Source organism: Peromyscus eremicus, chromosome 1 (assembly GCF_949786415.1).
Source record: "Peromyscus eremicus chromosome 1, PerEre_H2_v1, whole genome shotgun sequence".
NCBI lineage: Eukaryota > Metazoa > Chordata > Mammalia > Rodentia > Cricetidae > Peromyscus > Peromyscus eremicus.
In genome coordinates this window covers 163,691,867-163,964,157 of record NC_081416.1, presented here as the reverse complement: position 1 = coordinate 163,964,157, position 272,291 = coordinate 163,691,867, and the positions used below count along the sequence as shown (strand labels likewise).

The window sequence follows — 272,291 nt, the reverse complement described above, 5'->3', positions numbered from 1 at the left end:
ACGAACGTCACAACGGCATACAAACCCAGACTCAGCAGCGACAGGAAGAAGAGGACAGTCCGGAAGGCAGACTCAAGAAAGAGCGGGATGACTTCAGTAAAGGTCAGGCACACAAAGCAGGGCTCCTCGGTCTGCACGGGCAGAAAAGTCAGGTTCTCTCTCTGCCTTCTCTAAAAGCTCCCTGAAGCCCTGAGTCGGAGAAGAGAGCAGGACCTCCTGGCACACCTAACAGGACCCCGCCCCTGCAGTCGGTGGAAGGTTCTTCCAGCTGCATTTCCCACATTACCAGAGCTATGTATCACGGTTCTTTCCGGGACTAATGAAAGCTAAACGCCCTGTGGCGCAGAGCGGACTTTCCGGCGTCTCCTTTGCCCTCACCATCTCCACTGACCTTCAGAAACTGCTTCTGGATGTTGCATCCGGGCCCCTTGCTGAGGACAGCGCTCCTCGAGGGTGGTAGGAGGCTGCTGATCCAGGAACTGTAGGTGGAGATCGGGTTGTCCTGCAGGTCAGGGGGCTGCACCTCGGGAGGTAGGACCCCCTGGGCTACCAGCATCGTAAGCGTCTCTGTGTTCCTGGGGATGGGGGTGATTAGCACCGTCAGGCCCTTTGGCACAGCCCTTTCCCCCCCCCCACCCCCCACCCCCGCTCGTCTTACAGAGGAGAGCCATCTCAAGCCCACGTTACTGACTGGGCAAAGGAAAGGATGCGGTGAATTCTAGAGGGTGCCCATCCGAGGGCCATGAAGAACACATGCCGCTGGAGAACCTGGGCAGGGATTTTCTGCAGACTTCCCAGGGACTCTGTGGTCTTGATCTTCATGATCTTTTGTGAGACTAGTAGGGAAAAATCCGTCTAAGCTCCACATTTCAGAGAGTGGGGGCAGCTTCCTCAGACTGAAGCGGGTGGCCGCCCCAAGCTGTGCTCTGTGAAAGTACTGTCACCTTGACTCTGACCAGAGCCCTTGCCAAGAGGAAAATGCAAGCTTTGTGAAAGTGAGTATAGATTGATAGTGTCCTAGAAATTAAAATAGGGTGCTATTCCGGGAACAAGACAGTTACATACTTAGACTAATATTCTCATTGTGAATAATTTAAGCTGAAAGAGATTTTTAATTTTCTTATGAGAATAAAACTGTTAGCTGGACAGTGGTGGCGCATGTCTTTAATCCCAGCACTTGGAAGGTGGAGGCAGGTGGATTTCTGTGAGTTCGAGGCCAGCCTGGTCTACAGAGTGAGTTCCAGGACAGGCACCAAAACTACACAGAGAAACCCTGTCTTGAAAAACAAAAAAAAAGTAAAACTGTTAACAGGGGCTGGAAACGGCTCAGCAACTGGTAAGAACACTTGCTGTTCTTCCAGAGCCCACAAGTTTGATTTCCAGCACCCATGTCAGGAGACTCCTAAATTCCTGGGGCTCAGCTCCTGGGCATCTGATGGCCTCTTCTGCCTTCTCCATCTACATACACACTGAATAAATGAATGTGAAAACATCAGTTAATTAAATAAAATATATGAACAGTGGTGTAGAAGCCAAAACCCGTCCCTGCACCATGGTGCCTTTTTTTGTTTGTTTTTGTTTTTTGAGACAGGGCCTCTCTTCCTGGCTGGCCTAGAGCTCACTATGTACACATTGTTAATATTCTGACCCACCCCTTGGGGCTACCCTGCGTCCTGATGTAGAAGCCTCCCCTTAAGGAAAAACTCCGCCCCTTTCTGTCTGTCTGTATGCTTGTCTGTCTGTCTCTCTCTCTCTCCCTCCACTCCCACGAGGTGTGCATCCCTCCACACCCCCCTCTTCCCTTCCCTCTTTCTCTCTTTTTTCCTACTTCTCTTCGTCCCTCTATTATAATAAACCATTTCCACTCGGATGTAACATCTGGGTTGTGAATGCCCACCTGCTTCCATGCCTACATGGAGTGGGTCGCCCACCAGCCCGCCGCCGCTGCATCTGCCCAGCATGCCAGCGTGGTTCCCTGCATGAGTGGGATACCCTGGCCTGGCCAGCTGGGGTCGTCCCACGCATGCATAACTCATAACACATGACGTGAGAAGGCTGTACCTTCAATATCAGAGTGAGCCAGACTCTTGTTGCCAGTCCCCCACGGAGCAGGGAATGAGCAGGAGTTTAACAAATGAACAAGACAAGGGGAAACGCGAAGATTCCGATAGGCTAGCTCCATAAGGCAGCCTTAGCTTTAACTCAATTTTTGACTCTGATTATCCACAAGCCCAAGACTTGAGTTCCAAGAAGTCTCTTTCCAAAGCTCCTGTCCAGAGGAACTCACCTCAACCCTAGGATGTTAAAATCTCCATGACTAAGCCAGGCCTAGTACTGAGGCCTACCAGGTCTTGCAGAATCTGAGTCAGGAGGATCACAACTTCAAGGCCAGCCTGGTCTACACAGTAAATTCCAGGACAGCAGGGCTACATGGAGAGACCCTGTCTCAGAAAAACCAATAAATAAATAAGTAAATATTTAAAAGGGGGACTAGAGACATGGCTCAGCGGTTAAGAGCACTGGCTGCTCTTGCAGAGGACCCACTGTAGCTAGAGTTTTCCTGCCTTGCCCACAGTCAGGACAAATCTTTGTCACCCGCCAGTCCCACAGCCATTCAGACCCAACCAAGTAAACACAGAGACTTATATTGGTTACAAACTGTATGGCCGTGGCAGGCTTCTTGCTAACTGTTCTTACAGCTTAAATTAATCCATTTCCATTAATCTATACCTTGCCACATGGCTCGTGGCTTACCGGCATCTTCACATGCGGCTTGTCATGGTGGCGGCTGGCAGTGTCTCCCTCTCAGCCTTCCACTTCCCAGAATTCTTCTCTTTGTCCCGCCTATACTTCCTGCCTAGCCAATGGCCAATCAGTAATTTATTTACTGACCAATCAGCAACACACTTGACATACAGACCATCCCACAGCACTTCCCCTTTTCTTTTCTTAAAAAGGAAGGTTTTAACCTTTACACATCTCCAAAGTCAGCTTGGTATATTTGGGAATTTGGGCATAGTTTCTCTTACTACTTCCTGCTGGAGGGGGGCGCTGTATCTTATGGAGACACAAAGAATATTTTAGGATTATGGAGTAGTCCATGAGGGTGTATCATCTGAGCCAGTTGCCTTGAAATGGTTCTGGATGTTGGATCATCTGGGCCATGGTGTCATCGGAGACCTTTCAGGGGGTCTTGGCTGGTCAAACCTGATGTATCTTAATCTGGAACAAATCCATAGCCTCTGGCTTTCTGTGGAAACAAAAGCAGAGCTTCTTTTCCAAAGCAACATATCCTTACATCCAAATTTTGAAGTCAAGGTACCTTTAAAATATACATTTTGGCATAACTCAACAGCTTTTGTAATCAAATGTTTTTCTTCAGTTACGAATATCAAAGAGAACATAATCCAGATTCTCTGTGTGGTAGCCATCTTTACGTGGCTTATTTTTTTATATTAGCTTGAGCCTATTGCTTTAAACTGCAGCCTTCTAAGCCTGAAAGGGCGCTGGCGCTACTGGCTCTGCCCACTTCAGCTTCCCAACATGGTGGTGGTACATTTTCCGCCAGCTCTGGGAACCATCAACTCTCAGAAACAGTGGGTCTATGCTTCTATCAAAGCAGCGTGTAGCCCAGAAACCTCTTTTTTTTGTTGTTGTTGTTTTTTTTTTTTTTTGTTTTTTTGTTTTGTACTAGCAAAAGCTAAATCCACCATACAACTTAATGTGCCACTTGCAGAGACCTCATTCCCACCATACTGCAGGTCGAGCATGCACGCACGCTAGGAACCCGCCAGTAGCTCAAACCGGCAGGCTGCCGCTCATTTGAGAGAAACAATTAGGAACTGTTTTTAGCTCCGTTTTAGAATCTTTTTTCTCAGTTTTAAGGTGGAAACTCTTGCCACCACGTTGGACGTCATTTGTAGCTAGAGTTTTCCTACCTTGCCCACAGTCAGGACAAATCTTTGTCACCCGCCAGTCCCACAGCCATTCAGACCCAACCAAGTAAACACAGAGACTTATATTGGTTACAAACTGTATGGCCGTGGCAGGCTTCTTGCTAACTGTTCTTACAGCTTAAATTAATCCATTTCCATTAATCTATACCTTGCCACATGGCTCGTGGCTTACATGCGGCTTGTCATGGTGGCGGCTGGCAGTGTCTTCCTCTCAGCCTTCCACTTCCCAGAATTCTTCTCTTTGTCCCGCCTATACTTCCTGCCTAGCCAATGGCCAATCAATGATTTATTTACTGACCAATCAGCAACACACTTGACATACAGACCATCCCACAGCAACCCACATTCTGTTCCCAGGACCCACATCATGGCTCTCAACTACCTGTACTCCAGTTCCAGAGACTCTGCCACCCTCTTCTGGCCTCCATGGGCACCAGGCATACATGTAGGCAAAACACTCATGCATATAAAATAAAAATAAAAGCATCTTAAAAACTAAAAATAAATATAGACATAAAGTAAAAAGGGTGAGGTGCCTCTCAGTGTAGAGTACTGCCTACCACCAACAAGGCCCGGACTCCAGCCGCTGTAGACTGGCTGTCCAGAACAGAGGCAGGAGATTCTCAGTAAGCTCAAGGCAAGGTCTACATAGCAAGTCCCAGGCCAGTCAGGACCACAGAGAGGGATCTTGTCTCAAAAAGGAGAAAAAGATTTATTTTTATTATTTTTAAAATTGTGTGTTAGGTATGGCTATGTGTATGTGAGTGCAGGTGCCCACAGAATCCAGAGGGTACGGGCAGCTGTGAGCTGCCAGACATGGGTGCTGGGAACTGAACTTGGATCTTCTGCACAAGTTCTGTTCTTAACTGCTGAGTCATCCTTTTGGCCCCCATGAGAGAGAAAATTAAAAATAAGAGCGATAGAAGTAAACAACTGACAAAATTAGTAAACACAGGAGAAAAACAACCAAAAGCTGATTTTAAAGTAAACCATAGGTAGCTGGGTGGTGGCACATGTGTGCCTTTAACCCCAGCACTCAGGAGGCAGAGGCAGGTGGATCTCTGTGAGTTCGAGGCCAGCCTCGTCTACATTGTGAGTTCCAGGACAGCCAGGGCTACACAGAGAAACCCTGTCTCAAAAATTAAAAAATAAATAAAAAAAAAAATATAAAAAGCCGGGCGGTGGTGGCGCATGCCTTTAATCCCAGCACTCGGGAGGCAGAGCCAGGTGGATCTCTGTGAGTTCGAGGCCAGCCTGGGCTACCAAGTGAGTTCCAGGAAAAGGCGCAAAGCTGCACAGAGAAACCCTGTCTCGAAAAACCAAAAAAAAAAAAAAAAAAAAAAAAATTAAAAAAAAAAAACAAAAACAAAAACAAAAAACACCTAAATAAACAAATAAACTATAGGGGCTGGAGAGACGGTTCCAGGGGCTCTGGTGCCCTCTTCTGGCCTCCGAAGGCATCAGCCACACAAGTGGCACCCAGACATCCGTGCAGGCAAAGCCCCCATACAAATTAAAAATAAACTGTGCCCTGGGACCGGGTCCTGCACTCATTGCATGAGTTGGCTGTTTGAAACCTGGGGCCTATGCAGGGTCGCTTGGCTCGGCCTGGGAGGAGGGGACTGGCCCTACCTGGACTGAGTCTACCAGGTTGATCTCAGTCTGTGGGGAAGGCTTTGCCCTGGAGGAGATGGGAATGGGGAGCGGGATGGGGGGAAGGTGAGGGAGGCGGGAGGGGGGAGAACAAGGGAATCCGTGGCTGATATGTAGAACTGAATTGTATTGCAAAATAAAATTAAAAAAAAATAAACTGTGGCTAAAGTAGACGAACAAATGAGGGAAGAAAGCCGAGTGCAGTGTTCCCTCGGGGAGGCGAGAAACGTTACAATTAGACGTACAGAGAGGAGCTGGAAGAGGGTTCTATGAGTGCGAGCACTTACTCTCCAGGCACAAGGACCCCGCCGGTAACCTCAGCACTGGGAGACAGACAGCTGGATCCCTAGACCTTGCTGGACAGCCAGCCTAGCCAAAATGGAGAGCTTCTAGTTCAGTGAGAGGGCCTGCCTCAGGCGATGCCTTAGAGTGACAGAGAAAGACAGCAGACCCCCTCTGGCCTCCATCTGCGTGCACAAGTGCATGTATTGCACGTTCACATGCACCACAGAAGGAAAGAAGTGCAGACTGGTGGAACATTTTCTGAGTGGGCAGTTCTTAGAGTGCTTTCCACTGAGAATCTGCTTTGATGTGTCTTCTTATGTGTGTAATAGCTCACAATAAAGGGTCTGTTTAAAAACACACACACAAGGCCTGGGCACTGGTGGCACACACCTTTAATCCCAGCACTTGGGAGGTAGAGGCAGGAGGATCTCTAAGTTCAAGGTCAACTTGGTATACTGAGCAAGTCCCAGAACATCCAAGGCTATACAGAGAACCCTGTCTTGAAAAAAAAAAAAAAAAAAACAAGAAAACCCAACAGAACACAATAAAACACAAGGTCATCAAGCTGTCTCAAGGGTAAAGGATTGCCCTACAAGCCTGGCAGCAGTCTCTGGAAACCCATGTAAAGGTAAAGGGGAAAACCGACATCACAAAGATGTCTTCTGCCCTCCACACGTGGGCCATGACATTCCATCTCCCACAGTGAGTACATTCTACAATAACAACTAAGCAGCTAAACAAATCACACACACACACACACACACACACACACACACACACTGGTTTTTCGAGACAGGGTTTCTCTGTGTAACAGCCTTGGCTATTTTGGAACTCACTCTGTAATCCAGGCTGGCCTTGAAATCACAGAGATCTGCCTGCCTCTGCCTCCCGAGTGCTGGGATTAAAGGTGTGTGCCACCACTGCCCGGCACACAAATATATTATTGTTTGCCTAACAGATTTGCAAAATTAAGAGGTCCAGCCAAGTTTAGTAAAGTGCTGTGCTAACAAAGAGATGGACTCCCTGGTGGGAGGCAATTCTGATTAAACCACCGTAGCAATCAGACACGGAGCAGACCCTGCCCAACAACAACTTCTTAGTCTGCCCTGCCCTGCACTGCCCTGCATCCTCCCACTCCATATTTTACGATATCACAGATGTGTCTATGTGATTAGATCCCCAATGGTTGCATTCTGTACTAAACAAGTACAAACCATTCCGACAGAGCTGGGTATGATGGTACACACTGTAAGCCTTGCAGACAGCAGGGTCAAACAGGAAGACAGCTTGTGAGCTCCAAGGCAGCCCGGGCTACAAGCGATGCTGCCCCGAAGCAACAACCAAAATTCTGTTCCCCAAACAGCACAGGTGGAGTCTACTCACAGCAGCGACATGTTGGGGCGCTACTGTCCCGGCGTGATCTCTGTCCCCAGGAAGACAAGGTGGGACTGTTGATGATCAGGAGTACATCACACACAGGGACCGGTCCAGCTGCAGGTTATCTCTATGGTTTTTGAGGAGCAACTGCATCTACCATGCAGTGTTCTGGACGTGTGTGCCAGGTGTCACGTGGCTAATTTCTATGAAGGACCACAGGACTCAGGAAGCTAACCAAACTTGGAAGGTGCTGGAAGCCCAGAAAGGTACAGACACAGGAGGCCCCTCCCCAAGATTACACACACAGTCACAATTGCTGGGGAGAGGGGACTCTTCCTAGAACTGCCAACAGGAGGTTCAGGGAGCTCCAGGGATGCCAAGTGTCACCCATGCGTGGCTTTCCAGTCATAGCGCTGCCTTCAAGTCACCTGTTTTCCTGTAGGTAATCTGTCACCCATGCTCCCGTGAGTAACCTTGCTGCTTCACCAGCTAGACCTGGGTGAAACCCTCTCTGGCCTGTTGTTAGTTCCCTGTCTAGGGGTGAACAGACATCTGTGTATGTAGTCAGGAAAAGTCACACAACACCAGCTTCCAGAGGAAAATAACAGTCATCTGTGGAGATTGGGGCTACTATGGAGAAATCCAACTCAGGTTTGCCTTCTGGGGAAGGCTGGCTCTCTCGGGCTCAAGGAAAGGCCCTATCTTCTCTCAGCTCATGTTATCAGTGATCAGAAATTTATGACCAGCTGGCTTAGTATCCAATTCTTCATTCCTTCTTCCCTCCAGACTGAAAAATGCAATAAGAGCAGGAAAGGCACTGAAGGAAGTCTAAGCTCCTGCAGGGGGCAAAGGGCAGTTCAGAGTGGCAGGAAGCTGTAATGATGGCGAAGAGCAAGGGACAAGGGCACTCCTGCACAGTAGGTGGGTTTTGTTGTTGTTGTTGTTGGTGGTGGTTTTTAAAGATTTATTTATTGCCAGGCGGTGGTGGCACACGCCTTTAACCCCAGCACTCGGGAGGCAGAGGCAGGTGGATCTTTGTGTGTTCGAGGCCAGCCTGGTCTACAAAGCGAGATCCAGGAAAAGGCGCAAAGCTACATAGAGAAACCCTGTCTCGAAAAACCAAAAAAAAAAAAAAAAAAAAGATTTATTTATTTATTATATATACAGTGTTCTGCCTGCATGTGTCCCTGCGCTCCAGAAGAGGGCGCCAGATCTTACTATAGATGGTTGTGAACCACCATGTAGGTGCTGGGAATTGAACTCAGGACCTCTGGAGTAATGGGAAGTGCTCTTCACCTCTAAGCCATCTCTCCAGCCCCACAGTAGGTGTTTATAGCTAGTCACAGTGGATTACATATTTAAAACCCACAAGGGGGCGGTGTTAATGTTCTGACCCGCCCCTTGAAACCCCGCCCTTTGGCACCACCCTGTGTCCTGACCTAAAAGCTTCATTTTAAGGAAAAATCCCTCCCCTTCCTCTCTCTCTTCTGCTCTCTTTCTTTCCCGCCATGAGGTGCACACACCTTCGCTTTTCCTCTCTTCTCCTCCCTTCCTCACTCTCCTCCCTGTCTTTCTGTCTCTTTATCTCTATATTATAATAAGCTCTTTCCACGCGGATGCAGCGCCTGGGTTTGTGAATGAATGGCCGACGCTGCCATGCCTGCGTTGTGTGTCTCGCTCCCTGCCCGCTCTGCATCTGCCGAGCATGCCAGCAGGTTTCCCTGCACAGGCGGGATACCCTGGCCAGCAGGGGTCCCTCGCGTGAATATATCACAACAGGCGGGAGACAGGCATCATTAAGAGCACTTGTTTTTCCAGAGGACCCAGATTCAGCTCTCAGCATCCACATGGTGGCTCACAAGCATTGGCAGCTCATTTCAGGAGATCTGGCACCCTCTCCTGGTCTCCACAGGATGCAGGCACACGCATGGTGTACATGCATCAATGCAGGCAAAAACACTCATACACACGTAAATAAACAAATACGTAAACCTTTAAAAGAATAAAAATAACTAAAGAGCTGGGAACGGTGACACGCAGCTGTAAACCAAGCTTTGAGAAGTTGGAGGAAGGAGCATCAGGAGTTCAAGGCCAGCCTGGGCTAGATAGGAGTTCCAAGGCTATATAGTGAGACCCTGTCTCAAAAAGCAAAACATCCTGAGGGAACTTTGTTTTCACCACAAAGAAATGAGAATGTCTGAGGTGAAAGTGTGATCAATACTCTGATTTTATCAATATGCAATATACACATATATCACAATATACTCCATGAACTCATGGGATTAGAATGTGTCAATAAGACCAAAATGAGATGAAGAGCTGGTGGACAGTCCTAGCCAGGAAAGAGAGAATCCTCAGGTCTCTAACCCTTTGGAGTTTAGGTTAGCCAGATAGGCAGAGAACACAGGAATCCACAGTTAAGGGTCTATGCAGGAAGCAGACTTGCATGCTTGGTTCTGTGAGGTGTGGTCTCAGATGCTGTTCTCTGTGTGGGTGACCTTTGCATGCCTGCCATTTCCAGCACCTGTTAGCACATCAGCTCCGAGGTGGGGGTTGCCAGCCTCGAGAACTCTCTAATGTTAAAAGTGTAGGACTCACCAGGCAGTGGTGGCGCACGCCTTTAATCCCAGCACTTGGGAGGCAGAGCCAGGCGGATCTCTGTGAGTTCGAGGCCAGCTTGGGCTACCAATGAGTTCCAGGAAAGGCGCAAAGCTACACAGAGAAACCCTGTCTCAAAAAAAAAGAAAAGAAAAGAAAACAAAAAAAACAAAAACAAAAACAAAAAAACCAAAAAAACAAAACAAAACAAAACAAAAAAACCAGAGGACTCTGGCCTCTGTTCTCAACTAAGAAGAAGCAGAGCTTTTTAGCCTCCCTGAAGTTGAGGTGTGTGAATGGGTTGTGAAGCTGCCCAGGCTAGACCTCACCAGGAAACTGGCCTTACTTCTTACAGCAGTGATGTGTGGTTATGGTGGCCCAGAAGCCCAGGATGGAGAGGATGCCAGGCATGGTGGACAACAAGGTGAGCATCTTGATCGGAGCCATAGGAAGGCGTCCCCCAAACAGTTGCTGAAGTCAGGCACATGTGAGGATAAGTAGACAATGGGGCCAAAGTCTAGACCCATAGCAAATACAACTTGGATCCCTGCTTGGGACCATACAGGGAGGCTGTAGATGCTTGCCACCTAAAAAGGAGAAGACAGGTACCACAGGGACATCATGATTTGGAAAAGGACAACCATAGCAGAGACATCTTCTCCTCGAAGGGAGGAGGTACAGGAGACAATGGCAGGCAGCTGTGTTGTTCCGAGAGCTGAGAAAGCTGAGGAAGGACCCCACCTTGAAAATTAGCAGGTGTTTAAGCCCATACTCTGTACCCTCCATTGGCAGAGTCCGGAAGAGGAAGAAGAAGATGATGAAATTCCCACCAACAGTAGAGGAGTGTTCCCTTTGCATTCCCACCAACAGTAGAGGAGTGTTCCCTTGCTCCGCATCCTCTCCAACATTGACTGTCATTAGTGGGGGTTTTTTTGTTTTGTTTTTTTGTTTTTTATGCCGAATGCCGTTTATTGAAGGAGGGAGGAGGTCTTAAATACAGGCTTACAGCACAATGGGAGAACCCCAGAGGGCAGAAGTTCACTTCCAATGTTTTATAATCTTGCATCTAAGCTGTTAACACCCATTATGCAGGATACACAGACAAGGAACTTACCTTAAGCATTCAGGAGGGTGGAACCCGGCAGGGAATTAGCATAGGGAGGATATCAAGGTCAAGGTCAGCAAGCAAGGCAACAGTTACCCAAAACGGGGACCAGGACCCCACAGGTCCCCCTTTTACTAAAAAATGAGCTTCTGACTTAGGTTGCGTGGGACATCAGCAAGTCACCTTACCTGTCATGGAGACGCCTGCCCAGGCCACACAGGCACTCTGTCTTAGGTTCATGAGTGCCCTCCAGGAATTACCCGTCTCTGAATACTCATTATCATACAGGCTCAATCGTGTGTGAGCTCCAGAGTTAACTGCTGCCAAAGATCTCAAAGTGGCACTGGGCTTGCAATCTGTGTGTTTGACACAGAAAAGACCAACAGAGGTCCTATCCCACCCATAGCCAGTAGGCTAAAGACAACTGAGCCATTCCCTTCCTTAACGAGCCTTACTGCAAATTGGAGTCCTTGTAAGATGGTATCCCAAAAGCAAATGGAACTTGAGTTTACAAATTTATAATTTTCAAAGCCAATCGAAATGTATATAACTATTGAATTAAATTTATCATGCCCAATAGAATGAAAGATTAACTGTGGTAGCTACTTTTGCTACCAGGGTCTCCACTGTGCTAGCTGTAGTAACCAATTATGAAATGATAATCCCAGAAACAGTAGCAGCGGTGTCCGCCACTGCTATAATAGCAACAACAGCAGCAGCAATGTCAAATTCTCTTCTGGAGCGTGTGGACATCCACTGGCATGGATACAACTCCAGTAACATGAACTGCCAAGGCCCATTTTTCTTGATCCCAGCACAACTTAGGCTGGTAGCTCTTCTGGAGAATCCAAAAGCATGGCTACAGTTCCTAGGCTTACATTAATGCTTGCCAAAGCTGGCCATATTGGGCTCTCAATCACCATTGGCATCAGAAGGGTAGAGGTTTTCATGAAGGCCCAATAGTTCTCTGCCATGTTGGGCTTCAGCAGCAGCCACAGGGCTCACACAGCACCCAGGAATCCAAAGAGGAACCTCATTGTCCTGAGGAAAAGACATAAACAGAACCCAGGCCCACACCAACACCAGATCAGGTCTCCTCCAAGTGCTAGTAGAAAGATCCTTCCATTGCTCCAGAGGGTGATTTGCAACAGGAGCCCTCCAGTGCTTATCTGCAGCGGATACTCCAGCAGAATCCACCAATAAAAAATTTAAAATATATAAAACAAGGGAAAGAATAGAATGTGGAGAGGAATGATGGGTCCCCAGTTCCCCCTTTTTTTACTCCAGCAAAATATGTTTGTTTGGCTCCTTTTTAAACAGTTCAAATTTTTCTTTTATTTTTTTATTTTTTTCATTTTTCACTTTTTCAAATTAATCAATTTATCCACCTTTCTATTACCAGCTTGATACAGTATGTATTCCCATCTTAATTGTGAAATGTTTCATTGAGGCTTGCTTAGTAATTGAGTAAAACCAAAACTTATTATAAGCCACAGTCGTCCTAGGGTCCCTCATGCTATATATATAGTCTCCATGGTTCTGTGGGTTGTAGTCTGATTGTTCTTTATTTTATATCTAGAATCCACCTATGAGTGAGTACATACCATGTTTGTCCTTCTGGGTTTGGGTTACCTCACTCAGGATGATATTTTCTAGTTCCATCCATTTCCCTGCAAATTTCATGCTTTCATTGTTTTTCTCGGCTGAGTAGTACTCCATTGTGTATATGTACCACATTTTCTTAATCCATTCTTCAGTTGATGGGCATCTAGGTTGTTTCCAGGTTCTGGCTATTACAAATAGTGCTGCTATGAACATAGTTGAGCATGTATCTTTGTGGTATGAATCAGCATTCCTTGGGTATATGCCCAAGAGTGGTATGGCTGGGTCTTGAGGTAGTTCGATTCCTAATTTTCTGAGAAACCACCATACTGATTTCCACAGTGGCTGTACAAGTTTGCACTCCCACCAACAGTGGAGGAGTGTTCCCTTTGCTCCACATCCTCTCCAACATAGACTGTCATTAGTGTTTTTGATCATAGCCATTCTGACAGGTGTAAGGTGGTATCTCAGAGTCGTTTTGATTTGCATTTCTCTGATGATTAAGGATGTTGAGCATTTCTTTAAATGTCTTTCAGCCATTTGAGATTCATCTTTTGAGAATTCTCTGTTTAGCTCTTCAGCCCATTTTTTAATTGGATTGTTCAGTATTTTGATGTCTAGTTTCTTGAGTTCTTTTTATACTGTAGAGATCAATCCTCTGTGAGATGGGGGGTTGGTGAAGGTCTTTTCCCATTCTGTAGGCTGTCTTTTTGTCTTATTGACCGTGTTTTTTTTTTTTGTTTTTTTTTAAATTTATTTATTTATTATGTATACAGTGTTCTGCTTACATATATCCCTTCAGGCCAGAAGAGGGAGCCAGATCTCGTTACAGATGGTGTGAGCCACCATGTGGTTGCTGGGAATTGAACTCAAGACCTCTGGAAGAACAGCCAGTGCTCTTAACCTCTGAGCCATCTCTCCAGCCCCTTGACCGTGTTTTTTGCCCTGCAAAAGCTTCTCAGTTTCAAGAGGTCCGTCCCATTTATTAATTGTTGTGCTCAGTGTCTGTGCTGTTGGTGTTATATTTAGGAAGTGATCTCCTGTGCCAATGCGTTCAAGACTACTTCCTACTTTCTCTTCTAGGAAATGATTCTTAATTAAGGATTCACTGAGTTCAAACTATCTCAGGCAAGACTTTCATTTCTACACCCTCAAAACACATACCCCACAAATACCATACACCTGCCGTACATACACGTACCACACTTATACCACACATACATGTACCACACATCTCACAGAAGGGCATCATGTACCATACCTACACGTACCACATCCACATATACTGCACACAGGCTCCACATGTACCACTCATGTACATCACATACACTAAACACAGGCATCACATGTTGCTGTTTGTCGAGGCATGAGTGTGTGGGTTTCATGCGGATCCGTGGAAAGAAGACTCAGAGGCATATTAAGAATGAATATAGCCTTTCATGGCTGCAGGGGCGTTCAGCCTCGAAGGACTGAAGACCTTTCCCTTCGCCTAGGGCAGTTTTATTTCTTCCTATTACAGTTTAGCCAGTTAATTTTCTTTCTTTCTTTTTTTTTTTAAGATTTATTTATTAATTATGTATACACTGCTCTGTCTGCATGTATCCCTGCAGCCAGAAGAGGGCACCAGATCTCATTACAGATGGTTGTGAGCCGCCATGTGGGTGCTGGGAATTGAACTCAGGAACTCTGGAAGAGCAGCCAGTGCCCTTAACCTCTGAGCCACCTCTCCAGCCCCAGTTAATTTCCACATGCTCAAAACAACCTGAGAGCAGCTCCAACAATACAATGCCAAGTGCAAATTCCTGATTTCCCAGGAACCGCGGTCTTCCAGGTTTCCTGAACCAGGTTTTGCATAGGCCTTTGGTCCTTGGGAGACTCTCGGACAAGATTCACACTGGGCGATAAGAGAAACAAAAGATGGGTTATGGCTAGGTGCTACTCTCTGGAGCCAGGCTGGGTGCAGCTCAGCAGGAATGCAGCCGCAGTCACATGTACCACGCACACATACATCATACACACTAAACATAGGCATCTCATGTGTCACGACCCTCACATGTAACACAAACACATGTACTACACCCCACACCCATACCATACCAATATGTCCCATACACACAAGCACCACACACAGCAAGCACTTACACCACACAAGAATGACTTAGCACACCCACACCTACACATGCACCACATGGACACATATGCACTGTACCCACCCACCACACACTAGCCACATACTCACTTTTTTTTTTTTTTTTTTTTTTGAGACAGGGTTTCTCTGTGTAGTCCTGGCTGTCCTGGCACTCACTGTACAGACCAGGCTGGCCTTAAACTCACAGAGATCCACCTGTCTCTGCCTCCTGAGTGCTGGGATTAAAGCTGTGCGCCACCACCGCCCAGCTACATACTCACTTCTTACATGATTTTTTTCACTTCAAAATGTTTTAACACAAGGGACAGGGGTCTGGGCAGCTAAAGTTAATAGGCAGGAAGGTGGGAACCACACCAAGGATTTCTGGAAATAGAGATATACACCCTTCAAAGCTCGCCTGTCTTCCATTAGCAACGTCAGTCTCCAAGAGGCTAAGGCAGGAGGATTGCCATGACTTGAGGCCAACCTTGGACTGCAGGGAGGAAGGGAAGGAGGGATGAGGAAGGAGGAGGGAGGGAGGGACGGAGAAGGAAGGAGGGAGGAGGAAGGAGGGAGGGAGGGGGAGGGAAGAAAGGAGGGGGAGAAGGAGAGAGGGGGTAGGGGGAGGGAAGGAGGAAGGGGGAGGGAGGAGGGGAGAGAGGGGGCAGGGAGGGAGGAGAGAGGGATGTTTTAACATGTGTTCAGTGTCATTAGCAACCAGTGGGAAGTCATTGCAGTCCCAGTGAAATGCCATTGCTCAGCTACCTGACCAAAACAGTAAGAGTTCTGCGTATTCACAGAATGTAGAGAAACCAGAAAGACTCCTTCTTGGCTAGGAAACTTTACATACACGGGAGTATAAACTGCAATGAACACTTTGAAGAACCTAACCATTTCCACTGCTGGGAACCATATTCCCTAAGCCTTCGTTAGTACAGCCTGCTGCAGTATAACGGTGAGTAACTGACATACGGTGCTCCTTTGATGGGAAACACGTTCTAAAGGCTTTATACCTGGTGAGGTAGGTAGTATTATCATTTTACAGAGGTGGAAGTTAAAATGCAAAACAATGATGCAGCTTTCCCAGAGCCTCTTTTCATGAACACAGCTGTTAACCTAACACAATATTCAACTTCTCACAAGAATGTTCTCATTGTGTACAATTGCCACAAGGTTGAAAATCTCAAATGGTAAGCCTGTTGTGGTGGTGCACACCTTTAGTCTCAGTCCTTGGGAGGCAGAGGGAGACAGATCTGAGTTCAATGCCAACCTAGGCTATCCAACCAGTTCCAAGCCAGCTACAGCTACACAGAAAGACCTATCTCAAGTTAAACTAAAAAGAAAATAAAGACAAACACAAATGTCAATCCATAGTGAACAAATTATAAGAATACTTTATACTTGTAATTAATTATAAGATTAAAACAGAGGAAGTAAACTGGGCAGTGGTGGTGCACACCTTGAATCCCAGCACTTGGAGGCAGAGGTAGGCAGATTTCTGTGAGTTTGAGGCCAGTCTTGTCTACAGAGTGAGTTCCAGGACAGTCAGGGCTATACAGAGAAACCCTGTCTTGGAAAAATATAGAGGAACTATAGCTGTTGCCAACATAAATCAGTCTCATGATTCAGAGCAACAACAACAAGAACTGAGAATAAAGTACAAGCTTGAGAACCTGAGTCCAGACCCCAGAACCCACGTAAAACAAAACATCAAACAGACAAAACTAGACAGAATGGTACAAAGCTATATTCTAGTAGTAGAAGGGGAGACAGGGGGATCCTGGGCAAGGGGAGCAGTGAGATGTCTGTTGGGCAGATGTCTGTCTAGATGAATCCATGAACTCCAAGTTCAGCCAGCAATCTGCCTCAAAAAATAAGATAGAGTGTGACAGAAGGCATCTCATATCAAACTCTGCTCTGCACATATGGAAACATGAACACACACACACATATACACACACACTCACACACACATATATACACACTCATTCACTCACACTCTCAAAATCGCAGGTACACACACACACACACACACACACACACACACACTCACACTATCGCCACTACCAATAACAACAGAGTAACAAGAATTAACAATCAGTGGTCATTGATATCTTTCAGTATCAATGGACTCATTTCCCAATAAAAAGACACAGACTGACAAAATGGATTCAAACAGGATTCATCCCTTTGCTGCATAAAAGAAACACACCTCAACATCAAAGACAGACATTTTCCAAGCAAATGAACCTAAGAAACAAGCTGTTGTACCCATTCTAATATCTAACAAGATAGACTTCAAAATTAATCAAGAGACAGGGAAGGACATTTCATATTAGCCAAAGGAAAAATCTACCAAGATGATTTTTTAATTCTTAACATCTATGCTCCAAACGCAAAGGCACCTACATTTGTAAAAGAAACATTACTAAAGCTTAAATCACATATTGACCTGAACATATTGATAGTAGGAGAGTGAAATACCCTACTCTCACCACAGACAGATCATTCAGCCAAAATCTAAACAGAGAAATACTAGAACTAACAGATGTTATAAACCAAATGTAGCTAACAGAAGAATACATCTTCTTCTCAGCACCTTACAGAACTTTCTCCAAAATTGATCATATACTTGGTCACAAAACAAGTCTCAACAGATACAAGAAAACTGGAACAACCCCTTGCATCCTATCAGACCATCACAGTTAAAGCTGGATTTCATCAGCAACATAAACAACAGAAAGCCTTACAAACTCATGGAAACTGAACAACTCTACTGAATAATTACTGGGTCAAGACAGAATAAGAAAGAAATTAAAGACTTTCTAGATTTCAATGACAATGAATATACAACATATCCTAATTGCATATATATATATATATATATATATATATATATATATATATATATATATATATATATGCCAGGCAGTGGTGGCACACACCTTTAATCCCAGCACTCAGGAGGCAGAAGCAGGCAGATCTCTGTGAGTTTGAGGCCAGCCTGGGCTACAGAGTGAGTTCCAGGAAAGGCGCCAAAGCTACATAGAGAAACCCTGTCTTGAAAACAACAACAACAACAACAACAAAAAACAACAAAAAACAAACAAACAAAAAACTCTAGAACAAAAAGAAATAAGTTCACCCGAGAGATGGCAGGAAATAATCAAATTGAAATAAAATAGAAACAAAGAGAACAATACAAAGAATCAATCAATGAAACCATGAGTTGGTTCTTTGAAAAAAATCAATGACTATCCAAACTAACTAAAAGGCAGAGAGAGAGCATCCAAATTAACAAAATCAGAAATGAAAAGGGAGACATAACAACAGACACTGAGGAAATCCAAAGAATCATACTTTAAAAATCTGTGTATCACAAAATTGGAAAATCTAAAAGAAATGGATAATTTTCTCAATAGATACCACTTATGAATGTGATAAGATAAAAAGGTCAATTATTGAATCTACTTTTAAAAAGGAACTACTTGTTTTAAATAGGATAAGTAATGAAATTTTTTTGTCTAAGTTTATCAAATGTTAATAGACTGGACATTGTTATATATTAATGGAGTTTTTTATCTGAATCTGTCAAATGTTAATGGACTAGACATTGTTAATGTAATTCTTGACTGTATATATTGTATATACTTATTGGATATAGTTTTTCTTGTATTAGTTATAAACTTTTCTAAATTTTAGACAAAAAAGGGGAAATGTAGTAATATTGTGTTTCCCCAAAATATTGTGTACCCTAATAAACTTATCTGGGGTCAGAGAACAGAACAGCCACTAGACAGACATAGAGTCCATAAAATGGTGGCACTCACACCTTTAATCCTAGCTTTCTGGAGGCAGAGATCCATCCGGATTTCTGTGAGTTTAAAGTCACACTGGAAACAGTCAGGCATGGTGACTCACGCCTTTAATCCCAGGAAGTGAGCCTTTAATCCCAGGAAGTGATGGCAGAAGGCAGAAAGGTATATAAGGCGTGAGGACCAGGAACTAGAGCCTGGTTAAGCTTTTAGGCTTTTGAGCAGCAGTTCAGCTGAGATCGATTTGGATGAGGAATCAGAAGCTTCCAGTCTGAGGAAACAAGATCAGCTGAGGAATTTGTGAGGTGAGGAAGCTGTGGCTTGTTCTGCTTCTCTGATCTTCCAGCGTTCACCCCAATACCTGGCTTCAGGTTTGATTTTATTAATAAGACCTGTTAAGATTCCTGCTATAACCACTTATCAATGTTAAATCAAGATCAAATAAACAATTTAAATAGATTTATAACCTCTAAGGAATTAGAAGGAGTCATTAAGTCTCCCAAGCAAAAAAAGCCCAGGACCAGATGGTTTTAACACAGAATTCTGCCAGACTTTCAAGGAGCTAACACCAACACTCAAGTTATTTCACAAAATAGAAACAGGAGGAATATTGCCAAATTTATCTTATGAGACCCCAATCACCCTGATACCTAAACCACACAAAGACTCAACAGAGAAAGAATCACAGATCAGTTTCCTTTTTTTTTTTTTTTTTTTAAAGATTTATTATGTATACAGTATTCTGCCTGTATGTGTCCCTGCAGGCCAGAAGAGGGCACCAGACCTCATTACAGATGATTGTGAGCCACCATGTGGTTGCTGGGAATTGAACTCAGGACCTCTGGAAGATCAGTCAGTGCTCTTAACCTCTGAGCCATCTCTCCAGCCCCAGATCAGTTTCCTGTATGAACATAGATACAAAAATACTCAATAAAATACTTGAAAACCAAATCCAAGAACACATCAAAAAGATCATCCATGATACCAAGTAGGCTTCATCCCAGAGACGCAAGGGTAGTTCAACATATGAAAATCAGTCAATGTAATCCACCATATAAACAAACTAAATGAAAAAAAAAATATCTCATGATCATCTCACTAGATGCCAAAAGGCTTTTGACAAAATCCAACACCCCTTCATGATAAAGGTTGTAGAGAGATCAGGGATGCAAGGAACATACCTAAACATAATAAAATCAATTTACAGAAAGCCAATAGCCACCATCAAATTAAACGGAGAGAAACTCAAAGCGATTCCACTAAAATCAGGAACAAGACAAGGCTGTCCACTCTTCCCATATCTATTCAATATAATGCTTGAAGTTCTAGCTAGAGCAATAAGACAACAAAAGGAGATCAAGGGGATACAAATTGGAAAGAAAGAAGTCAAAGTATTGCTATTTGCAGATGATATGATAGTATACATAAGTGACCCTAAAAATTCTACCACAGAACCCTACAGCTGAAACACCTTCAGTGAAGTGGCTTTATAGACGATTAACTTGTATATCTGGTGTGGGTATAGATAGGTTCACACAGTCCATGGAAGCAGGAACAGCTGCACCTCGAGGATAAATCTGTAGCCTTTCCCAGATGCAGGGGTTTTCGTCTCTACTGACTGGTCCACTCTTGCTGAGCAAAGGGCCCTTTTATTGTTATACAATTTACACCTTTAGCAAGTCAATTCCATATTCCAAAACCTCTTATCTAAGCCCCCCAGAGGGACAGTGCCAAATGCAAATTCTCAGTAAAGGAATACCACAGTGTTCTGGGTTGTCCTTAAACCAAACATAGGCTTTGATCCCCTAGGAAAACTCTCAGCTAAGACTTCAAACAGAAGGGACAGAGCAAACAGGAGGCAGCAATCACAAAAGGCAGATCAAAGCTAGGTGCTAACAGTCCAGAGTCAAACCAGCTGTAGCTCTGTGGGAATTCTCCCATCATTAACTCAAAAAAAAAAAAAAAAAAAAAAAAAAAAAAAAAAAAAAAAAAAAAAAAAAGTAGCCCTCCTATATACAAATGACAAATGGACTGACAAAGAAATCAGGGAAACAACACCCTTCACAACAGGACCCAAATATCATAAAATATCTTGGGCTAACTCTAACCAAGCAAGTAAAAGACTTGTATGACAAAAAACTTCAAGGATTTGAAAGAAGAAATTGGAGAAGATATCAGAAGATGGAAAATCTCCCGTGCTCATGGATCAGTAGGATTAACACAGTGAAAATGGCCATCTTACCAAAGGCAATCTTCAGATTCAGTGCAAGTCCCATCAAAATTTCAAACAATTCATTGTTTGTTTGTTTGTTGGAGACAGGGTTCCTCTGTGTAGCTTTGGAGCCTCCTGCCTCTGCCTCCCGAGTGTTGAGATTAAAGGCATGCACCACCGCCGCCCAGCTTTAACACAATTCTTTACAGACCTTGAAAGGACAATACTCAACTTCATATGGAAAACCAAAAAACAAACAAACAAACAAAACCCCAAAATCCGATGTTGGGATAATCTTTTTGTATACTGTGTAAAGATGTGTCTCTGCATCTGCCTGCCTGAGGCACCTTCTGATAGGTTTAATAAAGAGCTGATTGGTCAGTAGCTAGGAAGGAGAGGCTAGGTAGGACTTCCGGGTAGAAATAGATACTCTAGGAAAGAAGCTGAGGTGGGAGATTCATCAGTCAGATGATGGAGGAAGTAGGATGTACAGTACTTAGGAGCACTAACAAGCAGAACATAGATTAAGCGTGGACTCCCAGTAATGGAGGATATGGACTTACATCCATTATCTTCTGTAACCTGGCAAGGCTTTCAGTGGTGGAACTGGGACACCAACCCAGCCACAAAACCTTCAACTTACAATTAGAGCCTGCAAGATGTCCTGGTGCAGAACTTGTGGGAGTGACTAAGCAATGACTTGTCTAATTTGAAGCCCACCCCAGGTGAGGGAACCATGCTGATGACCAGGGACTGGAGGCTGGACAGCCCAGAGACCTAGGGTAGAACCAAACATGACTAGCCAAAAAAAAAACAAAAAACAATTAATGAAACGACTCCTAACGATGTTCCGCTATACTCATAGATCAGCGCCTAGGCCAGTTGTCATAAGAGAGGTGCTGAGGATGATCCTTCTGCACGCTGTGACTATGTATTACTCTCATTGGTTAATAAAAAAGCTGATTGGCCTATAGCAAGGCAGAATAAGGCTAAGCAGGAAAGCCAAACTGAAAATGCTCGGGGCGGGGGTGGGAGGGGTGGGAGGTGGGAGAGAGGCCAAGAAGCAAGATGCTAGAGGACAGGTAAAGCCAGGAGCCACATGGCAATACATAGACAAACAGAAATGGGTTAATTTAAATGTAAGAGCTAGTTAGTAATAAGGCTGAGCTAGAGCCCAGAATTCTGTAATTAATATAGGCTTTTGTATGTTTATTTGGGACTTGGCAGTTGAGACAGGAAAACTCTGCCTCCATCTACACAGAGGCTTCCTTCAGCAGCTCTTAGTAGCAGATGCAGAGATCCACAGGCAACCATTAGGGAGAGAGGGAGCCCAAGTTGGACATCTCCATCAGGTCCCTCCCCTTGGAGCTCAGGGAACCCAACAGGGGAGGGGATGAGGAATTGTGGGAACCAGAGAGGTTGAGGACACGAGGAGCACCCGGCCTGCAGAATCAACTAAGCAGGGCTCATGGGGCTCACAGAGGCTGAGGAGGCGATTGCTGAGCCTGCATGGGTGTGCAGCAGGTCCTCTGCATATATGTTGTGGTTGTTGGCGTGGTGTTTTGTGAAACTCCTGGCAGTAGAGTGGGGGTGTCTCTGACTCTTTGCCTACTCCTGGGACCCTTTTCCTTCACTGGTTCCCTCACCCAGCTTTGATGAGAGGGTTGTGTCTGGTCTTATTGTCTTCTTGTACCATGTTGAGCTGATGTCCCTGGGAGACCTGCTCTTTTCTGGGGGGAGATGAGGGGAAGTGGGGGAATCTGGGAGAAGTGGATGGAGGGAAGGCTTCGGTTAGGATGTATTTTATTTTATTTTAAAGATTTATTTATTATGAATACAGTGTTCTGCAGATGTGTATGCCTACGTGTCAGAAGAAGGCATCAGATCTCTTTATAGATGGTTGTGAGCCACCATGTGGTTGCTGGGAATCCAACTCAGGATCTCTGGAAGAGCAGCCAGTATTCTTCACCTCTGAACCATCTCTCCAACCCCTGAATGTATTTTATGAGAGAAGAATAAATTTTAAAAATTATTTATCACCGGGTGGCGGTGGCACATGCCTTTAATTCCAGCACTCGGGAGACAGAGACAGGTAGGTCTCTGTGAGTTCGAGGCCAGCCTGGTCTACACCGTGAGTTCCAGGACAGACTTCAAAGCTACAAAGGAACCCTGCCTTGAAAAAAACAAAACAAAACAAAATCTATCATTATTTCTTCTTTTTGGGGGGATGGTGAGTCTTTTTCAAGACAGGGTTTCTCTGGGTAGCCCTGGCTGTCCTGGAATGCTCTCTGTAGACCAAGCTGGCCTCTGCCTCCCGAATGCTGGGGTTAAAGGTGTGCCACACCAACAGCTTCCATTTCTTCTCTAATTTGTTTTTACTTTTTCTTTGGGGACAGGAGTGGGATGTGAACAGAGAAAGGGAGCTTTTTAATGCGTACAGACGTTAACCGAGTTGAGGGCTAGGAAATGTAGCTCAGTAAGTAGATTGCTTACTCTAGAAGAAGTAAGGATAGATAATTTTTGTTTGTTTGTTTTTGTTTTTGTTTTTTGAGACAGGGTTCCTCTGTAGCTTTGAAGCCTGTCCTGGAACTCACACTGTAGACCAAGCTGGCCTCGAACTCACAGAGACCGACCTGCCTCTGCCTCCTGAGCATGCACAAAGCCCTGGGTTCCATCCCCAGTATTGCGTGAGAGCAGGCGTGATGGCCTGTGCCTGTAATCACAGCACTTGGGAGGTGGAGATGGAATAAAGACCTTTGTTATCCTTGACCACACAGCAAGTTCTAGGTCAGCCTGGGCTACTTGAGACCCTGTCTCAAAAGCTAATCAAGATGAGGCCAACAAAATGGCTCAGTGAGTAAAGGTACTTGCTGCCAAGCCTGATGATCTAAGTTCAATCCCTGTATCCCACATGAAGAAAGGAGGAAACTAAGCTCCACAAATCCTCTGAGCCTCACACATGTGCCAGCACACATGTTCCACAGACTCACATCCACACAATCAGTCAATCAATACATGCAGTCATTTTTAAAATTAGGTATGTTGAAGAAACAGGAGGTTTACCTATGGCACACAAATCTTCACTACTACTAGATATTTTGGCCATATCAAAATGAGACACATCCCCAAATAAAAAAGGTCGGAATCTCAAAATTCATGATGTTAGCATTGACCTTGACTCTGTAATCCGACAGATAATAGTAATAATTTAATAGTAGGCAAGTTGGGTGAATAAGAGGTAGATTTGCCTTTCCTGAAGACATTCAAAACCAGCTCTTACAGAATAGAATATTTGTTTAACTATGTAAGGATGTGTTGCTGTGTCACCTTGCCTGCCTAAGGCACCTGATTGGTCTAATAAAAAGCTGAACAGCCAATAGCTAGGCAGAGGAGGGATAGGCAGGGCTGGGGGAGAGGAGGCCAGGGGCCGCCAGCCACAGAAGAAGCAGGAAAGCAGGATGGACAGTATGTAGATGAGGTAAATGAGCCGCAAGACAGTACATAGATTAATAGAAATGGGTTAATTTAAGTTAAAAAAAAAAAAAAGAAGAAAGAAAAAGAAAGAAAAGGAAAAAGCTAGCCAGAAGCAAACCTAAGTTAAGGCCGAGCATTCGTAATTAATATTAAGTCTCCGTGTCATCCTTTGGGGGCTGGTGGTCCAAGAAAGCCTGCTACAGCCAGCAGAACTGAAAACAAGCTTTCTGGAAAATCCGGTCCCCTGGAACTTCCAGTGACAGAACTGAGCGTTGGATTTGATTCTTCATTTATTTTATTTAATCTTATTAAATATGATTTTATTTCATCATATCTCTGTTCAGCACTTGGACTTGGGCCTTGTGCATGCTAGGCCAGTGCTCTCCCACTGAACTACAGCCCCGGCTCCAGGGCTGTCACAGGCCCCTCGGAAAAGACACCAAGCTGGTGTCCTGGCTCCTCCAAAGCCGGAAATGGCTGTCCCCACGGGGCTGAAAATGCGGCTGGGCCTGGTGTGTGTGTTTGCCTCACTCAAAAGACCAGCCCAGAGGGCTGTTCGCGAATCCTGAGGTTGACTAGCTGGCCTCACCTCAGGGAGGCGAAGCGGAGGAGCAGGCAGGGAGTTCCGAGTTCTAAGGGAGAAGGGGCACCGTGACCCTTGACCCCAGGACTCCCCCTGCGGCCTGGGGTGAGCCCGGGGCTCCATACCGGCCGCTCCTCACACCGGCCCCCCCACCCAGCCTTAGATCCCTGCTAAGCTCTCCAGGGGCTGATTAGACAATAAGGATTCCGAGGCTCGGCTTGGAAGCCTAGCCACGTCCGCAGTCCTTCCTCACGGCCGCTTGCCAGCCATTTCGTGCACATGAGCCATTGCCTGCCCGCCCGCCCGCCCGCGCCTCACACCTGCGCCTTGTCTGCGGAGATTTTACTGTGACGCTTGCCACATGCACTTGCTCACAGCCTTTGCGCGCAGCAGCTCCTTTTCCTCAGTCTTCAGCGTCATACCCCGTGTGACACGCGTGCTGTGTTTCCCTGCTGCCAAGGGAGGTGGGAATGGTGGGTGGAAGACTGGATCTTCACTTTTATTCCACGTGGATTTCAAACCCCCTTTCAAAATCAAAGATCGCTCCACAAAGGCTGACTAGGGACTTTAAGGATAGCTGATAAGAATTGAAAACAGGGCTGGAGAGATGACTCAGACGTTAAGAGCACTGACTGCTGGTCCAGAGGTCCTGAGTTCAATTCCCTGCACCCACATGGTGGCTCACAACCATCTGTAATGAGATCTGGCGCCCTCTTCTGTATACATAATAAATAAATAATTCTTTGCGGGGGGGGGGGGGGATTGAAAACAGCAGCGGAGACACCCGTGTGAAGGGAACTTGCCACCAAGCCTGATCATTTATTTGTGTTCCTTCCCAAAGGGGCCGCAGTGGATAAATCTTTTTCTGTTTTCCACTGTTCTTTTTTTCTTGTTTTTTTTTTTGGATTCTCTGTGTAGTTTTGGTGCCTGCCCTGTGATGGTTATTAGGGGCACCCTTACCCTGCGAGGAAAAGTCATGAAACACGACAGAATACACTAACAAGAGTTTTATTCAGAACGGAGAAAGGATAGATGTGATCAGGCCTGCTGAAAGCTCACGTGTGGGAGAAGGGGCTGGGGGTGGGGACCGGACATGGGGCCTACCTTTATAAGGGCCTACCTGCACATGTGCACACAGGCCCACGTGGCTACTCCACGCACACGCATTGATCACGTGGTCACAATTACGTGACCACATAGCACATGGGTTTCGTAGGACGTATAACCCAGAAATGACTAAGTGTCCTGCCAGGGCATGCACGACCATGGGGGTGTGGCTGGAATTCCTGTCATCCTGAATCTTGATTTGTAGACCAGGCTGGCCTCGAACTCACAGAGATCCCCCTGCCTCTGCCTCCCTAGTGCTGGGATCAAAGGTGTGCACCACCACCACCCGGCTGTTTTCCACTATTAATTAGATTCTTTTAACTAGCTTATTGGGGACGAGTAGCTGAACCTTGCTTGGGGTACAACCTGTGACAGGGAAGACCCAACCCCCAAAAGTTATTCTCTCTCTCTCTCTCTCTCTCTCTCTCTCACACACACACACACACACACACACACACTCACACACACACACCACACACTCACACACATAGACACCACATACATACCACACACACACACTCACCACACACACCACATACACACTCACCACACACACTCACCACACACACACTCACCACACACACACCACATACACACAAACCACACACACACTCACCACATACCCACCACACACACACACACCACACACACACATACACCTCATTAAAAATAAAGGAAAGGAGCCGGGTGGTGGTGGCGGCGCACGCCTTTAGTCCCAGCACTCAGAAGACAGAGACAGGCAGATCTCTGTGAATTTGAGGTCAGCCTGGTCTACAGAGTGAGTTCCAGGACAGCCAGGGTCACACAGAGAAACCCCGTCTCAAAAAAACAAAAACAAAACGAACAAAAAAATCCCACAAGTGGACAGGTTCCGAGGAATGACATCTGATGCAGTCCTCTGGCCTCGAAATGCACATGTGTACTCACATGAACATACAACACATACATACACATAAAAAGAAGAAAAAAAGAAACAGACGAGTCTTGTCTCAGGAGACAGAGCTGCCAACTCAGAGAAGAACCTAGGGTTTGGATAGGAAGCTGGGTGATGGGAACCCCTCACAAATGGAAATCTGTGAGGAACTGGGGGCTGGACAAATGTGAGGAACTCCTGGGCACATCATAGGAAACCGTGGAGATGCTGAGTGTGCTCAAGTGACCCCCACACACACACTGCGGATGCCTGGCTCTTCTGGTCACACACACACACACACACACACACACACACACACCAGTTTCTCCGAAGAGGCAGGAAGTGCCACCTGAGGTTCACTTCCTCTGCCGGATGTTCAGGCACTGCCTAGCTGCTCCCCTCACCCCTGGGACTGTCACACCTCCTCTGCAACACTTTCACTTCCCCAGGTGTCCAACCCCGGCCCCAAGCACAAGGGAGCACCTGGTCTGGGGAGGCGGGGGTGGGGTGGGGTGAAGAGACCCAAAGACACACACACACACACACACACACACACACACACACACACACACACACACACGACAGAGGCAGGGAGGGACCCAGAGAAAGAAAGAGACGCAGAGGAAGAAGGACAGAGAGAGAGAGAGTTAGTTCAAGGGCGGTGGGTCCTAAGCGGAGAAGGACCACAGATGGAGGGGCGGAGCCAGTGGACAGTGAGGTCAGAGTGTCTGTGAGGTTGGCCCCTGCAGGGACAACCCTGAGGCCCCGGGACAGAAGTGGGGAGAAGTCAATCAGGAGCCCCTGTGCACCCTCCCCGAGCCATGAACACCTGCGAGGGACCACCCATTGTGTCCTTGGTACCCACACATTCCAAAGACCCTCAGGTACGTGCCCTGTGGAACCCATGAAGAAGATGGGGCCCAGCCGACAGTCGCTATGGAAAGGGCTGGGTGGAGCTCCACCCCTGGAACTTCCTCTTTCTCTGCCCCCTTCCTTTGCGCCTCCTCTCAGTCTCTCTTCCTTCTCCGACCATTATCCCTCTTGTTCCCTGTGGCCAACACCTCTTCTCTCTGGGCTCCTCGAGTGGGTCGCTCCCCATCTAGGCGAAGATGTCAGCCCAGGAGAGTTGCCTCAGCCTCATCAAGTACTTCCTCTTCGTTTTCAACCTCTTCTTCTTTGTGAGTTTCCTCAGGGCTGCCCAGCGGGGTCCCAGGGACACCGTGGCCCTGGTTTGCCCGCCGGTCTCATTCCCTTCTCTCCCCTAGGTACTAGGCGGCCTGATTTTCTGCTTCGGCACCTGGATCCTCATTGACAAGACCAGCTTCGTGTCCTTTGTGGGTGAGGGGGCTGGGCAGTAAGGGAGGGTCTTCCTGGGGTGGACCTGACCCAGAACCCCACCCCAAGGCATCTCCTGGTATCTCCTTTGCCCCAGAGGCCCTCAGAGGTTACCAACTTCCCAGACAGGACTCAAATTCCAGAGCCCCACTGGCCACTGCCACCTTGCCTCTGTGGCCCGTGTCTTCCCTGGCAAACAGGACATGTAAACTGGACATGGTGGTGCATGCTATCATCCCAGTGCTCAAGAGGTGGAGCTGGAGGATCAGGAGCTCAAGGATATCCTTGGCTACACAGCTGGAGGCCAGGCTGGCTCTGTGAGATCTGACTCAAAACAGCCATAACAAAATGAGGCCATGATTACAAACAATAATAACAGAAATACTTCCTGTGCCACATCTTGGACTGGGGCTCACAGACCCTCCCTTCTTGAGGTTCACGGAAGGGAAGTCTCTTGCTGGGTGTCACACAGCAGGGAAGGGGAAGAGCAGAAATAACAGTAATAGCAAGGCCCGGCGGTGGTGCGCACCTTTAATCCAGCACTCGGGAGGCAGAGCCAGGTGGGCGGATCTCTGTGAGTTTGAGGCCAGCCTGGTCTACAGAGTGGGTACCACAGAAAAACATAGCAACTCATATTTATCACGGTGAACAATGGTTCTCATGCGCACCTCAGAACAATTCTAGGGTGTATGTGATGGCTCACACCTGTTATCACAGCACATGGGAGGTGCAGGCAGGAAGATCAAAAGGTCCAGGTCACCCCTGGCTACAGAGTGAGTTCAAGGCCAGCCTGAGGTACATGAGACTCAGGGTGGGGCAGAGCCAGAGGCCCAGGCAGATTCTGAGTAAGCCCCAAGAGATGGGGCTCTGCCTGGGCGGCCTAGGGGAGCTGCTATTTCCCAGCCCACCCTCACTGACTTTCACCGCCTTAGGCCTATCCTTCGTACCACTGCAGACCTGGTCCAAGGTCCTGGCTGTCTCGGGTGTCCTCACCATGGCCATGGCCCTCCTGGGTTGTGTGGGAGCTCTGAAGGAGCTGCGCTGTCTTCTGGGCCTGGTGAGTAGCGTCCCCATCACGGTTCCTGTTCCGCCCCTCCAAGGCCTTCTCCCACCTCACCTCCCTCTCCACTCTGTCCTCAGTACTTCGGGATGCTGCTGCTCCTGTTTGCCACACAGATCACCCTGGGGATCCTCATCTCCACTCAGCGGATCCGGGTAAGTTTACCAACACTTATTACCCCAGCCGTGGAGGTTGAGGGGCAGGAGTAGAGGGGGGAAAAGGCATGTGGGCACTGCCACCAACCAGGAAGCTGAGCCACACAGAAAGGGACAGCTGCCGTGGCATTGCGTGTGTCCCAGCTACTCACAGGCTCATATTAGCCCAAGAGACCAAGGCTAGCCTGGACAACATACTAAGGCCGTATCTATCAAAAAAGAATAGGCCGTGTGTGATGGCACACATCTTTAACCCCAGTGCTCTGGAGGAAGAGGCAAGCAGATCTCTGTGAGGACAGCTTGGTCTGTACAATCAATTCTAGGGCCGCCAGTTACACAGAGAGACTCTGGAGAGAGAGGGGAGGGTGGAGGCAGAGGCAGACACAGACCGACTTCTACTTGGTAGCATTTATTCAGCTGATTGAGTGCTTGCCTACCATTCATGAGGTGGTGGTCGGTTTGGTCCCCAACCCTGGATACCAGCACCCAGAAGCTAGTTAGGATCAGTTCCAGACCAATGTGGGCTACAGGAATATAATTTTATTGAACAATTTTATTCAAAAATAATTTTATTCCAAAATTAAATTTAAACTTAAAAAAAAAAAGGAAGCAATGGAGACCTAAAGACCCTTAGAAACACCTCTGAGATTCTGAGGAAGAGAGCCACTGCCAAGGGTGGTAAAGGTGTGCTCCTGGGGGAACCCCGTGGGCCGGGCTGGGGCGGTGGGCCAGTGCACTCCATCCCCCCTACACCCCCGCAGCTGGAGCGGAGAGTACAAGAGCTGGTGTTGCAGACCATCCACAGCTACCGCACGAACCCGGAAGACACAGCGGCTGAAGAGAGCTGGGACTACGCGCAGTTCCAGGTGAGCGAGCTCACTACATCCCTTGTCTCGGACAGGACAGTTAACACCCGGGCTCTAACGTGGCTCTAAAATCTTAGCTTCAGCCTGGGCTTTAAGGAGACTCTGCGGGCCGCAGGTCACCTGTTCCCTCATCCTCGCGCCCGTCACACACTGCTTGAGCACCCCCAGATGACAGCATCACTGTCTGCATGTAACTAAGTCCCCAATCCCTAGACCCTGATGTTGCTCCACCCCAGTCCCAAAATTTCTGTGCGAGGGACTCCCCGCATCCACCCATCCCGAGACAGAATCCAACCACCCACAATCTCAGGTTCACCGGATGCTCCTCTCCTGAACCCAGGTCACTTTGGCCCCATCGTATCTCCAGCCCATTGCCACTTACATACCACATCATCCCTACCCGGCTCCCAGGCCCGGCTGCACACCTACACCCGTGACGCCGGGCCCCTGACTCTGTCCCCCCACCCCATCAGCTGCGCTGCTGCGGCTGGCACTCTCCGCGGGATTGGATGAGCGCCCGCATGCTGAGAGGGAACGATTCTGATGAGCTCTTCGTGCCCTGCTCCTGCTACAACTCCACGGCGACCAATGACTCCTCGGGCTTTGATAAGCTCTTCTTCTCCCAGATTAGCCGGCTGGGGCCGCGGGCGAAACTGAGGCAGACCGCTGACCTATGCGCACTCCCGGCAAAAGCCCACATCTACCGCGAGGTGGGACAGACGGTAGCCCGCAGCCTTAAACCAGGCCAGGCCTTGTTGGGGCGGGACACTGGAGAAGTGGGGCGTCGAGTGGGCGGGACTTTTAGGGTGCGGAGTCTTAAGAGAGAGGGCTGGGCTTGGAGGGTGCGGCTAATATCGAAGGCGAGACCTCGGAAGGTGAGGAGGAGGCTAGGAAAAAAAGGGAGAAGGGGCGGGACCCCGAGGTGAGTGTGGCCGGTGCAGGCAGGCTTCAGGAGTCCAAAGCAAAAAGGCAGGTGGGGCCAGGGAGGGTTGGGACCCTCTGATGAGATCCAGGCCTACATGGGGCGTGGCATGAGGGGGCGAGCTTTGGGAGGGGAGGCTACAGAAGACAGACCAAGGGCAGTCCTTTGTAAGTGGTCGGGACCTACTCAGGAGCATGGTATCTGGAGGCCGGTGGTGCGTGAGCTGGACGGGGCGGGGCTACTAGAAAAGTTAGTGACAAAAGGGGCGGAGCCCTCCGAGAGCGAGAGGCGTAACCTAAGCAAGGGCGGAGCACTGGGTAAAGCTTGGACAAGACGTGCTTGGATACCTAGGCACTGGGTACTGCAAGAGGATCTGAGGGGCCCCTGGGCTTGAGGGTGAGTTTCAGAAGCAAACACCGCCCTTACATGTTTCCTGCACCCCCAGGGCTGCGCGCAGAGCCTCCGGAAGTGGCTGCACAACAATCTCATCTCCATAGTGGGAATCTGTCTAGGAGTCGGTCTTCTTGAGGTGACTTGACCCCGCCCCCATCAGTGATTGGCCTAGCTATGTTTTCCCGTTGCCGAGGAAACGCTTGCTTAGCCGTACCGCCTTTATCAATCGCCACACTAGCACGAGATGGGGCGGAGACCCGGCTTCTGCAAACTCTTGGCCGTACGCGTGCGCTGCCCCCTCCCCTCTCCCGCAGGTGAGCGGGATGGCGCTGTGCCTGCAGCTACGTCGTAGAGCTTTCAGCCGAGAGCCGGTGCTGCCGCTGCCGGGCGCCGAGGGTTCGAGCCCTATTCCCGGGCAAAGCGCTGACGGCAGCGGCGGGCGCTGGGGCGGGCTTAGCAGCAGCAGCGGCCGCAGCAGCGCCCCATGGGGCACCAGGGCCATGGCGGGTGCCTGCCCCACGTGGGGGGACAAGGCTCCACAAGGCAAGCTACCCATGGCTCTGGGGCCCTGGCCGTTGTGGGACGCAGACGAGGAGCCGCCCGAGACGGAGAGCTCGGGCGCTGAGGTGGAGGTCGGGGCACAGGCGGAGATGGCCGAGTCTCCGGAATAAAGTCCCGTGGGCCTGCCTCTGAGCTTCCTCCTTTTCACACTGCCGCAGGGCTCCCGCTCAGCGCCGCCAACCACTCCCTGCTCCTATGAACGCCCACTTGTCGCCTCCCCCTTAGGGTACCACCCCTTCTCCAACCCTGAAGCATCTCCTTTCTCCCGCAGCTCGGCTTCATGACGCTCTCAATATTCCTGTGTAGAAATCTGGACCACGTGTACGACAGGCTGGCCCGGTACCGCTAGGCCCCAGCCCGCCCATCGGCACCCATGCACCTCCATGCAGCCAGGAAATGTCTCCTTCCCTGGCTGGCCTTAGGCTTGGAGCCCGGTGCTCGGGACTCATTCCCTGGGGAGCCAGGTGTCTGCCCTCACCGACAGCCATCACGCACCGCACCGCAGCGGGGCCAGGGCCTTCCGTCCCCAGCTTCCTTCCCCATTCCCTCCTCCCCACACCATCTGTCTGCCACCTCCCACATGACACCTCAAATAAATCCCCTTCGTTTTTGGTAAAAATAGCTTTATTCTCCTTCAGAACATAAACCATCCTTCTTGGGGAAAGGAAGGTGGCAGGCTGGTCTGAGGCTCATTTAAAATGGGGACAAGATTAAGAAGTCCCACCCCACTGCTCGCCTAGCTGAGATAACATTACATCCTTAACACCGTGTATAAATATCTCCTTATATTAAAAAAAAAAAAAAAAATCGGGTCCCACTTCACTCTGCTCTCAGCTGGGAAACAGTTATCTTCAATGTGTGACATTCCAGATCAGAGCAAGTGTGGGGCAGAGGCAGACATGGGGGTGGTGTGGAAACAGGAAGGGTACAAGGCAACGAGTAATATCCCCCCCACAGCCCAGCTCCCTTTTCCAGAAGAGCAAAGAGGGGCGCTTGTAGAACAGAGGCCAGTGCCGTCCCTGTGGGTGTGCACTCCTGTCCCAATCCCTGATGCTGAGGAGTGACGTGGCCTGTCAAATGCTCCCTGTGAGGTCCCATATTGGAGCTCTAACCTCAAACAGCTCATTCAGCTCAACAACCAAGTTTTGGGGCTCCCCTCTAATAGGAGCCAGCCCCCATTGCTCAAGCTTCTGAGATCAGGCCTTTTTTTTTTAAATCATGGCCCCCTTTCCAAGCGAGGGGTACAGGGAGAGCCAAAGGGTCCTTCCTGGGAAGGTGGTGTTCTGAGGAAGACCAACAGCGGGGCCCCATCAGTCCCTGACCAGGCGGTAGATGTGGTGTTGGGCTCCGCGTTCACTGGTAGAGACCTCGAAGACATAGGCCGTGCACAGCAGCAGTTCCTGAGTGTCCCTGTTTGTCACCACCTGCCAAGAGGACAGGCTTATGCTGTGGTGGGGGCGGTGTGCGCGTGTGCGCACGCACATGCGCGTGCACGTGTGTGTGTGTGTGTGCGTGTGTGTGGTGGGACTCCCCTGCCCACCCCTAGTTATCAAGGCCTTTGACCTCTTCCCACCTCCCAAGAAAAGGACGCCTGCCATGCTATGCACCCCAAGTAGAAGGGATGCCCTGCAGGTCAGGTTCCTTGGGCAAAGGGGTCACCCCTAAGCTGAGAGTTGGCAGGGAGGGGCCCCCCCATCACATCACATTCCTGAGAAAAGGGGTCTCCACTATGCCACAGGTAAAAGGATTAGAGATCATATTAGTACAACCCCCAAATCAAAGGAGCGCCCACTAGCTCTGGCCCCCTCCAGTAAGCCAGATGCTTGGAAGCTGAGGTAGCTTCAGCTGCCCTAGTGAGGATGGGCTTTCCACATGGGACAGGTGAGTCCCATGTTGTAGTAGAGTGCCCACCCCACCGTGTCCTAGAGGCAGAGTGGGGGCTCAAGACTGCTGTGGAGCCCCTAGAGGCTGAGGGTCTGCTTAAAGTCCGGCCTGCCTGCCCCAGTACATCACCTGGAGGATGGTGAAGTTCTCCAAGACACTGTTCATCATGTAGCGTTCAGGCAGTTGCCGCAGCTTGTGTAGGAAATTAACCAGGTACTCACACATGGGGGAACGCAGCAGGCGGTACACGAAGCGCCCATCCTCCAGCTGGGCCCGCTCTGTCTGGGAGTGGGAAACAGTGGCCCACCCTAGGAACCAGCCAGGGTACTCCAAGCACCCCACCTTTAATGCCCAGGGCCCCTGGGTGTCCAACTCGGGGCCTCTGAACCTGCAAACCGGGAACCTTCCACCTCCTCAGAGTCATGATCGGAAACCTCATGACTTTCAAACACCCTTGATAGTATCTCCAAGCAGAGCTTGGGTCCTCAAGTCCCCACAGTCCCTCAAGTATAACGCCTCGTCTCCTTATTCCACAGACTCCTCCAATACTCTTAAGAACCTTTTTCATCTTGTAGATTCAGTCTCTACACCTTTCAACCCTTGAAATGAGCCCTAGCTGTTACTTTTAGTGGCTTATTCCTGTTTTGTTTGAGACAGGGTCTCATGTAGCCCAGGCTAGCCTGGAACTCCTTATGTAGCTGAGGATAGACTTGAAACTCCTGATGATTAGTCTACATGGTGCAGGGCAAACATTCTAACTAAACTACATCCTCAACCTGCCAGAGAGGTTGGGATGGCCCTACCGCACACACACCCACACCCACACACCTGTGACCGCTTACTCTTGATGCATGCTGTGCCCCAGCCCTGGGCCTCACCTCCACCTTCTCCACCACTTGCTTGCCAAAGGAGCAGACCTTGGAGGAGCAGGTAAGTGTCATGAGCTCCCGGCTCTCATACTGGCTGCTCACTCCATAGAAGCCACCGCTGCCTCCACTGGCCCCTGCCTCTTCGCCACTTGGGCCCCAGTTCAGGTCCGCCTGAGAGATGAGAGGGAGAAGCACAGGTGAGCTGGGGAAACCCGACAAATTCTGACCCGGAGCCTGGCTCCCTCAGCTACACCCACTTGCTCATCCCCTCGACCCCAGCTCAGCTTCCAAAGTCCCCAAATCAGCATATGTGCTCGGTAGAAGACCCACCCCATGTTCCAGGGTCCCAAGAAGAGTCCTGACCCTCATTCTCTAGGAACCTGGGATCCAGAGACCCCAACCTTTTTGCCTGAAGCCCCTAGCTCAAGAGTTCAGCCTGGGCATAACAGTGCAAGCTTATAATGCTAGCACTTGGAAGGCGGATGCAGGATTGTGAGTTTGAGACCAGCATGGTCAACACATAGAGAAACACAGCGTCTCAAAATGGAAACACCACAGAATGTGGTTGAGGTCTGAAGACTAAGGAAATGGAGGGAGGATTAAAAAAAAAAAAGGGACTTTAGCTTCTGACAAGGGCCTCGTTACTAGCAGGCAAGTTACCCTAGCAACTGGTTCCATATCCTCTCCCACCTCCCTACCCCCCAGGGGTTGTGAAAGCAAGTGGTTGACTACCCACTACCAGCAGGGCCAGGCTCCTCCTGAGGAGACACTAACCTCTCCTCTCCGCCCAGCCTCAGGAATGCACCTGTGCCTATCACCCAAATGTCAGACAGGCAGGACAGGCCCCAAAGCCTGTGGCATCCTTGAGAAGCAGATACTGCCTGTTCTCTGTCCTGACTTTCAGAGGTCTGACTCCACCACCACCACCACCACCACCACCACCCCCCCCAGCAACAGGGCATTCTGATGCAGGACAAATTCCTATGTCTGTGGCCATGGCAGCCCACAGCTGGAACCCTAGCATTTGGGAGGCTGAGGTAAGAGGATTATTGGTTGGAGGTCAGTCTAGGCTATAATGTGTAGGAGAGTCTGTCTCAAAAAGGATGGCACACGCCTTTAATCCCAGCACTCAGAGGCAGAGGCAGGTGGATGTCTGGAGTTCAAGACCATCCTGGTCTACAGCAGGAGTTCCAGAACAGCCAGGGACAAAGGCCTCAGCAGCTGCCTTCCCACCTCATCAGGAGCCAGGTTTCTGACAGGGAGCTAGAGGAGCCTCTGAACCCTAATAATGGCCAGCCTGCAGCAGCCCCTCAGAGCCATCGCAGGCCTCCACCCAGAAAGCTTGGTGGTTTCGTTGTTTTTGTCTTTTTTCAGGATTTCTTTAGTTTTATGTGCATGAGTGTTCTGCTGCATGTATGTCTGAGCACCACATATGTGCAGCACCCTCAAGGCCAGAAGAGTTCCTCTGGAACTAGAGTTTCAGACACATGTGGGTGCTGAGAATTGAGCTTATGTCCTCTGGAAGAGCAGCCAGTGCTCTTAACTCCAGCCCTCTTTGTTTGTTTGTTTGTTTGTTTGGTTGGTTGGTTGGTTGGTTGGTTTAGTTTGGTTTGAGCTAAGGTCTCCCTAAGTCATCTAGGCTGTCCTTGAACTCTGGATTCTCCTGCCTTAGACTCTTGATCCTTGGAACGACAGGCATGTACCATGATACAAGGCTCAAAAAGCATTATAACCAGACACCCAGGGGAACCGAACTGACTGAAATCCACTGTGGATTTCCTTTCAGGACCAGACACCCTGAGCTCGTCAGTGTCAATCATGTGACTGGACAGAAAATCAGATGGGCCTCAGAAAGAGGTGCCCTTAGCCACAGCCCTCCATGTCCCCAAGATCTGCAGACACTCGGCTCCATAATAGAGCAGGCCTTAGGAAGCACTACAGTCTCCCATATACTGTTTTGTTACAGAATATTATTTTAAGGTGTGTTACATTTGTTTATGCTGTGGAGCATTTGTTTTAATGATGAAAGACGCATTGCATTCTTTTATGTTGCATTTGTTTATCTCTGGGAAGCTGTGTTACTTTGCCTGTCTAAAACACCTGATGGTCTTAATAAAGAGCTGAATGGTCAATAGCAAGGCAGAAGAAAGGATAGGCGGGGCTGGCAGGCAGAGAGGATAAATAGGAAGAGAAATCTGGGAGGAGGGATCAAGGAACGATAAAAGGAAGAGGAGGACATCAGGGGCCGGCCACCCATCCACACAGCCAGCCATGGAGTAAGAGTGAAAGTAAGATATACAGAAGTAAGAAAAGGAAAAAGCACAGAGACAAAAGGTAGATGAGATAATTTAAGTTAAGGAAAGCTGGGCATTCCTAAGTAAGAATAAGTCTCCGTGTGTGATTTATTTGGGAGCTGGGTGGCAAGCCCCTCAAAGAGCAAAGAATAGAGAGAAAAAACAAACAAACAAACAAACAAACAACAACAAGACTACAGTGTTTGTTTTGTTTTGCTTTGCTTTTGTTTTTGAAGTGTGGCCCAGGCAGACCCAAGACCCTCCTTGTGCCTGGTTGACAATACCATGACTTGGGAGCATTCATACTCACCCAGAACTTGACCAGGAAGAAGGCATGGGGTGGCCCTCGGTCATACAGCTCCCGGAGGCCACCCTTTTTCTCAGGGAACTTGTCATAGATCTGCCGTACGTCCACACTCTCCAGGGGCGGTGCTCCGGGACTGGGACACTGCTGACTGATGTGGACAAACAGGTGCCTCTGGAACTAGAGATGACAGGTAAGTTAGGGGACAAGGGCTAGACCCAGATCCTCACCCAACAGACCTACCGGCCAGCACATGGCCACATCTTGGGCCACATCCAGCCCTGTGGCCCCAGCAATCTGCCTATTTCTTCTCTGCCCCCACTGTCCCAATGAGCTCATAACCTCTTCTATTCTCTGGCCTAGCCTCTCCGACATTTTTCATCCCTCACACAGCTCTAGAGCTGACTCAGTCCCCAGAATCCAGTGCCTGCCCTCCTCTCTGCAACATCGCCAGCTCCCACCATATTATTTCACCAGCTCCCACCAAATTTTGTCATTAATATCCTTGAAAATTCCATCTCTGTTCGAATAATTTACAATGTTGCACCCAGCAAACTCATACATAACCCTCAAAGCCCAACTTACACATGTCCTTTCAGGGAAAACTTCACCAGCTCCCCAGGGAGATCACCTCTCTCTCTATATATATATATATATATAAGAACTAGACATGTAGAGTATTAAAGATGTGTTACATTTGTTTATGCTGTGAAATATTTGTTTAATGATGCAAAGATGTGTGGCATTCTTTTATGTTGCATTTGTTTAACTCTGTGAAGCTGTGTTACTGTCCATGTCTAAAACACCTGATTGGTCTAATACAGAGCTGAACCGCCAGTAGTGAGGAAGGAGAAAGGACAGGCAGGGCTGGCATAAATAGGATAGAATAAATAGGAGGAGAGGATCAAGGAATGGGAAAAGGAAGAGAGGACTCCAGGGGCCAGCCACCCAGCCACAGAGCCAGCCATGGAAGGAGATGTAAAGAAAGGTACACAGAAATAGAGAAAGGTAGAAGCCCAGAGGCAAAAGCTAGACAGGACAAGTTAAGAAAAGTTGGCTAGAAACAAGCCAAGCTAAGGCCAGGCATTTATAAAAAAGAATAAGTCTCTGTGTATTTTATTTGGGAGCTGGGTGGAGGGTCCCCAAAGAGTAAAAGAGCAAAGAGTAAAAAAAGAAGCCAACACCACCAGACAGGCTGGTTGTATGCTAGTACTAGTCTTGGTGCTGGGGCTGAAAGACTGAGTCTGTTGGAAGAGGGAATGGGGGGGTGGGTTGGAGGAACAGGCTGTGGGGGCAGGAGGAGGGAAGAGAGGGAGGTCTGTGGTTGGTATGTAAAATGAATATAAAATTTCTTTAAAAAAAAAAAAAAAAGACCACTAAGTCCCTGAACTTTCAGAGTTCAGTCTACCACAGAGAAGAGAAGCTTAAATCAACTTACTTATAGATAACAGAAATGTCAGGAATAATTTATGCTATGAAAAATATCCTGGCCAGTATAGAAAAAGGCTCAAAAGTGATGGTCAGTGAACCAGGTATGATGGTATAAGCCCGCAAGAGAGGTGGCTCACAACCACCTGTAACTCCAGCTCCAGGGGACTGGATGCTCTCTTCCGGCCTCCTTGGGCACCTTGCATCACACACACACACACACACTTAAAAAATCTAATAAGGGCCGGGTGGTGGTGGCGCACTCCTTTAATCCCAGCACTCGGGAGGCAGAGGCAGGCAGATCTCTGTGAGTTCGAGGCCAGCCTGGGCTACCAAGTGAGTCCCAGGAAAGGCTCAAAACTACACAGAGAAACCCTGTCTTGAAAAGCCAAAAAAAAAAAAAAAAAAAAAAAAAAATCTAATAAAAAGATGTCACATGATATTTTTAGCAGAAGGCTTGGGAAAGTCCCATGAGAAAATTAAGCCAGAGTCACTCACAGCCAGACCCAGAGAAGGCCCTTACCAGACTGTGGGGAAGGCAGGCAGAAAGGCGCCAAAGCAGGAGGGGGCCATGGTAAGCAGACAAAGACACAGCAGGACAGGGTTCAGATAGCACAGGGGTTTGTGAGCAGCTGGAGGGATCCTGCTCCAGTTGGGATGCGAAGAGGTGCCTTCAGTTTTGCTGTGGGTGTTTCTCTTTTTGGTTTTTAGTTTTGTTTTGTGTGTATATGCTGGGATTTTTGTTTTGTTTTGTTTTGTTTAGGGAAGTTTTTTGTTTGGGGTTTTGTTTTTATTTTTGCTGCTTATTTGTTATTTTGCACTAGGGTCTCACTCTGTAGCTCTGCTGGCCTAGAACTCAGTTTCACCAGCCTCTACCTCCCAAGTGCTGGGATTGATTAAAGGTGTGCACCACCACCCACCACACCCAGTTCCTTTTCCTGAATTTTTGGGACAAGGTAACTTTCTGTAGCCAATGCTAGCTTTGAATTCACTATTATAGAGTAAATTGTTTTTTGTTTTTTGTGGGGTTTTTTTTGAGACAGCGTCTCTCTATGTACCCATGGCTGTCTTGGAACTTTCTCTATATAGACCGGGCTGGCCTTAAACTCTCAGAAATCCTCCTGCCTCTGACTCTCAAGTGCTGGGATTAAAGGAGTGCGCCACTATGCCTGCTTGTTTTGTTGAGACAGTGTCTTGTGTGTTCCTGCTTGGCCTCAAAACTCCCAGTGTAAAAGAGGATAACTATGAGTTTCTGACCGCCCCCCCCCCTCCAGGGTATTGAGACTGCACGCATACACTACCACACCCAGTATATGCAACCCTGGGGATGTAACCCAAAGCTTCACACATGTTTATACTCTACTAACTGAGCTAAATCCCCAGCCTCAGACTAACTTCTGAACTAAAAGCAATACTCCTTCAGGCTCCAGGGTTCTGGGATCACAGACTTCCAGTGTAAGTCTCACCAGCATCACCCTTTTTAGTAACCTTGACAACCTGATAGATGGCATTAGTGTGATTTCAGAGACACTGCATGCAGTGAACTACATACACTTCCCAGGCCTCTGCAGTTAGGTGTGAGCACATGACTAAGACCTGGCTAACAGAATGTGAACAGACCTGTGAGTAGCTTCATTCAAGCCCAGCCCATAAAACCTGGACACACGTTGGGTAGTGGTGGCACACGCCTTTAATCCCAGCACTCGGGAGGCAGAGGCAGGTGGATCTCTGTGAGTTTGAGGCCAGCCTGGACTACAGAGTGAGTTCCAGGAAAAGCACAAAACTACACAGAGAAACCCTGTCTCAAAAAAAACCAAAAAAACAAAAAACAAACAAACAAACAAAAAAAACCACACACAGATTGCAAGCCCAGTGCCACTTTGAGATCTTTGGCAGCAGTAACTGCAGCTCACACATGATTGAGCCTGTATGATAATGAGTATTCAGAGACGGGTAATTTCTGGAGGGCACTCACCAACCTAAGACAGAGTGCCTGTGTCTCCATGACAGGTAGGGTGACTTGCTGATGTCCCACGCAACCTAAGTCAGAAGCTCATTTTTTAGTAAAAGGGGGACCTGTGGGGTCCTGGCCCCCGTTTTGGGTAACTGTTGCCTTGCTTGCTGATCTTGACCTTGATATCCTCCCTATGCTAATTCCCTGCCGGGTTCCACCCTCCTGAATGCTTAAGGGAAGTTCCTTGTCTGTGTATCCTGCATATTGGGCGTTAACTCTTAGATGCAAGATTGTAAAACATCTGTAGCGAACTTCTGCCCTCCGGGGTTCTCCCATTGTGCTGTAAGCCTGTATTTAAGACCTCCTCCCTCCTTCAATAAACGGCATTTGGAAAAAAAAAAAAAAAAGCCAAGTTACAATGCAGTAACCAGACTTCATGGGAGAATCCATGACAGACAGCCAGACCTCCTCCAAGAATAGAGAAAGCATTCAATGAACATTATGTAAAACCCTGTAACAATGCAGGATTTTTTTCTTTTCTCTGTTGTTCTTTCTCTGTTGTAGAATATTATTTTAAGGTGTGTTACTTTTGTTTATATTGCATTTGTTTAACTCTGTGAAGCTGTGACACTGTGTCTGTCCAAAACACCTGATGGGCTAATAAAGAGCTGAATGGCTAAAAAAAAAAACAAAAAAACCCTGGGCACAGGAAATCCTATACTCTCCCTTCCTCCATCTGCTGGCTGGATGCAGAGAACCCAGAAGATTCTATAACTCTAGAAAACGGCAGAGCCACAAAATGGCAAGGGACCGGTCCCAATCCACTGGGGCAACACGTCTGTTCAGCCTACCTGCTGAGAATACATATGAAGCGCTGGGCACCCCAGTGCATGCATGTCATCCCAGCCCTCAGGAAGCTGAGGTAGAACGATCACGAAGTTCAAGGCTAGCCTGAGCTACAGAGTGAGACCCACCTTAACAGTAAACAATCAGAAAAAAGTAGAGCTATGGCTCTTTCCAGGTCCTTAGTGTGTTACTGCAAAGCCTGTCAAACGGCAGGGAATTGCTATTAGATGATGACGAATACTCTGTGTTCCAGTCCCAGAACACCACAGGAACAGGCTTGGCAACGTGTGCCTATAACTTCAGTGCTGTTGAGGAGCAGACAGGTGTAGCCCAGGCTCACTGCTCAGCCAGCCTGGGCTACTGGGTAAGCGCAAGCGCAATGAGAGACCATCTCAAAACACAAGGTAGACACACCTCAAGTTGACGTCTGGTTTCCACATTTATAAATCAGAAAGAAATCCTGCACAGGGAACAGAGCAGGCCGTCTGAATGCACCCTGCGGGTGACGCTGCTGACGGTGGGGACAGCTGCTGTCTTCTCTGCCTCCCTCCCTCGCCCTACAGCAGCACCCAGCAACTGCCCCGGCTTCACTCACCGAGTCAACTGCATCCGGTGGTTCCACAAAGGCTGAGAACTCCACCAGCTGCAGGCGCGCGGTGCCCAGGGCCCGAGCCTGCCAGGCTGGGGGAGACGGAGCAGCTGGGGGCAGGGGCGAGAGGGCTGGGGGCGGCTCATACCCTAGAAAGAGAAGAAAGAAGAATTGCTCACGAGGATGGACTCTTTCCTCTTGGCCACTTCCACTTAGAGCTCTTAGGGCTAGGGATGGAGAGGCAGCTCCTCTGGCGGAGCGCCTGCCTGGCGTGCAGGAAGCCCTGGGCTCTTCCCCTAGCTCGACCTTGGAATAGGAGCACACACCATCCGAGCACTTGGGAGGTGTCTTGTGACAGTGTGAGCATGAGTTCAGTCACACTCAGCTACAAAGCAAGTGCCCACCCTGGGATACACGAGACTGTCTCAGAAAAGAAAACTAGGGGGAGAAGGCACTGGAGAGACAGCTCCGCTGGTAAGAGCACTGGATGCTCCTCTTTTTTTTTTTTAAGATTTATTTATTATGTATACAGCATGTATGACCAGAAGAGGGCACCAGATCTCACTACAGATGGCTGTGAGCCACCATATGGTTGCTGGGACTTGAACTCAGGACCTCTGGAAGAGCAGTCAGTGCTCTTAACCTGAGCCATCTCTCCAGCCCTGGATGCTCTTTCCAAGACCTGGCTTCACAACCGTCTGTAACTCCAGTTCCAGGGCATCTAGAACTCGCTTCTGGCCTCTAGGGGCACCAGACACACACACAGAGCACACCTAAATACATGCAGCAAATCACTCATACTCATAAATTTAAAAAAAAAAAAAAATAGCTAAATATTTCCTCCAGGTTCCCACACAGCTAAAGGTGGCCATACAGTCCTTGCCAATGTGTCAGAGGGAATCTACCAGAAAAGAATTCAAGAGGCAAAATTTGAGAAGAAAGCTCTTGGCCTGGACCAAGTCCAGCTTTCCAGGGGCATGGTAGAGTTGCAGCAGCCATGTTGGCACAATGAGGCAGAGGCCAAGTGAACTCCAGAGACCTCTGGCTGAGGTGACTGAGCTGGCAAGCCCTCGTCTAGACCTTGCATCACCTGGGATCACTGAAGCCTTCACTTGTCCTTGTATTAATCCGGATAGTCTGCTATGTTGTGGAATAATTGTTTAACTAGGCAAAGATGTGTTACATTTGTATATGCTGCATTTGTGTTAAATAAAATTAACCTGGGCTCAGAGCGGCGGGGTTAGCAGCTAGTTGACAGGAAGTAGCAGGGAGGAGCGGAGCATGGTTTTTTCAGTTGGGTTGGTGTGGCTTCCCAGGATGCCAGCTAAGAGAGAAAGTCAGCTGCTACTCTAGCTCTCGAGCTCACAGGTCTTCACCCCAGCCTTTGAATCTCGACTTCTATCAGAACGATAGTTAAAACTACCCTTAGCAGCAGCAACATTCCCCTCAAGTTACAGCCTTAGTACTGGGCTGCTGGTAGATTAAAGTGCAGCCACCGTAAGGACGGTAAAGCAGTACTGTTACTGTCAGTACTGTTACTTGTAGTCAGATGCATTAATTGGTGAGCATGGCGGCTTGCAAGAGCGGTAACTCAGAGTGCTGTGTGGGTGGGTTTAGGAGGAAGTTTGCCACTGGGAGTGTGCTCTGAGGTTTCAAAGCCCTACACCATTCCCAGCTTGTGCTCTCAACTTTAAGCTTATGGTTCAAGATGTGGGCCCACAGGCCGGGCGTAGTGGCATGTGCCTTTAATCGCAGCACTTGGGAGGCAGGGGCAGGCCTCTTGAGAGTTCCAGGCCAGCCTGGTCAACAGGTCGAGTTCTAGGACAGCCAGGGATACACAGAGAAACCCTGTCTTGAAAATAAATAAATAAGAGATGCAAACCTTCGGCTTCCTGCTCCTGCCACCATGCCTCCCACTCTACCATCATGGATGGATCTAAGCCTCTGGAACCATAAGCCCCACATAAAATCTACAACTGCCTTGGCCATGGTGTTCGCATATCACAGCATCAGAAAAGTAACAAATAAAACCGAGGGACCCGGGAACTCTTTCATTCATCAATGTGGCTATTCCGTGGTCACACTGGAACTCTGGGCTATGGGCATAGACTTCATGGAAATGAAGCTGCCACAGAGAAACAGATGGAAGTAATCCCTAAGGTTGCCACTGAGCGGCTGGATCCAGCCATGCCTGAAGCCCCCATTCTGTCCTTCGTTTCTTTCCTCCTCCTCCCCCTCCTCCTCCTGTTTCGGCTAATTTACGTTTCGACACTTGGCTGTGCCCAGTGGACAGAGTGAAGGAATCACTGCTGGGGTCAGGAACAGAGAAAGACAGAGGAGCAGGGGAGCAGACTCACCTGGTAGGTCAGTGGATGGGGGAGTCAGTGACACAGAGAACGGTGTCTGTGGGAATGGCTTCACGCTGCAGGACAAAAGGACTCCTGTGAGCAGTGGAACGATGCTGTCTGAACCAGCCACTATCAATCATGAACAGCCAGGCTCCCCCACCAGAACATCCCATGCAGTAGGTGAAATGACCTCTCCTCACATTTTTCACATGAGACTGAGGTCAGTGTCAACTGATCTGCCCAAAGCCACACAGCTAGGGTGCCATAAAACATGGACTCCAACCTCAGTCAGTCCCGACCATGAGGACCAAGATTTCTGTTGTTTTGGCAATACTAGAATTGAACCTAGTGCTTCAAGTATGCTAGGCATGGGTTCCACCAAGAAACATGCCACTCAAACTGGGGTTCTAGGCAGAGGCTCTATCACTGTACCACATCCCCAGCCCCTCACTGGGGGATTCTAGGCAGGGGCTCTACCACTGAGCCACACCCCCCACCCCTCACTGGGGGGTTCTAGGCAGGGGCTCTACCACTGAGCCACACCCACAAACCCTCACTGGGGGATTCTAGGCAGGGGCTCTACCACTGAGCCACACCCCCACCCCTCACTGGGGGGTTCTAGGCAGGGGCTCTACCACTGAGCCACACCCACAACCCCTCACTGGGGGATTCTAGGCAGGGGCTCTACCACTGAGCTACACCCCAGCCCCTCACTGGGGGCCTCTAGACAATGGCTCTACCATTGAGCCACAACCTGAGGTCTGGGTTTTGCTACAGGGTCTTGCTGTGTAGCCCAGGCTGGCCTGGAACTCAAGATCCTCCTACCTCAACTTGTAGAGTGCTGGGAAGACAGGAATATACCACTACACCTGTTCTATGTGATGGAAATGTTCCACCTCTGTAACCATCCCAAGGTAGTGGCCACTGGCCACATTGCCACTTAGCACTAGTCATGCCTGAGGAATGGAATTTTCACGTAAATTTAATTATTTTGTTTTTGAAACGGGGCCTCATTATGTAGCCCTGGCTGTCCTAGAACACACAAAGACCCACCTCCCTCTGTCTCCCAAGAGCTGGGACCAAATGCGTGTGCAACCATGCCCAGTTATACATTTAGTCGATTCTAATTCAACTGGCTGCTCACAAATAATCATTGTAGACTCACACTCCAGAGGCCTAAAGGTAGCTCAGGAGATGATAGTCAGGAGACTGAGAGGCCAGAGGTCAGAAGAGGTTGAGGGTCAACAGACCAAGATGAGAAAGACAAACTCAGGGACCTTCCAATTGGAGTCCCAACCTCTTCTCAGCTCTCAACTTTGTATTTCAATGAATTTCCCACAATGCCCTGATCTCATGTCATCTGGTCACCACTCAAATATCAGCTCCTCAGGAAGGCCCACCTGACTTTCTAAAGCAGGTCTTAGTGGGTATGGTGGTATACAGGCAACATCACAGACATTAGGGGGCTGAGGCGGGAGGATCTAGTCAGGGCTACAGAACTGAGAGCCTGTCTCAAATAAAAACAAAAGCAGACCCTTGAGGCTAGAGATGGGCCCGATGGTAGAACACTTGACTAGCATGCACAGGCCCTAGAATGAACTCAATTACACACACACACACACACACACACACACACACACACACACTTTTTTTTTCTTTATACATACACAGGTCCAGGAATGTACCTTTCCTACTTTGTTCCTTAATAAGAACACACCCAAGCTGGGCAGTGGGGGCACACGCCTTTAATCCCAGCAGGAGGAGAGCCAGGAGCATCTCTGAGTTCGAGGCCAGCCTGGTCTACAGAGCGAGCTCCAGGACAGGCACCAAAACAACAGACAAACCCTGTCTCCCAAAAAAAAAGAAAAAAAAAAAAGAAAGAAAGAAAAAGAAAAACAAAGAGCACACCCAGACACTTAGTAGGTGTTCAGTAAATATCTGGTGTCCCAGCTGCTTGATACAGGCCCCCTCATTGCAGAGGCTCACCTCAGTTTCCTGCCTGTGAATCTTACACATGTTGTTTATCTGCCTAGAATATTCCCACCCCCACCCTTCATCTGGCTAAACCCTACTAACCTCAGAGAAAACCCCAGAACTTTCTCCCTCACCATTATTAAACCCATGGTGGTTCCTCACAACACTGCACACACTTCCATTTTGAATTTCAGAAAGCAATGGTTTAATCAGTGCTGGTCTCCCCCATTTGACTATGGGCTCTCCAGCACCCAGGCATCCCTCCTCTGCAGCACACCTGCAGTCCCCTCGGCCCCTGGGGACTCTTTCTCATCTCTCGTTGATAACACACACTCCCATGTTGCCCTCATGCAGCCAGGCTGAGCTGGTGCTAGGGCTCCTTTTCCTACAACACATCTGCTTACCCTCAGTGCCCAGGGGTCTCCAGGCTGAGGTCACTCTAGGTACCCCGATACTCATGTTCTCCCTCCCAAGTATGAAAGGATAAAGTAACCCCTTCCCCACCCCCAAGCCCCAGAGCCACCTCAGGGATCTGGAAACCAGCCTTCACAGGCAATTCTAAGGGCACTCACAGCCCCTCCCAAGAGTCTCTTGGCCTATAACTGCCCCCCACCCATGATCCTCTGAGACCTACTCATCCTTCCCAGAAGCCTCTAGGTTTATTACTATCTTCCCACAAGCCTCTTGGGAACCCTTCATCTGTCCTTGAGCCTTGGGCCATAAATATCCCTTCTTATAATACTTAGGAGCCCCCATCTCTCCAAGAAGCCTTAAGACTTCCTCCCCATAAGCTTCTGGGCCCTTCTTGTCCCTTCCAAGACCATCTGTATCCATACCTGCCTTCCAACAAGACTTTATGGCTTCCTTTGTTTCTTACAGGAGCCTCTGGGTCTACAACTGCCTTCCCATTATCCTCAGGCTCTCCTAGATCCCTCAAAGGTGATCTTTTGGGACCCATCCATCCCTCCCAGGAGAACCTCACCAAACAACTGCCTTCCCATGATGCATTGGAATCCACATGTTCCTCCAGTAGCCTCTGGGCCTTACATCTGCCTTCCCATGAGCCTCTGGGGCTGATGTTCTCACTTCAGAGCCATTTTTTCCATGGGCATGTACCCCTTATCAGAAACGAGGTAACGAGGCCCTAAGCACAGAAGTGGTCACCCCCACAAGACCCCAGCCAGCAAAGTGCAGGGCCAGACTTCAACGCCATATGGTATGGCTTCAGAATCTATGTCCAAAATGGATGTGGGTGAGAGGGAAGGGGGAAGTACTCACTCTGGAACATTCCATGGTGGCCCAGAGCTCCCTGACCAGAACTGGAAAAGCTCAGTGGCCTAGAGAGAAGACACAGATGTGGGTCAGGCAACCCTGTCGGCCATCCCAGCACCATCCTTCCATCCCAGATCTCCAGTCCCCAACCCAGACCACCTGAGGGCCAGAAGGACCCAGCTTGGCCTGCAGGGAAGGTGCAGGGACGAGCTGTGCCGACGACATGGTCACCATGGTCTGGAATGCCTTGTCCTTGGAGACCTGGTCCTGGGGAAAGGTGGAGGTCCAGGTGAGTGGGGAGTTCCAGTCAAGACAGCCAGTGTGGGATGATGTCGGGGCTGGGGTCGGAGACCGAGGCATGGGGAGCTGTGACACAGGCTCAGAGCTGGCTCCCCACCTGCACCTCTGGCCCCTCCTGGCCCCCCCGTGTGTGAGGTATAGCGGTAGGAAGATGGGCAAGGGGACTTACTACATTCAGAGTCTGACCCAGGGTGCGGGGAGGAGCCAAGAAAACAAAGAAAACCCAACTTAGGAACTGCAGGCTGTACTTCATCTCCCTTAGGACCGGAACAGCACCCCAGTCAGCATGGAGCAGAGAAGGGGGGCAGCACGCACCTTACCTCAGAGGGAGAAAGGGTCACAAGCCCAGGATAAGATACTAACGGGCTTTCTAAGTCAGATGCCCAGGCTACAGGAAATGAGACTTTCAAGACCCCCTGGGAACAGGAAGGAGTGTTTCGTATTCCAGACAGAACACAGAGGGGCCCGGGAAAGTACGGAAAGACCAGAACCTGAGGGCTTCAGACCTACAGAAAAGGCGGGGACCATCTCCAGGTAAAAGAACAGGAAGAAAGCTGGCAGTGGTGGCGCACGCCTTAAATCCCAGCACTCGGAGGCGGGGGCAGGCGGATCCCTGAGTTTGAGGCCAGCCTGGGCTACAGAGAGAGATCCAGGAAAAGCAAGACTACACAGAGAAACCCTGTCTCGAAAAACCAAAACAAAACAGGAAACAGTCGAGGCTAATAGAAATCACACACAGAGGTACAGTGACGGGGATTCAGGCTGGGGGACACGGGGAATTCTCAGTGTAGAGTAGAAAACAGCTCAGTCTCTCCCAGGAAAGAAAGCGCAGCTGCAGCCCAGGGAGGCAAGGATGGAGCGGAGAAACGACAGGGACAGAGGGAGAGCCAACCCATAAGCTACATGAGCCACGCAAACCCCTGCTGGATGAGCAGACCTGCGCCTCAGGGTCTCTGGTCCCCAAGGATCTCTCTCATTCTCTGTCTTCCCATTTCCTCCCGGGGTGAGTGTGCATGTGCCTGTCTGTCTGTTTCTCTGTCTCTGGGTCTCTGTCTACTTCCACCCCGATATAACTGTGTCTTTGTAGCTGTGAGGTCGCTACACAAGTGTGTGGCTTCACGAGGATCCGTGGAATGAAGACACAGAGGCATCTTAAGAATGAATCTAGCCTATCATGGCTGCAGAGGGGTCCAGCCTCGAAGGACTGAAGTACTAACCCTTTGCCTAAGGCATATTTATTTACTCCATTTTACAGTTTAAATAGTTAATCTCCGTACCTTCAAAACAAACCAAAAGGAGCTCCCAGAGACCAAATGCCAGGTACAAATTACTTAATTTCTCAGGTACCACGGTTTTCCGGGTTTCCTGGACCAAGTTTTACATAGGCCTTTGATCCTTGGGGGACTCTCTGATCCTTGACTCTCAAATAAGATTCACATAGGGTGATAAAATAAACAAAAGGTAAGAAAAACAAAAGGTGTGGTTAAACAAAGGAAGGATTAGGGCTAGATGCTGCTCTCTGGAGCCAAGCCAGGAGCTCAACAAAAATGCTACAACATGTCTTTCTGAGTCTGTGTGTGTGTGTCCATCTCTCTGGGTCTGTCTCTCTCTCTCTGGGTCTCCATCCTCTTCTCTATCCCAGTCTCTGTGTCTCTCTTACTATCTCTGAATCTGTACCTTCCTTCCTCCTTCTCTCTCTCATCCCCCACTCCCCCCCACCCCCGCCTTTATCATTACCTTTAGCTTGGACTGGATTTCTCTCGATTTCCTTCGAGCCAAAACCTGGATGTGACTGGAGACCTGGAGGGATAGAAGTGGATCTGAGCGGTCCCTTCCTCCTTAGCTGATGCGTTGTTCCTCCACAGGTGACAAAGCCTGGGACCGAAGGCTGTCTGCAGGAGTGGAAGGGCCCCTCCTGTCCTTCCTTCTTGGGTTTTCAGCCTCTCTCTGAGCCCCTCTTTGTAATAACGTCCTACAGAAATACCAGCTCTGACGAGATGGTTCAGCAGGTAAAGGCACTTGGCACCAACCCTAATGTTCAAACTTCCATCCCTGAGACCTACACAGTGGAACAAGAGAACCAACTCCTGAATGTTGTCTTCTGATTTCTACATGCATACCATGGCACATGGCCACACACACACACACACACTCACACACACATTCAGGCGCATCATGGCGCAACTGCAGAGGTCAGAGGGCAAGTTGGGGGAGTTGGTTCTCCTACCATGTGGCTCCCAGGGACTGACTCAGGTCAGGCTTAGCAGTAAGCCCCTACAGCCACTGGGCCATTCCACAGGCACATAACACAATCATTTTACAGAAGTATCTGGCATGCCTACAACACAGGGAAAATACATGAAACAGAGGCCAGGTTCAGTCCATAAAGCTTGCCCTTCCTTCATGCATGAGGATGTCAGTTCAATCCATATAAATTTATAATGGCAGCATTAGGGAGCGCAGACAGGTGCAGGCCCACACTAGCTGCCTACTCAGTCTCGTCAAATCAGCAAGCTCCAGGCCATGAGAGACCCAGTCTCAAAGCAGTGGGCAGTACTGGGATGAAACCTGAAGTCATCCACTGACCTCCACATGTTCATGCACACACATGCATGGATACCCCCACACACATACAAGCTTCATGCACACACATGCATGGATACCCCCACACACATACAAGCTTCATGCACACACATGCATGGATACCCCCACACACATACAAGCTTCATGCACACACATGCATGGATACTCCCACACACATACAAGCTTCATGCACACACATGCATGGATACCCCCCCACACACACATACAAGCTTTATGCACACACATGGATGGGTACCCCACATATATACAGGCTTTATGCACATACATGCATGGATGCCACCCCCCCTTATAGACTTTATGCACACACATGCATGGATACCCCCCACACACATATATAGGCTTTATGTCCACACATGGATGGATACCCCCCACACACATACAAGCTTCATGCATACACATGCATGGATACCCCCCCACACACATATACAGGCTTTATGTCCACACATGGATGGATACCCCCCACACATATACAAGCTTCAGGCATACACATCATGGATACCCCACACACACACACATATACAAGCTTTATGTCCACACATGGATGGATACCCACACACACATACAGGCTTTATGTCCACACATGGATGGATACCCCCCCACACACACACACATATACAAGCTTTATGTCCACACATGGATGGATACCCCCCACACACACATATACAGGCTTTATGTCCACACATGGATGGATACCCCACATACACATATACAGGCTTTATGTCCACACATGGATGGATACCCCACACACACATACAAGCTTTCCGTTTCTTTTTTAATCACATGAACCACATCTGCCTTGAACCTGAACCAGCACGTGAAGATGGCCCTCAGGAAGTGCCCGACCCCAAACCAAAGCCCCAAAGTATCAGCCTTGAGACCTGCTTGCGGGTTCTTGTCTTCCCTGTCCTCAGCTTGATGTAACGGGCAATGAGTTCATTCCGGCCTAGAGTCAAAATAGAAAAGAGCAAGACTGTCAGCAGAACTTCCTGCCAGAAGACAGGGATGAGGGATGAAGTCAGTAAGCTAACAATCCTCACTCAACTACAGCCAAGACAGGCTGAGGGACTCCTCAGCCACAGGGTCACCAGCTCAGTCACATAGTAGCTATGTGGCCACTGACAAATCACTCAATTTTCCTGTGCCTCAGTTTCCCTCATCTGTGCAGGAAAAAAAATGCTAGAGTCTTTCTAAGTCATGGGAAGGATGCCAGCCTTTTTTGCTTTTTCATTCATTTTTTTTTTCTTTCCTTTCTCTCTTTGAGACAGACCTCTCCTCATTGCCCTGGCTGTCCTGTAACTCACTCTGTAGACCAGGCTGGCCTCAAATTCAGAGATCATCCACCTGCCTCTCCCTCCCGAGTGCTGGGATTAAAGGCGTGTGCTACCACACCCAGCCTCATAGTTTATTTTGAGACAGGGTCTTATCTAGATGAGTCTAGCTTAGAAGTCAGTATGTAGCTGAAGATGACCTCAACTCTTTAGGTGTGTGCCACCAGAGCTGGCTAGCCTCTAAACACGTTAGTGTGACTTTTCTCATTGGGGTCAGGGTGGCCACCACAGAGAACTCACCATACATCTTGCCCTCATCCGATAGGATGATCTTTCGGCGGCCACAGGGAGGGTAGATGGCCAGGGCCTCCTGAAAACTCTGCTCGATGTCAGGACTCCACACGCCCTCTGCATCAGGGCCCCCGTCGCCTCCAACACCCTCACTGCCTCCAGTCCCCTCCTCGCTGCCTTCCTCACTGCCCGTCCAGCCCCCGCCATCGTCCAGGGGGGCCCCAGTCCGGGGTTCCCCCATTTGGGCCTGCAGAGACAAAGATGAGCAGCTATAGATGATGTTGCAAGAACAAGGCAGGAGCCCTGACTGAGGGAGGAAGCTAGGCCTGGACCTCCAGGTCTGAGGGAGGAGAGTAACCTAAGCCTGGGATCTGGGAGGCCGTTCTTCCCAAGCTTGCTTTGGGAGGAACTTGCTTTGGGTTGAAGTCACCTGACCACCTCAGGGTGGTGCCTGAGGCCATGTGGACTAAAGCTGTGTTTGGATCACCGATTTCAGGGAAGAGCAGAGTCTGGTACGTTGCCAGGAGTGAGAACCTCCAGTCCCACTAAGAAGGAACAGGTGTTAAGAAAGGAGCAGCAGCTGCAGGAAAAAGGAGAGGGAAGATCCAGGGAAAGAGGGAAGAGAGATCCACAGAGAGTGGGGCAGAGACCCAGACAGGCACGGAGAAAGGGGGCATCATCATGGCTTTCTGGCTGAGACCTTTAAAAAGCCACCACAGAACCAGGCGGGGCTGGGGCTAAAGCGCCCATCAAGCCTCAGGCATTGGGACTCAGTCGTCCAGCCATCTGGAGGCCAGAACAAAGAGCCCTGGCATCCCCTCCCCCCGCTCCCCACAACCCCTGCTGTGGGCGGGGCCTGCGCGCAAGCAGCCTCCACGGCCCCGCCCCCGCCCCCTGGGCTCGGCTCCAACTCAAGTTCCCGTCGACTTTCCGGAGGCCAGAAACAGGGAAAACTTTTCCCATACTGTCCGATACCGCCTCCCTGGAGGTTCCATGTCTTCCAGAACTTTCCCAGGCTCCCAAAGTTCTGAGTCCCATCCCCTCCTCTGGACTCTGGACCTAGCGGAGGTTGAGCAAACAAAGACCCCAGGCCCAGCCCAGTGTGGCGGCGACGTTCAGGACCCCCGTAGGCTGGAATCCCAACCCTGCCCACTTCCATGTGGCCAGACAAAGAGACAGACGAGCGGGGCAAGACAGACATCCTTAATGCTCTGCCCTGGTCCCCAAGCCTCAGAAGAGCCATGGACGAAGGTCCACGGGGCCTCGCGGCTCTCCCCGGGCCACCCCCGCGCCTTCTCGGCTCCGTGAGGGGGCCACACGCCCACAGGGCGGACACTTGCAGAAGGGACGGCCCGGGGGGCGCGCGCCTCGCACCGCGGGAGAGCTGAGCCCCGCGCACCCACGTCCTGGGTCCGCAGCCCCTGGCCACCCCGCGCGCTCCCCCTGCCGCAGACCGTCCCCAGGCCCCTAACTCTCAGAAAGTTCCAGCTCCACGCTACGGCTGCATCCCAGCGCAAACTCGGGCCCCAAGGCAGAAGGAGGGCGGCGGGCAATTCCCACGCGGTCCCAGGAACACGCACCTCACCTCATCGCGCGGAACTTCCCACCCCAACTCACACACCCCAAGCAGGACCCCGATTCCCGCCGGCGCCTTCCTACCTCCCGGCCTGGGCAGGGGAGCCGCGGGCGGGCGGGGCAAGACCGGGAGAAAGTTGCCGGGAGCTTTGTTTGGGAAAAGTGGGAGGGACCGCGGAGGGGGGGGCGGGCCCGGCAGCAGGCTCGGGATCCCACCGTGACACTCGGGGCAAGGTGTTTGCTTTGGGAGAGATGAGTCCATCCAAGGACTGGGTGCGGATGCTGGGGTCCCTAGAAGAGGTAGTTATGGGGGCCTGGATTCCTGGCTGTGAGGGAGGAAGCTGGGGCCTGGAGCCCTAGGTCTGGGAGAGGAATGTTGGGATCCGGACCCTGGGTCTGAGAGAGGAGGCTGGGGCCTGGACCCCGGGTCTGAGAGAGGAATGTTGGGATCTGGACCCTTGGTTCTGACGGAGGAGGGCTGGGGCCTGGACTCCTGGGTCTGAGGGAGGAAGGCTGGGGCCTGGACTCCTGGGTCTGAGGGAGGAGGGCTGGGGCCTGGACTCCTGGGTCTGAGGGAGGAGGTACTGGGAGTTGAGGGAAGGGAATGGACTCCTAGTTCTGATGGAGGAGGGGATGTGACCTGGGTCACCCTGTAATGCGTGTGTTTACTGAGGATGTAGAGTTGACAGGGAAACAAAGTAATCTTTACCAGTTGTATATGTGTTTTTATTCTTACTCTATGTTTTTAGATGTTTTAATTTTATTTTATCTGTATGAGTTTTTCTGCACGTATGCCAGAAGCCAGAAGAGGGCACTGGATCCCCTGGAACTGGAGCTACAGATGGCCCACTGTGTGGGTGTTGTGAATCAAATCTGGGTCCTCAAAAGAGCAGTGCTCTAAACCACTGATCTGTCTCTCTAGTCAGCCTCTGTCTGTCTGTCTGTCTCTGTGGTGTGGAACTGGAGATGATGCTCAGAACCCTGAGTCTCTCCTGTACTAGGCAGATGTTCCACCTCAGAGCTGTCTCTAGTCCAACCTCTTTCTGTTTGATAGTAAGATAATGGGGTGGGTTTGTTTTCTCCTGAGGAGGACATAGCTTCCTTGTGAGCTGGCCAGAGTGAAGCCTGTTGGGCTGGACACCCCCCCCCCCCGAGTTCCTGAAGATCCATGGAAGTGCAGACTCCACGTTCCACGGGCACTAGTGGCTGCAAGTGGCACCTGTCCAGCATGGGACAGAGCCTGGGTGTCTGAGGGGCCCTGGGTCTCGCTCTCTTCAATATGAAGGTCTGAGTAAAAACGATGCCACTCCTCTGTAGCCCAGCTCTTGGGAGGCTGGGCTAGCCCGGATGCTCTAGTTTGTTTCTATTGCTGTGGAAAGTGCCAAGACCAAAAGTAACTTGGGGAGGGATGGTTTTATCTAAGATTACAGTTACAGTTCATCATGAAAAGAAGTCAGAGCAGGAAGTCAAACCAAGAACCTGGAGGCAGGGAACTGAAGCAAAGACCATGGAGAAGCGCTGCTCACTGGCTTGCTCCCCGTGACGTGCTAGGCCTTACAGCACCTAGGAACACAGGCCCGGGGTGGAACCACTCACAATGGGCTGGGCCCTCCAATGTAAATCATTAATCAAGACAATGCCCTGCAGACTTGCCTACAGGCCAATTTGATAGAGACATTTTGTAAATTAAGTTCCCTCTTCCCAGATGACTCATGCCTGTATCAAATTAACAAAGAACTAACTAACCAGCATGATGAACTACAGACATTCTCTGAGAAAACAGACAGAAACCCCAAAACAGACACAACACGGCCATGAGCTGGACAGAGGGCCCAAGGGAAGGGACTTCTGCCACCCTGTCAACCTGAGTTCAGTGTCCAGTGCCCACGTGGTGGGCAGAACAGTCCTGAAGATTGCCATCTTCATCCCTGCTTGTGATGTACACAAAGGTCCAAGGACATCTTCCACTCCATAGTTCAAGGCCGGTCTAGGGTGCATAAGACCCTATTTCTAAATTTAAAAAGCAAGAAACGAGGAAAAGAAGGGTGGCCTATCTTCAAGCTCACAGTCAGAAGTGGCTGGCACATGGGCTCTGTGCGTCTGAGAAGGAAGCTGAGATTTGGGGTTTCTTGGAAAATACAACACAGGACTGTGATTAGGTTTTTGGGGATTAGTTGGGCTCTTTACATGCAGTCAGCTGTAAAATGAGGAGACATCTACGATAGTCTATTGTGGGAGCCCGTTCTCGGGTTCCTCGTGGCTTTACCCAGCAGGTCCGCATAGAGGATGATTAGACCACGGGCCTGAGTGCAGGTGTCTGGGATGGTCTGCACTTGGCTGTGCTGGGGGGAGGAGGTCTTTTGCTCCACCCCTTGGCGTCTCTATGAAAACCCTGGAGCAGAGACAGTCAGGGCCCATTGGAATAGGTTCCAGGCCCTCTCGAGGCTATCCTTTATTTTCTATCTGTTTATCTCAATCTAAATCCTTCTAATATTTCCTGCTGCTCACACTCAAGAAAACTCTGAGGAGCTGTGGGGTTGGTGGGTAAACGCCCCACAGTCAATGAATGAGGGTAAACCAGATGCCTTAGCAGTGAAGGCATTTACAGTCGAGCCTGAGCTCGATCCTGGGAACCTACATGGTAGGTAGCTCTTCAAGACTTGCCCTCTGACCTTTACATCTGTACCATGGCATTCCTATGTGCTAACACTGTGGATAAATAAAATTAAATGAATGATCTTAGACCCGGATATGGGATGAACAGAGGTCCAGGGAGTTCTGGGATACAGAAGCATTGTTCTAACTTAAAGGGTGAGACCACCCATAATTGTTGGTCGACTCCCATTGGAGAGTCGGGGGTGGGCATAGAACAGTGGGCAGGACTGAGGGTTCCAGGGCGAGGTCCGTGATTAGGGCGTGGCCCTGCGACGGGGGCATGGCCAATACGAGATGGGGCAGCAGAGGCCAGGCCAGGTAATAGAGGCTAGAGGGTAAGATCATCAGATGGGAGTGGGGTTATAGTATAGGGGCAAGATCAGGAGAGGATCTAGTGATCTGGCTTAAGGGAAGTAGTTAGTGATGGAGGTGTGACTCTGTATGCAAGGGCTGGACCACGGAAGGAAGGCCTGTCCATCCATGAGGTCATCAGCTGGGGGCAGGGAGACAAGTGGCTGTGCCTTAAGGGACGTGACAGGCGTGTCTTTTAGACGTCAGAGAGTTTAGGAAGGTCAGCGGGTGGAGGCGTGGTCAGGAAAAGAGGGCACGTTCCTCGGATGAGGCATGGCCGGAGAGGAAAATCTGGCTTAAAGGACATTGTTGGCGGAAAAACGCAGGGTGGCTCTGTCTCCGAGGCATGACGTAGAATAAAATGCCTGGCTCATGGGCAAGGTCACCAGGTGGGGACGTGACCATCCACTTCTGGCGTAGGAGATGTGGTTAATGAACAACAGAGGTGTGGATTTGACTGCGGAGTAGCGGTGATTCTGCGGTGACCGCGGAGGTGGGCGTGGTCCGACAATTGGGGCGTGGCCAGGCTCGCGGAGCAGAGACACCCAACCAACGCTCCAGTAATCTGCTCAGGCTCGAGGCCAGAACTGGATATTAACGGTCCCGGTCCGGCGGCGTCCGGAGCCGGGTGGCCGAGCTGCGGTCCAGGAGAAGGAGCGGATGTAGGCAAAGGTGAGGAACGGGATCTGAGTGACGCCGAATCCGGATGAACGGCGCCTGAAGTGGAGAGTGAGGACAAGAGCCAAGGGGATGCAGGGCAGGTGGGCGGGGCCTGGGCAGGGGCCACCGAGGGGCGATGGTGGAATCTGAAACTGCCCTTGTCACAGCCTCCCACCCACCCGCAATGTGTCGACTGGGGGTCCTGCTGCTGCTGCTCACCTCAGCCTTCGTGTCCTCCTCTGCTGCCCCGATCCATGATGCCGACCCTCAGGAGGGCTCCTCCGGGTTTCTGGGCCTTCAGAGTCTTCTTCAAAGCTTCAGCCGACTGTTCCTAAAAGTGAGTGATGGCAGGGCTTGAGGGGGCAGAGAGAAGAGAGTCAACAGAACAGAGAGGTCTGGAGTCGTGTCTCAGAGGGTAGAGTGATTGTCTAGCATGCACACGGCCTGGGCTTGGTTGCCCAGCACGGTTATACCAACACTCAGGAGATGGAGGCAGAGTCCAAACCTACCTTCTCCTACATAGGAAGTCTGAGGCCAGCCTAGGATACACGAGACTTTATCTCAAAGAAAAGCAGGATTGTAAGGTAGTGGGTTGAACAGACAGATGATGCAGGACAACACAAAATAGGAAGAGAAGCTGGGCCTGGGGCTGAAAGCTCGTCATCTCAAGTAGCAGGTCACATGAAATCCCAACATGTGAGGGGGAAAAAAAAAGTTCAAGGTCAGCCCAGGCAGTTTTAGTCAAACCCTGTTTCAAAAAATAAAAAGCGCTAGGCCTGGTTACCCGTGCACTTGGGAGGTAAAGTCAGGACACTGAATTTGAGGCCAGCTTTGTCTGCATATTGAGTTCCAGGTCAGTCAGAGATACATAGTGAGACCCAGTCAAAATACATACATAAAAGAGGGCTGGAGTGTAGTGGCTGAGGGTACGGCTCAGAGGTAGAGCCCCCAGTAAGGGGCCCCCAGCCTGCCTGCCTAGTATGCATGGGGTTATGGGTAGAGAAAAGAAGAGGGGTGGTAGCCAGGACATGCAAGGGGCAAGAACAGCAAGGCACTAGGACAGAAAGACAGGCAGGTATGGTGGCAAGAGGCCCTGGGGATGAGAGGACCAAGGGAGAAAGGGATGGACTGACTTGGAGCAAGGCCTCGGGACACCCTGGAAGTGCAGCAGGTGTACACACTGTTTCCCTCTGGCCTAGGATGACCTGCTACGAGACCTGGACAACTTCTTCTCCTCCCCCATGGACTTCCGGGACCTTCCCAAGAACTTCCATCAGGAAGAGAACCAGGAGCACAGAATGGGGAACCATACCCTGTCCAGCCACCTGCAGATAGACAAGGTGCCTCGCCAGGACAGTCCTTCCTGACTTCTCACTTCCACCCATCATGCTGCCTTTCCTGACAGGAGGGAGGAAGGTGAGGGAGGAAAGCAGGCTTGTTCTGACGCCTTGTGTAATCCTCACAGGTGACTGACAACAAGACAGGGGAGGTGCTCATCTCTGAGAAGGTGGTGGCCTCCATTGAACCAGAGGGGAGCACAGAAGGGGACTGGAAGGTAAGGCCTTACCGCGCCCCCAGGTACCCAGGAATCAGCATTTTTTTCTATAGTCGAGCAGGTCCACTGTGCCATACTGTTCCGGTTTCCTTTCTGTTACTGTCGTAAACACTCCAGCCAAAAGCAGCGCAGGGAAGGAAGGGGCCATTCTGGTTACAGTCCTTCAGTAGGGGAACTTCCTGCATCATTCATCCCTACTGTCAGGAGAGAAAAAACACATCTTTGCTTGCTTTGTCCTGTCTTAGGTGGTTCAGGACCCACTAGGGAATGTGCTGCCCACAAGGGGCATGGTCTTCCCACATCAATTAACAACCTTGATCTAGTTAATTACTCTTCCCAGGTAATTCTAGGCTGTGGCAAGTTGGCATTTAAAATTAGCCAGTGAACACTCTGTATATGGAATATCCTCAATTTTGGGGGTTCAGTGTGACATGTGTCAAAAGGGACAGGTCAATAGGTGTGGTTGTAAACACAGGTGATCCCAGTACTTCGAAGGCTGAGGCAGGAGAATTGCCACAATTTTAGGCCAGAGGCAAGAGGATCTCTGAGTTAGAGGCCAGCCTGATCTATAAAGCAGGTGCCACGGGCTGGAGAGATGGCTCAGAGGTTAAGAGCACCGATTGCTCTTCCGGAGGTCCTGAGTTCAATTCCCAGCACCCACATGGTGGCTCACAACCATCTGTAATGAGATCTGGTGCCCTCTTCTGTGTACATAACAAATAAATAAATCTTAGAAGAAGAAAAGCAGGTGCCAGGCCAGCCAGGGTTACATATTAGGACCCTGTCTCAAAACAAATACAAAAACCTCAGGAAGTGTTTTGGTCTTCTCAGAGAGTTTTAGGGTCTCCAACAGCTTTGTGAACTTCAGTCTTAGAGAATTCCACTAATTCCAGAAGTACAGGGCACATCTCGGAGGTGTTTTGTTTATTTTGATTTGGTTTGGTTTGTGTGTGGGTCTATGTACACACATGGGGATGCCCAAGTAGGTGTTAAGTTCTGTTTTTTTGTTTTGGTTTGGTTTGTTTTTTGTTTTTTTGAGACAGGGTTTCTCTGTGTAGTTTTGGTGCCTGTTCTGGATCTCGCTCTGTAGACCAGGCTGGCCTGGAACTCACAAAGATCTGCTTGGCTCTGTCTCCAGTGCTGGGATTAAAGGTAAGTATCTTACTCAATCACTTTCCACAGGGTCTCATTGTGTAGCCCTGGCTAGCCTTGAACTCAGAGAGACTGCCCCGCCTCCACCATGATTAACCTCTTGAATGCTGGGATTCAAGGTGTGGGACACCACGACAGGCCTCCAGCTTATTTTGGGGGGAGAGGGTTTCTCACTAAACCTGAAGATCATTAAGTTAAGCTGGCCGGTCAGCAAGCCCCGGGATCCTCCAGTCTCTGCCCTACCCGCCACCATGTGTGGCCGATCCGAGCATGTGCTGCAGCTCCTGACTATTACATGAATGCTGGGGATTGAGCACACACACTCTGCTGACAGAGCCTTTTCTTGAGATGGGGTCCCACTCTATAGCCTAGGCTGACCCTGAGCTGTCAATGCCCCTGCTTCAACCTGCAGGTACCTGGGAAATCAGGCCTGCACCATCAAGCCCAACCGAGGTTAGGGGAATTTCAGAACAAGAGTGTGACATAGACAGCCTGGAATGGTGACACAGCATGTTTGGTTTTGTGTTTTACTTTATTTTGGTTTGGTTTTGGTTTTTTGAGATAGGATCTCCCTATGTAGCCCTGACATCAAGGAACTTGCTTGTATTTGCAGACTGACCTCCAACTCTGAGATCCACCTGCCTCTGTCTCCTAGATGCTGATTTTAAAGGCATGTGCCACCACAATGACATAATTTAAGGCTTTTGATTTAGAGTCTACCTCCTAAATGCTGGGATTCCAAATGTGAACCACCACACCAAACTTAATGCTTTCTTTTTTTGTTTGTTTTGATTTTTGGAGACACATTTTTTTCCATGTAACCCTGATTGGCCTGGAACTCACTCTGTAGACCAGGCTGGCCTTGAACTCACAGAGATTACTCTGCTGCTTCTGCCTCCTGAGTGCTAGAATCCAAAGGTATGCGCCACCACGACCCAGCTAATGCTTTTGGTTAAGAGTACTGGCTGTTTTTCCAGAGGACCCAGGTTCAATTCCTAGCATCCACATGGCAGCTCATAACTGTAAATCCAGTTCCAGGGGACCTAACACCCTCACACCAATGAGGGTACATAAAAAGTAAAATAAAATGAGTTTATATATATAAATTAGCCATACAGTGGCCAGAAGAGGGCAACAGATGAGTTAGATGAGCCTGTGAGATAGTTGACATGGGTGTTGGGAACTCAGCTCCTATCCTCTGCAAGGGCACTACTGATACATGAAAGTGATGCACACACTTAACATTCAGGCACACCCTTGTAAACATAAGATAAAATAAATCTCTAAGGCAATGGTGGAAGTTTAAAAAACAAATTTGTGTGCTGGAATGACGGTTCAGTGGTTAAGAGCACTGGCTGCTCTTCCAGAGGATCCAGGTTCAATTCCCAGCACCCAATGGCAGCTCACAACTATAACTCCAGTTCTAGGGAATCTGGTATCCTCACATAGACATACATAAAGGCAAAACACTAATGCACATAAAAATAAATAAGTCTTTGTGGAGGCGGGTTAAAAATGTCTTTAAAAACTAAATAATAAAAACAAACAAACGTATTTATTACATAAAGAATGCAGCAGGCCAGACAGAAAACAGAAATGTCTGCCCCAAAAGCACTAAGTGAGCTGAGATATAGGTTGAGGTGGCCCAGCTTCTTGGATGTGATGTATGGCATTTGACCGGGATCTCCCTGTGCCTCACATTACCAGGTGCCCAAAGTGGAGGAGAAAGAGACCCTGGTGCCTGTGCCAAAAGCCATAGACAGTTTGCACCCAGAGCCCCGGCGGGTGGCTTTCTGGATCATGAAGCTGCCAAGGCGGAGGACCCAGCCTGATGTCGAGGATGGGAGCCGCTGGCTCATAGAAAAGCGACATCGCCTGCAGGCCATCCGGGATGGGCTCCGTGGGGGTACCCATGAGGACAACCTGGAGGAAGGGGTCCATGTCCCCCAACATGCCAAGCTGCCTATACGAAAGACACACTTTCTCTACATCCTCAGGCCATCCCAGCAGCTATAGGGTGGGGACTGGATGTCCCTGCATGTCTTCACCCTACCCCAGCACCATATGGAAATAAAGTTTTTCTTACGTCTAACATTATCTCCTGTGTTGATATTTTATTTGTGCTCTAACAAATAAAGCTTGCCTGGAGATCAGAGTGCGGAGCTAGCCACTAGTTAGCCGTAGAAGCCAGGCAGTGGTGGCACACACCTTTAATCCCAGCACTTGGGATCTTATGCCTTTGATCCCAGTGCTTCGGAGGCACATGCCTTTAGTCTCAGCACCAGGGAAGTGGAGACAGGAAGCAAGATGGTTGGGCGGAGAGGAATATAAGGTGGGAGGACACAGGAGTTCACCTTTTTCAGGCTGAGGAGATGTCGAGGTTAGAGGTGGCCGTGGCTTGCTCCTTTGTCTCTCTGATCTTTCAGCATTTACGCCGATATCTGGCTCTGGGTTTTTATTAAGATCAATTAGGATTTGTGCTATATCTGGCATCTAACTTTTTGGGCATCAATTTATAAAAAAGCTGCTTGCCTGTGGCGCCAGAGCTAAAGGCAACCGGGGCCACTACCCCTCCAGCTAAAGTTTTCCTTTCTTTTCCTCAAGCCTCTGAGAGAGTTGGGGTTTTCCTTTTGCAGCCTCTCTGTGGCAAACTCCACAGGCCTTGGGGCTCCAAAAACCATGGGAGTTAGAAGCTTTCGCACATTCCGCGGTGCAGACGGCTGGCTCTTTTTCTTCTCTCCCGGTGGGTTGTGGGCTCTCCCTGAACCCCTCCGCTGGCTGCTGCCAAACCAGGTAGCTGTCTTGAAAATCGCTCAGGCTTCTGTTCTACACAGAGCAATCAACCCCACACTTCACCATTATCTGAATCGTATCATTGACAGATTTGGTGAGACAACTGGGAATTCTTAAATGGAGGAATTAGTTAAGAGTTTTTTCTTCACATTAAAAAAATGGGAAACACTATTACAATGGAGGGAGTTAGGTCTCTGTATGATAATACATTGGACAGTTTGAAAATGGAGCAATTAAATGAGAGTATAATTAATTTAGATGGGATTTCCATAATGTCAATTTAAAAAGTCATTTAAAAGGTTGGTTAATATGAGTTCCAAGATACAAGTTTTAGAAAAACTTATTAAAACAGATCATAGAGATATTCAGACCCAGACAGAGGAATTTAAAGGAGAACCAATTTCAGCATTGCATTATAAGGTTAGAGAGGAACAGCCTAAGGTTTTCAAACAACCAACCTTAATTTATCCAGTAACCTTACAGGAACTGACAAATGATAGCTATCCCCAAAAATTGAAATATATACACCACACCATCCATACTTATTCAGGATTTCAATGGGCAACTGCTTTGAGTTCTGAAAAAGCTGATTCTATAATCACTCATTTGCTAGAAGTTATGGCCATCATGGGTATACCTGCACAAATCAAAACTGACAATGCTCCGTCATATGTCTCTGTTAAAATGAAACAGTTTTTTGCTTATTACAATATAAAGCATATTACAGGTATACCACATAATCCTACAGGTCAAGCAGTTATAGAAAGATCAAACAGAACTCTAAAGGATATGCTAAATAAACAGAAAGGGGTAACAAAAACCCCCAGAAATAGACTACATAATGCTCTATTAACTTTGAATTTTCTCAGTGCCAATGAGAAAGGAACAACAGCTGCAGAGAGACATTGGATAACAGAAAAAAACTACAGAATTAAATCAGCCTATATACTTTAAGGATGTGCTGACCTCAGAATGGAAACCAGGATATGTGTTACATTGGGGACGAGGTTTTGCTTTTGTTTCTACAGAAGAAGATAAGCTGTGGGTACCATCAAAATTGATAAAGGTTCAATTTGAACAAGAGAGACCTCTTAATTAGAGGAGGTGATAGTTCATCAACTAGCATGAACATCCAATTTAAACTAACTTATACCAGTAACACATGCCTTTTAATTTAATCAGATAATAACTTGCCAAAAAGGAACATCCCCAAAATTAGTCTTGGGGAAAGGTTTTTGTTTTTGTCTTTTAGGAGAATGAAGGTTAAGGAATCTGAAGAACACTGGACAAATGAGACAACTGAAGAAAAGGGACAAATCATCTATCCCAGGAAACAGAGTGAAATGGCATATGGGTATATACTATCTAAAAAATTTTATGTCTCCCTAAATGTTTGTTTCTGCTTTTCTCTAAAGATTTAACACTGTTGGTCTTCTAATAGTCCCAGTTCAATTAAAATTTAAAGCTGACTTTGGAGTTGGAGAATGGCTCTCTACCTCTTTAAACTCAAGCATGCTGTTAAAAGGAAAATGCAAACTCCCTGTATCATGCCAGAAGAAAAGAGCCATCTTCTGCTATGGGACAGGAGAAAACCAAATTAATTAAGGGACTATTCTATTACTAATCTCAACTCTTTGATTCTATTCTAATTCTTTAAACTTTTCTTAAAGTATGAATTTTATATCAAAATTTACAAGATTAATATATATAGATATATATACATTTTAAACTTTGTTAAGATATGAATGGTCATATAGAGTACTAACTAATTCTAGAAAGGAAAAAGGCTTCAATTAGCTGCCTATACATGTCTTTGTGTTCGAGTCTCTTATCAGTTTTCTACAGGAAATCACGGCCAGGCCTAACATCAACTGAAGTCTCCAGGAAGAAGATGGGGCCCGACAACAACAACAATTCCACATGGACAATAATAACATCACTAAGCTGACAAACATATCTACAGATCAGCTTTGAACTACAAACTGCTCAGAGCAATTTTGAGATGACTAGCTGAGATGATCCAGTCTCAAAGACTACTTGAATAAGGATTTGAGATAAACCCTGAACTTTGGCATTATACACAGACTGGATAACGAAGGATATAGTTACCTTTCCTAGAATTTGACAATTAACCTAAAATTTTTCTTTTCAGGATAAAGATACCTTTGCCCATACCCAGCAGGAAGCAATTTTAAGAATACGATGCCCACATTCCCAAAGAGGTGGTGTGGGGCAGGTGGTTTTTTTGGTCTTTTAATGGGTTTTGGGTCTGGGATAATTTTCATTGATTGGGGGGTTGGTTACAAGTTGTTGTCAAGGGTTAGGAAAAGGGCTAAGCAAAAGAGATTAGATTTAAGGTTCTTGTTTAAAAAAAAAAGAAAGACAAGAAAAAGACAATTACTAGTTTTAAATACTTTACATTGGATTGGATTGTTTTATATTGTATACAAAATATATATATATATTGAAATTGATATTGTTAGAAAATGCTATATGTATATTTCTAACTGTATTTATACTGTTCATTTAGCAATGTAATACAATTTTCTGATCCTTGAATGTTATTATTACCAACTATTAGGATATAAAGAAATGAAAGTTAGTAGTTAGACATTATAATAGAACTTGTAGTCATATTAGGTATGTTTTCAAGATTGATCAGATATATTTTAGATAGACAGGTCATCTTCAAACCCTTCAGAGATCTACAGAATATAGCATTTAAAATGTTTTAATAACTTAGAAATTTTTCTTTTTTGTTATGACTATGAGACATGTCGGCTCCTGGCAGTACCAATCTACTTCAAAGAAAATATGGGCATTGAAAAAACTGCAATTGGAGTTAACTTTCATAGTGGCAAAAGTTAGCCACTGGACAACAAAGTATCCTCGAATCAACTGCTGACAAACAGGACAGACAGGACACAAGAAACAAAGGACTACTGATTCTTGCCAAAACAAATGTGGTTATGGCTTTATCAAAAGGCATCTTCTGAGCCGGGCAGTGGTGGCGCACGCCTTTAATCCCAGCACTCGGGAGGCAGAGCCAGGCGGATCTCTGTGAGTTCGAGGCCAGCCTGGACTACCAAGTGAGTTCCAGGAAAGGCGCAAAGCTACACAGAGAAACCCTGTCTCAAAAGAAAAAAAAAAAAAAAGGCATCTTCTGAGGCCAGGACAATATGGCACCATCCCTGAAGTGGCCTTCGCAATCCAGCTGAACAGGCAGTGGACTGATGGCTTCTGATGTGCAATGGAACAGCAGCTGAAACAGTTATTCTTGAAGAGTAATTAAGCTCATGCCTCTCAATAGTAGACTGGCATTTAATAGAGGGATGTGGAGAAGAACGGGATGTTGAGATGAAGCCACATACACACATAGCCAAGAAGAATGGACAGCTGAATTCAAAAAACATCAACAATTTCCAGAATTTAAAATCCTGAATCATGACATGACACTAGTGGAATTCAGGTGTTTCTGGTATATAGACTGCTCTCACCCAATGTGAGGTTGAACTGTTGACCTTGTGTACATCCTACTTCACAAATGAGTCTGTCAGATACGCTAAGCCTATAGGCTGAAGATTATGCCCCAACACTGCGGAGAAACCTCAGATGACTGTCCAGGCAGCTGGCTGTTCCTGTCAACTCACAATTTTTTGGAAGTTGCTTGCATGTACTTCCTGTTTTTATTTTTGTTAGCTAATATTATTTCCTTCTTGGGTCTCTGAGGGAGTTGAAGATTAGTTAGTTATAGTTGAAGATTAATTAGGATAGAAAGTTAATTAGATACAATAGGATAGATAATGGAATTATTTTCTCTGAATTTGTCAAATACAAATGGACTAGACATTGTTTAGGTATTTATTACTTGTATATATTGTATATAGTTATTGTACTTTTGTATATAGTTTTTCTTATGTTAGTTATAAGCTTTTTCCTTTATTCTTTTTATTAAAAATAGAAAAAGGGAAATATGGTGTTATTTTACTTGTACTAAAATGTTATTTGTATGTTAATAAATAAAGTTGCCCAGGGGTCAGAGCTATTAGCAAGCCATAGGAAAGCTGGGCGGTGGTGGCATACGCTTGTAATCCCAGCACTTGGTAGGCAGAGCTAGGTATTCTGTGTATTCAGGGATACAGCCAGCATTGGATACACACACCTTTAATCTCAATACCAACCATAGAAGACCTGGAGGTCTGTACAGACAGGCAGTGACGAGCCGGTCATGTGGTTGGGTTTACAACCAATGAGAAGGCAGAACAGAAAGTCTATATAAAGACTTTAACACAGGAAGTAGCTCTCTTTCGGAGAGATAGGACCACCACAGGAGGAAGGGTAAGGTTTTCGCTCTTAGCTCTGACCTCTTGGCTTTCTTCTTTGCATTGGTTCTGTGTTTCTTATTTAATAAGACAGTTGGTTACATCTACATCCCCAAGATTGTGTAAGAGCTGAGTGGACTCCTGTACAAATGTTAGCTTTGAGGAGATTCAAGGAAGTGATATTCTCATATTGCATGCATTCACATTTTGTGAAGCAGATGTTAAACTCATGGTAAACTTGTAATAAAATTATCCTCAAGTCTGGAGAGATTTGGTTACAGCAGTCTTGGAGCCTGGTCCTCAATTACAATGGAGGACCTGGTGGAAAGATGAGGCTAAGTCAACAACAAAGTAGGGCTAGGGTGTGGAAACTTTCCAAGACCAACTTCTTGGAGATGCAGAGTATGCTAATATGGAAAGGCAATCTCTATATGATGTCCACACCCTGGCTTTATGCCATACAGCAGCCTTGAATGCTTGGGACAGATTGAAGAAGTAGGAAACAAAACTGAGTCATTTACTAAAGTTATAGAGGGCCCAAAAGAAACCTTTGCTGATTTCTTACAAAGATTCCTTCAGCAGTAAATAGAATGATACCAAATTCAGAAGCTAGACAAATAATAATTGAATCTCTGGCTTTTGAAAATGCTAATGCTCAATGCAAAATGATAATTAGGCCACTAAAGGCAAGATCAGCAGGCTTAGAGGAATGAATCCGAGACAGTGTCAATATTGAATCTCACAACCATGGTGATGCTTGGATAGGAGAGGTGATTTCCAGAGGTTTGAAGAAAAATCAAAATGCCAAGTATTTCAATAGCAATAAACAAGGTCACCTAAAAAGGGATTGTAAACAGAGCTTCCTAGAAACAATGATTTTTTCTAAGAATAATCCCAACAGGACATTCCTTCCTTCTGGATTATGCAGAAGGTGTGGCAAAGACAAGCATTGGACTAATGAATGTAGATCAACAAGGGAGAGTCAAAGTAACTTTCCCATTGGGAAACAATTTGGGGGGCTTCTTGCAGGCCCCATGTCAAATTCAGTTCAGCCATTTCCTGACATTGTAGAAGAAACTCCTTCCCAGAGCAATCAAGGAAGGAACCTAATGCCTATTGTAAGAAACCACACTGCTCTGGATGATAGAACAGCTATAGAAGAGAAAACAAAAAAATTCAGGAGAAACCATAAAGTGAATATTTTGACAAACTTCTATAAATGAACAAAGACCAAAATTAAAAACACAAAAAACAACAACAACAACAAAAAAAAAAAAACCCCACCATGTCAATAGCAAGGGTTTGAAAAAGGATTTTTCCATCTCTTGGCAACAAGTCAAGGAATTTATAAGAAAATGTCCTACTTGTACTTTTTACAATCAAACTCCACTACCAGCAGGATGTAACCCAAAGAGTACTCAGAGGAATGAAATCTGGCAGATGGATATATTTCATTTTGTAGAATTTGAAAAATTAAAATATGTACACCACACCACTGATACCTATTCAGGATTTCAATGGGTAACTGCTTTGAGTTCTTAAAAGGATGATCCTGTAATCACACATTTGCTAGAAGTTATGGTCATCATGGGTATACCTGTAGAAATTAAGACTGACAATGTTCCAGCATATGTTTCTTGTCCTGATATTTTGTGTATGCTCTAACAAATAAAGCTTGCCTGAAGATCAGAGGGCAAAGCCAGCCACTAGTTAGCCATAGAGGCAGATGGATCTCTATGAATTCAAGGCCACCCTGAGCTACACAAGATTGATCTAGTTTAAAAGAGAAACAGAGCCAGGCAGTAGTGGCACATGCCCTTAATCCCAGCACCAGGGAGGTTGAGGCATGCAGTGATATGGCTGGGCAGAGAAAGGAATATAAGGCAGGAGGAGACAGGAGCTCGAGTCTCTTTCAGGATAAGGAGTCCTAGATGTGAGAACTATCTAGTGGCTGGCTGCTCTGCTTCTCTGGTCTTTCAGCATTTACCCCAATATCTGGCTCTGGGTTTTTATTAAGACCAATTAGGATTTGTGCAACAGTTTCAAGTAAAATGAAACAGTTTTTTGCTTATTACAATATAAAGGATCTTATAGGTATATACACAGTCCTACAGGGCAAGCAGTTATGGAAAGATCAAATCAAATGCTAAAGGTTATGCTAAATAAACAGAAAGGGGTAACAAAACCCCCAGAAATAGATTGCATAATGCTTTATTAACTTTGAATTTTCTAAATGCTAATGAGAAAGGAACAACAGCTGGGAAGAGACATTGGATAATAGAAAAAAGCTACAGAATTAAATCAGCGTGTATGGTTTAAAGAATGGAAACCAGGATATGTGTTACGTTAGGGAAGGGGTTTTGCTTTTGTTTCTTCAGGAGAAGAAAAGCTATGGATACCATCAAAATTAATGAAGATTCAATTTGAACAAGAGAGACCTATTAATTAGAAGAGGTGATAGTTCATCAACCAGCATGACCATCCAATTTTAATTAACTTATACGACTAACAAATGCTTTTCATTTGATCAGATATAACTTGCCAAAATGGAACCTCCCTAAAGTCAGGGTTTGGGAAGGGTTTTGATTTTTGTCTTTCAGGAAAATAAAGGCATCCACCTAAGGAATCTGAAGACCACTGGATAAATGAGACATCTGAAGAAAAAGGATGATTCACACACACACACACACAAAAATGTCCCAAGAAAAAGAGTAATTGGCCTATTGATATATCACATTTTCAACAGGATAAAATTTCACAAATCTTCCCAAATGTTTGTTTCTGTTGTTCTCTACAGACACATAATGCAAACGATCTTTTTGTAGTCTCAGTTCAATTACAAATTAAAGCTGGCTTTGGAGTTGAGTAGGAGTGTGGCTCTCTCCTCTAAACCCAAGCATGCTTGTTAAAAGTAAAATCCGCCGGGCGGTGGTGGCACACGCCTTTAATCCCAGCACTTGGGAGGCAGAACCAGGCAGATCTCTGTGAGTTCGAGGCCAAGGCCAGCCTGGGCTACCAAGCGAGTTCCAGGAGAGGCGCAAAGCTACACAGAGAAACCCTGTCTCGAAAAGAAAAAAAAAAAAAAAAAAAAGTAAAATCCAAAATCTCTGACTCATGTCAGAAACCCAGAGCCAGATATCAGGGTGAAAACTGAAAGATCAGAGAAGCAGAACAGCCAGCCACTAGTTCTCACCTCTACGAAATCCTCAGCCTATAAGTGAGTGAGTTCCTGTTTCCTCATGCCTTATATACCTTTCTCTGCCCTGCCATATTACTTCCTGGGATTAAAGGCTTGTGTGCTTCCCAAGCAAAGGCATGAGATCTCAAGTGCTGAGATTAAAGGTGTGTGCCACCACTGTTTGGCTCTGTTTCTCTCCTAAACTAAGTCAATCTCATGTAGTCCAGGGTGGCCTTGAACTCACAGAGATCCAGGCAGATCTCTGCCTCCCAAGTGATAGGATATTTTGTTTCATTTTGTTTCGTTTTGTTTTTCAAGACAAGTCCTGGATCTCACTCTGTACACCAGGCTGGCCTCGAACTCACAGATATCTGCCTGGCTCTGCCTCCCAAGTGCTGGGATTAAAGGTTTATGCCACCACCGCCTGACTTCTAAATCTAATCTAGTGGCTGGCTCTGTCCTCTGATCCTCAGGCAAGTTTATTAGGGTACACAATATATCACCACGCTCAGATAATATTATATCCTTCTTGGGTCTATGATGGAGTTGAAGACTTTATAGTTATAGTTTTCCTTGTTACCAGATTTAGAAAAGAAATTCACTAAAGAGGTGTAAAGTATATAAGGTTGAGAGTCATTAGAAGGTAATTTTGATAACACAAGTTAGAATAGAAAGTAAAATAGATACAACCTTTTGGACTCACCAAGATAGGGTAGATAAAGAGTATTTTCCCTGAATTTGTCAACTGTAAATGGACTAGACGATGTTGATGTATTTATTGCCTGCATACATTGTGTACAGTTATTGTACTTATTGTATATAGTTTTTGTTATATTAGTTAAAAACCTTTTTTATTTTAGACAAAAAGGGGAAAATGTGGTGATATTTTGTTTGTGCTCTAATAAATAAAGCTTTCCAAGCCAGGTGGCACACGCCTTTAATCCCAGCACTTGCCAGGCTGATCTTTGTGAGTTCAAGATCAGGCTGGTCTTCAGAATGAAATCCAGGACAGTCAGGGATACACAAAGAAATCCTGTCTCAAAAAACAAACCAACAAAAATTGTAACAAATTTTTAAACAAAATTAATATTTTTAACAAAAATTTTTATATTAACAAATATTAATCTTTCAATATTTGTTTTTCCTTTTGTAAGATCTAAAAATTTTGTAAAATTTTGTAATTTTGTAAAATCTAAAAAACATGTTTTGGTGGCTAGTGTGGCTCAGCAGGTTGGGTGTTTTAAAACTTGGGGCGCTGGGCAGTGGTGGTGCATGCCAGCACTCGGGAAGCAGAGCCAGGTGGATATCTGTGAGTTTGAGGCCAGCCTGGTCTACAGAGTGAGTTCCAGGACAGGCACCAAAACTACACAGAGAAACCCTGTCTGGAAAAACAAAAACAAAAACAAAAAAGCAAAACAAAACAAAAAACCTTGGAGGCTTGGGAGGGTAAACAGGCTGGATCAAAGGCTTCATTCAGTACCAGGTACACATCGTGGCGCCATAGGAGACCAAGTTGCCCAACTAAGAGATGGTGTACTGCCTGGCTTTGTGTGTCAACTTGACACAAGCTAGAGTCATCAGAGGAAGGAGCCTCAGTTGAGGAAATGCCTCCTTGAGATCCAGCTGTAAGGTATTTTCTCAATTAGTGATCAATGGGGAAGGCCCAATCCATGATGGGTGGTGCTATCCCTGGGCTGTTTGTTGGTCTGGGATTCTATAAGAAAGCAAGTTGAGCAAGCCATGGGAAGCAAGCCAGTAAGCAGCTCCCCTCCATGGCCTCTGCATCAGCTTCTGCCTCCAGGATCCTGCCCTGTTTAGTTCCTGTCCTGACTTCCTTGGTGATGAACAGCAACGCTGAAGTGTAAGCCAAATCCTTTCCTCCCCAACTTGCTTTTTGGTCATGGTGTTTCATCGCAACAATAGAAACCCCACCAAAGACAGACAGTGTTCTAAATGAGATGCAGGCAAGATCTGGAATAGCCATACTCAGAGCTAAGTGTGTGTACTGAATGTATGTGTTAGAGGGAATAGCTATGTGGCTTGATTGGGAACAGATACCAAAAGGAGATTGTAGCATGAATCCTAATTGGTCTTAATAATAAAAACCCAGGGCCAGATATCAGGGTAGATCAGAGAGACAAAGGAGCAAGCCACAGCCACCTCTAACCTCGACAACTCCTCAGTATGAAAGGGGTGAGCTCCTGTCTCCTCCTGCCTTATATTCCTCTCTGCCCAGCCATCTTGCTTCCTGTCTCCACCTCCCTACCCAAGTGCTGGGATTAAATGTGAGTGCCACCACTGCCTGGCCTCTATGGCCAACTTGTGGCTAGCTCTGCACTCTGATCTCCAGGAAAGCTTTTTTTCTTTTTTTCTTTTCTTTTTCTTCTTTTTTTGGTTTTTCAAGACAGGGTTTCTCTGAGTAGTTTTGGTGCCTGTCCTAGATCTCGCTCTGTAGACCAGTTGGGATGTAGAGAGTTTATTTCATCACACAACTCTTAGATCACATTCCTTTCCTGAGGGAAGTCAGTGCACGAGCTCAAAGCAGGAGCTGAAGCAGAAGCCATGCTTTCCTCAGCTTGCTCTTTTCTTTTTTTTTTATTTCTTCTTTTTTCCTTTAATTTTTTGAAACAGTTTCTCTGTATAACAGCCCTGACTGTCCTGGAACTCACTCTGTAAACCAGGCTGGCCTTGAACTCACAGAGATCCACCTGCCTCTGCCTCCCGAGTGCTGGGATTAAAGGCATGCGCCACCATCGCCTGGCCTAGCTTGCTTTTTTCATACAACTCAGAACCACCTTCCCAGGGGTGGTTCTGCCCACAGTGGGCTGGGTCCTCCCATATCACTCCTGAATCAAGAAAACATCCCCACAGGCTTGCCTACAGGGCAATCTAATGAGATATTTTCTCAGTTGAGGTTCCTCTTCCCAGATGACTAGATTGTATCAAGGTAACCAAAACCTAACCAACATACAAGGTCTCATGTACTGAACTGAGAAAGACTTTGAATTTTTGTCTCTACTTCCTGAGTGCTGGTGCACCACCATGCCCAGTTCACTGTACCAGCTGAGCTACAAGTCCCGCCCCCTATCATAAACAAGGGGTAGGAGGGTACACACACAACATAGTTTGCATGTGGCTTCAGGGAACCTCTTTCCACCATGTGGGTCCTGGGGATTCATCCCAGGTCACCAGGATGAAGTGTCTTTACTCACTGATTCATCTCACCTCATTACATAATATGGCCAGCCTAGGACTATGTAGACCAGGCTGGCCTCACTTTCCTCCATCCTCCTGCCTCTGCCTCCTGTGTGCTGACCATACTCGACTAAATAAAAAAATTTTAAGCACCTGGTCATGCTCTTAGTGCCCATTTTGGGGAGAGCATACAGGAGGAAGCCTGGGAGTGGCACCCACAAACCGACTCTACCACCTGATGGACCCTAAACAGATTAAGCAGACCCCGAGGAAAGCGCAACAGTGGGTCACGTTTTCCGAAGTAACAAACTGAAGAGAGGTTGGAGTCTTCTGTTCCAAATATCCCTGGGAATGAGTCCGGTCACCCGCTCCTTCTTTACTGCCGTGAAACCAACCAACCCAGCGTGATGGGCTGAGGCAGGGCGAGTGCTCCATGTCCGATACCAGCCTGGACTACACAGCTAGGCAATGTCTCAATAAATAAGGAAGTAAGTAAGTAATAAATTGGGGGAATGCAGGTCGGGTACGTATTAATGCCACAGGAGGGCACAGAGCAGACGTGAGGCTGGACCAGGCTGGGCATCATTGTGACGGTAGCGGGCGCCAGACCCAAGAGAAGACAGAAAGGATTGGGCTCAGTGACTGACAAGAAGTGAGGGGTAAACAGGGAGTCCTTCAGTGGAACCCTACCCTGCTATTTCGCCAAGCAGAAGGCAAAGAGCCTGTACCACAAAGCAAGGTCCCGGTGGTTTACCAAGGCTCGCTCCACCAGTGCGCATGCGCTCGCTCTGGCCGAGGTGATGCACCCAAGGAGTTCTACGCATGCGCGAGCAGGGGGTTCATGGTAAGGGGCCCTGCGGGCGCCTTCGACCCGGTGTGCGCCTGCGTGGAGACAGGAGCCCGGGAGGGGCGGGTCTTGAAGGGGGCGGTCCTTTGCATTTCTGGCGGGAAAGGCGCGTGTGAGCACGCCTCCTCCGCGCCATTCGCAACCGCCGTTCGACGTTGGCGGCCCTCAGCCGTGTCCCGAGAGGCCTGACCCCAGGTACGCCCTGCCTGTGGCCATTTCCCCAGAGGAGCCACGCAGTCACTCCCGAGAGGACTGCAGGACGCCCCAGTAACATCACCTGCCAGCGCCTTTAACAACGCCCAAGTTCTGACCAAATCCTCTCCGAAATGTGTGGAATCCTCTCTGGGAATTTTTTTTTATTTTTAACTTTTTGTTTGTTTTTTGAGACAGGGTTTCTCTGTGTAGCTTTGCGCCTTTCCTGGAACTCACTCTGTAGACCAGGCTGGCCTCGAACTCACCAGCTCTGTCTCCCGAGTGCTGGGATAAAGACGTCTGCCACCACCTGGCCGAAATTTTTTGTTTGTGGTTTTTTTTGTTGTTTATTTTTTTGTCGTGTCCCCCGTCCCCTCAAGACAGGATTTCTCTGTGTGGCCCTGGCAGTCCTGCAACTTACTCTGTAGACCAGGCTGGCCTCGAACTCGGAGACCTGCTTGGCCTCGAACTCGGAGACCTGCCTTTCTCTGCCTCCCAAGTGCTGGGATTAAAGGCGTGCGCCACCACGGCCCAGCTCCGATGCTTTTTGTTGTTTGTTTTGTGTTTTTTGTTTGAGATAAACTAAGTGTTGCCCAGGATGGTTATGAACTTGTGACCCTCTTGCCTCAGTTTTAAGATTACAGCTCTCTCAAACATGCCCCAAGCTACAATCTTCCAGAAACTTTGAAACTTAACAGTTACTTATATTGTGTTTCATTTTGTTTTGGCAGGGGTAGGTGTGTGTTTTTTGTTTTGAGACATAGTTTCTCTGAGTAGCTGTCCTGGAACTCACTCTGTAGCCCAGGTTGGCCTCCAACTCACAGAGATCTCCCTGCCTCTGCCTCCCGAGTGCTGGGATTAAAGGTGTGTGCCATCATTACCAGGCTTTATTTTTGTTTTGTTTTGTTGTTTAGAAGGTGTATTTATTTTTATTTTATGTATATGAGTGTTTTATCTGCATGTATGTACGGGCACCAGGTGCATGCCTGCGGAGACCAGAAAAGGTTGTTGGATTCCCTGGAGCTGAAATTACAGATGGTTGTGAGATGTCTTGTGGGTGGTGGGAGTGGAACCCAGGTCTTAGTCACTAAGCTGCCTCTCCAGGGGCTCTGTGTTGGTTTTTGAGACAGAGCCTTATTAAGTTGTCCAGGCTGTGCTCAAAGTTGGATCCTGATGCCTCAACCTCCTGAGTGCTGGTATCGCAAGTGTAGGCCACCACGACATCAATTAGAATCTTCTAGATATCCCTTCAGATTTCTTCCTCAAAACGTGTCAGAGGCTTTTCCTATGGAATCCTGGTGGAAATTCTGTATTCAAGTCCTGCCTCACGCTCTAGAAATCTGTACTAGAGCCTCTGCAAGTTCTGCTGGGGACCTTGAAATCTAGTGACACCCTAGAAATGTGGCCCTTGAGTTCTAGTTCAGGGACCCTTCGAGACCTCCTCTTAGGATACGAGGACCCACCCACCCATGTCCAAGGCCCCTCAGGTACCCACCAGAAACTTGATCTAGTTCACAAGTTTGCCCCCAAACTCTGGCAGAGTTCAAGAGAGCCTTTCCCCTTGCCCCTTTCCTTCCTGCTGTGTTCCTGGAAGTCTCTAGAAACATGTCCCTTCCCCAGTGCCTTCTGAAAGCCTCTGGGCTGGACAGCAGGAGGATCTCTACAAGCTGAAGACCAGCCTGGTCTCCACAGATTCAGAAGGCCCTCTGAAGCTACGTAATAAGACCCTGTCTCCAAAAGCCAAATAATAATGTCTCCAGAAACGTGCAGCTAGTGGAATACAGGCGAAGCAGCGTTGGCTGCATTTCATGAGAAAAAGGGAGGCAAGCAGGTGGGAACCCCAACCCTCTCTGACCCTTGTCCCAGGTGCCCTCTCGGCCTCAGAGACACTGTTGCCTAGCACCTGGGGCAGGTACTCATGATGCCTCCTTTTCTCTTGAAAGTGACCCTTATTTTTGTTTTCTTTTGTTTGTTTGTTTTCAAGACAGGGTCTCTCTGTGCAGCCCTGGCTGTCCTGGACTTGCTCTGTAGACCAGGCTGGCCACGAACTTATAGAGATCCACCTGTCTCTGCGTCCCAAGTGCTGGGATTAAAGGCATGCGCCACCGCTGCCACCGCCGCCGCCACCACCACCTGGCAAAAGTGGCCCTTATTTTGACTGACCTGGCTGTAAAAGAGGTAGCACCGTCAGGGTGCAGAGGAGGGAGGCCCAGGTCCACAAGGGCCTGTGAGAACCCAGGGAGCAGCAGGCCGGGAGGTGATATGCTGAGTTCCACGGCCATGGAGGGTAAGGGACGTGGAGATTACTGATGGAGAGGAAAAATGGTTCAGTGGTTAAGAGCACTTGCTCTGTGTCACCTTGATGGCTCATGCCTCTAATCCCAGCACTCTGGAACAGGTGGATCTGAGTTCAAAGCTGGGCTCGTCTTCATGGCAAATTCCAGGCCAATGAGGGCTATAATGAGTGCCCTTGCTTTGTTTTAAACAAAACAAACAAACAAACAAAACATCAAAAACCCTGAAACACTACTCTTGCAAATGACCCAGTTTCATTCCCAGAACCCACATGACAGCTCACAACCATTTGTAACTCCAGTTCCAAGAGATCTGATGCCTCCAAAGGTATCAGACACACATGTGGTAAACACACGTGCAGACAAAACACTCACACATAAAATAAAAATAAACCTAAAGGGGAAAAAAAGACAAGGAAGCAGTCCCGGTGATGCACATTCCTGTGGAGGCAAACAGATCATGGACCCAGAGAGAACCTAAGGCAGGCTGTGGGGAAGGCAGAAGAGCGCAAGGTGGAGTCACCGGCTGTGGGGGAAGAGAGGTGGCCGCAAGCCCTGGAGCGGCAGGTGACCCCACCCTCTTGCCTCCCCCTTTGATCTTCTGCCTGCTCTTCAGTCCTCAGGTTGCCATCCCATACCTCAAATCCATAAAACCAGGTTGGAGTTGGGATGGGGCTGGCAAACAGGTTCTGAGAACCCCGAGGGCCTGGGGCAGAGATGGAGCAGTTAGAATGTGGCTAGTCTGAGGAAGCCATCACTGTTTGTCCTTCTAGGAGCTATCTGGACAGACTGTCCCTTTCCCAGCCTCCCTAGCAGTGGAGGGAAGGTGAGAGCTTCACCAGCAGCAACAGAGAAGCAGCAGTGGTCCATGGAGCTGCCAGAGGACCCAGCTAGTGGCTGTGCTGCACAAAGTAGGTGTCTGCCCGGAAGAGGAGGAGGAGGGAGCTGTGGGTCAGGCTGGGAGCAGGAGAGGTGGCCAGGCAGGGTGGGCAGAAGCAAATGGTGGTGGGATGAGTGTCGACTGTGGGCTTGCCACGTGTCTGTTCCCACGTCCTCCTCTCTGGCGGGCTGTTGGAGACTCTGCACACGGTAACATCCACACCTCCACACCTCTTCCCACTAACTGCCTGTGTTCAGCTCCTGGGCCAGTGATAGCTCTTACTCTGGGTAAAACAGGTGCCCTGGCCCTCTCTCCCTTCCTGATACACTTCTCCTCCCAACACTGGCGTCTGTCTGTCTGTCTGTCTGTCACCTGCTTAGTGTAAGACTCAGCATGGCTCCACAGACCTTATTCCACTCTTGCTGCTGCTCCCCAGTGTGTGTGTGTGTGTGTGTGTGTGTGTGTGTGTGTGTGTGTGCGTGCGCGCGCGCGTGTGTGTCTTACAGTGCAGGAGACGGAATCCAGGGCTTTGTGTGTGCTAGGCAACCAATCACACTGAGCCGTGTCCCCATCTCTGGGTTTTGTTTTTGTTTTTTGACAAGGTCTGGCTTTGAACTTTCATCCCTCCTACCTCTGCTTCTCAAGTGTTGAAATTACATGTGTGCTCCACCTCCCCAGCTCACACATGTAACTTTTAATTTTTTTAAAAGAGAAAAGCTGGCAAGGGGTTCATACCTGTAGTCCTGGAACTGAGGAGCTAAGGCAAGAAGATAGAAAGTTCAAGGCCAGATCAAGCAGGTGATACGAACGGTATTGACTGATTTAACTCTGTACGCATACAAACTGTTGTCTACGTTAAGCAGCATAAAGACATGCTGACTTATTCCTGTGTTTTCAGACATCTTTGAGAACTAGTGTGTGGTGCTTCAGACTAACAAAACATCTTGGCCTGTTCAAGTGCAGTCAGCCTCTGCCTCAGCAACGCCTGCTTCACTGTGGCAGCTCGGTGCCTTGTGGGCGGGCAGATGTAGACACGTAGGTGTGGGAGCCAGCACACATCAGCTCAGGCAGGAAGACACTGGCTAGCCAACTGTCTTCTGTGGGCCAGCCTCCTCCGTCTCTGTGTCTGACCGCTGCTTTCTTCTCTGCCTGTCTCAGCCACTCTGTTCCCTAGGCATCCCTCTCTCTCCCTCCTCTACGCTGCCCTGACCTCACCTCTGACCTCTCCCTCCATCTCCTGAGGATGTGCTGGCAGGGAGAGCCGGTCTAGTCAAGAAGCTCTTGCCTCTAACAGGCAGTGCGGTCATTTGTAGGCGTGTCCTGCCTTCCAGGCTCCTGGGTGTTCACAGCTTGGCCCAAGCCTGAGATCGGCACTTCAGCCTCGGCAGTAACCTCTACAGACACAGCATGCCAGGACTAGAAGGCTGCCTGGCTTGGGGGGAAAGACTGCCATCTAAACCTTGCCTGCACCAGCAGAGGGCGTGCGGCCACCAGGAACTATGACCATCTCCGAGTCAACTCCTGAGACTGCCCTAGGAAAGAGAACTCACCCACAGGAAAAGCAGGGGTTGAAAGACAGGGGTAGCAAAGGAGAGAGAAGGAACAAGATGGAGGATGGGAGTATCTATCGAGGGACACAGGACAGAGGCTAGACATATGAGAGATGTTGGGGAAGACGTGGAAGAAGGATTCCGAAAGAAAAGTAGAGCTGGGCCGGGCGGTGGTGGCGCACGCCTTTAATCCCAGCACTCAGGAGGCAGAGCCAGGCAGATCTCTGTGAGTTCGAGGCCAGCCTGGGCTACTAAGTGAGTTCCAGGAGAGGCGCAAAGCTACGCAGAGAAACCCTGTCTCGAAAAACCAAAAAAAAAAAAAAAAAAAGAAAAGAAAAGTAGAGCTGGGCAGTAGTGGTGGCGCATACTTTTAATACTAGCAGAGGCAGGTGGGTCTCTGTGAGTTCCAGGCCAGCCTGATCTACACAGTGAATTTCAGGACAGCTAGAGCTACACAGAGAAACCCTGTCTCAAAATAACAAAAAAGAAAAGAAAAACCAAAGGCAGAGCTGGGAAGTGAAGGAGGAAGTAGAGGGCAGAAACAACGTCTCTCTTGGGAAAGGACTATGTAGCAGTGGCCTTACTGGGCCACAGTGTCCTCCTTTGTAACACGGGAGGATAAAGAGCAGTAGACCAGCCGAAGTCCACCTCTCCTAACTCACCTGGGCCCCTAGGGCCCTCACATGGGAGCAAGAACGGTCCAGGTCACTGGTGAACTAAGTCAGGGAAGTGTTAGAGTGAGAAGGGGACTCCTGTGCTAGAAGGCAACTGTGGCCGCTTCTGCCGCAGACTCACCTTTCGGCATAGCAGCTGCCCTGGTCTGATGCTCCATGAGTGCCTGTACTTATGTGCCAAGCAGAGGGCCCACCCACATTTTATCCCATTCTTTTCTAGGAGGGAGGGAGCTTTCCTTAGGACACTGCTGAGGCTCAGAGGTTGAGTCCTGGCTTGCTGGTGGTGTGGGGCAGGTTGCCCACTTCATCCCCAGCTCAGACTCTAACCCTGCAGCCATGTGCACTGGGCATTCGTCTCAGCAAGCCAGGCCAATGAGGTGTGAAAGCCATCTCTAGCTTGGAGAGGCTCTATGGCATGGAGATTATTGAGTGCCTGCTATATTCAGGCAGTGTGAATATAGCTGAAGACCAAAAGATCCCAGAAGACAGGCACATACGCACAATACACAGTGGATCTGAGCCAGGTGAGAGCTGCCCTACCAACACACACACACACACACACACACACACACACATGCACACACACACGCACACACACACACATGCACACACACACGCACACATGCACACACACGCACACACGCACACACACATGCACACACGCACACACACATGCACACACACGCACACACACACACGCACACACACACACACGCACACACGCACACACGCACACACACATGCACACACACGCACACACATGCACACGCGCGCGCACACACACACACATAAACACACACCACATATACATATATGCATAGACACACACATACACATATCGCGCCACACTACGTATTGCACTACACAGTACACACACACACTGAACATATCACACATGCACACACACACTCCCACTCCCATACGCATGCATGCACACCCATCTTCACACATGAGGGCAGAGCAGCCCTCCCAGTCCTCTTGAGAGGGATTTTACTGGCATGGAAACAGACCTCCCAAAGAAGGTCTGCTGTGGTGCTGCGGTGCTGCAGACTCAGGGGGTCTGACAGGAGGCTCAGCCCCTAACCAGTCCCCTGCTGCCCCCTGCTTAGACAGTCCCTCCCTCCTCTTCCTCCTGATGCTGGCCTGTGCTGCTCCAGCTCTGATGACGCCATGCTGGGGATGGAGAGATGAGACCTGGTCCCTGGGGTAACTGGAGGAAGGCTGCAGCGGGCGGGATCGATGTAGGCTGCCCACGCCTTATCGGATTGTTCTTGCTCCTGGGCCACCTTCATCCTGGCTTTTTCCAGAATCCTCTTCTTTGCTTTTCTCAAGCCTGGTGCCCTCTGATCTGTAGTCTGGGAGGTTGGAGAAAGGAGGAGGTGAGGGTCATCTCAGAGCTCATTAAGGACTCGTGAGCCCACTGGATACAAAACGTCAGACAGACAGCAGGGGGCAGGCACTCCCTGACCTGAGAGATGGGCCCCACTTGGGAGCAGTGACTCGAAAACCCTCATATTGCCACCTGACTGGAAGCCTCCTGCTGTGCTTCACTAGTCCCAACAACAGAGAGCTCTAAATAAATTAGCCCCCAACTCAGCAGAGACTGGATATGAGACAGCAAGGTCCTGCTGCCCCTCACACAGGGCGGGCCGCCTTTTCTCTACAGTGTACCTGTGGGAGCAGCCTGAGGAACTGAATCCAGGACCACTGCTCAGCCTAGAGGAACAAATTCTTAACTCTACATTTGAAGCATGTGACCCTCATAAGACAGGTGGGGGCTGGGCTAGGGCCCTCCTCAGGGGTCCCACAGGGACAGGAAAATGACATGGGGATGGGGATGGAGTAGGAAGGGTGTAAGGGCCTGGAGGGAGTTAGCCTCTGGCCTGGTACATCAGTGGGTACTGCCCTAGCTCATCCTCTTTGGTTCACTCTGAGATGGACTGAAAATTTGACTCCAGGGAGGAACTTGCCCAGGTCCCTCTGCATGCTGTGGGGCAGGCATGTCACCAGCCCATGGATGACAGGCACTGTTCCCAAGCCAGTGTCCAGTCCAGTCTTCCCCACCATGCTCTGTCCCAGGCACTGTGGCTGTAGCCCACCTCCTGGCCTACCTGGAGGCTGTGACAGGACAGGGCCCGCAGGATGTGCGCCTCCAAACACTGGCCCGAAGCTTGGACCCTTACGGGGAGGGTGCTGAAGCCACTGTGGAGTTGGGCACCTTTCTGGTGGTCATGCGGGACTGGATTGCTGCCTGTCAATTGCATGGGTGAGTCCCTACACCAGCAGCCTCCCACCTGGGAAGTCTTTCAAGTTTGCTCTGTAGCCAGTACCAGTTAGGCCCAGGAACTCCATGTGGTTGGCTTGAGGCTAAGGAAAGATGCGTGAAAAGATAGGGAGGGGTAAAGGTCTGAGGACCAAATGCCTCGGATGATGGTGCAGGGACCCGAGAGGCAGAACTAGAGGGGCTGACCATGGGAAGGGCTGCTCTTCACAGCCCAGGCCCTACCAGCCGGCCTTACCCTGCGCCCTCCCTCCACCACCCAGACCCTGCAGGCACAGGCCCTGGCTGCAGGGGACCTGAGCCTCTTGCCTTTGATACAGGGGATTAGAGCAGGCAGAGGAGACCGCCGCCTTCGGGGGAGCCCTGGCTTCTCCACACCTGCCATCTGGTGAGCCTATTTATAGAAGCAGACGGGGTGGCAGGGGTCAGCGGGGGTGAGCAGGGACCTCTCATCTACCCGCTCCGCACAGCGAGGGCTAAAGAGACAGCTGGGGCCTTTGCTCAGCCTGCAGCTGTGGTGTCTTTCTGGGACAGTCCCCTCATCCTGGACTTTGGGGTCAGGGTTTCCATCCCTCCTCCCAGCTCCAGCCCTAGTGTAGAGGCTGAGGAGAGAGACTGCCGCCTCCTGGCTCTCCTACACTGTTGAAATCTTCCCATGGCACAGGGCAGTCTTGGCCTGCCAGGCTCCTCTTGGCCCTGCCCCCATACACACCTCTTACACCTGCTTGCCGTGCCTTGAGAACAGGCATCTGCCTGGCTCTATCCCAGCCCTATGCTAGGGTGCTGGGTGCCCAGGACCTCACACCTCAGAGATGTACCACTAAAAAGTGACCGTACAGAACCCACACTGAAGCTCTCTTGGCATTCTCTTTTTTTATGTTTGTTTTGGTTTCAGGTTGGGTTTGTTGTTGCTATTTGCTTTCTTTTCTTTTCTTTTTTTCTTTCTTTCTTTCTTTCTTTTTTTTTTTTTTTTTTTTTTTTTTTTTTTTTTTTTTTGAGACAGGGTTTCTCTGTGTAGTCCTGGCTGTCCTGGCACTCACTGTACAGACCAGGCTGGCCTTAAACTCACAGAGATCACCCTGCCTCTGCTTCCCAGCTGCTGGGATTAAAGGTGTGCACCACCTCACCCAGCTCTTGGCATTCCCTTGAACCTTGAGGCCTCTTCAATCTTGGGGGCCAGGGAGGACTGTGAGCAGCAGAGGGTGGCCAGGTCACATAGGGGAAGACAGAGAAAGGAGGCAGAGGCTGGGGAGTGCCCAGGGAGAGAGGAAGGTAGTGTGATGGTGGATGCGGTGGAAACAGTCTAACTGGCTGAACTCCAGCAGTGACAGACTGGTGGTGACGAGGGCCTTAAGACTCGGGGAAAGCTGGGAACAGGAGGGGGGCTTGGGGAAGTGGGGGAACCCCTGGTGACTTGTTCTGAAGACCTGGCTGAGCTCCAGATAAGCATGAGCAAGCAGCCTATGTATGTAATAAGAGTAATTCAGCCCAGGGAACCCCAAAGCTACACATGGAAAAACTGGGAGGCCAGAGTCCTGGAACAGTCCCAGGATCCTTGGACACCCCAACTTTTAAAGTCACCAAAGAGTCCAACCTTCTTTTGTCTGTCCCTTTCCAGCATGCCCAGAAGCCGAGGAGCCAGCCAACTTAGAGAGCTTTGGAGGAGAAGACCCCAGGCCTGAGGGGTGCCTGTCTTCCCCACCCCATCCCACTCCATTTTCTCCAGCCTATCTGGGGCCTGGGAGTGGGGAGATGGATGTTCTTTGGCTCAGGAGAGCCTTGGAGTTTGATTCTGATTTGTCTTAGAGGGACCCTTTCCCCAGCTGCCGGCACCTAGGAAGCTGGGGGAGGTGGGAGCAGGGCCAGGGTGGGTGACCAGGCCCTTGCTGCCCTCAGGCCTGCCACAGCTGAGCTGCTGAGCAGCCTAGAGGACCTGGAGCTCAGCAACCGGCGCCTTGCTGGCGAGAACGCCAAGCTGCAGCACAGCGTGGAGACTGCGGAGGAGGGTTCTGCACGCCTGGGGGCCGAGATTGCAGCCCTGCGCAAGCAGTTGCGAAGGTGAGTGCCTGCGTCTTCCCTTCTGCCAGAGAGCCTGGGCCGCAGGTACAGGCGGGCACCCCACTGCCCAGGCCGCAGGTACAGGCGGGCACTCCACTGCCCAGGCCGCAGGTACAGGCGGGCACTCCACTGCCCAGGCCGCAGGTACAGGCGGGCACTCCACTGCCCAGGCCGCAGGTACAGGCGGGCACCCCACTGCCCAGGCCGCAGGTACAGGCGGGCACCCCACTGCCCAGGCCGCAGGTACAGGCGGGCACCCCACTGCCCAGGCCTCAGGTACAGGCGGGCACTCCACTGCCCAGGCCTCAGGTACAGGCGGGCACCCCGCTGCCCAGGCCTCAGGTACAGGCGGGCACTCCACTGCCCAGGCCTCAGGTACAGGCGGGCACCCCACTGCCCAGGCCGCAGGTACAGGCGGGCACTCCACTGCCCAGGCCTCAGGTACAGGCGGGCACCCCACTGCCCAGGCCTGCCTTCCACTTCCTTCTATCTGGGTCCTGTCTTCTGGCCTTCGGGCTCAGCCTGACTGACTCCTTCCAGTTTTTGCTCTCATTCTCTCCTTCTACCCTCTTTCTGTCTTTGCTGTGTGGCCCCGTGCTTCCTTCCTCAGATGATAAGTGAACGCTGTCTCCCTCCCACACTGCATGCCCCTGTCCCTTTCTCTCTGATCCTTGTGCCCCTTGGCCTAGCTTATGTATGGTCATAGTCTCCCCTCATAGTCTAGGGTGTTTTGCTCTTCTTCTCGGCCTGCCTTCTCTCACATCTGTGCCACCCATCAGCACCCAGCAGGCCCTGCAGGCGGCCAAGGCTTTGGATGAGGAGCTAGAGGACCTGAAGACTCTGGCCAAGAGCCTGGAAGAGCAGAATCGCAGCCTAATGGCCCAGGCACGGCACACAGTGAGTGCTGGCAGGGCATATGTGGCTGCAGCAAAAGGGCAGAGGTGAAAGGGCAAAGGTTACCTGACTTCCAGGTCCTGTTCACCCTACACTCCCTCATCCCTCATAAGCCCTCCTCAGCCCAGCTCTCCAGTGATAGAGGCCCTGACTGCATTCCTGGGTCAGGGAGGGTGATGGGGCAGGGACTGGAACTATCTGATTGATTCTATCCTCTCTCTGCTGGGCCAGGAGAAGGAGCAGCAGCACCTGGTGGCTGAGGTGGAGACGTTACAGGAGGAGGTAAGCTGAGGCCCACCCACCTTTAAGAGTTCCTGCCGTCTTGCCCTCCAAGGGGGCCCAGCATCCCACAGGCTGTAGCCCCTGGGTTCATGTTGAGGCCCTGGCCAGTTCTTCCCTTGTGTGCATTGTGGTACCCCACCATCGGGGGGCCAGCCAGTGGCTGCACTTCACAGAGTAGTGTGAGGTTTAAACCAGATGTTTAGAAAGTTCCTAACTCAAGGGAGGATAGATAGGGTGTGCACAGTAAAATCCAGCATCTGGCATAGTGCTCCGTGCCTGTCATCCCAGTACTCGGGAGTCTGAACGAAATGTCACTTATCATTCTTGATATCAGTGTGTTGTGTGTGGCTTTGATCCCTGGCAATGCAAATGAAACTGCAAAAGCTTATAAAAGTCACCTCCAGGAGTCACAGACTTCAGGCCTGTAACTCTTCCCTTCCCTCCTAAGCTTTGGTTTCTGTTTTTCATTTTGGTGGTGCTGGAGATGGAGCTCTGGGCCTTGGGCATGCTGGGCAAGCGGCCATCAGGCCTGGGTGTTCTTCAGGAGCCAGCAGGAGTCTGCACAGTTGGGTTGTGATAACAGTGAAGGGACAGTGTTTACCTGAGGCTAGCCCCACACTCCAGATCTATTTAAGTCCCTGTTCACTCCGAGTTGTTGTCCACATTGAAATCCATCATGTGTTAATGATATCCACACCACCCCTCCTCCCCTAAGGTGGCAGATCAGTTACAGATCCATAGGGTTCACATCCCAGGCAGCATTGGTCCTCTGCTGTCCTTACAGATAGACAACCTTTGTTCCCTCTACTTGCCTTCAAATCTGAGCTTGCTCTACCTGCTGGTGCCTGGATGCCTGTCTCCTCTCCTGGGCTATGGCTTTAGCTCAGCCTCCCGGAGTCACCCAGGGGATCTGGCTGCTTTCCTGTGAAGGCACACGGCTGCACCTGTGTGCTCTACCTCTGCTGCCCTGCAGCAGTCCTGAGTGAGCTGGGAGGGAAGCGCATTCAGAGTCAGGTGTCCCATGGTTCCTTGCCAGCCAGGGCACAGAGCTCTGAACCGTTCTCTGGCTTTCCAGCCCCAGCTTGAAGTTCTCTCCCTGTGGGTCCCCAGCTCCTGTCCTGACTCTCTGTGTCTGCACTGGGCCTTTTGCTGAGATCCTAAGTTTCTCTTCTTCAGTGTTCTCTGGCTCCTTTGTGAACCGTTTCCCTTTCCAGGGTAATGGGAGTCCCACTGAAGTCTGCATTCAGTCAGGGAAATACCTTGTAGAATATTTTTAAAGAATGTATTGTATGTCTGAGTGTTTTGCCTTTATGTATGCCTGTGCACCATGTGAGTGCTTAGTTCCAGTGGAGACCAGAAGAGGGCATGGGAAATTCTGGAACTGGAGTTACGATGGTTGTGAGCCACCATGTGATTACTGGGAATTGAACCTGGGTCCTCTGGAAGAACAGCTAGTGCTCTTAACTACTGAGCCATCTCTCCAGCCCCCAGACATTTTCTTTCTTTCTTTCTTTCTTTCTTTCTTTCTTTCTTTCTTTCTTTCTTTCTTTCTTCTTTTTTTTTTTTTTTTCAAGAATAAAGGAGATCAGCCAGGCAGTGGTGGTGCACACCTTTAATCCCAGCAGAGCCAGGCAGATCTCTGTGAGTTCGAGGCCAGCCTGGTCTACAGAGCAAGATCCAGGACAGGCTCCAAAACTACACAGAGAAACCCTGTTTAGAAAAACCAAAATAAATAAATAAATAAAATTTAAAAAAAAAGAATGAAGGAGATCTAATTCCAGCACTTGGGAGGCAGATGCAGAGATGGGCAGATCTCTGTGAGTTCGAGGCTAGCCTGGTCTAAATAGTGAGTTCCAGGACAACCAGAGTTATGTAGAGAGACCCTGTCATCAAAGGGGGACAGAAAATGAAGGAGACCTCTCCCCGGGGCCTTTGTCACAGCTCCCAGGCACCCAGCTAGGATGGTTCTCCTGCTCCCTGATTCTGCAGTACCAGTGGACTGCAACATGCCTGCTCCAGGGGAACATGGGCCGTTTCTGCCCAGAGCAGTTTCTGGTCTCTGGATTATCTGGTGGCTCTTTTCTTTTAATTCTATTGATTGATTGATTTATATGTATGAGTACTCTGTCTGCATGTATGCCTGCATGCCAGAAGAGAGCATTAGATCCCATTATAGATGGCTGTGAGCCACCATGTGGGTGCTGGGAATTGAACTTAAGACTTCTGGAAGAGCAGCCAGTGCTCTTAACTGCTGAGCCATCTCTCCAGCCCTGTTTTTTTTTTTTTTCTTCTTAAGTGAGAGTATGCTGAGAATGGAACCCAGAGTCTTTTTTTTTTTAAATTTATTTATTTATTATGTATAGTATTCTGCCTGCATGCCAGAAGAGGGCACCGGATCTCACTACAGATGGTTGCGAGCCACCATGTGATTGCTGGGAATTGAACTCAAGACCCCTGGAAGAGCAGCCAGTGCTCTTAACCTCTGAGCCATCTCTCCAGCCCTGGAACCCAGAGTCTTGCATGTGTTAGGCAAGCAACACTGAGCCACATCCCCAGCCCTGGGTTTTGTTTGTTTGTTTGTTTTTTGTTGTTGTTTTTTCAATACAGACTTTCTCTGTGTAGCCCTGGTTGTCCTGAAACTCACTCTGTAGACAGACTGGCCTCGAACTCAGAGAGATCCGCCTACTCCTGCCTCCCAAGTGCTGGGATTAAAGGCGTGTGTCACCGGCTGCCCTGGGGTTTTTTGTAACAGGGTCTTACTGAGTAGTATATAGGCTGGCTTTGAACTCTTAGTTCTTGTGCCTTAGCCAGGTGAGGTCGGGACTGCAGGCAAGCTCCTCCATACCCAGTCACTTGGCAGCTTCCTCTCCTGCTTGTGGCCTCAGGGTCACAGATGGCTCAAGGCAGGTGGGGAGGCACTACCCCGCCCCCATACACATACTCCCGCCTCTCTCTGCGTCGTCATTTCAACAGCCATCTCCACCACATCATTGACTGGGGAGGATCCCTTCACCACTGCGAGGGAGCCTGGGAGGATGTCTCACCTTCAGCCTGGAGCACAGCCAGCCAGGAGGGGTTGGGATAGCTGCTCCTCCAGCAGTCAGGTTTCCTTGTCACTGCCCCCAGGGGGGATGCAGCCGGCAGGAGTCAGCCCCAGGAACAGACCACCGCACCCCTGCCTCCTGCCCCAGGCCCTATGCCCTGCAGAGGAACTTAGGCTCCATAGCTGGAGCTATTTTCAGCTGCTTGCTGGCCTGCAGCTACCCACTGAGATCTAGAAATTGAGATCTCAGGTTACAGCAGGGCCTGATAGAGTAACAGGACACTCAGCCTCCAAAGGTCTGGCTGCTGGCTGAATCCCAAAACCCCACAGCTGGTGCTTCTGCAAGAGGCTGCAGGGTGCTTTTGGGTCCCACCAGGTGGACAGGTGTTGACACAGCACTCCCAGCTGCCCTTCCTCTGCCCTTCACCCAGCAGCAGCCCAGGCTGCCGAGGTGAGAGAGGCACTGATGCCCTGAGCAGGAACGAGCTAGCCTCTATCTCCTGGGGCACTGGAGAAGGGTGAGGTTTGCTAGACTCCAGGTGCCTGGAACATTGGACTTCGAATTTATTCTTTTTTTTTTTTTTTTTTAATTTTTGAGACAAAGTTTCTCCATATAACAGTCCTGGTTGTCCTGGAACTCACTCTGTAGATCATTCTGCCCCCAAACGCACAGAGATCCGCCTGTGCTGGGATTAAAGGCATGTGCCACTGCTGCCCAGCTGAATTGTCATATTCTTTTGTTTCTAATTTTTGAGACACTTGTTATGTAGCCCAGGCTGGCCTGGTACTTAAAGCAATCCTCCTATCTCAGCTTCCCTGGTGCTGAGGTGATAGATGTCTTTCCTCACACCCAGCTTTGGGCCATTTTATTCTTAGGTCACACTGGGCAGCTGTTGTGGATGACTTTTCCCGACCTCACTGCCTCCCCTTGGAAGGTTCAGCCCAGGCACCACCTCTGCATCAAGCCCTGCAGCTGCCCCGCCATCCAGCTTGGGCCTCCTCAGTGAGCCTTGGGCTAAGCGTTTTCTGCTTCTCCCTTGTCTCTACTACTGGCCCCTGTGCACCTTGTGGCTAGAGTGCCACCACTTCTCACATGTCTTTTGTCACCCAGGGCTTCATCTGGCCCCCCAGAAGAGGTTGAGTATTAGAGGTGGGACTGGGCATCACACAGATTATGGTTTTGCTAAAGGAAATAAGTTGTCGTGAGTAGGTAAACACTAGGGTTGTTCCAGGGAAAATGAGAGATCTGATTTAAAGTGACTGAATTAGACAGGAAGCAAAAAATATGGAGAAAAGAAGAAACCAAAATATAATTATTGCAGCTGGGCATGATTAGGTGAAGCAGGAGGATCACAAGTTCAAAGCCAGCCCAAGCTATATATTGATATTGTGCGTGCCTCTGTGTGTGTGTATGTGTTCTGGGCTCATTATACTTTGTTTTAGTTTTGTATGTTAGGAAACATGAGTTTCTTTTCTTTTTTTTTTTTTTTTGGTTTTTTTTTTTTTTTTTTGGTTTTTCGAGACAGGGTTTCTCTATGTAGCTTTGCACCTTTCCTGGAACTTGCTTTGGAGACCAGGCTGGCCTCGAACTCACAGAGATCTGCCTGGCTCTGCCTCCCGAGTGCTGGGATTAAAGGCATGCGCCACCACCGCCCGGCGAAACATGAGTTTCTATAACCGTTCATCTCTAACATTTCTATCTGGTGCATGCCAGGCCCTGCTGACTGCTCTAAGTGTCTGTATTCATGAACATTCCCTGGCCTGTGTTAACATCAGAGCCGTGTGATCTGGAACAAATTACTCAATCCCTCTTTGCCTGAGTTGCCTTTGTCTTTAAAAAAATGGGAAAAGAAATGCAGTCTCACATGCAAAGTGCTTGGAAGTTATTATTCACTTATTTAACTCACAGGGACCCCATGAAATCCTGTTATCACCTTAGCAGTGGGAAAACCACTTAGGAGAAATTCCAGCTGAGGTCTCAACAGGGTGGTGGGAGAATAAGGGCTGACTGAGGTGAACGCATGGCAGTGAATGGCAGCTGTTAGCATCAGTACTGTTGGCTGGTGAACAAGGCTGTTCCTCCCTCCAGAATGGGAAGCTGCTAGCAGAGCGAGATGGAGTGAAGAGGCGGAGTGAGGAGCTGGCCACCGAGAAAGAGGCTTTGAAGGTGCAGCATTTGTCCAGGCTTGAGGACTGCTCACCTCCCGCATCCAAGTCAGCACTGCAGCTGCTGAGAACAGGCTCTTGCGTCAGAATCCACATGCTTCGGGGCTGCTGGGCAGCTCAGCTGGAGTCCCCTTCAGAGCAGCTGACACCCATGGGTGTCACTGGAGGCTGAGGGGAGACTGGCCGGGGCCTGGTGGGGGCAGTAGGAGGCTGAGGGGAGATGTGGGGGGTTGCTGGGAGGCTGGGTGAAGAGATGTATAGGCTCCTTCCTTGGCAGAGGCAGCTCTGTGAGTGCGAACAACTCATTTGCCAGCGTGAAGCAGTCCTCTCAGAGGTGAGGGCCGCGAGGGGACAGACCTGCCCTTGGCATGCCTTCCTAGCCCCTGCCTTGTGTGGCAGGAGCCCACCCAGCTCTGAGCCCTGGGCAGGCAACCCAGACAGGCAGCCTCAGGTCACAGTGTGGCCTGCAGGGTCTGAGTCTTAGGGTGCTGACTGATCCCTGGCTCTGTGTTCCCCAGCGTACCCGCCATGCAGAGAGCCTGGCCCAGACTCTGGAAGAGTACAGAACCACCACCCAGGTAACAAGTGCCCATCTTTATGGGTCTCAGCGTCTTTCCTCCCTGATAGACCTTTTCACTCTCTGGCCCCTCCTTCCTCACTCTGCATCCCACAACACTCATCTCTCTGGGAGCTCCTGTCCCCTCCCTGGGCAAGTCTGTCCGGTGGCTCCATCCTCTGTTTTCTGTGAGTCTGCCCACCTTAGAAGAGTCTCCTCTGCCTTTGTGATGTTCCTGCTTGTGCCTTATGCTCTGGGCTCCTGTGCTCTCTTAGTCTTTGTGATTTTCTGCCACTGCTTCTTCATCCTGGGCCCTTGGCAGTGTGTGCCAGGGAAGAAAAGCCCAAGGATGTGGCTCTCTACCAGGGCCCATGCTCTGCCTTCCTTGCAGGAACTAAGGCAAGAAATCTCGAACCTGGAGGAGCAGTTGAGTCTGAGCCAGGAGGGTCCAGAGCAGTGAGTGGATAGTCAGAAGGGGACAGGATGTGTCCCAGGGGAGGGAGGATTAAGTGGATGGTCAGGCATGAAAGGGGCAGGAGGAGGCTGGGCCACAGGGTGAAGTCTGCAGACTGTGGTCCAAAAGATAGGCCTCCCCTCTGTGTGGCCAGGTTACTGGAAGGGGCCGAGACAGGAAGAGCAGGCTGGATCATGGCACTGCCCCCATCACTGGACTTGGAGATTCAGGCTATCCGGCAGGTATGCTCTGCTTCCATGGAATGTTCTGAGGACACCAAGGCAGAAACTCCATGTGTCCCTGTGCAGACTCTCACTTCTTTGGCCCACAGTCCCAGAGATCTGGGTACTTGGTACTTGGTAACTCCAGCTCACACTGCTGCCAGAGCAGCACCTCCCAGTCACATGCCCTTCTCCAGCTTGCTCTGCCTCAGCACCAGCCCTGAAAACTCCCCTGTGGCCATGTTCCTTAACATCTACCAATCTATGGTCCCATTACCTATTTCCTCCGCACTTGTCCCACACCTCCCACCTACCAGCTTGTCCCAGCCCCACACCTCCCACCTACCAGCTTGTCCCAGCCCCACACCTCCCACCTACCAGCTTGTCCCAGCCCCACCCCTGAGCCTCCCTCCACCTCAGTCCCGCCTGGGGCCCCACCCTGCTCTGGCTCTCCCAGGTTCAGATGCAGCGTCTGTTTCCAGGAGCAGGATGAGTCAGGTGCTGGCCTCTCCAGTCCTCTGTGTGGAGTGTGGCAGTGGGAGGGGACCGAGTTTCCCGCTGAGGACCCCGATAGTAGACAGGTGAGCAGAGGGGGCTCCGAGCCACAGAAGTCCAGAGGCCCCCAAGAGGATTTGGGATCCCACTGACCCTCAGCCCTCTTGCTGTGCCATCTACTCCTTGAGCTTAACAGAGAGCCTGCTGAATGCTAAGGGTGCAGCCCCAACTAACAGGACACACCCTTGCTTTCAAGGGACGGGCAAACTCAAGCTGCCCTGGAGAAATCCTGTCATGATTCCCTTATTTACAATTGTGCATATTATAGAAGACATGAAGTGTCTTTAAGAAAAGCTGCTGGGCAGTGGTGGTGCATGCCCTTTAATCCTAGCCCTTAGGAGACAGAGGCAGGAGGATCTCTGGGTTGGAGGCCAGCCTGGTCTACATAGCAAGTTCCAGGACAGCCAGGGCAACATAGATACTTTCTCCAAAAAAAAAAAAAAATAGCCCAGCAGTGATAGGGTGCATGCTTTTAATCCCAGCACTCAGGAGGCAGAGGCAGGAAGATCTCAGAGTTCAAGGCCAGCCTGGTCTACAGAGCAAGTTCCAGGTCAGCCAGGGCTACACACAGAGAAACTCTATCTCAAAAAACCAAAAAAAGGAAGAAAAAGAAACACTTACTTAAATAAGTCTGAGCTGCACAGAGACCCTGTCTCAAAAAAGAGGGTGGGGGCGGGGAGAAGGGCAAGCTTGGCAGCTTAGCAAGCTCGCCATGGTGAGCTTCTCCCGTTCTGAGGATGGGACGTGAGTCTGTACTATGTAGGCAAGTGTACCCCTGTGCTCACTCTGTACACAGCTGAGTCACCCAAGACACAAGTGAACCCCAATGGGCCAGCCAGTTCAGGTGGCAGCTGGCCTGGGGCAGAGAGGTCTGTCTCAGTGGGAGACAGCAAAGGGAAAGACACCTTGCCTTAGAACCTGAGAAGCTGGGGACATAGAACCACACATGGCCTTAGAACAGAGAGGTGACTTGGTGAGGAGGGGACCAGGCAAAGGGGATTGTGCCTGTCTCAGGCTGTGAGCAAGGGTGGGCAGGGTAGGGACAGGGCAGGAGGGCAGTGCTGAGGAAGGAGGTGGGTGAGGTGACATCTTAGAGGACATCTAGGGACTATGAGAGACAGCTAGGTGCACAAGCCTGGAGCTCACCAATGATTAGAAAACTGTTGGATGGATGTGGTGACTCACACTGCAATTCTAGCACTTGGAAGTCTGAAGCAGGAGACTTACCATGAATTTGAGGCCAGCCTGAGCCACAAAGTTAGACCCTATCTCAAAAAAAGAAAAATGTGGGGCAAGGTGGTCACACAGCTATATTTCAGCTCCTAGGAAGTAGAAGCAGGAAGAGTTCAAGGCCATCTTCTGCTACGTAGTGAGCTCATACCAGCTTGGGCAACACGAGACGCTGTCTCAACAAAACAGCAGTAACAAAAAGTTAGCGGAGTTGGTAACTGAGGTCGTAGGCACAAAGGAGACATCTCTAGAGAATAGGCCTGGCTCTGGCTGAGACCCCCAGAGGGAAGTGGGGAGAAAGTACTGAGCCCCTTCTTGGCACAGGCTGGTGGATGGGAGCATCCTGGGAACACTGATCTCTAATCCTCAGAAGGAGCTAGGTAGATCTACGTCACCAGTGTCCATGGCACACGTGGCTTTTCCTGGGTGCTGGGACGGCACCCCACAGGAAGTTTAGAAGCTTGTGTCCGTTCCTGGGGCCATCCATTTGAGTCTGGCCCTCAGTTAGAGGGTGCCTGGCTGGAGCTGGGTCAGAAGCTCAGAGAGAAGTCCCTGGTGCGAAGAGTTAAGGAGACCAAACCTTAATGTTCTACAGAGAAACTTCCAGAAGGAGTCAGTGCAGGCTCTAGAAGGGAACCAAACACCGTCCTTAAGGTAAGGAGCAGGTGACAGAGCCCTCCCCCATCACAATAGTGTGGGTTCTGGCTGTTAGAGGATAAGGACCAACGGCGTCCTGCCAGAGTCAACACACCTCTCCTCCATTCCCCAATCTTTGGCTGCCTCAGAGCCCTGGGCCTGTGAGCAAAGGGAGGTGTTGGCCTGGCCCTGCCCTCAGCACATCCTGACCCTGACAATTTTAAGAGGAGGTGGGCACCTGGACCCCAGGGCGGCTTTCAGGGGCTGTGGGGGGCACCCCAAGAACCAGGCTGGGTGGTACAGGTTTGGAGGTGTTACCTTACAAGGAGCCAGAGATGCAGGAACAAGGCTGATGGGGCCTTGAGGGCTCTCGGCCAGGGAAGACCCTGCAGGCTCCAGAACTAATCTTGGGCACCCATTCCTTGAGGGCTGGTATGAGCCTCCATGGGTCCTGGAGTCTAGCTCTGTGACTGATGGGAGTGTGTTTTGAGGCCTTACTCAGGCTTTGAGTAAGGATGGAAAGCGCTGGATGTGTGGTCACAAGCGCCCTCAGCTTCCTGTGGTGCCCCCCTCCTACAGACTCCTGCTGTCACAGCTAATGAGGCCCCTACACAACCTCTAATTGGACTTGCCTGGGCAGAGCTGAGATTGGGCTGCCTGGGTGCTCTGAGCAGTGTGACCTCCTACGTCATCAGGATGGAGGGAGGAAGGATGGGACTGCTACCAGCACATTTCCAGGGTGGCACTCAGCCCACTGTCCTCTAGGAAGCAGAGGACTGGGGGGACAAACACTGGCGCCCAAGATGGGATGGGGCTGGGCCTGACCTCAAGGGGCCAGGGACTCAACAACCCACATGAGCATTTCAGGGGGTCACACAGCAGTGTGCAGCTGTGTCCCTGCAGCTGCTGGCTCAATGGCAGCTGCAGGGCTAGATCCCTGATCCTCAGGCATACATAGGCTGGGGGCAGGGACACCTGGGTCCCTGTGGAGCCATCAGCCTCTGGAGCTTGATACCAGGGCCTCCAACGCTGTGTCCCTGAAACAGGCTTGGGGAAGCAGGGGCTAGCACACCTAGAGAAGTTGTTTGGACGTGAGAGAGCCCAATAGTGAGGTTTCAGGGCTGAGAGAGGGGAGGTGTATTCCCAGTCCCTAACAAGACCTGAAAGACCAAGGCTAAGAGAATGTCATAGTACCCCCAACAGGGGTGCCCCGAGTTCACATACCCTGGGGTCTCTGGTATGGGGGTAAAGCAGGGAGCCTTGTTTCCGCCTGGGAATCAGCTGGAAAGGGACAACTAGGAAGGCCTAGGTCAAGGGCTTCTGAGATTTTGGGGGGGGGGGTCACAAACTCTAAGATTGGAATTTTTTAAGTCTCTGAAAAGCATACACAGGAGCCACCATCAGACCCTGAGGTCCACTGTATCTGCAGCTTCTGGTGGGGATAGAGAAGTAGGGAGGTGGGGTGTCCAGTGACTTTGTTTGCTCTAGGTTGTCCAGAAGACAGGAAGAAGAGGAAGAAGAGGAGAGCTTGGTCCTGGTAGGCAATACCTAGCACCCTTCCAGTCCCTAAAGCTGAGGAACTAATGCCAGCCCCTTCCCTCCAGCTTGAACTCCTCAAGAACAGACAGAAAAATCATTTGGTCAGGAGATAACAAGGCCCTCCGTGCAGCTAATGAGAGGCGGGGGTGGACGTGGAAAGGGGGAGGCTGGAGACTATTGGCAGCCAGGATGTTCCCCAGAGAGCCCAGCCACATATATACAGGCTGCAGTCCTCACATTCTGAGCCTGGAGCCTCACAGATACGGCTACACCTCCAACTGTATCACAGACTCCCACACACTCCCGCTCACCAAACATCTAGTGGCCTCAATGATCTGGCCAAACTGTTGGGCCTGGACTCCTCGAACCGAGTGGAGGTCTCAGCCCAGCTCTTGTCAAGGGAAGGTAAAGGAACTTGAGAGAAGGGTCCAGGGTCTGCTGAGGAGTGAGGCCAGGCGCTGGAGCCCTTGCCCGCCTTGTCAGACTCCAGCCCTTCACTGAGGAACTCCAGCTCCTTTCCTCTGCTCTCAGATCAGGGCCAGGCAATGTGGGTGCAGGACCGAGCAGTTGGGAGTGACGTGCTAGTCGGTTTATCACTGTCATGCTCATTGTATTTGGAGCAGATGTGGGCATGTGAAACCCTGACTGGCACAGAGGTCCCAGAGAGACAGAAGGAGCGGCAACAGGCTGCCAGAGCCTTCAGGGATTGGCTGGTATATGTGCCCAGCACCTGTAAACCACTGCCCTTGGGGCTATAAACTGAGAGACTCGGGAGGTGGGAAGAAACAGTGCTAAAACTCTCGCCCTGACTGACTACTGTGTGGGCACTGGTCTGGCTCTGCCTTCTTTCCCAGTCAGCCCTGTGGAGGGACATGTGGCCTCCAGTGTGTAGTCTGCATCCAGGGTGCTGCCGAGAAACTGCAGACTGAGTGAGTGGGTGTGTTGTGTCCTTTCTCCTCCCAGGTTGACCCTTCCATCCCTCTGGGAACCCCTCACCATGAGCTTGCCCCAGAAAGCTCTCCTGAGAGGTAAAGGGACAGATGGGAACTGGAAAGAGATGTAGGACAGACCAGGCCTAGCAATAATGCCCTTCCCATCTGCCTTCCAGTTGTCAAGATGTGCCAGAGGTTCAACGAGCCCTCATGCCTGTGGTGGGAGAGCTGGTGCCAGTCGAGAGGGTCTGGGCCCAGCACTGCCTGCACCCCCAGCACTCCCCAGGGCTCAGGTGTGCCCTTCTGGGGTCTCCAGAAGTGGGTGGGGTGCCACATGTTGGTGAGACCAATCTCCCTGGGGCCACCTTCAGTCTCTCCTGCCTCCCCTCCAGAGTCAGCCAGCACCCACTGGTCCCCACACCCATCTTGGGCCTGCTGCTGCTGCTGCTGCTGTCTGTCCTGCTGCTCAGCCAGTCCCCGACGCCCTCGTTACCACAGCTGCAGCTCTACTACCTACAGCCCCCGCCAGTGTGAGCACCCTTCCCACAGACACCGTCCTCCATGCCACCGCTGTGCCTCACCTGCCACTGACTCAGAACACTGGGCCCACATCCTTCCGTTGTTTTTATGTGACCATGACCTCTCCTGGCTTTCTCCTGTTTTCTTAACAATACAAATCATGCAGTAATGACTTCGGCACAGGATGACTTCCTCACCAAACAAGTTCCAGGGGGGAGGGCAACTGGACCTCAGCTGAGTCACAGTGGGACCAGAGGTCCCTAGGCTTTCTCCATCCTCTGCTGTTTCGGAGGCTGCTAGTGCAGCATCCTCAGCACAGTGCAGGGCTGGGGGGAGCGGGCTGTCCCTGAACTGTCTCTGTGGGGTAGACTCTTTGCTGCGGGGAGGCAGTAGACTAGGGTGGGCCCCTCTGCACTGCCAGTGCACCGCCTGGTCAGTCAGTGCTTCTGAGCAGGCAAGCCAGAGGCTTCTCTGACAGATCCTCATTGGCAACTCCACAAAACATGGGGCCACACAAGAGCGCGGGCTTGCGGACCTCTGATCCCTCGAGCTGCCTGAGTGCTGTGAAGGGGCCTCTCTACCGTAGGCACTCCACACCAGGATCGTGCTTCCCTCAGGATCGTGCTTCCCTCAGTTTTCCCTCATCGGCACTGGCTCCATGATTTGCAAAGACAGGGCCAAGTGGGGTGCAGTCTGAGAACACCCCCCCACCCCACGCGTTCGGTTTTGAGAGGCGGCGCAGGTGGCATACGGACGGCAGGGGAGGGTTTTAAGGTCAGCTGGACAGCCCAGCCGTGGGAAGGAGACCCAAGTCTGGTGATTCAGGGAAAGCAGGCCGGCAGCCAGAGCAGGCTCTGCGAGTGAAAAGCTCGGTGGGGCTCGGGCCCCAGCCCAAAAGCTGTTCCCAGTGCCCAGGAGAGGGCTGAGAAGGGCAGGCCCAGCCACTCGGGAACAAGACCCGCCGCCTGTGGAGCCGCGGGTGGAGCCGGGAGGTCTGAGCGAATCCACGCGGGAGAACAGACCTGAACTGGCCGGAAGGTGGAGGGAGCCGCGGGAGGAGGGTTGTATGGGGGTCAGGGAAGGGCGGAGGAGGGAGTTTGGAGAAACGTGAGCTCTTTTGGCCGCACCCTGAGTCCTAAGGCAAAGCAGCCAGGTGTGGTCTGCTGGAGAGAGCCGTCCGATTTCCGGGCATGAGGATCGCCTCCCGGAAGCCTGGAATTGCTGCGGGCGCCGCCTACTAACTGTTTCTGACCGTAGCCTGGGCTTCCCAGCCGCAAGCAGCAGCTCCGCCTTCACAGCGTAAAGGCCAATGAGGACTCGGTCCGCCTCCAGGAAATGCAAATTTAGGAAGGCGGCCTCTTCGACCCTCTGTAGGCCAATCAGGTCGCGGTCCGCTCGCCCCGCGGGCTCGCAGAATCGACAAGTGTCGCTGGGGGGCGGGGCCTCCGGGGGCTGCGGGCTTTGGTTACCGGCTCCTGCACCCAGGACCGCGCGAACTCCCCCGAACTCTTGGAGACCTCCAGGGGCGGGTAAACAAAAGGCCCAGAGAGGTTAAGACACTCCGACCCCCCGCCTGGCGTGGTGGTGCACGCCTTAGAGAAGCAGACAGGTCTCCTGAGTTCGAGCCTAGCCTGGTCTACAAAATGAGTTCCTGAACAACCAGTACTTATACAGAGAAACCACGTCTTGAAAAGCCGGGGGTGGAGGTGGGGAGCGGAACCTGACCCAGCCGAGTGGTGGTGGCAGTCGCCTTTAATCCCGGCACTCGGGAGGCAGAGGCAGGTGGATCTCTGAATTCGAGGGCAGCCTGGTCTACGGAGTGAGTTCTAGGACAGCCAGAGATACACAAACCCTGTCTTGAGGGGAAAAAACCGAAAAACCCGACCCATCACACAGCCGGATCAGGGGCCTGCGACTGTGACAAAAGGAGAGTGGAGTGGCGAGGGAATTCGGAGAGAACAGACTCGGTCAGACCCTGGAGGCTGCGGGGCCAGCGAGGACGAGGAGGGCCACGTTGCAGTGAGACGGCGCGCCCACCCTGGGGCCCCTCCCCACACACCCATGCGAGGGCGGCTCAGCGAGAGGGCGCGGTCCTTGTGGAATAGGCTCTTTATTGGGCTCAGGGCGCGTCCAGCAGCAACAGCTTCTGCATATACGAGTCTAGCCAGCGGCGGCGCTCCAGGGCGGCTAGCAGGCGCGCGCGCTCCCGGAAGGCTGCGTCGTCCGCTAGCGCCAGGCTGCGTCGAGACAGGGGAGTACCCAAGTCAGCCCAGGCCCGGCCGGGGGCGCGGAGGCTGCGAGAAGAGAGATGCAGTGGCTGAGCGCCAGGCCCCACATGCCGCCGGTCCCCACTGTGTTCTAACGTCAAGCCCTCCCCTCCCCCACTCACCCCCGCGTGTTATCTCGCCTTCCCTTGGGGTGTCTCCTCCCATTCCTGGGTGTCAGGGACCTCACACCTACCTGAACACACCAGCGAGGGGCAGGGCAACACCTGAAGCAGGGCCGGTGCCCCAGGGCACAAGCAATAGCAGCAGCAAAAGCAGCAGCAGCCGCTCTCGGGGGCTCCTGGACACCTGGCAGGTCTCCATCACCTGTGAACACGGGGGACAGGATCTCGATGTCACCATCCCGCCCAGAATCTGGGAGCCCACCGTCCAACCCCCGCCACCAGCCTCCCGCCGGGCCCCCTACCGTGCAGTGGACTCAGGAAGTGATGCTCACACCCCCTCTTATATACCCGCACAACCCTCGCCTTGGCAGTGACGCAGGCCGGACTGGGGGCACGGGGTCACTCCACCCCACGCTCATTAGGAGCCGCCAGCGGTAATGAGAAGCCTGGTGGGGGCCTCCGCTGCTGTGACCGCCACCAACTAATTGGGACCCAGAGCTGGTACTGAAGAAGGGGAGTGGAGGGGACAGACAGAGAGGTGGACATAAGGGGTGTGTCAGAGGGATAAAAATAGAGACTGCAGAGGGGACCATTAGAGCACAAGTCGGGGACACAGAGAGAGGCAGAGAAGAGAGAGAGCAGAGGAATCCAAGAGGAGAGAAGGAAGGAATAACCTGCTGGCAGGACAGAGACTGGGTGCCCTAGGAAGGACATAACAGGAAGAGAGGAAGGCCTGAGGGCTGTGGAGATGGAGGGGAAGGGAGATGAGGGCTGAGACGGTGTGGGAAGGACAGGCAGGCTTAGCAGACAGCCAGGGAGAGAGAGGAGGTGGCAGTGTGCAAACAGGTGAAGTCATGATGTGGGGACACAGAGGCCCTGGGCTTCCACAGGGATGCGTCTTCCCGGGTCCCCCAGGGGCACTGGGACATGGTGGAGATAAGGCCCAATCCTCCATACCTGGCATGTTTAAAGGGGGTTCCCAAGGCCACCCCCATAGTGCAGTTTGCCTGTCTTGCCAGACTCAGGAGGCAGAAGCAGGAGGATCACTGCAAATCTGAGATGTGTGTATGCTACATAAGACTCTTATCAAAGTAGGGGGCAAATAAAGAGGGACGCCCTCCTCCCATGTTATGGGCAAAGGAGGTGGACAGGAGCCTGGACTCCTATCTCTGCAGAAAGGAGGGGCCCAAGCTTGGAATCCCAAACCTAAAGGTAGTCAAGACAGAGCCCCAGACTCCTGGGTTCTGGCAAGGGTCCACCTGGAAGCCTGGGTTCCCTAGTCTGAAGGGAACAGAGTGGCCTAGTGGGATTAAGGTAAAAAGGGGCCAGAGACTTAGATCCTTGGGTTTGGTTGGGGGAATGGGAGAGGGCCTAGGGCTTGTTTGTTTTTGAGGCAGGGTTTCTTTGTGTAGCCCTGGCTGTCCTGGAACTCACTCTGTAGACCAGGCTGTCCTGGAACTCACAGAGATCTGCCGGCTTCTGTCTCTCAACTGCTGGATTAAAGGTGTTGGCTACCACCAGACAGCTGGGCCCAGGGCTTTTATATATGGAGAGTTTGTTTTGTGTCTGTTGGGTTGGTAGTTTTTGGAGGGTTGTTTTTGCGTATGTTTGGTTGGTTTTTATTTTTGTTTTAGAGTCAAGGCTTCACACTGTAGCCCAGGCTGGCCTGGAACTGATTCTGTAGCCCAGGATGGCCTCAAATTTGTGGCAGTTTTCCTACTTCAGCCTCCCAGATGCTGGGATCGAAGGCAAGGACCACCATTCCTGGCTCTTGAGACACAGTCCTGCTAGGCAGCCCAGACTGGCCTGGGTCTTACTGTCACCCACGATGGCCTCAGCCTTCCAAGAACAGGAATCACAGGCCTGTACCATCATACCTGGCCAAACCTTGGCTTCAAAGGGAAAATAGCCTGGTTAAATCCTAACTTCCTCCTTTGCCCTAGCTATGAGGTCCTATGTCTTTGTTTCTTTAAGAACCTCAGCTTGTTGCTAGGCTCCCAGGATTCCTCAGGGAGGGGGTCAGGTGCATCACCTGTGTGCCTCCGGGACCCTAGCACCTGCCCCTTCCAGCGCCATTCAGCAGCACTCCCTGCCTGTCTCTTTGTCCAGCGCTGGTCATCTGCTGTTTTGGACACCACTGAACAGGTAAGAGACCCCATGACCCAAGTGACCCTGTCCTACCCAAGCTCACTCCTCCATCTCCAACCCACTACAGAAGTTACTGGATCTATCGTCGATAGACAGGGGATAGAGCTCACTGTCAGAGAGGAGTCTACACCTCACATCCCTACTCTCGGAGACCTGGAACTCAGATCCAGACATCACTTAACCCATGGTCTGAGGATCCCATGTCCTTTCCCCTGTAACCCTTAAGCCCCACTTCTAGGTCCCAATATTCAAAGTTTCTAAGCCCCTAATTTCTGGCAAGAACCAAAGACATGGACCCTCAGCCCTTCACTCTGTGGGCCTCAAAGCCCAATAGCTACCTTCTTAGGACCATGGAGTCTTCCCCCTCCCTCTGACTCAGCTTGGGCCCCAGCTCTTCATTCTCAACCTCTAGTGTTAATGTCTGTGCAGTCCTGGTTTCTTAAGAACCCTGGGAGGAGAAGGAGGTTGTCCTGTGTCCCCTTGGCCACCTGATACCCTCTGAAGGTGGAATCTAACATTTGTCGGACCTTGGAAAGGTGTCATTATGTCCCAGTTTTCAAGGACCCCACTGGTAAATGTACTCCCACTCCCGAGAATCCCTGAACTCCTGTAACCTTAGCGACCACAGTTACCACCTCACAGCCGCCAGAGACTTGCAGTTGGGTTTTGCCAGAGTCCCTGGGCAGACCTGGTCCTTTGGGGAGCCAGTGGGTGTGGCCTCTGGGAGTGTGTTTGGCTCCAGGATGCTTTGGTGTTAACCTTTTCCTCCCTACTCCTTCCACAGCCACAGGCATCTCTGAGCCATGCAGCTCTTCAGCTCCATCTTCTTCCTCTCCCTCCTCTCCCTCCTCGGTGGTCTGGGTTCCAAGGCAGCTCCCTCAACCTCTCTGCCTGTGGGCTCCGACCCCCAGGGGATAATCCAGCCCTCTAGGATGCCTGTTGCTCTAGAAAATTCTACTAGAGACAGGCCTACCCCAGGATACCCCGCAGCGGCTCCTCCTGAGCCCTCCAAGACACCACCCCCCAGACCCAGCCTCTCAGGTTCTCCAGAGACCCCCGTGCCTGCCCAGCTCACAAGCTCAGTCACGGAATCCCAGGATGCTTTACAAACGAGCCCCTCCAAAGCAACACTGCCAGGATCTTCTGAGATCCCCAAACCTGATCTGACTGCAATTTCCCAGACTGGATCTCCTGACACCCAAAAACCTAACCCCTTCAAAACTTCATCCTCAGAATCACCCAGAGCTGAACACACTGACCCTACACCAACTACACACCAAGACTCCCCTGAAATCCCCAAAGGAGGCACCCCCCAAATCTCTCCTGGTGAAGGGCCTAAGATACCAAGTCCTGGCCCCACCCAACTCCTCAGCTTCACATCCCGAGAGACCTATGACCCTGGTGCTAACAGAACCCTGAATTCTGCATCACTACCAACCACCCATGCTGACCCCACAGACACTCCACAGTCAGCATTCATCACCCACTCCAATCCCACTGACACCCCCCAGACACAGTTCCCCACAACCACCAACCAAAGTGCAACAGAGATGGCTGTGAACTCTGACTTAGAAATCACCACTGGTCTTCCCACCCACCCGACAGCAGCCTTCAGAGAGGAAGCCACCACATCCAGTGAGCCAGGCTCCAGTCCCAGCCCAGAATCCCCTGCAGTGACCCGAAATGCCACTCCTGGCCTGCCCACGTCAGATCCACTAGAGACCAAAGAGCTGAATATACCCCAGAACTCAGGCCCTAAAGGACCAGATATCCCTCCTCCCTCAGCACGGATTGCAGGCCCCCCTGCTCCTCCAGAACACCCCAATCAGGTAGCCCCTGGGATGCCCCAGGCCCCTCAGAAACACAGCCGAGGAGAGACAGTCAATACAATCATCGTGGTGGAGCGAGTGAAGGAGACCGGTGAGGGGCCTGGCCATGGAGCTCCAAGCAGAGGGCCGGGCCTGGACCCTGGGTCTGAGGGAGGAGGCCGGGCCTGGACCCTGGGTCTGAGGGAGGAGGCTGGGCCTGGACCCTGGGTCTGAGGGAGGAGGCTGGGCCTGGACCCTGGGTCTGAGGGAGGAGGGCTGGGCCTGGACCCTGGGTCTGAGGGAGGAGGGCTGGGCCTGGACCCCTGAGTCTGAGGGAGGAGGAATGGACCTGGACCCCTGAGTCTGAGGGAGGAGGGTGGGACCTGGACTCCTGAGTCTGAGTGGGGAGGGCTGGGTCTGAGGGAGGAAGCCCTCTGTTTAAATGGCTGTGTCATCTCTCAGGGGTGACTCTGGTCAGCCGCCCGCGAGGCTCCATCAGTGGATCCCTGTGCCTGTTCTTCGCCGGGACAGGGATGCTAATTGGCATATTCCTCCTGCTGTGGTGTCTCTACCGCCGAGCCTCCAGACACAGGTCCTTTGCACACCACCGGCTCCAGGACAGCGGAGATGAACCGGGTAAGTGTTTGCTCACCCTGCAGTGCCCAAACGGTTCCTTATCCAGGCCTTGTCCAGACTTAGGACACCCTTCTAAAGAACACAGACAACCCCCCCCCGGGGGGGGGGGCTGGAGAGATGGCTCAGCGGTTAAGAGCACTGGCTGTTCTTCCAGAGGACATGGGTTCAAGTCCCAGCACCCACATGGCAGCTCATAACTGCCTGTAAGTCCAGTTTCAGGTGATCTGACACCTTCACACAGATACACATGCAGACAAAACACAAGTGCACACGAAATACAAACAGATAATTCCAAACAAAAACACAGACCCCTGTCCCAGGTAAGTGTAAAGCCTGACCCTACCACGGTCTGGTCCCAGCCCCTTATATCTGAAATCATTCCTCTCCCCCATCCCACTTCTTCCTCCTCTGAGTCAGGATCTCACTGTGTAGCCCAGATCCCCCCCCCCCGACACACACACACACACACACACACACACACACACACACACACACACCAGCAATGTCCTCAGCTCCTCCGCGCCCACACGCGCCTCGCCCCACCCTCGCCCTGCAGTCTTGCACCTGGATGCCCCGAAGGACCCCCTGGACCTCTACTTCTATGCCCCCGACGCGTGGGTGCCCTCGCACATCCCCACGCATCAGCCACCGCCCACGCCCCCGCCGCCGCCCAAGCTGCCCCCTCCGCCCCGCGGCCCGCAGCGCCTGGAAGCCCTGTCTCCTGCCGCGCTGTCCCCCAACTTCCTCTGATGACTGCAGCAGCCCGGGTCCAGCCCAGCTTCAACGCCTAGAGGAACCCCAGAGCCGAGCAGAGCTTCCCAATAAAGCCCCTCACCCCCAGAGTCTGCGCCTGGGTGCTTGGCGGGGGGTGGGGGAGGGTCCGGGGTCCGCTCAGCCCAAGAGGGGAGGTGGCCACAACCGACAGGAGGTGAGGAAACGGAGGTCCACACTGGGCGGTAGAGAGGGCTGGGGTCTGCACCCCTGGACCCCCAGTCTGAGGAAGGTGGCTAGGGCCTGGGACTGAGGAAGAGGGTGGAGTCTGGCCTCTCGACTCTTGTGACCCACAGGTGACATCCTAGTCTGTACACCAAAGCGTTTATTGGGCGTGGGATGGGGCAGGGCAGGATTTACAGTCACAGAGACAGAGACACCAAGACACAACCCTGCCCAGGAACAGCCCTCTTCTCCCAAGCCTGCTCCCTGTCCTGGGATTCCTAAGTTGAAAGAGGGGTGTCTGTGAGGGGAAGCACCCCAGATTCGGAGTCATTTAGCCCCTGAGGGACACAACAAATGGTCACTGAGAAACTGAGGGCAGTCTGAGCCACCCAGAATAGTAAAGTGCAAGGATTTGGGGGGAGGGAGATCCTGAAACCACCACAGGGCAGAAGTGACAGCTTCGAGCCCCTGAATTAATAGACTTGAGCAAAGACCTGAAAACTGAGTCAGAAAAAGAGCACGGGGTGAGCAGAGCCACGTCGGCCATTTCCCTGGACATTGTACTAAGCTAAGGGTGAGGACGAGGCCCGGCAAAGTGTGCTGGTGAGGGAGGGAGCTAAGGAGTGGGGAGACTTGAAACCGCCATTTCCCTCCGAAACGCTGGTGAGAATCAGTCCTTGGAATGGCGGGGTCGGTGGTTGGTTGAACCATCTTGGGAAATGCCGGACGGTCGGGGAGCCTTGGGACTAATAGGGGATGACCATGAGTTTTTCTGAGTTGGAGACCAGCTGAATAACCTTGGGGTAGCCTGAGAATCCCTGGGGTCCTAGGAAAAGGGGTGGAACCTCAAAACCACAAGTGAAAGGTTGAACTGTGTCCACCAAGTGGAGTCCTGAGGGGAGAGATTTGGAACCGGACAGAACAAGCGAACGACTTCCGGGGTGTTTGGGTATCCTAGAAACTGCTAGTGTGCAGCTTCCCCCCCTTGAGAGGCGGCTGAGAAGGGACGAGGTTGGTTGACAGCACTGGGAACAAGGGAAGACTCGCATCTGAGGCCCGAGGCCGGCCAGGGAGGAGGTGGGTCCTCCCCACGGCCGCCCAGGCTGGAGGTGGATGGAGGTCCTGGAAACTGCCAATCAGTGGGAGGCACACGGTCAGTAGTCCCGGACAGGGGGCGGGGGCCTCGGAGGTTGGACTGTGCTGTGTGTGGCCCCATAGGAAGGAGGAGGTGCAGGGGGAGCCCCCGGGGGCTCGGCCTCATCTTCCATCTCACTCTCCTCGCTGCCGGCCAGCTGGTCGTGGCCCACAAAGCCGCACTTCTCCTCACTCATCTCCTCTGGCTCCGCCCACGGCTGCTTCTCTCCCGAAGCGAAGACCCCGTAGAAGATGACACCCCCATAGTGCACCAGGGAGGCAATGAGGAACACGTACTGCCACTCCTCCCGGGTCTGGGGGGCAGACAACACAGCAGAAGGTCAGAAGAGGGAGGGGTGCATCCCAGGGACTCTGCAGGCTGGCACAGGAGGATGGCCGTCTTTACAAATACATAGGGTGGGGGCTGAAAAGATGGCTCAGCAGTTCAGAGGTCTTATTGCGTTCACAGAAGACCCAAGTTCAGTTCTCAGCACCCACATTAGGCAGCTCACAATGACCTGTAATTCCAAGGAGTCGGACGCCCTCTGGCCTCTGTGCGCACAGCACTCACATGCACAGCACACAATTAAAAATAACAGGAGCCGGGCGGTGGTGGCGCACGCCTTTAGTCCCAGCACCCGGGAGGCAGAGCCAGGCGGATCTCTGTGAGTTCGAGGCCAGCCTGGGCTACCAAGTGAGTTCCAGGAGAGGCGCAAAGCTACACAGAGAAACCCTGTCTCGAAAAAACAAAACAAAAAAACAAAAAACAAAAAACAAAAAAAAAGAAAGAAATTAAAAATAACAGGAGGCCAGATGTGGTGGAGCACAGAGGCAGATGGATCTCTGTGAGTTCGAGGCCAGCCTGGTCTACATAGAGTTCCAGAACAGCCAGGACTATATAATGAAACTCCGACTTAAAAAAAAATAGTGCTGGTGAGATGACTCAGTGGGTAGACAGGCTGCCAACCCTGAAGACCTGAGTTCTACCCCGGGACCCACACGGTGGGAGAGGGGACCAATATATATTCCATACCACAAAACAGCTCACACATGCTAAGTTAATACAAAATTAAACTAATAAAAATAGATGTTTTAAGAGATAAAATCTCTGAGTTTGAGGCCAGCCTGATCTACAGAGTGAGTTCCAGGACAGCCGGAGCTACACAGAGAAACCCTGTCTCTGTCTCTGTCTCTGTCTCTCTGTCTCTCTGTCCCTCTGTCTCTCTGTCTCTCTTTCTTTGATTTTTCGACTTTTCGAGACAGGGCTTCTCTGTGTAGTCCTGGCTGTCCTAGAACTCACTCTGTAGACCAGGCTGGCCTCGAACTCACAGAGATCCACCTGCCTCTCCCTCCCAAGTGCTGGGATTAATGGTGTGTGACACCACCACCTGGCGTGAAACCCTGTCTTAAAAAAGAAAGAAAGAAAGAGACAAATTAATTAATTAATTAATTAATTAATTAAAGAAAGGGGGGGTTGGGTGTCAGAAGGTTCCAGGCATGCACTGGGAGGGCTGTGCTAACCTTGTGCTTGGTCATTGCACCCACGATGATGGGGCACACCATCCCAGACAGTGTGCCCACGCCGTTGGAGATGCCCATCAAGATGCTGGCATAACGAGGGGCGATGTCCAAGTGGTTCACGTTAAACCCTGGTGGGGTATCAAGTCAGCAGCTGTCACACCAAGTCCCTGCTGCAGTGTCACACCCACCCATCTCCTCTGCTCTTCTGAGGCACTCATTTTTAAAAATTTATACTTATTACTGTGTATGTCTGTGTGAGGGTATACACATGTGAGTGCAGTGCCCATAGATGCCAGAAGAGGGCGCATGATCCACTACTGGCAGTTGGGTAGATGCTGGGAACCAAATTCAGGTCTTCTGAAAGAGTAGCAAGTCTTAACTGCTGAGACATCTCTCTAGCTCCTGAGAAGCCCATTTCAGGGCCTGAGCTGACTCCAATACCCCCAGCTACCCATCTGGGGTTCTCACCAGAGATGGCAAAGCCGCTGAAGCCCACAGCCAGGACAAGGAAGGAGATGGCCACACCCTTGGAGTGTGAATATCCGACCACCAGCAGCAGCGTGGCTTCCATCCCGAAGCCTGCAGAGGGCCATGTCTCCCATGTGCCCATTGTGACCCTACTGGCCACCCTGCCCACATCCCCAGCCTTGATCCCACCCCAGCCCCCTTCTATTGACCCCATCTGGCCACTCTGACCTGTAGAACACCTGACTAGTTCCACCAAACCAGAAAGGGTCCTGCTTCCCCAAGATCCACCCCAAGCCATATCTTTTGATGGCTCTGCCTTAAAAGGGCCCACTGTGGTCCCACCTTCTGACTAAGCCACACTCCGCAAGACCCAACACCCCATCTCTGAACCCTCAGAACTCACTTCTATGTCCCTATCACATAAGGAAGCCTGGGACCCCACTCAGGTCCCCATCTCCCCTGATCCCCATTCTCAACTATCTTGCTAGGTTCCCCACTCACAGTCTGGTGTTCCCAAGTCTCCACCCATGACCTATCTCCCTAAAACCCCAGTTATGGCCATTTTAGAGTTATAGGACTTTTGGTTTCAGGGTTATATAGGACTCAGCTCCCCCAGTCCCAGCACCCCCACCCCCACCCCCCACCCCCGCCAGACTAGTTTTAGCCTGGTTTCACCTCGGGAAGGTCCCACTCTTCCATCTCGGTGTCATCTCTACACCGCTCATCTGCCTACCCTTTCCACAAGGTGGTCTCCAAACCTGGCTTCCCGAAAGTGTTGCACACTGCCCTTACTCCCTCAGATGGGGTGGGGTCAGCCACGCCCTGTGACCCCCACCTCTACCCTGCCCATCAGACCCTCCCCTTTGCGCCCTGCTCCACGCGCGGGCTCCACGCGCGGGCTCCACCCACTCACCGCCGCAGTTCATCAGCTTTCGCACATTGGTGGTGGACATTATGCGGCGACTGCGCAGGAAGTCGGCGATCTGGCCTCCGATGGGCACGATGATGGTCATGACGAGGTGAGGCAATGCCGACACCAGGCCCACCTGTGAGAACAGGTGGATAGGCAGCCACTCCCTTTGGCTGACTACAACATCCTCCTCCGCCCTTGCCTAGGGACGCAGGCACCCTCTCCCTCACCCCCACCGCGTCCCCCACTCCTGCACCCTAACCTTGCTGATCTCAAAGCCGAACACTTCTTCAAAGTAGGCGGGCTGGGAGATGAGGAGCAGGTAGAAGGTCCAGCTGCGGCAAAAGTTGGCCACGATGATGGCATAGACTGGCATGGACGTGAAGAAGCGCCTCCAGGGTGTGTTAAATTTCTGGGGGGAAGGGGAGAGCAGACCATGCTAAGGCAGACACTTGGGAACTTCATGTCCCTTCAGGGACCCCACCCTAGCTCACTGAAGCCTCTAGCATGGGCCACATCTTTACTCCTGGGGACTTAGGGATTCTAAAACTCCAGCTTTAAGGTTGCATCACAAGGATGAAAGATGGGTCCTGACTCCCCAGAGGTTCCTTGAGTTCCAGATATTAAACCCCATGATAACCCATAAGTGTGAGCCCAGTAAAATGTCTATTCAATCACGCTACAAAGTTTAGCCATACGCACAGCAATATCTAGCAAAATCTCAAGTTCTAATCCCCCTCTGCTGCTTTTAACCAGGCGTCATCCGTGGCTGTAACTCAGCCACCTTGTACCTAACTCTATGTCCAGTACCTGCCATTCTGGAACACCATCCAGCCTAATATGGAATCTAACCCACCTAGTTTCTTTTCTTTTTCTTTTTTTTTTTTTCCAGTAATGGGAATAGAACCCATGACCTCATGCATGCTAGGCAAGCACTCTATCATTGAGCCATGCCCCAGTCTAGGCAAATGATCTACCATTGAGCTATACCTCTAACCCACTTTTGAAATAAAGCTTCACTAAACTTCTCAGCCTGGCCTTGAACTCACTTTATAGCCTGACCTCGAACTTGCAATCCTCCTGCCTCAGCCCCTGAAGTAGCTGCGATGACAGGCCTGTATCGCCACACCCCATCTAGCCCCATTTGCCTGGCAGTCCTATTATCCTCTCTGAGTCACTGCACAGCTTTGAGCCAGCACACTCCTCTCCGCCCTACACAGTCCCACAGCCGCACCGTAACGGGGTTCATGAGCTTGGCACTCTCTCCGATGGCATCCTCGATGTATTTCCGCTCCTCTTCTGAGATGCTGGGATGCATTGCCGGTGACTCGTAGGAGACTAGCAACCAGAACAGGTACCAAAAGATCCCGAAGCTGCCTGTGGGGGGCGGAGAGGGAGGAGAGTAGGGTGACATCTGGCCTCACTCAGCCCCAGGGCCGCCCAGAACCATACATTTGAGTCCCTCACCATAGACATAGAAGACAGAGCTCCATCCTGAATACTGCACCAGGACCCCAGCCAGGGGCATGGCAACCACTGCCCCAGCATAGGAACCTGAGGAGACAAGGAGGGTAGAGAGCAGACCCCCCTCAGCCCTGGAATCTGCCACATCACAGCTCAACCCCCTCACACAGGAGCCGGTCCCCAGTCCCTTCTCACCACAAAAGGCTGTTGTCGCCAGCCGACTCCGTTCTAAGGGAGGGGCCCATTTGCTCCAGATGCCGTGGCAGGCAGGGTATGTGACCCCCTAGGGAGGGAGCACCGAGGTCAAAGAGAAGAGGTGGGGTCAGAGAGGGGGGCAGGGCTTATGGGACAGGCTTTACCTCTACCAGTCCCTGCAGGATCCTCACAAAGATGACACAGCCGTAGTGGACGCGGGCCGCTGAGGGGATCAGCATGTTTAGGGTGGAGGTAGCCACGATGGCAAAGCCAAAGACCCTGGTGAAAAGGGGGGAAAGAAAAGTCTAACCAAGGCAGACGTAGTGAGGTGTTCATGTGGTCCTGGCCATCTAGCCTTCCCACCATCCCTAGGATTTGCCCTTCCTGCCCACAACAGGCCACGAGTTTCACAGAACTCAAGGACACCGCTAAGATATGCCCTCAAACAAGGACCCTCCCAGTATCCCAGAGCCAAACCCAAGACCACACCTCTAGCTCCACCACACACACACAGCTGCAATTTCTGCCGCCTTGAGATGCCACCACTGTACCTGTTGGCTGCGAATTTTTGGCATATAAATCCTCCTGGAATCTGAGTGACAATGTAGCCCCAGAAAAAGGAACCATGTATGAGGCCGACAGTCTCTGGATCCCAGTTGAACTGAGCTTTCTGCGGGTCAAAATGCACATCAAACTAGCCGCCCTCCAGACGCTACCCTCCATCAATCAGCACCCATAGAATTAGTGTCTCAGACAATCAGCAACCAGATCCCCTCCCCCTGCCCAAACCTGCCAATCAGAGCTCACTGGAACTCCGCTCTTCTATGTAGCTAGAGCTAGTCCTATAATAGTGCTATGTAGTCCTATAAGCGCTGTTGTCTAGAAGCCTAGTTCTACTTGCTTGCTTACCTCAGTATCCCCTCCCTGAATATCCCCAAGTGTGGGAATGACTGCCTCCTGTTTGTGGACAGACCTGTATGGGGTCTAGGCAGGGCCAAGAAGTAGCTAAATTAGGGGTGTTCCTTATTATATTGGAGCAAAGGATGGGCTTTCAGGTAAGCTACAGACTAAACCAAGATTTTTTTTTTTCCTTTTTCCAGTCATGGGCATGGCTTCCATAATACCCAAGTTAAAATAGCATAAATCTGAGTTTGGACAAGGCTTTAGGTGTGGGCCAGAACTAATCAGGTGGGCAAAGGCGGAGGTAAATTTGGAAAGGAGCTTGAGAGAGGAGTGAAATTATAGAAACGTGACCCGAGAACATAAACGCGGGACACAGCTGTAAGAGAACTGGCTAGAAGGTCCAAGATGGGCCGAGGTAATAAGTATCATACCTAATACTGGTGGGACATTTCCTAATCTGGTGTGGAAAGGGGTGGAGCTTTCTTTATATCAGGGCGGGGCTTAGGAAGGCAGGGACCCAGAGTAAGGTCAGATCTGTCGGGAGGCACGATGGGCAGATTGTAGCTGGGAAGGAGTGTGAACTGGCCGCGTGTGACATCCCGGGCCGTGAGCAGGGCTCGCTAGAGCAGCTACCTGCACCACCACGTGGCCCCCACGGTGGGTCGTGCTGTTGTTGACCATGGACACGATGGCCACGCCCAGGTTGCAGCGGATGCCGAAGCTGATGCAGAAGCCCAGACCACTCATGATGGCGATGATATAGCGCCGAGGGAGGCCAAAGCAGGTGCAGTCCACCACAGGCGGGTCCCGCGTGTGCGTGGTCACTGGGCGCCCGTCGGCGCTCAGCTCCAGTGTCTCCGCGCCTTCCTGACGCTTCTCCAGGAACCTGCAGGGCAGCCAGAAGCCAAGCCTCAGCAGTCCGGGCCCCTCCTCCCGGTGGCACAGGGGCTCCGGGCTTAACCTTGCTTTGCTGCCCTCGCTAGGATGCAGGTATCTCTGGATCTGTCTTTCCCTCCCTCCATCCAAGAACTCAGGGTGCTCTCTCCTCCCTGTGACAGAGGAGTGCATGGCAAAACCCACGTCTTTTGTCAGACCCAGAATTCTGAGTCGGAATCCCTTCCAGTGCCAGGAGTCCAGGCCACCAGCTCTCTCTCTCTCCTGCCTGGATTCGACTCTGGGGTCAAGATCTTCAGTCCCTTTCTGCCTCTCTCCACTAGGGAGTTATAGACTCCACACCACCCTTTGGGATCAAAGAGCAGGTGCCTGCAAGCCCCCACCGCAAACTCCAAGACTGTCCCCAGCCCCCTCCGGCAGATGCAGATCCAAGTCTATTTGAGTCAGCAAAGGTACAAAGAGGCCTGTGCAAAGGTGTCAGAGCAGATGCTTCGAGCCACCTCAGCTATATATACAGACACCCCTCCCCTCCCCCCCTCCCCCTTCCCGTGATCGCCCTGCCCTGCTTCTAGGCCCCAGCTATGTGGGTTTGGGGAGTCCCCGGTGGTGCTGAGTCCAGCAGTTTGTCCAGTTTGGGGCTCCTGGGGAATCTGGGGTTCAGACTGTCAGCCTAGGGAGCAGGGAGGGGGAGTGATGGCTGGTGTCCTGGCAGGGGACAGATGGCCCTGGTAGGGAGATTGGCGCATTCATTCCCCAGCGTGACTCTCGCCTCCGCCCGATCTGCATCCAGGATTGAGTCTGCGGTGATGGATAGAGCTCATGGAGGGGCTGTCTCCCAGGCAGAGATGCTGCCGGAGACAGGAGGGCCTGACCTGGAGACAGGTGGGCAGAGTGCTGAGTGCTGACATGGAGAGACAAAGAGTGGACAGAAACATGGGGAGTCGACAGAGAACTAGCCAAAGGACGGGGGGGGGGGGGGGGGCTAATGAAAGGGTGGAGACTCAGAGAGAGAGCACAAAAGATAAGAAACCCAGAGGGGAGATGACAGAGACCTAGAGAAAGGAGAGAAGGTCAGAGATTCAGGGAAGAGAGAGTGGGAACTGACTAAGTAAGAGACATAGATGTGGGGTGGGAAGGGCAGAGAGCCTCTGATATTAGGAAACGGAAAGATGAGGAGACATCGGGGACAGATGATCAGAGGCCAATGAGGTGCCTGAAGTATGGGGACATTGAGAGTTCGGCGTGGCCCCTCTGAGGCGGGTAGGCAGCCAGGGGATCCGGCTGGATCCCAGGAAGGGGCGAGAACAGATGGAGGCGAGGGAGACTGGGACGGGGGAGGAAAGAACAGCCAGACGGCCTGGGGGGAGGGGCGGAGGACCGAAGAACACAGCCCACAGCCCCATCCTGAGTCTTAAGGAGGTGGGGAGGGGCAGGCAAGAAAGGGGTGGAGGTAGAAACCAGGCGTGGTGGTTCACGCCTGTAATCCCAGCACTTGTGAGGCTGAGGCAGGAGGATTGCTGCAATTTCCAGACCAGCCTGGGCTACAGTGTGAGACAAGTGAGGGAGAATGGAGATGTAGCCCAGTTGGCAGAGTGCTTGCCCAACATGTGGGAAGGTCTCAGTTCTCCCCCAGCACTGGTAAGCCAGGTACACTGGCTCATCTGTAATCACTTAGAAGCGGAGGCAGGAGGATCAGGAATTCAAGGTCATCCAGCCTGAGTCACACCAGACTTAGTCTCAACAAAACAAGCCATATGGTGGCGCTCGCCTTTAATCACAGTGCTTTAAGGCAGAGGCAGGATCTCTCTGAGTTCCAGGTCAGCCTGGTCTACATAGCATGTTCCAGGCCAGCCAGAGATGCACAAGAGCCTGTCCAAAAAAAAAAAAAAAAGTGAGGGGTCTGGAGATAGAAAGAGAGAGGGTATAGACAGAGTCCGAGAGCTGGGAATCAAAGCCCCCAGGATGAACAACATAGGGTAGAAGGACGGACCCCTGCATGTTCCCCTCCATAGAACATTCCCTGTGAGAGTGGAATTCGACCCAGGTTGATTTCTGATATTTGGCTGACTCTGAAACTGCAGGTGTGGGTCTAGCCCCAGAATTTTGAGATTTGTTGTGTGTATGAGATGTCAGATCTCTCTAAGCCAGGCTTTTCAAACAGGGATCCTGAGTATCATACAAGACAGGACACAGGGCAGTGCAGGTGAGGCCAGGCAGTGATCAGGGGTTTGAGGGCCAGCCTGGGCTACCGAAGACCTTGTCTCAAAACAGCAAGAGTCACAGAGAAGCCCCACCTCCTCTCTGAATGACCCCAACTAGGCCAGGGACTTGGTGAGGGAATGTGTCCCTTAGGGTGGAGTTTCCCCAAAGGAAGCCGAGTCTCAACTGCTCTCTGAAGATACCTCCACACTCCCGGCATCTTTCCCCCTATGCCTTGGTAGTTTTCTGGTTTCTTCCTATCACAGAATTAGGAAACTGAGACTTCAAAAACAGATGTCACAGGTCCAAGGTCACACATGAGGAAAGCAACTTGGGCCTGATCCATTCCTGGCCCCCAGCACTGCCCTGCCCAGAACCTGGCCGAAAGAAGCAAGACCCCTGGCTCCTGGCTCCTCTTCTTTGTCCTAAGTCACCCTGGGTTATTTTGGTCCAAAAGACACCCCCAGCCCCCAGCTAGCACCAGTCTTCTCCATCTCCAGGAACATCTGTAGCTCTTATCTCGTTCCAGGCTTGGGAAGAATGATCTGTGTTCAAATGATAAGTTTGGTCCTCAGCCATTGATGCTCACCCCTCTCTGTCAAAGTGGATTCTGTAAGCAAATAAATGCTTGCCCCCTCCCCAGCTTCATGATGCTTCTCCTGGGGTCTTTGAGTTTGGAGAGGAAAGGCAAGGCTGGGGACCCAGAAAGGAAACGGAGATGGAGAGAGAGGGCCTAAAGAACACCCCCTTCTGCTCTCACCCCTGCAGCCCCTCCACCAACATGTCTTTCTCTCGCTCCCCTGACTTCACACTGGTGTATTTTGAGAAACTCGTGAAAGGAGGCGAGAAAAAAGGGTGGGGAGGGGCTGGGGATTGGAAAACTAGGAGAGGTGAAGTTGTCTCAGCTCCCCCACCCCCCACTGCACCTCCTGCCTCCCTCTGTCCACCTCATCCCTCTCTCGTGTTACCAGAGGGTGGGGTAACTTAGGAGCAAGGATGTGAGCCACAGGAAGCTGGACTATCAGACTAACATTAGACTCAGGTGGCCCAGTGAGATGGACTGAGGACCACGTAAGGATGGACCAGGGCCCTGGATGGAGGAAGCAGGGCCTGAGGGCGCCATGCCCACGAGGCCATCTCCTCCCCGCACCGTGAATAGATATTTTTAGGTTTCTGGAGAGCTGAGTAATTTCTCTGACTTGGAGCCAGGGCTGGGGTTGGGGGTGAGGCTGGGAGTGTCCAGGCTGCCTCATGGGACACTGGGGTCACTGGAATCATGGTTCTGGGTGGGAGCAAGTCTCACACAGTTGTAGCCTATATCCCTTGGGAAGTCCATATCACCTCCCAAGATTAGTTTGGTTTTGTGGCCTGAAACTCCCTCACCACCACCCCCTCCTGAACCTGGGATACCCCAGCTTTTTCCTCCCGGCTTAACCCCCATCAAGGACAAGAACCAACAGCCCCAATCCGCTTTAGCTCCAGATTAAATGCCTCTAGGGACAGAATCTGAGAAAGAGGAGAGATGGGGAGAGCAGGCCAGGGGAACAGTCAGAGATTCCGAGAGAAACACAGATCTGAGTGGGGGCCAGTGGTCCAGAGAGGAAGAGCAGGAGAGGCGCAGAGTCAGGACCGGTGGACAGCTAGTGAGCGCAATGGCTCCTAATCAGAGGGAAGGGACAGAAGAGGCACCCAGAGAGAGGAGACAGGTGGACAGACACCCGGAGAATAGGGAGAGATACACAATCTCAAAGAAAAGTCAAGCCCAAGGTGGGGTGAGGTGCAGCGGGGAGAAAGGTGAGGATGGACCAGGCAGGATGGGAGGCCAGCATCGACAGGGCGGAATCCTGGACAGATGGGTGGGCCTCCCCACACAGTGCCAGGGTGTCATCTCTCTTCTCCCTCTGTCCGTCTGCTCCCGGGTGGAAAGGAGGCGTCCTCACCCTTCCCCTCCCAGGAACCCCACCAGGCTTACCGGTGCAGCCTCCCCAGGGCGCGCCCCGCCAGCTTCCGAAACTCCTCCTGCCGGAACTCCATGGTGGCTGTGCCCACGCGGGTCCCCTGCCAATCCCCCCGCCCGCGGGCCCGGGCGGCCGCGTCCGGGATCCCGGGGTCCGCCCCGGCCCGGCCCGGCCCCGCAGCTCCGCTTGGGGGGAATCAGGCTGAGAGTGCCAGTTGCCCCGGGCTGTGGCGGGACTCAACGTCGGGGGGCGGGGCGGGGCGGGGCATCACGCCCACCCAACGAGGCCCCACCCCTTGCAGGCAGGGCCCGCCCTCTCCTTCCCCAGTTACCTGGGGGCTGTAGGCCAGTAGGCTAGGCCTCTTACCTTGCAAGCTGACCCTCTCTCCTTCAACTCTCCCATCCTAGAGCCTCTACCTGGCCATCTCAAGGCCACGCCCTTGGAATTGAACTCTGAGTTGCCTCGAAACCCGCTACAATCCAGTTCCCTAGTAACTCTGCACCATCCGTGCTCTCCGGGTCCCTCCTTCCCAGATCTCTGCGCTCCTGAGCTCACTTCCCCATCTGATGTTTGGCTTTCTCATTTTCTTTTCTAGTGATGCAAGCCTTTAATTAATCCCGGGACTTGGGGAGGCAGAAACCCTGTCTCAAAAAACAAACAAACAAAAAACAGCTGGGTGATGGTGGTGCACACCTTTAATTCCAGCACTTGGGAGGCAGAGGCAGACGAATCTGTGAGTTCGAGGCCAGCCTGGTCTACAGAGCGAGTTCCAGGACAGCCAGAGTTACACAGAGAAAAACCAAAATAAACAAAACAAAACCAAAAGTTAGGGTTTTTTTTGTTGTTTTGTTTTGTTTTGTTTAGGGCTGGGCGTGGTGGCGCATGCTGTTCATCCCAGCGCTTGGTAGGCAGAGGCAAGTGGATCTCTGAGTTCGAGACCAGCCTGATCTATAGAGCAAGTTCCAGGACAGCCAAAGCTACACAGAGAAACCCTATCTCAAAAAAAAAAAAAAAAAAAGTTTTTTAAATTTAATTTTTTTTTTTTTTTTTTTTTTTTTGGTTTTTCGAGACAGGATTTCTCTGTGTAGCTTTGCGCCTTTTCCTGGAACTCACTTGGTAGCCCAGGCTGGCCTCGAACTCACAGAGATCCGCCTGGCTCTGCCTCCCGAGTGCTGGGATTAAAGGCGTGCGCCACCACCGCCCGGCTTAAATTTAATTCTATGTGTGAGCGTTCTGCCAGCATGTCCGTCTGTGCTCTACTTGTAAGCCTAGCACCGCGCACACCTAAAAATAGCATTGAATCCCCTGGAACTGGAGTTGTGAGCGTCCACGTGGGTGCTGGGAACTGAACCCAGGGCCTCTGGAATCGCCACTGAGCTCTCTCCAGCCCCTCCTTTCATTTTTTGGGCCATACTAGGGATAGGACCCAGAGCTCCACACATGCTAGGCACGTCCCCATACCTCACTCTGTAGCTCAGGCTGGCCTTGAACTTATGATCCTCTTGTGTAGCTGGTGTTACAGGCTGTGCCGCTGGACTGGCTTCCCCCATACTTTTCGGATTCCACTATTCCCCTTGAGTTCTACTTTTCCTCGGGTTTTGTCCGCACCCCATCCTTCTCTGTCCTCCCGCTTCATCCCTTTGAATTCCGCTCCCTACAACGAGGCCCACCAACACTGCCCTTGGTGCCCAGTGATTCCGTCTGCACTAGAATATCTCCAGGCTCTATGACACTCTTTTGAGTCTGGGTCCCATCAGTTGGGTCCTATCTCCTCCCTCTGAGTTCTACCCTCGCCCCCCCCCACGTGTCCCCCTACTCCTGCGGACGCTATGTTCTGTCTCTGCCTTCTGGGGTCTGGCTCCTCCCCTTAAGTCTGTCCTAGCTGTGGCTTCCACTCGGGCCCCAGGATCTGTCCCCACCCACTGAGTCCTCTCCCCACCAGTAGATCCCAGTTCCATCCCTTGGGGAAACACCAACTCTCCGGTGGCCCTCAAACCCTGACGCCCACCAGACCAACGCTTTTCCCGGTGCGCCCCCAACTCCAGGCCTCAGCAGGGTCCTGGTTTCCCCACCGTCTCTCTTCCCGTGTCGGGCCACAAATGCATTTGGGATTAAATTTTCATGATGCGGCCCAGGAAGGGACGAGAGAAGCCGATCGAGCGGCGGGCGGGCTCGGAAGATCTCCGGCTTGTCTCCGACGAGTCCCCGGGGAGGAGGGAGGCGGGCCGAGCCGCGCACACGCGCCACCTGGCGGCCGGAGCGTCCCGGACGGCGTGCGGAGGAGGCGTCCGCGGCTCCCGGCCAGGTGTGAGGGAGGAGCAGATGGTGAGGAGGAGGGAGTGGGAAGGGGGCCCCTCCGCTGCCAAATCCCGGGCAGTCGCCCGCACCGTCACCATGGCGACGGAGGAAGGAGGAACGCACCCAGCCTCAAGCTTTTTCAGGACCTGGAAACTAGTCCTTCAGTGGCCAAGGGATGGCCATGTCTGTCCCCACCACCCCACGTTTCTGCTTGCTTCTAGGAGATGTGGTTGTCCTAGCTAAGAAGCCTTGGAGCTTGAGGCTTCCTTGCGCCCTCACGTGGGCAGCTCGCTAGTTTGCTTGACAGCATCCTGGGGCAGGATAGATGTCGCTGCTGTACAGACTAGCATGGAACTTGTCATCCTCCTGCCTCAGCCTCCTGAGAATGTCATGCAGGCATACCCAACAAGCTTGGCTACAGGATACCTTCTGACTTTACCAGCTTTTCTCAGCAGCAGTATGGCCATGTTATTGTTGTTGTAGTTTTCTTCGACACAGGGTTTTTCTGTGTAGCCCTGACTGTCCTGGAACTCACTCTGTATAGTGACTGGAACTCAGAAATCCCCCTGCCTCTGCCTCCTGAGGGATGGGATTAAAGGCACGTGCTACCACTGCCCGACTTGTTTTTAATTTAAAAAAAAAAAAAAGTGTGTGTGTGTGCGCGCGCGCGTGCGTGCCAGGCAGTGGTGCATGCTTTTAATCCCAGCACTCGGGAGGCAGAGTCAGGTGGATCTCTGAGTTCGAGGCCAACCTGATCTACAGAGCAAGTTCCAGGACAGCCAGGACCACACAGAGAAATCCTGTTTTGAAAAACCAAACAAGCCGGGCGGTGGCACATGCCTTTAATCCCAGCACTCGGGAGGCAGAGGCAGGCAGATCTCTGTGAGTTTGAGGCCAGCCTGGGCTACAGAGTGAGTTCCAGGACAGCCAGAGCTACAGAGAAACCCTGTCTCGAGAAACCAAAAAAAAAAAAAAAAAAAAAAAAAATTAAACAAAAAAACAAAAAAACTAAAAACTACATATATATTTGGGGCTGGAGAGAAGGCTCAGTAGTTAAGAGCATTTGTTGCTCTTGCAGAGGACCTGGGTTCAGTTCCCAGCACCCTTACTGGCGCCCTCTTTTGAATTCTGCAGGTCCAACAGTGTACATGCAAATAAACCACTCATAAACACAAATAAATCTAAAATCTGTGTGTGTGTGTGTGTGTGTGTGTGTGAGAGAGAGAGAGAGAGAGAGAGAGAGAGAGAGAGAGGGAGAGAGAGCACCTACGGAGGTTAAAGGACAACTTTTGGGAGTCAGTTCTCTCTACTATGTGGGTTCCTGGAATGAATCTCCAGTCACCAGGCTCAGCAGCAAGTAGCTTTACTCAGGGAGTCCTCTGGACTGCCCAGGTGTAAGGTTTTTAATAGTTTAGCTGTTTGGATTCTCTCTTCTCCCTTTGCAGGGCTGGGGAGTCTCAGAGCACATTGGAAATAACTGTGCATGGGTCTGGGACAAGGTTGTGGCCAGACTTTTCTCACGAGTCAGCTTTTGACGCTGGAGAGGTGGCTCTATGTAAATACTCGTGGCTCACAACCACCTGTAATTCCAGTTCCAGGGGGTTCTGACCGCCACAGGAACCAACCACACAGACAGTGCACATACAACATACACAGACAAAACTCTCAAAAATGTAAAATAAAAAAAAAATAAATAAAAAATAAAAATGTAAAATAAAGGGCTGGAGAGATGGCTCAGAGGTTAAGAGCACTGGCTGCCCTTCCAGAGGTCCTGAGTTCAATTCCCAGCAAGCACATGGTGGCTCACAACCATCTGTAGTGAGATCTGGCGCCCTCTTCTGGCCTGCAGGCATACATGCAGACAGAACACTACATACATAATAAATCTTTTTTAAAAATATAAAATAAATAAATCTAAAAAAAAAAAAAAGGGTCAGGTTTCAACAAGTAAAAACAGCATCTGATAATTTACCAATGTAATTTATATTACAGCATGGGGGTCCTGAAAAAGCACCTCAGTTGGAGGAGTGCTTGCCCAGCCACGCGTGAAGCATGGGTTTGGTCCCCTGCTACATAAACCAGAGCAGTGGTGTAAACTCGAAACCCCATCGCTTTAGGGGAGGCAGGAGGATCATAAACTCAAGGTCATCCTCAGCTTCATGACAAGTTTCAAAGCAGCCTGGGATACATGAGGCTTTTTCTCTAATTAAAAAGAAAAAAAGCCGGGCGGTGGTGGCGCACTTGGGATCCCAGCACTCGGGAGCAGAGGCAGGCGGATCTCTGTGAGTTTGAGGCCATCATAGTCTAAAAAGCGAGTTCCAGGACAGCCAGGGCCACACAGAGCAACCCTGTCTTGAGAGATCAAAAAAAAAAAAAAAAAAAAAAAAAGGAAGAAAAATTAAAAAAGGGGGTGAGAAGTCCCCTGAGGTGTAACTCAATAGTAAAAGAAATACATGCCTCGTATTGTTCGTTTTTCCAGGGTTTCTCTCTGGAACCCTGGCTGTTCCGGAATTTGCTCTGTAGACCAGGCTGGCCTCAAACTCTGAGATCCCCCTGCCTCTGCCTCCTGAGTGCTGGGGTTAAAGGTGTGCGCCACCATTGACTGCCCAGTATATGCTTGGCATCAGAGGCCCTGAGTTACATCCTCGGCACCAAAAATGGGGAAAGGATATTGGGGAGTAGAGTGGGAGTGCCCCAAAAGAGGGAACAGCACAGGCTGAGTCAGGAGGAAGTGAAGCTTGGGGGTTCAGGACCTAGACTTGGGCATGCCCGTGACAGGAAGCTGGACCCAGGAACGGATGTGGTTTATGGAGCGCAGGAGACCCTAGGCGCTGCTGGAGTTTGGTTGCTAAGAGGTCAGGCAGTGCAAGCCCCCGCTCCATGAGAGCACCCGCTGCGCGAGGGATGGCCATTTAGTAATTCCCCACACGCCATTCTGGAGAAGAGGGCACCAGAGCTAGGAGAGCAGGAGTCAGTGGCGTGGCGGGACACTGCTCTGTGAGATGGCTGGGCATCAGTGAGGGAAGAGTTATGTCTAAGAAGGAAGGGGTCAGAGCTGAGTCTAGATGCCCGGATGCTCCGGGACCATGAAGAAGTGGACTAGGAAAGGAGGAGGGGTCAGCCCTGGGGCCCAGGAAGGCCAGTGAAGACAGGAGGCCAGGGCCTCCAGAAAGGGACAGAGACTTCTAGCAGACACGGGTCAGAACGGATGGTCGTCTCCCCTCCCACCCGCCATGTCTTGATTTCTGAAGCTGGAAAGAACAGGAAAAACTGTTTATTTCACATTGAGAGAAGACACCAACATCTTCTCCACATCTGGAAATACAGGGGGATTCTGGTTAAGACACTGACAGGAGGGGCATGGACACCATCAGTTGCTGGGAAAAGAAAGAGAATGAGGATTCAGAACCAGGGCTCTAAACCCCAGCTCTCTTCCAGCCCGGGACTTGAGGTCTCAGCCTCTTCCCACAGCTCCCTGTATCAGGTACCTTTCTTCTGTGGTGGAAAGCAGCCCTGCTGGCCTCAGGGTTGATCCGCAGGGGGATGGAGGCGTTGAGGTGGTACAGTTGCTGGAGGCTTCCCATCACCAGGTGATTCTCCCCTATCTCCAGGGTCAGCCCTCGAGCTCCATCCTGGGGATGAGGTCAGTCAGCCCACATCCCCTAGCACTGGGAAGCTATGTCCACAAGGTCATAGCATGCATGGCTGTGCTTTCAACCTCAGAACCAAATCAATGCAGACAAAATCAAAGGACAGTGACTATGAGTCCCGAGGAACTCAAACTCAGGACAGCAATGGCTGCACCTCTTGGTTTTCTGGGCCAGGAGAGGCAACTTACGCAAGTCTGGGGGCAGCCCCCGCATCACTGCTTCCAGAGATATAACCCAGGCCGAGGGATCCAGGCTCCAGCCTCCCCCTTCAGATCCGGGGTTTGGCTCCTAAACCTCCTGCCTTAGCCCCGGGGTGTCCAGACTCTAGCTCTTTTCCCTGCACTCACCAGCTTGGGGAGGTCAATTTCAGCCAAGAGGAGGTCGGGGGCTTCCAACCAAAGGTTCATGTGAGGCCGCTCTGGGCTGTATGGGAACAAGGGCCGACTGAAGGTGACCACCTGGCCTCTGACAGCCCGGCACCCTCTACTTGGCTTGCTGTTCCTTTCTCCCTCCACCCAGTTCTGTGTCTCAGCTCCATCTGAGTCCCTAGAGTCCCAGGATAGTCATCAGCCCAGATATGTATGAAGGCTCACCCCTGCAGGGTCCCCAGCTCCTGGATCCGAGGACGCTGCCGGGAACGGATGTTCTGCTGCGAGATGGACCCCAGGAAAGGCCGGTACTTCAACATGCGCCATTCTGAGGGTTGAAGTCAAAGATCGCTGAGGTGGGGTCCCCTCAAGTGGTGCTTCCCAGTCCACAGAGGCTGGGCCGCCTTCCTAGACACCTTCTGCTCTGACCACTGCAATCTTGACTCTTAGAGGCCCTGCCCACCTTAGCCCCCACCCTTCCTGGGGAATGCACCAAGACACCTCCACTACCATCACCACCACCACCACCACCACCACCACCACCACCACCACCACCACCGCCACCACCACCACCACACCCAACCCCACACCCCACCCCACCCCCGCCAGGCTCCTGGCCCCGCCCCCTCACGACCCCACCCTCACTCTGAGAAGCTCCACCCCCTCCTGGCCCACTGGACTCACCTCTTCCAAGTGTGCCATCCCAGCCATTCCCCTCCTGACCCTCACCTGGATTTAGCTGTAAACCATACTTGTCCTCAAGGCCCTCCCTGGCGATGGTGACCACCAGCTCCCTCAAGAAATCGCTGTTCTAAGGTGAGAAGAGACGCGATGGTGGGGTCGGGGCTGGAGGAAGCACCCTCCCCGGGCCTTATCCATAACACACATCCCACCTGCATCCTCAGGTAGAAGTTGCTATTGACGGCGACATCATAAGCAGTGCAGCCCTGGCCTTCTGTGGAAAGAGGGAATGAGGCCATTGCAACCCTCCATGTAACACCCATAAGGAAAACTTACCCAAGGACCAGAGACCCAAGACACAGGAAGTGAGAGCCAGCATACATTTTACTTTCCAGCCGACTCAGACCAGGTCCTTCCTGGCTTCCAGGCTCAACTCCAGGTTGATGCTCACATCCCCAAGACAGACCCTGATACTCCCCAGTGACCCCAAGAATCACCTCACTCTATCCCACCCACCTCTAGGAAAATGCTCATTTCTACTCTAGAGAACACCAGCTGTCCACACTTCCAGTCTCTCCTGATTGTTTGTCCATCAATCAAATCACTGTACCCCCCAGACTCTGGCCCTGGTCCGTGTAGCTCAGGCTGGCCTCTAGCTTTCAGCAATTCTCCTGCCTCAGCACCTTAAGAGCTATTTAGAAGAGTGAGCCACCATGCCCAGCTCACTTGTCATCTCTGCCTACAACCCTCTTCTCTGACTTTGCCTGACTAATGCTTTAAATCTTTTCTGAGTCAGCCTTTCTCTGTGTAGCCCTGGCTATCCTGGAACTCTGTAGCCCAGGCTGGCCTCGAACTCACAGAGATCCGCCTGGCTCTGCCTCCTGAGTGATGGGATTAAAGGCGTGTGCACCCCCCCATGCACTCCCCCCCTCTCTTCAAATCTTCTATCAGAGCATTACTCTTCTAGGTAGGCTTCTCTGAAGTCTCCTTAACCTCAGTGAAGAGCCCCAGGGCATGTTCAGACTTGGATCAACCCCCTCTGGCTCCCAAAGCTGACTGGAAGCTCCTGAGAAAAGCAGGGTCTTGAGGGAGCAGACTTGGTGTCCTCGGAGGGTACTGACTCGCATCCAGCTCAGCATGTGGCTCTCCCAGGCTCATGGGGATTCGGAAGCCAGCTTGGTCCTCCTCCAGCATCTGAAGCAGCTCATCCTCAGTCACGTCCACCGGGGGAGGGATGGAGGGCGAGTGGCAGATGTTGATGAAGACCTTTCCTTCCGATGAATTGGTCTTTATGCAGAACCCTGCACAAGTGCGTTATCTCGGCCATCTGTCCCCAGACAGTCCCGTTCTTACCCACCCTCTGCACCCACCCTCTCCCTTTCAGACAGGGTCTCTCACCCTATACCCAGGCTGGCCCCAGACTTGGGATACTCCTGCCTCCTGAGATTATAGGCATTCACCACCACACCCAACTTCTTTCCCTCTTTTAATTTTTATTACATGCACTTAGTGTGTGCGCACGCATCATGGTCAGAGGACAGCCTTCAGGACTCAGTTCTCTCAGGCCACCAGGCTCACTGGCAGCAGCCTCACCTGCTCAGCCATCTTGCTGGCCCGTCTTTCACTCTTGGGCTCTGTCCTGCTGAGCCTCTGCTTTTCCTTTGTTCCCTCTGCTTCCCTCAGGCCCTGAAGTTTTCTTACTTTGAATCTCCACCCCACTTCCGCTCTGCTTTCTGTGGTCCAGTATTTGTAGGTGATCCTCCTGCCTGTCCATTCACATAACTACTTCTAGGACTTTGTACCCAGTTATGATCTCTCTCCTTCATCCTCTGTGTCCCCTGCCCCTAGTTTCCACGGACCTCTCTCAGGGTCTCCAGTCCTCTCTCTGAGATACTCTACGCCTATCTATCTATCTATCTGTCTATCTATCTATCTATCTATCTATCTATCATCTATCTATCTTCTATCTATCTATCTTCTATCTATCTATCTATCTTTCTTCTATCTATCTATCCATCCATCCACCCATCTATTCCTCTGTGTCTCTATCTATTTCTCACCAGGCTGCGGCTGGATCTGTGTAGATTCTGGCCTGTCTGTCTGGGCTTGCTGGAGCTCTTTGGAAGCCTGTGGGGGAAAAAAAACAACCCTCCATGATAATTCTGCCCTGTCAAACCCCCTAACCTGCTTCCCAAACGTTTATTACGACAGCTCATATGTGACAGCTGGGGATCACATGGGTTTTTTTTTACTAATGTTATATTATTGTTATTGTTATTATTATTATTACTATTGAAACAGGGTTTCTCTGTGTAGCCCTGGCTTTCCTAGAACTCACTCTGTAGACCAGGCTGGCCTCGAACTCATATGGATCTGCCTGTCTGTGCATCCCCAGTGCTGGGATTAAAGGCGTGTGCCACCATCACCTGGCTCACTTGTTATATTATAAAGTTATGTTATATTATAAGTTATATTATATGTTATGTTATAAAGTCTAGGCCCCCTTTTCTTTTTATGAGGACTCCCAAGATCACCCCAATTCCATTTCTTTTAAAAACCTAGTAAACTTTCAGCCAAACAACTACAATTCCCATAGGCCTCCTTGCTGCCGTAGGGCATTCTGGGAGCTGAAGTCGCGTCTCTGAGCGCCAATGTCTAAATCCTTAAACACCCAGGTTCCCCCAAGTCCTGTCAACCCGCACCTGCAGTAGCAGCTCCTGAAACCGCACCGTCTCATCACCCATCGACTCTGCGTCGCTCAGCTCTGGTGCCAGAAGCTTCGAGTCCGCCATGGCCCTGGGGAAAAGTCCTAGACATCCAAAACGTGTAGCACTTTTCCCGGATAAACGAAGCCAGCCTATAGCAGGGCCTCGGTCGATCCTTAACACACAGCACTCTACCCAGAACTCTAAGATGTGTGCCGGGAATGGCCTACGGTTTCATTACGATGAAGGCACCGTCCTCAAGTCTGTTGGGTTTCTTGATTGATCCTGTTTGGCCGATGCGCAAATGAAAGCCACACTTCCGGTCTCTGTGTGACCAAGGAACTGAAATATCCACACTTCCGACGACTCCAACGCCCTATCATCCAAGGAGGCACCCAAGCCGACCATTTGTGTTAGAAAGCTGAAGTCACGCCCCCCTAACCAGCCAATCAAAAATAGGGGCTGAGGAGGACCGTGAAATGACACACTTCCTGAATCAATAAAAAGTACACTTCCGCCCTTCCCTAACAACTGCAGGCGTTACAGTGCAGAAAGGATTGTCACTTTGAGAATTCAATATCTCTGTATGTAGCTCTTGTCTATTATGTGTAGGCTCTGGGTTCGATCCCACCCAACACACACACACACACACACACACACACACACACACACACATACAATTTCAATGCTATTAACTGTCCTTTTTTAACAAAATGAAGGTTTTTGTTTATACGGAAAATCATGGGGGCGGCATGGGGTTGGGGCACGGACCTGGAGAGATGGTTCAGCGTTTGAGTGTTGATTGGTCTTCCAGAATTTTTTGTTTGTTTGTTTTGTTGTTGTTTTTCGAGACAGGGTTTCTCTGTGTGGCTTTGGAGCCTGTCCTGGAACTCACTCTGTAGACCAGGCTGGCCTCGCTCAGAGATCCTCCTGCGTCCCGAGTGCTGGAATTAAAGGCCAGGGCCACCACCGCCCGGTTTAGTCTTCCAGAATTTGATTCCCAACACCCACATGGAGACTCATAATCCCTTGTAACTGCAGTTCTAGGGGATCCAACGCCCTCTTCTGGCCTCCTGGGATACTGCACGTACATGATGCACAAGACAAGCAGTCAGGCAAAATACCCATGCACATGACATAAAAGCAAATCTTTGCTTGTTTTAAAGAAAAGGAAATAGTGGTGGAGAGATGGCTCAGCGGTTAGGAACATCTGTTGCTTTGGAAGGACTGGGTTCAGTTCCTAACACCCACATGGTTGCTAACAACCGCCTGTAACTCCAGCTCCAGCGGCTCCAGCGCCATCTTCTGGCCTCCATAGGCACTGTATGCACGTGGTGCGCAGACACGCGGAAAAACCCGAACAAGTGCAAGGAAGATAAATATTTTTAGCTGGGTGGTAGCGGCACACGCCTTTAAACCCAGCACTTGGGAGGTGGATTCCTTTCTTTCTTTCTTTTTTTCTTTTTGGATTTTCGAAACAGGGTTTCTCTGTGTAGTTTTGGAGCCTGTCCTGGAACTCACTCTGGAGACCAGGCTGACGTCGAACTCACAGAGATCCACCTGGCTCTGCCTCCTGGCGGGAGGTGGGTTTCTAAGTTCGAGGCCAGCCTAGTCTAGAGACCAAATTCTAGGAGTGAAGAGGCTGTAGCAGGCCTTGCCCTTCCTCCTTCCCTCTCCCTTGCCAGACGATAGATTATATCCCTAAAGTTAGTCACCAAGGTCTATTCCCTCGTTTGGCCACTTCCTCCTCCTGGGCTAAGCTGTCCAGCAATGCCCTAATTAACATGGCCAATCAAAGCAAACCAATCATCCTAACACAGGGCTTCCTTTTTTTCCCTTTGTAACTGCCATTTGCCTATGGACTTTATCCAAACGCAGGCCTTTGTCCCTCCAGAACAAATATCCTTTCCCCTCCCTCTCCCTTGCCCCTTTCCTCCCATCTCCCTTGTCTCTGATCCCCTGTCTCTGTCTCTCCCCCCCCCACACACACGCCCCACGCCCCGCTCCCCGCTCCCCCGGGGGAAAATAAATCTCCTTTGTGATGAGAACTTGGTCTTGTGCTCTGGCCCAGTCCTTTCTGTTTTGGTTTTTCGAGACAGCCTTGGCTGTCCTGGAACTCGCTCTGTAGACCAGGCTGGCCTTGAACTCAGGGATCTGCCAGTCTCTGTCTCCCATGTTCTGGGATTGAAGGCGTGTGCCACCACCGCCCGGTCCTTTCAAGGACACCCAGGCTACATAGGGAAACCTGTCTCTAAGAACACAACAATTAATTTGTTTTTGAACGATCTAGTGCCAGTCTGTTCCCTAACGGATTTTTGGACTAAAAGCTGCACTACCTCCACCCCCAATATTTTAGGTAGGAAAACATCAACAACATTTTTTTTTCTGCCGGGTGTGGATTAAATCCCAGCACTCCGGAGACAGAGTTAGGCAGATCTTTTTGAGTTTAAGCCAGCCGGGTCTATGAGTTCCAGGACAGCCAGAGCTACATAGTGAGACCCTGTCTCAACAAAACAATTTTTTTTCTAAAGAGTCAAAATGACAATATGCTGTCCTACCAAAGTCAGAGCCCTTTCGCTAGTGCGAACACTGCCCCCTAGTTCTGTTATCCACGAAACTACATTTCCCAGCGTCCCCCCATAGGAGGCAAGGCGTGGCTCTAAAGTGGGCGGGACACGCCCTGTAGCGCGCCGCCTCGCCCTATTCCTGTTGGCCCCGCCCCTTTGGAGTGGGCGGTGCCGCCCTTCGGACCTCCACGTTCCCCAGGGCAGGTCGTCCGGCAGTCCTTCAGGGAAAGCGTTCGGCGAGCGATGGCGGCAACGCGTGTACGGCCCTGCGCCCGCGAGATTTTCACGACACTGGAGTACGGCCCGGTGCCGGAGAGCCACGCATGCGCACTGGTAAGAGCTTGCCTGGCGGCGGCCCGCGGCTCCCTTGCTCAGACCTACCGGCGCACTTGGCGCGCGGGCTCCCGTCATCCACTGCGGCGTTCTCGGAAACTCCGCCCCCTCCGCTCGCGTGGTTCCCGCGGTTTGAACCCAGGTTAGGGAGCGGCCCTGGAGTTTCTCCGGGGATGCTGGTGGCTCTCGTGTGCGGTCCTGCGTGCCGCTGTGGTGTTCCCGCACCGGGACGGGAGGCCCTCGGCAGGCATCTCACCTTGCTCGACCGTGGCTCCTTGGGGCCCCTGGCACTGTGGAGGCGCACGGGAACGCTCAGAACCCCCAGTTCACTCAGAACTTCTTGTGACTGCCTGCCCCATCTGAATACATGTTGCTCCCGTGATCCCCGGCCCTTTGAATGTCCACCGAGTTCCCATGATCCTCAGGGCCCATTTCATCCCCCCAAATTTAATGGGTTTCATTGGGAGAGTTTCATATTTCATAATTATTCCTTAAGAGCCTCATGGTCCTGGGCTTCTTAGGGCTCTTGTAAGCCCTCGGGGTCTCCCAGAACCTCTTAGCGTCCTGGTGGAATTTAGTAGGTGCCCGGGGTTTTTGCCTGTGGTCCCACAAGTTCTTCGAGTATCCAGGCAGGTATTAAAGAGGTTGGAGAGATGACCAAGTTGAAGGCTTTAAACTTTAAAGGGAGTCCCTTCACCTGCAAAAGGGCTCCAGCTTTGGAAGGATAGCATTATAACACTCAAGTTTAGAGTGTTACTCCCAAAGATTGGAGGAGAAAGACCACCGACCCAAATCATCATGGCAGAATTAATTAGAGCAAGCTTTTTTATTCCTCCCCTAAAGCGAGGTTTATAGCTCAAGGTTTCCAGTGGGGAATTTGGCAGTCAAAATAGTCTTTGGGGTTACAGGAGCCGAACATAAGCATGACAAGTTAGTCATGACGACCTTCCTGAACAAAGACAAGACTGCAGGGTGATTGTAACAAGGTAGGGTTGTAAGATGGTTACAGTTACTTTTGGAAACAAAGGCATGCTTGCCATTTCCTGGAACAGGCAGTACAGAACCATGTGTAGTTAAGGTTCCACGTGGGGCCCAGCCCAATCCTTGAGAAAGGTTTAGTCCTAAACAAGATTGAGTCTACTTTGTCTTTACTGTAAAATGGCTTTCAAGCCTAAGAGTGAGACAAGCTAGCTCCTCAAGAGGTGCAGGGAGGGGTTACACCAAGGTGCTGTTAAGAGGGTAGGATCCCACCCTGCCTGGAGGGCTGTTTAGCTGTTCCTGCATCGAGAGTCCAGCATAGGATAGACACTGAGCTCTGGTGACATGGAGACTGAATCTGTCATAGTGAGATGGAGTCTGGTGTTGCTAGCCTTTGTGCTTCTGGACAAACAATTGCAGTGGAGATAACCAACCAGAGAGATGCCAGTGTAAAAAGATGCTGGACTGTAGGCGTACCTAGAAATATAGACGCAGGTGAGAGGATTTGCAACAGTTCAGAGGATCGCCACAGAGAGAGGCTGCTTAGAGGTGGAAATAACAGGAATAGGTTGAAGGTTGAGATGGATGGATGGACTGTGTCAGCCTCTGTGCTAAGCATGATTTTTCTTAATCCCCAGAACAGCAGAGAGGGAACTGTTCTTCTTTTAGTGACAGAACACAAGGATGATGAGGTGAATGGTTTTGCCCATAGTCCACACAGCTTAAAGGAGTTTGGATATGGTGACAAACACCAGTAACCCAGCCTTTGGAAAGCCAAGGCAGGGTGTTTATGAGTTCCAAAACAGTCTCAAGAAATGAAAGAGCTGGGCCTGTCACCACGCCTTAGATTCTGGACCCATCAGTCCCGTGTCCTGGTCTGTCGTCCCCCACCCCCACCTCCTTACTCCAACAGGGGCCTCCAGTTTACAGTCCAGGCAACTCAATCAGCAAACGTGTTTTCCTTGGCGTGAGCTTTGTTTTTGGAATCGTCAATTATTGTACAATTAATTCCATCTAAACATCCTGAATGCTAATTTCTCTCAAAAATAAAATTCCAAAGTTTGGCAACCTTTTGGCTCCAGTTCCCTGACAGAACCCATCTGGAACCAATTGCCTTGGCTGCTTTGGAGACATTTTCAGCAGTCAGTGTCCAACAGGCCCTCTTCTCCACTGCTGTGGCCTGCCAGAACCCTGTGGACATTCCTTGGGGAGTTTATTTTTCCTTTTGGAGGGGAGTTTTCCATCCTTCACACAGCAGCTGCTCTTGGGAACTGCCACGCACTCATCCATCACTCACCCTCAGCAGTTATCGTTCAGTCCAGTGTCCCTTGAGCTTTGTCTCTGCTCTCAAGAGTACTTCAGACAAAGGCCAGCTGCCAGGCTTCTTTCCCATAAACACTGGAGTACTTAGTTCTAGCAGATAAGGGTTTTGTTACACAACCAGCACCCCATTATTCAGTCTCATAGCTGTCAGTTATTAGTATTTAATGCCCAGCTTGTATTCCCATGGCCTCGCTTCCAAAATGGCTCTGTCCCTGTGGACACTTCAGTTTGGGACTTTTGGGTGACAGTTTTTCTTTTTAAAATATTTTTATTGCCAGGCGGAGGTGGCACACGCCTTTAGCCCCAGCACTCGGGAGGCAGAGGCAGGTGGATCTCTGTGAGTTCAAGGCCAGCCTGGTCTACAGAGAGTTCCAGGACAGGCTCCAAAGCTATAGAGAGAAATCCTGTCTGGGGTTGGGGGGGATTTTTATCTCTTTATTCTGGGTTTTTCTTATTTTTACTTTTTTGGACAGGGTTTCTCTGTAGTCCTTCCTGGCTGTCCTGGATCTCGCTCTGTAGACCAGGCTGACCTTAAACTCACAAGTGATCCACCTGCCTCTGCTTCCCAAGTGCTGGGATTAAAGGTGTGCGCCACCACACCTGGACAAGATTTATTTGTACTGTTTATGGGTGTATGTCTGTGTGTAGGCATGTGCATGTGCTTGTGGGTGGTCAAGGAAGCCAGAAGAGGGTTTAGACCCCTGGAGCTGGAGTTGCAGGTGGTTGTGAGCTGCCTGATGTGGGTTCTGAAGACCAAACGTGGGTCCTCTCCAAGAGCAGTGTGTGCGCTTAACTTCAGAGCCAGCTCTTCTGCTCCGACCTTCTTTGTCTTGGTTCAGTGTCTCACCGTCTAGAACTCCCATATAGGCCAGGCTGGTTCTCCTTGAGCCCCAAGAGTCTTCTTCCTCCACCTTCCCAACACAGGGATTACAAATGTGTGCACCACAGTCCACTTTTTTCTCATGGGTCCTGGGGATTGAACTCAGGTCCTCATAATTGCAAGACAAGCATTTTACTGACAGAGATGTTTCCTCACCCTGTCACTTTTTTTTTTTTTTTTTTTTTTTTTTTCATTTTTGAGACATGGTCTCCCTGTGTAGCCTAAGCTGGCCTTTAAATCATGGTGACCCTTCTGCTTCACCACCCTGAGTGTTGGAATTGCAGACATGTGCCACCACACCAAGCTCATTGTGCTTAAAAAAAAGGAAATAAAAAATGACAGTGCCAGTTGTCAAGATGAGGGAAAAGCAGCAGGAAGTGGGAAGTAGATGTTGGATTTAACAACCGCAAAAATGTAAGCAGGAAGAGAAAGCATGAAACATGCATGAAGAGGAGGGTGCGGTAAAGGTCACAGGAAGAACTACTCATGTGGGGGTTCAACATATGTTGATTCATCCCCTTGTCAGCAGACTTGGGGATGGTCTAGCAGAGGCAGAGTGTTAGAAAACCCTGGCTAAGCCTGGCGGTGGTGGTGCATGCCTTTGATCCCAGTGCTCGGGAGGCAGAAGCAGGCAGATCTCTGGTCCACAGAGCGAGTTCTAGGACAGCCAGGGCTACACAGAGAAACCCTGTCTTGAAAAGTAATAATAGTAATAAATAAGCCCCTGGCTACGGTTACATGTTAGAGGACTGGGAGATGGCTCAGTAAAGTGCTTACCACACAAGAATGGGGACCTGAGCGCAGCTACCTGCACCAGGTCAACCCGGGACAGCCAGGCACGGTGGCCCACAGCTTTAACCCAGCGCTTGGGAGGCAGAGGCAGAGGGATCGCTGTGAGTTCTGGGCCAGCCTGGTCACAGAGTGAGTTCCAGGCCTGCCAGGGTGTGAGACCTTGTCTCAAACAAAACAAAACAACAACAAAAGAAGCAGTCTAGCAACACACATGTACTCCCATTGTGAAAGAGGCTGAGTCTTTCTCCTAAGGGGTTGTACTGCTCATTTCCCTTCTCTGCTGACTAATGGGTCCATCTTCTCATGTTTATCGACCATTAGAGATTTTCATTTTATGAAATTTCTCTCCAAAAAAATAAAAAGAAAAAAGAAAGAGGCTGAGGCAGGAAGATCCTTGGGCCTGCTGGCAAGCCAGTCTAACTGAAACTGAGCTTCAGGGTCAGTGAGAGACCCTCTTTGACAAAAAGACAGAGGGACTGGGCAAATGGCTCAGCAGTTAAGAGAGCTTGCTGCTCCTGTAGAGGACCTAGGTACTGGCAGTTTATAACCATCTGTAACTCCAGTTCCAGGACATTGCCTCTGTCTTCTGGCCTCAGTGGGCACTTCATGTGGGCAATGCACTCACATACGTGCATGAAAAACACTCATACGACAGAAAGGTTAGACGTTATCTCAAGACGGAGAAGAAAGGAATGTAAAGCAATGATTTCCCAAGTACAGAATCTCTGTTTGTGTGATGGAAAAACCCCACAAATGGACAATAGTATTAGGACATACTATCACGAATGTAATAAATCAATACAATTAATGTAATTAATGAATATCATAAATATAGTTATTGAATGAATACTATGAATGTAATCAATGAATACCACAAATGTAATTAATATCATAAGTGTAATTAATGAATATCATGAGTGTAGTTTAAAAAATGAATTAATTAAAAAAACCCACTCATACATGTAAAAGTGAATCAATAATGAGTCTTTTAAAAAAATAAGATAGCATCGGGCGAACACCTTTAATCCCAGCACTCAGGAGGCAGAGCCAGGCAGATCTTTGTGAGTTCAAGGCCAGCCTGGTCTACTGAGCAAGATCCAGGACAGGCACCAAAACTACACAGAGAAACCCTGTCTCAAAAAAAACAAAAAACAACAACAAAACAAACAAAATAAGATAGCAATTGAAGAAGACACCCAACATCAAACTTTGGCGTTCACATGCAATGTGCACACACAAAAACAAGAACAATTACATGGTAGCTGAGTCCCAGAGCTAGGACTCCGGGCTAGGCTAGGCCCGGCCTGTGCAAGTGCACACCGAGCCTCAGGCAGACTCTTCACAGCCTGGTAGCCTGCACGGGGCTGGATAGCATTGAGCCTCTTGAGGCCTCACTGTTCTCCCAGTGATGGTGGCTGAGATGGATAGATTACAGGGGTGGGTGCACTTGGCTGGCTTAGCAGCCCCACGTGGCAAAGAGAAGCACAGGTGATATTGCTTGGAGGATGCTGGCTGGGGACACGGTGTCCTAGACACCAGGTGTCCTGCTCAGTGTGAAGTCAATGGAGCTCAGTCCTGGAATTAAGCTGAGCAGGAGAGTCCTTGCCTAATATGCTCAAGTCCCTGGGTTCCATCCCCAGCACCAAAACCAAAAAAAAAAAAACACTACTGCATGTTTCCAGGGAAACAGAACTAACTTAAAGCCATTTCTCTGTGGAAGGAAATGATTTATTATTTTTTTCTTTAAACGTTTCATGTTTAAGCCAGGCACAGGAGATGGGGATAGGAGGATCAGGAGTTCGTTCACGGCACCAGTGAGTTTAGACCAGCCTGGACCGTTACATGGCACCCTGTCTCAAAAAGAGCGAGAAAGAGAGAAAAAAGAAACAGTGTCCAAGATTTTGCTGGGTAGCCCAGGCTGGCCTGAGTACTGGGGCTGTATAGGCTACAGCAGCAGGACGGGCTAACATAGTGAGTTTCAGATTGTTTCAACCATAGTAAAAAAAAAAAACTGCCAGGGGCTGGAAGTATAATTTGATAAAGCGTAGGTTCTCGAGTTCAATCACCAGCACAAAACAAAAACAAAAAAACAGACACAGGAGGGAAAAATTAGCTGAGGGCAAAAGAGTGCAAATGTCTCCTCAAGGAGAGCTCTGGCTAAGGACGGAGCTGTCCCAGCTGCCTCAGCCCCTTCTCCAAACTCTTCTTCCTCCAGGCCTGGCTGGACACCCACGACCGCCTCTTAGGCCACTATGTCAATGGGATGTGGCTGAAGCCAGAACACAGGAATCCGGTGCCTTGCCAGGACCCCATCACAGGTCTTTGATGAGCCCCGTCACTCGGGAGGGACAGAGACCTCCCGGAGTGGCAGCCGTGTCCACACCTAACTGCTGCTGCTCCCGCACTCAGCGGCTTGAGCCCCCGTCATGGTGGTGGTGGAGATGAAAGTTCTCATCTCCCCTGAGGACAGCCTCACTAATTATAGTTCCGAGTGCACCCCAAACAGGCTTTTGGAAACCCCTCTCTACTAAATTCCCTTCTTCAAACTGCATGTGGTGGCTCAGACCACAAATCCCAGCAACCCAGAGGCTGAAGTAGCAAGACCGTGAGTTTGAAGCCAGCCTGAACTGTAGAGTGAGCTCCAGGCCAGCCTTGGCTTCAGAGTGAGGCACTGAAAAAAAAAGGTGGGGGGTGGTTGCTGAAGAAGACAGCTCTGTGGTTAAAAGTGTTTACTGATCTTTCAGAAGACTCAGGTTCAGTTCCTAGCACCCACGTCAGGCTGCCTACAACCACCTGTAACTCCAGCTCCAGGGGATCCCTTGCCCTCTGCTGGTCACCGGGGTCCATGCACTGAAGTGCTCATACCCACACGTAGACACACATACACATAATTAAAAATAAATTTAAAAGGCTGAGTGGTGGTGGCACACGCCTTTAATCCCAGTACTCCAGGCGCAGAGGTAGGCAGATCTCTGAGTTCAAGACCAGCCTGGTCTACAGAGTGAGTTCTTTTTTTTTTTTTTTTTTTTGGTTTTTCGAGACAGGGTTTCTCTGTGTAGCTTTGCGCCTTTCCTGGGACTCACTTGGTAGTCCAGGCTGGCCTCGAACTCACAGAGATCCGCCTGGCTCTGCCTCCCGAGTGCTGTTCTAAGACAGCCAGTGCTACACAGAGAAACCCTGTCTCAGAAAACCAGAACAAATCATACATTTAAAAGACATGGTAAGAGCGACTCCAGAGACAGCTCATTGGATAAGAACAAAGGACCTAGGTTCAGTTCTCAGCGTCTCCATGGTGACTCACAACTATCTGTAACCCTAGTTCCAGAGGATCTGACACCTGATCCCTGTGGGCACTGTGTGTATGTGGTGTACATAGAAACATGCAGACAAAACACTCATGCACATAACTAAATCCAAATAAATAAATAAAAATTGTACAAATACGAGAAAGGAAAGAAGGAAAAGAAAGTCGCTTCTTGCCTTTGGGACTCAGAGCAATGACCAGTGACTAAAGAAGGAAGGCCCTGCCTTCACGGGGGAGCTAGGGCTGTTTTTACTGCCCTCACTGCTCTACATGGGCTCCCCCATCCGGGCTCCCACTTGCCTCTGCAGGAGAAAGGCTGGCCAGCTGCTTACAAGCACAGGCTGAGGACATCGCTGCAGCTGCGGAGGCAGCAAGGACAGCATTCAAGACCTGGAGCCAACTTCCTGGAGCTGCTCGAGCTCACCACCTAACCCGGTGAGGAAGCCCAGGCTAGGCCTGCGGAGGAAGAGATAGGCTCGTCCCTGAGGAGTCACAGGAGACTGGAAACAGTGATTCCATTTCCCAAAATCCTTTCGAATTAATGTCTCATGTTTCCTGCATGCATGTGGGGCTTTAGTGGCCAAAACAGCTGTTGTTCCCCACAGTTCACAGTATCATACTATCATGAGGGTTTGGTGTCTCAGCACTCCATTAGAATCTAAGCTCCCTGCTTCTCATCACACTGTGGGGACAGCTATAAAGATCCCATTTCCCATAATGCAACTGGATGAGAGGCTCAGATTCAAGTTCCCAGAATCTTTGGGAGTAGTTGGTAATTGGTGACCAGGACCATCCTAGACTACATTTCCTATACAGCTTTGGTACCTGCTGTCCCTGATAAATTATGGCTCTGCCCGAGAGGCTTGTGGGGATTGTAGTCCAGGTTGCTATTCCGAGGCCCAACTCCTTATCTTCTCCAAAGGTTGGCCAAGATTATCCAGAAGCACCAGCAACTGCTGTGGACCCTGGAGTCCCTGGTCACTGGGCGGGCTGTTCGAGAAGTTCGAGATGGAGATGTCCCACTGGCCCAGCAACTGCTCCAGTACCATGCAGTCCAGGCAGTTGCCCAGGAGAAGGCACTGGCCGGCTGGGAGCCTATGGGTGAGAACCTATAGGCCCCCAGAGCCCTCCTGACTCAGGAAAGCGCCCGTCCATCTCTCATTATGGATTTTTTTACAGGAGTTGTTGGCCTCATCCTGACATCTTCTTTCTCTTTCCTGGACATGATGTGGAGGGTCTGCCCTGCCCTGGCTATGGGTAGGTGAGGGCTGTGTCCCCCCAACCCCTTTTCTCGGGATGTTTGGGGTCTGAAGGAGGAGGGCTGACACCTGGGCGCCCAGCTGTGCGAGAGGAGGGTAGGGGCTGAACTCCGACTCTGAAGAAAGAGCCAGAAACTGGACTTCAGGATTCCTTAGTTGTCCCCTTTCCCCAGGCTGCACTGTGGTGGCTCTTGTGCCCCCAGCCTTCCCAACACCTCTCCTCCTGGCTCAGCTGGCGGGGGAGCTCGGCGCTTTCCCAGGGATCCTCAATGTGGTGTGTGGCCCTGCCTCACTGGGGCCTGTTCTGGCCTCCCAACCTGGAGTCCAGAAGGTGGCCTTCTGCGGAGCTGTGGAGGTATCCTCAGGGCTGGGAGTGGGATGGACATGGCTAAGAGCCAAGAGGCTCTCCTGCCACACAACTGAAACCCGTGGGGTTCCCTCAGGAAGGACGTGCTCTGCGACGGACCCTGGCAGGCAAGGGGGCCAAGCTGGGCCTGGCCCTGGGCACAGAGTCCCTGCTGCTGCTGCTGGACTCAGCAGATGTGGACTCGGCTGTGGAGGGTGTTGTAGATGCCATCTGGTCAGACCGCAGCCTGGTAAGACCTGTGTGCCCGTGTCCCCAAAGTCCAGGGGGCTGCCATAGCTCTCCAAATACCTGGGGTGTTCATTCCCAACTTGGTTTTACTTTCTGTTCTTTGGAGCTTTGTATTATTTGAGGCAGGGACTTATGTAGCCCAAGCTGGTTTCCAACTCACTATGTAGCCCAGGATTGAACTCCTGATCCTCCTGGGATTACCCGTGTGTGCCACCATGCTGGGCAAGGCACCAACTTTCCACACCTATTGCCTGTTGCTGCTCCTCCACCCCTGAGACCCCGTCCTCTGGGGTGCTCCCTCCACTGCCCCAGACTTTGCCTGTTTTGACGCCCTTTTTCCAACAGGGCGGGCTCAGGCTCCTCATCCAGGAGTCTGTGTGGGATGAGGCTGTAAGGCGACTGCAGGCCAGGATGGCAAAGCTGCGGAGTGGACGAGGGCTGGATGGCGCTGTGGACATGGGGGCTCGAGGAACTGCTGCCCGAGACCTGGCCCAGAGCTTTGTGGATGAGGCCCAGAGCCAGGGTGGACAGGTGAGCCCAGTCACAAAATGCAGTCTTAGAGCTTGGCTACCCAACTACCGTTTCAGAGTCGGGAGGGACAAGCCCAAGACAAGCCCTGGGTCAAGAGAGGGCTAAGGCTAGGGTCTAGATGCCCAGGTTGAGTAAGGAGGCTGGAGCCTGGACACTGAGTTTAGAGAGGAGAGCGGAAGCGTGGAGGTTTGGGGGCGGGGGCTGAGGTACAGCCAGGTCTAGGGAGGACAGTCATCTATAGCTCCCTCCTCCTCCTCCCCAGGTGTTCCAGGCTGGTGACGTGCCCTCCAGCAGTCCATTCTTCTCTCCGACCTTGGTTTCTGGCCTGCCTCCAGCTGCCCCATGTGCCCAGGCCGAGGTGAGCCCCCTGAGATTGTAGACGTCCCTCCCTGCCCTCGGTCCTAAGTCGCTCATGGGCAACAGCACTATACCGTAGGATGATTCTGGTGCCCCTGTGACCTGGAGCTGTGCAGACTAGTGACTGCTTCCCTGTGGGTGAAACAGTGACAGGAGGGGCTTGTTCTCCAGCTAAGTCCCTGACACCCCTCTAGGTACCGTGGCCTGTGGTTGTGGCTTCTCCTTTCCGCACAGCCGAGGAGGCCCTGGCCCTGGCCAATGGGACACCGCGGGGAGGCAGTGCCAGTGTGTGGAGTGAGAGGCTGGGGCAGGCCCTGGAGCTGGGCTATGGGTAAGTTGGAACTTGCTCCTCCTGCCCTATCTCCTCCTCAGGTGTCTTCGTCTCCTGTGGCCCAGCTTCCTGTCCCCTGCTGCCATCACACACACACACACACACACACACACCCGACAAACACACCCCCTCATCTTTACCCGCTTCACAGGCTCAAGGTGGGCACTGTGTGGATCAACGCCCATGGCCTCCGAGACCCTTCGGTACCCACAGGTGGCTGCAAAGAGAGTGGGTCTTCCTGGCATGGGGGCCTGGATGTGAGTGCCCGTCTCACCCCTGTATCTCCTGACACCTAGTACCCTTTGAGTCACTTTGAGTTCATCTGGCATCCTTGTGACCATTGCGTCTCTCACAGGGTCTGTATGAGTATCTGTGGCCCTTGGGGACACCTTCCTGGGAGCCTTTCCTTTGCGAGAGTCTCAACTATGACACCTTTGGCCTTGCTGTGCCCTCCAGCCTGCCGTCAGGGCCAGAAACAGGGCCCAGGTGAGCTGTTGCAGGCCTGGCAGTCTAAGGGAGACAATGAGGAGGCTGGAGGGGGGCACTCAGAGCCAACCTTGGGATCTCTAGTTCTGAGTGTAGCTTTCTGGGTCTTAGGGCCTCGTGGTCCTAACCCTAGGCCTGGAGAATCTCAGTTCTACTTAATGTTTGCGTTTTCCAGAAGCAAGGATCCAGGGGGTTCCTAGATGCACATAGGAACAGGATTTGAGTGTCCTGGAGGCCCATTATGTAAGAGTTTCAGATGACCACAGAAACTCATGGGCTAGGAATTCAGGAGCTTCCAGAGGCTCCTGGGAGTAGGTGTCTGAATTCTCCAAGAAGTTCGTGAGAAGAAAAACTTGAGTCCCAAAGGTTCCTGGGAACTAAGATGGTCGAACCAGTGTAGTGGAGCACAGGGCCTAAGTGGACCCCGCACCTCCTCACACCTCACTCTGTGCAGCCCAGCACCTCCCTATGGGCTCTTTGTTGGGGGCCGTTTCCAGGCTCCTGGGGCCCGGAGCTCCAGGCCCATCCAGGATTCTTCAGGCAAACTGTACAGCTATGTGGCTGAGGGTGGACCCGAGGATATCCGAAGTGCTGTAGAGGCTGCTCACCAGGCCGCCCCTGGGTAAGAGGGTCAAATGGTCAGGGTGGCTGGGACAGGGGTAAACTTGGGACTGGAGCCCCCGGGTCGGGGCTACGGATAGAGGTGGCTATCTGGGAATAGCTAGGGCCGGGCTATCCCCCTCCACTGACTTGGCATCGTTTGCCCACAGCTGGGGGGCCCAGTCTCCAGGGGCCCGAGCGGGCCTGCTGTGGGCCCTGGCAGCTGCATTGGAGCGTAGGAAGCCAGCCCTGGCCTCAAAACTAGAGAGTCACGGAGCGGCGTCTGTGCTTGCCAAGACTGAAGTAGAGCTGAGTGTGAGGCGACTCCAGATCTGGAGCACCCAGGTTCAAGACCGAGGCCAGACACTACAGGTGGGACAGCTGTAAGAAGGTGGACAAGGCAGGCAGCCCCGGCTCCAGTGAGCCAGGCTCAGTCCGAGAGATTCTAGAAAATACAGCTAACCTCTAATGAGAGGAGAGACAGATGAGTGCCTGGCTGAGAACCCAGAGGGTCAGGCAGGGCAGGAGGGGGGTTACAGGGCCAACCATTTCCAGGATGTTCATGAGTATACACAATGTCAGAGCTTCTCAGGTTATGCCATTTAAAATCTGTGTAATGTAGGCTCGATTGTATTCAAGAAGGCTTTTGTAAGCACTTATGGTAGTGCAGGCCTAAAATCTCAGCATTTGGAGAACAGAGGCAGAAAGATCACAAGTTCAAGGTCAGCCGTGGCCACATAGTGAAACTGTCAAAAAAACAAAGCCCTGGGGCCACAGTTAAGAACACTTCCTGTTCTTGCAGAGGCTAGGTTTGATTTCAGCACCCAAATCGGGGTGCTCACAACCTTCTGTGACTTACCCAGCTCCAGGGCATCTTATGCCTCCTTCTAGCACGCACACACACACACACACACACACGTAACTATCCCTCCACACACACAGATACGTAATTAAATAAAACACGCCAGGTGTTGTGGAGCATGCTGTAAGTCCCAGCACTCAGGAGGCAGAGGCAGACAGAGGCCATTCAAGGCCGGCCTGGTCTACAAGGCAAGTTCCAAGACAGCCAGGGCTACACAGAGAAACTGTGTCTCAAAACACCAAAAATAAATAGTTAAATAAACAAGCAATACATAAATCAAGTTGGGTGGTTGTGGTATACTCTTTTTGTTTTTTGTTTTTTGGTTTTTCAAGACGGGGTTTCGCTGCCTGTCCTGGACTCACCCTGTAGGCCAGGCTGGCCTTGAACTCAGACATCCACCTTGCGTCTGCATTCTCTACTGCCTCCAGGCAGTGCACACCTTTAATCCCAGCACTCAGGAGATAGAGGCAGGTAGATCTCTGAGTGCAAGGCCAGCCTGGTCTACATAGGGAGACCCTGTCTCAAAGCAAAACCGAAAACAAGCCAGACACAAACAAGGACTGGAGTGTGGTTCAGTGGTAGAACATTTGCCTAGCCCTAGCATGCCTGGAGCCCTCTACAATACCACAAAACACACTGATGGCGCAGGCCCCAGACCCCAGCTACTCCATGCACTGAGGCCGGAGCATGGCAGATTCAAGGCGAGACACAGAGGCCCAGAGAGGGTTAACTCATACAGGTTCGCAGAGCCAACAAGTGGCCACTGGGCTCCAGGGTTTCGTTCCCAGCATCCGCTAGTCACCCTTGATTGGAGTTGCTCGGGAGGCACGTCAGTGGGGAGGATGGGGCAGGCAATGGAGAGGACCTGGGGACCTGGCCTTGAGTGTGTGTCCTCTGTCCCTGTAGGTGGCGGGGATGAGAGGCCCTGTGCTCCGACTTCGAGAGCCACTCGGAGTGCTGGCCGTGGTGTGCCCAGATGAGTGGCCTCTGTTGGCCTTTGTGTCTCTGCTGGCCCCTGCCCTGGCCCACGGCAACGCCGTGATCTTAGTACCTAGTGGGGCCTATCCTCTGCCAGCCCTGGAGGTCTGTCAGGTAAAATCCCCTGCCTCCCTGCCCACCTGCTGTGCTCCTAGGTCTTCAGGAGCTCAGCTGGCCTCCTCCCTCCTGGTAGCCATGGTAACGTGAGTCCCAGCGTCCCATCCAAGTCTATCACCCAGGTCCTGCTCTGTCTAGGGGCCCCTCCAGCCACTCCAGATGCCCACTCCTCACCCTGCCCCCATTGCTCTTCAACCCTCTCACATCCTAGGATATAGCCTCCCTGTTCCCTGCTGGCCTGGTGAGCGTGGTGACTGGAGATCGGGACCACCTGACCCGCTGCCTGGCCTTACACCAGGACGTCCAGGCTCTGTGGTACTTCGGCTCTGCCCAGGTATTCAGAGTCTTAACCTTCACCAACAGGTTGATGGCTTCACCCCTGAGAATCCCTCTTGCTAAAAGGAAGAAATGCCTTAGCAGCAACTTCTGAGGTCCTGCCCTGGTCAAAGTCCAGGCACCAAGGAAGAGGGTCTTTTGTTTTGTTTTGTTTTGTTTTTTCAAGACAAGGTTTTGCCGGGTGGCGGTGGCGCATGCCTTTAATCCCAGCACTCGGAAAGCAGAGCCAGGTGGATCTCTGTGAGTTCGAGGCCAGCCTGGGCTACAGAGTGAGTTCCAGAACAGCTCCAAAGCTACACAGAGAAACCCTGTCTCAAAAAACCAAAAAAAAAAAAAAAAAGGCAAGGTTGCTCTGAAACCCTGGCTGTCCTAGAACTCACTCTGTAGACCAGGCTGACCTTTGAACTCATAGATCCTCCTGCTTCTGCCTCCTGAGTGCTGGGATTAAAGGTGTGCTCCATTACTGCCTGATGGAAGAGGGTCTTCTTCATAATAAGGGCCTAACTGCCTCCCCTGCCCAAAGACATCACCTTTTTGGAAAACCTGTTGCTAAGGATGGCACCCTAGCAACTTCCCAAGCTCCAGCTCTAGCCTCCTAAAGCACCTGTTGGTGGATGGGAAGTCCCCATTGGTGAGAGCCTTGAACATGAGCACTGGGGAAGACGGGATCCCCTGGGTCTACTTCCTCTGCATCTGGAAGGAATGCTGGCCAGAGTCCCAATGTTCAGCCTTGTCAGCCCTTAGGTCTCTACAAGTCCTCGTTGCTAAGGAAGCAGCTGTTTAGTAACTAAACTGCTGGCAGTGCTAATCACATGCTTCCCCGTCCCAGGGCTCCCAGTTTGTGGAATGGGCATCTGCAGGAAACCTCAAGTCTGTGTGGGTGAACAGGGGCTTCCCAAGGGCCTGGGATGAGGAGGTCGAAGGGGCAGAAGTGGAGCTGAGTCTGCATGCAGCACGGACCAAGGCCCTGTGGTTGCCAATGGGGGACTGATGCCAGAAGATAAATGCCTCCATCTTGTGTGCCCAGAGATACCAGATGCTTGGAATTTTTCTCCCAGACTTCCATGGCTTCCAATAAACTGAGTGACTTTGACTGCTTTTGAGAGCACGGGAACAGTGACTTCTTAGTGTGTGGCCCAGTAGGCAGTCCTGGAACAACACTGTGTTTATGGGATGGATAAAGGGAATTCAGCCCCATCCAGCACTCTAGGGTCATGAGGAGCTAGAGGGAAGTCCCTGGAACGCTCTGTCACCTTCATGCTTGATTCCAGAGTTGGGTGGGCTACAGGGCCACCTCCTTCCCATAAGTCCTCTTTCTGAACTGGAAGATCTGTAACCTAGCATGTCCCCAAGGGGAATGAGCTATGCCTGTGCCAGCCAGAGCCAGGGGCCACCACTACTGGGCCAGGTACTGTGGGCACAGCTGCCAGGCAGGCAGGCCCTGGCTTCCTGGAGCCTAAACTGACCATGGGTCTGCTCTCACAGCAGAGCCCCGCGGATTTAGCTCTAGTTTGGTTTTTAGGTTTGTGATTTGGTTTGTGGGGTTGTTTGTTTGGTCAAGGTCTCAAGGTGTAGCTCATCCAATCCTGTGCCTCAGCCTGAGTGTTATAGACGTGTGCCTCCAAGCCTGCCTTCTGGCTTTAGAATGGAAACACCCTCTCCTTGCTCTTTCTCTCCTCTCCTTTCTCTGCTCATCAGTGTTGCCAGGGGAACTGGGCTGATGGAGGTTGTCTTAATCCATTTTCTTGTATGTTGCAGCTTCTTGGTGGTGTTCTCTTTGATTGGTTGGTTTGGTTTTGAGGCAGGGTATGTATATATCCCAGGTTGGACCAGAACTTCCCTATGGCACCAAAGATGACCTTGAACTCCTGATCCTCTGCCAGTGGGATGACAGGCGTGATCCATCAGGCTCAACTTTTTCTTAGTCCATTTTCTGTGGCTGTAACTGATTATCATAGACTGTCACTTGCCAAGAATAAAGGTTTCAGCACAAGGCTTTGAAGCTGGGAGGGGCCCATCTGGTCGGCATCTGCAAGGCCTTCCTGGCATGATAACCAGATCGAGGGTACCTTGTAGCATGACAGCTTTTTAGAGAGCACTTGACAAAGCCTCTCCCCTAGTGACCCTGATCATATGTTACTGTATGTGTCTTAATTAGGGCTCTGTTGTGATGTAACACATGCCAGAAAGCAACATGGGGGGAAAGGGTTTATTTAGTTTACACATTCCAGATCACAGTTCACTGAGGGAAGCCAGGACAGGAACTCAAACCTGGCAGGACCCTGGAGGCAGGGCCATGAAGGAGTGCTGCTTACTGGCGTGCTTTTCATGGTTTGCTCAGCCTGTTTTCTTATAGCACCCAGGACCACCAGGCCAGGGTTGGCACCACTCACCGTGGGCTGTGCTTTCCCATGTCACTGATTAAGAAAATGCCCTCCAGGGTTGCCTGCAGCCAGATCTTATGAAAAAAAGCAAGCTAGGCCAGGCAGTAGTGGCAAACACTTGGGAAGCAGAGGCAGGCAGATCTCTGTGAGTTCGAGGCCAGCCTGGCTACAGAGTGAGTTCCAGGACAGGCTCCAAAGCCACACAGAGAAACCCTGTGGGAAAACAAAAACAAAACAAAACAAAAGGTAGTGGAGAGGAGAAAGACAGAAACACAGGATAGCTTCGGGAGGACCTGGATCAAAATCTATCGGCCCCTTCTGTCTCTTCAAAAGGGCTTTTGATAACAATGTGAAGGGGCAGTGGGGAGGGGGGAGTAAAAGACCTTGCCCTTGCTAGATCAAAGCATACTGCACAGCCAAATGCAGACCCTTCCAAACACCTGGTAGCCATGCCCACGGTCCAGTCATTCCCCTATGCAGCCCTGCTGGATAAAGCAAGCTCAGACCTTACTAGGAAACCTCTGTGGGTCTCTACAGAGGCAGGGGATCTCTGAGTTTGAGAACAGCCTGGTCTACAGAGTGAGTTCCAGGACAGCGAAGGGTACACAGAGAAGTCCTGTCTCGAAACAACAACAAAAACTGGCCAGCACAGTATGTTCTTTGTTTTTATTCTGTAAGTGGTATGGGCACAGAGAGACCCAGCTCTCTAGTGTTGGGTGCTAGGAACTAAACACAGGTCCTATGCAGTAGTCTGTGCTTTTAGCCTTGAGTCATCATGTTTTAAGGTTTTTTGAGACAGTCTTGCTGGGGTGGTAGCACACACCTTTAACCCCAGAGGCAGGGCGGGGGGCCTCCTTGAGTTTGAGGGTTACCTTGTCTGTGTTGTTACAGCTAGGGCTGTATAGTATACTAATAAGGCTCTCAAGAAGAGAGTCTGACTAACCCTGCTTGAACTGGAACTCACTGTGTAGCCCAAGCTGTTCCAGAGCTTACTGTGATCTGCCTGCCCCAGCCTTCAAGTGCTGAAATACCAGGCCCTAGGTATTACTCCATTAAAGCTCCAGCTGGAGATACCAACAATGGGAATGTGGGAGTTAAGTTTCCAACACATGAAGAAATTAGGGAGACAGGGTCACAGCACAGGTCCCCCACATCCATTCCCAAGCCTGTTGGGTTCACCCAGGAGGAACCTTCGCTCTCCTCTCTCAAGTCATTGGCCAAAGCAAGACATGCAAGCGTGCCAGAGTTCCCAGAGGGAAAGGCTGGGGACAGACTAGGGATTTGTAGACCATCTACTTCGGGTAGGTGGACCAAGAAGAGAGAGAACGACACAGGGCTGGGGGTGTGGCTCAGTGGTAGAGCCCCTGCCTAGAATCCCCCAGTGAGGGGCTGGGGTGTGGCTCAGTGGTAGAGCCCCTGCCTAGAATCCCCCAGTGAGGGGCTGGAGGTGTGGCTCAGCGGTAGAGCCCCTGCCTAGAATCCCCCAGTGAGGAGCTGGGGATGTGGCTCAGTGGTAGAGCCCCTGCCTAGAATCCCCCAGTGAGGGGCTGGGACACAGTTCAACAGCAGAGTGCCTGCCAGGAGTGTGGGAAGTCCTGGACTCAATCCCTAGAACTACACACAGAAGACACCTAGTGGTTTTGTCCAGTTTAGGGTAGAAGGAAACCCTCAGCTTATAGAGGACTAGGGGCTAGCCAAGCTCTCACAGCGACAAAGCTAGCACTAGCCTGACACTTGTCAGACTGGTTGTGACAAATCCCCTCAAGTGCTACACAAGGCGGCTCTGGTGCTCTAAGAACGACACTGCTCAACAAGCTAGCCGTGACCTGCCCACCCGACACTGTGCAGCAGCAGTAGGTCTGCAGAGCACAGAGGAGCATACATGGGCAGACTGCAGCTGGAGGCTGGGGATTGACTGCTTTGGTAGGCCCAGGCTGGCTTCAGTCTCATAGTGAAATGATTTTGCTGGGAGTAGAGGTGTGCACTGCCTAGCCTGCTTCTGCCATGCTGGAGAAGGAATCCAGGGTTTCATGCACGCTAACCTAGCAATGGACTATCTGCAGCCCCAGGATCTAGAGATGAGATCACCGTACATTATCTAAATTGATCCTAAGTCCAAGAACAAGCAACCTGTGACTCAGAGAAGACGCTGCAGAGGCATGTGCAGAGGGGTGAGGAGAGGCGAGGTCAGAGGGAGCTGCAATACTGTAGCCCTTCTCCCCTGGGTCCTGCAGAGGGAGCCAGCTGGACTTCCAGCCTTTAGACCTAATGGAGATAAACTCCCCCTACACACACGCACGTGCACGCACACGCACACATACGCACAGGGTTTCTCTGTATAGCCCTAGCCATCCTGGAACTCGCTCTGTAGTCCAGGCTGGCTTCAAGCTCAGAGATTCATCTGGCTCTGCCGCCCGAGTGCTGGGGTTAAAGGCGTGCTCCACCACTGCCTGGTAGGGGATAAACTGTGGTTTCCAGCCACTCAACTTGTAATCTCTTGTTACATCAGCAGGAAGCTAACACAAGAGTTGTCCCTACAAAGAATGGCAAGAAAGGGGCTGCAGAGGCCCCACATCATCTCTGGGACCGTGGTCTAGGTTGGGGGCTTTTGCTGGAAAGACTGGGGGTCCTGGAGGTTGAGACCACATCATTTCAACATTTTTCATCTGAGACAGGGTTTCTCTGTGTAGCTCTGGCTGTCCTGGAACTTGCTCTGTAGCCCAGGCTGGCCTCGAACTCACAGAGATCTGCTGCCTCTGCGTCCCAAGTGCTGGGATCAAAGGCGTGGGCTACCTACACCCAGTCCATCATCTGACTTTTTGAGACAGGGTCTCATGTAGCCCAAGCTAGGCTGAAACACAAGAGAAGACTTTTTTACTGTTCGGAACTCATACTGTGGCTCTGGTAGGTAGGCTGACAGAGTCCCTGAACCTTCCAGTAGGTGGGTGACTTATCTCTCAAGCTGCCACCACAACACCCTTAGGCTTTTTCCTTTCAGACTTTATTTATGTTGTATGTGTGCATGTGCTGTGGTTTGCACATGAAGGTCAAAGCAATTTTGAAAGTGAGCTCTCCCCTCTTGTGGGTCCCAGAGATTTAATTATCTGGCTTCAGAGTTAGCACCTTTACCTGTTGAGCCGGCTTGCCAGCCAGCCTTGGTTTTGGTTGGTTGGTTGATTGGCTGGTTGCGTTTTCTTTTGTTTTGTCTTAGGTTCTTGAGACAGGGTCTCACTGTGTAGTCCAGGCTGGTCTGCAGCTTGCTATATTGGCTAGACTGTCCTTGAACTCACAGAGATCCGTCTGCCTCTGCCTCTCCTGGGTGTTGGGATTAAAGGTGGTATCACCATGCCCTGCCTACTTTGAGACAGGGTCTTTTTTTTGGGGGGGTGGGGTTTCGAGACAGGATTTTTCTGTGTAGCTTTGGAGCCTGTCCTGGAACTCGCTCTGTAGCCCAGGCTGGCCTGGAACTCACAGAGATTCGCCTGCCTCTGCAGCCCAAGTGCTGGGATTAAAGGCGTGTGCCACCACCACCCAGTTGAGACAGGGTCTTACGTAGCCAAGGCTAACCTTGAACACCTAGCTCTACTACCTCCAACATACCATATTCTTCACTCTCAGTCTTTCAGGCACGACCTGCCCCTTTCTGAATCGCCTCCGTGGGAACTCAGGTGCCATCCAGGTACCAGCCCTGACAAACAATGGCACTCCCTCCCCATACTTGGAAAATCCCAGGCTTATCTCCCAGGCGCCAAACCCAAACGCAGACACATGTGCCGCACAGCAGTGGTGGACTAGGAAGAGTCAGGGCCTGTCGGCCACCATGGGATGAACACCTGTGTGGTTGGTGCTGCGCCCAGACAGGTACAGTGCTCAGTGCAAGGGCTTTGCAGGGCGGAAACAGCCACCCAAGAGGCCAAGACAACGGGGAGATACGTCAGCCACAGGATGTGTTCAGTGGTGATAAGAACAGAGCAGGGTGAGCCCGCTGCTGCAAGGGCCGTCGTGAAGCCTCAGCCTTGTGTGTTTAAGACTTCGATGAGATGGGGAGGACATAGGTATCTGGAGGGAAGGGTATTCCACACACTGAGGAAACAGCCAGGGCCAGGGCCTTGGGCTGAGTATACCCACCTCAGCCGGGCGGTGGTGGCGCATGCCTTTGATCCCAGCACTCGGGAGGCAGAGGCAAGTGGATCTCTGTGAGTTCGAGGCCAGCCTGGGCTACAGAGCGAGTTCCAGGACAGCCACCAAAAGTACACAGAGAAACCCTGTCTCGAAAAACCAAAAAAGGAAAAAAAAAGTATACCCACCTCAGACACGCCAAGGATGGCTAGTGTTGGAAAGGAACATAGCATGGGGTGAGCAGGGAGAGGGTCAGCTAGCACAGGGTCAAATACTGCAGACCTTTGTGGCCACCTTTCTGGAGGGGTGAGGCAGGGACTATGGATTGAGTCAAGGGCCTGGAGCATGCCAGGTAAGTACTCTGCCACTCACTGGTCGCTTCTAGGCAGCTGCTCTCCAACTGAGCTGTGAATCTGTTCCTCTTTTTACTTTCTGAGACAGGGTCTTAGTAAATTGCCCTGGCCAGCTTCCAATCTTCAGTCCTCCTGCCTCAGGCTCCTTGGTAGCTGATGTTACCGGTCTGCACTATCACCGCCCCCGCTGAAGACTGGACTTTTTTTTTTTTTTTATCTCGAAAGAATCAGGAACCCAGAGACTGGAGGGACTCAGCTGACAGGTTCACAAATTCTGTCCCCTGGGAGCAGTTGGGGGTTAGGAAGCAGGGAACTCAGAAAGGAGGCCACGGTGACATTCTTCGTGGGAGATGGTGGAGGCAAGGCCAGTGCGGTGGCAGCTGATGTGATGGGCACTGGTCAGATTCTATATCCATTTCGAAGCTGGAAGACCTGGTTGTGACCTTAGCTAGTTCACAGTGTCGCTGTCCGTGCGCTGTCCTAGCTGAGGCCTGCGGCCGCATCACTTGTCACCACTAGGTGGCGCGTCCCGCCCGGGCACGAACACACTCCTTGCACAGTCTACCCCAAAGTTTCCTTTCACTTTCGGTCTTTGGCTGTCACCCAGCCTGGTCCTTCCACACCCAGCTGGGGCAAGCCTGGTGCGTGGGGTGAATGGCTTTCCAGGTCCCGGAGGGGCGGTCCCAGGGTCCCCACTCCCGGGCCGAGGGAGCAGGGTGGGGGCCTGGGGAGGATTCTGGGGACCGGTTTCTTAGAAGGGAAGATGACTTTTCACCGTAACTGGGGCTCGTGCAGGAAGCCCGGGGGAGCAGGAGGCGGAAACGTGCCCACATCAAAGGCGGCAGGACGGGGCGGAGGGGTACAGGGGCGAGCGCAGAAGGGGCTGCAGGGTGCGAGGCCTGCTCTTCTGTCCCTTCCAAGACCCTGCCACAGGCATGAGGGGTCTCCGGCCGAGATGACAGTGCTGGTGCCAGCCTGGAGCCCAAATGTGCGTATACCTGAGGGATGATGGAGCAGGGCGGAGAAGGGAGATGGGTAAGGGATGGAGAGACCCGGGATGGTCAGAAAGAGGACGATGGGATGGAGAAGCGTGGACTCAGGCAGGACAGGCAGACAGGAAGGTGACAGACACGCAGGTAGGGAAGGAAGGGGATACAGGGAGTCAGCCCTGCGGAGGGGACGCTGACATCGTCCCCTTGTAGCCTTCGCTGCTGCTGCTGCTGCTGCTGCTGAGCCCTTGCCTGCGGGGCACACCTGACTGCTATTTCAGCCACAACCCCATCTCCTCCAACTTCAAAGTGAGCATCGGAAGGCTGGTGAGCGGCTCCCACCAGGCCACCGAGCTGGGCCCCCCCATCTCTGCCCTATCTCTCAGTGTCTCTGTCTCTGTGGGGTCTCGTTCCTGGGTCTGTCACTGTCTCTCTCTCTGGGTCCCTACTGTCTCTCTTTGGATCTCTCTCTCTCTCTCTCTCTGTCTCTGTCACTGTCTCTCTCTCTGGGTCTCTGTCACTGTCTCTGTCTGGGTCTGTCTGTCTGTCTCTCTCTCTTTCTGTCTCTGAGTCCCTGTTCTGTGTCTGTCTGTCTCTCTCTCTCTCTGGGTCTCTGTCACTGTCTCTCTCTGGGTCTGTCTGTCTGTCTCTCTCTGGGTCTCTGTCACTGTCTCTCTCTGGGTCTGTCTGTCTGTCTGTCTCTGTCTCTCTGTCTCTGAGTCCCTGTTCTGTGTCTGTCTGTCTCTCTCTCTCTCTCTTTCTGTCTCTGAGTCCCTGTTCTGTGTCTGTCTGTCTCTCTCTCTGGGTCTCTGTCACTGTCTCTCTCTGGGTCTGTCTGTCTGTCTCTCTCTCTCTCTTTCTGTCTCTGAGTCCCTGTTCTGTGTCTCTCTCTCTCTCTCTCTGGGTCTCTGTCACTGTCTCTCTCTGGGTCTGTCTGTCTGTCTCTGTCTCTCTGTCTCTGAGTCCCTGTTCTGTGTCTGTCTCTCTCTCTCCAGGTCTCTCTCAGTGTCTAGGTCCGTGTTCCTCTCTGCCCCCCTCTCTCTGGCTCTCCCTCTCTGTGGGTCTCTTCCCTGCTGTCTCTTGTCTCTTCTTCTCTATATGGGCCCTGTCTTCCTTTCTCGGTGTCCATGTCCCCTGTCTCAGGGTCAGTCCCCAACTCCTCCGACTCTATAACTCGTCCCCTGCTTTCAGTCAGGCCTCACCTTGTTTTCTCCCACAGACTGACTACCTGCTTAAAGATTACCCAGTCACCGTGGCCATCAACCTTCAGGACGTGAGTCACAGTCGGGAGGGCCCTGGGATGGAGGTGGGAACCAGACTCAGATGTGCCGCCCTTCAGGGACAAGGCTAGTGGGCGGCCTCCTCTTCCCTCTGTCCTGGGGACTGGGACCCTGGCCCGGCCGCTCCCCAGACCCAGGCGGTCGAGCTCAGTCCTTCAGAAGTCTGGCCGGCCACTCTCCCGCTCAGGCCCTCCAGACTGGCCCACTGATCGCTGCTCCCTCAGGTGTAGCAGGCCCTCCCTCCCGTCAGGGGTCTCGGACCTGTACCCCTGCCACTTCTCCCCTGGGTGTCTGGCCCTGTCCCACGTCACATGATTGGCAGGCCCACCGTTCTCACCCCTCCGTCTCTAGCAAAGCCCCACCTCTCAGGACCCCGGCCCCGCCCAACCTACCTTAGACATCTGACCACGCCCATCCTCTTCAGCCACCTAGCCCCGCCCTCGCTCCGCCATTTGGCCCCACCCATCCCTTCCGTCCATCACCCGCCCACCCTCCCTCAACCTCCTGGCCGGCTCATCCCCTGTTAGTCATTGGTAGCACCCCCCCGACAGGCACCCCTACACCCCCGCCCTGTGACTTGAACTGGGCTCTTGCTGTGCAGGAGAAACACTGCAAGGCTTTGTGGAGCCTCTTCCTGGCCCAGCGCTGGATGGAGCAACTGAAGACTGTGGCAGGGACCGAAATGCAAGAGCTGCTGGAGGCTGTCAACACGGAGATACATTTCGTCAGGTCGTGCGCCTTCCAGGTTAGCGCTGGAACTTGGTAACAAAATGAAGGAGCCAAGTCCCTCCCCAGGCCTTGAAGTAGATACGGCTCTGCTAGGTCTTGTGGGGGTGGCGTGGGGTTCTTTTGCCGACAGCATACCACCGAGGTAGAGCTGGAACCTCCAAGCACTAAGGTCACCTGGGGACCCTGTTACTGGGTCTGTGCCTGAGTAGGTGAAGAAGGCCATTACTAAGGGGTTCTCTCCCCTAACGACTGTAGGTCCCTGAACTCTTTGAGACCCGGGCCCACTGGCTCTGACCTCAGGTCAGGGCCCTGGGTTGGTGGAGACGCTGGTATGACATGGTGATGACCTATCCCTCCCTCCTCCCAGCCTCTCCCAGAATGTCTTCGCTTCGTCCAGACCAACATCTCCCACCTCCTGCAGGACACCTGCACGCAGCTGTTGGCTCTGAAACCCTGTATGGGGAAGGCTTGCCAGAATTTCTCTCGGTGCCTGGAGGTGCAATGTCAGCCAGGTAACAGCAGCACCGGAGCCCAGCCCCCCCCCCCCCCCCGTGCCACCCGGCTCACCAGAGCCCAGCCCCCCGGTGCCACGTGGCTCACCGGAGCCCAGCACCCCCAGTACTACCCGGCTCCCTGGAGCCAAGCACCCCGGTGCCACCTGGCTCACCGGAGCCAAGCACCTCCAGTACCACCCGGCTCACCGGTGCCCAGCACCCCCAGTGCCACCCGGCTCACCGGAGCCAAGCACCCCGGCCCGCCGGAGCCCAGCACCCCCAGTACTACCCGGCTCCCCGGAGCCCAGCACCCCGGTGCCACCCGGCTCACCGGAGCCCAGCACCCCCAGTACTACCCGGCTCCCCGGAGCCCAGCACCCCGGTGCCACCCTGGCTCACAGCCCACAGTCCTGCTTACTGTGTATCCTAGAGGCTTCTGCTTCTGCTAGCTGAGACTTGAGACAAATTCTTTCTCCTTTCTTTTTTCTTTCTTTTTTTGAGACAGGGTTTCTCTGTGTAGTTTTGGTGCCTGTCCTGGATCTCGCTCTGTAGCCCAGGCTGGCCTCGAACTCACAAAGATCTGCTTGGCTCTGCCTCCCGAGTACTGGGATCAAAGGCGTGCGCCACCACCGCCCGGCTTCTTCTTTTTTATTTTTATGTGTATGAGTGTTTTTACTTACATGCTGTAAGTGCACTGACTGTGTCTGGTGCTGAAGGAAGCCAGAAGAGGGTGTCAGGTCCCCTGGGACTGGAGTTACAGATGGTTGTGAACCGCTATGTGGGTGCTGGGAACTGAAACCAGGTCCAAGGCAAGGACAGCCAGTGCTCCTTACTGCTGAGCCCTCTCTCCGGCCCGTTTTCTCTTCTTTTGAGATAAGGTCTCATTATTTAGGCCAGGCTAGCCTTGAACTCAGAGCAGTCCTCCTGCCTGTCCTGAGTGCTGGGATTACAAGTGTGAAGCCCCCACATCTGGCTTCAGAACTTTTTCTTTTTCATGTTATCACATATTAATTTTATGTAATAATTGTAGCAGGCTTTCTCTTTAGGCCACCAATCAGCTCCCAAATAAAGACACACGGAGACTTATTATTAATTATGAATTCCCAGCCTTAGCTTGTTTCTGGCTAGCTTTTTTTTTTTAACTTAAATTAACCCATTTCCATTAATCTATGTGTTGCTCTGAGGCTTGTTTACCTCCTCTACGTACTGTCCATTCTGCTTCCCTGCTTCCTCCGTGTCTGGCTGGCTGGACCCTGGCTAGCTGTCTGACTTGTCTGCCAGCCCCACCTATCCCTCCTCTGCCTAGCTATTGGTCATTCAGCTTTCTTTTCTTTCTTTCTTTTCTTTTTTTTGTTTTTTGTTTTTGGTTTATCGAGACAGGGTTTCATGTGCAGCCTGGACTGTCCTGGAACTCACTCTGTAGCCCAGGCTGGCCTCGAATTCTCAGAGATCCGCCTGCCTCTGCCTCCCAAGTGCTGGGACTAAAGGTGTGTGCCACCGCCGCCTGGCTGGTCATTCAGCTTTTTATTAGACCAATCAGGTACCTTAGGCAGGCAAGGTGAAACAGCAACACATCTTTACGTAGTTTAACAATTATTCTGCAACACAAACAAATACAACACATCTTTACTTAGTTAAACAAATAATGTGGCTCATGACATTTTCATACTATGTAGTCTAGGCTGGCCTTGAACTCAGAGCAATCCTCCTGCCTGTCCTGAGTGCTGAGATTACAAGTGTGAAGCCCCCACATCTGGCTTCATAAGGTTTTTTTTTCATATTTTTTACACATATTAATTATATATAATGATGTGTCTCATGACATTTTCATACGTGTCTCCCTGTCTCACGGATCCCCTTCCTCTTTCTAACTAGTCCCTCTTCTATTTTTTAAGCCAATGAGGTCAGTTTACTACAGGAACCATTCCTGAGAAGTTGTTTACAGGGCACCTTACCAGTGGCTGTTACACTACTGAAGAAAATGTCTCTTCCTACCTAGCAACCATTAACTGCAATAGATGCTCAGGCAGGGTCAGACATGCCTTTTTATGACCTCTGTTTACCTGTCTGAACTTCCAGTCTGTTTGTCTAGGGCTGTCCTGTCCACTAAGAAGGGAAACTGATTGAGCCACAGGTTTCTGGGTAACAATAATTTTTTCTTTCTTAGTTTTTTGTTGTTTTTTTTTTAAAGATTTATTTATTTATTATGTATACAGTGTTATGTCTGCAGGCCAGAAGAGGGCACAAGATCTCATTACAGATGGTTGTGAGCCACCATGTGGTTGCTGGGAATTGAACTCAGGACCTCTGGAAGAGCAGTCAGTGCTCTTAACCTCTGAGCCATCTCTCCAGCCCCTTCTTTCTTAGCTTTTGTTTATTTTGTTTAATTTTGAGACAGGGTCTCTCTATATAGTCCTGGCTACCTGTAACTTTTTATGTAGATAAGGCTGAGATCCTCATGCCTCTGTCTCCTGAGTGGTGGGATTAAAGGTGAGGCCAGCCTGGTCTACAGAATGAGTTCCAGGACAGCCAGGGCTACATAGAGAAACCCTGTCTCAAAAAAAAAAAAAAAAAAAAAAAAGTATGGGCCATCATACCCAGCCAGGCTCATACTTTTTTTTAATTAATTAATTAATTAATTTAGATTTTGTGTGTGTGTGTGTGTGTGTGTGTGTGTGTGTGTGTGCAGAAGAGAGTATTGGATTGGTAGCTCCTGGAGTCAGAGCTACACTTGGGAGCTGCCATGTAGGTGCCAGGAATTGAACCCAGGTTCTCTGGAAGAGCAGCCAGTGCTCTTAACCACTGAGCCATCTCTCCAGCCCCAGGCTCATACTTTTTATATCCAATTTGGTTTGTTTATTTTTGAAAGTGTTTCACTAAACATCCATGTCTGCCCTGGAGCTCACTATGTAGACCAGGCTAGCCTCAAATTCACAGAGATACATCTGCTTTTGCTCCAGAATGCTAGTTAAAGGCGTGTGCTGCCTGGCCTATCCACCCGCCCACCCCCAAGTTTTCAGTTGTTTGTAGGCCCCTCATGCACTGTTACCCATGGTCCTCCAGGACTTCCAGTGTCTGCTCTGGCGAGTCCCTCGGTGACCTGGTTCTGCTCTCTCCCCAGACTCGTCTACCCTGCTGCCCCCAAGGAGTCCTGTCGCCCTAGAAGGCACCGAGCTTCCAGAGCCTCCGTCCAGCCATCTCCTGCTGCTGCTGCTGCTGCTGCTGCTGCTGCCTCTCACGCTTGTGCTCCTGGCCGCTGCCTGGGGCCTTCGCTGGCAAAGGGCACGAAGGAGGACGGCGCTCCGCCCTGGGGTGAGCCCAGAGTCCAGGGTAGTTGGAGGGAGTGGGTGGCAAGGGATGAGGGTGGCAGGTGGCTGACCTTGTGGGGGCCTCAGGTGCCCCTCACCTCCCATCCCTAGGATATGACACTTTTGCGGCATTGACTCAGCCAGGGGCTTATCTCGGTGAGTCTTCCACTTATACCGGAACATGGAATGGCCAGGCTTGGGGGTAGAGTCAGTCCAAGATTGGAGGGGGGGTGTCTCACTATGTCTCATTGGAGGGGCAGGGGTTCAGGGGAGTGGTGTGGTGTCCGGGGGAAGAGCAGCCTTTGATAAGCTTCCAGTGTGGCAAAGCTCAGGGGCTTCTGAAGCTGCCACCATCAGAAGGCTGCAGAGAGCCATGGAAGGCTGTGGGGAGGAGCCTGGTGTGGGAAGAAGGCAAGAAGGCAGGTCCCCCACAAGTACCCATATTTTAGAGTTCACTGTGTGCTTTACACTCATGCCTCTCCTGGAGGTTATACCTGTAGTCCCAGCACTTGAGAGGCCAGAGCAGGGCGTCTGCTGCAAGGTCTGGCCACCCTGGGCTACATGGTGAGTTCAAGGCCATTGTGAGATACACAATGAACCCTTGTCTCCTGTCTCAAATAAACAAACAAAAAAATGCAATTCAGTGACACTTTTTTTTTGCAGATGAGGTCTCACTATGTTGCTCAAACTGACTTTGAACACCTCGATGAATCTTCCTGTCCCAGCCTTCCCAATAGTTGGGCCTGTAGGCATGTTATATACAACAAGGCTTTTCTTTTTCTTTTTTCTTTGTTTTCTCGGTGCTAGAGTTGGGAACCAAAACAAGGAACAAGCTAGGCAAATACTGTGCTACTGAGCTACATCCCCTGCCCAGAGGACACAGTGTCCAGGCATGGTGATGGACATCGGTAACCCAGTACTTCTGAACTGGAAATGCTGAAGCTGGAGGACACTGACTTTAAGAAAAACAAAAAGGAAGAAAAAGAAAGAGAGAGGAACACTGTAGCCCTGTGTGGTGGCTTCTGTCATCCCAGCTCCTTAAAATAAAGAGCGACTGCTGGGTATGGTGCTGCGTGCCTGTAACCTTAGTAAGAGGCCGAGGCAGAGGGATCGAAGCTTCCAGGCCAGCCTGGGCAACTGAATGAGATCTGCCTCAAAATAACAATGAAAAATGGGAATGCTGGGGTGGACCTGGAGCTCAGTGGCAGGCCCTGCACAAGGAAGGCTCTGGGTTCCCTCTGCTGCTGTCACCGCCACTAGAACACGGGACAGTCTCTAAATGTTGTGGTTTCCCACTTCTGGGCGTGTTTTTGAAACACACCATTTATCAGACATAGTGGCACATGTCTGTAATCCCAACTCTATTTATTTATTGTTTTCTGAGATGGTCTCTATGTAGCCCAGATGGCCTGGAACTCGTGGGTAATCCATCCCTCTACCTTGGGAGTGCTGGGATCACAGGTGTGTACTATCATACTAGATGGCAAAAGAATTAATTCGACCCTCCCCCAAATAAATAAAACTTGAAAAATAGTTACACATGGGGGGTCTAATTGTGGCATGGTGGCTGTGTACCAGTCAGCGGACACTTGCAGGAGCTGGTTCTCTCCTACCCGGTGGGTCCCAGGGATGGACTCCGGTTTTCAGGCTGGGGGCAGAGGCCTTTTATCCATTAAGCCAGATTGAGGGCCGTGATTTGTTTTGTTTGTTTGTTTGTTTTGAAACAGGGTCTCATGTAGCCCCATCTGACTTGGAACTTGCTGTGTAGACCAGGCTGGCTTGAAACTCAAGAGATCCACCTGCCTCTCCCTCCTCAATGATAGGATTAAAGGTGTGTGTCACCATGCCTGGCTGTAAGACTCCCTTTGGAAAAACCAAAACCAAACCAAAACAAAACAAAAAAACAAAATCTGGGAGCAGATTTTGTGGTGCAAGGTCTCTGCACCCTGGAGAAGAGGCAGAGGGTCAGGATTCTGGGTTATCTCCTGGTACATAGAAATTCCAGGCTAACCTAAAGGGGTGGAGTGGGGGAGGGACGGGTGAGGAGGGGAGGGTGTCGCTCAGTGGTAAGCGGCTTTGCTGAAAAGGGATGGGGGCGTGGCTCAACGGTAGAGTGCTGTCGTCGGACAGACCATTGATGATCCAGTTTTACAGAGGAGGAGACTGAGGCCAAGCAGGAGTCACGTGACAGACGTTGCACAGCCTGGACACAGGGAAAGTTGGGTGGAGGCTGGCCCCCTCTTGGACCTCGCTGCCCCTCCAGCTCTCTCCCTAGGATGAAGTCAACATCAGAAACCAGCAAAAGCCCTACTCACCCCACTCTGTACAAAGTCTTTGACCCCATGAACTTGGATATAAATGGTTTTTACCAGCTCGTCCGGACCTATCTGTGGACGGGACAGGGAGTGGGTGGGCTGTTTTAGGTTTCAGGATCTTGGTTTTGCAGTGCTTGGTGATGTAATCCCAGCTCTCCAGAAGCTGAGGGAGGATCTCAAGTTTTTTTGTTTTTTGTTTTTTGTTTTTTAAATATACTCCTTTTATTTTAAAGATTTATTTATTTATGTATACAGTGTTTTATCTGCATGCATGCCTGCACGCCAGAAGAGGGCACCAGATCACATTATAGATGGTTGTGAGCCACCATATGGTTGCTGGGAATTGAACTCAGGACCTCTGGAAGAACAGGCAGTGCTCTTAACCTCTGAGCCATCTCTCCAGCCCCGGATCTCAAGTTTTTAAAGCCAGCCTGGATTGCAGAACTCCTATGTCAAAAGCAAAAACCAACGACAAAAGGTTCTGTTTGTTTTCTGAGGCCTCCAATGGCCCAGAATCATCACTGAGTAATGCTCCCTGGAACCCTGATGGGAGGCAGGAGCAGCCCAAATTCCCCAAGGCCATGGCCGCAAAGTGTTGGAGCTTCCAGGAGGAATCGACTCAGGCTGGGATGTTTGGGAAGGTTCTCTAGAGAAAACGAGTTACGGAGACTGCCCAATTTACTTGTTTGGCTCGTTTTCTGGGGGAGGGTGTCTCACATAACGTGCACAGCTGATGCAAAGGCCTTTGCACACAGAAGCAGCTGGGTGTGGCTCAGGAACCTGGAAGTCCTTCCTTCCCCCAACTCTTCCGTCTTGGGTAACCAACTACACCTGTAATATTCACAAACTCCTAGGCTCAGAAAAGGCCAGCAGTTGTCTTGCACACCGCGAGGTTGAAGGGAGGGAACGCAAACACGGACGAGCTGGCCAGGGCTATGCTCGCCCCCTCATGGCCGCCACGTGTTCTGCATCCGTCAGTACTTGGGAGTCATGGCGCTCCACACAGCGGACATATCAATGGAGAGGTGCACTCCCTCCAAAATATGGCCGCCGGGGCTGGACGGCCTTGTCCTACTGAAGCCGCCCCGGGACCCACGTGACCTCCCGCCCCGCACAGTCATGGCCTCCCAGGTCCCGCTCAAACGATACCTTGATTGGACAATGTAAAGATGGCCCACCTTCCGGTGTGCGCGCGCAGACGGCTTCGACCAATGAGAAGACAGAATTCCTTCTGCTCGGCCCAGCCTACGTCACTTCCTCCGCCCCTGCGGCAAGGGATAAGAAACCCTGCGCCAAGACCTCCTCCTTTCCCAGGCGGCTGCCGAAGATGGCGGAGGGGCAGGTTGGGCTCTGCGCGCGCCGGGCGGTGTGGGGGGTCGGGCGGGTTCCAGGCGGGAGCGGAGTGGGGGCGTCCGCTCCACTCTGCGTGTGCGAAGGGACTTAAGGACGGCAGTTAAGGAAAATAGGAACGCTTTGACGAAGGGAGTGTGAAACGTGGGCATAGCATGCCGCGGACGTCTTTAGGTATGGGGCGAGGAGAAGGCGACGTTTTTCCTGGGGACGGGACTGCACGGGAGTGGGAACGGGGTTCCCAACACCTGGAAAGAACTGCTACAGATTTCATCCCAGGCAGTTGGCATGCGGGAAGCTTGGGGTCGCTCGTTGCTGGGTCTGTACGGTCATGTGGTTCTAGGAATGGGAATTGCTGAAATGGAGGCTCCTGTTTTCGTGACTTAAGGGTGCTGCTTTCCTATCGCTTCTGGTACTACAAGAAGTAATCCTGTTAAGTGTGTTTTCAAAGTTCTCCAGTGTGAAGGGGTGAATTCGTGAGACAGACATGTGAAATCAACCATTCTGTAGAGTGCGGGAGAAGCATCGTGATTTTGAGGCTAGTCAGGAATCGAATTGCACCTTTCCTATTACTTCCAGATGCTTTAAAGGAAAGTTGCTGCTGGAGAAATCTGTAGTAAATGATGCTGTCTGTGGGACATTTTTGCCCTTGAAAATACCTGGAGGATCTCTAGGAACATAACAAACATCTCTATGAATAGTAGAAAAGGGAGGATAGTTGTGGAGTGGGTTTCTGTGTGACTATCCTGTAGTTTGGGCTGGTTTATAGGCACATGTATATATTAAGTTTTGGCTTAGTATAGAATTTGTTGTGCAGGGTATTCACACATGAGCAAGTACATCAGCTATCCAGGAATTTGAGGCATGGTAGGTGACATGGTGAAGGTCTGTTAAAAAGATTTCAAGGCGAGCCGGGTGGTGGTGGCACACACCTTTAATCCCAGCACTCAGGAAGCAGAGGTAGGCGGGTCTCTGAGTTCGAGGCCAGCCTAGACTACAGAGCGAGATCCAGGAAAGGCACAAAGCTACACAGAGAAACCCTGTCTCGAAAAACTTAAAATGTCAAGGCATCCAAGTGGGGTGCCGAAATACCGCAGGCACCCGAAGTCTTCTCGCTTACCTCTGCTGGACCAGCCTTAGGCTCTCTTGGTTTGTTGTGTCCCTTTGGGGCACTTTTTTAATCTGGTTGATAGGCATGCTGTGGGAAAAAGCACTCGAGTGTTTGGTGACTTGGGGTAGGGAGAGCCAGATTGCTTCCTAAACCTTTTTGTCTCCCACAGGTTCTAGTGCTGGATGGCCGGGGCCATCTTCTGGGCCGCCTGGCGGCCATTGTGGCCAAGCAGGTACTGCTGGGTGAGTTTCATTCAGGATTCCCCTGTGGTTTGTCTGGGAGTCAGTGATGAGCAATAATCACCATCTTTCGTTTGAGTCTCACGACCGTGAGATCAACCCATGCACCGCTCTGAGACTTGCCAGCCCCTCCTTGCTCGGGACTCCTAGGGCAGAAGTGATTCTGGAGCAGTCTTGTTTTCCATCCTAACTCCACAACCCGTGTTCTCTCTAGGCCGGAAGGTGGTGGTTGTGCGCTGTGAGGGCATCAACATTTCTGGAAATTTCTACAGAAACAAGCGTGAGTTAGGGGTTAGGGCCTGGGGATGGTCTCCAGGTGGGGCACTGACTGGAGTCCGGGACAAACAGGTCCTTGGGCGCTGTTTCTGGGACTGAGGAGGCCTCGTCCACTTTTCTCTTGACAGTAAAGTACCTGGCGTTTCTCCGAAAGCGGATGAACACCAACCCCTCTCGAGGCCCCTACCACTTCCGAGCCCCGAGCCGCATTTTTTGGCGCACTGTGCGAGGTGAGCTGGGCCTGTGGGTGACATGGGGAAGGTGGGAATCTGGCAGCCTATGATGAGGATATCTCCCACTCGTGTTCGAGTTTCCCAACTATGAGATGACTCTACATGCACTACCATCTGAGGCTGACTGGTCTCCCTGCTCTGGGCTAAGAGGGGAATTTTTAGCCCCCCTGAAAAGGAGACCTGCTATTCTTCCTACAGGCATGCTGCCCCACAAGACCAAGCGAGGCCAGGCTGCCCTGGAACGCCTCAAGGTGTTGGATGGGATCCCTCCACCCTATGACAAGGTGAGCTGTGCGCGCCTCCTCCCAGCCTCTGTGCATCCAGCGTCTGTGATGTTCCGCTATTACCTACATTGTTTGAGCCTCGTGAAAACTCCACTGGCTGAGACGCCTGCCCCACCAGCCTCCTTCCCAGGTGTCGTTCCCAGCAGGTCTCTGAGCCCTTCTCCTTCCCTAACAGAAAAAACGGATGGTGGTCCCCGCCGCCCTCAAGGTTGTGCGGCTGAAGCCTACCAGAAAGGTAAGCTCCAGGTTGCAGAGTGGACTGGGTGGGACCTCAAGCCTGGCAGATGATGGTTTTCTTTCTCACGATGGTCTGCGGATGCCACTGGTGGGCAGTGCCGATAACGCCACAGGCTCAGCTGATGCCAGGAGGGGTGCGGTGTGGGGGTGTGTCCTTTCATAGGATCTATCTAGGGTCCTCTAGCTCACCCGTGTGCTGCTGGGGCACCTTCCATGTCCTTACAGCCTTGTGCCCCTGCAGTTCGCTTACCTGGGACGGCTGGCTCATGAGGTCGGGTGGAAGTACCAGGCAGTAACAGCCACTCTGGAGGAGAAACGGAAAGAAAAGGCCAAGATCCACTATCGGAAGAAGAAGCAGCTCTTGGTGAGGACAGGACCTGTGCACCCCAGGGTATGAGAGGGTAGTCCTAGGAGAGAAGCAACCACTTGACCCCCACTTGTCTTTTTACCCCACAGAGGCTACGGAAACAGGCAGAAAAGAACGTGGAGAAGAAAATCAGCAAGTTCACAGAGGTCCTCAAGACCAATGGACTCCTGGTGTGAGCCCAATAAAGACTATTTGCTTCATGCCTGCCTGGTCTGCTCTTCCTCCCGCCGACCAGGGAAGTGGGGACAGGTGCTTTGGTCAGGCTCCTGTGGGAGAGGGTACTTTTTAAACAACCCCAAGAGCTTTAGTGCCTGCTTGGTGGGTTTGATTAAAGGAGTAACCATGCAATTGAATTGCTTGGGCCCATCAGACCCAGTGCCATATTCTGCAGCTGTGAGACCGGGCACACACCTGGGCTGGGATTACACGTGCACACTGAAGGCAGTGCCTTTGCTCCTCAAGACTGGTCAGAAAGCAGCTTTGTTTTCCTGCTGCAGGGTTCTATGTGCTAATAAATTATTTGACTGTTGAGGAAACTGGTGTCTTTGCCCTGTGTCTGCTGTGTAGGCAGGGGCAGCAGGGCACCATCAAAGGAATAAAAGCTCAGATGACATGGAGCCGGGCTTCATTCATGGTCTGCCCTTTTCATTGAAGGCACGGTGGGTCAGGTGATTTGTTGCTCAAAAGGTGCAGGCACTAATCATCTTAGATCCTGCCTGAGGTAGTTTTTCATTTCTAATTCAACTGCAAAGTATGGGACTGTCACTGGAACTTAGGCTCCAGGAATTCAGAATACCCAAAATGAGTTAAGCCTAGGATGAAGGGTACAGAAAATGGTGAGTTTGGTCAGCCAGTGTGAACCTGGAAAGGAGGTCAACTGGGGTGACTATATAATCCCTCTATCGAAAGGGATTAAGAGTCGGAGGGATGGCCGGGCGGTGGTGGCGCACGCCTTTAATCCCAGCACTCGGGAGGCAGAGCCAGGCGGATCTCTGAGTTCGAGGCCAGCCTGGACTACCAAGTGAGTTCCAGGAAAGGCGCAAAGCTACACAGAGAAACTCTGTCTCGAAAAACCAAAAAAAAAAAAAAAAAAGAGTCGGAGGGATAATGATCAATTTTAGTGGTTCCAGAGGATCCAACACTCATGCATGGGGCCCTCACTAGAATCCCATACATGTTATACATACATACACTCAAACCAGATACCAAAACGAAGCTGGGCAGTGGTGGCGCATGCCTTCAATCCCAGCACTTGGAGGCAGAACCAGGTGGATCTGGTCTACAGAGATCTAGGACAGGCACCAAAACTACAGAGAAACCCTGTCTCAGAAAAAAAAAAAGAAAAAAGTGAAATGGTGTTTTGTTTTTCATGGTTGTAAGTGTCCCATTCATCCTTAAGCTCTGCTATGACCAGGATCTTTCCTCATGAGAATTTAAAAAAACATGGTTTTTGGAGGCAGTTTCTCTGTAGCCTGGCTACCCTGGAACCCACTCTGTAGACCAGGCTGCCATCAAACCTGGAGGTCCTACTGCCTCGGCCTCCCAAGTGCTGGGATCAAAGGCGAGGACTACCACTTAACTGAGGGACTTTAGTGTAGAATTGGGGTAGTGGGTCCATACACATGGATGGTTCCCTGAGCCACACCTTCAGCTATAGAAAGCTGTCATTGCCACAAAAAGGAAACCCAGGTGCCTGGCTTAATTTATTGTGGTCCCTCCATTTGAGGAGTGGTCATCTAAGGTCACACATTTGGCCAGAGGTGTCAGGACATAAACCCAGGATTTACCCCAGCTGGCCCTCCTGGTCAGGACGACATGTGACCACAGACCCTGTCCAAACACAAGCAAATGAACTTGGTAACTGCCTGGTTGAAACACCTGTAGTTCCAGCTATTGGTAGCTTGAGGTAGGGACACACTTTCAAGAACAGACTTGACGGGGACCTTGCCATAAAAACTGGATTACAGAGGCGGGCCAGTCAACACTAGCCATACGCCACGTGTGTGTGCATGTACACTAAGTCTAACAAAGGGAAACGGAGCCAACGACTTGAACAGGAGGGCAGCAGTCCCTCGTACCCATGCCGACTTCGCTGAGAACGGCGGGTGTCCCGGCGCCCCGGAGCTGTCCTCCCCGGAAACGTTAAATGCCCTACTCCATGTCAACATTGTGTACACCGACCACGCAATGGTTAGCCCACAAAACGGGCCACCACCGCTTCTGCTCGGAAAACCCAACACCGCCACGCGGTTCCCAAACTCCCTGCGGGTGCAACTCCTGCAGAAACTGGACCCGCCCCTCACGACTCTCGCGATACCACAGGGTGCGCCTTGGAAAGCCGCCTAAGATCTCGCGAGATGACAAGCTCCGCTTCCTGCCGCGACGGACCTCCATCATGGCGGCGTACGGACCGTCCCAGAATCGCGTGCTCTGTTCCGGAAGTACCTCCCACATTCGTAAGGGTTGACTACGTCACTTCCACTCCAGACCTCGCGGAGTCAGTAAGGAAACCCCGGAGCGAGCCCACCTCTCTTTCTCAGGCTGCCGGGAAGATGGCGGACATCCAGGTTCGAGCTGCGGGTTAGCGCCGAGGCTGGGCTTCTTCCTTCGCGTTCGCGTCCTCTTACGAGTTAGCTGAAGCGAGGGCGCGTGTCTCCGTCTGATGAGCGATCCCGAAGCCCTGGCTTTTACGCAGTAACGGGGCCCGGGCGCCGTGGGAGTTAGTCCTTTAAACTCAGGGCCTAGCAGAGGATGGTCGGGGCGGCGGCCGTCCGGTGGGTCGGAGGCCTGAGGGCAGAAATCGGGGGCGCGTTTAACCATGTTTTCCTACATGGAGATTGAGCCCCGGGCCTCGTGGTCGCTAGTAAAGCGCTGTAAGGCAAAGCGCCCCGGCGCTTGGTGTAATTTTGCATTTTGATGCAGAGTCTGGCCTTTAGATCACCTAGTAACTCAGGCAGGTCTTGGACTTGTCATCCTCCTGCCTCAGCCTTGTGAGTACCTGGATGACAGGCCACCAGGCTCAGCTACGTATACATATGGCGTGAGCCCTGAGTGGAAAACCAACATGCTGAACGGCCATGGTTTTGGTCTAAGGCCGTGATTCTGCAGGCCATGAAACGCGTTAGAACCTAGTGTGTGAGCTTAAAAGTTTTGGGTGATTGTGTTTATAGGGTCGTTGTGGGGCAACGGCCCTCCGGGGCTGGCGTAAAGGGCTGAAAGCTGTAAAAGTGGGGGGAAGAGCTATATCCGTGGTCTCCTCGAAGTTTAACCTGTAACTTCGCCAAACTATCAATCCCTGCAGACGGAACGTGCTTACCAAAAGCAGCCCACAATCTTTCAAAACAAGAAGCGTGTTCTGCTTGGAGAAACCGGCAAGGAAAAACTCCCTCGGTACTACAAAAACATCGGTCTAGGCTTCAAGACGCCCAAGGAGGTACAGGACCCTCCAACAGATGAGACTTGTGTATTTCTGCATGTGTGGGAGCACGCCTTTTCTCAGTGGCTGACCCTCGGGCTCCTGGGAGTTGTAGTCTGGATGTGAGGCTACATTATTTTTGGTTTTTTCGAGACAGGGTTTCTCTGTGTAGCTTTGGAGCCTGTCCTAGATCGCTCTCTGTGGACCAGGCTGGCCTTGAACTCACAGAGATCTGCCTGCCTCTGCCTCCCAAGTGCTGGAATTAAAGGGGTGCGCACCATCACTGCCCAGCCGAGGCTAAATTCTTGGTTCTATTTAGGAACCAGTAGTCTAAGCCACGCTTTCTGATCCTTCAGGCCATCGAGGGCACCTACATAGACAAGAAATGCCCCTTCACTGGTAATGTCTCCATCCGAGGTCGGATCCTGTCTGGTGAGTGGGAAGTTAAGTGTGGTCCTGGGTTCCTGAGTCCAGGCCTGCTGGCACATGATGTCTGTTTTCACGATGGTCTTCAGACAGCCCCAAGGGCCCTGCTGAGACAGCCAATTGGCACAGCTGATGCCAGAGATGGAACTTCCTGGAGCCCCACTCAACCGCGTTTCCAGCAGTCTGAGTTACTCCTGGCTGCTGACACCTTCCTGTCCACTTCCCTCAGGTGTCGTGACCAAGATGAAGATGCAGAGGACCATTGTCATCCGCAGGGACTACCTCCATTACATCCGGAAGTACAATCGCTTTGAGAAGCGCCACAAGAACATGTCTGTGCACCTGTCTCCCTGTTTCAGGTGAACAGTTTTTTGATAGCCTAGGTCAACCTGACACAAGACAGGGTGTCACTGGCTGGGCTGGAGAAAGCACCTGTGTCAGGAAGGGCCGCTGGTGGGAGAGCCCTTATTTTGGAAAGGATGATTTTGGGAGAAAGTGGGGTGTCCTGGTTCAGTTTCTGGGTGTCTGTAGACTGCTGGGGAAGAGCAGCCAAGGGAAGCTAAATGTCTGGGAGAATGAAATGACAGTTTGTGTTACTCCTAGCAACCCCTAGAGTGGCCACTGTGGTGGATGGAGCCAGGGAAGCACCCTCAGCCTGTCAGTGGGGTAAAGGGATTGCTGGGGAGGCCTCCTGAACACCCCTTCCCCTCTAATCCCACAGGGATGTACAGATCGGCGACATCGTCACTGTGGGAGAGTGCAGGCCCCTGAGCAAGACAGTCCGCTTCAATGTGCTCAAGGTCACCAAGGCTGCTGGCACCAAGAAGCAGTTCCAGAAGTTCTAAGGGGACTCTGGACAACTCCCCAGAACAAATAAAGTGGTTTTCTAGCTCACACAACAGGCTTGGAGTCTGTGTCTGGGCCAGAGTGGGGATTGCCAGAGCTTTCACACCAGGGTTCTCTGAGCTGGGGTGTCCTGCTGCCTTCCCTCTTAAAATCTTGGCATCCAGGTGGACATGGTCCATTACCTGGTGCAGCGGACGTCCATTCCCCCCCTCCCCCGTCCCTTGGGAGGAAGTAGTGAGGGTGGAGCCCCTGGCCTCAGTTTAGGTCTGAGCCTTAGAGCGCCCCCAGGTAGCAGCCTGGGCTTTCCCTCTGGGCCTCTGGTCTCCCTGTACCAAAGGGAAACCGCTCCCACACTGGCCTTGCAGGTGAGACACCTGGAGGGGGGGGGACAAGTTCCCCACCTTGAGAACCAGCCACTTGTGAAAAGCATGTTCCACTGCCTGCTGCATTGAGAGGCCTTGTGCCCAGGACAGGAGGACAGGGTGGAGTTGAGAGGTGGGAAGAGGGCCCCAGGATGGTAGTTATGGGTGTGGGAGTGGTGGGGACACCCACTCAGGAAAAACACCCAAGGTATCCCGGGCATGTGGGAAGGGGACAGACCTGGAAGAAGCTGGAGCTGCCGCTGCTGGGGTCCCCAGGTCCCTGCCCCCCAGGCCTGTACCAGGGTCTGAAGTACAGCACTGGTACAAGGGTTGGGAGACAGGGCCTTGGGAAGAGTCCTCTGCCTGCGAGAGATGCCGCACCACTGCCTCACCTCAGCCTTCTGCCTTTTACCAGGGCGCCGAGGGAGGGGGTTCCTGTCAGAGGAAGTGGGCCCGCATCAAAGCAAGCAGGAAGGGGCAGGGACAGGTCAGAGGGGCCACCGCCCAAGCTGGGAGCCTGCCAGCCACCCAGGAGAGACACCAAGCAGGGACTGCAGGGGACAGGGACCCTGAGGAATCTGAAGCCAATTGTTGAGAGGTGTGGCCCCTCCAACCACAGGTGCTTCCGTTGGGGTGGGGCCTTGTGTTTACAACAGCCCAGCTCCCCCATTTCCTCCTAGCGGTGGTTGGGACTTGTTGGTGACCATGACAGGTCATGAGATGAGGAGAGACCCCCTGGCGACCCTTAAACAGTTTGTCACCTGAAGAATGGAGCTTATGCTTGGCCTCTCCTTGCACAGCTCCAGACCACAGTCCCCTGACCGCTCAGCAGCTCCCTCCGCTCTCCTTCCCCACTGGGCTCCGGCTTGCTCAAATCGCAGTGCCAGCCAGGCCTGGCACCTCAACCCAGGTAGACATGTGCTCCCTGGCTTCGTGGTTTTAATGATTTTAACAGGGTTTTGCTGTGTGTTCCTAGCTGGCCTGAAGCTGACTGGCGACAGTCTCCCTTCTTGTCTCCTGGGAGCTGAGGTTCCAGCCCATTTTGGTGTTTTTTTTCTTGTTTGTTTTTTTTTTTTTTCAAGACAGGGTTTCTCTGTGGAGCCTGGGCTGTCCTGAACTCACTCTGTAGGCCAGACTGGCCTCAAAGATCCACCTGCCCCTGCCTCCTGAGTGCTGGGATTAAAGGCGTGCACCACCATCATCCAGTCCAGTCTATTTTGGTCTTTAATCTTGGGCACCTCTTTCCATCTGGGAAATGTTCAGCTCCAATCACTTGTAGACATTGGTGGTAATTCAGTTGCCAAGGAGGCTGAGCTGAGGTGGGAGGATTGTCAGAAGTCAGAGACCAACCTGGGTCATTCAGCCCTGTCTCAGAATAAAACTAAAGAGCTGGGGCTATGGCCAGCCTAGAATCCAGCAGTGAGGGGCTGGGATTGTAGCTCCATGGTAGAGTGCTTGTCTAGAATGGAAAGGCCCTGGGATCCATGCCAGCACCTCACAGACCAGCAGCGAGCACCTGTAATTTACAGCATTTGGGAAACAGACTTGAGGAGAATCAAAGTTGAAGGCCACAGGAGACCCTGTCTCAAAAATAAGAAACAGAGCATGGCATGGTGGTGCACATCTTTAATCCCAGCAATCGAGACAGCCAGCCTGTCTACATAGTGAGAACCCTTTCTAAAAATGAATATTATTTATATGAGTGAGTGTATGCCTGCCACAGACCCCTAGGTGGAGGTCAAAGTAGCCAGTTCTCTTCACCATGTGGGTCCCCTGAGTCAAACCCAGGCCTTCGTGCATGGCAGCAAGTACCTCTACCCACTGAACCAACTCACTGGCCCACACTTCCTCCTTGAGTCTCCTTTACAGAGAGTTGAACCTACTTCCTGCCTGTCAGTTGTAGAGACTGTAAGACTACTATCTGCACCCCTCATCCCTGGAAGTGAAACATGAGAAGGGGACCCCCAGATCCAGATGTCCTGAGACTGAACCGCAGCACTCAGCAGCTGGGTGGCCTTGGATAAGTGACTCACTCAACTGCAGACGCTGAGTCTCCAGCTGTAGGTGTCCATACCAGCAGCTGTGCGGGTGGGACTCTGTAAGGTAGCTGCAGAGGTCTTCTACAGTATGGGACACTGGGTCTTTGAGAGCAAGCTCTGTGGAGTCCTTGTTGTATGCTTCTGGAAGATTCTGACACGGCATGCCTGGTGGAGGAGACCGTGGGGGAAGTGGGCTCCAGGCAGGGCTTCTCAGCAGGGTTCTGGTTATTGTTTGGTTTTTCGAGACAGGGTTTCTCTGTGTAGCCCTGGCTGTTCTGGAACTCAATCTGTTGACCAAGCTGGTCTCCCAACTCAGAGATCCACCTGCCTCCGCCTCCCGAGTGCTGGAATTAAAGGCGTGCGCCACTACCATATGGCTCAGGGTCCTGATTTGGTGGTGGCAGGCTTCAAGCCCACCAGCTGTAGACAAGGCAGTCCTGCCTTGGCTAATACTGTGGCCTGGTCTGGCCCTAGTATGGAAGATCACTGGAACATTCTAAGGGAGGCAGAATGGCCAGCAGGTGTTGCTGCTACTCCTTTTTGGGTTCTTTTTTTTTTCTCTCCGAGACAGGGTTTCTCTGTGTAGTTTTGGTGCCTGTCCTGGATCTCGCTCTGTAGCCCAGGCTGGCCTCAAACTCAGAGATCCACCTGGCTCTGCCTCCCAAGTGCTGGGATTAAAGGCATGCGCCACCACCGCCCGGCTTGTTTTGCTTTGAGATAGTCTCACTCTGTTGCTCTGGCTGTTTAGCCCAGACTAGCTTCAGATTCATAGCCATCCTCCCACCACAGCCTCCAAATTGCTGGGATTGCAGATGGCTCCCTGTGGGCTGTGATAATGGGAGAGCCTATTGATAGTAATACAGGTCCAGAACCCAGGCTGTATACATACTGACTTTTGTTTCTTTGTTAGTTTTGAGACAGGGTCTCTACATAACCTTGGCTGACCTGGAACTCACTATGCAGACTAGAATGGCCTCAACCCACAGAGATCTGCCTGCTTCTGTCTCTCGAATGCTAGGATTAAAATCCTGTTGCCGGGCGGTGGTGGCGCACGCCTTTAATCCCAGCACTCGGGAGGCAGAGCCAGGCGGATCTCTGTGAGTTCGAGGCCAGCCTGGACTACCAAGTGAGTTCCAGGAAAGGCGCAAAGCTACACAGAGAAACCCTGTCTCGAAAAAACAAAAAACAAAAACAAAAACAAAAATCCTGTGCACCCGGCTCTGTTTTTTGTTTTTTGTCTGTTTTTAGTTTTTCAAGACAGGGTTTCTCTGTGTGCCTCTGGCTGTCCTAGAACTCACTCTGTAGACCAGGCTGGCCTCGAGTTTAGAGATCCTCCTGCCTCTGCTGGGATTAAAGGCGTTTTGTTTGTTTGTTTGTTTGTTTGTTTGTTTTTGTTCTGTTTTGTTTTGAGACAGGGCATCATTATGTACCTTAGGCTATCCTCAAACTTGTTGCAATACTTCTGCCTCTTATTATTATTATTGTTGTTATTATTATTATTGGAGTCTCACTGAGCCTGTAAGTGAGGATGGCCTTGAACTTGTGGTTCTGTTGCCTCCACCCCTTGAGTCTTGAGATGACAGGAGTTCTCCACCATGCCCCACTTGTGTAGAACATGGAGGCAAACTCAGGGCTGTGCATTTGCTTGGCAAGAATTCTGCCAACCAAGCTACATTTTATCCCCAAGCTCAAAACCAGAGCGATTAAAAACATTTTTTCTTAACCTGGCAGTGGTGGCCCACGCCTTTAATCCCAGCACTCGGAGGCAGAGGCAGGCGGATTTCTGTGAGTTCAAGGCCAGCCTGGTCTGCAGAGCAAATTCTAGGGCAGCCAGGGCTGCACAAAGAGACTCTGTCTTGAAAAACAAAGCAAAAACAAACAAATTAAAAATGGCCTTTAAATTACAATTGTTTAGTTAGTATATGTCTTTGCCACAGTGCATGTGGAGGTCTGTCCTGTCCAGCATGGCCCCGGAGGCAGACATGACTGGGGCATCCAAGGAGTGAAGAAAAGCACGTGGACACAGACAACCTGGGCTCGGGATGCCTGGGCTCTGTTGGAGAAGCTGCGGCTCTGGGGAGAGCACTTTGTTTTATAGAGGTGAGCAGAAAGCTGGGTCGTAGCACACAGCTCATCTCCGCTGGCTCCCTAAGGGCCATAAACATGTGGGAGAAAGTCACAGTAAACTTTTTATGGACACACCATCGACAGCCACACATGGTCCAGAGAAAGGCTTTGCCATGCTCACAGCGCCCCCACCAGCCTCACCCCAGCGGCAGGGTTGGGGGGTCTTTGCCATTTCCCATGGGTCGGAGACTAAAGTTCTTGATAGGGCACTGCTCTCATGAGCTCAGGGCTTCCTCTGCTCCTCACAGAGTTGGGAGGATGACTTTCAGGAGTCAGTCAACTCTCTCTTCCCTCTACTCAGATTCTGGGACTCAAGCTTGGGTAGCCAGGCTTGACAGTGGGCACCTTTACCCCCTGCCCCATCTCACTAGACCTTTACCCACTTACTTCTGCTGGACTAAAGAATCCATTCATTCAAAACTGAAAGTGTGCCAGGCAGTGGTGGCGCACGCCTTTATTCCCAGCACGTGGGAGGCAGAGATGGCAGATCTCTGTGAGTTAGAGGCCAGCCTGGGCTACAAAGTGAGTTCCAAGACAGCCAGGACTGTTACAGATATAAACCTTGTCTCAAAAAAACAAAAACAAAACAAACAAACAAAAATGAAAAAAAAAACCCTGAAAGTTTGGTATATATCAACACAAATGAAAATTTTAAAAAGAGATTTAAAAATATGTATGTTCCTGAGTATATGTGCATGCATCACGTGATTTAAGCATGGGCACTGATAGGAAAGAACGGAACACATCCAAGTGCAGCGCTGAGCTTCTCAAGAGAGAAGACCCTGTGGGGTCTTGACAAGAGCTATGTAAATGATATTGAAGCTTCTGAAGTCCCTGTGTCCAAACCCTTCAGACATTTTTATTAGATTTATTCAGTGTGTCTGGGGTCAGTTCCCTCCTACCACGTGGTGTCCAGGGACTGACCCGGGTTCTGGGGCCTGCACAGCAAGTACCTTTACCCAGTGATCTAACTCTGCAGCCCTGTGCAAACACCTTCTAAGGGTTCCCCCACTTCTTTTGGTAAATGAACTCCTAGGGTGTTTCCTGAGAGGCTCAGAGTAGGGTCAGAGCTGATAAAGACAGGTCTCAGGACCACACAAGGGGCTTAAGATGTTTCTGGACAGAACACAAAGTTCATAGTCTAGTTTGTGAAACTCCCAGAAACCGCAGGGTCACAGCTGGGAAAGGAGGGGGCCAGGTGTGCTCGGCCCTGAACATAGCTTATTGCAGTCTTATGGTCTTTGAAACATCCATACATAGAAGGCATGTTGTCCTTTTGTAAGCAGCCATCAACATAAATTTGGTGAATTATCATGGCTTGCTTTCTTATTTCTTTTTCTTTTTTTCTCTTTTTCTTCTTTCTTTATTTCTTCTTTTTGTTTTTTGTTATTTTTTTTTTCAAGAGACGGTTTCTCTGTGTAGACCAGGGTGGCCTTGAACTCACAGAGACCCAACCTCCTCTACCTCCAGCAGGAGTGCTGGGATAAAAAGCATGCACCACCACTGCCTGGATTTTTTCTTTTCTTTTTTTTTCTGTTTGTTTTGTTTTGTTTTGTTTTGTTTTGTTTTGTTTTGTTTTTGAGACAGGGTCCCTCTGAGTAGCTTTGGAGCCTGTCCTGGAACTCACTCTGTAGACCAGGCTGGCCTCAAACTCACAGAGATCCGCCTGCCTCTGCCTCCTGAGTGCTGGGATTAAAGGCGTGCGCCACCCCTGCCTGCCCGGATCTTTTCTTTTTAAAAAATAATTTTTTCGTGTGTGTTTGTATGTGTGTATTTTGCCTGCATGGATGTTTGTGCACTACCACTGTGCCCAGAGGTCAGAAAGAGGCATCAGATCCTCTGGAACTGAAATTACACAAGATTGTGACCCACCATGTAGGTGCTGGGAACTGAACCCCAGTCCTTTGCAAGAACAAGTGCTCTTAACTTCTGAGCCACTTCTCTAGCCCCCCAAATCCTTATCATATTTATTTATGTGTGTATGTGTCATAGCACACATGTGGAAGTCAAAGGACAACTTTAGGAGTCTGTTCCACCACACAGGTTCCTGGGGATCGAACTTGGGACGTCAGCAGGATTGGCTGGCAGCAAGCACCTCTACCCACTAAGCATCTTGCCTTCTCTTTGTGGTACCTTTTTGTCCTTTCGTTCTGTAAAGCTTAGGAAACATTTCTCCTGCCCCTAGGATGGTGCTGACAGGCAGGCGCTGACTGAATTCACCGAGACAGAAGGCAGCCATGGGAGAGTTGACTACAGCACTGAGATGCTGGAGGCTGCTTCTCGAGCAGTGTTTCTGTGTCACTTAACGTCTTGTCAGGGAGGACACCTGTGGGGCTCATGTCCTGCCCACGTGGACACCTCACTGCTGAGGAATAAGTTGGACAGTGTCTCTTCTTGGGACTGGCTATCTGCAAGCATGGGTCACGGGGTCAAATTTCCGATGACGTGAGTGTACTTATTAAAGAGTAGCATTAGGGCCGCTGAGCTGGCTCAGCAGCTAAAAGTGCCTACCGTGCTAGCCTTTCAACCTTCCTCTGATCCCCAAGAACCCCTCGGCGGCGGCGGCGGCGGCGGCGGAAAGAGAGAAACAATTCCAGAGAGCTAGCCTCATTCGGCCACATGCACACCGTACACTCCCCATGTAGTGCGCTCTCTCTCTCTCTCTTACACACACACACACACACACACACACACACACACACACACACACACACCACACCATACCACACCATACCACACACAGTAAACTTTTGGAAAAAGAGTGGAAATGGACTGGAGAGATGGCTCAGTAGTTAAGGACCTGGGTTCAATTTCCAGCATCCACATGGAGGTTCACAATCATCTTTAACCACAGTTCCAGAGGATCCCACACCCTCTTCTGGCCTCCATCAGCACCAGGCATGCGCAAAGCACACAGACACACAAGCAGACAAACCACTCATGCACACAAAATAAAAATAAAGACAAAACATTAAGGAAAAAAGAGTCACTGTTAGGGCTGCAGCTGTCACTCAGAGGCATGGCATACCTAAAATTTCCGAGGCCTGAGGCTCAGTGCCCAGTACTTGCAGGTTAACTAGCACATCACCTAGCTGAGCGCATACACATTCCCACACATGCGTTCACCCAGATGGACTGCTCTATGGTGGCATCAGGAAGCGCTGAGACGGACTGAAGCCTGGCTTGCTGAGCTCTGGGATCACTCCGGCCAGCCACAGCTTTTCTTGGAGCCAACCTATGTTGAAGGCAAAGCCAACTTATTCTGAGACTAAAATGAGGAATCTCCTCACCTGTCAGGTGTTCTGTGTTTTGTGGTATGACTGAGCATTTCTTGGGTATATGCCCAAGAGTGGTATGGCTGGGTCTTGAGGTAGATCGATTCCCAATTTTCTGAGAAACCGCCATACTGATTTCCAAAGTGGCTGTACAAGTTTGCACTCCCACCAACAGTGGAGGAGTGTTTCCTTTGCTCCGCATCCTCTCCAACATTGACTGTCATTAGTGTTTTGATCATAGCCATTCTGACAGGTGTAAGGTGGTATCTCAGAGTCGTTTTGATTTGCATTTCTCTGATGATTAAGGATGTTGAGCATTTCCTTAGATGTCTTTCAGCCACTTGTGATTCTTGTTTTGAGAATTCTCTGTTTAGCTCTTTAGCCCATTTTTTAATTGGATTGTTCGGTATTTTGATGTCTAGTTTCTTGAGTTCTTTATATACTTTGGAGAGCAATCTTCTGTCAGATCTGGTGCCCTCTTCTGGCCTGCAGGCACACATACAGGCAGAACACTGTGTACATAATAAATAAATCTTTAAAAAACAAAGATTTACATATTTCAAATGGAAGGTACCATAGACAAAAGGCAAATTAAAGCTAGGGGCTAACACCCAGCAGCAGAAATCTGCAGGACCCCCTTCCCCCCACAACATAGGAGAATTTCAAGGACTTGCAGTTTTCTCAATTTGTTTAGCATCTCTAAACACCTCAAGCACGGGCCATTTTTCTTTAGTGAAGGGCCACTGCTCACCCACACAGGCTTATTAGTCAGCCATTTTAAAGGCAGAGCAGTTGGGCTCTGGCAGCGGCCCTTACTTCAAATCTGGATAGCCAATTCCTGTCTTGTCTTGTTTTTTGTTTTTTTTGACAACCTACATAGCCTGTAACTTTCCTTGATAATTTTTCTAATACCTTTTCCAGGAATATATCCTGTTTTTAACACCACTTTATGAGCTGTTTTTGAAATCATAAGAATACTAATTTGAGCCGGGCAGTGGTGGCGCACGCCTTTAATCCCAGCACTCGGGAGGCAGAGGCCGGCAGATCTCTGTGAGTTCGAGGCCAGCCTGGGCTACAAAGCAAGTTCTAGGAAAAGTGCAAAGCTACACAGAGAAACCCTGTCTCGAAAAACCAAAAAAAAAAAAAAAAAAAAAAAAGAATACTAATTTGAGCTAGCTTCCCATTGTTGAACCAAATCTCTCCCCCATAGATTCATGGCTACATCAGCCGCAGTAGACTTTAACACCTCTTCCTGTTCTTCAGGTCCTATACATTTAATATGTTCCATACTTTGTTTTACATAAGATAATGTTTCAATTTCTAAAAATCGAATAGAAACTTCCTGTAAGGCCAGTTGGGATTCCATGATTGTTGAGAAATTATAGATATATCAGCTCCAGAATCTGATAATCCTTTAATCTCAGTCCCATTTAGTTTTGTTTTTAATTTTGGCCTTTCATCATTGATGACTGTTTGCCAAAATACTTTTATTGATTTTTTTTTTTTAAATGTAGTGTTCTGCCTGCATGTTTGCCTTCATGCCAGAAGAGGGCACCAGATCTCAATCTAGAGGGTTGTAAGCCACCGTGTGGTTGCTGGGAATTGAACTCAGGACCTCTGGAAAAACAGCCAGTGCTCAACCTCTGAGTCATCTCTCCAGCCCCCTTTTTCTTTTCTTGTCTTTGAATCAGGGGCCATTTTACTTGTCACTCCTGAGATGAGGAATTTCAATCCCCATGTTCCTGTCCTATCCTGGAGTCTCATCCACTACTGTACTTTTTGGGGTGTACTTTACTTCCAGTCTTAGAGTGTCCGGACCTATCTTTCCTCAAGTTCTATGTCATTAGGCATCAAATGTCGGGGTGCTCTGTGTTGTGTGGGTTGGTTGAAGAAAGAGGTCACTCCAGGATGAAATTTTTAGGCCTGTCTGGCAGCAGAAAGGTCCAGCTGCTGATGAACTGAACTCTGAACAGCTGTACAAAGACATATTTATTGATTGTTACACAAAGTTGTTTTCTTTTTTCTTTTTTCCCCCGAGACAGGGTTTCTCTGTGTAGTTTTGGTGCCTGTCCTGGATCTCACTCTGTAGCCCAGGCTGACGTCGAACTCACAGAGATCCGCCTGTCTCTGCCTCCCGAGTGCTGGGACTAAAGGCATGAGCTGCCTGGCTGTTTGTGGGTTTCTTTTGTTTTTGTTTTTCCAGACAGGGTTTCCTCTGTGTAACAGTCCTAACTGTCCTGGAGCTCGCTCTGTAGACCAGGCTGACGTCGAACTCACAGAGATCCGCCTGTCTCTGCCTCCTGAGTGCTGGGACTAAAGGCATGAGCTACTGCTGCCTGGCTGTTTGTGGGTTTCTTTTGTTTTTGTTTTTGTTTTTCCAGACAGTCCTAACTGTCCTGGATCTCACTCTGTAGACCAGGCTGGCGTCGAACTCACAGAGATCCACCTGCCTCTGACTCTCGAGTGCGGAGATTAATGGCGTGTGCCACCATGCCTGGCTCACAAAGTTGTTTTTTGGATGAAGTATTTCCTCATGCCAAGGAGCCTAATCTAATCTATGTGTTTCTCTGAAGGAAAGCATCGCCTCTGCCCCTTTAGTCCTTACTGTGTGCCGTTGGCAGTGCCCAATAATGCGAGAGCCTCAGGTATTCCAGAGGCATCTTGTGACTAAAGTCATGTGAAGGCTGCAATGCCCCCTCAGAAAAACAGTTACAAATCATGGAAAACAATCACTGTTTTCCACAACGATTCTTCAAGGTCAAAGGACTTCTAGAAAACAACTGTTCACTCTGTTTACCCCAGATGCAAAGACTGCTAAATTCCTACAATACTTACCTCCCACCCATACCGCAGATCAGCAAGGTCCCATCTTTGGGTCTGAGGTCATCTTCTGAAGCTGCTTCACACCGAGGAGATATCACGGAGGCCTGGACAGTGTCCCCACTCTGTCACAGGACTACAGGACCTCAGGGCATAAAAGTTCGCAGAGGAACCTTGGAAAGTGGAGGGAGGGTCTGTCTCAGGAGATAGTGGTGGATGGAGAGCCCAGTGCAGGGAGGCAGCATTAATGCTGCAGGGAATGGCCAATATGCCCGAGACAGCGCCATCTTAAGCTTAAGGCCTGTAATTGGGAATGGACCCATCAGCCTGGTGGTTGAGTGAGTAGGGGCCAAAGACACAAAGCACAGTTAGACAAGAAAGTAGCTGGGGACGTAGCTCGGTTGGTAGGGGTTGCTGTAGAAACAGGAGGACCTGGGTTCAGATTCCCAGTGCCTGTGTAAAAGCCTGGAAAGTACCCCACCTTGTGATCCCAGTGAAGGTTTCGGAGGGTTCAGAGGGACACTAAGGTGGATTACTGGGGAGTAAAGAGTCTATTAGTAGAGCTATTAATGCCACAGACAGACAGACAGACAGGCAACAGCATAGATGTTCTCTGAGGAAATAGCCCAAGTGGCCCCGAAGTGAGATCTTTTTTGCACCTTTCTGAGAGTGAGAAAGGTCACAGACATACCCTGCAGCCAGACTCTAGTTCCCAGGCAGGAGGCAGGGAAGGGCGAGGAGAGCAGCCCGTGTGGCCACTTTGATGTAAACTTACTTCTCAGGTGAGAGGTCCTGCCCACTCCTCCACCCCCATGCCTAGACGTCTGTGAGCCAAGTCCCTTCAGTGGAGTGTCTGCAGGTGTCTTTGAAAGGGACTGCTGTGGCCTGATGCTGTGGCCCGATGCTGTGGCCTGAGCAGATTTTTACACTCAGTACTGGGGGGCTGGCGATACAGGTGGAGCCTGGAACTTATTGGCCAGCCAGGCCAGCCAGGCTTTGAGTTCCAGGTTCAGTGAGAGACCCTGACTCAAAACAAAACAAAAATGAACAAAACAACTCAAGGTGAGAGAAAGACCAGGGCTACTCATTAGGAGTCTGGAGGTGTCTGTGGGTGAGTTCCCCCAGGTGTCATCCACCAGGTCCTCAGGAGGAAGCTGTTGTCTGATTCGGGAGTGGACAGGTTAACTGGGGCAAATGGACCCACGGTGGCAGGACTGGCTTGTACCTTGACTGTACTGGCAGGACTGGATAAGGTCAGGTCTAGACAGTGTCCAGCGGCTTCTTATCCTAGAGAAGGGTTTCCGATAAACCCAGTCTCCCCAGTTAACGTGAGGGGCACTCCAGAGGGGCTGAGCTCAGGACTGGGGCTGTCATTATCTGGGGCCTCAGGGAATTTCCAAGATATGACACGTGGAGATAGATAAGGTGTCTGGGGTTCAGTGAGAGAACTGTTTGGGGGAAACGTGTGCTGGAAAGGACTGAAGAGGCTAAATGGGGCTGCACAGTTCACAGCAATACAGAATGTATCTATGTATTATTATTATTTTTTTTTATTTTTCCAGACAGGGTTTCTCTTGTAGCCCTGGCTGTCCTGGAACTCACTCTGTAGATCAGGCTGGCCTCAAACTTAGAGACCCACCTGCCTCTGCCTCCCAAGTGCTGGGACTAAAGGCGTGCGCCAGACAGAATATTTTTTTAAATATTATTTATTTATTTTTATTTTATGTGATTTGCTTGCCCGTGTGTCTGTCCACCATGTGCCTGCCTGGTGCCCACTAAGGCTCCCCAGGAACTAGAGTTACAGGTGGTCATGAGGTGCCATGTGGATGCTAGGAATTGGACCAAGGTTCCCAGGAAGAACAGCCAGGGCTTTTAACCACTAAGCCATTTCTCCAGTTCCCTAATATAGGATCTTAAAAGTACTATTGGGAGGCCAGGGGTGGTGGCACTCGCAAGCTTTAATCCTAGCGCTTGGGAGGCAGAAGCAGGTGCGGATCTGAGTTACAGGCCAGCCTGGTCTACATAGTGAGTTCCAAGGACAACCAAGACCCATTCACAGGGTCACATATCAGATACCCTGCATATCAGATATTTGCACTATGATTCATAACAGTAGCAAAATTACAGTTGTGAAGTAGCAATGAGAATAATTTTATGGTTGGGTTATCACAACACGAGGAACTTTACTAAAGGGAATACAGCATTAGGAAGGTTGAGAACCATTGCTCTAGATCTTTCCAGAAAATGGAGGGTGACACGCTGCATAAGGGGCTTCCCTCTCTCCCTGAGTGGTATGGGGAAAGAAAGCTGTAGGGATGGAGTGTAGCCCAAAGCCAGGGCTAATCTGTCCTGAGGGTACGGTGGAGACCTCAGAGGCCCTATCTGTTTCAATGGGGATGTCTCTGTCCACTGCTGACCGAATCCACTAGAACCAGTAGAAGTTCTGGTCCTGGTATGGTGGCAAACGATGTGTTGTCAGTCGCACCCTGGAGTGGTCCCCTATGCTCAGCAGGCTGTAGAGGTCCATGTGTTGTAGATGGGGCAGAGGAGGGCAGAGGAGAGCCTGAGGGAGTAGCAGAGACCCAGCTGGGATGCAGACTTCTGAGAACGTTTTTCCCTATGTATTTTATTACATTTCTTATTTATTTTGTGTGTGGTGATGGTGGTGGTGGGTGCCAGTGCCACAGCACAGGCATGGTGGCCAGAGGACACCACTCTGCAGTCAGTTCTTTCCTTTACAATGTGGGTCCCAGGAATCCAACGCAGGCCATTAGGCAAGCGCCTCTGCCCACTAAGCCATCCTTCTGGACATATTTATTGATCGGGTTTGTTGTTATTTTATTTTTGAAACAGGGTCTCACTATGTAGCCCTGGCTGTCCTGGAACTCGCTCCGTAGACCAGGCTGGCCTCAAACTCACAGAGATCCGCCTGCCTCTGCCTCCCGAGTGCTGGGATTTAAGGTGTGCGCCACCAGCGTCCGGCTGACACAGGATCTCTTGCTGCCCAGGTTGACTTGGAACTGCTTCCCCCTCCGGAGTGCTGGGATTGTAGGTGTGCACCACACACCCCTTTACACCTGGGTGCTGGGTATCAAAGTCTGGCCTTCAGGCTGGTACTGTAAGCACTTTGCTGTGTGACCATCCTCCCAGCCAACACTGTGTTAACCCTGCGATCAACGGGGACCGCTTAGGGGCTATTCTATGGGAGACAGGAGGAAACTCCGTCTTCTTTACGTGACACCTGCTGCTGGGGTGGCTCAGGGTCTTGTTGACTACGTGGCTTCCTTTGGAATCACAAGGGACACGTAACACGGGCAATGGTGACAGTCTCGAGGACAGGCGACTTATCAGAGCTGTAGAGCCTTTTCATGGGGACCCACTGCCCCTGGATCCCGGATGACTTCAGAGGCCAAGGGTCAAAATCCTGGCTGGCCTCTTGGTCTTGCTGTACTGACTTGCTGAGGTCAGTCTTTTAAACACCGGTGGACAGGTTCCCCAGTCTTGAACTGGAAATAATAAATTTTAGTGTTGGCTGGCCTTGAACCATAGAGATCTGTAACAGGCTTTATTTTGGGCCACGAACCGGCTCCCAAATCATGACACAGAGACTTATGAATGCTTAGCCTTAGATGAGGCTCTTTTCTTGATAGCTCTTATAACTTAAATTAACCTGTTTCTCTTCATCTGTATTTTGCCTCGGGGCTTTTTACCTTTCTTTCCTATGTCCTACTCCATGTCTGTCTGATTGGCCCTGTGTGGCTCCCTCTCTCTCTTTCTCATTCTCTTCTCCCCTGGGAGCCTAGATGTCTCCTCCTACTCATTCTCTCTGTCCGTCAGCCCCGAGTATCCCTCTCCTGCCTAGCTATTGGCTGTTCAGCTTTTTTTATTAGACTTTAGGTGCTTTAGGCAGGCAAAGCAACACATCATTACAGCATTAAACAAATGTAACACATCTTTGCCTAGTTAAAGTAATATTCCACAACAGATCCGCCTGCCTTGCCTCCCGAGTACCAGCCTGATCTACATAGCAAGTTCAGGTCTGTGAGCACCGCACAGGGAGACCCTGTCTCAAAAAATAAAAAAGTAAGCCAGGTGGTGATGGCAAACATCTTTAATCCCAGCACTCGGGAGGCAGAGGCAGGCAGATCTTATAAGTTCAAGGCCAGCCTGGGCTACAGAGTGAGATCCAGGAAAGGCGCAAAGCTACACAGAGAAACCCTGTCTCGGAAAACCAAAAAAAAAAAAAGAAAAAAAAAAAGAAAAAAAAAAGAAAAAACAAAAAAAAAAATTCAAAAGAAGGTTGACTCCAGTCACATCCACAATGTGCTCAGCCTGCTGTCCTGTCCACAAACTCCCTGACTTCAGGGGTCATGTCCTCTGTACCCTGCACGTCGTGGGAAGAATTTATTGCTCCTTGGGTGCTTTTTTTAAACAAAGGTTCCTATGCACACTTTTGGACCTCACAAGAATCTGAGAGTTACAGAGCGATGCATTCCAGAAAGATCTGCCAAGAAAATGGCTGGTGTGGTTAGGGAGCCTAGCTCAGCAAGAAGAGAGAATCCACAGAGAGCCAGGGAGGTTTCCATGTTAACCCTAAAAGTGCGGTTTTGTTATTTTGTCTTTTTTTTTTTCCCCCAGAGCTGAGGACCAAACCCAGAGCTTGCGTTTGCTAGGCAAGCGCTCTACCACTGAGCTAAATCCCCAACCCCATAAAATTGCAGTTTTGGATGCAAAAAAGTGTGTTCCCCTGGGTGACAAAGGAAAGAGAGGGAGGCTGGGCCAGTGGCCCAGTCTGTGGAATGCCTGCCTACCATGCACGCAGGTCTGGGTTCAGTCCCAAGCACCACACCATCCAGATGGTGAGCCCATCTGGAATCCCAGTACTTGGGAGGCAGAGGCAGGAAGGTCAGTAGTTCAAGGCCATTCTGGACTACTTATAGAATTTGAGAGTAGCCTGGGCTACACAAGCTGTTCTTTCTTTTCTTCTCTCTCTCTCTCTCTCTCTCTCTCTCTCTCTCTCTCTCTCTCTCTCTCTTTCTCTCTTTCTTCTTCTTCTTCTTTTTTTTTTTTTTTTTTTGAGACAGGGTTTCTCTGTAGCTTTGAGCCTGTCCTGGATCTCGCTCTGTAGCCCAAGCTGGCCTCGAACTCACAGAGATCCGCCTGGCTCTGCCTCCCGAGTGCTGGGATTAAAGGCGTGCGCCACCACCGCCCGGCCCTTCTTCTTCTTTTTTAAATAATGTATTTATTTACTTTGGTTTTTTTTCCAGACAGGGTTTCTCTGCCTGTCCTGGAACTCTGCTCTGTAGACCAGGCTGACCTTGAACTCAGAGATCGCCTGCCTCTGCCTCTGCCTCCTGAGTGCTAAGCACCAAATGAACTCAGTTCCTCAGGCTGCAGTGATCTCAAAGCGAGATTGATAAACTAGAACTGGCCGCAAGCAGGTCAGGTGGAGGGGCTGTGGAACCTATTTGGGAAGAGCAGGCACAAGGCCCACCAGTTGCCCCCTCATGCTCTGGAGGCTGAGAGGAAATGCTGGGCCAGGAAGAGAAAGGAGGTCTAGGTGGTAGAGTGCTCACCTAGCAAGCACCACATAAACTGGCCTTGGCGGTTGTGATGCTAGTTCTGGTCAACTTGACACAAACTAGGGTCAACTGAGACAATGTCTCCATCAGATCTGCCTGTGAGCAGGTCTGGGGCCATTTTCTTGATTTTCGTTGATGTAACAGGCCCAGCCCACTATGGGTGGTGCCACCCCTGGGTAAGCGGTGCTAAATTGCACAAGAAAGCAGGCTGGAGAGCAAGCCAGTCAGCCGGTCCTTACGGTGACCGCCTCAGCCCCGTCCTCTACGGCGTCCGCATCAGCCCCGGCCTCTCCGGTGTCCGCATCAGCCCTGGCCTCTACGGTGTCCGCATCAGCCCGGCCTCGAAGCTCTTGCTTGAGTCCCTGCCCTGGCTTCCCGTCATGAAGGGATATGAAAGATGAAATCAACCCTTTCCTCCTCAAGTTGCTTTCGGTGTGGCATTTATCATGCAATAGAAAGCAAGCTGCCACTCCCTATAATCCCCGCACTCAGGAGGTGAAGGTTCAGGGGAAGGCTGGGCTGCGTGGGAGCCTTTCTCAAAACAAGTAACAAAAGTGAGAGGAGAGAAAGACAGTTTCTCTAGTCTGTCAATCACACCACACTGCGGGGGGGGGGGGGGGGGGGGGGGGGGGGAGTCCTGTCAATCACACTACACTGAGGGGGGGGGGAGTCCTGTCAATCACACCACACTGCGGGGAGTTCTGTCAATCACACCACACTGCAGGGAGTCCTGTCAATCACACCACACTGAGGGGAGTCCTGTCAATCACACCACACTGCGGGGGGGGGGGGGGGGGGGGGGGGGAGTTCTGTCAATCACACCACACTGCAGGGAGTCCTGTCAATCACACCACACTGCGGGGGAGTCAGAAGAAAAGTGTCCCCTTACTCTTGCAGGCTACAATGAGCCATCACAAAGTGTCCCTCAGCCAGGGTCTATCGGTTGCAATTACGACATAAGGCTTTTCACAAGGGACTGAAATGAACTCCTCAGCCTGCTTGTACCCCCTGGGGCGACAGCAGCAGGTCCAGGGTAACAGCCTGGCCACCCTTGGGTCACTAGGTTCTTTTTTTTTTTTTTCTTTTTTTATTTTTAATGACAATGAGACATGTCTGCTCCTGGCAGCAGCAATCTACTTCAGAGAAGATGATGGGCATTGAAGAAACTTCATATGGGGTTTACTTTCATAGTGGTGAAAGTTAGCCACAGGGCAAGACAATGCCCTTGCCTCTATTGCTGTCAGTATGCTGTCCAAAATGGACAAGCAGGACACAAAAGAAAGGACTGCCAAACTTTACCAAGACAACATAGGACAGCCCTTCAGAGTATCCTGCTTCACAGATAAGTCTGTCAGATATGCTAGACCTGTAGGCCAAAGATGGATGCCCCAACGTTACAGAGGAACCTTGAGTGACTGTCCAGGCAGCCAGATGTTTCTGTCATTTCTCACATTTTTTGGAAGCTGCTTGCTTGCACTTCCTGTTTACTCAGGTAATATTATTTCCCTCTCAGGTCTCTGAGGGAGTTGAAGGCTAGATAGTTATAGTTATGGTTTTCCTTGTTACCAGATTCAGAAAAGAAATTCACTAATGAGGTGTAAAGTGTGTAGGGTTGTGAGACATTAAAAGGTAGTTTTGATAACACAAGTTAGAATAGAAAGTGAATTAGGTACAACCTTTTGGACTCACCAAAATACGGTAGATAATGGAGTATTTTCTCTGAATTTGTCAAATGTTTATGGACTAGACATTGTTGATATATTTATTGCCTGTATATATTGTATATAGTTACTATACTTATTGTATATAGTTTTTCTTGATACTAATTATAACCTTTTTTTATTTTAGACAAAAAGGGGGAAATGTGGTAATATTTTGTTTGTTCTCTAACAAATAAAGCTCGCCTGAAGACAGAAAGTGATATGGCTGGGCAGAGACAGGAATATAAGGCAGGAGGAGACAGGAGCTCACCCCCTTTTGGTCTGAGGATTCAGTAGAGGTAAGAAATCTCTCTAGTGGCTGGCTCCTTCTCTGATCCTGATATCTGACTCCGGGGTTTTATTATTAAGACCAATTAGAGTTTGCGCTACATCTCTGAACTGCTCACTCAATGACCTCAGGCACCCTAGGAAGAAGTGGCCATACAAGTCACCACCTTGCCATTCCAGCACAGCATTGACAGGATGTGAATTCACCCAGATGGCCGAGGCAGTGGTAAAGTCTATTACGTACACTGAGGTGAAGCCACAGTGGAAAAGCAGGGACCCTAACTGCAGAAGTGATCTAAACTTAAAAAAAAAAAAATGCCGGGCGGTGGTGGCGCACGCCTTTAATCCCAGAACTCAGAAGGCAGAGGCAGGCAGATCTCTGTGAGTTCGAGGCCAGCCTGAGCTACAGAGCGAGATCCAGGACAGCCACCAAAACTACATAGAGAAACCCTGTCTCAAAACAAACAAACAAACAAAAAAGTTTAAAACTTTCTAAAATTATTCTTTGTTTGTTTTTTTAAAGATTTAGTTATTTATTTTGTATACAGCATGTATGACCAGAAGAGGGCACCAGATCTCTTTACAGATGGTTGTGAGCCACCATGTGGTTGCTGGGAATTGAACTCAGGTCCTCTGGAACAGCAGCCAGTGCTCTTAACCTCTGAGCCATCTCTCCAGCCCTGTTTGTTCGTTTTTTGAAAACAGTTTCTCTGTGTAGCCCTGGCTGTCCTGGAACTTGTTCTGTAGACCAGGCTGGCCTTGAACTCAGAGATCTGCCTGCCTCTACTTCCTGAGTGCTGGGATAAAGGCCTTCATCACAACTCCCGGCCCCCAGTTAGCTTTCTATTGCTGTGATAAACACCATGACTGAAAGTAACTGGGGGGAAAAAGGGTTTATTTGACTTATACTTCCATATAACTGTCCATCACTGAGGGAAGGCGGGGCAGGAACTCAAGCAAGAACTTGAAGCAGAAAACACGGAGGAGAGCTGCTTACTGACTTGTTTCCCATGGCCCCATCGGCCTGCTTTCTTGTGCAGCCCAAGACCACCTGCCCAGGGGTGGCACCATCCAGTGTGCTGGGCGCTCCCACACTGGTTGTCAATCAAGAAAATGCCCCACAGACATGCCAATATTGAAGTCCCTCCTCCCAGATACTTTAGTCTGTGTCTAGTTTATAGAAACTAACCAGCAAAGTTGATAAAATGCTTGCCTTGCTGAGGACCTGAGTTTAACTCCCAGAACCCAAGTGTGGGGGGCTGGAGCTAGACGTGGAGGTACACGTGGAGACAGGAGGATATCAGGGACTCACTGGCTAAGCAGACTAACTGTAACAGGCTTTCTTTTGGGCCGCCAACCAGCTCCCAAATCACAACACGGAGACCTATTATAAATGCTTGGCCTTAGATGAGGCTCTTTTCTTGATAGCTCCTATAACCTAGTTTAACTGGTTTTTCCTCATCTACATTTTGCCTCAGGGCTTTTTACCTTTTTTTTTTTTTCATTCTGTATGTCCTACTCCACATCTGGCTGGCTGGCCCCAGGTGTTCCCCTCTCCTTCTCTCTCCTCTTCTCTCTGGGGCCTGGGTTCCTCCTCCTGCTTATTCTCTCTGCCCTCAGCCCTGCCCATCCCTCTCCTGCCTAGATTTTGGCCGTTCAGCTTTTCATCAGACCAATCAGATGCCTTAGGCAGGCAAAGCAACACAACTTTACATAGTTAAAGTGATATTTCAGGACACTTAACCAACTGGTTGCGGTCCTTGTCTCAGAGGAGGTAGACAGCACTTCTGAGAAGACCCTCTGCCCTCCACGTTCTCACACACACACACACACACACACACACACACACACACACACACACACTTGCATGCTCACGAGCACAGAGTGGAACCCTGAGACAGACTGTAGCAGTCTGGTTAAGGCTGGTTATGGCTCAGAATGATAAGGTGGACAGCAAGTGGAAGACACTAGACCTACTCTGAGCTCCACGAGAGGGTGTGTAGGTGTGCATAGTACACATGTATTAAACACCTCAAAAAAGTAAGAGATTAAAAAAGAAAATGTTTAAAAAAAGAAAGAAAGAAAAGAAAATGTTGCTGGATGGAGGTGGTGGCACACACCTTTAATCCCAGCCCTTGGGAGGCAGAGGAGGCCTGTCTGGAAAACCAAAAAAATAAAAAAGCTGTTTCTTTTTCTTTTCTTTTCTTTTTTTTTTTGGAGGGGGTTGTAGTTTCAAGATAGGATTTCTTTGTGTAACAGCTCTGGCTGTCCTGGAACTCACTCTGTAGCCCAGGCTGGTCTCGAACTCAGAGAGATCCTCCTGCCTCTGCCTCCCGAGTGCTGGGACTAAAGGTGTGCGCCACCACCTCCCGGCATGACTTTTTTTTTTTAAACTAAAAAAAAAAAAAAAAATTGACACAGGTCTCAGCACCGAAGTCTGTCTGTCCTGAAATCCATTATGTAGATCATACTGGTCTGGAACTCACAGAGATCTGCCTACCTCTATCTCCTGAGTACTGGGATTAAAGGCATGTGCCACCATGCCTTTTGTTTTTTTTTTTGTTTGTTTGTTTTTTGATTTTTTGAGACAGGGTTTCTCTGTGTAGCTTTGTGCCTTTCCTGGAAATCACTTGGTATGTATGTCCTCGAACTCACAGAGATCCGCCTGGCTCTGCCTCCCGAGTGCTGGGATTAAAGGCATGCACCACCACCGCCCGGCCCTGTTTCGTTTTTTGGTTACATGTATTTGAATGACTCTGTGTGTCTGCATATGTGAGTACAGTGCCCTCAGAGGCCAGAAGAGGGTTGTGAGCATTCATGTAGATGCTGGGAACTCTTTTTTTGGAGCAAGGATTGAGACAGGGTTTCTCTGTGCAGCCCTGGCTGTCCTGGAACTCACTTGGTAGCCCAGGCTGGCCTTGAATTCACAGAGATCCGCCTGCCTCTGCCTCCTAAATACTGGAATAAAAAGTGTGTGCCACCACCACGTAGAGCAGCCAGTGCCCTTAATCACTGAGCCATCTCTCCCACAGAACCAGCTTTTTACATGGCAGGTCCGGGGCGGAAGATCAGAACTCAGATCCTCATACTTACAAGGCAAGTACGTACTGCCTGAGCCGTCCGTCCCCCTAGCCCACAGGAGGCCTGTAATCCCAGCATTTAAACTGGAGGCAGGAGGATCAGAAGTTCATGGTCAGCCTGGGCTGCACGAGTCTCTGTCTTGACCCCGACACACACACACAAAGAATGTAGACCAGTTGGAGAGGCAGGGTCAAGACCGCACCAGCGGCTGACTTTCCATGTTCCCTTAAAGAATTTTTTTTTTAAAGATTTATTTATTTTCTTTATGTCTGCATGTCTGCATGTGCACCACGTTCCTGCCTGGTGTTCAGGGAGATCAGAAGTTGTCAGGTCCCCCAGAACTGGAGTTATGGGTAGTTGTGATCCACTATGTGGGTGCTGGTAATCGAACTCAGGTCCTCTGCAAACTTTCTGTTCTTTTGCATCTGTCTTCAAGCGCTTGGGCTCCAGTCCCCTGCCACCACAGCTGCTTTTCTCTCTCTTCAGCCTGTTGGTCTGTCTGTTGACTCACAGCTCTCTCAACCTCCCTCTCTCATCTGTCTGTAGTCCTTCATGCAGCCCAGGTTGGCCTTGAATTCCTGGCCTCCCTGCCGCCACCACCTCCCGAGTGCCAGAATCATAAGCAGGGGCTGCCGCCCCGATCCCCCTTCTACTTTACTGCCTATCTACCTGTCAACCTACCCATCCGCTAGTGTCCGTATTTGTGTGTGTCTGTGTCTGTGTCCTGGCTCGATCATGGGTGGGCAGCAGGGTGGGAGACAGGCCTGAGAGAAGCTTCTATCCACAGAGAGTGTGCAAGCAGGGTGGGGCGCCTCACTCAAGTGTTGGGTTCACGGAAGAAACCAGAGCAGGCTTGCAGCTGGAAGAGGGCAACCACTCCAGGCCTGAGCCACACCCCCAGCCTCCAAGTCCTGGGGTGTCTTAAAGCAACATGCAGTGTCCAGGCCTTTGCAGGGCTGTGAGTCTACTATGAAAACCCTCAGGGTGAGTAAACATGGAAGCTTCTCTGGGAGGCAGGCCGAACTGACTATGCCCCAGGAGACTTCCAACCAAATACCACAGGAGCTTCCAGAGAGGCTGGGCAGAGGCCCAGGGGCGTGCCTAGCAGCTGGGGGTGGAGTTGGACGCCCTCAGAGTCCCACAGTTCTGTGCACAGGATGTAAGTGAAGAACTGGGGGCTCCGGGCACAGGATCCGCAACTTCAGGCAAAGAGGGAAGCAGGGTTCTGTGAGCAACACAGGCCGAGGCCGGGGAGGAGGCCGGGGAGGAGGCCGAGGCCTGGGTTCCCAGGTTCGAGGGGCCAGCACCAGGGCCTGAGGGAGGAGGGCTGGGCTTGGACCCCTGGGTGTGACGGAGGAAGAGTGTGCCCGACTCCTGAGGGGGAGAGAACAGGCTGGGGTCTGAGGGAGGAGAGCAGGAATTTGGGCATTTGAGTCCGAGGGAGGAAGGCTGGGCCTAGATTTTTGGGTCCGAGGGAGGAATTCACGCCATTGGACTCCTGGGTCTGTGGGAGGGGGGTGAGGTCTGAGCCTCTGGGAATGAGGCCTGGAGTCTTGGGTCTGAGGGAGGAGAAAAGGAAATAGCAGAAGTCTGAGACAAATTTTGGTGTGTCTAGTTCTGTAATTAATTAACTAAAGTGGATCAAATGAAGAGGTGAAAGTTCACACAGGAGTCGGGCACTCCTGTCATCTCGGACTGGGTCCCCATCCCACCACCAGTGTCTGGGTCTATGCGGAGTCCACAGGGGCCTTGTGAAGAATCAGCGAGGCGGGGTCCAGAGGAGTCACGTGTCCCTCCCACTTCAGGTCGCCCAGTCAGGATGGGGATGCCCCAGGCCTGGGTCCTCAGCCTCTTGCTGGTCCTCCTGCCTCGGACCTGGGGTGCAGGTAAGAGGCCACCTCATGATGTCCTGACACTCCTGGAAATCTCACTGTGGATAGCTTTCCTCGGCTTTCCAGTCAAATACACGTGACAGTCTCAGGGTATCCGTCCCTCCCTTTTGGGTCTCAGTCTGTTTCTGTCCATCTTTCTCTCTCCCTTTCTGGGTCTCTCTCTGTCCCCCTCCCTCTGTACGATCACTGCCCCTCAGATTGAGTCCAGTTTTTCACTGTCCATGCCTCACTGATGCCCCTCTTTCCTCTGCACAGAGACCCGTCCCCCACTGCTGTACCACCTTACAGCTGTGTCCAACCCATCCAAGGGGGTTCCCTCCTTCTGGGCCACGGGCTGGCTGGGGCCTCAGCAGTATCTGAGCTACAGCAGCCTGCGGCGGGAGGCTGTGCCCTGCGGGGCCTGGATGTGGGAAAATCAAATGTCCTGGTATTGGGAGAAGGAGACTGTGGACCTGAAAAGCAAAGAACAGCTCTTCTTGGAGGCCATCAGAACCCTGGAAGACCACCATATCGATGTACTTAAAGGTGGGGTACAGCAGCCTGGGCCTGAGGAAGGAAAGTGGGGTCTGGACTCCTGGGTCGAGGAAGGAGGCTGGAGCCATAGGTCTGAAGAAGAGGGTGAGGTCTGAACCCCTAGGAATAAGGGTGAGGGCTGGGTCTGGACCTCTAGGTCTGAGGGAGGAAGCTGGGGACTGAGCACTGGATCTGAGGGAGACAGGAAGCCTGGCCTTGTCTCGGTCTGCTCACCTGCGTGTTGGCATCTAGGTAACTACACACTGCAGGGCCTGCTGGGCTGCGAACTGGCCCCCGACAATTCCTCATTGCCCACGGCTGTGTTCGCCCTCAATGGCGAGGAGTTCATGGAGTTCAATCCAAGAATTGGCAATTGGACTGGGGAGTGGCCTGAGACAGAGATGGTTGGAAATCTGTGGATGAAGCAGCCTGAGGTGGCCAGGAAGGAGAGTGAGTTCCTGCTGACTTCCTGTCCTGAGCGGCTGCTAGGCCACCTGGAGAGGGGCCTTCAGTACCTGGAGTGGAAGGGTGAGCCCATCTCCTGCTGTCCTCTAAATCTCTGTAGCCATGCTCGAGGCTCTCCCAACATCCTGCTCAGTGCGTTCCCACACATTCCAGGGGACCTGTTAAGACAAGGTCTCGTGTAACCCAGCCTAGCCACGAACTCACACTCACGATGTAGTGGAGGATGATCTTGAAATCCTGGCCCTCCTGCCTCCTTCCAATTGCTGGGCTGACAGAAGTGTATTGCCACACTCAGCTAATTAATTGTAGTTCAGGCTGACCTTGAACTCACAGTGATCTGGCAGCCTCTGTCTCCTGAGTGCTGGGACTAAAGGAGTGTGCCACCATGGCCAGCTACTTTTTCTTTTTCTTTTTTGTTGTCGTTATTATTTAGAGTTTCATAGTGTAGACCAGGGAACCTCAAACTTGTCCTTTTGGTCTCAGCCTCCCAAGTGCTAAGTTTTTCCATGTCTTTTTCTTCTTGTTAACCTCTGAGAGCTCTTTGTATATTGTGGACCCAACCCGTCACCAGATAAGTGTGTCAAAAACACTTCCTCCACCGTATTTCTTTTGTTCTTTTAAAGGAAGGTTTATTTATTTATGTGTATGAGTGCTCTGTCTGCATGTATGCCTGCAGGCCAGAAGAGGGTGTCAGTAAGATACCATTTGGTTGCTGGGACTTGAACTTGGGTCCTCTGGAAGAGGAGCCAGTGCTCTTAACCTCTGAGCCATCTCTCTAGGCCCCTGAGAAGTGGAACTTTTTCATTTATCACTTTTCTCTCTTGAGGACTGTGCTTTTGTTAGGATATCTTGGAGGTCATCCCCAACCCAAGGTGACCTAGGTCTTTCTGTGTATTTGGAGGGTTTTACAGCTTTGCAGTCTATGTAAAGCCTCCCCCCCCCCCTCTTTCCTTTCTAACAAACCAAAGTTTCATCCTGTCTGGATTTGAGTGTGCTGTGCTCATGCGTGTGCTCATGTGCATGAAGGCCAGAACGCAGCCTCAGGGGTTGTTCTTAGGACCTTTTTCTGAAAAAACAAATTTTAGGGCTGGACGCGGCTCGGTAATTAAGAGCACATAGTGATCTTGCGGAGGACTGAGTTCAGTTTCCAGAACCCACATCTGGCAGCTCACAGCCACCCATAAGTCCAGCGCCAGGGGATCAGATGTCACTGGCCTCCATGGGCACCTGCACTGGTGTGCACACATACATGTTTTTATTTTTATATGTGGACTTGTGTGTCTGTGTGCACGTGAGTGTAGCAGCTCACCAAGGCCAGAAGAGGCTTTATACCCACTGTAGCTGGAGTTACACGCAGTGATGACCTGCCCAGTGTGGGTGCTGGGAACTGAGCTCAGGACCTCTGCAGGAGCAGCGCACACTCTTAACCACTGAGCCACCTCTCCAGTCCCGACTCCTTTTGCTTTTAATTCCACCTCTCACTTTGTTGACTCTTTTTGGTATTGAACTCAGACCCTTCTCTTGCTAGGCAAGAACTTTGCCACTGAGCCATGCCTGTCTTCTATCTTTTAGGTTTTTGTTTGTTTGTTTGTTTGTTTTTCTCAAGACAGGGCTTCTCTGTGTAGTCTCGCCTGTCTTGGAACTTGCTCTGTAGACCAGGCTGGCCTTGAACTCATAGAGATCTGCCTGCCTCTGCCTCCCCAGTGCTAGAATTAAAGGCGTGCGCCAGCCCCCCAGCCATCTTTTAGGTTTATAAAATATTTTTAAGCTTACATTTACTTATTTATTTATTATTTTGTGTACATATGTGACTGTGTATGTGTGTGGTGCATGCACACGTGCATGTGTGGTGTGCACCTGTCCACATACACAGGTCAGAAAAGGACAACATGTTCCTCCTCTATCACACTCCATCTTATTTCTTTGACACGGATTCTTTCACTGACCTGGAGCTACACTGGCAACCAGCAGATCCCCAGTGGTCCTCTCCTCTCTGATTGCACCCTCAGTGCCCAGGTTACAGTTTTTACAGAAGTGCTAAGGATTCGAACTTGGGTCCTCAGGCTTGTGCAGTAAACACGCTTATCTGCTGAGCTATCACCACAGTTTGAGGAATTGTGGCTGGTAGTAGTCCATTGTGGAACCTGGTCATACTGTCCTCTTTCATCTGCTGTGGGTGTTCAGGGTGTTTCTGTACTTTGGCTGTTTTGACGGATGCTGCAATGCAGAGTAGGGGCCAGTATTTCCATGGGATCTAGATTTCAACTTCTGGATAAGTGCCCACAAGTAGGACGGCTGGGTTCATTTTAGAAAAAAAGAATAATTATTTTTTATTTTATGTGTATGGGTGTTTAGCCTCCATGTATGCCCATGTACCACATGCATGCAGTGCTCACAGAGGCCAGAAGAGGGCATCAGATCCCCTGGAATTAGAGATAAAGGTGGTTTTGAGTTACCTACCATGGGGTGGGTGCTGGGAATCGAACCTGAGTCCTCTGGAAGAGCAGCCACTACTTTTGCCGGCTGAGCTCATTTATTCAGGAACCTCCCTGGTGGCTTAGTGTGGTGGTCCATGTACTCCAGAGGCAGGGCAGGTAGATCTCTGAGCCAGCCAGGACTAAGTGAAAAAGAAATACCATGTAGCCGCACTGTTTACCCACCCCTTGGTAAGGGTTCCAGTTTCTGCAGGTACTGGCTACACTTGGTACTTTCTGTCTGTATGGGATTTTGTTTTTCATAATGGCCTTCTGTTATCAGGTATAAGGCTGTGTTTCTGTTCCCTTCCTTCCAAACATGCAAGGCAGGGGCTCTACCACCAAGCCATCCTCACTGGGGGATTCTAGGCTCTACCACTGAGCATGTCTCTAGTCCTCATTTTACTTAAAAATATTTTTAAAGTTTTATTTGTGTGTGTGCGCACACACACACACACACACACACACACACACACACACACCCCAAAGTATAAGTGTGAAGGTTAGAGAACTTTGTAAGCTGGATCTCTCCCTTCTGCCATGTAGGTTCTGGGGCTAGAACTCAGGTCTTCAGGCTTATCAGCAAGTTCCCTTACCCACTGGGCCACTTCACCAGCCCTGCATTTTATTACTAATTTATCGGATCTGCAGCTGGAGTTACAGGTCATCCAATGCCAGTGCTAGGAATCGAACTCAGTTCTGTAGGTAGAGCAGCAAATGCTCTTAGCTGCTAAGCCATCCCTCAACCCCTCATTGGCCCTCTTTTGACTTTTTATTTTGAGGTGGGGTCTACTAAGTTTCCCAGGCTAGCTTTGAACTCACTCTATGGCTTAAACCTTGAGCTTGGGATCCCTCTGCCCTAGCCACCTGGGTGCCGGGCTCACAGGCCTTGGGCACGCAGCTTAATGTCTCTGGTGGTTAAGGTGCTTCCTTTTTTCTGTTAAGCAGAAGCCAAGGCTAGGCTGAAGCTCAGGGCTGAACCCTCAGGGTCAGCACTGGAAAACAGGAGAAACATGGGCCCCTCAGCACCACCCACAGGAAGTCATCCTCACTAGAAAACAATAGTGACCACTGGGCAGGACACAGAACTGCTGACCGAGGTCCGGTCTTCTGTGCCTGAGCCAATGGTGCGTCAGGTCTCCCAGCTGCCAGTGAGGCCCCTCTTTCGGGGAAGCTGCCTGGCTTCCTCTTCCTAAGAAATTGTCAGCTTATTTTCTGCTGAGTACCTGCAGCTGAGAACCAGAACAGACCCACCCCGGATGGAGGGAACGCCTCTGCCCAGCACAGCCCTGCTGGGTTCTTAGATCCCTATAGACTTTCATTTTGTTTAGGGGTTTATTGCTGTTGATTCAGGGTCTTGTGGAGTCCAGGCTGGCCCCAAACTTCTTATGTAGTCAAAGATAACCTTGAACTCCTGATCCTCCGACCCCACCTCTGGAGTGCTGTGATTACAGGTGTGCACCACCACACAGTCAGTCAGTCTCAGTGTGCTGGCGGCTGAACCCAGGACTCCACACACATCAGACACGCACTCTGCAAACTGAGCCACACCCCAGCAGCAGTTTACTTTTTTATTTATTCCTCATGCATTTCTTTTTTCCTTTTTTTTTAGACAGTGTTTCACTATGTCACTTTGGCTAGCCTGGTACTTGCTATGTAGACTGGGCTGGCCTGGTACCCACAGAGATCCACCTGCCTCTGCCCCCTTAATGCTGGGATTAAAAGTGTGCGCCACACACCCAGCTCTCATATTTTGAGACAGTGTCCAGCTCATTTGGAACTCGTGATTTCCCTGCCTTAGTTCCTCAAGCACTAGCATTCCTGGCGTGAGTGTTCACTGTTAGACCCTGCTAGGCCAGTCTTGTCTCCACTCTGTACATACACCGATGTGCTTGCCTAACATGTATGAAGCCCTGGGCTCCATCCCCAGCACCACATAAACCAGGTGGCACATGCCTGCCATTTCTCAGGACTGAGGAAGAGGAGGAAGGAAGAGCAGGAATTCAGAGTCATCCTTGTCCACATAGCTAGTTCGAGGCCTGTCTGGGCTAGAGTGAAATATAGTTTCTTTTTTTTTTTTTTTTTTTTTTTGGTTTTTTGAGACAGGGTTTCTCTGTGTAGCTTTGTGCCTTTTCCTGGGACTCACTTGGTAGCCCAGGCTGGCCTCGAACTCACAGAGATCCGCCTGGCTCTGCCTCCCGATTAAAGGCGTGCGCCACCACCGCCCGGCTGAAATTCAGTTTCAAAACAGACAAACAAATGTGCCTGGGGGGATGCTTGGTGTGCATGAAGACCTGGGCTCTGAGCTCCTGCGGCTGCGTGTCTGTACCAGCAGGGAGGGGTCTGGCAGAGATGGGATCACAGAGCCTCACTGGCAGCTAGTGTAGCCAAAAGGGGGAACCCTAGGTTTACTGAGAGAGAGAGAGAGAGAGAGAGAGAGAGAGAGAGAGAGAGAGAGAGAGAGAGAGGGCCTCTGTCTCAAAAAATAAGTGCAGGGTGGGAAAGACGCTATTCTTGCAGAGGACCTGAATTTGGTTCCCAGCACCCACGTGGTGGCTCACAACCATCTGTAACTCCAGTTCCAGGGGATCTGATGTCTTCTGGCCTCCATGGGCACTGCATGTGTGTGGTGCACAGACACATGCCCAAAACCACCCTTACACATACAGTGAAAAGTAAAGGGAAAAGTGAAGAGCAGTAGAGGAAGACACGTGCCATGGACCTCTGGCCTTGACACACGCCTATTTACACACACACACACACACACACACACACCCCAAAATAAGGGGTGGGGCAGATAAAGGAGGTGTCATGGTGGGGTCAGCAGCGTTGGTGTCTGTCACTCTGGGAAGCCCTCTGGGTCAGCACAGGGCTCATACAGGGAAGGGGGTGTCTGTCCGTGACCAGCTTCACACTGGCCCGTCTCCTGTGTCCCACAGAGCCACCCTCCATGCGCCTGAAGGCCAGTCCTAGCGACTCCGGCTCCTCCATACTGACGTGTGCTGCCTTCTCCTTCTACCCCCCGGAGCTGAAGCTACGATTCCTGCGGAACGGGCTGGCCGCAGGCGCTGGGAACAGCAGCATTGGTCCCAACGGTGATGGCTCTTTCCACGCCTGGTCACTGCTGGAGGTCAAAAGAGGAGATGAACACCATTACCAATGTCACGTGGAACATGAGGGTCTGCTACAGCCTCTCACTGTGGACCTAGGTGAGGCTGTCCCTCCAGCCTCGGTGTCTTCTTGCTGTTCCTGGCTTCCGACTCTCCCCTAACCCCTGTGGCCAGTCCTCCTGAGTCCAACCATCTTCTGTCATGCTGTTGCTGGTCTTCATGGCTTCCGACCAGTTCACTTTTGCCACTGAGCATCCTTGCCGCGGCTGACGGGCACCTGCTTCTCCTTCCTGAGTTGGGTTCTCAGCCAGCCCACTCACAGTGTGGCTGTGTTCTCTCAGTATCACTAATGTTCTTTAAAAAAAAAAAAAAAAAAGATTTATAGCTGGGCAGCGGTGGTGGTGGCGGCGTCGGTGGCGTCGACGTTCCCCGTTAATCCCAGCATATGCATATATATTTAATTTCCCTACACTCTTTATGTGGGAGGGGAAGGCAGAGGTGTGCCTGTGCCATGGCACACTTGTGGAGCTCAAAGGACAACCTGTGAGAGTTGGTTCCCTCCCTACCACCACCATGTGGGTCATGGGGATCAAACTCAGGTCAGGCTTTATGGCAAAGGCCTTTACTCACTGAGCCATCTTGCCAGCCTAGGTTTCTATTCTAGAGGGTCAGAGTCAGGTCTCCTGGCATTGGATATGAGTGCTGGGAACCAAACTCTGATCCTCTGGAAGAGTGCTTTTTTAAAATAATTAATTAATTAATTAATTTTAGACTTATTTATTTATTATGTATACAGCATGTCTGCCTGCAGGCCAGAAGAGGGCACCAGATCTCATTACAGATGGTTGTGAGCCACCATGTGGTTGCTGGGAATTGAACTCAGGACCTCTAGAAGAACAGGCAGTGCTCTTAACAGCTGAGCCATCTCTCCAGCACCAGTGTGACTGGTTTTTGTTTTTTGTTTTTGTTTTTTCGAGACAGGGTTTCTCTGTGTAACATCTGTGTAATAGCTCTGGCTGTTCTGGAACTCGCTTTGTAGACCAGGCTGGTCTGGAACTCACAGAGATCTGCCTGCCTCTGCCTCCCAAGTGCTGGGATTTAAGGTGTGCGCTACCACTGCAGTGTGTGACTGGTTCCTTTATTTATTTATTTATTTTTTTTTTGGTTTTTCGAGACAGAGTTTCTCTGTGTAGTTTTGGTGCCTGTCCTGGATCTTCCTGTAGACCAGGTTGGCCTCGAACTCACAGAGATCCGCCTGGCTCTGCCTCCGGATGTGCTGGGATTAAAGGCGTGCTCCACCAGTGTGGCTGGTTCTTACACGCAGAGTGGAAACATGAGGCCCAGGGCCTTCCTCTGCACACTCCCACCCCCAGTCGTATGCTGGTAAGGGTCTCTGTGGGGACTCCTCAGCTGCTTTCTTCCCTGTGTTCATAACACTTTCTGGTTGCAGATTCACCAGCCAGATCTTCCGTGCCGGTGGTTGGAATTATTCTTGGTTTCTTGGTGATCATAGTGGCTGCTGCAGGGGGTGTGCTGCTGTGGAACAGGATGCGCAGTGGGCTGCCAGGTATGTGCAGGGGTGGGAGGGGCGGTGGGGGGAAGCAGAGACCCAGAGAGAAAGAGAAGGCAGAGAGACAGAGAGACAGAGAGACAGGACAAGGTTCCAGGGAGAGGGAGAGACCGAGAGAGAGTGGAGGGAACAAGATGGAGAGACAGAAGAAAGGGACAGAGACACAAAGAGAGAAACATGGACAGAGACCCAGAGAGAAAGAGGGGAGGGAGAGAGAGAGACACACAGACAGAGACAGGTCCTGAACACCCAGGGGAAAGAGATGGGGACAGAGGCCAGAGAGTGGCACCCTCATGGTGTGTGGGGATGGTGAGACCTTGGTTACAGACGCTGATCTCTTTTCCTCTCTCTTAGCCCCATGGCTTTCCCTCAGCGGCGATGACTCAGGTGACCTGCTGCCCGGTGGGAACTTGCCCCCTGAGGCTGACCCTCAGGGTGCAAATGCCTTTCCAGCCACTTCCTGATGCCAACTCAGGCCGCCAATACCCATTGCGGCATTTGGTGCTGTGTGACTTCCTGAACTCCTGGCATCTCTGAGCCTCCTGAGGGAGCCCTGGGCCGGATGTCCTCCCTTGGACCTCTCCTTTTGTGGCCTGCCTCAGTTTCCCCTTCTAATGAATATGGCTCTTTTCCATCTCCACATAAAATTTGGACCCAAATCTGTGTGTGCACCGTTATTCTTGAGTTTCAGGCAGCGGGAGTTTGGGAAAGATCATACAGACCCCTGGTTGCGGCGGTAGGGCCTGCCCATTTTGTACACTTGTGTACTTTTAGTCATAAATGTATATGATACCTACACTGTGCCAGGGATTTCAAGGAATTCAGCTCTTCTGTCTTCTCTTTCTTTTCTTTTTCTTTCTTTCTTTTTTTTTTTTTTTTGAGATAGGAACTCTATGTAGTCTTGACTGTCCTGGAACTTGCTATGTATACCAGGCTAGCCCCGAACTCATGGAGATCCGCCTGCTTCTGCCTGCCAAGTACTGGAATTAAAGGCAGGAGCCACCAAGCTCGACCTCTTTTCTTAAACCAATTTGAGAATAAGGAAGCGGTTAAAAAAAAACCAAAACAACATTTCGTAATCCTTAAGGGCCTGAGCCTCTGGAGGTGGCTGTGCAGGCTGCCCACAAGCCTGCTGGGAGTTGTAGTTCGATCTGCCTTATCGCCCACCACGCCTTCCAGGCCAGCGCTCTGCTTTGTGGACGTGGCGAGGGGGCTCTCCCGGGACAATCTTGGCGCTCACTGGCTCCGCCCCTGAGGCTCTCCTGCGCCGCCATTGGTCAGAGGGCGGGGGCTTCTGGGCTGCTGGGGGCGGAGCTTGACTGGCACTAGGCCAGGTTGGGCATCTTTGCGTGAAAGCAGAGCTCAGCGTGGGACTTGAACCCAGACCGGGTAACGGGTAACGGGGGGGGAGGGGGGCGAGGGTAGGGAGTTAGCCAGGGAGGGGGTTTCGGAGTGAGGGTCGCGGTGAAGTCTGGGGGCCACGCAGAAGACCCTGCATGATGCTTTCAGCTACCCCCAGCCCCTGAACTTTGGTGGGACGTTTGCCACGTCTCTAATTGAAATACCCCCTTTCTCTGGGACTCCTTCGAGGCTCGAGTTCTACCCGTATAGGTGGTTTTACCTTCAAACTCCCTGTTCTTTTTGCCGACTTTTCTTGAGCCCCAAACTTTTTGCAGCCTTGCCTTAGGCAACTCCTCTAACTTGGAAGTTCTCCCCACATTCTGTCTGGCTCGGATTTTTTTCCCACGTGACCCTCTGATCCCTGGTCCTCACCTCTTCCCAGGACCGATGATGTGGCGATGGTCGCTTCTGTTGCTTCTGTTGCTGCTGAGGTGGTGGGCCCTGGGAAAGCCATCCCCTGACGCCGGACCTCATGGCCAGGGTAGGGTGCATCAGGGAGCCCCCCTGAGTGAGGCGCCCCACGATGACGCCCACGGGAATTTCCAGTACGACCACGAGGCGTTCCTGGGACGAGACGTGGCCAAGGAATTTGACCAACTCAGTCCAGAGGAAAGCCAGGCCCGACTTGGGTAGGATGCGGGGAGCTGGGCAGAGGTGGGAGGTGGGGAATTGAGGTCACTGAAAAGATTAGAGGCAGGAGACTGGACAGGACTGTGATACTCACCTCCTGGGAAAAGGCAGAGTTAAACCTGAGGCTGTTTTCCTGAATTCCTGAATTCCTCCTGGGCGACCTGCCTCACTCTCTGCTTCGCGTCCTCTGTGCCTCTGTCTGGACATCCCTGTTCTGACTCTCCTAGCTTCGAAAGGGGTCTCTCACTCTTGGTAGAGACTGAAGAAATAAACTTTGAGAAGGATCCCAAGCTCAGAATTCAGGTTGAACTGGCAGGGATAGAGTCACGACTCCATCTGGAGGAGATTGCCATTTCCCTGTGGAGGACACAGTCAGCATGACCCTGGGGACAAGAAGGCCACTCCGTGCATATATGTTTTATTATTATCATTATCATTACTTTTATTATTTTGAGATAGAGTCTCACTGTGTAGCACTGGCTGGCCTGGAACTCACTATGTGGAGCAGACTTGTCTGGAATGCACAAAGATTCGAATGTCTGCCTCTGTGTCCCGAGTGCTGGGATCAAAGGTGTGTGCCACCACACCTGGCTAAGAAGTTGTAATTGTAAACTGGACAAGTAGTGGCATTGAAGGGCTGCAGGGCCGAGCTGGAAGGAGCCCAAAACTGATCTGCCCTTCCAGGGAAACGGGTAGAACTTGAGTCCACAGGCCATTGACGATGCTCCTCCTGATCCTGTGTTGACCCTGATCCTCCCGCACTCGGGAGCCAAAGGCAGGCAGATCTCCGTGAGTTCAGGACCAGCCTGGTCTATGCAGTGAGATCCAAGCTAACTAGGCCTTCATAGTGAGACTCTCTAAAAAACAAAACAAAAAACAAAGACAGACAGTGCCTCTTCTGGGTTCACTTGTGATATCATGCAGAATTTTCAGTCCTAAATGGTGGCTTGGCTGTGAGCAAGGGGTGGGAAAAGTGTAGGCAGTGGGCAGTGCTCTGGGGTGGAAATGTCTGAAGATTGACAAGAGCCTCACCTGTTTGCCTGCAGACCCGGGGTGGCATTTTTCCTCCTTATTTTATTTTTTAAAGATTATTTTATGTGTATTTTGCCTGCATGCATATATATGTGCACCATGTGCATGCCTGATGCCATGGATCCCCTGAAACTGGAGTTACAGTTATGAGCTGCCATGTGGATGGTAGGAATTGAACCCAGGTCCTCTAGAGGAGCGCCCAGTGCTCCTAACCACTGAGCCATTTCTCCTGCCCCCTTATTTTTCTTTAAAAAAATTTTTTTTGGCCGGGTGGTGGTGGTGGCGCACACCTTTAATCCCAGCACTTGGGAGGCAGAGTCAGGCAGATCTCTGTGAGTTCGAGGCCAGCCTGGTCTACAGAGTGAGATCCAGGACAGGCTCCAAAGATACACAGAGAAACTCTGTCTCGAAAAACAAAACTTTTTTTTTTTTTTTTTTTTTTGCTGGGCAGAGGTGGAGCACGCCTTTAATCCTAGCACTTGGGAGGCAGAGGCAGGTGAATCTCTGAGTTTGAGGCCAGCCTGGTCTACAGAGTGAGTTCCAGGATAGCCAGGGCTATGCAGAGAAACCCTCTCTCTCTCTCTCTCTCTCTCTCTCTCTCTCTCTCTCTCTCTCTCTCTCACACACACACACACACACACACACACACACACGCAAAATCTGTTTTGTTTTTTTGAGGCAGAGTCTCTCTACATAGCCCTGACTGTCCTGGAGACTAGGCTGGCCTTGAACTCACAGAGATTTGCCTGGCTCTGTCTCCCAAGTGCTGAGATTTAAAGGCATGTGCTACCATACCCTGATCTTTTTTTTAAATTTAAAGAAGATTCATTTATATTAGTGTATGAGTGTGTGTGCTTTTCCTGAGTGTATGAGCACCATGAACATGCTCATGGTGCTCAGAGAGGCCAGAAGAGGGCGAGGGTCCCCTGGAACTGGAGTTACAGACGCTTGTGAGCTGCCCTGTGAGGTTCATGGGATCAAACCCGGGTGCTCTTAACCAACTGAGCCGTCACTAAGTCCCTGTTTTCCGGTCTTATGTAGGTGCAAGGGCTGCTCAGCAGGAAAGGAAGGGGCCTAGGTGGGCAGGGTCAAAACTGAGATTGACAGTATCTCTGCTCTAGGCTTGGGGCCTCATTGGCAAGGGCCAGGGACTCACACCCGTCCTCCCCGCAGGCGGATCGTGGACCGCATGGATCTTGCTGGGGACAGCGACGGCTGGGTGTCCTTAGCCGAGCTGCGTGCGTGGATCGCGCACACGCAGCAGCGGCACATCCGGGACTCCGTGAGCGCAGCCTGGCACACCTACGACACAGACCGCGACGGGCGCGTGGGTTGGGAGGAGTTGCGCAATGCCACGTATGGCCACTATGAGCCCGGTATGCCCCCTCACCTTTGCTCTTTGACCTCTCTTTTAGGACCTTAGCATTGATGCCTCTCCTCCATTTCTGATCTTGTTTGCTCTTCCTTCTGAGAGCCAACCTATGACAAGTTGACTGGACACTTCACATCCTGACCAGGAACACTTATTTTCTGTGTGCTCTTGTCCTGACCTGATCTCTGTTCTTTTGGGACGGTCTCTCCATGCAGCCCTGGTGTCTTAGATTACTATTGCTGGGATGAAGCATCATGACCAAAAGCAAGTTGGAGAGGAAAGGGTTTAGTTGGCTTACACTTCCACATCCATAGTCCATCACTGGAGGAAGTCAGGGCAGGAACTCACACAGGCGGGAACCCGGAGGCAGGAGCTGATGCAGAGGCCATGGAGGAGTGCTGCTTACTGGCTTGCTCCTCATGGCTGTTCAGTCCACTTTCTCTTTTGTTTTGTTTTGTTTTGGTTGGTTGGTTGGTTGGTTGGTTGGTTGGTTTTTCCAGACAAGGTTTCTCTGTGTAGCCCTGGCTATCCTGGAACTCTCTGTAGACCAGGCTGGCTTCAAACTCAGAGAGTCGCCTGCCTCTGCCTCCCGAGTGCTGGGATTAAAGGTGTGCACCACCACCAGCAGTAGCAGCCTGCTTTCTTATAGAACCCAGAACCGCCAGCCCAGTGGCGGCCCCACCTACAGTGGACTGGGCCCTCCCACATCAATCACTAATTAAGAAAATGCTTTACAGCAGTAATTTTCAAGCTGTGAGTCCTGACCCTGTTGGGGGTCGCTGTCAGATATCCTGCATATCAGATATTATAATTCATAAGAGTAGCAAAATCAGTTATGAAGCAGCAACGAAATAATTCCATGGTTGGGGTCACCACAACATGAGGAGCTGTATTAAAGGGTCGATGCATTAGGAAGGCTGAGAACCTCTGCTGTACAGGCTTGCCTACAGTCCATTCTTACAGAGGCGTTTTCGTAACTAGGGTTCCCTCCTCTCAGATGACTCCAGCCCGGGTCAAGTTGACGTAGAATTAGCCAGCACTCCTGGGTAGCAGTCCTCAGCCTGGAGGTGGAGGGAGAAACGTTGCCCAGAGCGCCGGGCTAGGCACACCACAGCTGCCTCTGGGTCCTTCCGCTGTTTCCGAAGCCTCCAGGCCTCACCTCTGACCGCATCTCACTCACATCTGTCCTTCCCCAGGGGAGGAGTTTCATGATGTGGAGGATGCTGAGACCTACAAGAAGATGCTGGCTCGCGATGAGCGGCGATTCCGGGTGGCCGACCAGGACGGGGACTCCATGGCCAGCCGGGAGGAGCTGACAGCCTTTCTGCATCCCGAGGAGTTCCCTCACATGCGGGACATCGTGGTTGCAGTGAGTGGGGCTGCAGAGAACCTGCTTCCCAAACCTGTCCTAGGTCCTGTGTCTTCCACGTGGATCCCAGGCCACCAACATAGATGTGGGGCCGCAGCCTGTCCGTGTCTGCTGCACATCCAGTGCCTGGTATCTCCTTGTCAGACTTCCCTGTGCTCTCACTGGGCGTCCAGTCCCTGGCCTGTGCCCAGACAACCAGAAAGCATAGTTTATTTGACGTGCACATACAACACCCTGTAATTTAAGTATGTCTCAGATACCAGGTGTAGAACATACTTATAGGAAAGAACATATATGTACCGGTGCTGTGGAGGCCAGAAGGCATGGAACCACCTGGATCTGGAGTTATAGATGGCTGTGAGCCGCCCGCTGTGGGTGCTGGGAACTGAACCCAGGTCCTCTGTAAGATAGCCAGTGCTCATTTGTTCTTGTTTTGTCTTTCGAGACAGGGAGGGTTTCTCTATGGAACAGTCCTGGCTGTCCTGGAACTCGCTCTGTAGACCAGGCTGGCCTCGAACTCACAGAGATCCGCCTGCCTTTCCTTCCCAAGTGCTGATTAAAGGCGTGCGCCACCACCGCCCAACGACAGCAAGTGCTCTTAACACCTGAGCCATCTCTCCAAAGAATCCTCCACATTGTCTTTTGAAACTGGATCTTGACTAGGGTTTGGGGCTCTCTGACCAGCCATCCTCCTGTCTCTGCCTCTCCTCTCCAGCCCTTTGTTTTTGGTTGGTTTTGTTTTTCGATACAGGGTTTCTCTGTATCCTGTTCCGTCCTGGATCTCACTCTGTAGCCCAGGCTGGCCTCAGACTCACAGAGATCCGCCTGCCTCTGCCTCCTGAGTGCTGGGATCAAAGGTGTGCACCACCACCGCCCGGCAGAAATGATTTTTAATTAGGACAGATAACATGAAGAGTCGACATGATGAGGTATGTGTCAGAAAATGGTCCATGGAGAAGACGGCTCCATGGTTAAGAGCACTCGCTGTTCTTACAGAAGACTGGGGTCGTCTCTCAGCACCATTGACTGCAACCCCAGCTCTTCAGGGTCTGGAGTCCTTGTGGCCCTGGGCACTGCATGAGCTTGGCACAGGCATGCAGGCAAAACATCCATACACAGAATTTTTTTTTTTCTTTTTGGTTTTTCGAGACAGGGTTTCTCTATATAGCTTTGGTGCCTGTCCTGGATCTCACTCTGTAGACCAGGCTGGCCCTGAACTCACAGAGATCTGCCTGGCTCTGTCTCCCAAGTGCTGGGACTAAAGGCGTGTGCCACCACTGCCTGACCTACACATAAAAATTTTTAAAAATCTTTAAAAATATATATAATTCATGAGTCAGGCACTCAGGAGGCAGAAGCAGGCAGGTCCCTGAGTTCAAAGCCAGCCTAGTCTACAGAGTGAGTCTGGCCAGCCAGAGCCCCAGTGAGAGCCTGTCTCATAAACAAAGCTGGACAAGGTCGGACACAAAAAGGTTTCCTGGCTGCCTTCCACTAGACACATGTGCATCCCTGTCACATTCAGTCCTTGCCTCTCTCCCTTTGGAGATGTCTCAAATTCAGATGCACTGACTCTTCATCCTAACCCCTCTCCCCAGGAAACCCTGGAGGACCTTGACAAGAACAAAGATGGCTACGTCCAGGTGGAGGAGTATATCGGTGAGCGAGCCCCGTTCCCACCTGAGGCGTCGTCTCCTGGCCCCCAGAGAGAGTGCTTTATCAAGCACCCACTGTGTGCAGAATCTGCTGCAGGACTTGCCCAGGAAGCCATCCCTGGGCGCCTACTGTGGAAGGCATTGGAGACAAAGGCCCTTTTGGGGACAGCCTGGGTTTCCACAAAGCTGTGGCCCAGGCCTTCGATGTGTACCAGGCTCAGGATTTGTCCTGTTCTGTAACAGACGTTGTGTCTCTGGTTGTCTGGTTTGGGGCTATTTGAACTGCACACTTATGTTCCCACTGCGGTCCTGTCCTGGGCCTCAAACTCTTTCATTGCAGGAAGTGTTATTGAGGATAAAATTGGGGGTTTGCTGGGTTGTTTTGTTTTGTTTTGTTTTTTGAGATAGGGTCTTCTGTAACTCAGGCTGGCCTTGAACTTACTGTGAAGACGACTCCTGTGCCCTTGCCACTGCCTCCACAGGGCTGGGATCACAGCACGCACAGCCAGGTCCTGTCTATGCAGTGCTAAACAGGCACTCCACCAACTGGGCCATGTCTTCAGCCCCCATGCATGGAGTTGTTTGAGTTTGAAAGGTTTACATATGAAATGTTTTTTGCAACAAATATGCATAGAAGGCTTTTTTTTTTTTTTTTTTTTTTAAATTGGTTTCTCTGTGTAGTTTTGGTGCCTGTCCTGGATCTTGCTCTGTAGACCAGGCTGACCTCGAACTCACAGAGATCCACCTGGCTCTGCCTCCCCAGTGCTGGGCTGGGATTAAAGGCATGCGCCACCACCGCCTGGCACAGAAGACATTTTATTTATCTATCTATTTATTTATTTATTTATTTATTTATTTATTTATTTATTTATTTATTTTTGGTTTTTCGAGACAGGGTTTCTCTGTGTAGCTTTGTGCCTTTCCTGGAACTCGCTTTGGAGACCAGGCTGGCCTCCAACTCACAGAGATCCGCCTGGCTCTGCCTCCCGAGTGCTGGGATTAAAGGCGTGCGCCACCACCGCCCGGCACAGAAGACATTTTAAACATCATGTGCTTATAACGTTTGTAAGGAATGGATGCTTTATCTTTTCTGTTTTTCTTCTAAATCTTTTTTTTTTTTTTTTTTTTTTTTTTTTTTTGGTTTTTCGAGACAGGGTTTCTCATGTAGCTTTGGAGCCTGTCCTGGAACTCACTCTGTAGCCCAGGCTGGCCTCGAACTCACAGAGATCCGCTTGCCTCTGCCTCCCGAGTGCTGGGATTAAAGGCGTGCGCCACCACCGCCTGGCTTTCTAAATCTTTTTATATAATATATTTTATCTCCCAAACAAAATAGAAGCTGTATGATGGTCTGGCATCCTGTGGTGTGGGTGTGCGGGTGAGATGGAGTGAGAGGAACGGGGAGGTCAGGAATAGAGGGTAGGTAACAAGGATGATAGCTCTTGGGGTGCAGGATGAAGGTCTCCAGCCTCCAGGGCCGCCCTCACCTTATGTGGCCCACCCTCTTCCCATCCCCTCAGCCGACCTGTACTCTGAGGTGCCTGGGGAGGAGGAACCCGCCTGGGTGCAGACGGAGCGGCAGCAGTTCCGGGACTTCCGGGATCTGAACAAGGATGGGCGGCTGGACGGCAGTGAAGTCGGTTACTGGGTCCTGCCTCCATCCCAGGACCAGCCCCTGGTGGAGGCCAACCACCTGCTGCATGAGAGCGACACAGACAAGGTGAGCCTCTGCAGGAACTCGGGAGGGTCCTGAGACGGAGAGGAGGGGAGACCAGAGCGGGCAACAGAGACCCAGAGAGAGAGAGAGACAGAGATACAGAGACCCAGAGAGAGAAACAAGTGGGGGACAGAGGCCTAGAGGAGAGCAGCAAGGCAGAGGAGGGGTCGTAGGGACATTTTGAGTGGGCAGGGTCCCATGTGGACCCTGCCTCCCGCTGACCCCTTTACCCCTAGGATGGCCGACTGAGCAAAGCCGAGATCCTGAGCAACTGGAACATGTTCGTGGGCAGCCAGGCCACCAACTACGGTGAGGACCTGACAAGGCACCATGATGAACTCTGATTCCTAGGTCTGCTCAGACCTGTGACCCCATGACTCCAGGGGGGCAACCGAGGGGCCACCTGCAGCCAGCCCCTCCCTCAGGGCAGACTCAGCTCTGGTGTCCCTGGTTCTCAGGACCCACTCAGTCACCTTCCCTCCCTGAGACCCCCGCCCTCCACCCCGGGACCCCCAACCTGCCCAAGACACTCAGGCACTCAAGTGACAGCCACTGGTACCATCTCCCAGCACAGACCCTGAGCCTACACCCTGGCCTAACCCCAGTCTGAACCTCAGTCACACAGGCTGACCTATACTGCTCACTGCCTGGGAGCAATAAAATCATTGCTGGGCTACTCTGGTGTATCTGTCTCTCGGGGTAAGGATGCTGTGCCCAAGGAGGAGCATCCTGGGAACTGAGTTCTGAGGCCTGCAGGAAGGTATAGGGCAGTGTTTCTCAACCTATGGGTCTTGACTCCTTTGGGATTGAATATCAGATATCCTGAATATCAGATATTTACATTATGATTCATAACACTAGCAAAAATGGAGTTCTGTAGTACAAACAAAAATAATTGTATGGTTGGGGGTCACCGCAACATTAGGAAGGTTGAGAAGCGCTGGTCTAGGGCATTTGGACATGGGAGATGAGTGTTAGTGGAAATATGAGGGCGTTCCCAGAGACTGAGAATAAAGCCAGCAGCCTGGAGGCCACAGAGGAAAGCCAGGCAGGAAGTCCTGCCTGTAAGTGCTACAGGGTGGTGGGGAAGCTCAAAACCACAGTAAGAGAAACACCACAGCTCTCAGCTACCCTGTGAAGGTGCCTCGAGTTAGCTGTGTTCTGGTAGTGGAATAGCCAGGAACAGGCTAAGGGCAGAGAGGGCCTGGTGTCAGTCACAGTGAGCTAAACAGAGAGAGTGATACATGCCTGTAACAGTACTCCAGAGTCTGGGGCAGGAGGATTGCTGGAGTTCATGGCCAGCCTGGGCTACAGAGTAAGACCCCTGTTGTTTAAAAAAAAAAAAAAGTAGGAGTGGGGAAGGGGAAGTGATATATTTGGCTCAGTGGTTAAAAGATCCCAGTGTTGGGGTCCCAGCACCTGCGGCAGGAGGTTCACAAATGCTTGTAACTCCATCTCTGAGGAATCTGATGGTTTCTCTGGCCTCTGAGGCACCCACACGGGTATACACTCACACAATTAAAAAATAAATAAAGGGCTGGAGAGATGGCTCAGAGGTTAAGAGCGCTGACTGCTCTTCCAGAGGTCCTGAGTTCAATTCCCAGCAACCACATGGGGGCTCACAACCATCTGTAATGAGATCTGGTGCCCTCTTCTGGCCTGCAGTCATACATGCTGTATACCTAATGAATAAATAAATCTTTCATTTAAAAAAATCTTTAAAAAAATAAATAAATAAATAAATAAATAAATAAAAATCAGGAAAAATGGGCGGGTGGGGCGGGGGCTGGCTAGATGGCTCAGCGGGTGTCTTTGGGTTTCTACTGCAGTGATAAGATACCGTGAGCAAAAGAAACTCAGGGAAGAAAGGGTTTATTTCAGATCACAGCCCATCATGAAGGGAAGTCAGGGGAGGAACCTACAGTCAAGAACTGAGACAGAGGTCATGGAGGATCCTTGCTTACTGGTTTCTTCCTCCTGGCTTGCTCTGCCTGCTTTGTCATAGCACCCAGGACCACCTGCTCAGGGGTGGCCCCACCCACAGTGGGCTGGGTACTTCCCATCAATCAAGAAAAGGCTCCACAGACTTGCCCACAGGCCAATGCTATGTAGGCATTTTCTCAGTTGACATTCTTCCTGGGGCTGGAGAGATGGCTGGGGGTTAAGAGCATTGGTTGCTCTTCTCAAAGGACCAGGGTTCAATTCCTAGCAGCTTAGGACTGTTTATATAACTCCAGTTCCAGGGGATCTGATGCACACACACACACACACTCACACACACTCACTCACTCACACACACCAATGCATATAAGAAATAAAAGATTATTTTTTCCCAAATGACCCTGCCTGTGTCAAGCCGACATAGAACTAGCCAGCGCATGGATAAATGTGCTTGCTACTAAGCCTGATTACCTGAGATTGGACTCAGAATTTTTTTAGCTTTTTTTTTTTTTTTTTTTTTTGAGACAGGGTTTCACTGTGTAGCTTTGCGCCTTTCCTGGAACTCACTTGGTAGCCCAGGCTGGCCTCGGGCTCAGAGATCCGCCTGTCTCTGCCTCCCGAGTGCTGGGATTAAGGGCCTGCGTCACCACAGCCCGGCGTCCTATAACTCTTTAGACCAGTCTGGCCTCGAACTCAGAAACAACTGCCTCTGCCTCCTGAGTACTGGGATTAAACGGCTTGTACCACCACCGCCCAGCTGATCCCAGAATTTTTTAATGAAGTCCATGCCAGTGCCTTCCTTAAAGACTCCAAACTGTAAAACATCTACGGCACTCACCTGCAGAAAAAGTGGTGGCACTGAAGGGCTTCCATATACATCCCCAAGTGCGCCCTGCTAAACTCATTGGTTTTGCCTCAGGCTATGTATTCCAGAGCAGGAACAATTACTTAGCAAGGAACTGAATGGCTTGAGCGCCCCCTGCTGGCCAGTTCTGGGAATGTGCCAGAAGCACCCATGGGTTGGTAAGTCCTATGCTCTTTCTTGATCTGGGGGCTGCTTCCCAGTGGCGTTCAGACTGTGAAAATCATCCAGCTGCTCACCTAGGCCATCTGTTCACATATGCAAGGTATATCTCAAAACAGTTTAATCCTATTTGAAAATTTTGTGTGTGCGCAGGTCAGCCTTCTTGTACTCTCTCTTCCCACCATTAAAGTTAGCAAACAAAGTAATATTTTTATTATAGCATTGGGTTGGCAGTTCCAGGGTTAGCACCCAGGTTCTGAGCTCTATCCTCTAATGACACTCCAGTTCCTTACTGGGGATTCCAGGCAGGTACCCCAAGTCACACTCCATCTTAGATAGACAGTGGTATCTCTGGAGTCTGTTTTATTCTCCAGAAGAAAACTATTTTTCTTTAAATTAAAAAACAAACAAACAAAAAACCATGTGTACAAGTGTTTGGCCTGCACACGTGTGTGAAAGAGCCAGAAGAGGGTGTCAGATCCCCTGGGACTAGAGTTACAGATGGTTGTGAACCCCCATGTGGGTGCTGGGAACAGAAGCTGGGTCCTCTAGACCAGCCAGTTCTTTTAACTGCAGAGCTTTCTCCAGCGGCCACATTCCTTTCTGCTGAGCCGCTGACTGACTTGATGGAACTCCAACTGTAACCATCAGTTCTTCTACTAGACCTTAGCCGAGGCTTTAAGGCCCTGTTGGGCGTTTTGGAGGGAACCCCGCGCAGTACCTGTGGCTCAGCTAAGAGTTTAATGAACACAGTTGGGGTACCTCCCTGGCTTTCTTCTCTCATCCCACTCTTTCCTCTCTCCCTCCCTTCCGTCCAGCTCGCCTTGAAGTAATCCTCTTGCTTCAGACTCTGGAACTCTGGGATGACAGGTGTGCACCCCCAGGTCTGGCTCCGTTCTCCACTGGCATTTGGCAGTCATTCCTGGCAAGGCTTGACCCTGTCCCAGGCTAAAAGTGGCACATTGGAAACTCCCCAGTTGCTCTGCATTTTCCAAACTTCCTGGTTACTTTAGGTATGTCTCTATTGTGTGTCCCCACGTGGAGTCCATAGGCCAGTGCTGGGTGTCTACTGTCTACACTGCTTCTTAGAGGTCTGTGGCTGAACCCAGGACAGGACGGTGTGGATAGGCAGCAAGCCCCAGAGATCCGAACTCAGGTCCTCCAGCCTCTGCACTCTAACTACTGAGCCCTCTCCCCAGCCCCTGCCGCTCTATTTTTATCCAGTCGATCATGTTTTGTTTCTAGAAGTGCTGGAATTCAAACCCAGTTCTTAGCCTTTCAATGGTGACGGCATTCTGCTTTCTAGTGGTTACAAGCCAAAAGGCCCTCCAAATCTTTGGGAGGTTGTGGTTGACAGTATCTTATTAAAATAATACACAAAGCAGCAAATTATGCACACAGGAATGTTCTGGGTGTCCTGATGCACCCTGGTAATGTGAGACGTTGGCAGTGAAGGCAGGAGGATCAAGATTACAGGCACATACCACCATGCCTGGTATCTGCTTTATTTTTAAATACTGGCAATAGACTTACAGGATGTAAAATTATAAATATACAAGATGCCACATACTAAAGACATCTTTCTACCACATTCATTTCATCATTGTGCAGCCAGTGTTTTTTCCGTCAAGAATTTACCCAGATTTAAGGACTCAGATATGTATGTTCTTACTTTGAGCCAGTCTTTTCTTGGAGACAAGGTTTCTCTGTGTAGCCTTGGTTGTCCTTGAGCTAGCTCTGTAGACCAGGCCTGCTTCTGCCTCTCGAGTGCTGGGATTAAAGGCATGAGCTAGTCTTACGTAGCACAGGCTAGGCCAAAACTTGCAGCAATCCTCCTGCTTCAGCCTCCCAAGGGTTGGGATAAAAGCATGGGCTACCACACCTTCCTTAAGATGAGATACTTGGGTCTGCACAGATGGCTCAGTGGTTAAGAGCACTCACTGTTCTTTACAGAGGACCAGAGTTTGGTTCCCAGCATCTAGACTAGGCTGTTCAAATGGTCTCTAACTCCAGCTCCAGGGGGTCTGACCGGTTATGACGGCCTGTACAGGCATTGTGCACAAACCCCTCCCCACAGACACACATACCAAAGTGTTTTTAATTAAAAGATAAGAACTCTTGAACACTTGCTTAGTGTATGCCCTTCCCAGTCCAGAAAGAAAAGAAAAAAGGAAGCTGAGTTTTACGTGGAGTTGGGGTGTGGGTGGTCTGTGTCACTTGAACAATTCAGGGGGTTGGGGTGGAGGGTACTGAGGAAAGCTGGACATACTCAGAGAAGCTGAGATTATTCTTCTTTTTTTGAGACAGGGTTTCTCTGTGTAGCCCTGGCTGTCCTAGAACTCACTCTGTAGATCAGGCTGGCCTCGAACTCAGAGAGATCCACCTGCCTCTGCCTCCCGAGTGCTGGGATTAAAGGTGTGCACCACCACCGCCCGGCTGGAAGTTGGGATTCTTCAGAGACGTTCTCCAGGGGAGGAGATGAGGGCAGGACTGTATATGAGGCAGTGTGGGCACGTGCCGGGTCTGCAGGGGAGTCCTGCAATTAAGGGCATATGGCGGGCAGGTCCGTGTCTGGGGGTCTCTTTGAGTAGCTCGCTTGGGAGTGTGTTATGCGCTGAGCCCCACACTTCCTGGGTAGAGCGCCCTCTCCCAGATCCTGACTGAGGCTGGAGGATCTAGATTGACAGGTTCCTGTTACCAGGGTTCCTGCATGGTCAAAAGTGACTGAGGCGGCTTCCAGGAGTTTAGGGTTCAGCTGGGACTGGAGTGACCCACACTGCAAGTCCACTCTTTCCCACTCCTTCTGCACCTCCTGCCTACAGTGAGGCACCAGAGATCCAGTTCATTCACAGGCAGGTTTATTAGGTCCCAGCTCAGGCTTGCATCACTGGCCGAGACATCTCAGCCTGCAGCTTCACTCCTGAGCCAGCGAAGCCGGTACCGCCCTGGAGGAGGGAGAAGAGCAAGCTGGAGGAGCCTGGAGGACTGTGCTCCAGGAGAGTCGTGGAGGGGACCTGGGACACAGGAGAGACTGGACAGGGACAGGGGAGGTTTCTTTGACAAAGGGGGAGAAGTCCCAGGATGGAGGGGTGCACAGGAAGAGGAACACAAGGTGCTGTGGGGAACCAAGAGTGTGAAGCGGGACACACACCCACACCCACACACGGATGGACGGACGGACGGACAGACGGGGACAATGACAACGACATGGGGAGGAGTGGGGGAGGAGAAGAGGGCAGGGTGTGACACTAGCCAGCAGTCTGGGGTGGGGGCGACTGGGGTGGGGTACTGGCAACTCACGCGCTGCAGCACGATGATGTCGCGCTCTGTCAGCGTGTCCCCATTCACGGGGTCCACCATGTCCTTCCGGATCAGTTTCTCCACACACTCCAGGGTGACCACGGCCCCACTGCAGTGGAGACGGCAGAGGTCAGCCCTGCGGCATTTCCGGCCCCTCCAGGCTCTCCCCCAACCCCACTCACGAGGGCCGCAGAACTGCACATGGCGTGGCATTGCTCAGGCTGTCTCGGGTCACAGCACACACGTAGCGCTCACTGCGTGTGATGAGTCCCACGCGGTCCACAGAGTCGTCCAGCTGTGTGAAACGCACTGGCGTCAGGTCTGACATGCGGAGAGGCTTCCCAGACATCGGGCAGGTCACGGTGCGGGACTGCGGGCAGAGGCAGGGTCAACAGGGAAGAGGAAGACCAGGGTCATCGTGTAAGGGGCACAAGGGGCACAAGGGGCACGAGGCTGGGACGCTGGTAGCTCACTGGTTTTTCCAGCTTGGTGGCCTTTGCCTCAGGCGTCAGCGAGGGAATCCAGAAGCTGGGCAGCGCTTTGTTCTTGTCCTTGCCTGGGGGACCCGCACTGGGCCCTGGCTGCTCGCCATCTGTGGGAGGGAGAAGCTGGGGTACACACCTCAGGAAGCCACCCCTGAACACCCCTGGCCAAGGGCAGGTGCTTTTGTCACCTGTGTTGGGTAAGGCGGCAGCTTTGGGGGTGAAGGGGTTGAGGGGCCGGCTCACGATGGCTGCCTCCTTCTCCAGGAAGCCTCGAACTTGGTCCTGGGCTGCAGCTCGCTGAAGCTGTTTCTGCTCTTCCCTCCGGGCTCCTCGCTGCTTCTCATAGGCCTGGAGGGAAGAGGGGCCTGGCTCAGCATCCCAGCCGCCCACCCTGGTATCTACCCCATCCACCAATGGGAGGATGGGCCAACTCTGGCAGGGGTTGGCAACAGGTGATGTTTCTGTGTGCACCTGGTAAGGTGGCCTGGCATTTCTGAGCCCCTGGTCTCCTACTCAGACAGTGTGGGACTCACAGTCCTCCTGTTGAGAGGCCCTATTCAAGGTGAGACTGGGGTTCAAGTAGCCTAGGGCCGCCTGGAACTCAAGGGTAACTTTGAACTCCTCATCTTCTGCCAATCAAGTCATAACATCTGGTCACGTGGCACTGGGGGTGGGACCTAGGGCTTCGTGCATGCTAAGCCAGCACTCTGCAAACAGCCCCATGGCGAAGTTTCTCAAGTGCTTAGAAGCTGATGGGCACTCAGGAAGCACTCAATAAAGCATGCTGGCTGGCCAGGGAACCGTCCTGCCATAGAGGGGCTGGACTTGGAGGTCCGTAAGCAGTACAGTGTGTGACCAGAGTAGGCAAGGCATGCTCCTTGCTCAGTCCTGCCTGGCACCAGCAGGTGTCAGGAGTAACCATGCCCGAGTCCACGAAGCCTCCAACAGGGGTACCATGATGAGGGAGCGGCTGGCTACCCACTGGGCTGTGGGGAGGACACAGAGGCTGGGGAAGCTGGGGAGTGGGGCGCTGAGCATGCTGAGCTGCCAGAGGTGGAAAGCAGGGGTAGAGCAGCAAGTGTCTGGCCTGTGAGGCCCTCGGTTCCATCCCTAGCCACAAACAAAAAGCAACAAGCCCTCAGTGTGTCCTGAGTGCAAGAAAGCCAGACTGTGGAAGGAAGGGGAGCCAGACGGTATGCCCCACACAGAAATAAAGGACACCTCCTAGACACCCAGCATGCCTGTCCCTGGAGGGATGGGCCTGGGTCACAGTGAGCACCTAGAGAAACCGTATCTGTATCTCCCACTTGCTCTGTGGTGCCCTGATTTCACACCGGTGGCCATTTCAGAGACAAGGCTGAGACCCACAGATGGCGTCCATTTGCATCACAAGCCTCTGCCAAATGCCTGGAGCTGAGGAGGGCAAGGGAGGCCGCTCCTGCAGGGTGTGTCCAGCACACACAGCAGAGGGTGTGGGGCACAGGGCTGACAGGTTCCTGGAGAAGGGTGAGCGGGTGGACCCCAGAGGCCCTGGCCTGCAGGTGGTCAACAGACGCTGCCTGGAAACGTCTAGAGAGAAATGGGACTGGACGGTGCTCCAGGCAAGAGACCAGCATCAGTGAAGGCCCCTCGAGAAAAGGAGCTGGGATTAGAAACTGCCCCGCTGGGTCCCTTGTCTTCTCCTCAGGACCTATTTATTACCTTCATCTGCCGGGCAATCTCTTTCTTCTGGTGTAGGATGTACTCCAGGATCGCCTCCCGTTCATACAGGTAGCCATCTGGGCTGCAGAGGGACGGGGAAAACAGAGGCCTGGACTTGATCACATGATGGCATCCACTCACTTCTCTAGCCATTCACTCCCCACTCTGGGTACCACTATGGAGCATCCTCAGTCCAGTATCCATCCACTCCCTACTCTAAGGACCACAAAGCATATTCACTCCCCATCCTGGGTACCACTAAACATCCTTAGATGACATCTTCCATAGTACTCCCTTCAGCCCATTTTTTTTTTTTTTCATTTTATTTTGGGACATGGTGTTTTGCAGTTCAAGTCAGCTTTAAACTGCTATGTAGCTGAGGCTTGTCTTGAACCTCTGATCCTCCTGTCTGCATCGCCTAAGTGCTACTCTAACAGGTGGGCATCACACCTGGTTTTCTGTGGCACTGGGGATGAACCCAGAGCTTCTTGCAGGCTGTCGAGCCCAGCCCCAGCTATTAGCAATGCAGTCTTTCCACCGTGGTGGAGGAGCTCTGAGCTCTGAGAGGTTGAACCCCACACACCCCAGCTGCCCCTCCCCTGCTCACGTGACCACAGGATCATGGCAGGGCTGCAGTGAGAGACAGCAGCAGTCAAAGTCCTTCACAGCGTCCCGGCTCAGTCGGATGTTCTGGGTCCCATAGCCTGAGGCCGCTGGGGACAGAGAAAGGTGGTGACGGATGGGGACATGCCTTTCACCAAATTCCCAAGGAAATGTGGGGGTTGAGTGGAACCCGAGAACGACATGGCGAGGCCAGCCTTATCCCCTCACAGTGGGGCAGGGAGGAAGAGGTTCATGGCCGGCTCCCTCTCCTGGGGTGGGAACCACTGTGGTTCTCAGCCTTCCTTCTGCAAAGGTGGTATCTGGGGACAGTTGGGAGGAGAGGGCACTGACAGGGGATGCACGTGTTAGATGAACCACAAGGGCCACACTGCCGAGGTCACCATCATTAGGACACACGGGGCAACGACAGGAAGACTAGGACAGAGCAGCAAACGGCCATACCCCCCCCCCCAGGGGGAAACCTGAGGCGAGAGTGAGGTCCCCAAGACGGTACCTGTGTCCTTCTTCTTCTCATGGTAGGTGTAGACAGCCCCTGCAGTACAGTTCTTACCATGCCGCGTCATCCTGTGGAACAAAGGGATCCCAGGACACTCACAAAGAGCGAGCACAGTAGCCTGCCCCAGAAGCTTGTTCAACCCAGCAGCAGTACTGTGCTGTACAAGTACACAGCTGATGCAGGGAGGAGGGGAAGCCAGGCCCCACGAGGCCACTCCCTTTTGTTTTTGAGACAGAATCTCACTCTGTAGACCAGGCTGGCCTCAAACTCCGCCTGCCTCTGCCTCCTGGGTGCTGGGATTAAAGGTGTGTGCCACCACCGCCATGGGCATTTGTTCCAGTCAACCAATGATCTTTGGGATATCTGGTTACACACTCCACTGTCTGTGGAGACTCTGACTGTTAAAAAAATTTTATGTGTGTATGTGTATGCCTGCTTGTTTGAATATGCATCATGTGCATGGAGTGCCTGCAGGGACCAGAAGAGGGCGACAGAGCCTCTGGAGCTGGAGTTACAGGTGGTTGTGAGCTGCTGTATGGATGCTCCCCCATAAGCAGGCATGCATGCCCAGACTCACTCACATGCACACACATAAATAATAAAATATAATAAAAAGGCCAGTCTGGGCTAAAGAGTGTATCCAAGAACAGTTGTAGTAGCTCGAATCCTAATTGGTCTTAATAATAAAAACCTGGGCCGGGAGGTGGTGGCACACGCCTTTAATCTCAGCACTTGGGAGGTGGAGGCAGGAGGATCTCTGTGAGTTCCAGGCCAGCCTGGTCTATAGAGCGAGACCCAGGACAGGCACCAAAACTACACAGAGAAACCCTGTCTCGAAAACAAACAAACAAAAATAAATAAATAAACAAAAATAACAACCTGGAGTCAGATATCAGGGTGAAAGCTGTAAGATCAGAGAAGCAGAGCAGCCAGCCACTAGAGAATCTTAACTCTATGAAATCCTCAGCCGAAAGGGGACTAGATCCCATCTCCAAGAATCTTCAGACTGAATGCCATGAGTTTCTGTCTCCTCCGGCCTTATATTCCTCTCCGCCCAGCCATATCCCCTCCACCTCCCTAGTGCTGGGATTAACGGCATGTGACTCCCAAGTACTGGATTAAAGGTGTGTGCAACCACTGCCTGGCTCTGCTTCTCTTTTAGATTGAATCAATCTTGTGTAGCCCAGGCTAGCCTTGTAGTCACAGAGATCCACCTGCCTCTGGCTACGGAGTGCTGGGATTAAAGGTGTGCGCCACCACTGCCTGGCTTCTATGGCTAACTAGTGGCTTAGCTCTGCACCCCGATCTTCAGGCAAGCTTTATTTGTTAGATCACAAACAAAATATCACCACACACAGCCTAGGCAATTGGGCAAGATATTGTTATGAATGCAGCTCATTGTTAAGAATGTCAGTCCAGCAGGCATGAAGGCCACATTCCATCCACTGCAAACAAACAGGTCTGTCTATGAAGAAGAGGCATCCTGCCCTTGGCATCTACCTGCCAAGCCTCCGCTGATCTTCCCAGCCCCCAATCCTCTAGCACCTGCCGCCTGCTCTCACTCACACCCGCTCCCAGGCCCCCGGGTTTCTGCTCCGGTGACCTTACGGCAAGTTCCTGCTTTATTCTTAGTCGCCAACTGCCTTGACCCTGAGCACTGTTTGGCACTGGCTGGCTGGCATCTCTTGGCTGCGTTGCGGTAGAGGATTCTGCTAGGTTGGTGAAACACTCCTCTTTAAGTGGGAGGAACAGCTAAGGGAGGCATCTTCTCTAAAGATTTTATGTCTGTATATGTCTGTGTGTACGTTTTGACACACAGGTGCCTAGGTGGAGATGAAGTTTCAGCTGCCTGACACGGGGAAGGGGGAGGGGGTGCTGGGAACCAAATCTGGCCCTCCACTGCCGAGTCATCTCTCCAGGCCCCAGGGGCATTTTTCTTTTCTTTTCTTTTTTGGTTTTTCAAGACACGGTTTCTCTGTGTAGTTTTGGTGTCTGTCCTGGATCTCACTCTGTAGACCAGGCTGGCCTCAGGGATCCACCTGCCTCTGCCTTCTGAGTACTGGGATTAAAGGCGTGTGTTACCACCACCCTGCTAAAAACTTATTTATTTTTATTTTATGTGCATGGGTTTTTGCCTGCATTGTATGTCTATGCACCACCTGTGTGTGTCTGGTGACTCTGGAGGCCAAATGAAGGTCTGGATTGGAGTTACAGATGATTGCAAGCTGCCATGTGGGTACTGGGAATCAAACCTGGGTTCTCTGCAAGAGCAACAAATGCCTTTAAAGCTGAGACATCTCTCCAGCCCGCAGAAGTGTAAAAACTAAAAACAACAGCAACACCAGCCCAGTGAGGCGGTGGCAGGCGGATCTCTGTGAGTTCAAGGCCATCCTGGTCTACAGAGTGAGTTCCAGGACAGCCAAGGCTACACAGAGAAACCCTGTCTTGAAAAACCAACCAACTAACCAAACAAACAAATAAAATACCAACAGAAAAACAAAACAAATCAGAAAACTGGCCAGGCAGTGAGCCGGCTCAAGGGGAAAGGGTTCGCTGCAGCCTGGGACCCTGAGTTCAAGCCCAGGACCCCTGCTGTGGAACAATCTTTTCGTACACTGTGAACACGTGTCTTTGCCAAGGCGCATTCTGACTGGTTAAATAAAGAGCTGAATGGCCACTAGCTAGGCAGGAGGCGATTAGGCAGAGAAAGAATTGGAGGAGATGAATCTAGGCATGGGAGAGACGCCAGAGGACACAGAGAGGAAACGGAGGAGCAAGATGGAAGAGAGGTAAGAAGCCACGAGACAACACGGAGATCACTCTAACTGGGTTAAGTTACAGGAGCTGGCGGGACAAGGCTAACTAAGCTACAGGCTGAGCTTTCATATTAATACGTCTCCGTGGCGTGTTTTTAGGAGCTGGCGGCCCAAAGAAAAATCTGTCTACAGATCCACATGATGGAAAGAAGGAAGCAATTCCTGCAAGTTGTCCTCTGACCTCCAAAAGTGTAGTGGCATACATGCCTGTGTGCACACACAACATACATCCACACAAACAAGTAAATAATGTGATTTAAAAAAATGTAACAGGACAGCAACGGTACAATGAGTAATAGACACTTGGGGCAGCCCTGATGTCCTGGGTTCCAGAACCATGTCAACACGGAAGGAGACACAAAGATGTCCTCCGACCTTGTGTGCTGTGACAGTGCCCCCATCATGCACAACACATATGTGCACACGCACACCATGAATGCACACAGAGATAACAATTAACTTTAAAAAGAGAACTTGCCGGGGTTGGGGATTTAGCTCAGTGGTAGAGTGCTTGCCTAGCAAGCGCAAGGTCCTGTCCTCCGCTGGGGGGAGGGGGACGGACTTGCCTGATCTCTGTCCACAGGACAATTTTTTTTTTTTTTTTTGGTTTTTCGAGACAGGGTTTCTCTGTGTAGCTTTGTGCCTTTCCTGGGACTCACTTGGTAGCCCAGGCTGGCCTCGAACTCACAGAGATCCGCCTGGCTCTGCCTCCCGAGTGCTGGGATTAAAGGCGTGCGCCACCACCGCCCGGCTTTTTTTTTTTTTTTTTTTTTTTTTTGAGACTGGTCACTTTATAGACTAGGCTGGCCTCGAAGTCCCAGAGAACTTCCTGTGCCACCACACCCAGCCCACATGTCAATCTTGCAGGCCTGGTGTCACAGGCTGTGGTACCACAGCTACACTCTCCTGTCTGTCTGCTAAATGTCTCCTTTGCTGAGGCTTAGAAGGGAAGCTGCCTGCTTAGAGCAGAGGACCTGGTGAGATCTAGAATTCAAGAGACTGCTAAGGGGCTGGAGGATGGCTCATCAGTTAGGAGCACTGGCCACTCTGGCCTCTCTTCCAAAGGACCCAGGTTCAATTTCAATTCCCAGCACTGACATGCCAGTTCACGACTATCTGTAACTCCAGTAACTCCAGTTCCAGGGCTGTGGCATCCTCACACAGACACATATGCAGGCAAAACCCTAATGCACATTAAGAGAAAAAAAAAGAGGTTGCTAAGAGTGCTAGAACCTTTCAGAAGTCCACACCCCATCTCTGGTATTATGGGATTTGCCCTTCTTATTTTATCCCCTCAGTTTAATTTCTGAGGCCACAGGGGAGTTAGAAGCTTTGGAGGCTCGGAAGGCCAAGGAAATGGACACATGTGCATTTGTCTGACATCTGTGTGTGTGTGTGTGTGTGTGTGTGTGTGTGTGTGTGTGTGTGTATGTGGTGGGATTGGAGCTAGTGTAGTCTTAGAGCGGGGCATGCGCTCTGCCTCTGAGTCAGGTCCCCGCCCCTCACTATCTCAATTTTAGTGCTTTTATGTATATATTATATTTTTATATTATTTTTATGTCATCTATACCTTAGCCTGCCTTTTCACTCCAAGTCCTCCTCCAGGGTCTCTTAACGCTTTCCTCACTTTACACGTGAGAAAACGGAGACCCAGCACTGGAAACCTAGCTTAATGGTAGGGTACAGGTTTAGCACGGCCTCCCCCAAATAACACAAGCTAGAGACACAAGGAGCTTTTCAGAAGGGCTCAAGATAAAACCCAAACCACACACTCTGTCATGGAGGAGGGTAAGGGATGTGGACAGCAGCCTTTCACAATCTCTGGTGCCTGACTCAGGCATTGCTTGTGGGTGGCTGCCATCGAGAGAGAAGACTATGGGGACTGGAGAGCCAGGGAGTGGTACAGAATGTGAAAAAATGTAGCTTAGTAGCAGGGGCTCCAGCCCCACCCCCCACTGCAGAGCCACTGGACACCACAGCAGGTCACTTAAACTAAAAAATTTGTTTTTTGTCCTTTTTGAGGTGTGTGTGTGTGTCTCACACTGTAGCTCAGGCTAGCCTTGAACTCACAGAAATTCCCCTACCTCGGCCTCCTAAGGGCTGGGGTAACAGGTGTGTGTCACTTTCTCATGGGGACTGCAAGTCCAAGCATGGCTATCAGTACTATGGTATTGGTGATGACCCCACTCCTGCTTTGCAGATGGCTGTCCTCTGAGGCACCATCTCATTAACCCAGGTTGGCCCCAAACTTGCTAGGTGAATAAAAAAGGAAATGAAAAAGAAAGGAAAGGAAAGGACTGCTCCTAGGATGGAGGAGAAAGTTTACTATAGATGTGGGACAGCACAGTCAGAGGCAGGAACATCTGGGCGAGTCCAGAGTGGACATGACCAGACTGAGCTGGGCCATGTGGGAGACGGGGAGGGGAAGGCAGAGGGAAGAGAGGGAAACCAGGTGCAGCAGCCAGGAGGCCTAGAGCCAAAATGGGTGGGTAACCAAAATGTCTGGATTATATAGGGAGCCTCCGGAGGAAGGGCAGCCAGCCACTGGGCTGGAGAGGTAGAGGGAGGGCTATGCCAGCAGTACTCAGGAACTGATGGGACTGAGGGATGCTGGAAGAACCTGCCAGGTCTACTTTGATATGCTAACTAGGCACCTCAGCAGTTTGCCTAACCAGGGATGACCTTGAATGTCCCTTCTCCTGTCTCCACCTCACGAGTGCTGGAGTAACAAGTCTTCACCATCACCATCAGTTTACTGGATCCTGGGCCGGGATGCAGGATTTCACACATGCTAGGTGCATTCCACTAACAGAGCCACATCCCTGCACTTACCCCTCCTTTTATGAGAACACCAATCTCCTCCAACTGGGTCCTACAAAAGCGCAACTTCTGAACAAAGCTGAACTGAGGGGACACGGTATCCACAAAACCAAAACCAGCCAAACCAGCCAACAACCAAACAACCAACCAAACACAAAGACTGGGGCTGGAGAGATGGCTCAGAGATTAAAAGCACTTGCTGCTCTTGCAAAGGACCAGAGTTCTGTTCCCAGCACTAATGTCTGACGGCTCACAACTACCTGTAACTCCAGCTCCATGGAGAATGCAATGCTTCTTCTGGCTTCTGTGGGCACTGAAATACTCTCAGAGAGACACTGGATTTCATCCCCAGCACACACACACCCCCCCACACACACACTCACACACACTCGAGCATGCTCTCAAAATTAAAATGAAAACCATAATGAAGAACCAGTTCACACCCTACTATTTTAACCACATGTAACCAACCAATAGTTAAGAAGTGAGAATGGGGGGCTGGAGAGATGGCTCAGATGTTAAGCACACTGGCTGCTCTTCCAGAGGACCAGGGTTCAATTCCCGGCACCCACATGGCAGCTTACAACCATCTGTAACTCCAGTTCCAGGGGACCTAGGACCCTCACACAGATATACATGCAGGCAAAAATAAATAAACAAATCATTAAAAAAAAGTGAGAATGAGAGGTGGAGAACCTGGAAGCCACACACACATCAACGTGAGGAGGAAGATCAACACAGACCCTGACCACAGACGTTACTCCCGATGAACTGAGAAGACATCCACACAAACCTTTTATGCAAATGTTCACAGTGGCACTACCTGAGACAGCCAAAAAGCAGAAACAATCCTGAAGGCCGTCAACTGGTGGAGAAACGAAATGTGGCCCACCTCATACAACAGAATACTACTCATCCACAAACAAAGCATCGGGATGTAACATGGAGGGGCCTAGAAAGAGCATGCCGAGCGAGTGAAGCCCCACAAAAGCCCACATACTGTATGACTGCATTTAGGAGAGATGTGCAGATAAGGCAGACTCACAGGAGTGTAGAGACTGCCAAGGACTGGGGGTAGGAAAGACAGAAGGAGTGGTCAAGGATGTGGGGCAGGATTTCTTTTGGAGTTATTAAACATGTCCTAAAATTGTTTTGAGACAGGACTTTATTTAGCCCAGCTTGCCCTCTGATTCTTTCTGCAGCCTGAGGATGACCTTGAACTTCTAATTCTGCTGCCTCTACCACTGAGTGATTATGCCTGTGTAGCAGGTTCCTGCCTGGTGCCCATGGAGGCCAGAAGAGGGCATTAGATCCCCTGGAACTCGAGGGATTACAGGTGTGTGCTACCACACCCAGAGAACATGCTCTAAAATTGTTAGTGGTGATGTCTATACAACTCTGTGAATATACTACAAACCGCTGAATTGTTTGCTTTAAGTGGGCAAAGTATACATTATGTGAAATTATACCCCAATAAAGCTGCTTACTGAAAATACGAGCAACATGAGCTAGGAGTGGTGACTGCACCTTTATACTTTCAGTACAGGGCTACCCGCCTCAAAACAAAACAAACAAAACAAACAAAACAAATTAAGAGGCAGGCGACGGTGCACTGGCTGAGAGCACTGGCTGCTCTTTGGGACCTGGGTATGATACCTAACCCTCCTGGCAGGTCCCAATCAACACCAGTTCCGGTGATCTGATAGCCCTCTTCTGGCCTCTGTAGGCACTGTATGCGAGTGGTGTGCAACCACACAGGCAGGCAAAACACTCATTCAAGCTGGGCAGTGGTGGCCTGCGTCTTTAATCCCTGCACTCAGAGGCAGTGGCTGGTGGATCTCTGTGAGTTCCAGGACAGCCAAGGTCACACAGAGAAACCCTGTCTCAAAAACAAACAAAAAACCCCAACTCATTCACATAAAATAAAAATAAACAAATCTTTTTTTTTTTCCTTTTTGGGACAGGGTCTCACTATGTAGCCCTTGCTGGCCTGGAACATCAGGTGTAGCCCAGGCTGGCCTCAATCTCTGAAAGATCCACCTACCTTTGCCTCCCCAGTGCTGGGATTAAAGATGTGCCCACCATACCCATTTTAAATAATTTTTTTGTGTGTGTGTGTTTCGAGACAGGATTTCTCTGTGTAGCTTTAGAGCCTATCCTGCCTGGAACTCACTCTGTAGACCAGGCTGGCCTCGAACTCACAGAGATCTGCCTTGCCTCTGCCTCCCCAGTACTGGGACTAAAGGTGTGCACCACCACCACCTGGCTTAAATAAATCTTAATCTCCCTATAGAGATATATAGTGAAATGTAATGCCACCCTGGACTGCATGTGACACTGTCTCAAAAAAATAAAATAATCGCCGAGTAGCCCATGTCTTAAATTCCAGAACTTGGGAGGTATTGGCAGGAGGATCTCTGTGAGTCTGAAGCCAGCCTGGTCTACAGAGCTAGCTCCAGGGTAGCCAGGGCTGTTACACAAGGCTGTCTCAAAAAACAAACAATAATAAAAATAAAAAAATAGCCGGGCGGCGGTGTTGCATGCCTTTAATCCCAGCACTCGGTAGGCAGAGCCAGGCGGATCTCTGTGAGTTCGAGGCCAGCCTGGGCTACCAAGTGAGTTCCAGGAAAGGCGCAAAGCTACACGGAGAGACCCTGTCTCGAAAAACCAATAAATAAATAAATAAATAGGTAGATAGATAGATAGATAGATACATAGATAAATGTGGCCGGGCGGTGGTGTTGCACGCCCTTAATCCCAGCACTCGGGAGGCAGAGGCAGGAGGATCTCTGTGAGTTCGAGGCCAGCCTGGGCTACAGAGTGAGTTCCAGGAGAGGCTCCAAAGCTACAGAGAAACCCTGTCTTAAAAAACAAACAAACAAAAACTCCCCAAAACAAGATAAAAATAAACAAATAAATGAAAATAAGAGCCTGGGCGTGGTGGTGCACACCTTTAACCTGAACACTGGGGCGGCAGAGGCAGGCGATCTCTGTGCGTTTGAGGCCAGCCTGAACTACATCGTGAGTCCTGGTACAGCAAGGGCTACGTAGAAAGACTCTTGTCTCAAGTAAAATAAAACTTCACTTGCTTCAAGGCTCCTTCAGGGCCTCATCCACTACTGCTCATTGCCCTCCTCACCACTGTCTGGAAAACTGAACCAGATTAAGGAATCCTGCCTCAACTCTCACTAATCCGGGGAGGCCCACGTTTCACCCTGCACTGGGACGGATCGCTTTTCCACAGCTAAACTACATTTTCTAAGATCTCCCAGGATGAGGATGACATATATTGCAGGGCATGCTGGGAGATGTAGTTCAGCTTCCAACTCGGTGATTACAGAGCGCTCTATTAATGATTGCCAGGAAGTCGAAGTTAGAAATCTTATCCTGTGACCCTCGGAACTTCAGATACCTCACCCACAAGAAGGGAGCTTAACGACGCGACCCCACACCACCTGCAGCTCACCTCACAAACGGTTATCCGACCCGTCGCTGCTTCTACTGTGCCCCGAACCGGAAAAGAGTACTGTTTTTTCCCCTCCACTCCTCCTACTTCCGCTCGGCAGTAGAAACCGGAAATAACACTGCCCCTAGTTGCGGAGGCGCTTCACCCGGCTTGGTAAGTCCTTTCTTCTTCTCTTCTACCCCCCGGAAACGTGAGTGACAACTCGAAGGTTCCGGTGAGCGAAAGTGGCATGGGTATCGGAGACAGCTTAGCCTGCAGTAGGCAGAGTGGGGCAGTTACTCTGAGTCTCTTCAAGTCTGAGTTTAAGAACTAACTCCTTCGCCCAGAGAGTCTGATACCCATTTTCCAAAATAGATACTTATTTTTCCTGTTGCATCTTAAGAGACGATTAAGTGAGAACTCTTCTTTCCTCATATTATAGAAAGAGCAATAGTCAAAAGATCACGAGGCCAAGCTGTTCAAGTCAGTCACCCACCGGAAATAGATATAATGTGGTACCGCCCAATTATTCTAGGAACCAAAGCATTCCGTTCCCACCAGTTTGTAGATCTCCAGAGACCCAAGATTTCTTTTCCTGGCTCTGCCAAGCAAATTGTCTGTAGGGAGAGACCCGACTGGGAAAGGAGAGAGGGGAAGACTCTAATAAAGTCCCCTAGATACCTCCATTAGAGTAGGAAAGCCTTGCTTCTATGTGGGGCTGTATCCCTGAAGCCCTTGGTCCTAAGGTTCCTTTAAGTACTTTGTCCCTTACCTGAGTCCCTCCCAGAGCAGGTAATCAGTAGCCCCGCCCCCTGCTAGAAGCCAGGATTGGGCCTAGTTACGGAGGTGAAGCACCCCTCCTCCTCCCTCTCCCCTCCCCTCTCCCCTACCCTTTTTCACAGCTGGTTACTGCTGACCCAGGGGGGTCTTCATTAAAGAAGAGAGGCAGGGCTCCCAGGTCTGGGCAGGTAAGGAATAATGCTTTCAGAAAAACTTGAGGGTGGAGTGCTCTGGTGTCCAGACTCTCCACACCATTGGGATCTAGAAACTTGGGACCCTAGGCCCTGGAGTCCGGGCCCCTTGGCCCCTCAAGCCTTCTTCAGGCCTAGAAACTTAGGACCTCGTCTGTCCTGTAATATTTGATCTCTGAGGGTGGATGAGGCAACAGGCTGAGGGAGTTTGACTTGTAATGGAATCTGCCGGGTTGGAAGGAATCAGGCCTGAAGATGAACCTGTTTAAATGCTTACTATGGGTCAGACCTGCGATGGGTACTGTGGATACAACAGAGGGGTAGACGAGAGCGCACCAATTTTGTGCTCATCATTAGGGCACTGTCATCCCTGAGATCCTCCTCTCACGCTCGAATTCCTGGTACAATAGGCAAGTACCTTCCCACCTGGTGACAGAGTTTCGTCATCTATACCATGACAGGAGTAGTCGGCCTGTTTTGAACAGTAAGATGAGTTGATACAGACTGTGGTGTCTCGCATGGGATGCAGGTTGTGTGCTCACTTTTTCTCTCATTCATTGACTGCAGAGTCCAGGCAGGGGGTCCTTGCCTCAGAACTCTGCTGAGGCATCTGTCGTTTGCGAGTCCACACAATATGAGGGGCCATCCTTCCCTGCTCTTAGTCTATATGGGATTGGCCACCTGCCTGGACACCTTACCTCATGGAGAGCAGAACCAAGGTGAGTGTTTGGGGAAAAGCCTTGCAAAGGGTTAATTTCTACCTTCCTCTATCAGGATACCTCCTGGCTTCCCGACCCTGGCCCTTCTCCCTCAGACCCAGTCCAGGCCCCAGCCTCCTCCCTCAGACTCAGGGGTCCAGGTCCAGCCCTCCTCCCTCAGACCCAGGGTCCAGGCCCAGCCCTCCTCCCTCAGACTCATGGGTCCAGGTCCCACCCTCCTCCCTCAGACTCAGGGGTCCAGGTCCCACCCTTCTCCCTCAGACTCAGGGGTCCAGGTCCAGCCCTCCTCCCTCAGACCTAGGGGTCCAGGCCCCAGCCTCCTCCCTCAGACCTAGGGGTCCAGGCCCGAGCCTCCTCCCTCAGACCTAGGGGTCCAGGCCCCAGCCCTCCTCCCTCAGACCCAAGGGTCCAGGCCCCAGTCTCTTCCCTCAGACCCATAAGTCCAAGCCCCAGCCTCCTCCTTCGGAAATAGACTGCCAGACTCCAGTCATCCTCCCTCGTACCCAATTGTTCAGACCGTGGCCCTCCTTCTCATACCTGGGGATTTCCAAACCTGGCCCTCACCCCTCAGAACTCCGTAGCTCTTTATCTTCTTTGTCCTCAATCCTAAGGCCTCTCTGCTTTTGACCCTGATGTCCTTAGTTCTTGACATCTTCCTGGATCCCCCGGATGCCCAGAGTTTCCTAGTTGGCCACAGGCGGATTCCTCGGGCTAACCACTGGGACCTGGAGTTGCTGACCCCCGGAAACCTGGAACGAGAGTGCCAAGAGGAGAGGTGTTCCTGGGAGGAGGCCCGGGAATACTTTGAGGACAACACACTGACGGTGAGAGCCTCTGAGGACCCTGGCGTCTAGGTCCTCTCTGCCTTCCCCAGGTGTTGAGGACCTTAGGCATGCAGCCTTCACCTCCCTCTTTACCTCCCTGGGGTTCAGATATCAGGGTGGACTGGCTGTGGGGGCCTGTTCCATGTCTAGTTGCTTCTTTTCCCTTCTCTCCCCTCGAATCCTTCTAGGAACGCTTCTGGGAAAGCTATACCTACAATGGCAAGGGAGGTGAGTGGTACTCGGGGAAGCAACCCTTAGCCCTGGAGTTCCATCCAACGTCTCCTCCACACATACAAGGACCACCTTCTCTCAGATCCCATGCTGCCCAGAGATGGCTGACAAGGTGCCCCCTCCCTTTTCATGATGGCCCTTGTCTGAGAAACCCAGCACAACTGCATTCACACTCACAGTAGGGCCCAAGGCCCCAGGAGGGGAGCATGTCGGTGGGTACATGGACGGAAGGGTTATTTTCATGGGGACTGTCAGAAGGACAGACTCACTTGGGCCCTTCTTTAGACTCTAGAGCCCCAGCCCCTTGCTTGCATCTTGGTTGCTAATGGGGCTGTTCCCTAGCAACAGAGCTAGGGCAGGAAGCCTGGCCATTCTCACCTGTCCAGTTTGCCTACCCCAGCCCCTCCTCTGAGTTCTGAAGCCCACATCTTGGCTTGAGCCTTGTTGCTAAGGGGGGCTGCTCCTTAGCAACAGGGCCCTGGCCAGGCCAGACAGAGGAAGCCAGAAGCACTACCTGGCTGGCTTCCCCTCCCCCCACAGCCCCATGCCAGCCACAGCCTGCCTCGTTGCTAAGGAGGCCTTCTCCCTAGCAACTGTACCTAGCTGGAGGACCAGGGCCTCCTGCCCAGCTGGAGGACCCCCCTCTGGGCACCAGCTGCCCCACCCCCTCATGGCCTGGTTGCTAGGGGTGGATGCACCTTAGCAACAGGCCCTGGGTCTGTGCTGGAGTCCTCACAGTGGAACTGGTTGCTAGGGGAGATAGCTCCGTTTCTACAATCCTAGCAAGGCCTAGTGGCTCCTTGGATCACCTGAAATCTGCCAGACTTTGGAAGCCCTGTCTTCTCACTGCAAGCTAAAAGCAAGAGGTAGCCAGATAAGATGGCCCTGACCTTGGCCCTTCAATCCCAGCTACTCCAGAGGCCAAAGCAGAAAGATTGTGAGTACAAGGCCAGCCTCTGCTACATATCAAGTTCGAGGCCAGCTTGAGACTCCATGTCTCAAAACAAAACCCAGGGCTGAAGAGATGGATCATTGGTAAAGTGCTTGCCACACAACCCCAAGGATCTGAGTTCGATCCCCAGAATCTACAGGAAAAGCTGAGCATGCTGGCGGACTGAAGAGAGACAGGAGGGTTTGTGGGGCTCCCTGGGTAGCCAGCCTGCCTAAGTCACTGAGGTCTGCCCCCCTCCCCTCCTAATGAGAGAACCTTTCTCAGAGAACATGTCAGCCCCAGTGAGGCGGCTCAGCAGGTGGCTGTGCTTGTCATCAGGCCTGATGAGCTGAGTTCAGTCCCTGGACACCACTTGGTAGAGTGAGAGAACAGACTTCTGGAAGTTGTCCTCTGACTTCTACACACATACATGCACACATATAAATAATTAAGTGAAAAAAAAAAATAACGGTGTATGACTCCTGGGGAAAACATCCAAGGTGGTCACTACACACACACACACACACACACACACACACACACACACACACAGATGTTGTTCAAATCTTAGATGGTCTTTTAATAAAAAACCCAGAGCCAGATTTCAGGGTGAAAACTGAAAGATCAGAGAAGCAGAACAGCCAGCCACTAGTTCTTACCTCTGTGAAATCCTCAGCCTTAGGGGAGACAGATCCTGTTCTCCCTGCTGATATATATATATCAGCAGGGAGGGCCAGAGAGATGCCACAGCACTTCAGAGTGCTTGCTGCTGCTGCAGAATACTGGAGTGTGGTTCCCAGGACCCTAGTTGGGTGCTGCCCACAACGGGTGATAACTCTAGCAGATCCAGAGGGTCCAGTGTCTTCCTTTGACCCCTGTGAGCACCCACACACATGTGCACCTACCTCCTGCACACGTACACACAAATAAAATAATAAAATAGATTATTTAGGAAATCAACAGGAGGCTGGAGAGAGGACTCGGGCTAAGAACACTTGCTGTTCTTGCAGAGGACCTAGGCTTAGTTTCCAGCATCTACCTAATGGTCACAATCATCAATTCCAGTTCTAGGGAATCCAACACCCTCTTCTGACCTCTTATGGCCCCAGACACGAGTGGTCCACATAACACATAAAATAAATCTTTTAAGAAGCTAGAAGTTCATTGGAACAGTGGTGGCACACATCTAAATCTCAGCACTCAAGAGGCAGAGGCAGGCAGCCTGGTCTACAGAGTGAGTTCCAGGAGAGCCAGGGCTACACAGAGAAAACACTGTCTTGAAAAACTAAAACCACCACCAACAAAACAAACAAAACCCCTAGAGGTTCGATCGCCAGCATGACAAAAAGTATATAAACTTATTTGAAAATAAAAAGAGCCAAAAGCAAACAAAGTTATATTGAGGGCAGGGATGCTGAAGTCTCCTTTTACTCCCTTAGCTTGTTGATGGGGTCTGCACCTCAGGCACAGCGCCATATAAGTTCGACACCTCCATATTTCAGTGTGTCCTCCAATTTATCCGTTATTATCCTTGTAAATCCTATGGGGTGGCATCTCCTCTTGTGCTACACTAACAGTTCAGTTTAAGTAGAAGATACACATTCATGTGTTTGCGATGAATCCTCTTCCTTCCCTTCCCTCTCCAGTGGTAGGATGAACCCAGGGCCGTGAGTATGCGGCCCAACTGCTCTACCACGAAGTACATCCCAAATTCAACTCTCTTTTCATTTCTTGCTTTGTGACAGGGTCTCGCTAACTTGCCCAGGCTGACCTTGAATTCACTGTCACACAGACTTCAAACATACTATCCTTCAGCCTCAGGACCCCCTCCCGCCCCCAAGTAGCTGAGAGGACAGGCCTGGGCCATCACTCCCTACTCAGATCTCAATGAGTTTTCAAGAGCTCCTGGGAGGGTTCATGTTCCCATTCTGCACAGCAGAAAACAGACACTCTAGAAAGCTCCAGTGTTTGTTGCCTGGGGCCACAGGAGCAGGAAGGGAGCTCAGGTCTCTCTGCCTTGCTTTCTAGCCCATGCCCTTGGGGAAAGGAATTGAGATGTTGGAGGAAGTGGTAGCCCCGATCAGTGGTACCCTCTACCCACAGGGCGTGGACGAGTAGATGTCGCAGGCCTGGCGGTGGGACTGACCTCTGGGATCCTGCTCATCGTGTTGGCTGGCTTGGGGGCCTTTTGGTATCTGCACTACAGACGTCGGCGCCGACTCAGAGTCCGGGAGTCCTGTCAGCAAGAGTAAGGGGTCTTCAGGAGGAGGGAATGTGGGAGATAAATGGAGAGGAAATGGGAGGGGGAGGCTTGATCTGAGGAGAATGGCTGAAGTCTGAGGCAGGAGACCAGTGATGAAGAGTCTGGAGCCACAGGCCTATGGAGAGAAAATCTGTGTGAAGTTGCTACCTGTCTTTTGAGTACCAGGTTCCAGTGAGGTCATCACTGAACAAATTGCCAGTGGTAAGGCTGTTCCTGGGTAGGCTGTGGTCCACAGCTGCCAGTGGCATCGTCCTTGCAGTGCATGCAGGTCGCAGCACGTGTTTGTATGAGCTGGGAGCTGTGTATGTGTCTTTCACACCAGCAGAGTCTCACAGGGTGTCTGATTGCTATAGCCGGGTATCGTGGTGAGGCTCTAAAAATGTTCAAGACCTTTTCACCTCAATGTGAGTTCAAAGCTAGCCTGGGTAACTTAAGGAGAACCTTTCTCAAAATAAAATGTGAAAAGAGAAGTGAAGGTGTAGGTGAGTAGTGCAATGCCTGTGCAAAGGCAGCCCTTGAAGGGCTGGGAGGTGGGGGTGCCTGTGCTCCTGGGTGCCCCCCAAACTTGACAACCTGGGTTCTATTACAAGGACCCTATGGTGGAAGGAGAAAACACTCCCCTGAGCTGCCCTCTGACCATCATTTGTGTGTGGGCATGTGTGCATACACACACTCACAGAATACATAACTACTTTAAATATAAAAATAAAATTGAAAAGAATGGATTTGGAAGCCGGGTAAGGGTGGTTCACACATGCAATCCCAATGCTTGGGAGGCTAGGCAGGATTGTTGGGAGTTTTGAAGCCAGCTTGGGCAACCTTGCTTAAAAGAGTGGATTTGGGAAATTTTGAAACTAAATGTTTCTGTGTTGTTCCTGTCTGTGTGGACCTGCCGAATTTGTCTGTCCCTGGTGTCTGTCCACCTGCTGTTTCTGTTACCTTGGTGCACCCATGTTTCTGTGGATGAGAGTGTGCATTTGAGGTTCATTTTCATGTCTACCTGTCTATGTCCATCAGGCTGTCCTTTGAGGCACTTTTCTGGGCCATCTCCCTTCCACCTCTGTCCCTTCCCACTAAGACTTAGGAGTCTTAGTCTGTAACCCCTTGGTCTTGTATGTTTCTCATTTATTTCTTGTAAAGATTTATTTTATGTGTATGGGTGTTTTGCATGCATGTATGTATGTATGTATGTATACCACATGTATGCCTGGCGAAATCAGAGGTCATAAGAGGGCATCGGACCCCTGGGACTGGAATTACAGATGGTTATGAGCCGCCATGTGGGTGCTGCGAATGGAACCTGGGTCCTCAGCAAGAGCAGCCAGTGCTCTTAAACGCTGAGCCCAACTTCAAGGTAGGTTTTATATTAACCACTCCTTTTCTGTCTCCAGGACAGGGCTCATCAGCCCCCTGAGTCCCCCGACGCCCTTGTCTCCACCCTTACCCCCAGGCCTCCCTACCTACGAGCAGGCGCTAGCAGCCTCTGGGGTGCACGACGCCCCTCCACCCCCTTACTCCAGGTATGAGGTTGGGGGGGGTTTAGAGTGCAGAGGAAGGCAACGCGTGGGAGGGGCGTGTCCCCCAGGGGCAGGGCTTGGTGCTTTGGGAAGTCTACAAGGGGCGGGGCTTGCAGGGCAGGGCGGGCCCTACGCAATTGTCTGTAGGGGCGTGGACCAGCCTCGCAAGAGTGCAGCTTTTCAGGAAGGTGGGGCTTGTGCGTACAGGATTCAGGATTGGCTGAAGCGCCAAGGGCGGGTCGGTGTGGTCTTGGCGGAGGGGGCTTTTTTGACTCTGCAACTGTACGCTCCCCACCCCCACCCCGGGTAGCCTCAGAAGGCCTCACTGAAGACTTGCTCCGAGCGCGGGCTCCCCGAACTGTGCCCTGATTCACAGCAGATTCCGGAAGTCGCTGGGCCTCTTCGACTCCCTGGCTTCAGTGTGTGCGTGGGAGAGTCAGGGTCGTCGGACCCGACGTCTATCACGACACACGTGTTTCCGCCGCGCACGGATACACGCATGTCCCTGACCATCATGTTGCCGAGTCCGTGCCCCTGCTCCTCGCACCCGCCCTTCCTGAGCACCGGCCCTGAAACTCGGACAAGACGTGACTTGACTGTCGCCTCACCGTGTCGCGGGGAGCGTACACGCAGAGAAGCAGGCCCGTGCACACGCCCGTCTTCGTGTATTTCCCCACATGGGCGGTTCGTAATCCAGCATAAAGGTGGAGGGCGCATTTGCTATGTGCTGGAAAAGGTGTCACGCTTGTGTTGCACCCGGGGAAATGGAGTTGAGCTGAACTGCTATCTACCTAAAAACCTTTTGGAAAAGGAAGAAATTTAAAAAGGAAGAGAAAGAACCCCCCCGCCACACACACACACAAATCCCCAAATTGAAATTATTCGAGAAAAATAAAAATGCAAATGAACTGAACCCCGTTCCTGCGCTCATCTGCGCGTGGTGGAGCGAACTGGATTTCTGTACAGGCGCTGTGCCCTACACCCCTAGGCTCCGCTATGCTCCTCTCTCTCTCTCTCTCTCTCTCTCTCTCTCTCTCTCTCTCTCTCTCTGTCGCTAGCTCTCTCGCGCGCTAGCTCTCTCTCCCAGGCTCCGCTAGTGCGCTCTCGCGCTCTCTCTCTCTCTCTCTCTCTCTCTCTCTCTCTCTCTCTCTCTTTTTTTTTTTGCATTTGCACGGGATTGTGGGAGGAAGCGGAGCGCAGCCAGACACCCCGCCGCCCGCCCCCCTTCCCCTCCCCCCTCCCCCAGCCGCCTTGTGCAAAGATGGCTGCACCGTGAGCGCAGAGGAGGAGGAGGCGGCGGCGGCGGCGGCGAAAGAGCGAGCACCCAGTGCCTGCACCCACTCCGGGGCCGTCCGGGACGCCCCCTCCCGAGCGCGCGTCCCCCTTCTCTCTTGCAAGCGCCGGGGCAAAGGCGGAGACAGCGGGGTCCCTCCTCCCCCCTTTCCCTCCTCCAGGGGGAACCCCCCCTCCTTGGCTCAGCGGCTGCACCCCTCCTTTGCCCGCCCCTCCGTCCCTGCCCCCTCCCTCCCCCGCCCGGGGCCTTCGGTGGCCGCAAAGAAAAAAAAAAAAAAAAAAAGAGAGAGAGAGAAAGGGAGGAAAAAAAGCAGCGGAGGGAGCGGCGGCGGAGGAGAGCGCGCGCGCGCCCCCTCCTTTCCCCCTCCCTCCCCCTCCCCCCAATTTCCACCGCGGCCAATTCATGGACAGGAACTACCCCAGCGCCGGCTTCGGGGACCCGCTCGGCGCCGGGGCGGGATGGAGTTACGAGAGGTCAGCGAAAGCTAGGTAAGGAGCTGAGGGGGACCTGGAGAAACGGGCCAAGAGGTGGGGGATTCCTGTCGGGCCTGGGCCTGGGGCCCGCCCGCCCGGCGACGCGTGCATCGCCAACTCCCCCTCCGGCTCTTGCAAGGGAGCGGCCTTCTTTGGGTTTGTAACAACGCCGCCGCCCCAGTTTGCAAATTGTAAACTCCGCCAAAGCCAGCTCCGGCTTGCAAAAGAGAAACGAAGCAGGCGAGGCGCAAAAACAAATTCGAACCGGGAAGGCCTTGGGAAGATGGGAAGGACTGGCAATGCAAGGCCTGGACTTGCCCCCATCTTTGGATTCCCGGCTTGCTGACCCCTCCCCCCGGGCGCCCCTGGCTCTGCAACTGCAAAGGTGGGAGGAAAGGAGAATTGGCTCGCAGACCTGGGGGGGCGCGCACCCCCTCCCAGGTCCTATTGTTCCGGGGCTGCGCGAGGCTGGGCCACTCGGGCCCTCCCCCCTCCAAGAAATTCCGCGCGCAGAGTGGGCACGGGGCCCCGCCCCCTTCGTAAGCTAGGTTTCTGTGTGTTGGGGGGGTCCTGGGATTAGGGACACGCCCCCTTCTGCTCCCCACCTCCCTCAAAGCTGAGAATCCTGGTTGATGGTGCACTCTTTGCCCTCCGGTCCAGGGCCACAGATTTGGGCCCTTGTAGGGGTAGAGTCTGATCTTTTCCTCGTTAGTGTTTGCGTGTGTGAGCGTGGGCCCTTTGCACGCGTGGCTAGCGGCATGTTCACTTGTGAATCTGACTCTTGCGCGTCCTCACTCTTCACCTGCCCTTCAGCCCCTCCCCCTCAACACTTGGGTTTCCTCAGCGTGTACAAGTTTTTCGAGTGGGACTTCCCACTCAGGACCTTTTCTTCCCCCATTTGTGAATCGAGCTCCTGTTTGCACATGCACCTGGCTTTGCTGGGCCCGTGCACTTGCACCTCAGCCCCTGGGGATCTACCTCATTCATGTCAGTACTTGTACCTGGGACTTTCCCTGGGTCCTGTCCCCTCTCCACCTTCTCCCCTTGCCATTTGGGACACAGGCTGCCTCCTGCTCCTGGCTTAGCTGGATCCCTTCTCTAATTCAGGGTCTGTGCTGTTCCAGCGGGGCTTGGGGTGCCCATGTGTTCCTGCAGGGTTGGACCTTTGGTTCTGCTGTGGCGGGGGAGGGTTCCAGGAGAGGACCACACCTTTCACTTGGGCTACTGTAGATTTCCCGTGACGTCCTCTGCCTCTGCCAGCCTGTTTGCAAACGTGGGACTCTGAAGGCTCCCAGAAGAGGGTCGTTTTTGTGCTCCCCTCATGGGGCAATTGGATTCCTTGGTGTTATCTCAGGGTTCCGTGGAGTAACACCTCCAGTCAAGTGGGAGGTTCCCGCAGCCCTCTTCTCAGAAGATAGCTTGAGAGGAGATTCTGACATCTCTCTCCCTTGCTCTCAGCTTGGTCTACGGCAGCTCCCGGACCTCGCACCCAGAAACCGACATCTTGCACCGCCAGGCCTACGCGGCCCCCCACCCACTACAAAGCTATGCCACCAACCACCACCCGGCAGGTACGAGTCCCCATCCCGGAGGGCTGGGGCCGGTCCGCCCCCACGACACCTGATTGGTTGCTGAAAGTTCCACCCCTGCTAATTGGCCTTGCCCTTGGTCCTGGCCCTCTTTTTTTTTTTTTTTTTTTTTTGCCACTTCTCCTGATTGGTTGCCTCTGAGGCTGCTGGTCCCTGCTTCATTTCACACCGGATTCGTCAGGCGCTTTGTGGACCCGCCCCCTTCACTCCTATTGGTTGCTACCCATCAGGGGCCCCCAAATCCCACCTTCTCTTCCAGGCTTTTCCTTCTCTCTCTAGCCCATCCCAGTCCTTTCTTTCCCAGGGAGTTTGCATGATCATTTGGCTCCTCGGTTCCTTTTTTTCCCTTATTGGCTCCAATTTTTTGTCCCGCCCCTTTTTTTCTTAAGGTAACCTCTCCACCAGCACCGTGGCCTTGCCGCCCACACCTCTGATTGGTTCCCTTCCCTCCGATTTTTAAACCAGTCCAGATTGCCCCCTGGTTCTCCTGGTTGGCTCTTTCCCTGTTTTCTGCCTCTTTGGACTTTTTGTGGGTACTTCTGTGGAGCTGGGAATCGAACCTGAGCCTTGAATGCAGCACTTAGCAACGCCTTTCTTCCCTCCATGCTCCCCTCTCTCCATTCCTGCCTTTCTTTAATTTTGAGACAGGGCCTCACTAAGTTGCTCAGATTGTCTTTGAAGGTCTGATCCTCCTGCCTCAGCCTCGTGAGGACTGAGTTGAAAGGTGCTGGGTTCTATTTGCTTGTCTGCCCTTCTCTCCAGCCATTCTCTGGACTGGCTTAGGGCTTTCCTCTCTGACCCCCTGCCTCCACCTGGCCTGGTTGACCTGCCCTCTCGTGTCTTACCAGGCCTCTCTGGACTTTTTGACACTGGCCTCCACCACGCAGGCTCAGCAGGGCCTGACGCCTCCGTCATGAACCTCATCTCGGCCCTGGAGTCCCGGGGCCCCCAGCCTGGCCCCTCTGCCTCCTCTCTCCTCTCCCAGTTCCGAAGTCCTTCCTGGCAAACAGGTAAGCTCTTGCTGGTTCCCAGAGGGCTGGAGAAGGGCTGTCTCGTGGCCCACTCTGACCTGTGGTCTTCTTCATCCCTAGCCATGCACACACCAGGCCCCACGGAACTCTTCATCTCGGGTGCCCTCCCGGGCTCCAGCACCTTTCCGTCTTCCTCTGCCCTGTCTGCCTACCAGCACCCAGCTTCCTTCGGCAGCCGCCCCTTCCCAGTGCCCTCCTCCCTCAGCCTCCAGGACCCACCGTTCAGTCCTCCTGCTAACGGGCTCCTGTCTCCCCACGATGTGCTCCACCTGAAACCCTCCCAGGCACCTACAGTGCCCTCGTCATTGGGTTTCGAGCGCCTGGCAGGGGGTGGTGTCTTGGGGCCTGCTGGCCTTGGCCCTGCGCAGACCCCCCCTTACCGCCCCGGTCCCCCAGATCCACCTCCACCTCCGCGCCATCTCCCCGCTCAGTTCAATCTGCTGGCTTCTTCCTCTGCAGCCAGTGCTGCGGAACCATCGTCCCCTCAGCTCTACAACTTCTCGGGTGCTGCCCCGGGCCCGCCCCCCGAGCGGGCCCTGCCCCGACAGGACACGGTCATCAAACACTACCAGCGGCCAGCCAGTGCCCAGCCCCCACCGCCCCCGCCCCCAGCCCATTCCCTGCAGCACTATCTGAGCTGCGGAGGCAGCTATCCCTCCATGGGCCACCGGGCCAGCTTGGCTTGCAGCCCTTTGGGAGGGGGGGAACCTTCTCCAGGTGCTGGAGAACCTAGCAAGGGTGGGCCCAGTGGAGCCACAGCTGGAGCCGCTGGCCGGGCCACAGGCCCGGAGACTGCTGGGGGAGGTGGGGCTGGGGCTGGTGGTGGGTACCGCCCTATCATCCAGTCCCCTGGTTACAAGACAAGCAAGGGAGGTTATGGACCAGGTACAGGGGCCGCCACCAGACCACCACCACCTCGATCTACCGCCACACCCAAGTGTCAGAGCCTGGGTGGACCAGCGGCTGCTTATGCTGCCGGAAAAGCCTCTGGGGCTGCCGGGGCTGGGGGCCAGGCATATTCTCCTGGTCAGCCCCAAGGGCTTCTGGGACCCCAGGCCTATGGGCAAGGGTTTGGAGGGGGTCAAGCACAGGACTTAAGCAAAGGCCCTAGCTATTCTGGTGGGCCTCCGCAGCCCCCCAGCGGCCCCCCACCTCCTGGCCTGGCTACCTGTCAGAGCTACTCTCCAGACCAGCTTCAGGGCCAGCTCTATGGGGTACAGGGTGAGCCTTACCCAGGGCCAGCTGCCCATTCACAGGGGCTCCCCACAGCCAGCCCCTCCCTCAGCTATAGTACTGGCCACTCTCCAGCTCTCTCAGGCCATGGAGGTGGCTGGGGACCCAGTTCTCTGGGAGGTGGTGGAGAGGCTAGCCCATCTCATATCATCCGGCCTCTCCAGTCACCGCCTGCTACTGGCCGCCCTCCTGGGGTTGGCTCTCCAGGAGCTCCTGGCAAATACCTAAGTTCCGTCTTAGCTTCAGCTCCGTTCCTGGCGCCCCCTGGGGCCAGCAACTATTCAGCTGCAGCAGGCGGCTACAAGGGAAAAGGAGACGGGTCAGAAATGCTTGCCGGCCCTGGTGGTGCTACCGCTGAGCGCACCGAAGATGAAGAATTTCTGATTCAGCACCTGCTTCAGGCACCCAGCCCACCTCGGACCTCAGGGGCAGATGGCTTGGTGGGCGAGGATGGGCCGGCTGGTGCCTCTAAGGGACTTGGGGGCAGTGGGGGAGCCGGAGGACCGCCAGGCACACCTTATGAATTGGCCAAGGAAGATCCCCAGAGGTACCACCTGCAGAGTGTCATCCGGACCAGTGCCAGCTTGGATGAGAGTGCCACGGCTGCACTGGAGCTGGGCCTGGGGAGGATGAAGGAGAAGAAGAAGGGGCCAGAACGAGGGGGCGAAACCCCGGAGGGCCTGGCCACCTCAGTTGTTCACTATGGAGCAGGTGCCAAGGAGCTGGGAGCCTTCTTGCAGAAGAGCCCACCTCCCCCACCACCCACGGCCCAGCCAACCCAGCCCACACCCCATGGCCTCCTCTTGGAGGCTGGAGGTCCTGACCTTCCAATGGTGCTGCCTCCACCTCCCCCCCAGCTGCTCCCTTCCGTGCTCAGCCACGCCCCCAGCCCCTCACCCAGTGCCCCCAAAGTTGGCGTCCACCTCCTTGAGCCAGCCACCCGGGATGGGGCTCCCCAGCCGCCCCCACCACCGCCCCCACCACCACCACCCATGCCTCTGCAGCTCGAAGCCCACCTTCGAAGTCACGGCCTGGAACCCACAGCACCAAGTCCTCGTTTACGACCGGAGGAGAGCCTGGAGCCTCCCGGAGCAATGCAAGAATTGCTCGGGGCTCTGGAGCCATTGCCGCCAGGTCCTGGGGACACTGGTGTGGGACCACCTAACTCGGAGGGCAAGGATCCTGCAGGCGCCTACAGAAGTCCCAGCCCTCAAGGGACCAAGGCACCACGGTTTGTACCCCTCACGTCTATCTGCTTTCCCGACTCACTGCTTCAGGATGAGGAGCGGAGCTTTTTCCCCACCATGGAGGAGATGTTTGGTGGAGGGGCAGCTGATGACTATGGCAAGGCTGGACAGACTGAAGATGATGGGGACCCCAAGACTGGTGCCGGTCCACCCCCTGGTCCCACTGCTTATGACCCCTATGGACCCTACTGTGGAGGCCGGGCATCTGGAGCTGGACCAGAGACTCCAGGCCTGGGCCTGGATCCCAACAAACCCCCTGAGCTTCCCTCCACAGTCAATGCAGAGCCACTGGGCCTGATCCAGAGCGGGCCGCACCAGTCAGCGCCCCCGCCCCCACCGCCACCGCCACCGCCACCACCTGTCTCCGAGCCCAAGGGTGGTCTCACCTCGCCCATCTTCTGCTCAACCAAGCCAAAGAAGCTGCTGAAGACATCCTCATTTCACTTACTACGGCGTCGAGACCCCCCCTTCCAGACACCCAAGAAGCTGTATGCGCAGGAGTACGAGTTTGAGGCTGATGAGGACAAAGCGGACGTACCTGCAGATATCCGTCTAAACCCAAGACGCCTGCCCGATCTGGTGTCTAGCTGCCGCTCCCGACCAGCCCTCTCACCACTGGGTGACATAGACTTTTGCCCACCCAACCCTGGTCCTGATGGCCCTCGTCGCCGAGGCCGCAAGCCCACCAAGGCAAAGCGTGACGGTCCTCCCCGACCCCGGGGGAGACCCCGGATTCGTCCACTGGAGGGCCCCGCCATTGCAGGGCCAGCCTCAGCCTCCATGGCCACTGATGGGGCCAAGAAACCTCGGGGCCGGGGTAGGGGCAGAGGCAGGAAGGCTGAGGAAATGGGAAGTACTCGGTTGGAGCCCCTGAAACCGCTTAAGGTGAGGGGGACTGGGTCTTGGAGGGGTTGGGCTGGACTGTCTGAGATTGAAGGTGGCAGGGTGGTCTAGGCATCGGAGTTGTGGTTACCTTATTAAGACAGTTACCTAGATGGAATTCTGGTGTCTTCAGGAGCTGGAGTATTGTAATGTGGTGCTCACGAGAGGACAGGGTGTCAGGAACCAGGTTCTAAGTCTTGTAAATGGAAGGATGGGCTGGGCATTCAGATCCTGTGTGCCTGAATATTATGGAAGGTCTGGGTACTGGAAGGAACCATTGGCCTGGCCTCCTACCATTTAAATAAGGTCATTTGGATTGAAATCCAGGGCTCCACAGCCTGGTTGAAGGATTTGGACTTGGTCTAAAGTGAGGTGGGGTATGGAACTCCAAGGTCTCAGAGACTTGGAAGGATAAAATGTGGATCCCTAAATCTGAGGGAGGAGGCCTATGGCGTGGACCCCTGGACCTTGACTCTTTGCTGTCCCCATGTCTAGATCAAGCTGTCTGTGCCCAAGGCTGGTGAGGGCATGGGAGCACCTTCCAATGATGCCATCTCGGGTGTAGACCACAATAGCCTGGATTCCAACCTGACCCGGGAGAAAATTGAGGCCAAGATCAAGGAGGTAGAAGAGAAGCAGCCGGAGATGAAGTCGGGCTTTATGGCTTCTTTCCTCGACTTTCTCAAGTCAGGCAAGCGGCACCCGCCACTCTACCAAGCCGGCCTGACGCCTCCACTAAGCCCCCCTAAGAGTGTGCCAGCCTCTGTGGCCACCCGAGGCCTGCAGCCCCCACCACCCACCACACCCACTGTGCCGCCGCCGCCGCCACACCCTGCACCTTCTGGTCCTTTTGGCCTGGGGGGTGCCTTAGAGGCGGCAGAAAGTGAAGGGCTCGGGCTGGGCTGCCCTTCGCCCTGCAAGCGCCTGGATGAAGAACTGAAACGCAACCTGGAGACGCTGCCCTCTTTCTCCTCTGATGAAGAAGATTCTGTGGCCAAGAACCGAGACCTACAGGAAAGCATTTCCTCGGCCATCTCTGCCCTGGATGATCCACCACTCCCAGGGCCTAAGGACACTGCTACACCAGAGGAACCGCCCTTAGGCCCTGGCTCTACACCTGCAGTCTCAGGGCCACCCCCTCTCCCAAGCCTGCCCAGCACCAACAGCAGTGGAACCCCTGGTGAGCTCCGGAAGGTGGTCTGGGGACGCTGTGAGTCAGACACAGGTGGTTTCTGTTGTGTAGACAAGCATGTATGGCAAAGGTGATGTCCTGAGTGACAGAAAAAAAATCCTTTCTGAGAAGAAACATCTTTTTTTTGTTTTGTTTGTTTGTTTGTTTTGTTTTTCGAGACAGGGTTTCTCTATGTAGCTTTGCGCCTTTCCTGGATCTTGCTTTGTAGCCCAGGCTGGCCTCGAACTCACAAAGATCCGCCTGGCTCTGCCTCCCGAGTGCTGGGATTAAAGGCGTGCGCCACCACCGCCCGGCTGTTTTTGTTTTTGTTTCAGTTTTTTGAGACAGGGTTTCTCTGTGTAGCTTTGGTGCCTGTCCCGGATCTCGCTCTGTAGATTTGAGGCTGGCCTCAAACTCGGAAATCCACCGAGCTCTGCCTCCCAAGTGCTGGGATTAAATTTGTGAGGTACCACCACCTGTCAGAACATCTTTTTTTTTTTTTTTTCCTCCGAGACAGGGTTTCTCTGTGTAGCTTTGCGCCTTTCCTGGAACTCGCTTTGGAGACCAGGCTGGCCTCGAACTCACAGAGATCCGCCTGCCTCTGCCTCCCGAGTGCTGGGATTAAAGGTGTGCGCCACCACCGCCCGGCGGAACATCATTTCTTAATGAGCTCAGACGTGTTGCAGGGAATCACAGGGCCTGGTACCGGGCCCTAGAGGATGCTAGAGACAGAATAGGGTATAAGTGATAGGGACATGTAATGAGGTAACAGAGAAGTCTTAGGAACTGTTATGGAATGTGAGCCTCAGAAGTGCTCTGAGGAGTCAGTAGTGAGGCCTGGGTGTGGATTCAGTGGTAGGGCCCATGCCTAGAATCCCCAGTGAAGGACTGGGGGCATGGCTCAGAGGTAGAGTGCCTGTGGAGAATCTGCCAGGGAAGGGACTCATGGTGTTTTTCCCAAATGAGTGAAAAAGTTGGGTTCTATCCTTAGTACTATGAAGAAGTACGTGGGGGGCTGGAGAGCTGGCTCAGTGAGTAAGCGTGCTTACTGCTCTTCCAGAGGGACCCGGGTTTGGTTCCCAGCACCCACATCCAACTGCCTGTAAATCCAGTTCCAGAGGATCTGGTACCCTCTTCTGTCTCTGTAGGTAGCTTTGCATAAATGGCACACACACACACTCACACACTCACACATACACACACACACACACACACTCTCTCTCTCACACACACACACACACACACACACTCTCACACACACACTCACACACACACACACAGTAATTAGGTAGATGTAGATGGCATTAGAAGTCTATGACAGCAGATAGAGGAGGCATGGGAGAGGTTTGTAAAAGGTTGTGAATGTCCTGGGAGGGAATGAGGACTTAGGAGTCACAGAAGGGGCCTAGCTTCAGAGTTACACATTAGGTTATGGAGCTAAGGGTTAACCAAGGTGGTGGTGGCACATACCTATAATTCCGGCTCTTGGGAGGCAGAAGCAGGTGGATCTCCATGAGTTTGAGGCTATCCTGGTCTACAAAGCGAGTTCCAGGATAGCCACGGTGGGTACACAGAGAAACCCTGTCTCAAGAAACTTTAAAAAAAGAAAAAAAAAGGTTAGACAAGGGCTTGGAGAGACTGACAGGAGCCTTATTAGCTCCATGCGCTTGCTGAAGTGATGGTGGCAGTCTCACAGAAGGAAGCGGGAGGGACCTCTACAGGAGAGTGATCGTCTCCTGCCTCTGCTCCACCCTTAGTGACGCCTAAGGACATTTGTGGATATGCTGGGGGCTAAGTGGCAGTTAGAGGCACAAGGATTTGTATGGTTAGTAGAGCTGGGCATAGTGGCCCATGACGGTCATTCTGAGGCTGAAGCAGGAAAATCAGGAGGTGATGGCCAGCTTGGGCTACACAGGGAAGTCCAGAGCAGACCACATATCTGATCTCTCTCTCTCTCTCTCTCTCTCTCTCTCTCTCTCTCTCTCTCTCTCTCTCTCAGAGCCTCCTCTGCTGGAGGAGAAGCCCCCACCCACCCCACCTCCTGCCCCAACGCCGCAGCCTCCCCCACCCCCACCCCCACCCCCAGTTCCAGCCATGCCCTCACCTACTCCACTGGTGACCCCTGTGGCTAGCTCACCTCCTCCACCACAGCCGCCACCTCCGCCAGCATTGCCCTCGCCACCTCCACCACCCCCGCCAGCACCCCCAGCTGTCCCACCAGTTGCTGCTCCGGAGGAGCCTGCTGCCCCATCCCCAGAGGACCCTGAACCTCCAGACGCCCGGCCCCTGCACCTTGCCAAGAAGCAGGAGACAGCAGCTGTGTGTGGGGAGACAGATGAGGAAGCCGGAGAGAGCGGTGGTGAGGGCATCTTCCGGGAGCGGGATGAGTTTGTCATCCGTGCAGAGGACATCCCCTCCCTCAAGGTGAGTCTCGGCACGTGTCTTATGTCACTGATCGAGCAGCTGACGAGTGACAAGCCAGCCTGTGTGGGGGTGCAGGCAGAGGTGTTACCGAGGTGGGCTTGCTGTGATGCTTCTGGGTCCACGGTGGGTCTGATGTGGCTGGTAGCGGTGGTGGGTGAGGACACTTGATTTCATTCACTCTGTCCCTCTTCCGTGATACTCTCTGAGCCTTTTGGGGTTGATTCAGATGGACTGTTTCAGGCTGTGTGTTTTTCAGTCACTTCAGAGTCTCTGCATCACCTTCTGCCCATTGCAGAAGGAAGGTTCTCCGACCAAACTGGGTGTCCATACATATCTAGAAGGCTGTGTGACATTGTGTCCATTTAGCAGAATGACAGAGGGGTCTGCCTCCCCATCCCCAGGGGCCATATGATTTCCCAGGCGGTGGGCTCTTGACCAGATTTACAGGGCCAGACATTAATTCCCTCCTGTGGACCAGGCTCAAATCCAGTTAGAGCGGTTGGTTGCCCCCGTACCCGCCATGCCACTAATGCAGCAGTAAGCACATCTTGCCTGGCAGGTCAGTATTGTGGAATTTAGGATGCAAAATTCATCATTTGGTGATTCCGTTTCTTGGGGATTTCCTACCAGAAGGGATCCAACCAGAGTATATTCTTTTCCATTTACATATTTGATATCAACCTAATGCAGGTCTGTGTAACTTGCAGGTGGTATAACAGCTGTTTGCTTTGGGATGCTCACTGTGTGTCAGGCTGAGTTTATTTATTTTTTTTTGGAGACAGGGTTTTTCTGTGCAGCCCTGGCTATCTGGAACTCACTCTGTAGACCAGACTAGCCTCGAACTCAGAGATCCTTCTGCCTCTCCCTCCAAGTGCTGGGATTAAAGGCCTGCACCACCAGTGCCTGGCTGACTTTTAAATTCTTGGTGTAGAACTGGACCTGCTGGTATCAGCCCTGCCATCCCAGGTTCTGTGGGGTTGTGACAGGAGGACACTAAGTCCAGGATCTTCCTGTGCTACAGAATAGAGGGAAGGCCAGCCTGGAAAATATAGTGAAGAAATTAATACAGAAAAGGCTGGGAATACAGCTCAGTGACAGTACACTTGGCTCCTGACAGGAACCTTCCCGGAGACGGGGTCTCACTGTGAGCTCTGCCTGGGCTGTACCTCACTGTGTAGCTCCGGCTGGCTCCTGATAGGAACCTTCCCGGAGACGGGGTCTCACTGTGAGCTCTGCCTGGGCTGTACCTCACTGTGTAGGTCCGGCTGGCTCCTGATAGGAACCTTCCCGGAGACGGGGTCTCACTGTGAGCTCTGCCTGGGCTGTACCTCACTGTGTAGGTCCGGCGGGCTCCCAGGTGCAACAATCCTCTTGTCCCATCCTCATGACTACAGTACTGCAGATGTATACCACCATGCTTGGCCATAGTCCAGTTTTGTATTTTGTCTTTCTTTGTGACAAGGTCTCTACAGAGCCCTGGCTATCCTGGAACTCATTATGTAGACCAGGCTGGCCTCAATCTCACAGAGACCTGCCTCTGCATGCGGTACCACTCCCGGCTTCCAGTTTTGTAAATAAAGATTTATCAGCAACATGAAATCTGTGGGTATTTGTCACATGATCTAGCAGAGTGAAACTGGAAACAGCCAGTAGTATTAACCAACTTCCTGCTCCCAAAAGAATTAGTTGTGCTCTAAGAGGTTTGGATTACAGGCATATCTGGCTGAATCAGGGGTACCCTGAAAGCATGGTCCAGCAATAGGATGCTTGCCTAGAATCCCCCAGGGAGAAGCTGAGGGCGTGACTCAGTGGTCAGTGCTGGTCAGGAATCTCTTTGGTTCTGGGCTTGGTAGGGTATGTCAGCTGCTCCCATGAAGTCCCGAGCTGATGCTCAGCTGGCTGCCATTGTCGGGACAGGGAGGCTGTTCTGCATGTCTTTGGTGGGATTATGCATTGCCATTGGGCACATTGTATTGCATTGAATCTCGACTGGTTCTTTCTCCAGTTCACATGGATATTGGGTTGAATTCATGACAAGGACAGAAACTTATAAGAATTTTTTGTGAGGTGGACTTAACAATTTTAGTTTTTTGTTTCGTTTAGTTTGAGTACTGGGAATTGGGGCTGGAGCGACGGTTGATTGGATAAGGGCAATGTCTCCCGAATTTACCCAGGCTGGCCTGGGCCTCACTTGTGGGTAATCTGGCCCGATTGCAAGCTTTCCACAGTCCATGTGCTGTGTCTTTTCTGACCCTGGTGAACAGGGCTCCAGGCAGTGCCTTCACTAGCCCCATCTTATAGACCAGGAAAGCCAGTGGGCCTTGGGAAGGGACCCATTCCCTGGCCAGGGCTGGGACAGGAGCCAGGACCATCCATCCGATACTACCCAGCTGGTGTGGGAGAGGGAAGGGGCCAGGCGAGGACTCAGATGCTTAAAATACTACTCAAGTGTGAGCAGTGGCGGGGCCCAGCCCTGCGGCCATGCCTCTTGCTGGGGTCAGGGACTCCTGGAGGTGAGCAAGTCAGGTTCCTCCCCACACCGGGTCTCCTGCTGAGGAGGTGGGCTGCCATGTTGTCATCCTAAGCCTCAGTTTTCTCAGTCACAGCTGGTGACACGAGCTTCTCCCAGGGGTATGTTGATAATGCTTACATGACCTGGCCTATCCTGGTCCCTACAGCCCCCACACAGAAGGTGCTGGAAACATTGGATCTGTTGCTGTGATATTGGGCTGGCTTTTACTATAAGGCTTGGTAAATACTCAGTAAAATACAGAGGGTGTATGTCAGGCTCTGCCATGATTTGCTTTTCTGGCTTTTTTTTTAAACCTTTGGTGGTCTGAGCAGTGTTGTTTTGAGGCTGAGGCAGGAAGGTCCTCAGGTGAGCCCATGACGCTGAGACCAGCCTTGGAAAGCAGCAGACATGTGGGAAGCTGATATCCCAGCGCTTGGAAAGTGGAGCCAGTAAGGTCAGAAGTAGAGGTCATCCTCATCTGTGTAACAGATTGAGGCCAACCTGGGCTACATGAGATTATGTCTCAAATGAACCAAAAGCTAGGGAAATGGCTCAGTTGGTAAGTCCCTCGTAAGCATGGGGACTTACTGAGCTCCGTCCCACAAACTCTCTGGTGGTATCTACTTGTAGTTCCTAAGTCTGCTTAGGAGGCAGAGACAGGTGGAGCCCTGGGGGCTTGCTTGCCAGGCAGTTGAGGACCTGAGTTTGACCCCTAGGACTCACCAGGTGAAAGGAGAAAACAGATCCCCACGAGTTGTCTTCCAACCTCCACAGCTGAGCCACACGCATGCCTGTATACGCACAAATGGATTTATATTCATTAATTAATAGTAAGAATTAGGTCCAGTGAGATGGTTCATTAGGTAAAGGCACCTGTCCCAAAATCTGATGGCTTGAGTTCCATTTCTGGGACCTTCACTGAGGATTCTAGGCAGGGGCTCTACCATTGAGACACATCCCAAGCCCCACACTGGGGGATTCTAGGCAGGGGCTCACCGCTGAGCCACACCCCAGCCCCTCACTGGGGGATTCTAGGCAGGGGCTCTACCACTGAGCCACACCCCAGCCCCTCACTGGGGGATTCTAGGCAGGGGCTCTACCACTGAGCCACACCCCCAGCCCCTCACTGGGGGATTCTAGGCAGAGGCTCTACCACTGAGCCACATCCCAGCCCCTCACTGGGGGATTCTAGGCAGGGGCTCTACTGCTGAGGTACGTCCCAACTCTGTATGAAAGTTTAAACTTTCTCATTTCCACAAGTATAGAAAATTCAGGTGAGCCAGGGGATGATGGTGGCACATGTCTTTAATCTCAGTACTAGGAAGGCAGAGTCAGGTGGATCTCTGTGAGTTTGAGGCCAGCCTGGTCTACAGGGTGAGTCCAGGGCAAGTTCCAGAATAGCCAGAGCTAAACAGGGAGTTGGGAAGGGAATTCAAGTGAAATTGGCCATTTGAATGTACTTTATTATTTAAGTCAAATATCTAAGCCAGGCATGGTGGTGCACGCCTTTAATCCCAGCGCTGGGGAGACAGAGGCAGGCAGATCTCTGTGAGTTCAATGCCAGCCTGGTCTACAGAGTGAGTCCAGGGCAGCCAAAAGCTATACAGAGAAACCCTGAAAAAGAAAGCTATATGGATAACTGGCCTCTAGATTGGATGGTTCAGGGTTGGTCACTGGCTACTTCAGCGTCCTTGTCTGTAAAAGGAAAAGGATGCTACAGCTCAGTTCTGTAGAAGGGTGAGCGTCATGGCCAATGTCAGGCCTCATGTGAGAAGTATGGCAGGTTTGAGGAAATGCTAGGGTGAGGCGCTGGACCATGAGTACAGGCCGGGAAGGAGGCCAGGGCCAGATCATGGAGGAGCTGGGGTACTGGGGTTGGGTGGACAGCTGCTCTTGAAGACACCGTCTTTGCTGGAGGTGACTGGGGGAAGTTTTAGGCCCTCAGAGCCATATATTTGTTGCTGCTGTCCATGACTGCCTTCCTGTTGTTGGGACCGTGCTTGATTTGATTTTGTGTATGGTTTTTCTCTGTTGCTCTGATGGGCCTTAAACTCTGACACACAAGAGATTTTCTTGCCTATCCAAGCATGGTGGCTCTCCTATAATCCCTGCCCTTGGGAGTCTGAGGCAGGATTACCACAAGTTGGAGGCTGACTTGTCTACGTAGAGAGTTCCAGGCCGCTGGACCCAGCTAACCTTTCTTGTTACATAGCATATGTGGGTGTGGGTAGCTCACCTGCTCACATTCCTGCTACTAACAGCAGCACATGGCTTAGTTTATCACAGGTCACATTCTTAGGAGATAATCTGATTGGTCCCAGTCATCCTTTGGTTCCAAGATGGAAACTAGTGATTGTCCTACCCATTGACTGTTCGAGTCAGATGTCCTGCGGTGGGCTGACTTCCTCAGTATGGGGTCCATGAGATGGGCAGCTTCCTAGTCAATCATTGAGCCTTGTTGGCTATACGATTGACAAGAAGAGAGCCTGGAAGTACGAGCCTTAAAGATAGCCTGGGGTGGATGCAAGGATGGGATATCTGGGTTCCTTCCTGAAGACTGAAAATAGGAGTTGTAGAGATGGGTTAGCTGCTCCTGGAGGGGACCTGGGTTCAGTTCCCCAACACCCACATCGTATTCCTCACAACCATGGATTCTACCCCCAGAGGATGTCTTGCCCTCTTCTGTCCTCCACGGGTACACGCACCCACAGACAGACATGTAGTAATAAAAATCAATAATGAAGAATAGGAAGGGTGTTTTGGAGGAAGACCAAACGCCCAGTTGGGAAAAGAGCAGAGAGGCAGATATGGAGAGGCTTGGTGCCTGGTGAGGAGCCCCAACAGGACTTCATGGAGGTCTCTTCAGAACCAGAACAGTGAGTTTTTTGTTCACACTGGTGGGGCATGAAAGTCTGTGATGTGGCTGCAAACTTTTGAGAGGTCTGATTCCTGTAGGGTAGGGTTTGGGATAAGGGAGAGGACTCGAAGGCATTGTTTCCCTGCCGGGCTAAACGTCTGTGTATTTTGGAGCTGAGCAGAATGTGGTCTGAAATAGACTTATCTTTTGGGGGCCTCTGACCCAGCCTGTGATGTCACAGAGCAGGAGGGATGGGAGCCATGTGGTAGCTTGGAAGAAAGGACGGGGGGTGCAGGGTGCCTGTGTCCTTGCTTTACCTCTGTGCTTTTACCCTCTCTGTGCTTTTCATTCAGCAAGTTGTTAGAACCCCTTCTTTACATGTACATGACTGATTCAAGAATCATGAAAAAGAAATGAGGGTGTGGAAATAAATCTCACCAGGCTATGACTACATAGTCATCACTTGGCATGCCAATACCCATACTGTGCTGGTACTCAAAGCAGACATTACCAATAGATCCCAGGTCCTGCTACTTCTGAGTACAAAATTAAAAGGCAGACATGACTAATTGATTGCAGTTATCAGCTGAATTCTTCTTGATCACTTGATCTGTAGTCTTTGAATGTAATAACCACATCTCTGCATTCTTGTGTCACCCAGGACATACTTCACTCTTTTCAAGTACCCATTTAGACATCACCTCTTTCAGGAAGCACTTTTGTGTCTCAGTCTGTAACCCAGGCTGGCCTCAATGTCACAGCAGTCAGACTCCCAAAGTGCTGGAATTACAGGCATGCAGTGCCACGCCTGGCTTCTTGGGGCCGTTGAGTGTTTTGTGCCTGTGTTTGTCTCCTCTGTGGTCCCCTTCATGTGTGAAGGTCAGTTGCCAGGGGTAAAGCCTGTGCAATGGGACCCTAGTGCTACAGCCCTGGGAGTGGAGGACGTCAGAGGTCAAGAGGGAGAGCCTGTCTGTCCCTGCTGTCCTTCATCTGCCAGGTTGATGACTTATCTCATACCTAACGCCTAGGGCTGGAAGCCAGGGAAGAAAATGTGCTAGGAAAGAGCCCTATTGCTGAGCCACACCCCATCCCCTCACAGGGGATTCTAGGCCGGCGTCCACCATTCAATTCTTTACTTCTTGAGATAGGTTCGTACTGTGTATCCTTGCCTGGCTTTGATCTCTCAGTCCTCCTGCCTCAGCCTCCTAAGTAGCAGGGATGATTGGCCCACGCCATCACGCCCATACTCCATTCTGTGTATTTGTGTATATTGCTCCCTGTGTTTGGAATGCCTCGTGAAAGGCCTTGTGGTTATCACTGTCTCCTCAGATTGCTGTACTAAGTTGCAGTAGCCTGGGTGTCTTATGGAGACTGGGAGTTCAAGGTCAGCCTGCGGCAGGTTTGGTTTCTGGTAGAAGCTTCTTCCTGGTTCTGGATGGCACCTTCAGACTATACCCCCAAAAGAAGGGGCCAGGTTAATTGTTTTTTTGACTCTTTAAAGATTTGTTTTATTTTATTTTTATTTACGTGTATGTCTTTGTAAGTGTATGTGTGTGGGCCCTCGGAGGCCGGCTAGAACCGCAGGCATTTGTGACCCATCTGAAGTGTGCTGGGAACTGAGCGTGGCTCCTCTAGAAGAACTCTCTTAACCAGTGAGCCATCTCTCCAGCCCTAACTTTTACCTCTTAACCTAGTTCCATAGATTTTTCTCTTCACATTATCACAAGTTATTGCTTTGTTTGTCTTTTAGCATTGTGTTCAGAAGTAGTGAGATCTGGGGTCAATTAGTGATGTCTGCTGTGAGTACCAGCCCCAGTATTGAGGCATGCATGCTAGATCATGGCTGTCTGTTCTTGGATTGTGCAGTTTGCTTACACAGACTCCGTTTTTTATGACTCTTAGATCAGTCACATGAGTGTAGAGAAGGTGTTCTAACAGTCTGCTGAATAGGAGGCACAGAGAGGGTCTTGACTAAAGTCACATAAGGAGACGAGACAGGGATGCTGGTGTAGGAGCTGACCATGGCTGTGAGTCTCTGCTGCTGTGTTCCTGGGTCGAGCAAGTATTCATGTGTCACTAATGGTGGGTACGTGTTCAGAGCTTACCGTACTTAAATATCAGTAAGTTAAAACACTGTGGTGTAAGCAAAGGAAGCCTGCCTGCTCAGGCGTTAGTAGGTAGCTGGGCCAGATGCTGCAGCCTGCCATCCCAGATCCAGGGGAGGCTGACCCATGAGGATGGTAAGTTAGTGAGACTGTCTTAGATCCTGGGGGTGTAGCCCTCATCAGTGAGGGCCTGGGGGGTCAGCAGTGCCTCAGCACACACAAGACTTTGGGTTCAGCCCTGACACTGGAAAAAAGGAACATTTTAACGAGACACTAGGAGAACATGGGTAGAATCAGGCTTCCTCTTGGGGGTTAGGGCATTATGAGACCATCAAGAGGACAGTGCTTGTAGATGGGTCTTCATTTTGGGGAGGTTTTTGTTTGTTTTTGTGACAGCCTTGCAATGTAGCCTAGGCAGGCTTACACTTGTGACAATCTTCCTGCCTCAGTTTCTTGTGCTGGGATTAGAGGTGTGAGCTACCATGCCTCTCCAGCTTTCTCTGTGGGGACAGGCCAGCAGGGCAAGGATGAGGGTAACCTTGTAGGCCTCCCTTTTCTCCTCCTCAGCTGGCACTACAGACCGGCCGTGAGCCTCCACCCATCTGGCGTGTCCAGAAGGCCCTTCTGCAGAAGTTCACTCCAGAGATCAAGGATGGCCAGAGGCAGTTTTGTGCCACCAGTAATGTAAGCTGTTGGGTTGTGGTGCAGACTTTGGGGTAGAGCGCTCAGTACTGGGGTCCCTCTCTGGCATGGCCCAGGCAGGGTGGAGACCTCCTTTTCCGGAGGTGGGTTTTTACCGGTAAAGCATGCTGGCTCTCACAGGCTTTGGTCCCTCCACAGTATTTGGGTTATTTTGGGGATGCGAAAAACCGGTACCAGCGCCTCTATGTGAAGTTCTTGGAGAATGTCAACAAGAAGGATTATGTGAGGGTGTGCGCTCGGAAACCCTGGCACCGGCCCCCATTGCCAGTCAGGTACCGACAGTGACAGGGTCCCTGAGAGGGAAGGGTGAGGCTGGTTCCATATACAGGCGATGGAGCTTTTCAGTGAGGGAGCTAGAGCCAGGAGACAAGCTGGGAGAAGGAGAAAGAGACCCATAGTGGGAGGTGTCAGATCCAGAGAAGCAGGCAGCAGAGTCTCAGAGAGATAAACCCAGAGAGGGGATGGCAGAGACCCAGAGAGAGGGGCACTGAGAGACAGACCCAGAGAGAGGAAGGAGAGGCTTCGGGGGGGGGGGGGGGGAGAGCAGAGATTTCCCCACCTACGCATGAAGAAAGCATGAACAACATTTGTGAGCGTTATGGGATATATCTCAGGGCCCCAGGGGGTGAGAGTGAGAACCTTCAACCTGCTGATAACAGTCTCTTCTGTCCTTTCCCAGACGGTCTGGGCAGACCAAGGGCCCTACCCCTGTGGGGGGTAGCTCTGTACCTCCATCTAAGGCCCCAGCTCCACCTCCTAAGCCTGAGACCCCTGAGAAGGTAACATCAGAGAAGCCTCCAGAAGTGACACCGGAACCTGCTGTACTCGAGCCCCCGGCCCCAGAGCAGCCCTCGCCACCCCGACCTGTGGAGAAGGAGAGGGTCACCCGTGGTGGTGATAGACCTTTACGGAGCGAACGGGCCACCAGTGGGCGGCAGATGAGGAATGACCGGAGCCTGGCCACAGGACAGTCCACCACCTCCCGGCTGCCCAAAACCAGGCCCACGAAGGTCAAGGCCGAGCCACCTCCGAAGAAGAGGAAGAAGTGGCTGAAAGAGGCAGTGGGTAATGCCTCAGCAGGTGGCAGGCCTGGAGGCAGCTCCTCAGACTCAGAGTCCTCGCCTGGTGCTCCCAGTGAGGATGGTAAGTTCCGGTGGCTGAAGGCAGACGGGGTCACCTAGGGAGGGAATACTGGCCTTCAGGAGGGGCAGGGTGGGTGTCAGCCTGGGGGCTGCAGATCGCCTCCACAAGATGGGGACAAAGGGAGCTCCTCCCCAGCAATGGAAGAAGCTAACAGTTAACAGTCACAGTCACTTCCCTATATAATGATGTCTGTCTGCTAAAACCTTGGTACATAATTGCTTAATTTTCAGGACAGCCCAAAGAGGTAGCTGCTGTAATTCCATCTAGAAGATAGCCATACTGACATAGGCCAGCCATCCGGGGCTACATAAGAACACGGTATCAAAAAATTGAAAGAATAGCTGAGTAGTGGTGGTGCACGCCTTTAATCCCAGCACTGGGGAGGCAGAGGCAGTTAGATCTCTGAGTTCAAGGACAGCCTGGTCTATAGAGCGAGTTCCAGGACAGCCAGGGCTACACAGAGATAACCTGTCCTGGGGGGGGAAAAAAAAAAAAAACAAACCCAACAAGACATTTCTAAAATAAAAATAAGGGTGAGATGTAACTCAGTGTTTGAATCTTCTGTATTGCAGAGTAAATAAATTAGTTACAGAGTATATAAATAAACAAATAAAACACCGTGTACAGATGAGGGAACAGGCACCAGGAGGGAGCACCTGTCTTGGGTGCTCACTGAGTCCAGCAAAGCCAGCAGCACTTGTTATGTTGAGTGATAGATGGTCTGGGTTCATCACAGGTCCTTAGGCCTGGGACAGATGTGGGACCAGCCTCTATCCTGGAGCCCAGAGACAGTGGTGTTTCTTCTGAGTCCCTGGGTGACCCTGAGAAAGGCATGACCTCACCTGTAGAGTTGAACATATATACCACATCCATTTGCAAAGATTCCAGGCATTTATTTATTTATTTATTTATTTATTTATTTATTTAATTTTTTTATTTTTTTATTTATTGCTTACATATATGTCTGTGTACCTGTAGGCGGATTTTTCTGTCCCACCAGCCAGCTCCCAAATCACGACACGGAAACTCATTATGAAATCTTGGCCAGTAGCTTAGGCTTGTTTTTAACTAGCTCTTATAATTTAAAGTAACCCATATCTTTTCATCTATGGTCTATCTACCACGTGGCTTTTACCTCTATCCCATTTTGTGTGTTGGACTTGTTCCGCCTCTAGCTGGCTACCTTGGCTTCTCTGCCCTTCTTCTTCCCAGCATTCTCTCTGCTCTGACTGCCCGAAAATCCTGCATAGCTATTAGCCCTTTAGCTTTTTTAAACCAGTAACACTGGCGCATCTTCACAGTGTACAAAAAGATAATCCGGGGTTGGAGAGATGGCTCAGAGGTTAAGAGCACTGGCTGCTCTTCCAGAGGTCCTGAGTTCAATTCCCAGCAACCACATGGTGGCTCACAACCATCTGTAATGAGATCTGGTGCCCTCTTCAGGCCTGCAGGCATACATGCAGGCGGAATACTGTATACATAATAAATAAATAAATCTTAAAAAAAAAAAGATAATCCACAATGTGCACCATGTGTATACCCGGTGCAGCGGCGGCCAGAAGGTGGTGGTGGGTGCTGGAACTGCCATGTGGGTGCCGGGTCCTCTCGAGCACTTGGTGCTCTTAACCACTAAGCCGTATCTCCAGGCCCAGTGTAGATTTTGTTTATTTGTTTTGTTTCTTTTTTCTTTTCAAGACAGGGTTTCTTTGTGTAACAGCCCTGGCTGTCCTGGACCTAGCTCTGTAGCCCAGGCTGGCCTCCAACTCACAGAGATCTGCCTGCCTCTGCCTCCTGAGTGCTGGGGTTAAAGGTGTGCGCCACTGCCGCCCGGCTCCAGTGTAAATTTTTAACTTAGTCTGTGTTCAGCTATGAAAGCAGTTAGTCAGTGTGGTCCTTTTCCTCACAGCTTTTCCATCTTTCGTTTTTTTCTTTTCCTCCTCCTCTTTCTTCTCTTCCCTCTCTTTTCTCTGTTTTTATTATTATTGTTATTATTAAGATGATTTATGTAGCCCAGGATGCCTTGGAACTTGCTATGTACTTGAGGGAGGCCCTTGCCTCTCGGATCCTCCTGCCTCCACCTGTGGCATGACAGTGCTGGCATTACATGCCCAGTTTGTTTGGTGCTGGGAATGGGACCTCGGGATTTGTGTATGCTGGACGAGCACTCTGCCACCTCAGCTACGTCCTCGGCCCTCGTCTCTGCGCTTTGTTCGGATATGTTTGTTTCAGTGGAGTCTCACTGCAGCTCTGGCTGGCCTTGAACTCAGATCCACCTGCCTCTGCCTCCCAAGTGGGAATAAAAGTGTGCCCCACCACTCTCAGCTGATTTGTCTTGATTCAGTGTCTTTGTAACCAACTTTGTTTTTGTGGATTTCAAAGGAGCCACACTGAATTAGGCCCAGTTTACTGGCCCCAAATGGTAGTTCTTGTCACTCCATGTTCTTGTGACCTTGAATATGGCATTCCAACTGAAGAGGCCAAGCCACTTTTTTCTGACCTCGGTCACCAGGGGCTTGCCTGTACCCTTTTAGCAAGAGTCTGCACTATGAATCCATCCTTGCCATTGAAAGTAGTGTGTGTATGTGTGTGTGTGTGTGTGTGTGTGTGTGTGTGTGTGTGTGTGTGTGTGTGTGGTGTGGCACAGTAGCCTAGAGATAAGTTTGTGTCCCATATCTCCCCAGAGCGGGTAGTTCCAGGACGGTTGCTGAAGACACGGGCCATGCGGGAGATGTACCGAAGCTATGTGGAGATGCTAGTGAGCACAGCCCTGGACCCGGACATGATCCAGGCCCTGGAAGACACGCATGGTGAGCTGGACCAGGGAAGAAGGCTGGACCTCAGAGGAGGGAAGGAGTTGTGGGTGGGTGCTGCTTTCCTGGGGCTGAAGGATGGGCCTGGGAGAAAGGCTAGGGCCTGGGGAGGAGGGATGGGCCTATGGTTAGGTCTGGGGTTGAACACTGGGCACTTAGTCCTTGGAGAGGAAAGCTGGGGCCTGTGGAGGAGCGCTAAACCTGGACTCAGTAGTCCCAGGGAGAAGGGGATTTGGGGACCCCAGTCTCTCTCCTCCTGTGCATGGGAGCTGCTACCTTCTGACACCCCTGCTCTTGCAGATGAACTCTACCTTCCACCCATGCGGAAGATTGATGGCCTCCTCAATGAGCACAAGAAAAAGGTCCTGAAGCGGCTGTCACTGAGCCCAGCTCTGCAGGTGCTTGGGGGCCTGAGTGGGGCTTGCATAGGGCCCAGATCAGGTGTGGAGATTGGAGTGTGGGGTGCCAGCCACTCGAAGTTCCTTAAGTTCTTCCCTAGAGGAGGGTCATTGCAAGGGCCTGCTGTCCTGGGCTCGGATGGGAGGTGAAAGCTAAGCTAGAGAGGTCTTGGCTTCCCAGCAGGCCCAGAGCAAAGGTTCATGAGCAAGGGCAGGGCCTGATGGTTCTGTTGGGCCACCCTGTAACCTGGCTCCTGTCCGTATGAAACAAGACTCAAATCCCAGGGCTCAGGCCTGCCTGCCATTTCCCTCTGGAATGGCCCGTTATGCTGGACAGAACATCCCAGGGCCACCTTGAGAATCCTGAGGTACAGTGCTCACACGGCACCGAGGATTCGAGTCCTGATATGGGGCTGGGGATGTGGCTCAGTTCGTAGTGAGCCTTGCGTCCATCCACAGGACTGTCTTACCCGGACATGGTGGTGCAGGCCTGACACTCTTCAGACTGTAAACATGGGAGGCTTGGCTGCTCGGGGTTCTGGAAGAAGTTAGTCCTATTTGGATTGTTTGGGGTGGCTTTTAGATTGTCACTGAGAATTAAATCTGGGATAGAATAATAAGTTGTCGGCCGGGCGGTGGTGGCGCACGCCTTTAATCCCAGCACTCGGGAGGCAGAGCCAGGCGGATCTCTGTGAGTTTGAGGCCAGCCTGGGCTACCAAGTGAGTTCCAGGAAAGGCGCAAAGCTACACAGAGAAACCCTGTCTCAAAAAACCAAAAAAAAAAAAAAAAAAAAAAAGAATAATAAGTTGTCTTGGAGATGCTTGGCAACATGTTAGTCTGACTTGGAAAAGGTAGGGTAAAAATTTTCATCTGATTCTAAGGATTCTGTTTGATACATTTCTTTTGTTTTTTGGTTTGGTTTGAGACAGGGTCTTTCTAGGTAGCCTTGGCTATCTTGGAACTGTATGTGTAGACCAGGCTGGCCTTGAACTCATAGAGATCAGCCTGCATATACCTGTCATCCAGCTATTTGGTAGGCTGAGGCAGGAGAATCAAAACTCAAAGCCATCTTGGGCCACTTAATGAGGATGTGTTACAAGATAAAAAGTAATTGTGGGGTACCACATTCCTGTAATCCCAGTACTTGGAAGGAAGAGACAGGTGAATCTCTGTGGGTTCAAGGCCAGCCTGGGCTACATAGTGAGATCGTATCTTTAAAAAAGAGAGAGCGAGCGAGAACTCCAATTGGTAGTAGTCTGAGTGCCCCCCTGGGTCAGATGTTCATCTGGTGTACACAGTTCTGGGATAGGTTGGGCTTGCGCTGTGAACTACAGTACACAATTTTAGATAATGCAGCGTATGAGTGTTTCACCTTCATGCATGCATATGCACCAGGTGTGTGCAGTGCCCTCGAGGCCAGAGGAGGGCAGCAGATCTCTTGGAACTGAAATTACGGGGGCTGTAAGCCGCCATGTAGATGCTGGAAACAAACCTGGGTCTTCTGCAGCTTTTGACCCATCTCACCAGCCACCAGTGTGTGTGTGTGTGTGTGTGTGTGTGTGTGTGTGTGTTTCCACTGCAGACCAGAGGCTGGCTTCAGATCCCCATATTTGCAGTTATGAGCCACTCTATGTGGGTGCTAGGAACTGAACCTCGGTTGTCTGAGAGAACAGAGCTGTCTCCCTATGCCACAGAGCACATAATCTGGGGTGTTACAGAATGGTGGGTAGAAAAGTGGTATTTGGGAGATTTGAGGCCATGATAGAGTCATAGGGGCAGGACAGCCAGGCCTAGGAGACAACATATGCCTGTGGGTCTCCTGAAACTCTCTTAGGGGACAGTGAAAGATCTGAGTGCTGGAGTTGGGTGGTGTGTGGGTCCAGGGAGGTGGCCACTGACCCTTTGGCTTCCCGCAGGATGCCCTGCACACGTTCCCGCAGCTGCAGGTGGAACAGACTGGAGAAGGCTCTCCCGAGGAGGGGGCTGTGCGGCTGCGGCCTGCAGGGGAGCCCTACAACCGCAAGACGCTCAGCAAGCTCAAGAGAAGTGTCGTGCGGGCCCAGGTAGGACCTGACCCCAGGAAGGGTGACCCTCGGTGGAGTGGTGATGGGCTGAGGATCTGAGCATCTGCTCCTCTGTGCAGGAGTTCAAGGTGGAGCTGGAGAAGTCGGGGTACTACACCCTCTACCACTCTCTGCACCACTACAAATACCACACCTTCCTGCGCTGCCGAGACCAGGTGAGTCCCCGGCCCAGACCCTCAGCCCCCCTCCCCTAGACCTGGGGGTCTAACTGCAGCCTTCCTCCTTCAGACTCAGGGCCCTGGTCCCATCCTCTCTGGCGTCCTGTCCCATCCTTTCCCTAGCCATTTCTTCCCACGCAGCTTCACTTTGCTTCCCCACAGACCCTGGCCATCGAGGGTGGTGCCGAGGACCTGGGCCAAGAGGAAGTGGTCCAGCAGTGTATGCGGAACCAGCCGTGGCTAGAGCAGCTGTTCGACTCCTTCAGCGACCTGCTGGCCCAAGCACAGGCCCACAGCCGCTGCGGGTGACTGCCCCCGGCCCAGCGGGGTGACTGCCCCCGGCCCGGCGGGGTGACTGCCCCCGGCCCGGCGGGGCGGCCACCTCCTCCACGAACTGAGAACTGGACAGAGCTGTCCTCTGGAGCTGACATCTGGGCTCCCTCGCTGCCAGGAGGGAAGGGCGCGTCCTCAGCCAGGGTGTATCCACACAGCCCTCCCCTCTATCCCTCTGACGCCCTCCCCCGTTCGTGTACAGAGAAATTATTTATATATATGTATAAATGTCTATTTAGTAACACTTGCCCTGGCCCCTGGCCCAGCCCGCCCAACACAGCCATTGCTCCTCCCCTCCACCATGTACATAATGTATAGGAAAATTCTATGTATGGTTGAGGGAGGCGGGACAACTTGAGAGAACTGGGGGACGCCCTCTGCTCTCAAGCTCCCCCCTCCAGGCCAACATCTTTGCTAAAGGCTGCTCCCCAAGGGCGTGTGGTGTTGGGTGGGAGGGGCCAAACATCTTGTTAATTATTTTTAATCTTATTTATTGTACATACCTAGGGTGGGGGAGGGATGGAGAGGGAGGGTGAGAAGGCTCCCCTCGTCCTGCCTTCCTGTTCCTTTTCTACAGCATCTGTCTCCCCCACCCTCAGCCCACTTCCTTTGTCTTCTCAATGTGGTTCTATTTTTTAATGCCTTTCTCTGTCCCCTCCTGCTCCTTTTTGCCCTGTTCCCTCCTCTCCCTGACCTCTTGCTCTTGGGCGCTGTACAACTCACCTTGTATACACTGTGTACACAGAACCAGCCAAACGAAACCCAACAGCAACACTTTACCAGCAGGCTGGAGTGCTCTGTCTGCGGCGGTGGGGTGGGCCTGGGCAGCGGGAGCAAGGGTAGCCAAAGGGCCTTCGATGAAGCCCACTCAGGTAGACAGCCTAGGGTTAGCGTGTGTGTGGCCCCGAAATGTAATGATCTCACACAAGCATGAATTTTGTCATGGTTTGTCAAGATCGGGGATGTGGGGGTGGACGGGGATCTGCCAGGCTGCCCAGGGGATTGTGGCTGCAGGATCCCCGCGTAAGGCTGGAGGCCTCACTTTACTGTGTGCTGTTTCCTTGGAACTCACTGAGCATTCCTACAGTATGGTGGCTGACCAGGAAGAAGCCACCTAAGTCATCTGCCATTGTCCCACAGGCTCTCCAAAGCCTTGGGGCTGGAGAGGGAGCTCAGTAGTTAACACTAGCTGCTCTTACAGAGGACCACACTGGATGACATACACAGAAGACAATTGGACTCCACTTTTTGGTCTCCTGTAGTCTAAACTCACCAAGTAACCGACTGACGTTGAACTAATAATCCTCCTGCTTCCACTTCCCAGGTGCCAGGATTATAGGCGTGTGGGTCCCATGTCCCTGTCCCATTCCCCCCTCCCCCCTCCGCCACCCAACCTGGTTAAATTCCACTTTTCATTTATTTAATTTTTTTGGTTTTTCAAGACAGGGTTTCTCTGTGTAGCTTTTTAAAGAATAGACTTTTCAGGTGACAGGAGCTGGGTAGTAATTTCTACTACAGAGTTTGAGGGTTCCCTTTACCACTGTCAGATTCTGGGGCTAAGTCACCAAGAAGCACTTGAGACAGCCTAGGTTGGTGTGGAGCTCTCAGTTGTACCATAATGAATGTTAGGTACTGTTACTGAGTCACTTGCTGTTGAGAGTGCCCCTGAAGCCCTCCAAGAGCTTGCAGGAATTCTGTCCCAGGTCTCTGAGCCGAAATCAAGTTAAATGGATGCTGGGTGTGATGGCTTATACATGTAACCACAGAAGGAGTTACCATGGAAACTCAAGGCCAGCCTGAAAAGGGATGGGGTCAGGTCTTGCTGGTAGAGCCCCTGCCTAGAATCCCCCAGTGAGGGGCTGGGGGTGTGGCTCCGTGGTAGAGACCCTGCCTAGAATCCCCCAGTGAGGGGCTGGGGTTGTGGCTCAGTGGTAGAGACCCTGCCTAGAATCCCCCAGTGAGGGGCTGGGGTGTGGCTCAGTGGTAGAGCCCCTGCTTAGAATCCCCCAGTGAGGGGCTGGGGTGTGGCTCAGCGGTAGAGTGCTAACCTAGTGTGTAGGAAGGCCCGGATTTCCCCATCCCCACACTGGGGTGGAGGAGGGGCACTAAAGTTGGGATGTTAACAATGGAGTTAGCATTCTGGTAAGGGCTGAGAGTGGACCTTAAGTGCCCATAAATTGTGGCCTGTAGGCCGATAGGCAGTGGCTTGCTTTAGATTACAGATTGGCCCTGCAAACGGAAGCTAGAGATCCCCAGGTTAGAGTTCTAGAACAAAAAATTGACCAAAAAGACCCCTTCCAGAGTAGAAGGGCCATGTTGCCTTTTGGATAAAACCCAGCTTCCTAAGTTTGAGCCTCAGTTGTTTCTACTTGGAGCAGGCCGGTGGGTTTGTGCACATACATCAAAACTGAAGACAAGCCTGGTGTGCTGGGGAGCCTGAGGGAGGGAAATGTAGAGAGTGGGGTAACCTTGGCTTCAGAGAGACCTTTTCTCAAAAACCCACAAGATCATGCCAGAGCCTGGAAGAGGGCAGAAACCCTACCACAGGCACAAACACGTGCCTGGAGAGATGCCCGCCAGGCTCTGCCAGCCTTTGACTCTTGTCTTAGAAACTTCAGAATGGCAGTGGCCTGGAGCCTTCCAAAAATGTCTGCCAGCTGTCATGTGTATTCTTGTGCTTTCTTCTGGGGGCAAGTAGTGACCTGTCACCTTCTCATTGGGCATCCAAGAACCAGGATGTGCAGGCCAAGAACTCCACCCTGCTGTACAGTGGGAAATAATTCCCGATCGTCTCTGTTCTGGGGAATGTCTGCTGGGACCCAGAACCCTTTGCTGGTAAGAGCAGTGTACCCCTGACTGGAACTTCTGAGACTTGGAAACCTTGGCAGGGAAAGGATGAAACGGTGGCAGCCAGCTACACCTTCTTCCTTTCAAAGTGGCAACCCCTTTCTTGGGCTGGGTAGTGAACATGCTACTACATGTCCTTAGCCTTGCTCGGTCCCAGAGCACAAGGTTGAACACAGGCCAAGGGCTCTTTGTTAGGGAAAGCCGGAAGGGGATGCTGCTAATTGATATCTAATCTGGAATACAGAGTAAAGCTCACAGTCCCAGGACAGGTCGGAAAGGTCATGGATGTTGATACTGAATAGCCAACCGTAGCCTGCATCTTCTCAGAGAAGATTGCTGTTCTAGATGTGATTTGCCAGGGGCGAGGCAAGGCCGCAGTCTCTCCCGGATCAGAAGGCAGACCCTGAGGTGGGTGTGAGGTGTTCTGGAATTGGGCCCAGAGACACTCAAAGTCATTGTATTTGATGACGAGTCGGGTGAAAACCTGTGTTCAGCACGGGGACAGGCTGCTCGGATGGAGTTTCAGTCTGCTGTGTTGGTCGAGTGTTGAAGTTCAAAGATGGATAATCAAGCCAGGCTTGCTGGCTCACACCTGTAACCCCAGCAGTTGGGGAGCGGAGGTAGGAGGGTCAGGAGTTAAGGCCAGCCTGGACTAATTGAGACCCTGTCTCAGCAAAGAAAAAAAAGAAAAGAGTTTGATCAGATGGGGTTGGAGGTTTATGTCTGGCACCTCCAGGATGTCACACAGGATGGCAGGATTGGCAGGTCCGGGCTTGGGTCTAAGTAATCGAAGATTCCTTGGACCCAGATGCCATTCTGCTCATCTGTCCCTCGCCCCAGCTAAAGGAACTTTCTTGGCATGGAGAGCGGAGATGGGAGCCTGATAGGTAGGGTGGTAGTAGTGTCTGTCTCTGCGTCCCTGGAACTTTCTAGAACAGCATTTTCAGTAGGGCCTTCTGCAGCCACAGGAATCTTGTATATTTGCTTTACCTGTTAGATTTCACTGCCAGTTGTGACCATTGAGCTCTTGAACTTGAGGAAATTGATTCTCTCTCCCTCTCTGATTTTTTTTTTTTTTTTTTTTTTTTGAGACAGAGTTTCTCTGTGTAGCCCTGGCTGTCCTGGAACTTGCTCTGTAGAACAGGCTGGCCTTGAATCAGAGATCCGCCTGCCTCTGCCTCCCAAGTGCTGGGATCAAAGGTGTGCACCACCACTGCCCAGCTGAAAAAATTAATTTCAACAGCCATATGTAGATTCTAGCCACCATATTGAACAGTGTAGTTCTAGAATTTTCCAGGAAGAAAAGATAATACTTTTTTCCCTGAAACAAAATCTTGTCATAGAGTTTAAACCAGGCTTGAATTTGTGATCTAATTCTCCTGCCTCAGCCTTGAAGTGTTGGAGTTACAGGCATGCACCACCACACCAGCTTAAGTTTTTAAAAATACTATTACATTTATTTATTTATTTATTTATTTATTTATTTATTTATTTAGAGTTAGGGTTACTATTGCTGTAATAAACACCATGACCAAAGCAAATTTATGAGGAAAGGGTTTGATAAAAAACCCACCTCCACATCACTGTTTATCTTTGAAAGACGTCAGGACAAGAACTCAAACAGGGCAGGAACCTGGAGGCAGGAGCCGATGCAGAGGCCATGGAGGGGAGCTGCTGACTGGCTTGGTCTTCATGGCTTCCTCAGCCTGCTTTCCTATAAAACTGGACCAGCAGCCCAGGGTGGGCCCTCTGTCATCAACCACTAATTAAGAAAATGCTCTACAGCTTGATATTTTGGAGGCATTTTCTCAATCGGGATTCCCTCCAGATGACTTTAGCTCGTGTCACGTTGACATGAAACTATCCAGTGCACATTTAAGTGCCACGTAGACATCAAAGAACAATTGCAGGACTGGGTTCTTTCTTTTTTCCTACCTTGTGGGTTCTGGGATTTGAACTCAGGACGTCATGCTTGGCAGCAAGCACCTTTACCAGATCACCACTCTCATTTAGAAAAATAAATAGAGCAGGGCATGGGGGTGCACGCCTTTAATTCTGACACTCGGGAGGCAGAGGCAGGCAGTCTGAGGCCACCCTGGTCTACAGAGTGAGTTTCAGAACAGCCAGGGCTGTTACACAGAGAAACCTTATCTTGGAAAAAAAAAATCTCGGCTGTGGATGCAACTTAGTGGTTCAGTCCTTCCTTGCCTAGCAGGCATGGGACTATGGTCCATCTCCAGCAACTACCCCACCCACTCAATAAAAGGCATCTCCTGTGGTAGGCAGTGACATTTATTCTTCTGAAAGATGGGACGTATATACAGCAGTGATGAGGAGCTCCTCACCCCACCGGGTTCTTGGGTGGGGAAAGGAGGCATTGACAGAAGGCACACAGTGATAGCCCCAGGAGGCCAGGAGTGAAGGCAGAGGGTGTAGTGTGTCCTGGGGACCCGGAGGAGGAGACTGATGCTCAGCTAGAGCCTCAGGCCACACAGCCGGTGTGAGGCAGCTGGTCCCGAGAGAGCTTGTGCTGGTCCCTTGGGGCTATTGGCTACAGCAGGACACAAGGGCAACCCCCATCCTTCTTCCTGGGAGCACTGGGTGGGCTAGGAGGGAGTTCTTGCTCCTGGTATTTCCTGTGGGAAGCAGTGTATAAGTATGGGATGGAGGGCTGAGGACCAGGAGAGCAGGAGAGGTGCTGTGCTTACCGGACAGCCCGGACCAGCTGCTCAAATGCCTCATCGACATTCAGACGCAGTTTGGCTGAGGCCTCAAAGTAAGTCATGTGATGGGAAGTACTGAAAGAGGAGGCTTCAGATCGGAGGACCTGGGAAAAGAGGACGAGGGAGGAGTCGGGGAGAGGGGAGGCTGTCAGAAGCAAGGTGTGCTCTGGTGTATAACAGCAGGTTCAACACAGAAAGTTCTAGAAAGACCCAAGAAGAGGATCCTCGAGAGTTGAAGCTGTCTAAGTGAGACACTAGGAAAATTAGGAAGATGTTTTCGGTAACTACGAGGCAGGCAGGCAAGAAGGGTGTTCTTGGTCAGGAGAGGGGAACACAGTGCAGCTAGGAAGCAACAGCAGAGGGTTAGTGTGAGAGTCAGGACGGTGGCTCAGTGGTGAGCCCTGCCTAGAGTCCCCCAGTGAGGGGGCGGGAGTGTGGCTCAGTGGTGAGCCCTGCCTAGAGTCCCCCAGTGAGGGGGCGGGAGTGTGGCTCAGTGGTGAGCCCTGCCTAGAGTCCCCCAGTGAGGGGGCGGGAGGGTGGCTCAGTGGTGAGCCCTGCCTAGAGTCCCCCAGTGAGGGGGCGGGAGGGTGGCTCAGTGGTGAGCCCTGCCTAGAGTCCCCCAGTGAGGGGGCGGGAGGGTGGCTCAGTGGTGAGCCCTGCCTAGAGTCCCCCAGTGAGGGGGCGGGAGGGTGGCTCAGTGGTGAGCCCTGCCTAGAGTCCCCCAGTGAGGGGACAGGAGTGTGGCTCAGTGGTAGAGGCCCTGCCTAGAGTCCCCCAGTGAGGGGACGGGAGTGACTCAGTGGTGAGCCCTGCCTAGAATCCCCCAGTGAGGGGCTGGGGGTGTGGCTCAGTGGTAGAGCCCCTGCCTAGAATCCCCCAGTGAGGGGCTGGGGTGTGGCTCAGTGGTGGAGCCCCTGCCTAGAATCCCCCAGTGAGGGGCTGGGTTGACTCAGTGGTAGAGCCCCTGCCTAGAATCTCCCAGTGAGGGGCTGGGGGTGTATAGCTCAGTGCATGGTTCCACTTGTGGGTCGTATCTAAGTGAAAGTTGTGAGAGTGAAGAGACCTGGGACCCAGAGTAGGAGAGGTTTCCCTGAGAGTCTCCGAGGTCCAAATGGAGTCATCAGGGAAGGGGGCATCCCAAACCTGGCGCTGTGTCTCCAGATCTGCCTTGTTCCCAACCAGCACAATGGGGAAATCGTCTCGGTCCTTGACTCTGAGGATCTGAGTGAAGAGCTTGCCTACCTCATTGAAACTGCAAGAGAAGCCAGTAGTGTGAGGCAGCCTTCGGGAAGAGCTGTCCTGTGCTCAGGCAGGTCCACCAGCACTCCCCCTCACCTCTGCCGGTCATTAATTGCAAACACCAGCAGAAAGCCATTGCCAGCACGCATGTACTGCTCCCGCATGGCGCCAAATTCCTCTTGACCTGCAGTGTCCAGGACTGTGGGGACAGGGAAAGGAGTATGTGGGTCTCAGGCTGTCCTGGGCATGCTCAGTCCTGCTAGCTGCCTCCCACCCAAGCCCGGCCATCCTCACTGTCCAGTCGTGCAGGGATGCCATCCACAGTACAGATCTTCGTGTAGGAATCCTCAATGGTGGGGTCGTAGTCAGACACAAAGTAGGACTGGAGGATAGAGAGGTCACTGTCACCAAAGCATTCTATCTCTTTGTGTGTGTGTGTGTGTGTGTATGTGTGTGTGTGTGTGTGTGTGTGTGTACACGCACCCTGCCCCTACATATTCCTCTCTGGGTCTGTCTCTCTTGGTCTCTGTCCCCTCTCTTTTTTTGGGTCTCTTTCCTACTCTGGTGAGCTCTCTCTCTCTCTCTCTCTCTCTCTCTCTCTCTCTCTCTCTCTCCTCCTGAGTCTCCATCTGTCTTTCTCTCTTGGTCTTTCTCCCTCCTGCTTTCTCTGGCTCCCCCTCTCTCTGGGTCTCGGGGTACCTGTCTCCCCACACTGCCCATGCCATCTCTCTCCCTCTCCATCCCTCTGAGTCTCTGTCCTCTCTGGTCTTTGTCTCCTTTCTCTCTAGATCTCTGTCCTGCCTCTCTAGCTGTTCTGATTCCATCTTTCTGGCTGACTGTCCCCAGGTCATGGGTCCCTGTCCCCGATGCCATTACCTCTCAGCGTGAACCCACATCTGCTATACAACACCCTCTGTTTTCTTCAGTACAAATACAAAGCACCCTCCTTTGCCATGATTACTCCCAAATCACTTTCCCTCTCTGAGTCCCACTTTCCTCATTTGGAGAAAGAGGATGAGAACATTAGACCGTCTAACAGTGTTTGACGAGCGGGAATTCTCTGCTCCACACTTCACACTTGGCCTGGTGACAGTTCGTGTGCCTGGTGACAGTTAGCTCCTGAACACTCTTGTTGACCAAAGTCGCTGCCCATCTAGCCACTCCCTCCTCCGTAAGCAGCCTCCAGCGTCTCCTCCCTGGGGAAGGTCTAGGTTCCAATCCCTCTTCGGAGAGGCTGCCCCACCCTCAACCCGCCCCTCCCTTCCTGCCTGGGTCCTGCTGCCTCCAGCCAGGCCTCTGGCCAGCTCCCGGTTTGGCCCTGGGTGCCAAGTGCTCAAAGTCGGGCTCTTCCTTCCCACTGTAGGCTTCTCCAAGGCACTGCTGGAGGTTCCTTGTGTGGGTCTCTCACCCAGGAACCTCTACTACAGCAAGTGGGCTCTCACTTTCCTGGCGCTGCCCTGACCGGGTCGGGTGGTCAGCGGGGAGGCTCCCCGTGGGAACTGGGTGGAGGTTTCCGGGGCTGGGCTGGATTTTCAGAACTTGGCTGCTGCCGGTGAAGGTGGCTTCCTCTCTACAGGGTGTTGGCTGGAAGGGGTGAAGGAGCAGAGCCTGGGGAGGATGAGGCTTGGTTTGTGTGGGGGAGACTACCTAAGACGAGTGCTCCAGGGTGAGAACAGCCTGGAGCATTCTTGGAGGGCAAGTTTATGATGTAGTGGATAGATGGTGCATTTATGGGTCCTAGAACCTTCCAAGTAGCAGATCTTTGGAGGCTGTGAAAAACCTGAGCTTTTTTTTTTTTTTTTTTTTTTTTTTTTTAAACTTGGAGATGACTTGGGAGCTACCCAGGGTTTCTAGAGGTGAGAGCAGGGAGTTGGAGTAGAGAACTTAGGGTGGAGAAATGGTTGGTTTTCCTTGAGGGTAAGGGTCTGCATTTAGCAGAATAGGGTACTGCCAGATACTGGTGTTTTTCTAGAATGGTCATGTGGCAGGATCTACCTAAGGTCTGAGTTCGGAGGAGAAATCCTCTTCAAGCAGGGGTTACAGTAGGGTATCTTTCTTAGGATTGCGTGGTAACAGTAGAGTCCTAGAACCAAGGTCTAGGCAAACATTTCCAAAGTCTGGGGGATGGTGCCTGAATAGAGGGACTAGGTTCGAGCTGTGCCAATGTCTAAAATACTGAGCCCAGCCGCCGGGTCAGTGGAGCTCTTGGGTGGTTTAGAGGTGAACGAGCTGGGACTTCGGGCTGACTAGGTTCGGGTCGGGTCCTCAGGGAATGCTTAAGATCTGAATGGAGCAATTGTTTGGAATTTAGGATACTCCCAGGAGGTGAGTAGAGCCAGGTCCGCTGGGGACAAGGACTCTCAGGTACCTCGGGGAGGGTGATCTGCCCCAGGACGTATTAGGAGAAAGCTCCCTCCCCCTCATGAAGGAGGTGGAGGCCCTGGGCGCTTGGAGTCGCAAACTGAGGGGATCTTTTAGGATTAGAGACCCTCTTAGAAGAGTCTTAATGACGGTTCTGAGAGAAGTAAAAGTCTCAGGGAACCCCCAAAGGGCTCAAATTCTCAATCTCGGGGGACACCCTCCCCGGTGAGGGCCCACTACCTGGATGAACTGGATGGTCAGCGCGCTCTTGCCCACGCCGCCGCCGCCCACGACCACCAGCTTGTGAGTCTCGCCGGGCGGGGGGTCCCTGGGTCCCGGCCCCCCGCCCCGGGGCCGTCCCCGCCCAGTCCCGGACGCCGCCCCGCTGCTCATGTCGCCACCGCTGCTGCCGCCGCCGCTACCGCCTAGGGGGGAGCCGGGAGAGACTAAGGGGTGGGTTATGCTAATAAATACTGCATAAACATGAGCTCCGGTCTGGAGGACGCGCGTCTCCGGATGCTTCAGGAGGAGGCGAGGCCAGGGAAAGGGCGGAGCTATACTAATAAGGGTAGGGGAAACAAGTTTGCAGGGAAGGGGAATTCCCAGAGGGGCGGGGAGTTGCCAGTATAGATCCGCGCCCACCCGGAGCCCAGCCACGCGCTCCCTTCGGGCAGCCCGCCTGTGGGAGGGGTTATGCTAATAAGTGCCATCTTCGGGCGAAAAGTTCTTTCGGGGCGGGGATATGCAAATTAGGGCGCTAGCGGTACCAGTTATCTAAGGTCCACCCCTGAGTACTTGTGGTGGGTGGGGCTCGTGGGCCCCAGCTCACGGCCGTATATAGGGCGGTCTTAGGAAGCACAGGTCTCGAAAAAGAAGCTCCACCTCCTTCCCGGGATCGTCGCCAAGCTCTCTGCCCGGCCTTGGTCTGGAAGCAGGAGTCTTGGCCCGCCAAGGGATCCAGGCTTCCGGTTCCCTATGTCCCAGCCAAACGGAAGATAATCGGGGAGGGGAGCTGGGGCCCTGGATGGGGACAGCAGGGTAACGGGGCAGGGATGGGCTGTGAGATCACCACATTCCTAATCCATGAGCCAGCTCATCCTAGCCGGGAAGTCCGGGGCCAGGAGGGCCTACAGCCAGGAGTTCTGGTGTTGGGAGGAGGCAGTTGATGATTCAGACACCTGGTTCCTACGAGTGCATCGAGTTGGAGACTTGGATTCTCCGGTGGTAGGGAGAACAGGCCTTCGGGAGGGGCCCCTTACTACTAGATTAGGTATTGGAGAACCTGAGAGCCTGAACTCTTGGAGTCTTGGGGGCTCAGAATTCTGGGCTCGAGGTCATGAGTGCGCGAGGAAGGTTGTGGAGGAGTCCAGCACTTACGTTTGTGTAAGGTATTATATTGATGCCCTGAAAGGCCTGAGGAACCGGTCGAAGGAAGAGGATTGAGATTTCTGAGTCCCAGGGAGAAGGGACGTGAGTCTTCACTCTTCTGTTCTGAGTCAGAGGACTCGGATTTCGGACTTTACTGTCCTGAGTAAGGACGCTCTGGTCTGACTCCTTCTAAATTTAGTGGAGATTATTGTAAATTCAAGGCTAGCCTGGACATCTTAGAATGAACCTGTCTCAAAATAAAAAACAAAAAGAGGGCTATAGGTAATGCTTCATAATAGAGGGTTAGATTCAATCTCCAGTACCCCCAAAACGAGTCATTTAAGCTGGGCATGGTGACGGATACCTACTGTCCCAGCACTGGGGAAGCAGAGGCAGGATCACAGTCTGCAGCAAGCTTCAGGCTAGTCTGAGCTACACAGACACCTCTCAGAAAACGTCCTTAGGACTTGGAGAGGAAAAAAGTTAGAAGGGTCTCATATTCAGAAAGGCAGACTAT

The 272,291-nt window shown here is 51.5% G+C and overlaps 19 protein-coding genes and 5 non-coding genes across 53 annotated transcripts in view; 17 read left to right on the top strand and 7 right to left on the bottom strand.

Annotated features, from left to right (window-relative positions):
• Positions 1-5,632, bottom strand: part of Slc6a16 (solute carrier family 6 member 16) — a 33,634-nt gene extending 28,002 nt beyond the window's left edge. The window contains exon 1 of the mRNA XM_059278957.1: positions 5,589-5,632. The gene's annotated coding sequence lies outside the window, so the exon portion shown is untranslated. The remainder of the gene's footprint in view (positions 1-5,588) is intronic.
• A 21,839-nt stretch (positions 5,633-27,471) lies between these two features.
• On the top strand, positions 27,472-32,719 carry Cd37 (CD37 molecule). Of its 11 annotated transcripts, none has more exons than XM_059278897.1 (9): positions 27,472-27,692; positions 27,912-27,986; positions 28,074-28,146; positions 29,076-29,200; positions 29,284-29,358; positions 30,120-30,224; positions 30,851-30,934; positions 31,592-31,675; positions 31,854-32,227. In XM_059278897.1, exons 1-9 carry the CDS (start codon positions 27,630-27,632, stop codon positions 32,208-32,210), a joined length of 1,041 nt encoding a protein of 346 aa, XP_059134880.1. In that variant the 5' UTR covers positions 27,472-27,629; the 3' UTR covers positions 32,211-32,227. The 11 variants fall into 11 exon arrangements, 10 of the variants coding, with proteins under 10 accessions (XP_059134880.1, XP_059134879.1, XP_059134857.1 ...); XM_059278874.1 differs by having other exon boundaries at positions 27,494-27,692; positions 30,698-30,934; XM_059278884.1 differs by having other exon boundaries at positions 27,501-27,692; positions 27,820-27,986; positions 30,698-30,934.
• Positions 32,707-54,082, bottom strand: Tead2 (TEA domain transcription factor 2). Of its 3 annotated transcripts, none has more exons than XM_059278843.1 (12): positions 53,985-54,081; positions 52,335-52,572; positions 51,645-51,709; positions 49,900-49,962; positions 48,022-48,129; positions 47,869-47,927; positions 44,626-44,690; positions 42,275-42,417; positions 37,458-37,631; positions 34,863-35,024; positions 34,114-34,266; positions 32,707-33,524 (listed from the first exon to the last, which is right to left on the bottom strand). In XM_059278843.1, the coding sequence occupies exons 2-12, from the start codon at positions 52,564-52,566 to the stop codon at positions 33,411-33,413; spliced, it is 1,338 nt and encodes a 445-aa protein (XP_059134826.1). In that variant the 5' UTR covers positions 52,567-52,572; positions 53,985-54,081; the 3' UTR covers positions 32,707-33,410. The 3 variants fall into 3 exon arrangements, with proteins under 3 accessions (XP_059134826.1, XP_059134834.1, XP_059134844.1); XM_059278851.1 differs by lacking the exon at positions 53,985-54,081 and adding an exon at positions 53,906-53,981; XM_059278861.1 differs by having other exon boundaries at positions 33,413-33,524; positions 34,114-34,262; positions 53,985-54,082.
• Positions 54,083-57,445: 3,363 nt separating this feature from the next.
• On the top strand, positions 57,446-62,370 carry Dkkl1 (dickkopf like acrosomal protein 1). 2 transcript variants are annotated; one of them, XM_059278819.1, is made up of 5 exons: positions 57,446-57,578; positions 57,734-57,903; positions 58,766-58,906; positions 59,032-59,121; positions 61,981-62,370. In XM_059278819.1, the coding sequence occupies exons 2-5, from the start codon at positions 57,751-57,753 to the stop codon at positions 62,287-62,289; spliced, it is 693 nt and encodes a 230-aa protein (XP_059134802.1). In that variant the 5' UTR covers positions 57,446-57,578; positions 57,734-57,750; the 3' UTR covers positions 62,290-62,370. The 2 variants fall into 2 exon arrangements, with proteins under 2 accessions (XP_059134802.1, XP_059134812.1); XM_059278829.1 differs by having other exon boundaries at positions 57,446-57,635.
• Positions 62,371-74,366: 11,996 nt separating this feature from the next.
• Kash5 (KASH domain containing 5) lies at positions 74,367-97,740 on the top strand. 5 transcript variants are annotated; one of them, XM_059278807.1, is made up of 21 exons: positions 74,652-74,803; positions 76,421-76,631; positions 77,868-78,005; positions 81,865-81,969; positions 82,278-82,464; positions 82,800-82,867; positions 84,098-84,164; positions 84,376-84,537; positions 85,317-85,434; positions 85,663-85,713; positions 90,846-90,923; positions 91,200-91,256; positions 91,441-91,500; positions 91,870-91,934; positions 92,087-92,174; positions 92,636-92,734; positions 94,534-94,592; positions 96,063-96,111; positions 97,077-97,141; positions 97,222-97,338; positions 97,438-97,740. In XM_059278807.1, exons 3-21 carry the CDS (start codon positions 77,963-77,965, stop codon positions 97,577-97,579), a joined length of 1,680 nt encoding a protein of 559 aa, XP_059134790.1. In that variant the 5' UTR covers positions 74,652-74,803; positions 76,421-76,631; positions 77,868-77,962; the 3' UTR covers positions 97,580-97,740. The 5 variants fall into 5 exon arrangements, with proteins under 5 accessions (XP_059134769.1, XP_059134766.1, XP_059134790.1 ...); XM_059278786.1 differs by lacking the exons at positions 74,652-74,803; positions 76,421-76,631 and adding an exon at positions 74,367-74,605 and having other exon boundaries at positions 91,206-91,256; XM_059278783.1 differs by lacking the exons at positions 74,652-74,803; positions 76,421-76,631 and adding an exon at positions 74,368-74,605.
• Positions 97,741-99,666: 1,926 nt separating this feature from the next.
• Pth2 (parathyroid hormone 2) lies at positions 99,667-100,191 on the bottom strand. The gene is made up of 2 exons (XM_059278775.1): positions 100,025-100,191; positions 99,667-99,858 (listed from the first exon to the last, which is right to left on the bottom strand). The coding sequence occupies exons 1-2, from the start codon at positions 100,189-100,191 to the stop codon at positions 99,684-99,686; spliced, it is 342 nt and encodes a 113-aa protein (XP_059134758.1). The 3' UTR covers positions 99,667-99,683.
• A 1,278-nt stretch (positions 100,192-101,469) lies between these two features.
• Positions 101,470-105,387, top strand: Gfy (golgi associated olfactory signaling regulator). 2 transcript variants are annotated; one of them, XM_059278762.1, is made up of 5 exons: positions 101,470-102,098; positions 102,169-102,288; positions 102,886-104,021; positions 104,372-104,545; positions 105,102-105,387. In XM_059278762.1, the coding sequence occupies exons 3-5, from the start codon at positions 102,905-102,907 to the stop codon at positions 105,293-105,295; spliced, it is 1,485 nt and encodes a 494-aa protein (XP_059134745.1). In that variant the 5' UTR covers positions 101,470-102,098; positions 102,169-102,288; positions 102,886-102,904; the 3' UTR covers positions 105,296-105,387. The 2 variants fall into 2 exon arrangements, with proteins under 2 accessions (XP_059134745.1, XP_059134737.1); XM_059278754.1 differs by lacking the exon at positions 102,169-102,288 and having other exon boundaries at positions 101,471-102,098.
• Positions 105,388-105,671: 284 nt separating this feature from the next.
• Positions 105,672-117,203, bottom strand: Slc17a7 (solute carrier family 17 member 7). Of its 2 annotated transcripts, XM_059253446.1 has the most exons (13): positions 117,142-117,203; positions 112,710-112,962; positions 112,083-112,157; positions 111,725-111,843; positions 111,338-111,452; positions 111,174-111,261; positions 110,982-111,068; positions 110,749-110,891; positions 109,777-109,926; positions 109,518-109,650; positions 108,605-108,715; positions 108,137-108,264; positions 105,672-106,929 (listed from the first exon to the last, which is right to left on the bottom strand). In XM_059253446.1, the coding sequence occupies exons 1-13, from the start codon at positions 117,201-117,203 to the stop codon at positions 106,636-106,638; spliced, it is 1,758 nt and encodes a 585-aa protein (XP_059109429.1). In that variant the 3' UTR covers positions 105,672-106,635. The 2 variants fall into 2 exon arrangements, with proteins under 2 accessions (XP_059109429.1, XP_059109430.1); XM_059253447.1 differs by lacking the exon at positions 112,083-112,157.
• Positions 117,204-122,683: 5,480 nt separating this feature from the next.
• Pih1d1 (PIH1 domain containing 1) lies at positions 122,684-127,279 on the bottom strand. Its single transcript, XM_059253445.1, has 9 exons — positions 126,827-127,279; positions 126,185-126,251; positions 125,246-125,425; positions 124,337-124,398; positions 124,173-124,254; positions 123,669-123,771; positions 123,423-123,498; positions 122,914-123,057; positions 122,684-122,802 (listed from the first exon to the last, which is right to left on the bottom strand). The coding sequence occupies exons 1-9, from the start codon at positions 126,914-126,916 to the stop codon at positions 122,764-122,766; spliced, it is 843 nt and encodes a 280-aa protein (XP_059109428.1). The 5' UTR covers positions 126,917-127,279; the 3' UTR covers positions 122,684-122,763.
• A 2,257-nt stretch (positions 127,280-129,536) lies between these two features.
• On the top strand, positions 129,537-144,556 carry Aldh16a1 (aldehyde dehydrogenase 16 family member A1). Its single transcript, XM_059278748.1, has 17 exons — positions 129,537-129,729; positions 135,918-136,020; positions 137,315-137,441; positions 137,929-138,107; positions 138,186-138,263; positions 138,439-138,620; positions 138,709-138,861; positions 139,206-139,391; positions 139,654-139,749; positions 139,943-140,079; positions 140,231-140,336; positions 140,435-140,565; positions 141,020-141,187; positions 141,336-141,537; positions 142,934-143,119; positions 143,334-143,456; positions 144,288-144,556. Exons 1-17 carry the CDS (start codon positions 129,640-129,642, stop codon positions 144,447-144,449), a joined length of 2,409 nt encoding a protein of 802 aa, XP_059134731.1. The 5' UTR covers positions 129,537-129,639; the 3' UTR covers positions 144,450-144,556.
• A 6,032-nt stretch (positions 144,557-150,588) lies between these two features.
• Positions 150,589-158,176, top strand: Flt3lg (fms related receptor tyrosine kinase 3 ligand). Of its 3 annotated transcripts, none has more exons than XM_059253441.1 (8): positions 150,592-151,302; positions 151,517-151,630; positions 152,523-152,576; positions 153,185-153,328; positions 153,680-153,824; positions 156,928-157,118; positions 157,202-157,270; positions 157,922-158,176. In XM_059253441.1, exons 1-7 carry the CDS (start codon positions 151,078-151,080, stop codon positions 157,223-157,225), a joined length of 897 nt encoding a protein of 298 aa, XP_059109424.1. In that variant the 5' UTR covers positions 150,592-151,077; the 3' UTR covers positions 157,226-157,270; positions 157,922-158,176. The 3 variants fall into 3 exon arrangements, with proteins under 3 accessions (XP_059109426.1, XP_059109424.1, XP_059109427.1); XM_059253444.1 differs by having other exon boundaries at positions 150,593-150,955; positions 151,236-151,302; positions 157,202-158,176; XM_059253443.1 differs by having other exon boundaries at positions 150,589-151,302; positions 151,517-151,612; positions 157,202-158,176.
• A 2,499-nt stretch (positions 158,177-160,675) lies between these two features.
• Positions 160,676-163,730, top strand: Rpl13a (ribosomal protein L13a). The gene is made up of 8 exons (XM_059253440.1): positions 160,676-160,771; positions 162,060-162,132; positions 162,344-162,409; positions 162,534-162,635; positions 162,837-162,922; positions 163,098-163,157; positions 163,401-163,523; positions 163,616-163,730. The coding sequence occupies exons 1-8, from the start codon at positions 160,757-160,759 to the stop codon at positions 163,700-163,702; spliced, it is 612 nt and encodes a 203-aa protein (XP_059109423.1). The 5' UTR covers positions 160,676-160,756; the 3' UTR covers positions 163,703-163,730.
• On the top strand, positions 162,169-162,251 carry LOC131903192 (small nucleolar RNA Z195/SNORD33/SNORD32 family). The gene has a single exon (XR_009377441.1). It is a non-coding gene; the product is annotated as a small nucleolar RNA Z195/SNORD33/SNORD32 family (small nucleolar RNA).
• LOC131903191 (small nucleolar RNA Z195/SNORD33/SNORD32 family) lies at positions 162,678-162,762 on the top strand. The gene has a single exon (XR_009377440.1). It is a non-coding gene; the product is annotated as a small nucleolar RNA Z195/SNORD33/SNORD32 family (small nucleolar RNA).
• On the top strand, positions 162,961-163,030 carry LOC131903193 (small nucleolar RNA SNORD34). Its single transcript, XR_009377442.1, has one exon. It is a non-coding gene; the product is annotated as a small nucleolar RNA SNORD34 (small nucleolar RNA).
• On the top strand, positions 163,202-163,291 carry LOC131903200 (small nucleolar RNA SNORD35). Its single transcript, XR_009377447.1, has one exon. It is a non-coding gene; the product is annotated as a small nucleolar RNA SNORD35 (small nucleolar RNA).
• Positions 163,731-165,956: 2,226 nt separating the features above from the next.
• On the top strand, positions 165,957-168,266 carry Rps11 (ribosomal protein S11). Its single transcript, XM_059253439.1, has 5 exons — positions 165,957-166,093; positions 166,828-166,959; positions 167,298-167,373; positions 167,597-167,726; positions 168,089-168,266. Exons 1-5 carry the CDS (start codon positions 166,079-166,081, stop codon positions 168,210-168,212), a joined length of 477 nt encoding a protein of 158 aa, XP_059109422.1. The 5' UTR covers positions 165,957-166,078; the 3' UTR covers positions 168,213-168,266.
• On the top strand, positions 167,423-167,509 carry LOC131903199 (small nucleolar RNA SNORD35). The gene has a single exon (XR_009377446.1). It is a non-coding gene; the product is annotated as a small nucleolar RNA SNORD35 (small nucleolar RNA).
• A 22,341-nt stretch (positions 168,267-190,607) lies between the features above and the next one.
• Fcgrt (Fc gamma receptor and transporter) lies at positions 190,608-200,170 on the top strand. 5 transcript variants are annotated; one of them, XM_059278732.1, is made up of 7 exons: positions 190,608-190,777; positions 191,293-191,373; positions 191,635-191,904; positions 192,145-192,420; positions 197,771-198,040; positions 199,392-199,508; positions 199,866-200,170. In XM_059278732.1, the coding sequence occupies exons 2-7, from the start codon at positions 191,307-191,309 to the stop codon at positions 199,973-199,975; spliced, it is 1,110 nt and encodes a 369-aa protein (XP_059134715.1). In that variant the 5' UTR covers positions 190,608-190,777; positions 191,293-191,306; the 3' UTR covers positions 199,976-200,170. The 5 variants fall into 5 exon arrangements, with proteins under 5 accessions (XP_059134715.1, XP_059134696.1, XP_059134722.1 ...); XM_059278713.1 differs by having other exon boundaries at positions 191,103-191,373; XM_059278739.1 differs by having other exon boundaries at positions 190,611-190,714.
• A 558-nt stretch (positions 200,171-200,728) lies between these two features.
• On the top strand, positions 200,729-209,357 carry Rcn3 (reticulocalbin 3). 2 transcript variants are annotated; one of them, XM_059253438.1, is made up of 7 exons: positions 200,743-200,900; positions 201,295-201,541; positions 203,748-203,950; positions 205,143-205,315; positions 206,911-206,971; positions 208,485-208,684; positions 208,918-209,357. In XM_059253438.1, the coding sequence occupies exons 2-7, from the start codon at positions 201,300-201,302 to the stop codon at positions 209,023-209,025; spliced, it is 987 nt and encodes a 328-aa protein (XP_059109421.1). In that variant the 5' UTR covers positions 200,743-200,900; positions 201,295-201,299; the 3' UTR covers positions 209,026-209,357. The 2 variants fall into 2 exon arrangements, with proteins under 2 accessions (XP_059109420.1, XP_059109421.1); XM_059253437.1 differs by lacking the exons at positions 208,485-208,684; positions 208,918-209,357 and having other exon boundaries at positions 200,729-200,907; positions 206,911-207,437.
• A 5,130-nt stretch (positions 209,358-214,487) lies between these two features.
• Nosip (nitric oxide synthase interacting protein) lies at positions 214,488-230,410 on the bottom strand. 2 transcript variants are annotated; one of them, XM_059278682.1, is made up of 10 exons: positions 230,348-230,410; positions 229,561-229,772; positions 218,250-218,320; positions 217,740-217,845; positions 217,133-217,214; positions 215,620-215,779; positions 215,420-215,538; positions 215,129-215,316; positions 214,947-215,055; positions 214,488-214,591 (listed from the first exon to the last, which is right to left on the bottom strand). In XM_059278682.1, exons 3-10 carry the CDS (start codon positions 218,317-218,319, stop codon positions 214,520-214,522), a joined length of 906 nt encoding a protein of 301 aa, XP_059134665.1. In that variant the 5' UTR covers position 218,320; positions 229,561-229,772; positions 230,348-230,410; the 3' UTR covers positions 214,488-214,519. The 2 variants fall into 2 exon arrangements, with proteins under 2 accessions (XP_059134665.1, XP_059134661.1); XM_059278678.1 differs by lacking the exons at positions 229,561-229,772; positions 230,348-230,410 and adding an exon at positions 227,355-228,183.
• Positions 227,382-235,645, top strand: Prrg2 (proline rich and Gla domain 2). 3 transcript variants are annotated; one of them, XM_059278709.1, is made up of 7 exons: positions 227,382-227,507; positions 228,872-229,023; positions 229,666-229,847; positions 230,036-230,075; positions 233,113-233,257; positions 234,664-234,792; positions 235,169-235,645. In XM_059278709.1, the coding sequence occupies exons 2-7, from the start codon at positions 228,939-228,941 to the stop codon at positions 235,296-235,298; spliced, it is 711 nt and encodes a 236-aa protein (XP_059134692.1). In that variant the 5' UTR covers positions 227,382-227,507; positions 228,872-228,938; the 3' UTR covers positions 235,299-235,645. The 3 variants fall into 3 exon arrangements, with proteins under 3 accessions (XP_059134692.1, XP_059134687.1, XP_059134678.1); XM_059278704.1 differs by lacking the exon at positions 227,382-227,507 and adding an exon at positions 227,907-228,301; XM_059278695.1 differs by lacking the exon at positions 227,382-227,507 and having other exon boundaries at positions 228,853-229,023; positions 235,100-235,285.
• An 811-nt stretch (positions 235,646-236,456) lies between these two features.
• On the top strand, positions 236,457-261,237 carry Prr12 (proline rich 12). The gene is made up of 14 exons (XM_059278664.1): positions 236,457-236,571; positions 238,015-238,127; positions 238,994-239,155; positions 239,237-242,541; positions 243,034-243,718; positions 245,709-246,133; positions 254,175-254,291; positions 254,448-254,581; positions 254,989-255,452; positions 258,134-258,259; positions 258,563-258,660; positions 260,578-260,724; positions 260,805-260,900; positions 261,066-261,237. Exons 1-14 carry the CDS (start codon positions 236,486-236,488, stop codon positions 261,210-261,212), a joined length of 6,105 nt encoding a protein of 2,034 aa, XP_059134647.1. The 5' UTR covers positions 236,457-236,485; the 3' UTR covers positions 261,213-261,237.
• A 5,120-nt stretch (positions 261,238-266,357) lies between these two features.
• On the bottom strand, positions 266,358-271,097 carry Rras (RAS related). The gene is made up of 6 exons (XM_059278651.1): positions 270,647-271,097; positions 268,340-268,427; positions 268,142-268,244; positions 267,950-268,058; positions 266,792-266,910; positions 266,358-266,719 (listed from the first exon to the last, which is right to left on the bottom strand). Exons 1-6 carry the CDS (start codon positions 270,797-270,799, stop codon positions 266,635-266,637), a joined length of 657 nt encoding a protein of 218 aa, XP_059134634.1. The 5' UTR covers positions 270,800-271,097; the 3' UTR covers positions 266,358-266,634.
• Between the last annotated feature and the right edge of the window lie 1,194 nt (positions 271,098-272,291).

Excerpts from the sequence above, each read along its gene's own strand:
- Cd37 (XM_059278874.1), top strand. The coding sequence starts at position 27,630 with ATGAACACCTGCGAGGGACCACCCATTGTGTCCTTGGTACCCACACAT. Across the intron at positions 27,693-27,911 it reads CACATTCCAAAGACCCTCAG|GCGAAGATGTCAGCCCAGGA; the intron begins GTACGTGCCCTG and ends CTCCCCATCTAG. Across the intron at positions 28,147-29,075 it reads CAGCTTCGTGTCCTTTGTGG|GCCTATCCTTCGTACCACTG; the intron begins GTGAGGGGGCTG and ends TCACCGCCTTAG.
- Tead2 (XM_059278843.1), bottom strand. The coding sequence starts at position 52,566 with ATGGGGGAACCCCGGACTGGGGCCCCCCTGGACGATGGCGGGGGCTGG. Across the intron at positions 51,710-52,334 it reads GGATGAGGGCAAGATGTATG|GCCGGAATGAACTCATTGCC; the intron begins GTGAGTTCTCTG and ends TTTTGACTCTAG. Across the intron at positions 33,525-34,113 it reads AGAACTTCACCATCCTCCAG|GTGGTGACAAACAGGGACAC; the intron begins GTGATGTACTGG and ends TCCTCTTGGCAG.
- Dkkl1 (XM_059278819.1), top strand. The coding sequence starts at position 57,751 with ATGTGTCGACTGGGGGTCCTGCTGCTGCTGCTCACCTCAGCCTTCGTG. Across the intron at positions 58,907-59,031 it reads GCCACCTGCAGATAGACAAG|GTGACTGACAACAAGACAGG; the intron begins GTGCCTCGCCAG and ends TAATCCTCACAG. Across the intron at positions 59,122-61,980 it reads GCACAGAAGGGGACTGGAAG|GTGCCCAAAGTGGAGGAGAA; the intron begins GTAAGGCCTTAC and ends TCACATTACCAG.
- Kash5 (XM_059278783.1), top strand. The coding sequence starts at position 74,584 with ATGCGCGAGCAGGGGGTTCATG. Across the intron at positions 92,735-94,533 it reads AGGACCCCGATAGTAGACAG|AGAAACTTCCAGAAGGAGTC; the intron begins GTGAGCAGAGGG and ends AATGTTCTACAG. Across the intron at positions 97,339-97,437 it reads CAGCACTCCCCAGGGCTCAG|AGTCAGCCAGCACCCACTGG; the intron begins GTGTGCCCTTCT and ends CCTCCCCTCCAG.
- Pth2 (XM_059278775.1), bottom strand. The coding sequence starts at position 100,191 with ATGGTGACATCGAGATCCTGTCCCCCGTGTTCACAGGTGATGGAGACC. Across the intron at positions 99,859-100,024 it reads CCCCTCGCTGGTGTGTTCAG|CCTCCGCGCCCCCGGCCGGG; the intron begins GTAGGTGTGAGG and ends CTCTTCTCGCAG.
- Gfy (XM_059278762.1), top strand. The coding sequence starts at position 102,905 with ATGCAGCTCTTCAGCTCCATCTTCTTCCTCTCCCTCCTCTCCCTCCTC. Across the intron at positions 104,022-104,371 it reads GGAGCGAGTGAAGGAGACCG|GGGTGACTCTGGTCAGCCGC; the intron begins GTGAGGGGCCTG and ends GTCATCTCTCAG. Across the intron at positions 104,546-105,101 it reads GGACAGCGGAGATGAACCGG|TCTTGCACCTGGATGCCCCG; the intron begins GTAAGTGTTTGC and ends CTCGCCCTGCAG.
- Slc17a7 (XM_059253446.1), bottom strand. The coding sequence starts at position 117,203 with ATGGAGTTCCGGCAGGAGGAGTTTCGGAAGCTGGCGGGGCGCGCCCTG. Across the intron at positions 112,963-117,141 it reads GCCCTGGGGAGGCTGCACCG|GTTCCTGGAGAAGCGTCAGG; the intron begins GTAAGCCTGGTG and ends GCTGCCCTGCAG. Across the intron at positions 109,927-110,748 it reads AGCTCATGAACCCCGTTACG|AAATTTAACACACCCTGGAG; the intron begins GTGCGGCTGTGG and ends CCTTCCCCCCAG.
- Pih1d1 (XM_059253445.1), bottom strand. The coding sequence starts at position 126,916 with ATGGCGGACTCGAAGCTTCTGGCACCAGAGCTGAGCGACGCAGAGTCG. Across the intron at positions 124,399-125,245 it reads ACATGCTGAGCTGGATGCGA|AAGGCCAGGGCTGCACTGCT; the intron begins GTCAGTACCCTC and ends CTCTTTCCACAG. Across the intron at positions 122,803-122,913 it reads CTTTCCACCACAGAAGAAAG|CAACTGATGGTGTCCATGCC; the intron begins GTACCTGATACA and ends TTCTTTTCCCAG.
- Aldh16a1 (XM_059278748.1), top strand. The coding sequence starts at position 129,640 with ATGGCGGCAACGCGTGTACGGCCCTGCGCCCGCGAGATTTTCACGACA. Across the intron at positions 138,108-138,185 it reads GGCCGGCTGGGAGCCTATGG|GAGTTGTTGGCCTCATCCTG; the intron begins GTGAGAACCTAT and ends ATTTTTTTACAG. Across the intron at positions 140,337-140,434 it reads CCTGGCATGGGGGCCTGGAT|GGTCTGTATGAGTATCTGTG; the intron begins GTGAGTGCCCGT and ends CGTCTCTCACAG.
- Flt3lg (XM_059253441.1), top strand. The coding sequence starts at position 151,078 with ATGACTTTTCACCGTAACTGGGGCTCGTGCAGGAAGCCCGGGGGAGCA. Across the intron at positions 152,577-153,184 it reads TGGCCATCAACCTTCAGGAC|GAGAAACACTGCAAGGCTTT; the intron begins GTGAGTCACAGT and ends CTTGCTGTGCAG. Across the intron at positions 153,825-156,927 it reads GGAGGTGCAATGTCAGCCAG|ACTCGTCTACCCTGCTGCCC; the intron begins GTAACAGCAGCA and ends CTCTCTCCCCAG.
- Rpl13a (XM_059253440.1), top strand. Across the intron at positions 162,923-163,097 it reads TCCCTCCACCCTATGACAAG|AAAAAACGGATGGTGGTCCC; the intron begins GTGAGCTGTGCG and ends CTTCCCTAACAG. Across the intron at positions 163,158-163,400 it reads GGCTGAAGCCTACCAGAAAG|TTCGCTTACCTGGGACGGCT; the intron begins GTAAGCTCCAGG and ends GTGCCCCTGCAG.
- Rps11 (XM_059253439.1), top strand. Across the intron at positions 166,960-167,297 it reads GCTTCAAGACGCCCAAGGAG|GCCATCGAGGGCACCTACAT; the intron begins GTACAGGACCCT and ends CTGATCCTTCAG. Across the intron at positions 167,374-167,596 it reads CCGAGGTCGGATCCTGTCTG|GTGTCGTGACCAAGATGAAG; the intron begins GTGAGTGGGAAG and ends CACTTCCCTCAG.
- Fcgrt (XM_059278713.1), top strand. The coding sequence starts at position 191,217 with ATGCGGAGTCCACAGGGGCCTTGTGAAGAATCAGCGAGGCGGGGTCCA. Across the intron at positions 191,374-191,634 it reads GCCTCGGACCTGGGGTGCAG|AGACCCGTCCCCCACTGCTG; the intron begins GTAAGAGGCCAC and ends TCCTCTGCACAG. Across the intron at positions 199,509-199,865 it reads GATGCGCAGTGGGCTGCCAG|CCCCATGGCTTTCCCTCAGC; the intron begins GTATGTGCAGGG and ends CCTCTCTCTTAG.
- Rcn3 (XM_059253438.1), top strand. The coding sequence starts at position 201,300 with ATGATGTGGCGATGGTCGCTTCTGTTGCTTCTGTTGCTGCTGAGGTGG. Across the intron at positions 201,542-203,747 it reads GAAAGCCAGGCCCGACTTGG|GCGGATCGTGGACCGCATGG; the intron begins GTAGGATGCGGG and ends TCCTCCCCGCAG. Across the intron at positions 205,316-206,910 it reads TGCGGGACATCGTGGTTGCA|GAAACCCTGGAGGACCTTGA; the intron begins GTGAGTGGGGCT and ends CCCTCTCCCCAG.
- Nosip (XM_059278682.1), bottom strand. The coding sequence starts at position 218,319 with ATGACGCGGCATGGTAAGAACTGTACTGCAGGGGCTGTCTACACCTAC. Across the intron at positions 215,780-217,132 it reads AGATTGCCCGGCAGATGAAG|GCCTATGAGAAGCAGCGAGG; the intron begins GTAATAAATAGG and ends TCTTCCCTCCAG. Across the intron at positions 214,592-214,946 it reads ACATCATCGTGCTGCAGCGC|GGCGGTACCGGCTTCGCTGG; the intron begins GTGAGTTGCCAG and ends TCCCTCCTCCAG.
- Prrg2 (XM_059278709.1), top strand. The coding sequence starts at position 228,939 with ATGAGGGGCCATCCTTCCCTGCTCTTAGTCTATATGGGATTGGCCACC. Across the intron at positions 230,076-233,112 it reads TACCTACAATGGCAAGGGAG|GGCGTGGACGAGTAGATGTC; the intron begins GTGAGTGGTACT and ends CTCTACCCACAG. Across the intron at positions 233,258-234,663 it reads CGGGAGTCCTGTCAGCAAGA|GACAGGGCTCATCAGCCCCC; the intron begins GTAAGGGGTCTT and ends TTCTGTCTCCAG.
- Prr12 (XM_059278664.1), top strand. The coding sequence starts at position 236,486 with ATGGACAGGAACTACCCCAGCGCCGGCTTCGGGGACCCGCTCGGCGCC. Across the intron at positions 236,572-238,014 it reads GAGAGGTCAGCGAAAGCTAG|CTTGGTCTACGGCAGCTCCC; the intron begins GTAAGGAGCTGA and ends CCTTGCTCTCAG. Across the intron at positions 239,156-239,236 it reads AAGTCCTTCCTGGCAAACAG|CCATGCACACACCAGGCCCC; the intron begins GTAAGCTCTTGC and ends CTTCATCCCTAG.
- Rras (XM_059278651.1), bottom strand. The coding sequence starts at position 270,799 with ATGAGCAGCGGGGCGGCGTCCGGGACTGGGCGGGGACGGCCCCGGGGC. Across the intron at positions 268,428-270,646 it reads TGACCATCCAGTTCATCCAG|TCCTACTTTGTGTCTGACTA; the intron begins GTAGTGGGCCCT and ends TCTATCCTCCAG. Across the intron at positions 268,245-268,339 it reads CATCCCTGCACGACTGGACA|TCCTGGACACTGCAGGTCAA; the intron begins GTGAGGATGGCC and ends CTGTCCCCACAG.